This window comes from Lissotriton helveticus, chromosome 7 (assembly GCF_964261635.1).
Source record: "Lissotriton helveticus chromosome 7, aLisHel1.1, whole genome shotgun sequence".
Classification (NCBI taxonomy): Eukaryota; Metazoa; Chordata; class Amphibia; order Caudata; family Salamandridae; genus Lissotriton; species Lissotriton helveticus.
The window spans coordinates 225,196,797-225,485,154 of record NC_136068.1 but is presented as its reverse complement, the minus strand read 5'-3'; positions in this window follow the sequence as shown (position 1 = coordinate 225,485,154).

Below are 288,358 nucleotides of genomic sequence, written 5' to 3'. Positions count from 1 at the left end.
TACCAGAGGTGCAACTAAAGGTTGCGGAGGTGCTGTGGCATTTTGCGCATAGGGTGGTGGCGAACTTAGCAAATGCGCCATTAATGGATCTTTTTCGCGCTCCTTTACTGTCTCTTGCTGAAGAGATGGTAAAACAGGATAACATTTATCTATTGCCATTTTACGTTGCCTGTGCAACTGCTCACTCATTTGATCTTCTTCGTTGTCTTTAAATTTTATCGCGGCTTGCATTACCGAAATACCTCTTTCTCTCTTATTTTTCTTTTCTAATTTAATTTCCTTTTGTTTGGCCTCTTTACGCCATAAACGGAAAGAGTCAAACATCGCCGGCCGGGCTTTCTTCTTGAACAATTTGACCTCTAAATTATCTAAAATTTCTGAGTCAAAACTGCCATATTGGGGCCATTTTAAAACACCATCCTTGCGGGTGTATTTTATCCATACTTCATTATATGCGATAGGACCTACGCCATGATTTACATAGAGCTCATACGTTGGAGTTCCAATTGGAGGAACCGGACAAGAATCCTCTAATCGGAGTCCTTACTACAACCAAGACAAAACAAGTTTCCAAGTCTGCTAAAACCAGGCATCTTCGCTCACTAGTCTAGCTTCAAACTTAAAAGGATTATCGGTTACGATATTTTCTCGTGAAAACACGAGTCCTTCGGCTTTGGGGCTTGCAAGTACCAAATCAAAGCATATCTCAAGGATACCAAAAACTAAGGACAAACTAAGGACTGGGAGACGCTCCACTCATACTTAACTGAAGTATTTGAGGATCTGTGACGTCGCTAGAAGACTCGTCTATCGTTTCGCTCTACCAAGGATCACTGGGTCCAAAACAAGGCGATAGTCAGGGCAGCAGTCCTTCGTAGCCGTTGGGACGTGGGGAACCTCGCAGCAAAGACCTTCGGAACCACGTCGACATACAGGGGTCGCTGAAGTGGCTGGCCGTCCTCCGGAATTTTCACACGAAGCTCCTCACGAACATCTGGCTTGGACCGTTGCCGCTTGATACCGCTCCGAGTTGGGCGCCAACTGAGGTAACGGGTTTTTAGGAACCCGTTGGTGCCAGGGGATAACACCCGAAGACCTCTGAGTTCTCCCTTGTTCCGGACCACAGAAACACGGAGTCTTCTAGTCACAGTCAGAGATCAAGTTTTATTGGCAGCTACCAAGTAACACGTGTCCCAGAAGTACACCACACGGGGAGTATATTCTCGGGAGACTGTTCGTTTTTACAGAACCAGCCTTCTCCTTATATACAAAAATAATGGCTGCGAGCAAGAATTCTTGAGTTTATGATATGGCTATACACATATTTCTACAATAATACAAAGAGCGAAGTCATGTAAGCAAGCCCACATTTTAGATGTCCAGTTCGTGATAGATTACCCGGTTAGGCCCGGAACTCCCATCAGATATCGATGAAACACCAATAAAGAAAGGCACCTCCTAGTCATAAAACTGGTCATAAAACAGGGAACGTGGACAGGTGTATGTTTGTAGAAAGCATGGTCTGTATGTAGTGAATAGGTTGGGGAATGTTATGCATTGATGTTATCGTTTTGGGCCACTGGGCGAGGAGCTGCCCAAACAGGTTTGGCTAAAGGCAATGGAGTCAGTTGGGACAGGTCAGGGGGAAGTCAGGGAAGGTGGACGTGTCCTTTTAGATCAAGCTCAACCTTTAATTGACTTATCATGAGGGCAAGACGTAAAATGGATGTCGTTTACAAAATGGAGTCTAAAGGGTCGGGACGGAAACTATGATTTAGGGGTGTTAGCAACCTTCGATTATGATGCAAATGCATAGGAATGATGTCCTAATCATTATCGGTCTGTTGACACCAAATTCGTCATGGTACGTTGATATTTTGTGACACGGGTATTGGACCTCGATATCGGGATAACAACAGGGTCCAGATTTCCAGAACCACAATGCCCACGTATTTCTTGTGACACGGACATGTTATCAAATAAATAACATGATCGGAATTACAATTGGTGTGTTTATTAAGTACCCAAGGGATTAAGGTGCATATCTACCTCAGTCTGATGACTGGTCAGGGGACAGACAGAACAATTCCCACAAGGAAAATGTCCCTTTACCGGTGGGAGACCCCAGAGGTTCAGTTCAGTGATGGATTTCTTATCTCTGGGGCGAGTGTGCACCAACTGGTCCTTAAGGTTATTGCTGCGTTTGAAGGCAAAAAGTGGTGGTGGTAATGACTTGCCATCGATTATAAGTACTCTCCAGTTCTTCAAGATACTCTTCTTTAAGGCGTTAGAATAGCTACAGAAGGTGTTAACACAGGTGATTCTCTGGGTGGAGGAATCTACTGTAGGTTCAAGTAGGGCATCTCTATGATTGTTGAAGGCCCTCTTCATGAAGGCTTTCACTGACTTCCTCGGATACTGTCGATCTCGGAGTTGGGCTGACAAAAGATTGGCATGTTCCTTAAAGCCTGTGGTTTCGGAGCAATTACGGCGGATTCTTAAGAATTGCCCAAAGGGCAAATTCTCTCGTAGAGCTTGAAGATGGTAGCTTTGGAAATGCAGTAATGCATCTACATAGTGCATACAGTATGTACACTTACCCACTAATGTTGGGTGCAACCTTCACCTCTACCTAGTAACAACTCAGGGAAGGGGGCCCGCTCTATAATAAAAAATAATAAAGTCCATGATCCATTTGCTCATGGCATATTCTTCTATCGCATCATTCTCTATGATACCATAGGGCACCATCAATCAGCACTCTCAATTAAATACCGCCTGCTCCAAGGAATCGAATTGACTTAAGGAATTCAGTTGGGGATTCACAACATTGTTATTTACTCAAATAGTATTTATTTTTTTATTTATTTAATGTTTTCTATAGCGCGAACATGACCCAGTGTAGGGTATCAGAGCGCTTTACAGTAGCGTATCATCAAAAAGAGTACATTAGTGGAAAAACCAGAACAATAGAGGACAAAACCAGTCATTACAGAATCACACTTCAGTATAGCATATCAACATATATACAGTCAATATTTGAGTGACCAAGGCACATCTAACTAACAGGATCATCTTTGTACCAACATTGGATAGCGGAGCACTGAATGCAAGTGAGCAATTTATATATAAGTGATCAAATTATAGACAAGCTGTCGTCCAATCAGTCCTATGGGAGAAATTTGCTCATATAGAATGATTTTGCTTCCTTTTTGAAGGTTGCGATGGATGTGATTCTTCTAATGTTTGGTGGGAGTGCATTCCAAATTCTTGGTGCTGCTCCTGAGAATGCTCGGTCATAAGTCTTTTTCTTGCGGAAGCGAGCCGGTTTCAGAAGTAAGTCTGTTTTGCTCCTAGAGGGTCGGTTAACTCCGGAAAGAGTAAGTTTTTGAGCCAGGTAACCTGGATTATTGTGATGGATTGCATTATGGGTGATGCATGCCAACTTGAAATGAATTATTGCTTCGAAAGGCAACCAGTTTAGCATTTTCAAGTGAGGGGAGATATGGTCGAATTTTTTGGAACCCGCAATCAGCCTTGTGGCTGCATTAAGACAGGCTTTCAATGGGGCTGTTGTGATTTTGGGGAGCCCTGCCAGGGTAGTGCATCCATATTCAATCCTTGAAATGACCAGCGCTTGAACTGCAGTTTTAAGGTCTGTTTTGTTCAGGAAGGGTTTAAGTTTTCACAAGTAACTTAAATGGAATCTGGCGTTTTTTGCCATTGTATTGATATGTGTTGACATGTTCAGGTTTTTATCTAGAGTAATTCCCAGTGATTTGGTAGAGTCGACAATCTTTGGAGTACAATTTAGAGCAGTGATAAGGTTGATCCATTCTGTTGTTTTTAATTTGCTTTTCTGCTGTGAAATAAGTAGGAATTCAGTTTTCTGAGGGTTTAGTTTCAGATGATTCTTGGTTAACCATTGGAGGGTTCTTGATAGTGCATGGTTCATTGTCTTTATCTCTTCTGTTGATACAACCTTGATGTACAACTGAGTATCATCTGCATACATGTGGAAAGCAATATTTGCTTTTTGTAATATTTCCGTGAGTGGTTCAACGTATAGATTAAAGAGCTCTGGCGAAAGTGTTGATCCCTGTGGAACTCCGATTGTATTATTGGTCGGGCCAGAAAGGGTTTGGTTGACAATGAATTTTTGGGATCTGTTCTCAAGAAAGGAGCTGAACCAGTTGAGTACTGTACCCTCTAGGCCCATTCGGTTTTCCAATCTATCTAGGATTTTGGCATGGTTCACCGTGTCGAACGCCGACGACAGGTCCAGTAAGATTAAGAGGCAGGTTTCATTGTGGTCAAGAGCCAGCAATGCGTCATCTACTATGTGCAAAATTGCAGTTTCTGTGCTGTGGTTTGGACGGAAGCCCGATTGGCAAACATTTAGCAGTTTGAATTCGGAAATGTGTAGACTCAATTGTTGTTGGACACATTTTTCCAATACTTTGGCTAACATGGGAATGTTAGTTACAGGTCTGAAATTGTTTGGCACAGAGGGGTTCTCTGTTGGTTTTTTTAACTGAGGAGTGACTTGACCTGTTTTAAGGCAGGCCGGGATTTGTCCTTGTGATAGTGAGGCATTTATGATCTTCGTCCAAACTGGGATTAACAGGTGGTTAAAGGTGGACCAACATTTTGCAGGTAGGGGATTGTTATAATGGTTGTTAGGTTTAGTGGTCGACATGATCTTTGCAATGTCTAATTCACTGACCGCTTTAAAACCTGACCATCTTGCATTGTTTTTAGGTTTCGTTAATTCTTGTTGAACCAGTTCTTCGTCATCCATATCCTTCCTACTTTCCATGTCTTCGGCTGCTTTTTTTAGTTCCCTCTCCAAATCGTTAGCTTTATTTGTAAAGAAGACTGAGAAATCTTCACTATTTAGACTTTTTGTAGTAATAGATGGTGCTACTTTAGCTGATTTGTTAGATTGTTCTTTGAGTAGATCAAAAAGTTTCCTGGGTCTGTTTACAGCATTATCCAGTTCTTTCCTGAAAAATTCTTTTTTTGATTTAATAATGCTTTTATTGTAAGCTTTTCTTGATTGTCTCAGAAGGGATAAGTGGGGCGAGGACGGGTGCTGTCTCCATTTGCGTTCTGATAGTCTCATTGATCTTCTTTCTTCATTAAGGGCATCATTGAACCACGGGGTTTTTGACCTTGTCAGTGATCCTTTTCAGTTTTAATGGGGCTATGTCCTCAAGAATAGTTGACATAGATTTGTTATAGTGCAGAGTGAGATCATTGACATCAACCATGCATTTGGGAGCTTGCAAATCTAATGTACAGCGTGCGGTTATATTTTCCATATTAATTCCTCGAGTGTCCCTGATCCATTTTTTTGGTTTAACCATTTTGTGCAGATGATTTGATTTTTTTGAAGGGAATTTCGAAAGTGATTATATGGTGATCTGACCAATCACATGGTGTGATTACAATGTTCTCTATCGCTTTCTCTTTAGCTATAATCCAGTCTAAAATGGATACTTTAGAATGGGTGGGAAGAAGGCATCCTTGGACTAACGATTGCTCTACCAGGAAGGTTTTAAGGATTGAGATTTGACTATCTGTCTGATCTTCCCAATGCATATTAAAGTCTCCTAAGAAGATATCGTTAGACTGCAGATTAGAGTTGGTGGTCATGATTTCTATTAGCTGGTCTAAGAATTTGGTCTTTGTACCTGGAGGGTGGTAGAGTGCATGGAGTTTATAGTTTTGGTTATCAGCTGTTCTAAGGGACATGCCCATATATTCACAAGATTCTAATGGGTCAGCATGAATTTTTATGATGGAGATGTCTGATCTGTAAATACAAGCGATACCTCCACCCCTACCTTCCTTTCTGTCCTGTCTCATGATTTGGTAGTTCGGTGGGACTAACATGTCTAAACAGGGCGAAGATGTGTCTGATAACCAAGTTTCAGTCAAGATGGTAACGTCTGCTTCATGGCTAAGAATGATGTCGGCTATGTCAGCCCCATGTTTATTTGCTGAGCGACAATTTAGTAGTATACACCGCATGTGTTTCTGATCATTGGTTCTAGCCGAGACAGACACTTCCGGTACTAACGGCACATTTTTAAGGTTGTTGGCATTAAGCCCTCTTACTTTGGACTGATAGGTTCTGTCCCCATTCGTTGTGATTGTTTTGATTGATTGGATATGGTTTTCTCCTGTCCTATTATGAACAGTGGGAGAAGGTTCATAGGACGATAAAATGGATACAAGTTCACTATTTGACAAATAGTTGAGTTGAGATCGTGGACGGTGAATTCTGTTTGATACCGCCATGGGGGTGGATCTGTGTTTAACTTGTGTTTCCCTCGAGGTAACCTGAAGGACCTCCATTCTGGCAATCCATTTTTCTGATAGGCACAGCAGATTTCTCATATCTTTAATAGCAGATAGCATAGCTTTGTAAGTCTTGCAGGTTTGCGTGCTGAAATTTATAACATCCCCATTTATGAGATGTGGTCTTGTTATTCCGACGTCCGAACTGTGGGGTATACTAGAATAGTGGAGAAAACTCCCTCATTGTTATCGTTAGATACATAGAAGCAGTGGAGAGTTCCTCAAAGAAGGTGTCATCTGCTGTAATGATAACACACGTGAGAAAATCTCAAGCACTACAACTCTCACTTTCAGGTATTTGTGCAAATGGCGAAGCACGCCGACACAGTCAATTGTATGTATCTTATATAAAACGATCGTCAGCGGCAGTGAGACAATGCGGCCTTAGTCACAAAAATAGTGCTTCTTGTTATTACTATTAAGGGTAACAGACACCCAGTCAAACGTACGAGATGAACATCTTATTCAAAACGAACGCGAAACACATTCACACACCGTCACTACAATCGTAGCATGTAAATTAAAGTTAACGGGAGAGAGGCGTAGTGACCTTACCTATCCGTCGGTACCCCGAGGTGGTCAATGAGTAATGACCGGAGGTACCGGCGGCGGCCATCTTGCGCGTATTTGTCTCAGAGGAGGGGTCCTGCAAAGAAGGCATCTAACCTATTGCCTGTAAACCGGCTCCACCACTCAACGCAACTGCGCATTTCGGAATACCAAGCGTTCCGAGTTCGCGCATGGTGGAAATACGATGGCTGACATTGCGCAATATTGAAATGCTGTTCACGCAATGCCTTTCTTAAGTTCACGTGTGAATATTCTAAGACCAGTTTGCCTTTTTTAGATTTGAGGATATATCCAAACCAGTGATATCTCAGCACTGAACTCTACAAAAAACCTATGGCAAGAAATTCATTACTGCATTTCCAAAGCTACCATCCTCAAGCTCTACGAGAGAATTTGCCCTTTGGTCAATTCTTAAGAATCCGCCGTAATTGCTCCGAAACCACAGGCTTTAAGGAACATGCCAATGTTTTGTCAGCCCAACTCCGAGATCGACAGTATTTGAGGAAGTCAGTGAAAGCCTCCATGACGAGGGCCTTCAACAATCATAGAGATGCCCTACTTGAACCTACAGTTACGCCTACAGTATATTCCTCCACCCAGAGAATCACCTGTGTTAACACCTTCTGTAGCTATTCTAATGCCTTAAAGAAGAGTATCTTGAAGAACTGGAGAGATCTTAAAATCGATGGCAAGTCATTACCACCACCACTTCTTGCCTTCAAACGCAGCAATAACCTTAAGGACCAGTTGGTGCACACTCGCCCCAGAGATAAGAAATCCATCACTGAACTGAACCTCTGGGGTCTCCCACCGGTAAAGGGACATTTTCCTTGTGGGAATTGTTCTGTCTGTCCCCTGACCAGTCATCAGACTGAGGTAGATATAGGCACCTCAATCCCTTGGGTACTTAATAAACACACCAATTGTAATTCAGATCATGTTATTTATTTGATAACATGTCTGTGTCACAAGAAATCTTCGGGGTCCGGCATTGAGGCCACAATCAGGTTTGCGGCGGGTCGAGAGCACTGAGGGCGATATGCCAGGTTCGCTCCGATCCCCTCCCGAGACCCATGGTGCTAGTAGCGCCCCATTTTAAAGTGCTGTAACACTCCAAAATTTATGGAGTATTTTTGGAATGAGTAACTTACTCTTCCTTTTTTAAGCACTTTTTTCACTTTTTATAATTTTCACTTTCACGTCCCCAGGTTAGGGTGGGTGATTAGAGAGCCCATACCGCCGGGGTTTAGTCCTGACGAATGCCTTGGTAAATGCAAACCACCCATATGGCAGAAACATGTTGACTATGATTAATCTGAGTATATTCTGTATTTAACCAACCCTAAAACCTTGGCAAATAAATCCAGACACATATATACTCTTTGTTCTGTGCCTTACGGATCACTTATTAAAATTTATTTTTGATACCTTTTTAAGGCACTTTTATTAATTTCACTGTAATTTAGAGCACGCCCTTCCCACACAACCAGCTCCGCAGTCTTTCTGGCGTCGTAGCACACCAAAGAGGCACTCGGCCTCTTTGGTGGGGCCCGATGATGAAGCATGACACTGACTAGGTCGGTGTGTGAGGGCTTTCTTCACCACCCAAATCGGGTGTGCTGACCTTGTTTTGACTCCATTATTTGTGGTTATTAGAGATTTCTCAGTGATCAACCAGAGATTGATCTGACCTCTCTTTTCTTGTTTATGTGCAATTGTTTGGGGACTGAGAGAGCGTTTCCTTTCTCCCTATCTCTCCCTTTGTTGTCAAGAACAAGAAATACGTGGGCATGACTTCACGCCGAATTAAAGTCAGAATTTCCGAGCACAGGAGCACTACACGGTGCAAAAAGAGTGCCACGAAGCTCACTAATCACTTCATAGCAGCAGGACACTCTGACACTGATCTTCATTGGGTGGTTTTGGAGAAACCGTACATTCCAACTCATGTTACAGACATCCAACACTTTCTATTGCGTAGAGAACAAAGATGGGTGTACAGACTGAAGAGTGACTGCTTTGGACTGAATGATGAGATACCTTGGTTATCTCTGTAGGGTCTGTTCATCGAAACTGCTTAGCAGATCCTATTTAGAGATACTCTTGTTGCCTTCTGGCTAGATGCAATAAGTTTTGATGTCTCCAATGTCTCTGTGTCGTGCAGGGGACAATGCCTCTGCACATTTGATACTACGTCTGCCAAATGACACCCATCTAATAATGGTTGTATGGGTACACTGATCAACACTTAGAGCGCTGCGCAGCTTTGTACTATGAATGTGATTAGTCTATCTGACATGATAACTGCTCATTGGTGTGTTCACTGTATGCACACTAGTTGGATAGAAGTTTGAGAAATGTTTGGACAACAGATGTTGCCTTGTATCACCTTTTTAGGTCACACTCAGAGCGTCTAATATCTGTCTCTTGACTCAATTTGTCAGTGAAAACACGAGGTCCTTTTTTACTATATAAACACCTTGGTGCTTTGTTTCAAATGCAGTCGTGATCGTGAACAGCATTTCAATATTGCGCAATGTCAGCCATCGTATTTCCACCATGCGCAAACTCGGAACGCTTGGTTTTCCGACATGCGCAGTTGCGTTGAGTGGTGGAGCCGGTTTACAGGCAATAGGTTAGATGCCTTCTTTGCAGGACCCCTCCTCTGAGACAAATACGCGCAAGATGGCCACCGCCGGTACCTCCGGTCATTACTCATTGACCACCTCGGGGTACCGACGAATAGGTAAGGTCACTAAGCCTCTCTCCTGTTAACTTTAATTTAAATGCTACGATTGTAGTGACGGTGTGTGAATGTGTTTCGCGTTCGTTTTGAATAAGGTGTTTATCTCGTACGTTTGACTGGGCGTCTGTTACCCTTAATAGTAATAACAAGAAGCACTATTTTTGTGACTAAGGCCGCATTGTCTCACTGCCGCTGACGATCGTTTTATGTAAGATACATACATTTGACTGTGTCGGCGTGCTTTGCCATTTGCACAAATACCTGAAAGTGAGAGTTGTAGTGTTTGAGATTTTCTCACGTGTGTTATCATTACAGCAGATGACACCTTCTTTGATGAACTCTCCACTGCTTCTATGTATCTAACGATAACAATGAGGGAGTTTTCTGCACTATTTGAGTAAATAACAATGTTGTGAATCCCCAACTGTATTCCTTAAGTCAATTCGATTCCTGGGAGCAGGCGGTATTTAATTGAGAGTGCTGATTGATGGTGCCCTATGGTATCTTAGAGAATGATGTGATAGAAGAATATGCCATGAGCAAATGGATCATGGACTTTAATATTTTTATTACAGAGCGGGGCCCCCTTCCCTGAGTAGTTACCAGGTAGAGGTGAGGGTTACACCCAACATTAGTGGGTAAGTGTACATACTGTATGCACTATGTAGATGGTTTTGAAATCATTTAGGATTTCACCAGAGCTGTGCCTCTTCAAGAGAGGCGTTGTGTGTGGTGCATTATGAGTGTTATGTCCAGCATTGCTTTAATATATGCATATTGTTTTACAGGTAACCGATAATTTGCTCCACTGCTGTCCAGCTGGATATTATCAGTGGAGTATATGAATTGTTTATTTTGAAATGTATCACTTTTTTCGGTTTTTTCACTTTTAGAGCAGCAGCTATATATATTTCTAGCTCAATTGGTCCTGAGGAATGTCCCGATACTGTTAGATGCTTGTGAGGGCAGAAACATGTCGACCTATTTCATCGCTTAACTTTTGACCTTCAATTGTTAGCATTCTGCTATTTTAATCATGACAGGGGTACTCCGAGAATAATGGTTGTTATGAAGCTCCCTTAGTCATTTTTAACACACTTATTTCGTATTATTTAGCGCTGCACTTCCTTGTTTAGAAACCCTCTTCACATAGCAAGAATTTATGCCCATGGGTTTTTTGGTATACTCAACCATCCTCTGTTTTGCAAACAGCTGAGGGTATCTGAGTCAATTTCCTAGACTGAGTACCCGAATGAGAGGAGGCCAGACCCAAATGATGACAACTCACAATTTGTTAATGATGGGTTTTGGCAGTAAAGTTCTCTCCTCTTCTTGATGAGGTGGTTGTTATCCCAACCTGTTGACATATATTCATCCTAGCTGGTCCCCTTTCGCTCATTGTTCACCTGTGTTCCTAGACCCAAGGTGTTTTGTGGTATATGATTGTTAATTAGGGGAAACACACCTTGCAGGTCTTTAAACTGTCCCTGAGACCCTCCTTCATGTGTTGTGTTTCATACACAGCCCTTCCCCTACCCCCAGGCACATTTGCACCCAGACAGTGGGAAAATAAGGCATTCAGGAGGTGTACACCCCAAGAATGTACACCCCAGGTGGGCCACTCTAGAGTGGCCTACCTGGTCTGTACAGCTAAGGAGGACTTCTGCTTTTTTTTAAAGTGGTAGAATAGTAGGTTCTGGGCAGAAAAGGTGACCTACACTGGATGAGCAGCTGGGGCTAGAAGCCCATTGGCCACTTGCACCCACACACATAAAACTATGATTTAAGAGCTACACCTGACACCAGAACCTCAGTTCTGATCTGACTTGCAACAAGCACAAGAAGAGACCCAAGTCTTCGACAACAGGAGCTGTACAAACCAAAGGCGTGATAATCTGCATCTGTGGCAACCTTCCTGGAACTGCACAACTATAATTCATACTGGACCAAAGCTCTGTTCCTCCAGACAGAGGAACCCTCTTTGAGAGCCAAAGGCATCACCAGACTCCCCTGTACTAATGACACTAGTGTCTTGCAACTGTAGGTAAAAACAACATACCTGAACCAATGAATTGCTGGCCATGGGGCCCGTGGGATTTCCCAGAAGTAGATCATCCAGTGCACTGGTGAAAATGTAGTCTTTACCTCCACAAAGTATCAGATAGCCACTGTGTTCCCCCGGACATCTGGATGTCGAATTTACTTTTTGCTGTGTTAAAGCTGCCAAGGCTTGGTGGTCCTCAGTCCGTCAACCACCCCTTTACTTGATGCTGCACCATGAGGGAACTCCACAAAACCTTCATCCGGCATCAGCAGTGGCTTAGTTGTCGACTTTTTGCACCCTGTTCCCCACCAGCATGGTGTAATAGGTAAAGCCATTTTAGCTCCCGCTTCAGCACCAAGGACAGCCAGGACAACTCTGCACCCGGGCTTCTTGAGCGAGGTAAAATTTAACTGACTGCTGTGACTTGGTCCTGGGACCCGCATCACCATTACTCTTCTTGGTTCCATGCAACTCGATCTGCAAGAGACCGATTGTCACTAGTGCTTCTTCCCATTGACCGCAATGATAACGTTGTGCAGTACTGTTTTGCACTGATTTAATACTGCTTCTAAAATCCAGAACTCAGATACACTTATCTGATTTCCATCATTCCAGTTTCTAAATTTATATGAAAAGCTGCTTTATTCTTATACATTTCTTTTGAGTTGTGTCAATTACTTATTGTCCATGTTGGTACGCTGAAATGCTCAACACATGTTCCTCTAGTAAAGTCTGACTGCTCTTTGCCATTCTACCAGGACAGAGCGTAGGATTTATTATTGCAAATCTAAAGACCATCTTTGAGGTATTGTGAGAGAATTGCATGGCGAAGCGTAACCAGCATCACTGCATAATACTCCACCTTCCTACATTGGTGTTACAGCAATGGGATCCTGAACTTCTGTTTTGCAGTACCACTTGGTCATAAGTGATTTTTGCACCAGAAAACATTATTGACTATAGACTTAAAAATTATATTTTCAGAATTTTTTTACATTTTTGTTATTGGAATTTTAGGGCCATGTGTAGACACCCACTCCACTAGTACATTGAAAAGGCTAAGGAAAGTTAGGGACAGGTTTAAAGGTTTTTAAAGTTTAAAAAGGTCCCAACTTGCAAGTAAAACATTAAGCACAATGGAGACTGGTAAGGATATCAACCTGGCAGTCATCCCAGCACATGGGGATTAGTAATCTGAGGGTCTTGTTCAAAGGAAGGGGCATTAGTTATAGAGTTACAGCTTAAAAGGAGGAACTTGAAAAAACCCTCAGCTCCTATGAAAAAGAAAGTCTAGAGAGAGTGGGCAATTCCTCAGAAGAAGACCCTGAAGAGGGTGAGAATGATGCCCTAACCCAAATTGATGATGATGAGGAAGAAGGTGAAGATCCAAACTTCCCACCCTTTCCCAGACCCCTTTCACCAGTGTGACAGAAGTCAATAAATTAAGCCATCAATCAATCAGGACTTGCAGTGTGTGGATAATTACCCTTGAGGATATTCAGGCACTGGATGCTATCAGTCAAAGAGCCATGTCTTGATTCCCTTTCTAAATTCTGTAAGCGAGGATGAGATGCAGAGGTGGAGGGGAAGGTCGTTCTAAGACTTGGTGGCGTGTTAGGAGAAGAAGCGACCTCCGCTGTAGCCTCACAGGTGTCTGGAGGGTTGGTGGTAGATCAGGCAGTGGTTGATGTATGCTGGTCCTTGATCGTGGAGGGCCTTGTAGGCTTGTGTCAGCATCTTGAACTGACAATATTTTCTGGATGGGGAGCCAGTGGAAGTTCCTGAGGTGGGGTGATGTGGGTCGTTTTGGGTAAGTCCAGGATGAATCTTGCCGCTGAGTTCTGAATGGTCTGGAGTCTCTTCAGGAGTTGGGTGGCAATTTCTGCATAAAGTGCATTGCTATAGTCAAGTCGGTTGGTGACTAGGGTTTGGGCTGGTTCTTTTTCTGATGTGGACGGGGAGATATGTGAAGACCTTTTGGAGCCCGCGAATGGCATGGAAATATGCGGAGGCAAGTGCGTTGATTTTGCATTTCATGGTCAGTTTGCTGAATAGGATGATGCCAAGATTGCATGTGTGATCTGTCAGTGAGGGTTCGGAAGTTCAATCAGTGTCATTTCGGAAGATCAGCACTTCGGTCTTGTCTGTGTTGAGCTTCAGACAGTTGGTCTTCATCCAGTTGGTGATGCTCTTTTTATAGTTGTGGAAGTTGGTCCTGGTGATGGAAAGATCTTCTGAGAGTGAGTGGGTGAGTTGGGTGTCGTCTGCGTAGGAGATTATGTTGATGCCATAGGTTCTGACAATGTTGGCCAGGGGCGTCATGTAGGTGTTGAACAGGGTGAGGCTGAGGGGTGAACCTTGTAGGACACCTCAGATGATGCTCTTGGGTTATAATGTGAAGGGAAGTAAGCAGATACTCTGGGTCCATCCTGCGAGGAAGGATGTGATCCATCGGAGGGCGTTTCCTTGGATCATGATGTGGTGGAGCCTACTCATGAGGGCTTGGTGGGATACTGTGCCAAATGCTGCTGAGAAGTCAAGGTGGATTAAGGCTGCTGTGTCATACTCGTCGAGGAGGGTTCTATTGTCTGTGACTGTTTTTAGCATGGAATCCGGTCTAGGATGTGTCCAGCAGGTTGTTGTTCTCTAGGTGTTCAGTGAGTTGTTGGTTGATGGCCTTTTCAAGGAATCTGGTGGGTAAGGAGAGCAGGGAGATGGGGCGGTAGTTCTTAAGCTCGATGGGGTCGGCGGAGGGTTTCTTCAGGAGGGGTCTGACCTCTGCGTTTTTCCGTTGGGGAGTGTGGCATTGGTGATGGTTGTCTTGCGGATGGAGGCAAGTTTGATGCTGATTTCCTTGCTCCGGAGATTGAAGAAGTGGTGGGAACAGGGGTCCGCGAGTGCCCCTGAGTGGATGAAGCTCATGATGGACATGGTGTCATGTGTGGTAAACTGTTTCCATGTGTTGAGTGGAGGGTGGTCAGTGATGTCTATTGTCATGAGGAGGCTGTGGAGGTCAGTCGGTTGGGGTTCGAAATTGCTGTAGATGGTGGATATCTTGTTGTGGAAGTAGTCCGCCAGGGTTTTGCAGAGTTCCTGAGATGAGAGATTGCATTTCTGGTGGCTTATCAGCAGGAGAACTCTCTGGCAATGTTGAAGAGTTCCTTGTTGTGGTTGGAGCTAGCCTTGATGTGGTCTGCCATGGCGTGTTTTTTCATGTCTTTCAGGAGTCAATGGTATTTGTTGAGGACTACTTTGAAGGTGACTCAGTCCGTGGGATCTTTACTGCGCTGTGCCATCATCTCTCTAGATGTTTGCAGTTGTGTTTCATGGTCCTGAGTTCTGGTGTGTACCAGCTGGCTTGTTTGTTAGATCTGATGGTGTTGGGGGGCTTGATCAGGGTGACTCTGTCGACACATATGGTGATCCTCTCTGAGAGGTTTTTGATGGCCTGTTCGAGATTTGTTGCTGGGTCAGGATGAAAGGTGTTGAGGGTGTCCGTCCATTGGGGTTCTGTCACTTTGGTCCAGCTGCGGTGGGGGAAGCTTGGGGTCTTGGTGTTGGCGCATGGTGCCCCTGCAATGGTGAAGTGGACAATCGCATTGTCGGTCCAGGCGGGTTTTGTGATATGGCTGTACTTGACTCTGACACTGGCCCTGAAGATTGGGTCCAGCGTGTGGCCAGCATGGTGTGTGGGGTCAGTGACCAGTTGCGTGAGGCGGATGTTGCTCATGCTTTCCAGGAGGTTGGCGGTACTGGTGTCTTAGGGGTCTTCGAGCTGGAAGTTAAGGTTGCAGAGGAAGATGAAGTGTTTGAAGTGGATGGCAAGTGGGGTGAGGAATTTGGGGATGGCATTGCATAAGCCAGGGGCTTTTGCGTCTATATGCAAGAGTGCTTCTGATGGTTCTTTTGCTGTTGGTTGGAGTTGGATATTGAGGTGCTCCATGATTGGGGTGGTGTAGTCATTACTGGTGGTGCAGTTGATGGTGTCTTTGTGGATGATGGTGTTGCCACCTCTGTGTTTGTTGGTGCGGTCCTGTTGTATCATCTTGTATCCGTTGCGTGTTGCAGTAGCGAGGTCAGGGGCAGTGGAGGGGATGAGCCAGGTGTCTGTAATGAAGGTAATGTTAGGGGTGAGGGTGGGGATAGTGTTCCAGATCTCGGTGGCATGTTTGCAGAAGGGTTCTGGCGTTGAGCAAGAGACAGTAGAGTGGTTCTGTGGCGGTCGCAGTCACTGAAGTGGGTGTGGCTAGGGTTCCCGTGGAGGTGGGAGGTTCTGAGTTGCTTGCGAAGAGACATTGGTGGCAAGTGAAGGGTCCTGTGTTTGATCTAGGCAATGCGAGGCAGCAATTGTTGCAGCTGAGGTCCAGGGCTTGGAATCCTTCACTGGTGTTCTGTTCGTGGTTGGAGGGCCAGGAATCCTGGCACTGGGCACAGTCCAGACGGGCACCGATGGGCTTACATTTGGCTTGGCCACTGCGGGGTCATGCTGCATCCTCAATTAATATATATTAGAGTGGTCCCAGTCTACCCTGGGACCACTCTAATATATACTGTTTAGCACCCAGGTCCCAGTGACTCCGGGTTTACCCTTTTTCGTAACCGTATCCTCAATTAAGTCAGTCCTGGGAGGGGGATGCGGGAAGCAGGAGAATGAACGCATGGGAAGGAGCTGGTGGAAAGGAGCAAATGACTCCTAAAAATGGCACAGCAAAATGTAAAAGGTAAAACATGATAGGGCACAATCTAAAGAAAAAGTGGTGGGCAAATGGGTTTCAATGCACTTAACAGGAAAAGTATATAGGCAGCAGGCGAGCGGCTTCTACAAACAGCACAGTACCATGTCAAAACAAGCAGTGGTGAGCAAAAAGGTTTACAATGCATTTAACAGGAGCACACACCCTACCTGAATTTGGTCACTCTAGCAGACTCCTACTGGTAAGGTGGCCATAAGATTTGAGAAAGAGCTTGATCTCCTTTCAGGGGAGAAAAAGATTGAACTTGAGGAAAGACGACTAGCCCTTGAAGAAAGAAGGGCCAAGAAGTACTGGAAGCCCAAATATAATGGTGGCAGCAATTTTAATGGGGAGAACGAGGAATTATTTGACCCTAAAATCCTCAAAGGGATTTCCCCCATGTTTAGTGATGATGATGATGATCTTGACAAATGGTTTGCAGCCTTTGAGAGGGCCTAAAGAATAAGGAGGAAAGATCACTAGCACTGGGGCTCCCTACTGTGTGAGTTATTCAAAGTGGACGGGCAAAGATAGACTTCTGAGCCTTAATAAGGATGTGGCTGGGTCCTATCAGTATATGAAGGAGACCTTGATAGAAGTAGTTGTACTCACCAAAGAGGAGTATAGATTGAAGTTTAGGGAAACAGATAAAGGTCAAAACAGACATGGGTGGACTTTGTGGACTCCAGTCAAATCACTAGAAGGCTGGATAAAAGGCAATAGGGTAGACACATAAGATGGGCTGTATAATTTTATTAATGAAAGAGCATATTTAAACAAACTGTACCTCAGACAAGTTACAAAAGCATTTGGTAGATTCAGAGCTTTCTAGTCCTAGAGAGTTGGGGAAGAAGGCTGATGAGTGGGTTAGTACAAGAGTACCAAAGGAAACCCAAGGGGTGACCACAGGAAGGGGGGTTAGGCTACCAAAAGCAAAGGAGAGAGGTGGTAAGCCCACCAAAGAAGCTCCCTCAGGACCCCATAATCCTAAAAAGGAGGCGATTCAAACCAACCCCACCTCTGGCAAGCAGAATAAGGGAGCCCTACGGCTAAAACAAAACTCTTGGATAATAGGCTGTGTTTTGATTGCACCAGGCAGGGCACTACAGAGGGGATGTAGCCTGTTCCAAAAGGGATTTTAGTACTGTGCTGGCCAGTGTAGCCATGGAAGAGGACACCTCAGATGACGAGGACCTCTTAGCTTTTAACTGGGAGAAGAGTCCAGGTGGTGTGCAATAAAACAGGCCTTTTTGCAGATGCCCCCATGTAGACAAGACTACTTGATGCTGGTTTTCGACTTTAACAGTGCATTAAAGCCTGATAATTCGGCCCCAGTGCCAGTCCTCTCTCTCTGAAACTGATTTGTGTGAATTAGTGACCCCAATTGGCAAAGGACTTTAACCTTCTTATAAGTCTCTAGCATATGGTACCAGTGATACACAGGCATGGTTGTTAAAGGGGTACCTAGGGCCTGAAGCACTGTTTGTGCCATCCTGAGTGACCAAAGTAAACTACTGAAAGGAGGTCTGCCATTGTAGACGGCAAGCACAATGCAAACTGCTCAAACTTGACTTTGCCTTCACCATGTATGGCAAAGTCAATGCACTATTTTTATATGTGCCAGTCTCCCCTAAAGAGGGCCTCCTGAGCCCAGGAGACAGATTGCATTATAATAAAGGTTTAGACGTGTAAGTGCAAGCTTATATGTCCCTACAGTAGCCGTTACCATTAAAAGACACTATAAACGATAGACAATCCATAGGATAACATGGGCTGGCACTCGGGCAAACCTGAAGTTTGCAGCTCCATTATGGTATTGCCTAAATATATACATTTTGGTATCAAACAACGTGCCTCATCACCCCTGACATGAATCTTGTGTCAAGGATGATGTGGCATGCATCCAGGTGGCTACCGTAGAGGTTGCCCACCTGATTGCCCTAGCCTTTCCTGTGCTCTGGCTGCCAGCCCGCAGCTGCTGCCACTAAGGCAGGAACCAGACCCCCTCTCAGGAGGTGTGAACTCTCCCCAGAGTCAGAAACAAAGGCCTGAACAGGAAGGTCACACCTCCCTCACTGACAGGACGGCCAGGGAAGTGGCACGTCAAGGCAGTGAGCTTCAAAGGCTGCACTGCCTGCGATATGCAACTAGGCTGCCTCTTAAAGAAGAAAACAGCCCTGCCCCTGCCCCAGGCACATTTTGACCAGGGCTGGTGGGAAAATTAGGCATTCATGAGGTGTACATCCCCAGAAGGCTAGCCACACCTCTAGGGTGGGCTACCTGGCCTGTATAGCTAAGGAAGACTTCTGCAATTTGTAAAAGAGGTAGAATAGTGGGTGGGTTCTGGGTAGAAAAGGTGACCTACACCCCCGGATGTGGTCACCTCAGAGCCAGATTAGTTGCTGGGTCAAGTTGCCCATTGGCCGCTTCCATCCACACCCCTAACACCCCTATATCTAGGACTTAAGGGATAACACTGATATCACAGCCTCAGTTCTTATCTGACTTGCAAAAAGGACACAAGAGGAGACCCAAGTCTGCGACAACAGGAGCTACACAAACCAAAGGCGTGATAGTATCTACCTGTAGCAACCTTGCTGGAACTGCGTGACTGCGACTTGTCCGGGACCAAAGCTCTTCCCCCAGGCAGAGGGACCACTGTGAGAGCCAAAGGCTTCACCAGACTCCCTTTGGCTAGTGGCACTAGTGCCCCGCAACCGCAGGTAAAAACAAAATACAGGAACTGAAGAATCACTGGCCATTGGGCCCTCCGAGGGACCGCATAGAAGTAGATGTTCCAATGCATTGTGAGAAGTGTAGTCTTGGCCCACATGAAGTTTCAGACTGCTACTGTGTTCCTCCAGACCAACAAATGTCAAATTAACTTTCTGCTGTGCTTACCCCTGCCAAGGTTTGTTGGTCGCCACTCCGGCAACCACCCCATTTACTTGCCACTGCATCTTGAGGGAACTCCACCAAACCTTCATACAACATCAGCAGTGGCTTAGTTGTCTATGATTTGCACTGTTTTCCTGACCAGCACCTTGTAAGCTGTAAAACCGTCTCTTCTGCAGCTCCCGCTTCAGCACTAAGGACAGCCAGGATAACTCTGCACCGGAGACAGGTAAAATCAAACTTACTGTTGTGGTTTGTTTCGGGGACCCGCTACACTTTTACCCTCCTTGGGTTCCATGCAACTCAACTTGCAAGTGACCAGTTGTCACTAGTGTTTTTTTCCCATTGTGTGTAATGGTAACGTTTTGCAGTACTGTTTTGCACTGATTTAATATTGCTTCTAAAATCAATAACTCCGGTTATACTTATCTGATTTACGTCATTTTGGAGCCTAAAATTTTATAAAAATCTGCTTTATGTTTATGAATTGTGTTGGCTTTCTTTCGAGTCATGTCAATTACTTATCATGATAGTACTCTGAAGTGCTTAACACATTCCTCTAGTAAAGCCTGACTGCTCTTTGCCACTATACCAGGACTGAGCTACGGATTTATTATTGTGAATCCAAGTACTATCTTTTGGTAATTGTTAGAGTATTGCATGTTGAAGCCTAACCATCATCATCACATAATACTTTGCCTTTCAATCAACCACATTTTTGGTAGATCTCAAGTGTAGTTGAAACAAATATTTTAATGCTATCAAAACTAATCAATACACTAGATCAGTGGTTCTTAACCTTTTGACTTCTGTGGACCCCACTTTATCATTACTGGAACCCGGTGACCCCCACTGAATTATTATTGAAATCTGAGGACCCCCACTGAGTCAATACTGGAAGGTCTGGCCCCAGCCTAAGTATTTTTGTTGATTTGAACAATACTAAAAAAATACAGAAACAAGCATTTATCAATATCCATTTTTTTATAATTATTTTTATTGTTTTTTTGTTGCAGAGGTAAAAGCATGCAAGGACAAAACAAATCCCAAAAAATCCAACAAGAATCATTACAGAGAACAGCAGTTATACAATTAAATCCAGCTTTCAATAGGGGACCATAACTTCCGGCCAAGAGTCTTCTTTTTAAACCCCTTCAGCTTGTAGACCGCAATTTCCATTGTATAAACATTTAACAACTTTCCCAACCATAACTCGAAAGTTGGTGGATCTATATCTAACCATCTAGAAGTAATACAGAGTCGATAAATAGACATTCCAATAAACATAAAGTGTTCTTGGTCTATGGATAGATTTCGAGAGGGAAAGTAAACGCCGAAAATGATAACAGCAGGAAGGAGCGTTATTTGAGCATGCAGCACGTTAGTCAGAAACTTTTCAATCTTATCTATATATACCCCCAATTTGGGACAGCTATAAAACATATGTATTGAATCGGCTGAAAAAAACCCACAACGGCTACAGTTAATACCTCTTAAAGCTTTCCATTTTGCCAGCTTGGCAGGTGTATAGTAAAGATCTAAAATAGACATGTAGTGTTGGCTTTTAAGAGAGCTATTAATAAGTATTTTCTTATTCATCTCAAGAGGTTTTACCAAATCAATGTCTACAATAGAAAGCTTTCTCTGCCATTTCAAAGTTTGATGAGCGAGATCATTCTGCAGCCTGTTGGTCATTAATCGATAAATTGTACCAATACAATTATTCTTCCTGCAGCTCTCTAAAATGTCAATGGTCTCCATAGTGTCAGTAGATAATAGGTTTTTTTTTTCTAGGAAACTACGAATCTGTAGGTATTTAAAAAATTCGTTCCTAGATAGACCAAATGTGTTTTGAAGTTCAGAAAAGGACATGAGAATCCCACTTTGATACAGTTGGCCCAATACATAAATCTGTCTCAAGTGCCAACGGTAAATTGCAGTATCTTGGAAGATTTCAGATAAAGACTTATTATCAAACAAAGGTGTATAAAAGTTCAGTTTTGGCATTACCCGTAGAGTTTTATTCATTTGCCTCCAGACTAGAAAAGCAGCGTGAACCACCTTAAATTTTGTTTTTTTATAATAGCTGGGTTCTATAACTTTCAATAAGCACTGCCGCGCTTGAGCACCTAGAAGCATTTCAAAAATAGAGGGTGCCATAGCCGGTTGTGTTACGTGGTCATAAAATAGTAGAACCCGGATTGCCTTCAAAGTAATAGCCCAGTAATACATCCTAAAGTTCGGGAATCCCAGCCCAGCACAGTCTATTGGAAGAGTACACCACTTTAAAGATCTTCTAGAGCGGCGGTACCCCCACAAAAACCTGGACAGCATCCTATCTATTCTATTAAAAAGAGACATTGAGAAAAATAAAGGAATAGTGCGAAAAAAGTACAGAAATTTTGGAAAAATCATCATCTTGATGACATTAGTTCGTCCGTATAAAGACAAATGTAGATTATTAAATCTTTCTAACGTTCTGTTAGTGGCTGTAAGTAAAGGGTCCATATTTAAAGCGACAATATCATCAACATTGGGCGATAAAGTTACACCAAGATATGTACCAGTAGTATTTATTGGGATATCAGTAGGTTTGCCCGTTTCAGAATGTATGATCTGGGTTTTTGTGATATTGAGCTTATACCCAGACAGATTCCCAAATTCTCTAGCCAGATCAATAATTATTGGTAACGCAGAAGAAACATCAGAGGTTACGATAGCCACATCGTCTGCATATGCTAGAACTTTATGGTCAACTTCAAAAAGTCGGATTGATGGGATATTAGGTTCCGAAATAAGTCTGTTCAGGTAAGGTTCTAAGTATAGGGCAAATAGGAGCGGGGAACAAGGGCAACCTTGTCTAGTCCCCCTAGTAATTGAAAAAGGTCTCAAATTGTCAGTACCTAATCTAATTACACCTCTAGAATTGATGTAGAGTGAGCGTACAGCTTGGATAAATTGTGGTGGAAACCCTTTCCATGCTAGTACAGTCCAGAGGAATCCCCAGTCTACTCTATCAAACGCCTTTTCCGCGTCGAGTAAGATCACCCCGACTGGGGATTCCTTTGCTTGGGCCCAGTCTAATAGTGTAATGACGCGTTTAACATGGTCGGTGGTATCTCTATGTCTAATAAAGCCATGTTGGATATGCGAGACTAGACTGGACATTACATGATTTAGTCTATTTGCAAGAATTTTGGAGTAAATCTTACTGTCAGCGGTGATAAGAGAAATGGGTCGATATGAGCCTAATTCTTTTGAATCCTTATTCTTCTTTAAAAAAACAACAATGATAGCGGTAGACCAGGAGTCAGGTGGTTTCCCATGGAATGCCGCGTTAAAGATCTTTAACAATTCTGGTTTCAGCAAGTGTCTAAATGACCGATAAAATTCAAGGGGTATCTGATCAGCTCCCATGGCTTTACCTGCCGCAAGACTCAAAATGGCATTTTCGATCTCATCCCAACTTATTGGACAGGTAAATGAATCGGTCTCTTCAGACCCCAATGATGATTGATTTGTACTATGGAGATAATTTACAGGATCGAGAGTCTTGTCAACATCATTATTAAAATCATTATACAATGCCTTATAGAAATCAAGAAATGATGCTAAGATTCCTTCCTTACATTCATGGTAAACACCGTTCATATCTTTGACACCTTGAATTTCATTGATAGAGGATTTTTGACGGAGGCGTTGTGCAAGAATTTTACCGGTGCGCTCACTATATTCATAACGCTCAGTTTTATATAGCTTAAATTTTAATGCTACTTCGTCAGAAATATGAGTCCGTAGACCAGAGCGTTCAATTACTAGACGTAGTTGAACATCTTCTATACCTATATTATTTTTACATGCAGTTGATAAATCCATCTCAGTTAGCCTAATCTTATTTAGCCTTTCCCTAAGATCTGTTTGGATTTTTTTCCTCTTATAATTTGCGAAGCTAAATGTCTCTCCACGTACGATTGATTTGAACGCATCCCAAACCACTTGTGGGGAGGCTGAATCATTATTTGTTAGGAAATAGTCTTTAATGATGGTCGCCATAAATTGGAGATAATCTTCGTCTAAAAGCAAATTTCGCTGGAATGACCAGGTTCTGGTTGAGTTTAGGCGTTCTAAAGGGACCTGAATCTCAGCAATTATAGGGTTGTGGTCAGATAGAACTTGAGGTAGTAATTAGATACTAATTGTCTCCAAAAACAGAGAAGATACAAAAAAGTAGTCTAATCGGGCAAATTTCCGATGGGGAATAGAATAGAAGGTATATCCAGGATCCTTATAGTTCAATTTGTGCCATACGTCCGTCAACCCGTTATTCAAGACCAGCTCTCTGAGGGCACAATAGGTTCTAGACTTACGCCCCATGTATCTACTTCCCGATTTAATATTCCAATCAGCCGGCAGGTGAATATTTAGGTCTCCACATACTATAATTGGTTGTGTCCAGGTAGCTAATTCTGTATTTATAATATTAAAAACTTCCGCATCATCTAGATTTGGACCATACATACAGCATATAGTAAATCTACAACCCCCAATTATTAGTTCAGCAAGCCCCCATCTGCCCCATTTATCAGCTAAGGTTTTCGAACACTTCCCAACTCCTTTTCGCATACATATTGCAATACCTCTTTTTATACCCATTTGCTTAGATGTGAGCAAAACATCCAATCCCAACTTATCCAAAAGAAAGCGCTTATCCCATGCAATATGAGTTTCCTGGACGCATAATAGGTCAATAGATAGATTCTGAAGCATTAAACGGAACATCCCAATCTTTTTGAGATCATTAAGACCATTAATATTGATTGAACATATTTTCACTTTTTTAGCCATATTGAGTTAATAATTGAAGAAATAATTGAAGAAAAGAGAATATTAACAGATATCACATACTCATAGCAACTACAACTTAAATGCCTTATACACATCCTTGCATTAAATACCTCTGCATTACACCCCCACCACCGACCCTTGCCCCTACCCACCCCCACCCGGAGCCCCAGAACCCCTCCCCCCACCCTCCCCAATATAGGAGGCATAGGAACTACCAGTTCCTAAAACGTATGGGTGCCGCGTCCCTGGCCCGAAACGTCCTGATAAAGAAAAGGAGAAGAGAGAAAATAAAAGTAGAACGAAAAAGAAGGGGGTGGAGTAGAATAGGAGAAAAAATAAAACTTAGCAGACCTGCTTACGTAAAAGAAAGATACGTTAAAGTTTCAACAAAATTGCTAAGCAAATAGTACTTATAATCCTGCAGAAAAAGACTTATATTCTTACAGTCTTAACACCTTATTATATTATCAGATAGAATCAAATAGAATCCAGATATTCCTTCGCTTTAGATTCGGAAATGAAGTATTTTACTGCGCCCTTGAATACAGTCTTTAGCTTTGCTGGGCCCTGGAGAAAGACTGCCACCCCTTTTTTTTGAAAGTCAGGGATCAATTGTCTCAATCGCCACCGTTGGGCCACAGTGGCTTGACAATAGTCCGGTCGGACAAAAAACTGACAGCCCAGCCCATCTGCTTTCTTATCTGGTCTCGCAGTTACGTAGATAGCTTCACGGGCAAGAAAATTATTAAATGAGACCAGAATAGCCCTTGGATAGTTTTCTTGGCCTTGTCGTGGATTCCTCACGGTGAAGGGAAACCTGTGAGCGCGTTGTATTTCCCGTGCCCAATCCAAGTCAGTCATCTCAGGAAAGGCGTCCTTTAGTAAATTAATGATAAACCGCCGTGGATCGGACCCTTCTTTATTTTCGGGGATTCCCAAAAAGCGAAGGTTACTTCTGCGGGCCTGATTCTCCAAGTTGGCTATCTTGTCAGACAAATCCTCTTTCAGGGCTTTAAAGTCGCCAACCTCCTGTCTCTGTGTCATACTTTCTTCTTCTAATACAGAGATTCTAGCCTCCGCCTCAGCAACTCTGTCAGTAGTTTCAGAGCACATCTTAATTGCACGACGGACTGCGTTTTTAACTTTAGCACAGGTCATCTGTGTGCGTTGATTTTCGGCCTTGCTTTCAGCCCTGTGGCTCATCATTGTATCAAAGATCGTTTTCAAAGTGATCTCTTCGCTGTTTTCGTTATTCTCCTGAGGTAGAATCGGGTCTGATGTGGGATTATAATTAGATCCCACGGTGTCGGTGGTATCAGCAGTGACAACGGGTACTAATTTAGGAGATAGAGTGTTTTCTCCTCTAGATAAAATAGGAGCGTCCTCTTTACTCGGCACCCGTAATGACCTCTTTTTCAGTAACTTTTTTTTAATGATAGTCGACACATTAGTGTTATCAGGGCTCATGCTCACTTCACCGTCTGAAGATAGACTCTCACAGCTAAACTCTGCCCAGTCTTTATTCAGACCAGTTGCTTCATCGGATGAAAGTTCAGACAGAGAGAAAAAATTTTCAGAGGCCTCCAGATTGGTTTGCTGTAAAAAAGTTTCATTTTCGTTCTGTAGATCGATTTCAGAAGATACAGATGCAGATAGCGTGGGCATAGAACAAGCTCGACTAATAACAGCGTTGCCAGAGACTACATCTCCCATAATGCCCTTCTTTAAAGGTTTAGTCAGCAGAGATTTGAAGGATTAATATGGGTTTCAGCGGTGATAAAACATTGTTTAGGCGGTTGGGCTAAAGTCAGATCAACACTTTGTAAATTCCCATCAGTCATCATCTTTTTTTTAGCGACTTGTTTCTCGAACAGGTCGGGCAAAGTATGTGATACAGGGTTCTTGGTGCACGGGACTTCATTAGATTTCGCAACAGGTTTATTACTGTTCTTACCCTGTTTAGTAGCGATTTTCGCGGGGGTTAAGGGTGTAGCCTCTGCCATCACAGGATCCTCGCTGCCCGGTTCCTCTCTGCTCAGGTCTCGAGCTGCGCCGTCTCTCCTGTTGCTGCGGGTGCTAACAGACGACGGTAAAGGTGCCTTCTTTTTTCCCTTCCGTGAACCACCGCCGCCGCCTCCTCTGCCAGGATAAACGCTGCTCTGTGTCCAGCACAAACAGAGTGTAGCGCGCCACAGCGGGGACCGCCGACTGAACTCAAGAAAGTTCAGCAACATTCGTGAGGGATAAATTGTATCAGTATTCAGCACGGCGAGATGTCGTTTCACTGATATTGTTCCCTCGCTGAAGGTGCTTGACCTGCGCCGCGTGTACACTGGAGTCCGGGTCCGGAAACGGTCAACGCCTTAAGCGGCTCCGTCCAGCAGCACGGTAGACACAAACAGGTGAGCGTACGGCGTTATTCAGCCATAATAAGATGAAAGAAAATGTCCAAGCAGCGTGAATCACACACACGGCGAAGCTATCGTAGCAGCTTTCGAAAAGGAACGAGTTGCTTCTCTCCCTCTCTCCCGGATGCCTCGGACCAGGGAGCTAGCTGCTCACACAGCCTTCCTCGCGGCAGCCATCTTGCCTCGCATTTATCAATATCCAAATGATAAAATATTTTATTCACAAATATTAAAAACCTGATTTTAATATTAATGGGATGGTTTGACCTTTTCTAAATTCAATTGAGGCCACTCACTATATTCTGTTTGATACACCTGCACTGCTCCCACAAATCAATCTGAGTATACTAACTTAATTCGTAGCCTCCAATTTAAAATTCCTTCACATTTAGAGGATGTTTTTAAGTTTAATTTTACATTTTGGTTCCTATTTATATACACTTTATACATTTTTTAATGATAAATAATTTTCTAAGCAGTCACAGACCACCTGCCTAAGCTTCGCAGACCCCCAGGGGTCCCCAAACCACAGGTTAGGAACCACTTCACTAGGTGATGACGTTTCCACACATTATCGTTTGTGTGCTGTATACTGTCATCAGTAAAATTTTATGTCTATGCAGATATAATGGTCATTTCATATGAGAACATGTTGTCTATAATGGCAGTGCACTACCACACCATGCATACTCCAATTTACCCCACTCCACGCTACTCTGCACCAGACCACACTATACCACTCAACTCCAGGCCATTCCACATTGCGCCACTGCACTCTACTCCACACCACACCACTCTACGCCTCTCTACTCTACACCACTCTACTCCATGCCAATGCAATCTACCCCCACACTACTCTACTATAGACCTCTGCACTCTTAGCCACTGCACTCTACACCACTCTACTCTGCGCCACTCCATTCTATGCCACTCTACTCTGCAACACTGCACCCTTTGCCACTGACTTCTTTACTACCATGCACTCTGCTCTGAATCACTCCACTCTACGCCAATGCACTCTATGCCATTACACTCTGCATCACTCCACTGCACCACTCCGCTCTATGCCTCTACAACACTATGCCACTGCACTCTTCCCCAATGCACTCTACTCTGTACCACTCCACCCTACTCCAGTGCACCCTATTCCAATACACTCTACACCACTCCAATATACTCTGCACTCTATGCCACTCTAAACGACTGTACTCTACTGTTCACCACTTCACTCTGAAGCAATGCACTCTACACCACTCTACTACCCTCGCCACACACTCCACACTACTCTGCAGCACTGCAGTCCACTCTGCCTCACTACACACTTTGCAAATGCACTCTATGCTACTTTACTCAAAACCAATGCACTCTACGTCCCTGCGCTCTATGCCAACTACTCTGCACAACTACCCTCTGTGCCACTATACTCTGCAGCACTCTACACCACTGCACTTTATGCCACTATACTGTACTCTACAACATTTTATGCCACTGCATTCTACACCATTGTACTGTACGTCACTATACTCTATGCCGACTACTCTGCTCAACCGCACTCTGTGCCACTATACTCTGTGGCATTCTACTCCACTGCACTCTATGCCACTATACTTTACTCTGCAATATTTTATGCCACTGCACTCTACACCATGTACTCTATGCTATTACACTCTATGCCACTCTTCTCTACTCTGCACCACTGTAATCAATGCCACTGCTCTCTACGCCACTCTGCTGTGCACCACTCTATGTCACTGCAATCCATGACAATGCACTCTACGCCACTTTACTATACACCACTGCACTCTATGATAGCCTACCCTGCAACATTGCACTCTGCCACTGCACTCTACCTGCTGCACTCTATGCCACTGCACCACTCTACTCTAGACCACTGCACTCTATTCCACTCCACTCTATGCCACTACAAGCTAGGCCCCTCCACTCCACTTTGCTCCACTCCACTCTACGCCACTCTGCTCTGCAACACCTCACTCTCTGCCACTGTACTCTATGCTACTCTCATCTGCACCACTGCCCTCTATGGCACTGCACTCTACTTTTCACCAACTCTTCGCAACTTTACTGCAGTCTATGCCGATGTATTGTACGCCACTACACTCTACACCACTCTACTCTGCATCGCTCCACTCTACGCCACTGCACGCTATGACACTGCACTGTACTCTGAAACAATCTACTTTACATCACTGCAATCTGTGCCACTCTATTCCACTTTGCGCCATGCCACTTTATCTACCTTGCACCTCTCCTTGCCACTATATTCTAGGCATCTGCACTCTATGCCACTGTAATTAACACCACTGCACTCCCCACCAGTCTACTCTACACCATTGCACTCTATGTCACTTTAATCTGCCGACTCTACTCCACTGCACTCTACACCATTGTCCTCCATGACACTCTATTCTACATCACTGCATTCTACAACACTCTACTCTGCAACACTGCACTCTTTGCCACTGAACTCTACTCTACTCTGCATCACTGCACTCTACTCTGCACTGCTCTACTCTAAGCCACTTTGCGGCACTCTACTCCAGTGCACTCTGTGCCAAGGCACTCTATGCCAATGCACTCTACGCCATCACACTCCATGCCACTCTAATCTATGGTGTAACACGGCAATCTATGACACTGTACTCTATGCCACTTCACTCTACTCCTCTCTATCCTGCTCTGCACCACTCTGCTCTATGGGAGTGCACTCTACCCCACTCTACTATGCACTACTGAACTCTTCGCTACTGCACTCTACACCATTCCTCTCTAGGTCACTCCACTCTACTCAACACCACTCTACTCCACTCTATGCCACTCTACTCTGCAAAACTGCACTCTATACTACTGCGCATTATGCCAATGCACTCTACACTACTCCATGCCACTGCACTCTACCCAGCACCAAAGGACGGACCAACTATCGGATGGCGTCTAGCTGGTGAGACGCCAGGATCTTGGGGGTGCATTCATGGCAGATTATACGCATCGGACCGCATCAGTCGCATACAGAAGGCCCATTTACAGAATGCTGATCTTTGCAACTGATAATGGGTACCCGCTAATCGCATTACGTGAGACCGGCAATCCCTTCCCTATATACAGGGTTGTGGTCAATCACATTAAAACAGCTCATGCCATATACTGGATCTCTTTACAAGCTTTCCGCTCAGTGAGGCCCTGATTTTAAACATTCAGATTGAGGTTGCAGATAAAGGGTATAGACGTCACACAAGTCATCTATGCAAAGATATGATTGATCCATCACGTTCAGTATTGAGCCTACAGGATTTCCTTTAAGAATGTTATAACAGTTTCCTGTAGAAATATCATAGAAGTCAAATGATCCATTATGAGAAAACAAGGTTTCTAATTATAATGTACATGGCATCCTGATAAAGGCTCCAGCCGAAACACTTGTAGGAATTACTATATAGAAAAGCCATGCCCCTAATCATGTTGTTCTCAGTTTTAATAGCATTTGGCATTATGTATAGGATTTAGGAAATGTTAGATGAACTTTAGAAAAAGTAAACAAATCATTGTATCCTCTGGAACAAAACAATTAATGTAATGTAAACAATTTTCCATCATCTGACACAAAATGTATTGCTATTTTGTATGTATATATTTATTTCAAAATATCCCTTTTCTCCTTTATTTTTCAAATATGATTAATTTATAAAACAATATAAATAAAAAACATATATTTTTGGAATACTTGGTACATGTATGTCATTGTGTGTATGCTCTTTAGGTTCATTAAGAAATTATTACGTTCCTAAATTGCTTTTGATCACAAGTACTCTACGCAGCACCTCTCCATTCTCCTCTGCACCACTCCACTCTACACCACTTCACTCGACTCTGAAACAATCTACTCTATGCTTGTGCACTTTACTCAACTCTGCGCCACTGCACGCTACTCTGCACCACTCTACTCCACTGCACTTTATGCTACTACTCTATGCCACACTCCACTCTACCCTCACCACTTCACTCTACCCTGCACCACTCCACTCTACACTCTACTCTGAAACAATCTACTCTACACCACTGCACTCTATGCTACTGTACACCACTCTGCACCACTCCACTATACACAACTCTATTCTAAACCACTACACTCTATGCTAATGCAGTCAAGACCATCTTACTCAAAAACAAGACAGTTTACACCACTGCACTCTGTACTAACTACTCTCTACTTCTGCACTGTAATCCACTGTATTCTACAACACTCTAAGCCACTGAACTTAGCGCTCAAAACTACAGCCTTAAAAACCTCAGACTTCTCATATGTTATTAGGTCGGACTTGTCGAAAACAACTCTTGACCGACAATGGGAATTAGGTCAGAGAATGGAGAAGTTCAGGGCCTTGGGAGCTACAGTTCAGTTGAGGTTTCCTGCCTTCCTGAGGGTCATGTTTAACAATAAAATGCACATCATTCATTCCCCTCTGGAGGCAGATGAGCTCCTGGCCTCCATTAGTCACCATCAACAGGAAGCCGGCTAGATAGTGGAATAGTGGAACCCCACAGACAGAAGATAAGGAGATAACGAGATATAAAAATATAGAGATAGAGATAGATATTTCAGGTCCCTATAGTACCCTAACACCTTATATCTCCCTATATATCCTCCTCCTCTTGGGGACAACCACCTACATTGACTTTACCTGAAAGACCTGCATGGTAGGAACATATTAAAGATATGAAAAAAAAAAAAAACACTTTTAAAAAAGGAAAATAAAGGAAAAAATAATTATAAAAAAAAAAAAAATAATAATAAAAAAAAAAAAATAGGTGAAATGAGAATGTCCACGGAGGGTGTTTCAAAAAAGACAAAAAAAAAAAAAAAAAAAAAGGAGGGGACAGGGGAAAGGGGAATGGATAATAAAAAAATAAATTTTTTTTTAAAAAGGGTAACGTGTATCGGAATTGGGGAATGGGTAAGGGAATAAAAATACGGAAGAAGAAGGGAAAAAAAAAAAAAAAGAAAATGAAAAGGAAAAAGGGAAAAAAGAAAAAAGATTAAAAAAAAAAGAAAAAGGGGGTGAACTTCGAGAATACCTCTAAGGGGTTTATCTAACTATATAATTACATCTCTCTGAATCCTCTCACCCATGTTGTTTTCACCCTAACAGATATCATTCTTGATACTGCCGGAATACACCTTATACCAATGACACTTAACATGGCTGGGCGAGGGGGGGGCTCCTCAGAGAGACAAATCTGGCATCAATGGCCAGGTCAAGTAAGAGGGGGTTTTCCAGGGAGGGGAGAGGGGGGGGGAAGTGGCAAAATTGCAAAATATCCTCATTTGTCAGACACCGATTTATATTCACAAACCCTATTAATCACATTTCTGCTTTGTTTAATCTGCCTTGGGAGATGTTTTCACCACACTGACTTACTGAGCCGGCACAGAAGTAAGGATACTAGATATTAGATGGAGGGAATAAAATTTTTGTCCTGGAATGTCAATGGCTTGCGTGTCAGGAGCAGGAGGTATAAAATACTACAATACTTGAGGGACTCTCCAGCCCAGGTCATCGTCATTCAGGAAACGCATCTTCTACAACAAGAAGTGGAGGATATGCTGAGGAAAATTAGATGGGTAGATTGTTTCATATGTACTAACCATAATGCCAATATCCGGGGTATCCTCATCATTTTCAAAAGGCAAGTTAGAGCCCAGATTCTTGCTCAGGAGGAAGACTTTAGTGGTAGGTGGCTATATGTTAAAGTAAGTCTAGAGGGTAGACCGTACAATTTGGTAGGTTACTATGGACCTAATCAGGATGACCCTTCTTATTTGAATAAAATCCAGACTCACCTTTTAACAACTTATGACCCAATAATTTGGATGGGAGATTTTAATTTAGTACTTAATCCAAAATTGGACAAATCCCCTAATTCAAGGGCGTTAACTTATAAGAAATCTAGGCGGGAGCTGGGGGTCGTCATGTCAACGCTCGGATTGGCGGATCCATGGAGGGAGAGAGCAGGCGACGCACTCGGCGTATCATACTACAATCATAAATATAACCATAAGTCGAGAATCGACTACGCTCTTTTTAGTTATTCATTAAGAGAATCCCTGACAGACTTAGTGTATTTACCCTCGCACCTATCAGACCATTCTGTCATATCTTTTTCTTTACAACTAGTTCAGCAACCCTCTCACACTTCTTGGTCATTTGATCGTACTATTCTTCTAGAGGAAGAGGATCTGGATCTCCTAATTCAAGAAACAAATTTTTTTATGGACATCAACATAAACTCTACTCAGTTAGGTATAGTATGGGAGGCCTATAAGGCGAATCTGCGAGGCCATATAACTAACAGGGCCTCCTATCGAGGGAAATTATACAGGGCAAAGATCGCCGACATTGAAAAGGAAATCACCCTTTTCGACCAACGAATTGGCCCTGGAATCGGGACTAATGAAGAGAAGCAACAACGGAGGGAGCTAAAGGAAAAGCTAGATAACATTCTTCAAGAGAGGGTTGCACAGAGATGGGCAGTTAGTAAGCTTTCAAACTTTGAATATGGTGAATCCGCAGGTAAGGTTCTCGCATGGAAAATCAAATCTGATCAGGCCAAAAAACACATAAAGCAGATCAGCGTAGATGGGGAGACTCACGTAAGATCTTCTATCGGAGATATCGGAGAAGCATTCCTGAAATTTTTTCAGCTAATCTACAAGGAGGAGAACTTGAATGACTCGAGGTCTAAGCTTCGATGGTTAGAAAAGATTACTCTTTCAACTCTTACCTCGGAACAAAGAGATCGGCTTGACAGACCTATTTCAGAGGAAGAAGTGAGTGAAGCCATTAAAAAGGTGAAGCGGGGCAAGGCAGCGGGCCCTGATGGTCTTCCCGGCGAATTACTTCGCGTTCTGGCACCCGAAATCATCTCAGTGCTTACAAAGCTCTTCAATGACATCTTACTCAATGGTGCTACCCCACCTAAATCCTGGGGGAAGCAAATATTGTTTTGATCCCGAAACCCGGGAAAGATCCAGCCAAATGTGGCTCTTATAGACCAATTTCTCTTTTAAACAGCGATTATAAACTTTTTGCAGCAATATTGGCAAATCGACTGGGACGAGAGGTAGCCTCAATAATACACACTGATCAGAAGGGCTTCATACGGGGTAGACAGCTCTCAGACCTCACATATGATCTAATTGGGGCAGTGGATATCGCCTCAATGTTTTCCCTGCCTTTGGCTATTATGACTCTCGACGCTACCAAAGCGTTTGACCGAGTAAATTGGGTGTACTTAGCTGAGGTCATGAAGAAATTTGGAATTGGGCCAAATTTTCGGAGATCAATTGGTCTGCTATATACCAATCCTAGCGCAAGCATTTTGGTTAATGGTTCATGTACCCCGCCCTTTCAGATCAGCAGGGGTACAAGACAAGGGTGTCCACTGTCCCCTCTACTTTTTAACATATACATCGAACCACTTGCACAATCCTTTAGGGAAGATCCAAGAATACTGCCATTCAAATTCGGCGGTTGGAAAAGAAAGGTAGGGCTTTACGCCGATGATATAATAATTTACACCAGTGACCCAGCTAATGCCTTCCCCGTCGTGGTAGAAAGGGCCAAAGAATTTGGAAATATATCGGGCTACGACATCAACGCAGAGAAGACCGAGCTAATGACATGGAATATCGCCAATCCGGGCGTTGGGGTGGCACCTTCAATCCGCTACCTAGGAGTAAAAATCACACAAAATATCGACACACTAGCAAAAGTTAATTTAGATTTGGTCTTCCGGGAATGTAGGGCCCTTTTGAAATCCTGGGCGGGTCTTCGATTATCAATTTTTGGGAAAGTCAGCATAGTTAAAATGTCCATTCTGCCGAAATTGACTTTTATTTTTAATTCTATTCCCTTGGCCTTTGACTCCAAGCAACTTCTTAAATGCCAACAAGAAATTAACTCTTTCATATGGAGCAATAAAACCACTAGGCTGGCCTGGAAAAAATTAAGGAGGAGGAGCGAAAAGGGTGGCTTGGCCCTCCCAGACCTGCAATATTACTCTTGGGCATTCCTACTCTCCCATTCCAGAATGCTCCTGAAGACACCTGATCTCTCTTCAAATGGGAGACTGTTTAAGGCAATGCTGGTAGGGGCAAACCTTCCACTAGATGGGTTTTTATTTAAGTTTGGAGATCGAAAGTTCTTCAAAAAGGTGAGGCTCAAGATTCTGTTAACACTATTAAAGTCATGGATGCAAATTAAACGCAGAGTGGGGCTGGCATATTTTTCTAATTATGCTCAGATATGGAACTCTCCTGGGCTCCCTCTGTGCCTGCAAGACTCCCTGGCTACCCCTCTAATTATAGCTGGGTTCTCAAGATGGGGAGAATTGATATCTGGAGGCGTCTTGATAGAGTGGGAGGAACTTAGGGAGAAAGTAGGGCCGACTTTGTCAAAATTTAAATACATACAAATTAGTAGTTGGGCTAGAGAACTAACTAGGAAAAATCCTAATATTGGGAGACTGAGCCCCCTAGAACAACATCTAGTAGAAAAACAGGCAGGAGGTAAGGAGGTGGCTCTTTGGTATTGGTCTATATTGGAAGAGACAGACAGGGATTTCAAGCTCCCAATGGAACTGTGGGGAAGAGAAATTGGGTTATCAGACGAGGATTTGTGGACAAAATCTTTTTCACTTCTATACAAACTAGTTAAACCTACCTGGCTTAGACGAAATCATCTGTTTACATTACACCGGGCATATCTCTCCCCTCAACGTCTATCTAAATATCAGGTCGGGAAATGTTGTAACAAATGCCAACTACTAGCAGCCTCAGATATACATATGTTTTGGGAATGTCCTCACATATCTGTCTTTTGGAAGGAGGTCAAAATTACATTAGATGCAATTCTCAAATCCAATATCTCCTTAACCCTACCACTTGTCATCTTTGGGTTTTATCAAAACATCGCTGGGGCAGCACGGTCCTTCTTATTTTATGCCATTTTGCTGGCTAGACGTCAGATATGTATGCACTGGGCAGATACTGTTCCTCCAATTCATTCTGCTTGGCTAACTTCACTCTATGAAACATCTAAGGTAGACTTGAAAAGAACCTGTAACGCCCAGAGCCTCACTTTTTGGAAACCTTTGATGGAATGGAAGTAACGTTTTTTTTTTTGCTTTGTCTCTTCTCTGGGGTTTTTTTTTTTTTTTTCCCCAGAGATCCGATGATTATGCCTATCTACTCCATGGCTTAGTATTGTGGTCTGCTCCGACTTCGCTATTTATATACTGGCCCTAAAGGCATGAAGTTGCCTGGAGGAGCGTTAATAAGGTGCATTGAATCTCCTACCAACTCGTAATAATTCCTGCCTGGTGTGTGTAGCGGCTCAATTTCCAGGGCCTTGCTTCCAATGGCAGTGAGATGGTTGGGTTGCCTCTTTTGCATCTAAAGAACGTGTGTTGGGCAGATGAGGATCAAAAAAAAAAAAAACACTCTAAGCCACTGCACACTTTGCCACTGCACTCTTCGCTGCACCACTCGACTCTACTTTACTCTACTCTGCACCACACTACTCTACGCCATTGTGCTCTACCTCACTCTACTCTAACCCACTAAACGCTATGCCAATGCACTCAACACCACGTTATTCAAAACCAATGCACTCTACACCACTGCTCTCTATTCCAACTACTTTGCACCACTGCACTCTGTGCCACTATACTCTACAGCACTGTACACCACTGCACTGTACACCACACTACACCATGATGTTCTTTGAGACTGCACTATACGCCACTCTACTCTACTCTGCAAAACTGTACTCTATGCCACTGCTCTCTGCACCACTCTGCTCTATGCCACACACTCTACCCCACTGCACTCCATGCCACTGCACTCTACGACACTCTAATCTACAAGAGTGCACTCTCTGCTAGTGCACACTACGCCACTGTGCAGTACTCCGCATCTCTCAACTCTACGCCACTCTATTGCACTCTACGCCACTACACTTTGCATCACTGCACACGTCTTTAATCTATTCTGCATCATTGCACTCCACGCCACTGCACTCTACTCTATGCCAATGTACTCTACCCTCTACCACTGCACTTTACCCTACACCACTCCACTCTATGGCACTTCACTGTACTCTGAAACAATCTATTCTATGCCACTGCTCTCCATGCCACTTTACTCTACACCACTGCAATCTTCTCTGCACCACTCTTCCCAACACCACTTCACTCTGCCCCAATGCACTCTATACCACTTTACTCAAAACCAGTGCACTCTACGCCAACCCACTCTGCACCACTGTGCTTTATGCCACTTCACTCTAGGCCACTCTATGACACTGCATTATGGCACTTCACTCTATGATTCTATTTTCCATTAAACTCTACTCCACACTATGACACTCTACTCCACTCTATGCCACTCCACTCCACAACATTCTACTCCACTTTATGCCACTCTACAACACTACTCCACTCTATGACGCTCTATGCAACTTCCTCTATGCCACTCCCTGCCTCTTTACTCCACACTATTCTGCGACAATCTACTTCACTGTATTCCACTCCACTCTGCGCCACTTCACTCCACTCCATGCCACTTCACTCTATGACACTCTATGCCACTCCACTCTACTTCATGCCACTCCGCGTCTCTCCACTCTACAACACTTTACATCACTCTATGCCATTCCACTCTCCACTCTATGACAATCTATTTAGTCCTGTTCCACTCTACTTTACAGCACTCTACTCCACTCTACGCAACACCCGCTATGGCACTCCACTCCTCTCTACACCACTCCATGACACTCTATGCCACTCTACTCTATAACACTCTACTCCACTCTGACACTCTATTCCACTCAACTCTATTTATTCCACTCTATGCCCTTCCACTCTTCGACATTCTACTTCCTCCACAACACTCCACAACACTCTACACCACTCCATGCCACTCCACTCCACTCCATGCCACTCAACTCTACGCTACTCAACTCTATTCTACACCACTGTACGCCACTCCACACCACTCCATAACACTCCACTCGACTCCACTTTACGGCACTCCAGTCCACGCCACTCCCCTTTACCCCACTCACTTTTAGCCATGCTGAACAGCACCCACGCTGGTGTACAACATGACTAAAACATATTGGCAAAGCCAATACCTCTTGCATAGACAATACCTATTTGCTTAGTCAATGCTTGCTGTAAGTTTACTTTGGAAATACCCACTCCAGATTCTGACATCCACACCGTAACACTATATTTTTGATTGCCTTGACTCTTCAAACAAATAACTCCCACCAATAAAGCAGAGTACATGCTACCAAGCAGCCTATAGATTTGTTGATGAGCCAAGTGCACACATTTACATATCTTTGAGGTAACAGTCACCCTGGCGAGAAAGCTTGTTTCTTCTATGACTGATTGCCTCTCTCTTAGCTTCAAAGTACAGCAGACACCCTCCCTTACCTTTCAGTCAGAGGCAATAACAGTACAGGAAGGGTTGTTTTTTTTAATTAAAAAAGATTGGGGATGTCGTTCTCATTAGGTCCTGCTCATTCAACCTCTGGGTACACGTCCTGCACCATGGAGGGAACTTTTCGCTCCCAAAAATTATGAATGTGATAAAAATATGTAGGGGTGTTGTGTATTCGTACACCATCATGAATAGCTTTAGTGCCCAGGTGTGTTACCTTAATCACTCAATCAAAATGACCAATCCCATATTTACAGAACTGAATAGAAAAGGCCATTTACTATTGCAGGGAGTAAAAATGATTGCTTCTGATGCATTACTTTCTATGCTTGGACCAGTGAGTGTCCTTTCAAGGGTTTGAAAGGATGTGCACAATCAGTGAAAAAAGTGTAAATACCTTAACTGCACTCTCAGCACAAGAGTTGACAGACAAATATTGTAGGTTCATGTGAGAGGTCACTCATGCTACTAAACCCTATATTGTCATGTATATAAAGTCAGGGCCACTGAAATTGTGCAGCTAAGGAAGACAAAATTACGCTGCAGTGTTGATTAACTCATGAGCAAAAAGGGGTCAATTGTGTGGCATAATGTTCCACATTCTGTATCATTTAATTTTGCTCTTTTGTCATTTTAACAGACAATACTGTCTGGGCAAAATATTCCCCTTGTTAATACCAGTTAAACATAGGTAAACAGCAATCAACAACAGAAATGTGACCAATTAATCTTTTCAAAGGGGTTGCCAATGCGCGGCACCCACTCTGGCAATTGTTTAAGTAAATGTTGATTTGTTTGAGTTAGAAACAGTTGTCTGTTGGAATCTGCAAATTGTGTAGCAGGTGTGGAAGTGCAGTAAAACCACATAATTGAATATTTCCACTGGCCCTGACACTAGGAAGCCAGAGCCTAATGGCCTTTTCATACCTTCTAATTAAGTAATTGTGTCCAGAGTTCAACAAAGCTTTAAATGTGGAAATTAATTCAGTAGTGACTGTAAAGTTGGTTCATTATAAAATGTGCCCGGCTATTAACACTACAATGCAAAAAATAAAATCAACACTAACTCTCAACAAAACATACAATAAAACTCATACTTTAGATAAAACCTCTAAAAGTCAGTTTTTTATTTTGTTACATGTTTTAAGCAACAACCCTACTTATATGAACCAATCACAATGAATTATTTCTGTCTGTTTTGGCAATCCTTTCGTCTTTATCTGGCGCTTATTCACTAGTTTTTCCAACGCAGACTTTATTTTGCAAATGAATGCATTCTTGTGGTGAGCTAAGCTCTGCGTGTCCTCATCTTTCCACATCCCTTGCCTCTCAAACTATTGTCGTCCGAGGTCACTCTCCAGGTGTTCGAGATGTAATCATGCTGTGGATGTTTAAGGAAACGTTTCCAGCGAAAATGCGATTGTCTCGCTGAGAAAGAGCACGCGATCTGCGAGGGGTGGACCGACCTCGTGGAGTTTTCAAATACCTCTGCAGTGCCAAATTCTTCTCAGGAGTGGAATGGAATGACAGAGACAGGCCCCATGTGGAGGGTGACACTATGTAGTCTCGCAGGTATGAGCTTCTGCTGCTCACCCCCCTTAGGGTCATTAATAATACTAAACATTTAATTTTAGATCGCGCTTAAAACCATCTTTTTTTGCCATTTCTAAGCACTGTAAAAACAAAAAAGGTGGTACCTAATTTGGGACTTCTTTCAATGCTTCATTCCAAGGTGGTAGTTAAACACCCGGTAAATACCAATTGTACCGAGTGTAATATTTACCAGGTGCACAATAACCTTACCATTATGGGATTTAACCTTGGAATGGGGAATAACTCCCTAATTGTGCAGGTTTTCCCCCCAATCTGATGTGTGCAAACTCATTTCTTGTTTTTCTGCATGATTTGCGCCCAAGGCCGGTCTGGGAATCCAAAGCAGCCCTGGCAAATTTTGTCAGACCAGCCCCCATACGGTGCATAGTGAGCGAGCGAGCAAGAGCAGCGAGCAGCCAGACCACTGCAAGGAGGCTTGGGGTGTTCTCCCCCGAGAAAATTTGGGGAAAAATAGTGAATTAAACAACACACTTTTATTTTATATTCAATTGTATTCGTTTTTAAAGAGTAATAAATGATGACCTTTCAGTGTTCCATGAAATGGCTGTCTGTGGCTCTTTAATGAGTCCCTCGCTAGTATCCTAAAACAGTGCCTCTCATCTCTCCATAGCCCTTCTCTCACATGTATTTAATTTGTTTTATAGTGGCTCTCAAACTAGTGGAGGGATTCAGAGCATTTTAAACTACACACACATACAGAGACAATGAATCATACATGTGTAAATCATTGTATAGAAAATTTTACATGAGGCAGAGGGCACTATAGGGTGTAGGATTCACGTCATCCATACTAGTAGGCATTTTATAAGAGTGCTGGTCTCAGGAAGCACAAACTCAGGATTCAGAATGTAACACAGTGGTTAGCACTGACTTTACTAATAATAATTTAATTTCTACCCACCCAACCCCGTTTTAGCAGAATTAGGATAATGAAAGACTGGGGAAAAAAATTACTTTCTGACCCCAATTACAAGTGTAATTAATGAACTGCACAGTAACAAAGGGATCTCTGTAACAAAAGCGTATTGCCTACAAAATAAGGAAAGTCATTACATGTAGAAGTGTTTACTGTGTTTACGTTTTACAGTGCCCTTGTGACTCTCAATATGTGGGCGGCAGTAGCATCTTCCCTGTAAAGAAAAGGATCCTACAGCACCTACATGCAATAGAAAACTGAGACCAAAACTACCCCCAGCTCGACATTGGCAACAGGTACATAAACAGATTCATGATACTTTTCGTTTTTTTGGCATTGGCAGAGTTCCAGTGAGTGTGAGAGAAGGGAACAGAGAGGAGAGACTGAGGAAAATGGAGTCAGAGTATAATATTACTCTTAACAGAAAATTACCTGGAGGCCTTAACATAGATGAAGAGCTTTTTGTACATGTGTGTTAGGGCCTGCTGCACAGTAATTTATCATACTGTTGATAAACTTGATCTGCGAGGGATCGCATAGATTTACTTTCAGGAATTTTTATGGGTGTGCTTATTTATTTTTTTGTGCTTTATATTTGATCTTTCCATCTTCTGTAGGTCATTTTGTGATTTGTTGCATGCGATCTGAAACGATTAAAGTCAATTGATAGTGGGATAATTTTCTGCTAATGTATAGAGTGGTAAAACACAGTCACAATCTGGTTTCTTTCACTTTTAATCTGCATTTTAGTTTCTTGGTTTTCCTAGTATGTCATTTTGAGATAACTTCATGCACATAAAGGTATACGTTTGATACATATTATCTTAAAATTTTTCAATCATTTACCTTGACCATTGTTCGCCCCGTTGTAATATCATGCGAGGATTCAGATGTGATATTGGGCCACTTGGCCATAGACGATCACTTGAAAACTAATTTGAGAAATACATCACTTGGTGAACAAATAGTTTTTGTTTTACTCATTTTAAATTAATTTTGATGCGGCATTTGCTTCACGAATCTGAGGTGTTAGCAACCACTCAGCCTCAGGATAAATGTATTTTCCTGAAACGCATTTATTTACAATCAATGCTGCCTAAAATTATGAGTGATGAGAACTTTATTTCCTTGTAATTCTCACGTAATTTCCAATTTTATTTTCCTTTATGACATTTACTTTTCTGTCTAAGTTTGTAAAATGCTGTATCATGATGGGCAACAATGACAAGTATGCTTGCTATGTCTATGGCTTCTAAAAACTTTTAAAGGCGCTTGTGCTCTGCAAGGTTAAAACATGTTGCTGAATAGTTTCTTTTTTCACACGCATTCTGGAGTGTGAGTTTCTGTGCAGAAGCTATATATGGATTTTTCATCTAATATAGGAGTTTTCAGTTATGAATTAATTAACTGTGAAACTATAATGTTTTTGTTATTCATTACGATTTGAATATGCTATATGCACTTGCACTTTCATATTGTGTCTTTTTTCACTGTTTATGATCAGAATGGGAGTGACTAGAGCATGCCTCATGAGATTTAAGGGCGTGGTTTTTCCTGACATGTCATGTGATCAAGGCCGGGGTAACCCGGCCGAAACGCGTCATGTTGTGACCTAATGGAATAAATTTGCACTTTATAAAAATGTGCCTTTGCCGTGGTCCGTTTCCGACGGTGTAGCTGCGTAGAGTTTTCGTGTGCTCACAGAAGGATTTGGTTTCCATTAATTTAAACACGCTGTGGCTGTCGGCGTGTTCAACGGACCCTCTTCACGGTGGAGGCTGGATATTGGCGGCTGCTATCGCTTTGCGATAATCTTTTTGACCCGGAAGTGGTATAATCATCCAGCCCCCCCGCAAGGCGGAAAGCGAGGTAGCTCCGAGCGCAGAGAGAGCGAGCGGCAAGCCGGTACGAGAGAGCCGTAAGGATCGCGGTGTCTTTGACTCCATGAGCCGGGTCGGCTTTCTGAACAGGTGAGCCGAGTTGTACTCAGAGCGCTGAAGGAGCCCGTATTGCCTTTGAATCAGCGGGTGTGAAGATTGAAGGAGAGCGGGTGATTCCTATTGGTAAGAAGGTGTGCTTGGGCTCAAGCTTGCTCCACGAAGGGATCTCCTGTTTTTGAAAAACTGTGCATAACTGTAATTTTCCATCTTATACGCTATGGCGTCCACAACTGATGTGCTCAGGAACCGCGATAAACACGCGGATGCGATGTTTGCTAACATTCCGGTAAATGTTGGAACCGGCCAACAACAAAAGGCACAAATAGCTGATGAGAAGGATGTTAAAAGCCTGCTCAAAAAATTGGAGAAACTGCAGAGAAACGAACTTACTAAGTGGTGGGAGCGAAAATCTCTGGAAAAATATAAAGAGGCTGGAAGGGTGCCGAGGGGTTTACGTGTGTTAATAGCTCCATCATTCGAAAAGCCTAATCCCTTGATGCTTAAGGAGTGGGCGATAAATAATTTAGAATGCTCAATGAACATGGTAACAATGCTAGTAAAGTACGCCGAAATCGATAGAGTTGAGATTGCGGCGGAAATTGATTTATTAATTAAAGAATTGGATGCTCTTGACCAAAAGGATGTGGTAAAGAAGGGAAGAGATGAAATTCAAAAACGTCTCGATAAACATGAGAATATAATAATGAATAGAAAAATAACTACATTTGCACGTGATAAACGCGACTATGAGACTGGACGTATTTTTACTTTTGCAAAGCGATTTGACAATGTGAAAAAACTAGCGAGCAATAAAGTTCAGCCTCCTTTAATCTCAATTAATCAAAACACGGACGTTGGTGCCACATCTATTTCTCGTGAAAGTGTGCTATCTAGCAGCGTGGAATCAATTCCTATTGAAACTGACCATCATTTAAACATGCAAGAACCCCAAAGCTTCACTCCCTCGGAAGAATTGGGGTTCATGGTAGAGGATCGCCGTCAAACCCTGAGACCAAGAGTACCCCAATCACAGCCCCAAAATGCCGGAGGCGCAACCAACAGCACAAAGAGAGGAGGAAGGCGCGGAGGCTTCAACAAAAGGACTTAACAACTCAGAAAAGTCAGTCAGAAGCGGCGATTACATCAACTGCGAATACTGTTATTAATATGACTGAACTTGAATTAAATACTGCAGAACTTCAGCTTTTGTTTTTGGGACTCTCTTTCTGTCCAAAAAGTAATTTTAAGTATGTACAATCTCGTATTGACATTTTTAAATTTATCAGAAAGTTGAAATTAGTTAAGTTCCATAAATTAAAGAAAGCAAGTTCTAAAGCCACATCTATTACTGCAGTCAACCAGCCAAGTTCTTTGTTTCAGGTAGCTGATGTCAGCACGCTACGCACAGCAAATGTTCTAGCTGATTTGACTGAGGATGTTGTTCTTAATACACAGGATGATTTGTTGAGTATGGGTATTTCAACCTCTAGCGCTGCTCTTACTCTTTTTCGCCCACCATCCACATTTATGCCGATTATGGCAAGGGATGCCATAGATATTTTTGGGGATTGTGTTATCAGTGACCTCAAAACCCTCCACAGAAAATGTATTTCTACAAATAGGAGGGTCAATATAGAGAGCAACAATATTCCCGCCTGATTAACAAATTGGATAAAGAAAAAAATATTGTAATTAACAAGGCCGATAAAGGCGGGAACATTGTTCTTTGGCCCCGTGATGCATACCTTGAGGAAGCTAGAAAACAGCTTAATGATGTTATGTGCTACAAGCAAGTAGCTTTTCCAATCTTATTGAAGGTTAAAGATCAGATATTTAAAGAATTGTCACAGTGGAAACGAGAATGTCTAATAGACAGTGATGAGTATAATTTTTTAAGAACAGATTACCCCATTACTCCAACCTTATATTTACTCCCTAAGGTGCACAAGCAAGTTACCCCAGTACCAGGACTTCCAATTATCTCCGCCCAAGGTAGCCTGCTAGAGTCAATGTCTAAATACATTGATTTATTCCTCCATGATTATGTCTCTAACCTGCCTTCATTTATCAGAGACACAGGCCATTTTTTGGAGAAGCTTAAAGAAGTGGTATGGGAGGATGCCTATCATTTATTAGGGATGGACATCTGCTCCCTATATACCAGCATAAATCACAAGGATGGTCTGAATGCTATTAAGTACTTTTTGTCTGACAGAAACATTTGCTATAACGAACATAATAAAATGTTGCTCCGCATGACGGAGTTATGTCTAACTAATAATTTCTTTATTTTTAATAAGGAACTTTATCATCAACTCCGGGGTGTCGCAATGGGGGTGTGCTTCTCTCCAAGCTATGCGTGCTTGCACGTTGGCTGGTGGGAGAAGCACGTCCTCTTGCAGACACACGCGGATGACGTTTCTGAACATGTCATCAGATGGTGGAGATTCATCGATGACGTGTTCGTCATATGGAAGGGCTCAAAAGAGTCGGCATTTGAGTTTGTCAACAAACTTAACATCAACTCTCTTAATTTGGAGTTTACAGTGCAGGTTAGCGACAGTAGGGTGGAGTTTTTGGATGTTGAAATCTTTGTGGAGAATAAGATCATTTGTACTAAATTACATCGTAAATGTACAGTGGGGAATTCTATTCTCCATGCTAGCAGTGCTCACCCCAAACACCTTATTAGGAGCATCCCCTATGGGGAATTTCTACGTATTCAAAGGATTTGCAGCAGGAAAGAGGATCTAGACATTTGTCTAGAAGAATCTAAGGAGAGATTCATGGCCCGTGGGTACAATCAGAAGGATTTAGAAACAGCCCTTGATAAATTAAAGAAGGGTAATCTTTCAAATGATAGTGTCATGCCGGATGAGGCACTTGAACAGACAATTGTAAAGCCTACAGTGAGACTGATTACTACTTTTAGTAATCAGGATCTGGCAATTAGGAAAATTGTCAGTAGGCATTGGCCCATCCTACATACTGATATTACACTTTCCCCCTGATCCAGCGGGCTATAGAAAATATATCATAAACTACGCTACCCAACTTCATAACCTATAAACTAAATTCTATACTAAATTTGGACCCATTTATAAGCCTGATATATTTTGGGCCTACTGAATCAGGTGGTCAGAATAAATCTATATACACATTATCTACAAACTATATACATATTTATACATTTGCAGAAAGAATATTGTCATTAGAATAAAACTATACCATTTAAATGACCACCATTGGCGACGTGATCTAGCTAATAGTAACCTACACTTCTGAATGACCCAGACCAGCTTGTTTGTCAAAAGTAAGATTTTATTTACTAAATTATGGTATATAAGTTGAAAGTTTTATAAATGAATTTTATTAGCATTAAAGCAAGCATGATTGTAATGAAATATGAGAAAAATACAATTTGTGAATCAAATTTAAAGTAAATATATAAAGTTTAGCATTTCTAAAACCTAATTCCCTAACTGAACTAAATAGATAGAAATTAAAGTAAAGTTCTTTGAGGATTCTTACGTGCTCCACGCAAAGTCCAGTAGCACATCACCCTCATCGGAAAGTCAGAAAGCAGCAGCCAGCCCAACCCTAAGGGCATGACTTTTTATACCTTTCTACGCTAACTAAACTAGCAAAGGAAAGTTTTCAGAAATCCTCGACGTCCCATTGGTTGAGAGTGACAAGTGACATGTCACCCAATTCTCAAAAAGTTCCATTAAATCATGTCTCATAAAGACCATTGTCTCTTCCACGTGAAGCCAGAAGCTTCCTGAGATTGCAACAAATGTATTAAGTCATTCTCGCAGCGTCCATAGACTTTCAATACGACTTCCGCGGATGCCAAGTTAAGGACTGACAAAATGTTCACTTTCGACCTTGGCCATGTCCGACAGAATGATGTCAGCTCATCAGTTTTTTGCTTTGTGAATGCAGCTTCAATAAACGCTTTAATTCAGAATGGGCATCTCGTGACTTTCTGCAGAATTATATGTCAGCTCTTTTTCTGCGGTTCAAATGACTAGGCCCAAAAGCAGGCAACTTATGATTTCTAATATAAAACAAACACAAGAAAAGTATTAATGTAAGAAATAATGTAGATTCTGTATCCACCCCTTGGTTCACTAATTATTTAACCCACCCAATTAATCAAAATGTTACCTAGCCTTTGCAAACGAATAAAGCAGCGTTTATATCTACCAGTCTCCGTTATTCCATGAGACCCATATGCACCTAGAATAGTAGAAATGACAACACACAGACAAGGAAAAGCAAAATAAGCACATGCTTCTTTTAAGTTTGCAGCAGTTAGTAATGACAAAAACGAAAACAATAATTTATTTTATTATTTTGCACGAACAAAAAGATGCAACATTTATGCACGTTTATGAGCACACTTGTTAGTCCCCCCACGTGTAAAGTTTAATCTAAGTTGTATTAGCACGACATATCACAAATCATTAATATTTTTATTCATGTTATGGAAATGTGACTTTGCGAGTTTAAACAAAATTTTGTTTTCTATCTCGCTCCATCAACTCCCTCATCTGGTGATTAACAAATCACCACACCAGCACTCAAAATTTTGGTAAATTAAATTTTTAAGAAATCGATTCAAATTCATTTGTATTAGTAAACCTAAAAGTCTGTTTCTGCATAATCTTTGCAATTAACATGACGCTCTCTATGTAACTCCTGTAATTCAATCTCCCTTTCTTCTTCTTTTCTGAGTTTATAGATTCTTTTCTTTTCTTTCAACTGTTTCTTTCTTTTATGTAACAAACAACCTAATTTGGTCAAAATAAAAATGAATACTATTATAATCAAAGGTGCCAGAATCTTGCCAAGAATTGAACTTCCGATATTATGAAACCAGTTTTTAATTGCTTGAAACCTTTTTGAAAGTTTCCCTGTAAAATCATCTTCTTCTAAAGGAATTATCTCTGAATGCATTTGTGTAATATTCTTAATATACATTTCAATATTCTTACTTTCATCAGGTATATATGTACAGCAATGTTGAACATGTAAAATGCCACAGACTCCTCCCTCTTTTGCTAGGAGTATGTCTAGAGCAAGTCGGTCTTGAATTACCATAGATCTAATTGCAATAACTTCAACATTCACTAATTGAAACCCATCAGCTGTGTCAGTTGATAATCTATCAACTATAGTGGACAATTTTCTGATTCTCCCTGCATTTAAGGTTATACCAACAAAAGGTATTACAGCTTGAAAAATATCTCCCAGAATTTCAGTAAAAGTTTCTCTTTTAGCTCTATTTATATAATTATGAATTTTAAACAATCCTTCTGAATCTCTGTCAACATGAAACACTTTAGGAAAAACAATTCCCACATAACAAGTTCCATACCAGTGGTCTGGAAGGTTGTAGTAGGCTTTGTCACCACAAACAAAATAAATCCCAGGAAAGATAGGATCTTTTCCACCTTTAAATCCCCAACCTCCCATAATCTGATAAGTATCTTCACAGTTACTTGCACCTACAAAATAATTATCAAAAAGTGTATTATCTCTTCTAATGCAAAGCTTTCCACTAACTGGTTTGTCTATGTGAATTGCAATATTTTCAAGCATTTTACCATTTAACTTCTCATCTTCTTTCTGCCAGAAAGCAGTTTTAGTCTGCTTGACTAATTCATTCCTCTTATAAATTGCTCTTCTCTCCTCAACCATATTCAAAAATTTCTTTCCTTCAGCACTTAATTTACATGTTAGATTATTCTTGTAAGCATACTCATATGTGAGTTCGTTAGTAACAAGGAAATATTCTCTCATTTGTTTTGCTTTCTTATGCTTATTTAAAGCATTATCAATCTTAACATTAGCAAAAATCTCATCATAATTTGAATAGTAATATTCTAAACGTCCAGTTTGATAAAATAAACTAGTTAATACACTACATGTTACAGCATAAGTGAGAGGAAGCATATTATATGTTACTCCCTCAGAAACAGAAGCAGGTAATTTAACACAGACATAGCAGTCTTTTGCATCCATTACCTTAACATATTCACTCAATAGCTTTGTAAATGTATTACTTGAAAAATCACCTATTGATTTATCTTGATGAATGTTAGGCTGATGATCAATAACTTTTGCAGATGCACTATGTTTAGTTTGGCTAACCAGAGCTTTGCTTGTTATGTTAACTTTGTGTAATTCTCTATTCATTTCTAAAGGGATAATCACAGCTAGAACCAACCAGAGCAGAACTAAAATGAGCAGACATACCAGAGTCATCTTACAGCATCTTTTAAAAACAGAACACTTTGAAGTGCTCTCCTTAACATAAGGCATTTTTGGTTAATTTTAGCCTCAAATTAAAAATAAAAATAAATTTTAAAATTTATATACACCCCCCTTTTAAAATATATTTTTCTTTTATAACCCTAAACAAGATTTCTTCGACCTTATGTCATACATAAGTTTTCTTCAACTAAACAGTTTTTCTTCGACCTTGTGTCAACTAACAAATTTTCTTCAGCCTTTTGCCAATTTATTAATTCTGTACTTCAATCATTGTCACTAATTTCTTGGATTTCGTTTTCTTCTTCACTACTATCATATATGTCAATAACAGGTGGAATTACTAAGTAAGTCCACTCAGGAGACTTGTATTTTTGGTTTGGTCTTATTATTCTCTTCCCTTTTCTCGATATCACTTCAATTTTCCTTCCAATTCCAACTTCTTTTCCAGGACTCTTTTGACTACTGATTTCTTCAACTTGTTCTATTGGCTTTTTGATCAGTCTGACTCTCAATCTTCCACCTGGCCAGTAGTCTGCTTTTCTCACGTACTTCTTCTTTGGTTCAGAATTATTTGATTCTGACTTCCAAGTCCTTTTCTTTCCGTTTTCACTTCCACCTTCCACGTCACTTTCTTCAGTTTCGTAGTCTGAAATTTCAATTGACTCAGGAACCTCTCTATTCGGCAATTTCACTCCTTCAGGAACTTCACTTTGTCTTCCATCACTGGTACTTGGTAATTCGTTCTCCTCCTCTTCCTCAATTACCTCCAACTTCCCAGATTTCGGATTTTTGTTCCTTACTTCAGAGTTTGTTTTCTGCCTTTCGATACTCTCCTGGTCTGAAACTTCTTTTGGTTCAGCTTCTTTGTCTTCAATAGAGACAACCGAATCCTCAGTTATCTTTCCCTTTAACAGATTCTCTTCACCTTCAGAATCTATTTCAATTATTTCTAAGTCTTTTCTTGTCAGATTTCCATTCACTGGCGCAGTTTCCAGATGTCGACTTTCTTGTCGATCTTTAGAATCTGGAATTACTTCACCTTCTGTTTTGTCTTCTGCTTCAGAATCAGAATCATCTGTGGTATCACTTTCAATATCAGAACTCTCAGGAGTTGGTACTGGAATAGTATGACTAGGATGTATCCAACGTTTCAATCCTCTGCACTTTACAGCATTAGTAGTGATCAAAATTATCTGCCTAGGTTTCTGCCATCTAGGAGCTAGACAATTCCTTCTCCGATGTACTTTCGTTCTGACCCAATCGCCAGGTCTCAGATCATGAGTCAAAACTTTTTCATTTGATTGAGCTTCAGTTCCCACCTGATTAGACACAGAAGTTACCATATCAGATAACCTTTTACAGTAATCCAAAATTGCACTGTCATTTATGCTCAACAGTTTACCTACAGGTACAAAAGCTTGTCTCATAACTCTTCCCATTAAAATTTCATGAGGACTCAAACCTGTCTTTTTATCTGGTGTACTTCTTAATGACATCAAAACAAGTGGAAGAGCATCTGTCCACTTAATACCTGTTTCAAGACACATTTTTCCAATTCTGTTTTTAATTGTTCCATTTATTTGTTCAACTACACCTGATGCCTCTGGTCTGTATGCACAGTGTATTTTCTGCTCAATGCTCAAAGCTTCGCAAATTAATTTCATTAGTTTGTTATCAAAATGGCTTCCTCCATCACTCTCAATAGTGACTGGAAAACCGTACCTTGGGATGATTTCTCTGAGCAATAGTTTTGCTACTGTAATTGAATCACAATGTCGTGTAGGGAAAGCCTCTACCCATCTTGAGAATAAGCAAACAATTACAAGCACATATTTCAAACAATTGTGTAAGGGCATTTCAATGAAATCCATTTGTAATCTGGTAAAGGGACCACCTTCTCGACCAATTATTCCTGTCCCCACCACTGATTTTCTGTTTGGATTCATTTGTTGGCATGACAAACACCTTTGACAAAAAGATTCAGCAATAGTTCTAAACTTAGTATTGAACCATGTTTCTCTGAAAAGTCTGACCATAGAATCTCTTCCTAGATGTGCTGGACCATGATATAATCTGGCCATATCAGCAATCAAACAATTTGGTAAGACTACTCTGCCATCTTTGTAAACCCACACTCCATCTTCTTCACGTGGTCTACAATCTGATCTTAACCATAGGTCTTTTTCTTCATCTTCTGCTTCATTTTGTAAGTCTCTAATCTCATGCCATGTTTCTACAACAGTTGTTAGCATTAATGAATTTGAATCAGTTTCTTTACTCCTCTCCCGATTATATGAATAATTTTTCCTTGCGCAGTACTTTGCTGTTTCATCTGCGAAGGCATTTCCCTTGGAAATATAATCAGTTCCTCTAGTGTGCGCTGCACATTTGACAATGGCAATTTCTTTTGGTAATTGTATTGCTTCAATTAATCTCCTAATGAAAACTGCATTTTTAATTGGTGATCCTGTTGATGTCATGTATCCTCTCTGTGACCAGAGTTGTCCATAATCATGCACAACTCCGTACCCATACTGACTATCAGTAATGATGGTAACTCTTATATCCTTTGATATTTCACATGCACGAATTAAAGCAATCAATTCAGCCACTTGTGCTGAACGAATTCCTTCAAGACATGATGCTTCTTCAACATCTACGACTGTACAAACTGAATATGAAGCTTTCAAGACACCTCCTTCGGATCTTAAGCATGAGCCATCTACAAAGTAGACAAAATCCGATTCAGACAAAGGTCTGTCTTTGATGTCTTTTCTTGGTTTAGTGCAGAATTCCATGACATCTAAACATTCATGTTCTGTCTCAATGTCATCAACAATTTCAGAATCAGGCAGTAATGTAGAAGGATTCAGATTCAAACATCTTGAAATCGAAACATTATCTGCTCCCAGTATGATTTTCTCATACTTTGTCAATCTGCTACTTGTTAAATGTTGAGTCTTACCTCTTGTCAGTAATATTTCAACTGAATGAGGCACAAAAACTTTCACAGGAAATCCCATAATGATTCCTTCACTTTGTTCAAGGCTGATACTTGTAGCTGCAACTGCTTTCAAACAACCTGGTAATGCTTTTGCAATTGGATCAAGAACTGCAGAGAAGTATGCAATAGGTTTCTTTAAATTTCCATGTCTCTGAATTAACACAGATAATGCACATCCTTCTCTCTCACTGCAATACAGTTCAAAATCTTTCTCATAATTTGGCATACCTAAAGCAGGAGCTTGGCATAAGCTCTTTTTCAAGTTCTCAAAAGATTCCATCTCAGCATCATTGAGAATAATTGGATCTTTTACATCTGATTTGGTCAGTCTTTGTAGTGGTTTTGCAATTACTGAAAATCCACTTATCCATTGTCGACAGTAACCTACCATTCCCAAGAACATTCTGACTTGTCTTTGTGTTCTTGGTGGTAACATTGCCTGAATCATTTTTATTCTCTCTATTGTTACTTGTCTTTTTCCTTTTGCAATTCTGTGACCAAGATATTTTACTTCTTGTTTGCAAAACTGTAGTTTCGCTGGGGACACTTTATGTCCTTCTTCTGCAAGGCGATTTAACAGAATTATTGTGTCTGTTACACAATTTTCTCTTGACTTTGCAGCTATCAGTAAATCATCAATATACTGCACTAGCGTAGACCTACCTGGTAAATCTAGGTTTTCTAATGATCTTTTTAACAGTTCGTTAAAGATTGAAGGACTTTCTGTATAGCCCTGAGGGATTCTTGTCCATCCGAGGGTTTTACCTTGGAATCTGAAAGCAAATATTTCATAACTATCTGGATGTAAGGGAACAGTAAAGAATGCATTGCAAAGGTCGATGACTGTATACCATTCAGCATCATGTGGAATCTGAAATAGAATTACTGCTGGATTTGGAACTACAGGACAACATGGAACAACAATTTGATTAACCTTTCTCAAATCTTGTATGATTCTAAATGTTCCGTTAGACTTTTTAACTCCCATAATTGGTGAATTACAAAAGCTACTCTTCATTTCCTTTAATACACCTTGTTTGATTAATTTTTCAATTATAGGTGTAATACCTTCAATTGTTTCTGTTTTCATTTTATACTGTGGAGTGTTTGGAAATTCTATTCCCTGTTTCAATGTAATCTTTACTGGATCTACGTTTTTCATCAGACCCATCTCATTTCCACTAAAATCCCATATTTCGGATTTCACTGTTTCTTTGAGTTCTTCAGGTAGATCTTTTTCTTCAAATGCAGGAAACAATTTTGTTTCTTCTGCTTCCATCATCATCATTGTCATCCTGTATAAACCATCTTCCTCCATTGTTTGTAACTCAACTCCATCAGGAGAACAATATATTCTGCAATTCATTTTACATAGGATATCTCTGCCTAATAGATTTACTGGACTACTATTACAAACCACAAATCTGTGTTTATCTTTGTAGTTTCCAATTTCAACTGGTACTGGATCAGTTAAGTCAGTTTTAATTTGTTGATTACTTACTCCGACAACTTGGATGGTATCCCCTGAGAGAGGTAGGTTTTCAATTTCCACTGATCTAACAGTAGAACGGGTAGCACCAGTGTCCACTAGAAAAGTGATGTCTACATCATTAACTTTCCCGTTTACATAAGGACCAGACTGGTCAACCTCAAGAGTGGCTCCAACAACACACTCTTCCTCCTCTCTCGGGCACCGTCAGCAATAATCATCAGAATCGCTGTCTTGACTTTCTGTTAATAAGAATTGTTGTGAAGCATTTTGCATTTGAACCCTTTGCTGCTTTTGCTGTTTCTGTGGTTTTATTACCTGTTCACTTCCCTGAAATCCCACGTTTGGATTATATTTTTGAACTCCCCCACAATTCGGAAAAGGTGGTTGTGGCAATTGGTCTTGACGATTATTCACCTGTTGTTGTTGCTGTTGCTGTAACTGTCGCTGAATATTAAATTTGTTTAACCCCTGTTGCATCTGTAGCTGTCGCTGCAGGTCAACACCATTCTGCATCTGTGGATTCAATAAGGGATTCTTTAAGTTTTTAGGAGGATGAGGACACTCGTCCCTCCAATGTCCAATTTCGCCACAATTAAAACAAGGTAATCTTTGCTTCAGTTCCTCAATCTTTGGGCTAAATTTCTTTGGGAAATTATTACCTTTAAACTTTCCTTGTATCTGGTTTGTATTTCCAGTTTGAACAAAATTAGTGTTCTTATTTCCCATGCTGGCAATCTGTTGCTCAGCCACCTTTACCTGAGCCCACATGGCTTTCTCCTTTAGCTTCTTCTGTTTTACTTCTATTTCATCGCTACAATATTTTGCTTTTCTTAGAATATCATCTACAGATAGTGATTGCCATCCGACAATACTAGTTCTGATCATTTCTCCAATTTCAGGTTTTAGTCCATAAACAAATCTATAGACAAAATGACTCATGTCTTTTTCATCTAATTTTTCATAACCACTGTATTGTTTAAAGATTAACAGTAGTCTTTCATAAAAAGAATGAACTGATTCTTTTGTTTCCTGTTCTGTTCTTTCTATTTTAACCCAATCGACTCCTTTGGGTGGAATTTTGTTTTTCATCCAAACAATTACCTTTTCATAAAAATCCATTACAAGTGGATTAGGAGCACCTGTTTCTTTAATTCGCTCGGGTTCTGCTTTTGGCCAACTAATCGATATTTTGCATTCTGTCCAAAGATCAGATGGAACAACAATGTCAAAAAATCCATCTAAATCAATCCACAGAACTTTTGACACTTTGATAAACCTATCGACTTGCCTGTACCACTCAACTGGTTTTTCCCTCAATTTTGGAAAATCATTTGTAAATAACAGAATGTCCTGTCTCGACCACGGGATATGAACATATCCTCCACCTGCAACTTCTCTCATTGGAAATTGTTTTGACAATTTATCCAATCTTTCATCTTCCTTCTTTTTCGTCCATTTTACTCTCCATTTATTCAGTTCTCCTAGCTTTTTGATATATACAATCAAATCTTTAATATGAACTATTCTTCCCATTGAGTTCAAACTCTCAATGTCACTTTCTGAAAAATCTAATCTGTAATGTTTTGCAAAATTCTTTTGTTTACTTACATCGATTTCAAGTTCTGCTGCTAGATCCTCTAGTTGATCATATTTATTTTTCGTTTTCCACTGAATGCTTTTGCAAATGAACAGTAATTCATCATCCCGATAGTAATTTAAACTATCTGGACCAATTGTTCCAATTATTAATTCTTCGATATTCGCTTTTAATTTGGCCACATCTAGTTTTGGTGTGGTTACCCTGACTTCAGGACTCCCTATATCTGATACAGCACCCATAGGTGTTTTTGGAGATAAATCCTCATTAAAGGTTAAATCAGGCATTCTCGATTTAGAAGTGTTTATTTCAGATAAATCTGAATAAAATTTTTCAGCAGCCTTTTGAATTTCTGTATTTAAAGGAATAGTTAATCCAGTTTTGTTTGTTTCCCTTTGGTCGAATATAGGCTGAACAGGACCAATTGTTACTGGAACTGTCACAGCTTCCATGCCTTTTGTCATTCTTTTTATTAGTTCTTCTTTAGATCTTAAATATTCATTTAAATCAACATCTTCAACATTTCTTGTCTCTCTTGTATAATCTTTTGGAGGTTCCCTTACTCTTGGAGTCATTGAAAAATGTCTACCTTCATTTCGAACATTCTCGAATTCTGGTCTTTTAGGAGTTTCATTGATTTCACAATTATTTGGATAAAGTTTAGGAGCTTCATTAATTGGAGGTGCACTCGGTGAAGTTTCAGTAGAAACCACCGGAGTAGACCATGACCTAGGAGGTCTCAAAGGCTGATTAGGCTGATTCTTTCTAGCAGTTGTATATATTTCTTCCATAACTGCATCCTCAGATTCACTTTCCATAGATTTCCCTGTAGGAGTACCCATTACCATTTCATGAATTAAATACAATCCTTCACTCATGTTTCCCTGTCTCCACATTCTCAATCTATCTTCATGAGTTTCTCTTTTCCAAGATGGATTTTTAGAAGGTCTTTTAATTCCACTAGCTTCTCTTTGTAACTGATACATCTCGTCTTCCCACTCAACTAAAGCTTCAAATTGAGTTGGTCTCGGTTTTGGAACAAGAGCATTCATTTTCTCTCGTAAATTTCTTAAGACTCTTACATTAAATGAACCTTCATCAGGCCAAGTTAAAACACCGTCATTTTTAGTATAACGTTTCCAACTGTCGAACCATAGGACAGTATGATATCCATATTCACCTTCCATGTACGCTGCAGGTGTTTTATACTTATGAAGTAGTTTACCACCTCGCGTTTCGATTTTCTTGTCAGGTGAAAATAAATTCTTAAATTTCTGAAATAATGTTGTCTTTTTCTCAACATGTTTAAAATGATAACTCATTTTTAAGAGTTAAAACTAATTTATAAAATCGTTCGTAAAATTTTTCCGGGATGTTCCGTAAAACAACCAATCCGTGCGCGAAACACACCAACAAGCCAATGACAATTGAGTTACGTCACTTTTCTGCTCCACCAATAATTTTGGAGTTTTTCCGAACGACCAATCAGCTCACAGGCCGTCAGAGACTCAAGAGCCAATCAGAATATAGTTTGTGACGTAGGTCACCCAATCCCAGCGCGGCTCTGTGACGTACACAGCAGCTGCGGTTTCTCGTTTCTCACTCCTGGCGCTTACCCCTCCTTCACAAAATCTTTTCACAGCGCCATTTTAAGGACACTTTTCAGTGTAAATTAATTTTTAACGATGACTATAAGGACAACATCTGTTCGTTTCACTATTTAGGATAGTTTACATACATTCAAGTATCCACACTTCGGAATAGACGGCGCTATTCACACTAAGGATAATATTCAATTGTCAGTAGAGTAACCTTACCCCACCCTTCTAACACGTATAATTATGAACTCGCTTTGCTCTGAACCCACCGCGAAGTGAAAGTTCTAAGAGTTCCACTTGAACATAAAATACAATTCAAACTCGCACTTTCATACGGAAAATTCCCTGATTTCAAACACACATGAAATCCGTACAGGACTCTCACCTGTTTATAGAAATCATGCACCGTTAGCAAAATAACGACGTTATCCGTACAGGGCTCTCACCTGTTTATAGATATGAAACATGTACCCGTACAGGACTCTAACCTGTTTATAGATAATCATGCACCAACGCTAATTTACCCTTCACTCAAGCTCGGATATAACTAATACTTTTATCACAGTGAGTTTTATGGAAGGCGCTTTGTCCCTATTCTCATGCTGCTCTAATTTCTTAGAAAACCCTCACTATACAAGATTCAGACCTAGCCCTAAAACTGTGCTGCTCGGCGACAACACTATGGTACACGGCGATACCTCTTGTGATACTCGGCGATATCACTACAAACAGAACAGATGGCTTGCGTGACTAATTTCTCGCCACACAATCTATACCGGTATAGCTTACAGATAGGCACGAAAAACGAACTTAACATGTGTTAAAACATCGATCCTATTTCCATACCATAACGCAACCCTTAGCAACCAACATATTACCTTGGTTACCTCTTAGCAACCATCAATTTCTGCTACCAGAGAATTGATCCAGCGGGCTATAGAAAATATATCATAAACTACGCTACCCAACTTCATAACCTATAAACTAAATTCTATACTAAATTTGGACCCATTTATAAGCCTGATATATTTTGGGCCTACTGAATCAGGTGGTCAGAATAAATCTATATACACATTATCTACAAACTATATACATATTTATACATTTGCAGAAAGAATATTGTCATTAGAATAAAACTATACCATTTAAATGACCACCATTGGCGACGTGATCTAGCTAATAGTAACCTACACTTCTGAATGACCCAGACCAGCTTGTTTGTCAAAAGTAAGATTTTATTTACTAAATTATGGTATATAAGTTGAAAGTTTTATAAATGAATTTTATTAGCATTAAAGCAAGCATGATTGTAATGAAATATGAGAAAAATACAATATAAGCAAGTGAATCAAATTTAAAGTAAATATATAAAGTTTAGCATTTCTAAAACCTAATTCCCTAACTGAACTAAATAGATAGAAATTAAAGTAAAGTTCTTTGAGGATTCTTACGTGCTCCACGCAAAGTCCAGTAGCACATCACCCTCATCGGAAAGTCAGAAAGCAGCAGCCAGCCCAACCCTAAGGGCATGACTTTTTATACCTTTCTACGCTAACTAAACTAGCAAAGGAAAGTTTTCAGAAATCCTCGACGTCCCATTGGTTGAGAGTGACAAGTGACATGTCACCCAATTCTCAAAAAGTTCCATTAAATCATGTCTCATAAAGACCATTGTCTCTTCCACGTGAAGCCAGAAGCTTCCTGAGATTGCAACAAATGTATTAAGTCATTCTCGCAGCGTCCATAGACTTTCAATACGACTTCCGCGGATGCCAAGTTAAGGACTGACAAAATGTTCACTTTCGACCTTGGCCATGTCCGACAGAATGATGTCAGCTCATCAGTTTTTTGCTTTGTGAATGCAGCTTCAATAAACGCTTTAATTCAGAATGGGCGTCTCGTGACTTTCTGCAGAATTATATGTCAGCTCTTTTTCTGCGGTTCAAATGACTAGGCCCAAAAGCAGGCAACTTATGATTTCTAATATAAAACAAACACAAGAAAAGTATTAATGTAAGAAATAATGTAGATTCTGTATCCACCCCTTGGTTCACTAATTATTTAACCCACCCAATTAATCAAAATGTTACCTAGCCTTTGCAAACGAATAAAGCAGCGTTTATATCTACCAGTCTCCGTTATTCCATGAGACCCATATGCACCTAGAATAGTAGAAATGACAACACACAGACAAGGAAAAGCAAAATAAGCACATGCTTCTTTTAAGTTTGCAGCAGTTAGTAATGACAAAAACGAAAACAATAATTTATTTTATTATTTTGCACGAACAAAAAGATGCAACATTTATGCACGTTTATGAGCACACTTGTTAGTCCCCCCACGTGTAAAGTTTAATCTAAGTTGTATTAGCACGACATATCACAAATCATTAATATTTTTATTCATGTTATGGAAATGTGACTTTGCGAGTTTAAACAAAATTTTGTTTTCTATCTCGCTCCATCACCCCGAGCTTTTGAATCAACCCACTATCACATTCAGGAGAGCACCCTCAATGCGGGATGCTCTGGTAAAAACTAGCCCAGAAGTGACCAATCAGAAAAATTGGTTGACAGATAGGAAAGGTTTTGTAAAGTGTACTTCATGTAGGGCATGTAAGTTTGGGGTCCATAAACAATCTTTTGTGGACCCCTTTTCTAACATGCCCAACAAAATCAATGGTTATTACACATTCAAAACAGAATATGCGGTCTATATATTAGAGTGCACCTGTCAACTTGTCTATGTCGGTAGTACAAAACTCCCTGTTTTTAATAGGATCCTCCAGCACTTGCGGGCAATCGTTAACTCGGACTCAACTTACCCGGTTGCCCGCCATTTTAAATTAGTACATCAGAATAAACTGGAGGATCTTAAATACTATGTTATTGATTCTGTCACTCTGGACGCATTGCAGAACGGACGCTGCACTTGGGACTTTGCTGCTTTTACTCTTTCTCCTCTACTCCTCGCGGTACCCACTCCGCGGGTCCCGCATCGTGAGGGGAGTCTGACCATCGCCGGGGGCCACTGCTGAGGGACAAGCAGGAGAGGACTGTGCGAGGCGGGGCTGCGAGCGCGGGTGCCTGGACTCTGTTTCCCAGGAGCACCCGCCTGCCTGGATTGTGATCACCTGGGCCGCTCTCCCCGACCCCTCCCCCCCGCCCTCGAGCCTTTTTAAACTTGTGTGCCTGGACTGCCCAGTGGGACGCATTGCAGAACGGACGCTGCACTTGGGACTTTGCTGCTTTTACTCTTTCTCCTCTACTCCTCGCGGTACCCGCTCCGCGGGTCTCGCATCGTGAGGGGAGTCTGACCATAGCCGGGGGCCACTGCTGAGGGACAAGCAGGAGAGGACTGTGCGAGGCGGGGCTGCGAGCGCGGGTGCTGGGACTCTGTTTCCCAGGAGCACCCGCCTGCCTGGATTGTGATCACCTGGGCCGCTCTCCCCGACCCCTCCCCCCCGCCCTCGAGCCTTTTTAAACTTGTGTGCCTGGACTGCCCAGTGGGACGCATTGCAGAACGGACGCTGCACTTGGGACTTTGCTGCTTTTACTCTTTCTCCTCTACTCCTCGCGGTACCCGCTCCGCGGGTCCCGCATCGTGAGGGGAGTCTGACCATCGCCGGGGGCCACTGCTGAGGGACAAGCAGGAGAGGACTGTGCGAGGCGGGGCTGCGAGCGCGGGTGCTGGGACTCTGTTTCCCAGGAGCACCCGCCTGCCTGGATTGTGATCACCTGGGCCGCTCTCCCCGACCCCTCCCCCCCGCCCTCGAGCCTTTTTAAACTTGTGTGCCTGGACTGCCCAGTGGGACGCATTGCAGAACGGACGCTGCACTTGGGACTTTGCTGCTTTTACTCTTTCTCCTCTACTCCTCGCGGTACCCGCTCCGCGGGTCCCGCATCGTGAGGGGAGTCTGACCATCGCCGGGGGCCACTGCTGAGGGACAAGCAGGAGAGGACTGTGCGAGGCGGGGCTGCGAGCGCGGGTGCTGGGACTCTGTTTCCCAGGAGCACCCGCCTGCCTGGATTGTGATCACCTGGGCCGCTCTCCCCGACCCCTCCCCCCCGCCCTCGAGCCTTTTTAAACTTGTGTGCCTGGACTGCCCAGTGGGACGCATTGCAGAACGGACGCTGCACTTGGGACTTTGCTGCTTTTACTCTTTCTCCTCTACTCCTCGCGGTACCCGCTCCGCGGGTCCCGCATCGTGAGGGGAGTCTGACCATCGCCGGGGGCCACTGCTGAGGGACAAGCAGGAGAGGACTGTGCGAGGCGGGGCTGCGAGCGCGGGTGCTGGGACTCTGTTTCCCAGGAGCACCCGCCTGCCTGGATTGTGATCACCTGGGCCACTCTCCCCGACCCCTCCCCCTCCTAGTCAGTGATTATTATATTTTGAGGCCAGTTCTCCCGCGGCGCGGGAGCACGCGGGAGGGCGCCGGGAGAAGCCCGGGACAAGGGCGGGACCGTCTGTGGCCGTCCGGGGCCGCAGGAGGCCGGGCCGGGCCCACCCCCCTTGTTCGCGTATTTGATTCCTGGACGCACTTCTGGCCACAATCCCCGGCCAAATATAACTTTGTATTTGTATAATGCCGTCCCCTGCAAAGGAGAGTACTCCACTGAAGCCGGGAGGAGCTAAAAGCAGGACCTTAGAGAATTATTTCTCGCGGGCGGGGGGGGAGGGGGACAAAGAGTGTAACCTGTCTCGATTAAGGGCTGAAAGGAGACGCTCAATAGACAATTTGAAAAACACCCCCCTTGGAGATCAATCCACTATGCCCAGGGAGGAGCTGTCCTTAATTGACGATGTCCCACTCCTGTTGAGGGGTTGTATGAACACATCACCAGTTGAAGCTATGAGTATAGTTCCAGTTACCAGTCCCAGCCCCACTAGGGTGACTATTGATTTAGTCTCCCAACCACCCCTAGGTCCTAAGGCTAGTAAAGTTCAACCCATACCTGCCATTGCGCAAGGAGCACTTGGGCCTCCCCCTAATAAACGTAGAAGAAAGTCGAAGGGCGTGCAGGGAAGGAATAAACCAAAAATCTCGCGTTTGGACTTTGGGAAGTCTTCTACTAAACCCCCTGTACTAGTAACAAAGTTACCGGTTGATCCACATCCCAAATCTACTGCCCAGGATAACTTAGCGCCCGCCTCAACAACAATAAACGTGGGAACTAATATCGCTAACCTTCCCCTTTCTGTTGTGCCGCTTGGGAACCTGGAATTCTTGCTAAGGTCTCTATTATTACCGATTAGCGAGAGTATAAAAAAGATCGAGATCAGACTAACCATACTGGAGACCACATTAGGTAGTCTGAAAATCCCGGCTGATCACCAGAAAAGGAACTTAGAACACACTCCCATTACTTTAGCCCCCCAACAGCCTGTAAATAGGGCTGCAAATACAGTCCCCTCACAAGCCGCAAATAGGGCGGTTTCGCAACATCCTTTAAAAAATAACCCTGTATCAACTAGGCCCCCTAATTTTAACATCCCCATTCCCCCGTCAGGTCCGGTTAATTCGGCACAGCAGGTAGACAGTACCACACTGATCCCCCTAATGAAACTTCCCCCGAGATCACGTAGGCCCAACCTACCCCCCGAGTCTAATGATTTTACTGTAGTCTTGGCAGGTGTTCCCCCACTTGAAATAGGTGAAACTGAGGATTTTTGTGCCTTGAAAAGTAGGGTCATTAAGTGGCTAAACACAAATAGACCCCTCCCGTTACACCTTAATAATGAAATCATAATGGTAAGAAGGGTGCCATGGGTGGGGAGAACCCAAAAATCCATTATTGGGGACTGCATACTGGTGAGTTTTAGGGACACAGACACAGTGACCTATATATGTCAAGGGAAAAATAGATCTAGGGAATCCACTATTCAAACCCTTCGGGTGTCTTTCTTCTTTCCCATCACTCCAGTCCCATTGAAGCCGCCACAAATGCAATACAACTGGGAGAGGGTTGGCAGGAGGGGGAGACACCAGGATTCTAACCATAGATCTTCATTTGGCCGACCAGAACCACCCTTTCACACCTATAATCGGTTCAATTGTCTGAATGATTTAGAGGGGGTTGATTGACAGATGGATAATGCCCCCCAGGGTCATATGGAAAAGAGTGCCTTAGTAGAGGTGTTGGGAGTGCGGAGCTCTTATGTTCAGCAAACTGAAATGACTGGCGTTGGGAAACCAGGGTGCGTCGAACCCAAGGTTACAGCCACAGAATGTACAGGAGGGGGACATGGGCTGGCCATGCAGGGGCCAACACAGGAGATTTTATCAAACCTACAGGAGGGTTTAGAAGGGAGGGGGGAGGGAATGCGACTGATTTCCTGGAATGTAGCGGGGATAGCGGGTAAATTCACCAACAAGGAATGGGTTGATTTTATTAGGAAATTTCATGTCATATGTGTTCAGGAGACATGGGCCTTGGTGAGCAATTACCACCTACAGGGGTACAAGTGCTTTTTTGTTCCTGCCCGAAAATCCAGATCCGGGAGAGCAATGGGCGGGCTGTCCATTTACATAGATTTAGACCTCCCAGGCACCTGGTCTTCTCCAGATTGGAACTCATATGGGATCCAGGTAGCTCGGTTCCTTGGAAAGGGGCTAAGACTCTCTATCTTTAACATCTATAACACTGAGTCAGCAAACAACCATACCCCGCTACTAGCTGAATTAGACCAGAGGCTGGAACAAGAAATAATATCCCAAAATAAAGGGCAGTCTTTTGGGCTGCTATTAATGGGAGATTTTAACTGCCATCTCTGTCCGGCATTGGTCACGGCAAATTCAGATTGGTCACAATGCCCATTGGAAAAGGGGCCGCATTTCTCTCACACACCCACTGGGTCGGCTCTTGGTCTACTTCGGCTGAAGTATGACTTAGAACACACCATTACCATGATTGACCCACAGTTGGATGGTACACTTCCTCCAACTTTTAAGGGCAGGGGCTGCTCATCCATTATAGATTATATTTTGGCTTTGAGATCCCTGATAAACAAAATAGTTAGGGCAGGGATAGAATGGAGCAGCTTTAGCGACCACAACCCTCTCGTTTTGGTGCTCTCATATAGGGTGGGTGCTGGAACTAGACCCCGTGGTATAATTGAGGAGAGGGTCACAGACCAAGGTAGGCGACTGAAATGGTCCAAAATAGATGGGGCAAAGTTTTTCAAACCCCTGGGTGATAAGGGCCTACCGGCCATTAACGATTGCCTAGACTTAGAAGTTCAGGGATCAAGGTTACTGGAAGCATTTGAGCAGATTGCTAACCTGATCGATGGCCTACTTAAGTCCAGTGCACCCCCTCGTAACCTGGTCAATCCTCGGTGGTTTGACAAAGACTGCTCTAAGGCACTAAGGGAGTTGAAATGCTGCCTAAAGCTAAAACCGAGGGACCCCCAAAAAATTAGGGCGTGCAGAGAGAAATATAATAAAGAGACTAAAAGGAGGAAACTTGCCCTGCAGGCAGAAGCTTGGGCAGACTTAAGAGAGGCAGGGGAAAGAAAGGATCTTGCGGGCTTCTGGATAATTATTAATAGTCCGACTTTTCAAGAAAATGATTCCCCGGACATAGGGGCTAACATCCTACCGGAACAGTGGATCTCACATTTCAGAGGTTTATATAATTATGAGTCCGGTACCTCTGCAGAGCCACCGGGAACCCTAAGTCAGGTTTCTCCGGTGGTATTTACTCTTAAAGAGATCACTGTAGGGATGGAGGGTCTGACTAAAAATAAAGCTCCGGGCCCGGATGGGATCCCCCCTGACCTATTTCTCAGTAATATAGATTTATGGGCCCCTTTGATGACCAGGGTCATAAATACTGCCATCTCTTGTGACCTGCCACCATCCTGGTCAAAAGCAATTATTGTGCCAATTTTTAAGAAGGGCAACAGGGACGACCCTAAGTGCTATCGGCCGATTTCCCTGATTGACGTATCGGCCAAACTCTTGGGTAGGGCAATCCTTAACAGACTGTCCGAGTGGACCGATGAGAATAACATCTTCTCGGACACTCAATACGGGTTCAGGACAGGGGGGTCTACCAGCGACCAATGCCTGAACCTTTACATGCTGACTGCCAAATACACTTTGGCTAGTGATGAACCTATTTATATGGGTTTCATGGATTTGGCAGCAGCATTTGCTATGGGACATGATGTCAAGTATGGGGATTGAGAGTGGTTTAATCACCATACTAAGGGAATTACATAGCGACACTACGGCCAGGGTCCGATTTAACAGGGAGGGAGGTTTGTCTGACTCCTTTCCATGCAAGAGCGGAGTAAGACAAGGTTGCATCCTTGCCCCTTTTCTGTTTTCCCTTTACATTAACAACCTGGAGCAGTTTCTTTTGGGTTTAAAGGCAGATTCCCCCAGGGTCGGGCAGAGGCATATCCCTGTCTTGCTTTACGCGGATGACGCGGTTCTGCTCGCGCGTACCCCGCGTAGCCTACAAATCCTGATTGATGGGTTCGTTAACTTCATGAGCACCCTGGATCTATCTGTTAACCTGGGTAAATCTTATGTGCTCCTGGCCGGCAAAAAACCTTCCTCAAAATGTATTCATACAATAGGTACCCATATTTTAGAGGAGGTCAAAACGTTCACTTATCTCGGAGTGACTTTCGATGGCGCTTTACAGTTTAACTCCTTGGTGACGGAACGTTATAGCAAAATGATTGCCTCAAATGGGGCTATAGCAGGATACGGCAGGAGGCTAGGTAGATGGAGCCTGGAACAGGTGGTGAATTTGTATTGCTCCGTATCATGCTCCAAAGTAATCTACGGGGCAGAAGTATGGGGCTTTGTGAACACTACTAGAATCCAACAGGAAGAAAACAAATATTTGAAATCTATCCTGAGGGTACCAACTAGCACCGCTGGATTTATAGCTCACAGGGAGCTAGGGAGGCCATACCTGGATGACCTGTTAAAATTTAGGCCAATCGTGGCCTGGTTAAAAATATGGGCTAACCCAGAGGCGCATCTAAGCAGAGAAATTTTATTGGACTGCTTAGATAGGACCAACTGCATGCGTATCCCTTGGCTCAAATATGTGAAAAATACCCTCGAAGACTTAGGTTTTGGAAACCTCTTCACGAACCCCACAACAATTTTAGCCCAGCATAAGAAACAAGTAGGGGAAATTTTCCTAGAGCGGAAAATCCATTACAGAGCTGAGGCAGAAACACTCAAAAAGACTGTGAGGGCGCATGATTTGGTGAAGAGTGTGGAGGGTATGGAGCCTTATCTGTATCTCATGCACAATGCACAGGATAGATTTCTTATGTGCCGTTTTAGACTGAATTTACTTCCTTTTATGTTGGCTTCCCCAGCAGGTTTTTCCACATCAATTGAGCAGAAGGGACCCTGCGGCTGCGACAATAGGTCTCCGCAGGACTCCCTTCATTTTGTTTTGCTCTGTCCCTATTTTTCTATGCCCAGGCGCAGTTTTCTTGTAAATATTTTAAAAAATGCCCATCAGGAACATGCCAGGGATGCACTAGTCTTTTTGCAAAAAGCTTCCGATCCCCTTACCCTGTGTTGTATCATGAATTTTATTAAGGTTGCGGTCCGATTAAGGATGACCAGGGGTTAGGTATGAAAGACTTGGACTCTTTATTGTATGCTTATGGATTTGTATATTGATATCTTTTTATCCATGCTAGCTTTGTATAAGGATCTTGACTAATGTTTAATAACTTTTTATTATTGTATATATGTTTGTGCTTTTATGGTGTTTTTTAATCACCGAATAAAGATTCTTAAATGAAAAAAAATGATTCTGTCACTAAATCCATCCTTGGTGGCAATAGGGAGAAAAAAGTACGCCAATTGGAGAGTCAATACATAATTCGTCTTAACACCAAGATACCGAATGGACTTAACACAGGGGAAGATTTGGTTCACTTTTTATAAATAATTTTAAAAAAAAATTCTGGATTTGTTGCATATATTTAGATTAAATTAATTTTACTATTCTGTCTCTACTTTGCTCTCTTATGCTGCTATAAATATTTAATGTGATTGATTATAGGTGTAGGGTGTAAATATCAATTGTAACTACGTGTATATATATTGAATTAGATTTTAGGTGTTTTCTATTTATTTAATTTTAGGTAATGGATTTTAAAGAAACCTTTTATACTGTGGAATTTTTTACTGGTTTTACTAGTTTTCTTGTTTTACTACGGAATTTTCTGGCAGGAGGGGTAATCCGTTTTATTGACCTTATGAATTAATAGATACCTGGTATTAACTCAACTGTGATTATTCTATTTTTTTTTATATATATATATATTTATTTTGCAAATTTGATATACTTGATTCTTTAACCTGTATCTTTTTTACATGTAATATTTATAAGCAGGGGATAATATTTTTCTGTATTATCTGTTGTTCTAATTGCTATAACAAACTCGCCTCTGATTTTACATTGTTTTAATAGAAGTTAGGCTATTTATTTAGCAATGCTTCATTATCACTACACTGGGTGTACTCATTGTGAGGGCAGCTCTTTCCCATTATTTTTTTTACTATGAATTGCATATTCTCTTTTTCCAAATAGAATTTGGGCACTTGCCCTGGATTTTTCATCTAATATAGGAGTTTTCAGTTATGAATTAATTAACTGTGAAATTATAATGTTTTTGTTATTCATTACGATTTGAATATGCCTCTCTCCCATGCTTCTTCCTCCTCGAGAAATCTCAGCGCCAGGATGCCTGTAAGGTGATAGCTGCGCTATACAAATACTCTAAATAAATAAATAAATAAATATGCACTTGCACTTTCATATTGTGTCTTTTGTCACTGTTTATGATCAGAATGGGAGTGACTAGAGCATGCCTCATGAGATTTAAGGGCGTGGTTTTTCCTGACATGTCATGTGATCAAGGCCGGGGTAACCTGGCCGAAACGGGTCATGTTGTGACCTAATGGAATAAATTTGCACTTTATAAACATTTGCCTTTGCCGTGGTCCGTTCCTGATGGTGTAGCTGCGTGGAGTTTTCGTGTGCTCACAGAAGGCTTTGGTTTTCATATATATATATATATATATATATATATATATATATATATATATATATATATATATATATATATATATATTACCTACTGGCGATAGCCAGTAGGTATATATAGTTAGGATTGATTTCCATAGGGAAATCGCAACATTCTATTGGGAATAACTTTGGCGCCGGTTGAGGAATCTGCCTGAATTTTTCATCAACTTTGCCTCGCGGCGCTCCGGTCCTTCCCTGAAAGTTTGGGGGGGATCCGTCAAGCGGGGGCCGAGATAAAAGGGGGTCCCAAAACGTGTTTTCCCCATGTTAATTTCATAGGGCGGTCGGTCGCACTTTTAGCTCGAACGGCTGAATGGATTTTCACCAAACTTGGCAAAATTGTAGGGACTGGTAGCCCGATGTGCCTTTGCTATGTCTCAAGATATGTGCTCCAGTGGATTTTGAGTACTTTAGGTTGAAAAAAAATTATATATCTATAGCAGCTTACGTGTAAGCTTACTGTAAGCTTACTGTAAGCTTACCTTTTGAGCTTGAGATGCATTCTGATTGGCTGCCAATGTCTGACAACGCTCCAAAACAGAAACTGTGGCAGCCATCTTGTGCCTCGGTAGACTGAGGCACAGGAAAGCAGAAAAACAAACGTGTAGAACGTACCCCGACATTTACAAAAAAAAACAACCTTTGGGGTCTTTGTGGGACCCCCTGAGCAGGCCTAGGGGGTCGGGGTGATTCTACTCTTGCCCCTTTGCGAGTTTCACACCTTTGTTTCACTGCTTTCTTGTGCCTTGGTTCTAACAAGGCACAAGATGGCTGCCAACACTTCCTGGTTTTGAGTGCTGACAGACAGTGGCAGCCAATCAGCATGCCTTCCCGAGAAAGCTGCATGGTCATTGGCTGTCAACACTTCTAACCAGGAGGTGTTGGCATCTATCTTGTGCTAGTGTTGACAGACAGTGACAGCCAATCAGCATGCCTTCCCGAGAAAGCTGCATGCTCATTGGCTGTCAACACTTCTAACCAGGAAGTGTTGGCATCCATCTTGGGTCTTAATAGACTGAGGCACAAAAAAGCAGAAAAACAAACGTGTAGAACACAAAAAGGGGGCAGGGTAGAAACACCCTGACCCCTTAGGGTGCTCAGGTGGTCCCACTAGGATATTAATATATTTAAACGTTATCCGCTAATAGAATTAGCATTTAAAAAACCTTTGAAATTCACTGAAAAAAACATAGGTTTCAGGCCATATATAGTTAGGAATTCGCATTTAAAAAACCTTTGAAATTCACTGAAAAAACTATAGGTTTCAGGCCTTATATAGTTAGGAATTAGCATTTAAAAAACCTTGCAAATTCACTGAAAAAACCATAGGTTTCCGGCCTTATATAGTTAGGAATTAGCATTTAAAAAAACCGTTGAAATTCACTGAAAAAAACATAGGTTTCAGGCCTTATATAGTTAGGAATTAGCATTAAAAAAAGGTCTGAATATATAAAAACGTTATCCGCTAATATAATTAGCATTTAAAAAACCTTGCAAATTCACTGAAAAAACCATAGGTTTCAGCCCTTATATAGTTAGGAATTAGCATTTAAAAAACCTTGCAAATTCACTGAAAAAAACATAGCTTTCAGGCCATATATAGTTAGGAATTAGGCACAAGAAAGCAGAAAAACAAACGTGTAGAACACAAAAAGGGGGCAGGGTAGAAACACCCTGACCCCTTAGGGCTGCTCAGGTGGTCCCACTAGGATATTAATATATTTAAACGTTATCCGCTAATAGAATTAGCATTTTAAAAACCTTTGAAATTCACTGAAAAAACCATAGGTTTCAGGTCATATATAGTTAGGTATTAGCATTTAAAAAACCTTGGAAATTCACTGAAAAAACCATAGGTTTCAGGTCATATATAGTTAGGTATTAGCATTTAAAAAACCATTGAAATTCACTAAACAAACTATAAGTTTTAGTGGTGTTATAGTTAGCTGGACATTTTACTCATACAAAACCATTGAAATTGCTCCTATATAGTTAGTTGGACTAACTATATTTCGCGCACCCGCAATCCACTGCTAATGATGTCACATATTACATCATTCATGACATGGTCAGTGACATCACTGATGACATCTCAAATGACATCACTGATGACATCACTGATGACATCATCCAGTGACTGTGTGTTTCTGTAAAGTTTAAATATGTTTTACATATTGAAGAATGAGTAGATGTATAAGTGTCTGGATGAAGGATTTAGTAGGTGCATGACTGACTGTATGAGTGAGTGAGTGATTAAATGTGTCTTACTGAATGCATGGGTTAGTGACTAAACTGTCTGAATGTGTGCATCAGTATGTCTGCTGTTGTGTAAGATGCTGTATGTGTTGATCAGTAGCTATATGAGTGGCTATATGGGTCATTGATTGGTTGCCCAAGTATTTGTATATGAGACTGTGTCTGTGTGTGGGTGACTGGGAGGTGTGGAAACAGCTGTATGGGCGGTTTACTGTGTGCATTGGTGTGTTGGTGAGTGAATGTATATCTCAGTGCTACATGTCCAAGTAAGTACATATGTAAAACACAGTGCATGTGAGAGTTGGTATATATAAATGCCTATACATGAGAGCCAGTGATTATGCAAGTGGCTGTATGGATCAATGTGTACTTGTATCAGTGATTGTTTAAGAGAGTAAGTATGTGTTAGTATATGTTTGAATAAGTAAGGTGTTGTGTGTATAACTGTATAGATGAGGAAATGGGAGTGTGATTGATTCTTTGCATGACTGACTAGGTGTGTGAGGAACTCCATGGATGAGTGAAAGTGTGTGAGTGTCTCTATAGGTGTATACGTGCATATGATAGTATTGTATTGATGAGTGACTGTATGTATGAGTGATTGTATGGGTGAATGAGTAGATGTGTGTGTAGACCTAGGCAGGGCCGGACTGACTACCGGGCATTTTGGAATGCTGCCGAGCTGGGGGCTGATTTCACTGTGGTGGGGGCAGATTTTGTTGATGGAGACCTGCGTGTGCTTCAAAACAATTAAAGCAAAACGAATTTCGTTCAGTACACGTAGGTCCCCATCAACTAAATCAGCCCCCAGCTCAGCAGCATTTCAAAACGCCCGGTAGCCAGTCCGGTCCTGGACCTAGGTTATATTAAGGTTATATTAGAGTGTGAGGAGGTGCATCGTATTATCACATGAATGATATCATCAGTGATATGATCAGTGATGTCAAATGAGATGTCATCAGTGATGTCATCAGTGATGTCATTTGAGATGTCATCAGTGATGTCATCAGTGATGTCACTGACCATGTCATGAATGATGTAATATGTGACATCATCAGCAGTGGATTGCGGGTGCGTGAAATATAGTTAGTCCAACTAACTATATAGGAGCACTTTCAATGGTTTTGTATGAGTAAAATATCCAGCTAACTATAACACCACTAAAACTTATAGTTTTTTGAGTGAATTTCAATGGTTTTTTAAATGCTAATACCTAACTATATATGACCTGAAACCTATGGTTTTTTCAGTGAATTTCCAAGGTTTTTTAAATGCTAATACCTAACTATATATGACCTGAAACCTATGGTTTTTTCAGTGAATATATATATATATATATATATATATATATATATATATATATATATATATATATATATTACCTACTGGCGGTCGCCAGTAGGTATATATAGTTAGGATTTTTTCTCTATGGGTTTTTTGAAAATTCTATGTCTAATAACTTTGGCGTTTGTGGACGGAATTGGCTGAAATTTTCAGGAAAATGGCACATTTTGTTTCTGAGCAGCCCCTGAACATTTTGGGGGGGTTCAGGGCTAGATTTAGGCTTGACCTATTTTTCTATGTCTTTAGGGTGTGCCCTTTGGGGATCATAAGTTCCCGTGCCATGCTGCTAGATTATGTTGAATACATTGATTCGCGGCTTATGTATAGATGCATTTATGTATGTACATGTGGTTACCGGTTCTTGTATCTCGGAATGTATATTTACTAACACCCGTATTTATTGTACAATTCACCTGTTCATTTGATATGCCCATTCGGGGCGTTATCACGAAAGAAGGACTCACTATGCCCATTTTGGGCTTGATTAACTATGCACCCCTCTGACATGCATTAGAGGTGCAGTATTTCATGTATATATGTATATAGATTGTATATTTATCTCTCATTTGTACACAATTGGATCAATACGTACCTTTCAAATATGGCGGTTTCATTTGTAACCATGTACATAGTCCTTCTTTGCTTACCATTGTAATAGCGGAAGTAAGAGTTTTTTCTGATTTATAATGAGTTGCTACGCCTTGTCCCTTTGCATATCTTGACGAAGCCCTCTGGCGAAACGCGTCGTATGCTGTAGGTTCCCTTATTACATCTATACGGAACCACCCCCTGTGTGTGCTGCTTTCTTTACGAATTAAGGATTCGTGGATTGTTTGTAGCTGTTATAATACAACGGGTACACCCCCGTTCGGGCGTGCACCCGCTCACGAGTGCAACCGGCTGGTGTTTGGAGCATTTGATATATATATATATATATATATATATATATATATATATATATATATATATATATATATATATATATATATATATATATATATATATATATATTACCTACTGGCGGTCGCCAGTAGGTATATATAGTTAGGATTTTTTCTCTATGGGTTTTTTGAAAATTCTATGTCTAATAACTTTGGCGTTTGTGGACGGAATTGGCTGAAATTTTCAGGAAAATGGCACATTTTGTTTCTGAGCAGCCCCTGAACATTTTGGGGGGGTTCGTCAAGGGGGGGCCGAGAAAAAAGGGGGGTCCCAAAACGCGTTTTTCCCATGTTAATTTCCATAGGGCGGTTGGCCTCACTTTTAGCCCGAACGGCTGAATGGATTTGCACGAAACTTGGCAAAATTGTAGGGACTGGTAGCCCGATGTGCCTTTTGTAGGTCTCAATATATGTGCTTCAGTGGATTTTGAGAAATTAATGTTCAAAAAAAGATATATATCTGTAACAGCGGACTGGGCAGCGCTCCGCTACGCGTACTTTTCGCGCAACGGAGCTTTGTGAAGCGAAGCTGATTGGTTCTCCGGCATCTGTCAACATTCCAAACAGTCCGTAGCGGCCGCCATCTTGTCTCTCGGTAGGATCGAGAGACAAGAGGTGGCCAAAGCGAAGGGGCAAATGACCATAAGGGGGCATAGTACATTGTCGCTCACCCCCTAGGTTTGATGTGGAGGTTTTAAAAGGGCCCCGCGGGGCAAAAAAAAATAAAAATAATAATAATCGAACAGCTGAATGGATTTGCACGAAACTTGGCAAAATTGTAGGGACTGGTAGCCCGATGTGCCTTTGCTAGATCTCAATATATGTGCTCCAGTGGATTTTGAGAAATTAACGTTCAAAAAAAGGTATATATCTGTAACAGCGCACCGCTTCGCGTACTTTTCGCGTTACGGAGCTTTGCGAAGCGAAGCTGATTGGCTCTCCGGTGTCTGTAAACATTCCAAACAGTCCGTAGCGGCCGCCATCTTGTCTCTCGGTAGGATCGAACAGCTGAATGGATTTGCACGAAACTTGGCAAAATTGTAGGGACTGGTAGCCCGATGTGCCTTTGCTAGGTCTCAATATATGTGCTTCAGTGCATTTTGAGAAATTAACGTTCAGACACAAGATATATATCTGTAACAGCGCTCCGCTTCGCGGAGATAAAATTATATGTGTATTACCTAGCTGTTGCTAACACCAGTTAGCGACGGCTAGTAGAAGATAGCGACCATCTTGGGCCCCACTTTGCATGTGAGTGATATTTATCACTAATGACATGCAAAGTGGGCATGCCAAGATGTTAGCGACTGGAAACAGTCGCTAACATCGCTATCTCCTATTATCAACTTTTGGAAATATTCGAGATAAGCGCGAATATCTCCAAAAGCTACCACCTGCCCTGAGCAGTTCTTAGCCATGTTATCCAATGGGAGGAGGATAACATGGCTAAGAGCATTAGCTCGGTAATGCATGAATATCGCTGAGTTTTCAGCGATATTAATGCATTGCGGTCGTTTTTTATCGTATTTCCGATAAACCTTGATAATAGCAAGGTTTATCTGCGATAATTTCTGACGGTAAAAAAATCGTTGCTAAGCATCGTTAGGGATAAATATCGCTTAACTTTGGTAATATGCCCCAACGTCTGTTAACGTTCGATTCGAAGGAAATCAGGAAGTGTTGAAAAACATTGTCTGCGCCATCTTGTCTTTTTTCAAATGCCACACTTTTGTCGTGCACGGCAGCCATTTTAGATGCCTTGACCAGACCCACTCTGTGCACGCTGTCGATCCTTAGCATGGCTCCCCACCCTCGCAAGCATCTCCCCCAGGCAGTGGTCACCCCCGCTCTCTGTCTTATGCATGGGTAATAAACCTCCCCCCATCTGCGCTGCTCTTCCCTGAGAATCACACCCTGTGCCCGCCCGACACCTCCCTTTCGCCCTATTCACTACCGCACCCTCTGACACTCCTTTTCCTCTGTGTCCGATTGTCCAGGCTGGTCCTAGGGTATCAGCTAGCCCTGCAGATGTAGTTTATGGCCACAGCTGTAAAGAATCACCCCTCTTCAAAGGAGTTATAGTAGATCAAGGCCCACACTCGATGAGATCCGTCACAGCAGAAGCGTTGCTATTATCTGAAAACCATCCTGTATTGTGATTGGGGAGGGGACCGAGCCTGAAGCGGAAGATTCCAGGGATGACTCTTTGTACATCAAAGTTTTTACAATTATGTGTCACATTAAAAATATATAGCACTCCGACAAAGTAGTAAGATTATAAAACTTTAATAATTTATAAATATATACAAGAAAACAAAAATAGTAATAACATATAAACATTTTTAGGGAAAAACAACGAAGTAGCGGTCGGCTGTGCGAATAGTCCCAACGCAGCACAACGTCCAGATTTCCGGCGTGGGGCGTCGCGGGGGGTGGGTCATCAGTAGCAAACTGTTGTGCGAATAGTTCCAAGGCAGCAGAACGTGCTGAAATCTAGATGACACGAAAGTGATGTCTAGTAAGTTGCCACCCAGCAAATAACGGCATGGGGCGTCGCGGGGGGTGGGTCATCAGTAGCAAACTGTTGCGCGAATAGTTCCAAGGCAGCAGAATGATGGCACCAAGGTGATGTCCAGTAAGTTGCCGCACTGGTTTTGGTATCCTACAATGCTGCTCCGAATAACGGCGTGGGGCGCCCCGGGGGAGGCGGCGTGAACGGGCCTCTCCAGGTGGAGTGTCATCTGTTGTAGTGGGGCGCCCCTTTACCGTTTCAGTTGCCATTCCGTCCGTTTTTGGTCCACTGTGTCAAAAGCCGCAATTCAGCTGAGTTGCGCCCACTCTTGCGGTGCAGCGATAGGCGGCTGTCACAGGACTCTCAAAATGGCGGCAGGCTGTTTCCTTTTTGGGCCTGGTCCACTGAAATGGCCCTGGGACACCTTGGAAATCGGACGCTTGTCTGCTAGGTCTTGGACCCCATTCTCGAAAGCGTCCCCTCCGCCTTGAGAATTCATCAAAAGTTTTGGGGGCTCCGACTCCTGCAGGCTTCTGGTGGGGAGCGGCTGCCATGATTGCTCGCGGAATGACCACGACGGAGCTACGAGATGGTGGTGCTTTCATGCTGACGCCAGCTTCAGTCTGAAACATCCAGAAACAAGGTGGGGCTTTCATCGTTTGGGAAAAAAAAAAAGTTTTCATCCAATGAAAAGTGTTGTTTTTAGGTCACATGATCAAGCCTTCCATCATTAGGAAACCAAAAGTAAAATGAACCAATGAAAAGTTTTATAAACAAGTCACATGACCTGTTATGCGGCATAGGGTGTAAAATGCGGAGAAAATACGTTGGCACGTGAGGCGGCGTCAGTAGCGGACCGATGTGCGAATAGGCCGAAGGCACCACAACGCGCCAAGATCCGGATGGCACCGAGGTGGTGTCCAGCAAGTTGCAGCACTGGTGTGGCCATCCTACAATGCTGAAAGTCGGCGTGGGGCGCCCCGTTGGCCTGTGAGTTTGCGTCAGTAGCGGACTGATGTGCGAATAGGCCGAAGGCAGCACAACGCGCCAAGATCCGGATGGCACCGAGGTGGTGTCTAGTAAGTTGCCGCACTGGTGTGGCCATCCAACAATGCTGAAAGTCGGCGTGGGGCGCCCCGTTGGCCTGTGAGTTTGCGTCAGTAGCGGACCGATGTGCGAATAGGCCGAAGGCAGCACAACGCGCCAAGATCCGGATGGCACCGAGGTGGTGTCTAGTAAGTTGCCGCACTGGTGTGGCCATCCTACAATGCTGAAAGTCGGCGTGGGGCGCCCCGTTGGCCTGTGAGTTTGCGTCAGTAGCGGACCGATGTGCGAATAGGCCGAAGGCAGCACAACGCGCCAAGATCCGGATGGCACCGAGGTGGTGTCTAGTAAGTTGCCGCACTGGTGTGGCCATCCAACAATGCTGAAAGTCGGCGTGGGGCGCCCCGTTGGACTGTGAGATGGCGTCAGTAGCGGACCGATGTGTGAATGGGGCCGAAGGCAGCGCAACAATATTTTCGGAATAGAAGACACCACTAGGCGCTGAGATGCCAAGATCCGGATGGCACCGAGGTGGTGTGTAGCAAGTTGCCGCACTGGTGTGGCCATCCTACAATGCTGAAAGTCGGCGTGGGGCGCCCCGTTGGCCTGTGAGTTTGCGTCAGTAGCGGACCGATGTGCGAATAGGCCGAAGGCAGCACAACGCGCCAAGATCCGGATGGCACCGAGGTGGTGTCTAGTAAGTTGTCGCACTTCTGTGGCCATCCTACAATGTTGAAAGTCGGCGTGGGGCGCCCCGTTGGCCTGTGAGATGGCGTCAGTAGCGGACCGATGTGCGAATGGGGCCAAAGGCAGCGCAACAATATTTTCTGATTTGAAGACACCACAAGGCGCTGAGATGCCAAGATCCGGATGGCACCGAGGTGGTGTCTAGCAAGTTGTGGCACTGGTGTGGCCATCGTACAATGGTAAAAGTCGGCGTGGGGCGCCCTGTTGGCCTGTGAGATGGTGTCAGTAGCGGACTGATGTGTGAATGGGGCCAAAGGCAGCGCAACAATATTTTCTACTATATTTTCGGAGTAGAAGACACCACAAGGCGCTGAGATGCCAAGATCCGGATGGCACCGAGGTGATGTGTAAGTTGCGGACCGATGTGCGAATGGGGCCAAAGGCAGCTCAACAATATTTTCTGAAGAGAATACACCACAAGGCGCTGAGATGCCAAGATCCGGATGGCACCGAGGTGATGTCTAAGTTGCGGACCGATGTGCGAATGGGGCCAAAGGTAGCGTAACAAGATTTTCTGTATGGAAGATACCACTAGGCGTTGAGATGCCAAGATTCGGATGGCACCGAGGTGATGTCTAGCAAGTTGTGCCACTGGTGTGGCCATCGTACAATGGTAAAAGTCGGCGTGGGGCGCCCTATTGGCCTGTGAGATGGTGTCAGTAGCGGACTGATGTGCGAATGGGGCCAAAGGCAGCGCAACAATATTTTCTGACTGACACCACAAGGCGCTGAGATGCCAAGATCCGGATGGCACCGAGGTGATGTCTAAGTTGCGGACTGATGTGCGAATGGGGCCAAAGGCAGCGTAACAATATTTTCTGTATGGAAGATAGCACTAGGCGTTGAGATGCCAAGATTCGGATGGCACCGAGGTGATGTCTAGCAAGTTGGTGTGGTCATCCTACAATGCTGAAACTCGGCGTGGGTCACCCCATTAGCCTGTGAGATGGCGTCAGTAGCGGACCGATGTGCGAATAGGCCGAAGGCAGCACAACGCGCCAAGATCCGGATGTCACCGTGGTGGTTTCATAGTTGAGAGGCACTTCATCTGCAGTGGGGCGCCGAGATCCGGATGGCACCGAGGTGATGTCTAGCAAGTTGCTGTACTGGTGTGGTCATCCTACAATGCTGAAATGTAGTGGGGCGCCCATTTACCGTTTCAGTTGCCATTCAGCTGAGTTTCGGCTGCTCTTGATGCTACAGCGACAGGCGGCTGCAAGAGGACTCTCAAAATGGCGGCCTGTTCTTTGGATTTGGGCCTGGTCCACTAAAATGGCCCTGGGACACCTTAGAACTCGGACGCTCGATTTTTTTTTCCTTTCCTGTACATGCAAAAAAAGGTAAATGCCCGGTACGTTACACGCTTCATCTGCCACGATGAACTCTCCAGAGGAACCGAAAAAAAATATAGTTGTGGTAACTATACCATGCATCGTCATATGGAGAGGTGGCACCAATTAATTATAGTGCTGCATAAAAGAGAGATTTGGAGGAGAACCCCTGACCTGCTAGTACATTCATCAAAGAAGTGGCACTGAGAGCTTCAGAGCCAAGGGAAACGGTCCCAAATATTTAGAAGAACTTTGGAAAGATTAAAATGACATGTTTAGATTGTGGTAAATTAATTTCATGTGGGCAGATGAGTGTTACTCTAATAAATACAGCATATGAACATCATCATAGTCGATGGTTGGTAGAGACATTTTGACTATATCCTGGACCTGCCCGTCCTCGCCCAAAATGGCGCCGGAATAAATGGGACTCGTAACTCCTTGTTGTGTACTGGTTGCAGAACCTTGAAATCACGAGATACGTATGCAGTTTTGAAGCACATGGCGGGCGGGGACGAGAATTGATTGAATATTTCGACATCCCTATTGATATTAAGTTCTGATGTGTTATTGATTACTGTACTGTTGAAAATTCGAATTAACGTCACCCATGGTACTTGCCCGCAAATGTATATCTAGATAATTTTATTGTAACTGGCCCTGTCGTATTTTAATTATAAAATGTACGTCCACCGATTCCGTAACTGTTAGACACCTTAGTTCTTGCAACCTAATGGCCCGCCCGTTACGTTCCTCTACAGTGTAAATGTCTATTCATCATATACGATTACAGTTTGCTCCGTGGCAGGCCCACGTGGTTATAGGCTCGTATTTGTATAATGAAATTTTCACAATAAAGGTTTTTAAAAGAAAACATGGTAGTAGTATATACATTGGTAAAGTTTTTAATAATAGTCACTGTTTTAGAATCATTAAAAGGCAAGTGAAATAAAGCAGACCAATTACATGAAGGGTAAAAGGTATAATACGAAGGAACGCAGTAAAGATAAATGGTCAAGGGCTGTTGTGTTTTCTATTCCTGCAACATAAAGTGATCGATAAGAATCTCATATTCAGGCGTATCGGCGACTAAGACAGCAGGTCGACCCTCTTTTGCTCAACGGCTCCGTCATGGGACGAAGAAACGCTCTTTTTCTCGAAAAAAGAATATATTTTACTTGCAGGACAGTTGTAAAATTTCCGGGAAAGTACATTAGCCTGGAACATTATAACATATATTTAAGAAAAAATAATGTTCGGAAGTAATTAAAAGCGTAATTTTTAGGTGATATGACCAAGGCTTTCATCATTAGAATAAGAAAAGTAAAATGAACCAATGAAAAGTTTTATTAACAAGTCACATGACTTGTTATGCTTACGTTACGCGCTGCGCGCCCCGGATGACTTCCGGATGCGCTAACGCGGCGCGTCATATGACGCATTACGCGACAACGCAGGTCCAGAATATAGTCAAAATGTCTCCACCAACCAGCAGTCGAAACACAACCCCTTTCAGCAGGCTAAATAGTTCTGTTAAATGACAACAGAAGGGACAGGCAACAAGAACCATCAGTCAAAGAGGGGAGGGCTAGTTCTTCTCTACCGGGTTACATTGGGGCGCTACCGGAACTGATCGAATTGGTAGTCTACAGTGTTTCTGGATGTTTCAGACTGAAGCTGGGGTTAGCATGAGAGCACCACCATTTCGTAGCTCCGTTGTGGCCATTCCGCAACCAATCATGGCAGCCGCTCTTTATCGTTATTTTGGGCGGGGTGGGTGGCGGAGCCGAGCTGTTTTGCAGCCATCATTGTGTGGAGTTCAGTTCATCTCACTAGTTTTGTATTTGTCATGAGGGGTTGTTCCTAATGTTTCTATTTTAGCGAGGTCAAAAAGAGATCCCATTAGTGGCCTACTGATTTTGCTCGATTCCTTTTCTTTTTTTTTACACGATTTTTCGTTATCTGCAAAGACTAAACAGAGTATTGCGACTCTGTGTTTGTTTGTAAATAGAGAATGAACCAAAGAGAACTAATTCTAAAACAGTAAATACTTGGATAACAATCAATCAAATGGAGAGAGAAGCAGGCACGACGGATTACAACGGGGGCAAAGGCCTGCGTTAACTACCTTTCACTATCTGCAAAGAGAGAGTACTCCTAATAGAAATGAGGGGGGGGGGCACCATTCAAAGCAGATCAGTGTGCATAAACACGAAAATGTTTTCACTTACCACGTACTTGACATTCGACAGCTTATGATATTTGCTATTAAAAAACCATTGAAATTCACTGAAAAAACCATAGGTTATAGACCATATATAGTTAGGAATTAGCATTTACAAAACCTTGAAAATTCACTGAAAAAACCATAGGTTATAGACCATATATAGTTAGGAATTAGCATTTAAAAAACCTTATTTTACTCACACAAAACCATTGAAATTCCATATATAGTTAGTTGCACTAACTATATATCGCGCACCCGCAATCCACTGCTGATCATGTCACATATTACATCATTCATGACATGGTCAGTGACATCACTGATGACATCACTGATGACATCTCAAATGACATCACTGATGAGATCACTGATGACATCTCATTTGACATCATTCTTGTGCTAATACGATAAACCTCTTCAGACTCTAATATAACCTTAGATACACTCAGTGTATACAGACACTCACACACTGCCACTCATCCATGGAGTTACTCACACACCCAGTCAGTCATGCAAAGAAACAATCTCACCTCCATTTCTTCAACTATACAGTTAAACACACCTTACTTATTGAAACATATACTAACACATATTTACTCTCTTATACAATCCCTGATACAAGTTCACAAGGATCGATACAACCACTCACTCATTCAGTGGCTCTCATGCACAGTTATTTATATATGCCAACTCTCACATGTACTGTGTTTTACATATGTACTTACTATGACATGTAGCATTGAGATATCCATTCACTCATCAATACACTCATGCACACAGTCAACTGCCCATGTAGCTGTTTCCACATGCACTCTTGAACTCATACACCTAGTGAATAAACTGCTCACACATCTATGCATAGAGTCACACACCTTCCAGCCACCCCCACACAAACTCAATCTGCCATAGAAATACTTGGGCAACCAATTAATAACACATATAGCCTCTCGTATAGCTAATGATCAACACATGCAGCAGTTTACAGAACAACAGACATAATGATGCACAAATTAAGACAGTTTAGTCACTAACCCATGCACTCAGTGAGACACATTTAATCACTCACTCATACATTCAGTCATGCACCTACTAAATCCTTCGTCCAGACACTTATACATCTACTCATTCTTCAATATGTAAAACATATTTAAACTTTACAGAAACACACAGTCACTGGATGACGTCATCAGTGATCTCATCAGTGATGTCATTTGAGATGTCATCAGTGATGTCATCAGTGATGTCACTGACCATGTCATGAATGATGTAATATGTGACATGATCAGCAGTGGATTGCGGGTGCGCGATATATAGTTAGTGCAACTAACTATATATGGAATTTCAATGGTTTTGTGTGAGTAAAATAAGGTTTTTTAAATGCTAATTCCTAACTATATATGGTCTATAACCTATGTTTTTTTCAGTGAATATATATATATATATATATATATATATATATATATATATATATATATATATATCAAAACCAAACCTCTTCTTCTCTGACAGAAGCGGCCGACACCTGCTCAGTGCGGTAAGAGACCTTTAATTACCAGTATTATCATCAGCGCTCAACACAAGTATTTAACAGCGAAACGCTAGGCAGACGCGTTTCAGGCATTGGCCTTTCTTCAGTGCCCATTTCACTACTGTGTCCACATTGCACCTGGGGGCCCGTTTAAATGTCTGTTAGTCCACTCCCATCGGAGTCATTCGGAACGCCCCCTGCTCTTGGTTGCAGAAAGCGCAAATCCCTGCTCCTGTCCCCTCCGGGTTTTGTAAAAGCCGCTGCAGGAACCCAGATACAGTGATTAGGCTCCCGAACACCATGTGGTGCCCCACCTTACTGGCCACGGTAACAAAACTCGCAGGACAGCTTCACTGGGAGGCATCGTTGGAAAGTCTCTCAAACACGCACCTAATTCCCAAATCATTCGGGTTCCTCTCTCCCCAACAGTGATTACGATCACAGTGGATGTTCCTTGCTGCCAGGGGGGCGTCGCGCTGTATTTTAAGTACATCACCACAGTTTTGCAAGCTGTCACGAAGCTCCAGATCGAGATATATATATATTAGGGCCAGGGTGCTTTTAGTCCACCCAAATATCTTTGCATACCCTAAACCCTAAAAATACCTTTGCCACTCAAATACGACTACCCACCCTACACCCCAAAAATACCCTTGCCACCCAAATACACTTACTCACCCTAAACTCTAAAAATACCCTTGACACCCAAGTACCCTTACTCACCCAAACCATAAAAACATCCTTACCACTCAAATACCCTTACCCACTATAAACCCTAATAAACCCTGAAACCCCTATTGCCAACCAAAAACCCTCACCTACCATAAACCTTAAAAATACCATAGCCACCCAATACCCTCACCACCCCTAAACCCTAAAAACACCCTTGCCACCCAAATATCCTTACCCACCCTTAACCTAAAGACACCCTTGCCACCCAGATTCTCTTACACCCCCTAAATCCTAAACCCACCCTTGCCACCCAAATATCCTTACTCACCCTAAACCCTAAATATATGAGTGGTGGGTAAATAATTAAGATCTGCTGAAGATTGCAGAGTTTTGCCCACTCTGCGCATAGCGTAAAATTCCACAAAACTCTGCGGCCCCATTGAAATGAGAATAGAAGTCACCAACTGAATGGGAGGTAGTCCGTACTTGAGGTGGAAAAAGGCAGCCCTGCCATGCGGGACTTTACAACCAACCCACCTGGGTAATTTGATTAACTGTTACATGTTACATGCAAACAACAAAACACGCTCACTGCAGCAATACTTGCAAACTACGGGAACCAGAATGCCCGGTAGGCCACGCCCACTGGGGCGGGAATCGAGTACAAAGGTGGAAAAATAAGAGCCTCATTTTGATATTTATAGCCAATGAAGAAGGAAACAATTCCGAAAAGTGTCTGGCGTTAAATATGTGTGCGGTTTCCGATTTGACAGGCTTGCAACCAGGCCCGGACTGGCCGTTGCGGGCACCGGGCAATCCCCCGGTCGGCCGCAAGGGTGGGGGCCGGTTTTGGGCCCTGGGGGCCGTTTTTGTTACAGAGCCGGTTTTGCAGCATAGCTGCAAAATCGGCCCTGTAACAAAATCGGCCGAAAAGCGGCCCTGGCAAAGCGGCCGAGCACTTTGCCAGGGCCGGTTTTGGTTCCCAGTCCGGCCCTGCTTGCAACCTCAAGTAAATATATGGCAAAGTAATATATATATATTACACAGCCTTGATTGTTCAAAACGTTTTGGTTACAAATAATTTCAATGTTTCTATTTTATTTTCTTAAAGTTGGAACCCCATGATATGATTTTATCTTGTTTCTGTTACTTTTGGGTTTCTTGACTTGTGAAGTGTTGTAATACAATATCAATCTGCTCTTTGCATTTCGTTAATATCGTTTGTGCATCATGTGATTTATAAATTGCTCAGACTCGTCTAAAAGACATAAACAATTATGGCGCCATGTTTAGAAGTCACTGTTATCAAATCAGCATATTATTAGCATGAAATAGAACAGGTCACGTTGGGAACCACGTGCCACGGGAAAACCCCAATTCGACTCCACAGGAGTAAAGGAAACCTGCGTGCCCTCCAGTCACAACGTTGACTAACCATGCCAAGAAAAAAAGTGGACAAAATAAAATATGTTTTTCACTAACCCCTTACATACAAACGTATCAAACCATTTTGAGTCTGGCAAGGTGGAAGGCGGGAATATTTCCCGTAAGGCTCTGACGGGAACCACATCCGATGAACACATGTTGCACAAAGTGGTTTAACAGTGACATCAATAACATTTGAATTGAAAGTTATGTGTTATAAAGTTTAGGAATGTCAATATTTTGGAGAACTAAAAGAGAACAGATTGCATAGTGGGAGGTTGTGAATGGCTAAACGTACCCATCTGTTGGACTGCGCATTCCCGGTATAAACATGTTCGAATAATTTCATACCCCTTTTTAGGTCTGAAGTGTTATGTCATGTCAGCCATTCAAAGCAAACATGTCATTTTCTATGTTCTTTTAAGGTACTTTAGTTCAGCCTCCTCCAGCCATTGCTTCCTTGGCTCAGGAACTTTCAGCCATTGGCATGCGACATTGTCAATACAATGGCTGAAATTAATATTGCTTTAATTAGTCCTGCATGTGTGAAGTAGTATCCATGGAGCACGTTTAAAAATCTCGTACATTTTGGTCAATTTTTTTTATCAAGAGGCTCAGTAAGCATTGAACAAAATTATATTTATGTCATACACTAACATTTAGTTCAATTTCCGCCATATTTAGGTCTGAATTGGCAATCAAGTTATCTGTAACCTACTGCTACCAATTCTTTTAGTACACACTGTGGGCCTTGGCTCCTCCCAGGAGAGTATCGCTCTCTCACTTAATGTGATCATTTGTTTAGTTATTAGCTTGCATCCTATGGGGTGCTTGCATTGCAATGAATCAGAGACTAATACATTCATTTTCATTGACCCATTGTATGCAAAAGGTTTTGGTTTTTTTTTCTCACTGCAGCTGCTTCTTTAAATATTTTGCAACCTAGACCCATTTGCTTTGTCATTGCCTGTTGTTTTAGAAAAACAGTGTGAAATTCTCTGTGACTCTGCAACTTCTCCATCTACCATATATCCTTCTTTCTGACATATTTTCCTTTAGGTGCTGTTCACCACTACTACACAACTAACAGAAGGTAAAAGAATCTAAGAGGGAAGCTATGATTTAATTTCTTCTCATATCAACCATCTTCTCTCCCTTCTCACAAATACTGGCTTTCCAATCATCAATCACTGAACCAAGGCTGTCTGGTACAAATACAAATTTATCCAGCACAAGACCGCAGACAGAATATTCTCCGCTATGAAGCCAGTGGACTGTTGTTGTTCAGAAAGCCCAACCATTTTACCAAGCTTAACATCAAGTGAAATCACATAAGAGGCACTAGGATTTTAGTTCAACCTTTACCTATAATATATCTGATCGTAGATTAAAGCCTGAATTGCTGAATCAAAAGTACTGCCCATCAACTTAATCATCAACCTCGCTGAATACATTTCCAAAAAAGTACATGAACTTTTCTTACAACAATCCTCCCGAGATGGTAAAATCACTTCTACTGAATTCCTAAAAAGAGGCAGCTCGGTGAGACAGGTGAACAAGCTCATAATTTTGCAAAGGTTATTGGTTACTAGGTTCAGGTTTGCCAAAAGGCTCAACTTGTATAGTTGCCCCTGTGCTTTGTGTTATCTGGGCTCCTCAGCTCCAATAATGGTCAATTTAAACACACAGTTGAAAACCTCAAATGGGAGAAATTATGAGTGCCTCTTACCTGATAGTAGATTAAAAACCTACTAAGGCCTTAGTAGAGTTGGGCGTCAAGGACAAAATCTTAAGATATTTCAGCATCTCTTGTTTTACATATTTGCCTGCTGTGAACCTATAACAGTTACTTGACGTCTTGAACGTATGAAATTAAATCTCTATTGAGCCTTTTTTAGAAAGTAGCATTCTGAGGTTCTCAAAAAGGTTTTGGAATTTCTAATGTCTTAAATTGAATTTCGAAAAGATTATTTTGTAGTAACAGAGTAAAGGACTTATGTTTCTCCATGTTACTCAAAAGGAAATGTTTACTTACCTTGTGATTTTTGGAATTTGCAAAATGTAAAAATTATAAAAAAAATAATGATCAAATAAAAAAATAACACTATTGATGCAGTACCAGAATTCATAATTATTTTACTTTAATTCTAAATATACAAGTTGTTAGAAACTTTCAGGTTATTGAAAATGAGCTTTTTAACTCAAACCCACTAATACTTGAAAAATTCGTCAAACTCTAGAAAAGGGAGTAACTAAAAAGCAACAATTCTGAAAGTAACACTTTTGCTACTCACCTATTCCTTTTTCAATGTGTTGGACTTGGCCCTTTCTGCAGGGTCATCCCCAAACCTTTTGCATTCACCCTCCTGTTTTCTGAACCCATTTTTGTCTAATGTGCTTGTGCTTTCTTCTTTAAACATGGTTAAATTGACTTTCACTCAATTGCACATTTAATTTACTTGTAAGTCCCTAGTAAAATGGTACAACATGTACCCAGTGTCTATAAATAAAATGCTACTAGTGGGTCTGCTGCACTGATTGTGCCACCCACTCAAGTAGCCCTTTTAAGCTTTTCTCAGTACTGCCATTGCAACCTGTGTGTGCAGTTTTAAATTGTTATTTCGACTTGACGAAATAAACCTTATGCCAGGTCTAGACTTTTCATTTTTTAATACATATGTCACCCCAAGGATAGGGCGTAAACAGCCCTGAAACAGGGTGTAGTGTATTTAAAAATGTGAAATGTACCTTTAAGTTTTACATGCCATGGTAGTGAAAAGCTCTTAAGTTCATTTTTCACTACTGCAAGGCCTACCTTTCCCATATGATAAAATTGAGTCAACTTATTACATTTAATAAGTGATAACTTTCAACTGGGAGCAGGTGGGAACATCGGGTTTGGTGTCTAAAGAATTGTCATTTAAAACCCCACTTTAATGGTAAAGTCAGTTTTTAAGTTACTGTTTTGAAAAAGCCACTTTTAGAATGTTCTTTAGAAAAAAGGGTAATCCAATAAACCCTTACAAGTACGGGTATAAACTATATAGGAAAGTAACAAGCCAACAATTCTGATAATACAATATTATCTATGTATAGTCTTCAATTATCTGTCCCTATAGGTCACATAGAGAATCAAACCAAGATAAATGTAATTTATAAAAAATAAACATCTCAACAAAAGAAAAGAAAATCAATTAAAGGCAAGAAAACAAGCACATACTACAAGGGGGGTCATTGAAGTGATTAATCCTAATGCAAAGACTGCTAACACTGAAACTCTGTTAATGAGGCATGAGAACAGATGGATTTGGAGAACAAACAGAGTTAACTGTGGTTGGAATGCATCCGTAGGGTGGAAGGCCTTAGCCACTTTGTAAATTAGAATTTTTAAATATTCTTGTTACTCTGAAATACTTCAATTCACTGATATGAATATTAATGGTGCATACAAACCTGAGACGAACTGTACAACCATTTTTGCTATATGGTGATTAATTGAATCAATTTTTGATATCATAATTTTTTCGCTATTCTTTTTTGTTCTACAAATTTATGCATAAGCTGTATTTTCTTATATATGAAAAAATTATTCATTGAGTTACACAGACTTTTGAGAGCAATGCAACTATCAGTTCCTGATTATATTGCTTTTTGCAGTATTTTTCAGCCTGATTTACACACTGATTGGCTTAATTTGTAAACAACTTGCAAAGTGTAGGTGAGCTTCGTCTTTAGACTCTCAAGTTGGTTTGTGGTCATAGAATAACTCTGGGACACTTATTGAGTATTCTTTGGTTCACAGACTCGTTCTAATCCCCTATCTTTGCTGAATTTAAGTATAGCTTGTATTCTTAGAAGTAAGTTTGTTTGATGTTCTTGGATTATATTTACTTTCAATGGATTTACAACGGTGCACTTGAGCACTTATAATGTTTCTCTGTCACCCTTCTTACCCTTCTGCTTTTTCCCTTCTCCTCCCTCTCCCGCTCTGCCCTCCATTCCCCCATTTTTTCCCTCCTCCCTTCCCTCTTCCCTCTGAAGAACTGTAATCTTCATTCTCAGGGGTCTCACTAATGCAAAGAACTTGGCACAGAAGCTGAAATATGAAAAGACATCTTTATTAAACTTAAATAAGTGAGACTACGTCACACAGAAGCCTTTAGCAACTGAATGAGGCAGTCTAAAGAGTACAAAACACAGAGGCCTTTTATATGCTTAGGGTTACAAACTCAGCATAAAAGAAAGGGGCAGTCCTAGCTTCTGCAAGCATGCAAAATACCTAATATGGACATACAAGATCTGCAAAATATTAGCCAATAGGAGAACATTAAAAAAAAAGCATCATATAACCAGAACGTCCCTCTTACGTCGTGTTTCTGCCCAACCCACAAGTAAATTAGTTACAGCACCTATAGGTCAATCAGTAATGGCAGAACATGTCTGTATGCAGTTAGGCCAGCTGGTGTCTGAGATTGATTTCAAAGCAAGGACAGAGGGGGGGGGGTTTCAACACGTTGCAGTCAAAAGGGCAGAGACACTTCATGAATAGAGCAGCCTGTGTAAAGGCAACGCAAAGTGAGACAAATATAAGATGGAGTCAAAATTAAAGAACCTCACCTCCCCCTCTTTCCTTTTTCAAACCATCTTCTTCCCTCTCCTCTTTCTTTGCTTCTTTTAGTCCCTCTGCTTGCCCCTCTCCCGTCCCCGCCTTTTTTTGTGGCAGCACTTGTTGCTCTCGCACTATGACATCACAGGTGATGTAAAATTTTTATTCTGGGGCATTCCACTATTTTTAACTTCATGAATTTGTTTGAATACATTTTTGTTCTTATTGGGTCTTTGTTTCAATTCATTTAAATTGGTTGTCCTGAAGATGGTCTCGCAAACTCCGTACATTGAGACTGAAACGTCGATGCTAAGTCTCACTCTATCCAATGACAATTTCTGGATCCACATCAGCGCATTAAATCATTGTGTGTTAAGGACTGATAATTATTTGGGTGGACTTTGTGTAGACATGCATCTTTGATGTCTATAACCACTGGATTGTGTTTTTTAAGCTTAATGATGATAAGGACCCTTAAGATCTGTACCTGTATGAAATTCCATCTATTGAATACAATCATACTTTTTGCTAACCGCCTCTCTAGTATGCGCTTGTTTTCTTGACTTTAGTTGATTTTCATTTCTTTTGTTGAGATTTTTTTTAATTGAATGAATTTATGTTTGATTCTCTACTGTGACCTTTCGAGACAGACAATTGAGGAACATATATAGATAATATTGCATTTTCAGAATTCAATCCCTTGCTAGCTCTTAGCCTTTTAGAATGATGGCAACTTTTTTGGTCCCAACCATTTGGTGTCTGCTGCCTTTATCCTGGGTCACATCACTAGGTGTAGCTGGCAGTTGGTAATTTTGTATTGTTCTCAGGCAGTGAGACAAAGGGGAATAGTAGTTGGCAGGTTGGGCCATCTCTGCCCACCACACTCACAAAGGGTTTTGACACTAATCTTTTGTAACCCCAGATAAACTGAGGCCAGGGTGGGGAGGCAGGAAATTCCAAACACTTCTGGAGGGTAAAACCTAAAGAACCTTTACCTACTTTAAAGTGGGCACCAGGTATAAGTAATGGACGCTCAGACCCAACTCCTCAGTACACCTCTAGGCCTGTGGAAGACTCAAAAGGACTGCTGCTATGTGAGAAGGTCTGCTAATATGTTGACCTGCTGCCTGAATTAAAGAATTGGACCTGCATCTTGAACCCAGGACCGACCAAAAGAGTAACTCCAAGGGCTAGTAGGATCGCCACGTGATCAGAGCCTCAGGGACAGAAAAAACTCCTACCACTTTGAACCCAGTATATGGACTCTGTCTGCTGTGAGTCCTACCCCCCAAACGGTGTCACCCCAGTCTTGAACCCTCGGAAGTGGGATGAAGGTGCTCTGCTAGCCCGACTGTGGTCCTGTAGGTAGAACTGATGCAGAGTGATGCTTCTCCACGTAGGTCCACATTGGAACTGCTGCTGTGCGTCGCATCCCCATCACAAGACCTCACACCACAGCTGCAATCTCAACAGAACCACCGCTGCATGATGCATCCTTCACATTGCAAGCTCCTAAATGACAATGCAGGACTTCACATCGCTGCCCCAAAGCTACTTTGGAACCGTGGGGGCGTGACACATCTTCGACCAGGACATGGTATCTCAAGCCCTCATTGACTGCCTCCTCAATGACAATGTAGGACTTTAGCTCCTTAGAACAGTGCTGTGTGATGCCTCCTCGATGAGGGAGCTTGCAACGCCCCTCCACCAGAATTTAAGGTACTCTTGTTCAGCATGCCTAGGTTGGTCCCTGTATTCGGGCCATGCTCCATCGCTTTCAGCCAGAACTTGTGACTTGTCCCAATCTGGCGCGACCAGATAACCACAGTTGTCACTATTTTTACCTAAAGCTTTGAAGCTGCATATCTCCAGTTCTACTGATTGAATTTTTTGTCGTTTTGGTTGCAAATAATGTATTCACTTTTAATTTATTTTAATAAATTTTTTAAATAGGTGTGGGATTTTTCTTTTGTTGTGTTTACTCGTGATTACTGTTTGAAGTACTGCAAAAATAATTTACATATTGCCCGTAAGTTAAGCCTGACTGCTCTTGTGCCAAGCTATCAGAGGATTCATTTGGGGTTTTCTTGTGTTTCACCCTGACAGAGATGCTGGTTGCTGCTTGAGGAGGGTTTCAGCCGACAGAACTATTGACCCAATTACCGACACAATGTATATAATTATTATACATTAACCAATGACAGCCAGAAGCATAAATCTGCATTTTGTATTTTGTAGCTAATCCATAGGTTTGTACATCAAACCTTTTTAGTGATCCCCATTTCTCTGCCAACATTCATGTCCCTTGCCCTATTTCCCTGTTATTAGGTTTCGTTGAATTGTGATCTGATGTTCGTTCCTGCACCAAGTGATCCGAGATTGCTGTGATGTTTGGTATGACTAATGGCACATTTGTGGACATTAATTTTTTCTGACATATTTGCTTAGAAGAACAAATCAGGTTCTCCAATGGATGCCTGCCCTCCGCTGTTGCTACACCACATAATAGATATAGTCAGCCCGGTAATAAAAGAGATTGTGAACTCTTCTCTGGCCACAGGGTCAGTTCCGGACGATTGGAAATATGCCATAGTAAAACCTTTAAAAAAGAAACCAAATATTGACTCCTTAGACATTACCAACTACAGACCAATATCTTTGTTACCCATCTTGGGGAAAATTACAGAGAAAATTGTTCACAAGGAGCTTGCAGACAACCTAGAAACAACAAAGGCTCTCCATTCTCGCCAATATGGTTTCCGACCAAAATATTCTACGGAGTCGGCGTTACTTGAGATATCAGATACCATCAAATTTATCATGGACGAGAGAAAGAAGGCCGTACTGATACTGTTAGACCTATCAGCAGCGTTTGATTCAATCTCTCATAAAGTCCTGCTCATCAGATTAAGAGCATGTGGCATATCAGATCAAGCCTTGTCATGGATAACATCGTTCTTGACTAACAGGACACAATCAATCGCGCTGGGATCATTCAGGTCACCAGTACAAGTCATTTCTACAGGGGTGCCGCAGGGGGCTTCTTTGAGTCCTCTGTTGTTTAATGTATATATGGCCCCACTCGTCTCATTGATATCCAACTATGGGATCGAGATAACTTTGTACGCCGACGATACCCAATTGATCCTCTCATTGGATAAGACCAACACCAAGGCAGAGGAAAATTTTAAAAACTGTCTGACGGCTGTGTTGCAGTGGATGAGAGAAAATCACCTCTGCTGTAATACCAGCAAGACAGAAATCTTACCTTGGGAAAGACAATCCTTTCCATCCAAAGGATTGGTGGCCAGATGACACCACAGCACCGCCATCAACTGTGGAAGTGGCTAGAAACCTAGGTGTCTGGTTTGACTCTGGTCTTTCTTTTAAGCCCCATGTCCTGAAACTGACCGGGACTTGTTTTGGGTTTATAAAAACCCTGAGAAAGTTCTTCAACCTGATTCCCCTGGTGGCTAGAAAGACAGTGGCAGTGGCCCTGATATCATCAAGATTGGACTAATGTAATAGTCTCCTTGTGGGAATCAATAAAAACATCCTAAGCAGACTACAGGTAGTCCAGAACGCAGCAGCCAGATTGGTGTTGGGTCTGCCACGCAGAGCCTCGGCCACAGCTGCATTAAAGACTCTCCATTGGCTACCGGTTTGTAAGAGAATTCTGTTCAAACTGATCCTGATAACATTTAGAGCCTTCCACAAGCTAGGTCCGGGATATCTTTCAGTAAGATTTAAGCCATATATCACGATAAGAACACTAAGGTCAACTACGGCCAACCCGCATAGCGTCCCAGCGCTTAAGCTAGTCACCAGAGGCGGAAGGACAGCGACTGTTCTGGGAGCCAAAGCTTGGAACAGCATGCCCAATGAACTGAGGGCCATTAAACAAAAGGGGCAGTTCAGAAAACAGTTAAAAACATGGATTTATGGGCTATCCGTGGAATGCTGCCAAAAGCTTATTTAGGTTTAAGTCATCCATCTGACCGGTTGTAGTCAGCACCAGGAGACTCCGTTAGGAGTGACAGTTGCGCTTTATAAATTTTCGTTTCATTTCATTTCATTTCATTAGAATCTCTCACAAGCAGTAGCGGTCGGCAGTAGGAGTTACTGCAGGGCGGTGACGTGGGCAGGGGGAGGGGCAGGGTGGGGGGTAGTAATGTATGGATTACGGAGTTTTACAGGTAAGTAAGCATTGAAATAAATAAAATGAATTTCGTTGCGCGCACTGCATCACATTTGGTGATGCAGTGTGCGCAACGAAATTCATTTTATTTATTTCAATGCTTACTTACCTGTAAAACTCCGTAATCCATACATTACTACCCCCCACCCTGCCCCTCCCCCTGCCCACGTCACCGCCCTGCAGTAACTCCGACTGCCGACCGCTACTGCTCACAAGAAAAACTTTAATTTTTAGGCACTGCAAAACCATTCTTCAAATGAATTATTACATTTACGTCCATTGACAGTCTATGCGACTAGAATGTTGACCAAATTAGCAATCAAGAAAAAATCACTGTTACTTGGCACAAGATAATAAACAAACAATGTTTCTTTTTGTGCAGCAAATCAAAGTTTTAATTTCACTACAATGCAAACGTCAGGCCAAAAGGAAAAAATGAAATTAAAAAAATCCTAATTGAACAAAAACGGGTCTCAACAGTAACACTAAGAAAGAAAAAATAGGCCATACAATTAAAAGGCACAATTCACAAATTACACGATTTGGCAACATTAGTCTCAAATTTGGTTAATCAGCAGCTTTTCATTTTTTTGTATTTATTCAACCTGTTTCACATGACCCTGTTTCTCAACAGAGTCGTAATGCGCATGGTGGGGTGCGTTTGTCATCACCAATCAGCTGTTGGCTTACGCATTCGTATGAACCTGTGCGTTGGATATCTCAACTTTCTGCTAGTGATGCTGTTCAGCAGCATCACTCCCACATTCAGAAGGGCCTGATTAAAACAGGGGGAAAAACATTGCTTATGTATAACATGCTAGCGAGGGAGTCACATGAGGTCCATGCAATTGCTAGACCTTACACTCCTGATACTGGTACTGCTCCATGTCTATGCCATGACCAGTGCTGTTCCTCCCAGGCTCTGTAGGACTCTGCTCCCTCTTCCACCATATCTAGTGTAGAGTCTTCCTCTGTGGTGCAGTATCCATACTGGCATCAGATTCCTCCTACCATTTCTTGGCAATGATGCACAAACCTTCTTCTACCTGACAGATTCCGCTTGAACAGCAGGCTAACTTCCTTGCTTAAGCAACCACTCTGTAACCTTCCTTCTTTCATATCCAGGCGAGTACTCCTCCTCAAAATGAGATGGGCCACTTCTCCGAGCATCTTCAGCAATCATCTCAAGAAGAAAACCTGACCTATTGGAGGAAGCTTTGCATCCATTGCAGGTCTAAAGAACATTCATGACTACAACATCTGCAGCCAAATTAAACATTTTTAACCATGATTATGTGAGAAAATCATATTGTTTGATTTAACACTTCTTTTTTTCTCATTGTGTGATGTAAGTGTAATGGCATCACATTTCGCACATGACATGGGATCCCCAATCAGTACACCCCAGAAATTTAGAATGAAAAAATATATATTTATGTGTTGTCCATTTTAGGATCAGGGTAGGTTTTTTAACAAAAATATATGAGAAAAATGGTTTTTGCAGTCATCTTGCGCTGAAACTTTTTGGGGAGAGAGAGTAACTGGCTTACAGAATTGCATCGAATATTGCAGCTCTCTTCTGATTTTTGCGATAACTTTCACCCACAGGGCCATTTTAGTGTGAAGAATAAGCTCTTCCTCCTCATTCCAGCATTAAGGGAAGGTATCTGAGGATATTTTGAATAAGTTAGCCAAGCTGTGCCACACCTTCTCAGTACTACGAGTGTTTAATCAACCCAAAAAATAATGTGCAAAAGCATTTACAAAAAAAGATAATACCACTTACCACTTGTTCTATTTAAGTTTCCCACTTCGTCTGTCGACTCCCCCACCCTACATTTGTGTTCACTGGTCAGTACCTGGATGAGCAGCGACTGGTCCCTGAACACAAACATCCCCGGACCTCTCCAGCTCCCTAAATCACTGGTAGCTTATCTACCTCACTTAGATGTTCGTTTTGCTGATGTGTGCCAGCAGGGGTCAGAGGGTGAAGGGGAGGCAAGGAAGAGTGCTTAAGATGTGTTAAAAACTTTATGATAATAAAGGACTAAAACCGCTTTAAACCGGCAAATCAGACAGAAGCAAACAGGCAGGGGCAAGACTGGAGCAAGATGAGATGGGAGCTGCTGCTGCCATAACCCTACTGCACACAGCTCCGTACGCCCCCCAGACAATTGGCGCCCTGGGCATGGGTCCAGTTCGCCCATGCTGGAGGCCGGCCCTGCCTACGACCCTTTCGTGCTGGCCCAAAACCAGAAAAACATAACTCGTCGTTCTTACGCACAGTGTATTGTTTCTTAATGAGCACGCAACCCGTGGAAAATTGCCACAAAAATGTGTTCTTTATACTTTTGAAACCTCAGTTCTTTTAATTTGTATGACGTTCCGGCGTGCAAGCATTCTGGCCATCTGGAAGGACTTGAAAGAAGCCTTTTTTGAGGCATGTGACTCATTTAGCTCCTTGTCCTTCCGCTGGTGAAGAAAACTCCTTTTCAGATCCGGAAATATCAGCATTACTGCGAAGCTGGTAAACAATCAGGGTGATAGCTCAGTGGGTTAAAGCACCTGTAAAGAGCTTCAGCGCGCACCTCTGACATCACCGGTTTGAATTTCTGCGGGGAAACTCTGCCTTTCAGTGTTCCGAGATTCTGGACAAAAGTATTAATATACCCCCTTCAAGCGTGACGTGTTCTCTATAAAAAGTTAAGCACTTCTCTGTGCCATGATAGCATTTGACACAGAGTGCATTTGGCGTTATTTAATCCTATAATTGACAAGCAAATGTTGCAAAAAAACACTCTCACGGACATATTAAAATGCAAATGAGCGTCCTGCCAGCGCGGGGCTCGTCCTTGCTGGCGTGAGACGCTGCATGGGAACGGCGCAGCCTGTCTCCGGTAGACGCGTCCCTGGGACGCCAGCGTGAGGTTCCCATTCCCGGATCAGCTGATGCTGTCCCACGGAGGCCAGCAGATGTCCGCGGCCGCTCCAGCCTCAGTGAAAATCTAATCTTTACTACTCTTTCCTGTCAGAACTGGACGCAAAGGACCTCGGGCAAACTCTGCCGCCCCCTACCTTAGGCAAGCCGAACGTTCGGTTCATTCTGAGGCGAGATTTTGGGGTAAATCTTTGCAAGCAATTGAAGAAAGACTCGCTACAAGCAGAATTAGTTTGTGCGGACTATTGCGGCTACGTGCGGCGTGCACGGACTTTGGGAAAATCTGGCACATTCTGAGCAAGGAATTCCGAAAATGTTGTCGTCTCTGAATACATTTGTATGGGAAATATATTGCATTGTTTGAGTGGGCAACGACGATCTCCTCCAAGCAGCTAGTCTGAGAATACTCTGCTAAAACTCGAAAAAACACTTAGCCTGTGATGGGTCCAAGCTGGAAACGCAACTGAAATGTCAGCAGCAGGCGCGTTATCCCGTCGAACCAACTAACCAGGCGGGGATAAAGCCTGTATAAATTAAAGGCTTAACAAAAAACAGCATATTTTTGGAGTCGTTATACATAACCTAAAAGTATATAAAAATGGCAAATAATTTAATTTGTGCATAGTGTGGGCCCTCAGGGGAAGTCCTGCTAGTGTTGAAACAATGGTGGTAGTGGGCATCTGGTTAATTGTTCTCTATTTTTGCAATTTTGTGTGGCGCGAGCTCGGCCCAAGGACATTGGACTGCTTTACATAGGCACCGGTTACACCACACAATTCAGATTCATTTTATTTTAGGCACGTCCTCTCTCCTTTACTTACTGAGGCTCTGCGTCCCGCCTGGATCGTGGGTGTTGTCTGATCCCATGTGCATTCGTCATTGAGGGGGGGGGGCTCTGTGGGCCGCGCTCCCAGGCCACCTCTGCGCTAAGGTGTCACAGAGGTGACAGTGGCGAGCATTTTAACAACATTTTGTGGTCACCGTGTTAGAGAACCATTGGGGCCTTTCTCGATTGGGCCACCGTACTTCAAAGGCATTGCGTTGAGGCTCAGCCAGCAACAGGAAGTGATTCACACTGACAGAGGTGAGGCATGCGGGCCGGGGACCGCAGCCTGATTACATCACAAGAGCATTATCATGGAAAAGCATCTCGTTCTAGGATTGTCCATTCTTTTTCAGTTCAAAATCAAGTTTATTAAAGAAAAGCATGGTGATAATACAAATCAGGGACAGTACTAATAAGGGAGCAATGGTGGAGAAATAATAAGAAGGGAGTGAGGGGGAGAGAAATAAAAACTTACAATGATGGAGTGATAAAAAGGAGAGCAATGCAATGCAACAAAATCAATACAACATACAAAATATAAAAGTGAATTATTGTGGAGAAAGTACGAAAAATAAAAGGCATAATAAATAGGTAATGTAAAAGAATGCAAAGATGGCTATGCAGTCCATTCTCACTAGCCTTTGTAGATTGAACCCATATGCAGTGTCGGCTGCTGTAACATAAAGGTGGTGGGGCAATGCAGCGGGGAAGGAGGGGCAGCGTAGGGTGGGGATAAACAATGAAAAAATAAAAAGGCACTTACCTGCCGGCCTCCGCGCTCTGCACCTCTCCTCTCGACTCCTGGCAGTCCATGCAAGCGTCCTAGTTCCCTATGCCAATCACGGTGCTGCTCTCATGCTGGTACTACCAGGGCTTTAGGTGGGCCGGGTCTCAAGGGGTCTGAGCACCGGCAGTTTTTTTATGGGGGGCTCGAAACGGGTCTCTATCGGGCTCTGTTTTGAGCCCTGGCACAGACGGTCTGTGTTTTTTTCCGGACTGCAGTGACAGCGGTTTGCTGTCACTGCAGTCTGGAAAAAAAGTGCCAGGGCGCAAAACAGCCCGATAGAGACCCATTTCGAGACAGCAGGCTCGTCGATGTGTGCTGCCCACACTGCTCACTTCTCACTAGTGGAGAAGTTACGGCATGACGTCATGCCAGGTGAGCGTTGTGGGGGAAGGGAAATCCTTCAAAGAGTAATTTTCTCTCTGGATTTCCCTTCTCTTTTTGAAACTCAGGAGCAGCAACATTGTGGTAGGGTCACCAGGGCTTTAATTTGAAGCTTTTTCAATATTATATACAAGCCATAGTTGCAGCTTATTTATCTTATGCAACTAACAATCATTGACAAAGCCAATAGTCCTTACTTGTTGTAGGTATGATGTTACTTTTTGTATCATATATCTGGATGAAATGACAAACAGAAAAAGTCGGGCGGCACACTATGCTAAACACAGATTTTTAGCGTAAGTGTTTTAAAGCCACGCCCCTAATTACACTGGCTACGCCCCTTTGAGAGACCCCCAGTTTTTTCATCCCACTTAAAGCCCTGGGTACTACATGAGAGCAATGCCTTGATTGGCCTAAGAGGGCTGGTTTAATGTCAGTTAGGGCCTTGGAGGGCCTCTTTTTGGTCTCCACTCGGCTGTGCAGCACAGCTTGGGTGCCCAGTCTGTTGTGCACAAGGCTGATAAAACATTTTTTTGGGGTTGGTGGACCAATAAACTACCTCCACAATGCTGTAGGGAGAGGCTATGCGAGGCTGAACTCAAACCAGGCGCCATGGGGCTAGCAAAGGAAGTGCAGAGGTGCGTAAGTGACACATGGGGCCTAGTGTATAGCCCGTGGGAGTAGGGCATTGAGGGATCCTCTTCACCCTACTGCTTAACCCCAGGAGTCTGACTTATATGCCTCTGTTATAGCCATGAACCATAAGGTAATAGTCAGTGGTACAGGAAGAGGAGGGCAGTGAGTCGTTTAAGGGACCTTCCAGAAGTGCTCAGACTCATCCCAGTTTTAGTCCACCCCTTTTCTCGTGTTTTTCTTTGTAAGTGTACTATGTAAACACATACATTGGTCCCTTGCTCTCTAGGCCACTGGAACCAAGCTGCACCCACCGTAGAGGCTCAAATAGGCCTAAACCTGTTTTAGGCTGCTTGTGTTCTGGTTCAGAGTGGACCTGGCTTGGCTCGTTGTGCTGTTCCTATTGGAGCATAACAAAAAACACAGTTGATGGACAGAATGTAGAACAAAGTCATACATTCACCCCAGTACAAAGATCTGGGCCTAAATCCATCGTTTTTTTCACTCCACACCACCCTGGGTTAGACACTGGCTATATTCAAATCAGCTCTGACCCTTTGCCTCATGGGAAAAGTCCAGTCCGAACTGCCAAGCCCTGTCTTTCCCAGACCGGAATCAAGCATCCAAGGACCGGTTTCTGGCTATCAGCCTTCATTCAGCCTGGATAGCTTGACTCCAGTGGTGTGGAGAGCCTGGGACTCACGTCTGAGCATACCCAGCCCACTCGGGGTGAAAATTACAAAAAACACAGTTGATGGACAGAATGTAGAACAATGTCATACATTCACCCCAGTACAAAGATCTGGGCCTAAATCCATCGTTTTTTTCACTCCACACCACCCTGGGTTAGACACTGGCTATATGCAAATCAGCTCTGACCCTTTGCCTCATGGGAAAAGTCCAGTCCGAACTGCCAAGCCCTGTCTTTCCCAGACCGGAATCAAGCATCCAAGGACCGGTTTCTGGCTATCAGCCTTCATTCAGCCTGGATAGCTTGACTCCAGTGGTGTGGAGAGCCTGGGACTCACGTCTGAGCATACCCAGCCCACTCGGGGTGAAAATTACAAAAAACACAGTTGATGGACAGAATGTAGAACAATGCCATACATTCACCCCAGTACAAAGATCTGGGCCTAAATCCATCGTTTTTTTCACTCCACACCACCCTCGGTTAGACACTGGCTATATGCAAATCAGCTCTGACCCTTTGCCTCATGGGAAAAGTCCAGTCCGAACTGCCAAGCCCTGTCTTTCCCAGACCGGAATCAAGCATCCAAGGACCGGTTTCTGGCTATCAGCCTTCATTCAGCCTGGATAGCTTGACTCCAGTGGTGTGGAGAGCCTGGGACTCACGTCTGAGCATACCCAGCCCACTCGGGGTGAAAATTACAAAAAACACAGTTGATGGACAGAATGTAGAACAATGTCATACATTCACCCCAGTACAAAGATCTGGGCCTAAATCCATCGTTTTTTTCACTCCACACCACCCTGGGTTAGACACTGGCTATATGCAAATCAGCTCTGACCCTTTGCCTCATGGGAAAAGTCCAGTCCGAACTGCCAAGCCCTGTCTTTCCCAGACCGGAATCAAGCATCCAAGGACCGGTTTCTGGCTATCAGCCTTCATTCAGCCTGGATAGCTTGACTCCAGTGGTGTGGAGAGCCTGGGACTCACGTCTGAGCATACCCAGCCCACTCGGGGTGAAAATTACAAAAAACACAGTTGATGGACAGAATGTAGAACAATGTCATACATTCACCCCAGTACAAAGATCTGGGCCTAAATCCATTGTTTTTTTCACTCCACACCACCCTGGGTTAGACACTGGCTATATGCAAATCAGCTCTGACCCTTTGCCTCATGGGAAAAGTCCAGTCCGAACTGCCAAGCCCTGTCTTTCCCAGACCGGAATCAAGCATCCGCATACCCAGCCCACTCGGGTGAAAATTACAAAAAACACAGTTGATGGACAGAATGTAGAACAATGTCATACATTCACCCCAGTACAAAGATCTGGGCCTAAATCCATCTTTTTTTCACTCCACACCACCCTGGGTTAGACACTGGCTATATGCAAATCAGCTCTGACCCTTTGCCTCATGGGACAAGTCCAGTCCGAACTGCCAAGCCCTGTCTTTCCCAGACCGGAATCAAGCATCCAAGGACCAGTTTCTGGCTATCAGCCTTCATTCAGCCTGGATAGCTTGACTCCAGTGGTGAGGAGAGCCTGGGACTCACGTCTGAGCATACCCAGCCCACTCGGGGTGAAAATTACAAAAAACACAGTTGATGGACAGAATGTAGAACAATGTCATACATTCACCCCAGTACAAAGATCTGGGCCTAAATCCATCGTTTTTTTCACTCCACACCACCCTGGGTTAGACACTGGCTATATGCAAATCAGCTCTGACCCTTTGCCTCATGGGAAAAGTCCAGTCCAAACTGCCAAGCCCTGTCTTTCCCAGACCGGAATCAAGCATCCAAGGACCGGTTTTCCTATTGGAGCAGCACTGAGGCTGATTTGCATATGGTTGAGTCCAATCTGAGGAGGCATGGTGGGCAAACAAACAATGCCCTGAGGGTGCATCCCTGAGTAATTACCAGTGGCTGAGAATAATTCAAACATTCCGTTCATGGCTTTTTTGTATTTTACTTTTGACACCACGAGTGTGATGAGTATTCTCAGATGTGGGTCCCATGGTCATTGTGCCACAGGAACAAAGTTGAACCTGACAAAAAGGCCCTAATAGGCCAAAGCTGGTTATGGTTTCCTTGTATTCCAGTCCACAGAGGACCTGGCTTAAAATTTCAGGCTGGACTTTTCCAATTAGAGCAAGATCAATGCATATGGCTGGATATAATCGGAAGTAGCATGGCAGGAAAACATGTGGCTGAGTAGTTACCAGTGAATTAGATGAATTCAACTATTTCATCTTTGTTCCATCTCAGAATATTACAAGATGCTGATCCATGGAAGGCAACAAGTAGAATTGCAGGCAAAAGGCTGATTAGGTTGATTTTAATAGGGGGCAAACAATAGAAGATTGCAGTGAAAAGCAGGGTCTTCTGCTTTCACTGTTGCATCAAGTGCTGAGAGAAAATCACTGTGGTTTTGCCCATGAAGCCACCAAGGGTCCATGGACTAGCCCACTGAAGGTCATCACACACACAACATCTGAGGTCAAAGCATACCATTCTTTCATGGGCCTCTCTTTAAACGTGCTGACCTTCACCTTGTCAGGCTCAGCAGGTCATATTGTCCCACCATGGCTTCTCAAAGGATAATACATCACAAATAAGAGAGAAGATGTTCTTCCTGTGGATAGAGAGGGGGGGGGGATTTCTGGTAATTCGCATTTCTCCAACATTTACACCTGCAAACTATTCCCCCTGATAGAAAATCTGCATACATAAATGTTCGGTATTGGGGTAATCCAGAAGATATATGACTGTCATAGATTTCCTGTGGTACTGATGGAATTCTCTGTGAATCCCCAGAATATGATACATCACTCAAGGTAGGATTAGTTCTACAGGGGTAGATACCTGACTTTGTACCTGACTTTATACCGTAGTCCTTTCTGAATTGGGCTCCCAAAGCATTTATATATAGTCAACTGTACAATTTCACCTGAACACATTACTTGGGGTGTGCAAAGTTGCAAAGTCAGCTTTGTTATGTCTTCACATCATTATTTAAAAAAGTTTGTGTGAGGATATACCCTGCAGCAGGAAAACTGTCATCACTGTTTGGCCTGGTGAGTTAAACTTCAGATTGGGCGCAGTTGGGGGATTTGACCTGCCTTTCCAAGGGCTAAAGTTTCATGAATTCTTCCCACTTCATGGGCAGTCATTAAACTTTTCCTTTTCCATTCCTTGGTGGCTCATTTAAGGGGGAAATAATAATAGCAGGATCTCAAATATGATAGACCTGGGATATAAAGTGTGGTAATGACCATGATAATAAATTGGTGCAATATTGCATGTCATCACAAATTTCATTCTCTGTAGAGTCAATTAACCTTCAGCCGTCAAAGGACTATTCCTATTAGAGCAGGCCCAAGACTGATTTGCATATGGCGGGTCATTCTTTAACGTTGAGTATTTGAACAAAAAATGAAGGACTGAAATGTGCCCCCAGTGGGTAAAAATAATTCAACCATGCCTCCCATCACTTTGTTTCTTGCAGTAGACACCATAGGCTGTATCAGGTAAGCGCCTCGGGGGAGCAACGGGATGGTATGCCCTCTTTGAGCACCCACTTTTTTTGCTCCTGGGGCACTTTGGTATTACAGAAGAGGCTGCAGACGCTTATGCGGCTCCTTCTGTAATGCTGATAGTGCTGACACACATGTAGTGCCAGCGCTATCGTAATAGGGCATTTGCTCATTTGCATGAGGCTTTTCCCTATGCAAATGAGGAAGTCACTTTGCCTCTGCGTCCGCACCATATCACAGATGCGGCCCGGGCACTGAAGCAAACATTCCCTTAGGAGGCGCACTGAAAGTGCGCTACAAAAAGAGGGCACACTGTCAGTGCACCTCTAAAGGCAGCCCTTTTGCGGGGAAAAAAGGAACCCCCAAGGACTCCCTAGATAACCCCCTACACCTGTCTGGGGGGGCTCTTTCATCCCTCTGCAAAGTGAGGGCGGCAACCCGCCTGCACAGAGAAACACGGAGCACATTTGAAGCAGCTGCTTCTTATTTCACTTGAGTGCGCTGCGACCAGACCTGCACGAGGGCAGCACGTTCATCATAAAAGGGCACACTTTCCCTGTTTAAAGGTGCATCATGGCACAAACAAAGAAAATGTGCCATATTTATTATAATACGGGCCCATTAGTGCAAGAGGTAAACCGAAAGGTGGGAGTGGTGTTCACTGTACCACAGGCACAAAGCATTGTGCCTGACTCATGATGCCTACTATGGTTCAGGCCCAGAGGGGATTAAGGCTATTTTCCATCGTTATGTTCCTAGCAGGCTACTCCGGTCCTCAGATGAGAATCTGTTAACAGTACCGTGGTCTAAGAAAGCAAAATGGGGAGGTAGAGCTCTTTCCTCTGTTACCACTAGACTGTGGAACGCCCTCCCGGAAGAGCTATCTAGTCAGGTTTCCCATTATCTCTTCTGCAAAGCCTTAAAGACTTGGGGGCAGATTTACAAGCCCCTTTCGCCACTTTTGCCTCACTTTTCCCATGTTAAAAGGGACGCAAAAGTGGCGCAAGGGGCTTGTAAATCTGCCACTTGGCTTTTCTCACAGACCTCAGTATGAGCACGTCTTTCTGTCTGCCCTTGCAGGTCCGCTAATATCGCTTTGACGCCCTTGGGCTAAGTTCGCGCTCTACAAGTTCAATACTTACTTACTTACTTATAGGACTTAAACTATATCTCACTGACGAGGCATACTAGACCAAAATCTGTTTACTTACAGGCCAGACTGGAGGGGATCTAGCTAGGTTGTCTGGGCTCGACTATTTCTCTTTGGGCAGTACATGGCTGATTTACATATGGCAGGTCATTGTCTAGAGTGGCCTGGAATGTGGATGGACTGGAATGTGGTTCAAGCGATACCATCAACTTACTTAACAACAGAGACACTTTTTTAAAATAAACTATTTCATACCACACTTCTGCAGGTACTAAGCGCTGCAATGAACCAGCGCCCTACTATTGTATTCAATTAACCATCCCACTAAAGTGGAAAGCTTTTTCTCAAATGTAAACTCCAAAACACCACATTTGTCAACTCGCTGAACCATCTTACCAATTTTGACAGAAACACAAGTGAGCAACCATGTTGCATCATTATTATGCTTACACAACATGTTTGGTGGGCTCCATGGTTGACCACTGTTTTACACTCATTTTATTTTTCAGTAAATACGCTGACTTCGGCAAATGAGGTCTGCGCACTAGTTAATCCTTGAATAAGTCAGTAAAGCTGCAACTATTTATAAAGTGACGAAATGTAACCAAAAGGCGAAAAAAACAAATTAATCAGTTTGAAATTAGTGGAAAGTTATAAATGAGCGAGTTTGGGGTCTGAAGGAAATGCATGTTCATGTGAGGTTTGCCGTTTGCTACAACAGCTTTCAATACTTTATGGTCGATAGACCAGTAAAATGTTGAGTTATTATACCTGCCAATTCAAACCCGAAAAAACAGTTCCGTTCGTTGCCTGAGGACTATTACAAGACAAAGTAATTTTCTATTACCTATGCATTACGTTCATTCCCCTGGTGGCTGTTAATTTGATACATTTTGCTAGTTGTCAAGATGTTTGTATAATATTTAAAAATTAAGTGGACTGTCTATGAGCATCATGCTCCTGAATTATTTCGAACTCGTGCAAATGCAGAGAAAAAGACACTAAAACGGTTCCAAGTGGTTGGCAGGGCTTTGGTTGGTCGTGGCGCGCTCTGTCACAACAGATGTCACTGCTGCCACCGCGGTGGGGGAGGGGGGCACCGCGGCCAGCGCGAGGCCGCTCCTGTAGACTGGCACTGGGGACATCTGTTGGGGCCGCGCGCGGTGCGGGCTGAGCCAGCGAGGTCCGAGGCGCGCGCACGCCCGGCATTCCGGGGGCACAATGGCCAATTAGAATGGATTATAGTTTGTGAATGCCTCAGAGCGGAGACGCGCATCCCTGAATCTAACCCCAAACCAATGGAATACAACGATGACGACGGTTCACTAACGCCATCTGAATGCTCTACATGCACTTCATGCTCGCAGTTCATTCTGGATAAGACATCTCGACCTGCACTTTGTACTCACACATCTCATTCCGGATAAGACAAGTATCTGCGTATGGCAACCAGTGAGATGTTGTCGTGCTGTTACGCTATATTCTTCCTCCGACTGAGCTGCTAAAATCTGATTTATTTCACTCATGGTCATCACACCAGTATAATATATTCTGCTGTCAAACAAAGTATACACTAAATAAACAAACAGTGGCAATGTCAATAGGTCTGGCTTATATCTGAAAGTGTACCTTCGGGGCTCAAGCTTAAAACGATCAGTGGAGACCAGTTGGCCTGCTGCCAATTACAGTGAATGCATACATTTAAAATCCACACCACTCACACTGGAGAAGATTCTCTTACTTTTGGTAAGGCGAAGATGTTGCGAAGAGACGAGACTGTCACAGGCCCAGAATGCATTGTAGTCACTGGTGACCAGGTGACACTACAAAAAGTGTAACCCTAGGAGGGATGTTTGGTAGGAACACATGCATGTGTATCACAGATAGTACCTGGGAAAACAGTAGTAAGGGGTGGTCTGATCGTGCAGTTTCCGTGTTCATTATCCATCCACAACCCTGCACTCAACATTCACAGAGAAAGATGTTTGTTAATTGTAACAACAGGTTCTGCTACTTGAGGTCAGGGGATTTAATATACATTGGTGTGACAGGAAGCACCACCCCCTGAAGGCAGATGATGCTAACTAAAGATAAAAAAGATGCTGCTACCAATCGTCAAGGGGAGTAACCAGGAAAGGAACTGGGGCCATATGTACAGATCATTATTTTTGTGGTCAGAAACACCTGATTCACAGAATCAGGCTGTTTTCTGACTGCAAACATGATTTTACATATGTAAAAATCACAAATTGTGATTTGGTAACATGTTACTGAACCTCAATCTGTGTTTGCAATTCTGTATTTGGAAGGGGCGTGTTAAGGGCGTCCCTTTCAAATACAGAATCTTAGTGGTATGTATGAATGTTTTGCGACCGAATTACAGTTGCAAAGCTTTTATTTTTTACCAGCATCTCAAATGAGGTGGTAACTATTCACAAATGGGAAAGGGCCCTCAAGGGACCCCTTCCCTTTTGTTAAGGTTTTAACAATATTTTTAAGAGCAGGCAGTGGTCTGTAGGACTACCCCTGCGTTAAAAAAATTAATCTTAATTGTTTAATTTTCTTTTTTTTAAATGCATCCCGCTTTCCTTTAGAGAAAAAGGACTGCATTTAAAAATAAAAAAGAGAGCTTTTTTTAAAAAGCAATCACAGACATGGTGGTCTTGCGACCTACCTCATTAACATTCATGAGGTGGGTCTATTTGTGAACCTATGAGGAATCGCTATTTTTTAAATCATAATTTTGTATAATCAGGAATTCCGATTTCCTAATTGTGATTCAGTGAGAATCTCACTTAGGAAATCGCAATTTCTATTTTCTGTACATAGAATACCAGTTTAGTGCCTCCCGTCCTCAGAGATTACCAAGACATCCCTTACGAATACTGGATTTTTCATTTGTGGAAGAGGGATCCATTAGATCAGAGGCATCTCAAACCTATCCAGAAAGTGAAAATACAGGGAATGCTCAGGTGATTACATTTGGAAACGGTCAGATGGGAGAAGCTATAGTAGAAGCTCGGGTAGCTATATGGTTGTAACATTCATGCATTTTGTATTATGCAAAACTGTTACCAATGAAAACTTTGTTGTATAGAACAGCATTTAACCAACTGAACTGGTTATACCTCTAGCTCCACACTATCATTTATGCTCTACAGCTCTCTGAAACATACATTGGTAAATGCTGTGCTTTGTATATATAATTAAGCAAATAAACAAACAAACATTCAGCTCACACCCCATCATTGTACAATAGAGAAGCTGGCCTTTTTTAGTCTCCTGAGTTGGGCATGTGCTTGTTGTTACTTGTTTTATTTTGGAGGAAGGGTGGTCCGCTCTCACCCTGAGACTATGTTTGGTGGTGGCCAGCATAAGTGAAATTAAGGGGCATATTAGCAAGAAGCTCGTTAAAATTATCGCTGTTTTAGAGACTGGAAACGGCCGCTAAAACTGCAATAATGGGCTTGCTAATGTGCGTTATAGAATTCCAATAGAAGCCCAGGTTAGATGTGCAGGTCATCTAACCTGGGCTTCTATTGGAATTCTATGACGCATATTAGCAAGCCCATTATCGCCGATTTAGCGTCAGTTTCCTGCTGCTAAAACGGCAATAATTTAACAAGCTTCTTGCTAATATGCCCCTTGGTTCTGCTCACCAAATCTTGGAGGAGTGGACTCAAAAAGCATGGCTCAGTGAGCTCTCCTGCCACTGATATGTAAGGTGTTTTTCAAGTGAAGAGTTTGGATACGCCATGGCATATTCCTCTGTCTTGCCTTCTGAGGTCAGTAAATTAAGTACAGGTAAATGTGCAATAATAACACCTGTTAAATAAAGGGCTTCAAAAAGCAGAAGTGCAGTATGAAGGGTAAAGTCAAAAGTATAATATAGGATTACTCCACTTGCTTCCTCTTCTATTTCCGAGGAGCACCTTGCAATCACATTTCTTTTTTTTCAATTCTCTCTTTATTGTATTCCTACCCATTCTCAACACAAGTCCACTCATGGTGAAAACAGCTTACGTCAATTTTTCTACCATTATCGCGGACCTAGGAAACCTGACACTTCTTGTTTTTGTTTTCTTGGCAATTACATTTCTATCCAAATTTCAATCTATTTCTCATAATGAGTCTTCACAGACCACTGATGTGTCTCAATAATACTTGTGAGACATCCCTTCATTCTTTAACTTTCCCATCCAGCCTGGGTGTTCATTTAGCTCTCTTCCCCAAAGAACATAACTACTTCATTTTTGAAGTAGTTTGCAGTAATACCTTTTGAAGGGTCAACCATTTCCAAAAGCCATTTGAATGCCACCTATTGATACAGGTTCTAAAAGGCTCGCCTCATTTTGAGTGATATCCTTCAGCGTAGAGCTAGGAAACGAATCTGTGACACAGGAACAGACACACACCTGGAAGCTTCTCGAGGCTACTGACACAGAACACTGCACTATTTGGCTAGCACCCTACATATGACCTGATCTTTACTTCCCCTTCGTAATAATGCCTGTCAGGGCACAAGTCATAAAAAAAGAGGCGGGGGGACGCTGTCACCGGAAGTGACGTCACGACAGGGAGTGACATCACGAAAGATGCTGAGCTTCTTGTCCCAGAGAGGCCAAAGAGTGAAGTCCAGCTGTTTGGCAGGGGGGACGGCGTCCCCCCGATAAAATAAGTGGGGGGGCGCCGTCCACCCGCGTGGTACCCCGACTCGAGCCCTGATGCCTGTAGTGCGCAAATTTACCTAAAAATGGAATCGATAACAGAATGTTTAATTTGTGCCTTACACACTAACGTTGACGCAAATGCAGTAGTTACTTCCTTCTTTGTTTTTCTTGAATTAAAACCACCCGAAGCCATGTGACCATGTGCCTATTGGGCTGGTGCAAGGAATGCTCAGCTCATTACAGTTCTAGTTTGAGTCATTACAGATCATCCTTTGTCACCTCACAGAGGATACTAATATATCCTGTACAGGACAACCCTTCTTCAAAAAGCTGCGAATACAAAACGTCTTGCAAGTAAAATCCCTCAAAATCTTGGCATAGTACTCTGCTATCCTTAAAAAATGAAGGAAGTAACTGCTGTCTGGTTTACAGTCAGAATCTGAACTGTGATCTGAACTATGATCCTCATCAGATTTTCCTTGGGCTTTACTTCCTCACTGCTATATCAAGTACCTCACTGCTCTGCACCAATACTCAGCTTCTTCTTCAGTGAGGGTAAAACAATTCTTCTCCTACATACCAAGCAATTTTCAAGCTCCACAGTGTCCCTTACAAGCTCCAGGATGTCACCCTGGATGAATCGCATCTTTTTTCGACAGTCTTGTCAGTTCTTAAGACATTGGCTCCCTAATTGAGATCAGTACTAAACAAAGCTTTATTCTCATTTTTTACATTTATCTTTTCAAGTACCACAAATTGTTCTTGTAAACCTTTTGGGAATCTGTCATTCTCGAGTGTCAGTCCTCACGCTTCACAGGACAATAACTCTGGAACACTGCTGTTGTCTAACTTAGTGCGTAAGATCATCTAGTCCATTGTCCATCTAACTAGGAACATCTCCACCATTCATAAATAGACAAAACTTTCCTGAAGCGTACATTATTTTGAAGTCATCAATGTGTCAAGATACATCCTCAGGCCAATGCGCATTCTTTCCTATCCTGCTAGGTTCCTGTCTGGTTTTATTTGTTCTGATTGACCTTCACAATACTTACAATAAATAGTTTAGGCTGGAAATAAGAATTAGATGGTGGGTCTACCAGCGTCCAAATGTGTATGTGTACTTAACATGTGACCCAGTACAACTTAGTGCACCAATTCGCCCCATCCACTCCAGTCTGCACTGCCACAAGCTTTTTTCTCCACTTCCCAGCCCACTTCTGAGGTACCCCGCTATTGTACCTCCTGCAGAGCTTTACTGTGCACCCCTTGGTATCACAATCTGCGAACCAAGTAAGAGGAAGTCCCACTTATGTGGTATGAGCTCACTCAAACTTTTCTTTTTTTCCCCATTTCCTTTGTCACTCCCACTTGCTGCCTTATTTTTAATGCCAACGATTTATACAATGCCCAGGGCATCTGAAATTATGTGATTCTGCGGCTGTGGCGATTTTTGCAGAAGTATGGGTTCACCACATTTGCCACATAATCCATCATATGCTGAATAATCTGCTGATACTACCAAAAACAAACATATTTTCACCTCAAACGGATCAAAAGTTACAAAATGTATGGCGACTTGGGTTCCTGTGCATCAGAAGTCTTTCATACAGGTTGACAAGTCAAATTTTAATTGCTTATTGCATTATTTATGTGTTAAATTGGTCCTAATTAAGGTGAACTCTTTTCTCGGATACTGTTAACAGGTGTGAAAGTGACAAAATAATGAAGTAAAGCTATCACAAAATGTGCCACATTATTCCGCATAATTTGTCTTTTCTTGCCATGTAATGTAATCAACCCTGCTGCATGATTTGGTCCTCCTCTGCCGCATAATTCCAGTGGCCCTGACCATGCCATGCTTCGTTTTCCAGGCCCAATTTAGAATTATAAACCCTGTCCATTTCGAGGCAAAGCATTTATCAACTCATCCGTCAGGTCCCTTCTCATCAAGCTGCAACAAAATAGATTTCCTTTTGTTATTATATTTGGCCATAAAAGATTCTCCCATTCCGACCCTCTGTTGCTGATTTTTACCCGGGGCATTATTAGAAATGTATGATTCTGCATTTTGAAAAATTGTCATATTAAGGACGTACTGAAATACTTCGTCCCGCTACCTTAGAGTCCCTTTAGAATAAAGAACAACACGCCACGCCCAGTAAATAAAGGAGTGGGAAATGTCGAGTCTAGTGAAATCTGCAGCAGTAGAGTTGCAAAATGAAATATTGACTTATCCTTTTCTTTCCACAAACAAGAAAATGTGACATTTGATATGGCACATTCGATCCTGTCCCGAATCTACACACTGTACCTCCCATCCTGTTTTTAAGTCACTTTTTATACAGTTGATAGATTAAAACAGCAATTCAATGGCAAATCAAGCAGAAGTGAATACAAGCCGTAAGGACCAACAAGTAATCCATTTCCCCTAAAGCCGTTCTTGACATCTACCTCCCAGTGAGGTACTATATATGTTGGCAATTTGGGCATAGCTACAAAGAAATAGACAGGTGTAGGAAGGTGGATACCTGACTATGGTTACCCCAGATTTTTTGCCTTGTGTTTAGCTGGTTTTCGACTTAGTTGGCCTGGGATCCTGCTAATCAGGGCCCCAGGCTATCTGCTGTCTCTATAAAATGAACTCCATGTACCTTAGGTACATACCTAATTGGATATTGGGTCACCTTATGAGCCCCTGTATAGTGTACTAAAGGTACCCAGGGCATAGGTGCATCCAAGGCCTAACAGGGGCTGCAGCATACATTTTGCCACCCCTAGCTGGCCATCCAAAATGACACAACTGGCTGATCACTCAGCTGGGGCAAGATCGTGTAATCACCCCTTGCTTAGATATAGTATTCCTATGTCTAACCTTATATCTAGCTAAATACGAGCCCGGAAGAAACCGGAGCTACTAGAGGCACAGCGTGTGGGCCTTAAGCCTGTATAATGTTCTCAAAAAGATTTCTCAGTATCATGCGTTAAAGTATGACAAGATTTTTATTATCTTGTTTTTAAACATCTTCCCTCGATTTTTATCACACACACTAATAGTGGGTTGTTGCCACGATCGAGTCGTAAGTGTGTTTTTTCCCGAGGTGGCTTCCCATTCATGCGTAGTCCGTTTTTTAGTTTTGTCACTCTTTCCCTTTATGCATCCCGCGAGTTCCGCACCACGTGACCTGCAGGGCGGACTCGCGTTTGTTTGGCAGCAACGAAGAGTGAGGTAAACTTGGAGGCTTTGTCCCATTGCTTTATGTTAGTTTAACTTCATTTCTGAGAATTTGTAGTAAGGACACGTTACTCTTTTTTGCAGACACCAGGGACCCGGTTACTAAAGATTTGTATACCGTTCAGTTCCATGGGTAAGTCTCCCGGCTGGTGAGCTAGGTTTGTTATTTACTCACGCTTTGAATTCAGGGGTCCTTATGTTTCGTTTCTTTATTCAGGTCACTGCATTTGAGGCAACCTAGCCATTATATGGCAGCTTAAAATCTCACAGACATATACTCTTTGTGGATGACCGTCTGGTAAGATAATCTTTAGGACCAGATATTGTGTTCTGTTTCTTCATGAAGGTTTTCTTTTCGGGTTTTGCACTCTTTTTATGCATGCAGATTACACTTTTTGATCTTTTGTCATGATCACTTTCTTGGTTGCCATGTGTTACGCTTTGTTACATTAGCATCTAGGTATTTTTTGTATTAAGTACTTGTCACATTGGTTCCGGCACTGGTTTCGGAGTCTTTTCTCATACACAGGTTTCTTCTCAGCGGCACTCCCTAGTCACTTTTTGACGTGGTCAGAAATCATGTAATCATGGATCGTGTACTATACAGATATGTTTTTTGTTGCTGTTTTGTAGATCCTGTAAAGACATCATCACAAGACGCCATTTATACAAGATTCAACTGTTAACTTAGTTCATCCCTTGACGAAGGGTTCCAGGAGAACCCGAAATGCATTGGGTTTTTGGAATATTGTTGATGCTCTTAAGAGTTATGTAATTAGATTACTCAACAGAATTATTTGATTTGTTGAATTATTTTTTGCTCATGTTCTTTAATGACATAGAAAACATTGTGTGACAATTCACAGCGTACAGAATGTATATTGTTTCATTTCACAAATGTTTAAAAACAAGATAATAAAAATCTTGTCATACTTTAACACATGATACTGAGAAATCTTTTTGAGAACATTATACAGGCTTAAGGCCCACACGCTGTGCCTCTAGTAGCTCCGGTTTCTTTCGGGCTCGTATTTAGCTAGTTTCCATATTCGAGGAGCTGGGCACGCTCCTTCATAACTAGAGAACACACTACATATCTTCAAATTTGTAGTATTAATTGACTCTTGATAGTTAAACATTGGAGTGCGAATCCACCTACCATTTTAACCATATATCTAGACACATATACACCTATAAGTCACTCCTATGGCAGGCCTTAACAATCCTGAAGGCAGAATGCTTGGTTTCATGTGAGATGGTGCTCTAGCATGAGCTGAGCCTGTCTGCAGCTTTCGGAACCATGTCCTTAGAGCTGTTCTAGGATATTGCCATACCATATACTCTTAAGTGCATTATGTACCTCGCGGTCAGATGCTAACTTTGGTTTGGCTTTATCAAAACATGTCGTGTAAGGTGTAATACGCTTTGGAATACTACCCCCTCGCCAGTCCTGGCGACGGGGGTAGCATTCCACCCTTCTAGAGGGAGAAGACATGTTACTTCCATTAATCCCGGTTAAAGTTAACCAGAGCCTCAGCATCACAAAATGGATGCTGCTGCCACAGACACAAGTCTGACCTCCTGCTGCTGGGAGTCCTTCCAGCGAGGGAGGCTTGGACAATAGTTTTCCTGTCACAGGGAGGTGCTAGCACCACCCCAGACAGGCTATAGTGTATTGGGTCAGGGAGGGCTGAATGAAATGAGACACTGCCTGGGGCACACAAAGTGTCCCATGCATAGTCCAGTTCAAACCGGTGCTGGGGCACTCCAGCCCCAGCTCTGGCGCGAAACTGGACAAAGGGAAAGGGGTGTAACCACCCCCTTCCTGGTTCTCACCTGTAGTGTAGTTCCTATAGTCCCAATAGGTTCTGCGCATTGGAATGATATCTTCAGTAGTGTAGACGTAGGACTGAGGTTAACTAGGTCTCTACTGACTATATTAGACTTAAGTTTTTTGCCAGCTAGCTCAGAGTTCACTAGAAACTTTCTCGAATAAGCGAGGAGGAGTTTAACCTCTCTGGATAGACAAGAAGGGATTTAGTTTCTGACAACCATAAAACATGACAACTTTTCTCTCCCTGAATAAGAGTATATCTCTAGAGTCGTGTGAAAACAAAAGACAGCTATTTCACTCAGTCAATAAGTGCGTACTTAGTTTTACCAGATTGCAGAGGAAAAGAGAGACGGGCGTTTTCAATAAAAGGTGTTATTTATTGAGCAGTCTCTTTCCTCATACAAGAGAAATGAATTGCTACAATTGCAATACTTATAGTTAAGTAAAGTGCATACAGTAAAAGCAGGATTATGAAATAATACCGTAAAAGCATTGATATAGTTTCTTAGCCATATGATACTTTAAAATGGATAAAATAGATACATACATATATACATTGACTAATCGTACTCAACTGGTGCTTCTAACTACGCCTACCCCGGTGTACCTGACCTAAGCCTAATACGTGGGAGGGAGTAAGTAAGTAGCAGTTTAAGTTAAGTTTGTTTTGCAAAGAATCTGACTCAAGAATTCTCTGTAAGGGTTTAGTCAGTTCAGTACCTGGGTATTAGAAGGCAGGAGGTCTGGTATCTCTCTCTCAGGACTCGGTATCCCAGTCACCCGCAAGGGTAAGCTGGAAACGCCGGAGGCTGGATTTCTCGGCAAGAGAAAAGACAGCGTCTTTCTCAGCGCGTCAAAAGGGAGGGGCAGCGTCCGTGGGCTCTCGCATCAGCTGGGCTCTTCGGAAGTAGATAGCTACTCTGCTCCAGGATTACCACCGTGTGTTTGCTTAAGGCAACATTGGTATATTTATACCTGAAAGGTGCCGGGTTTGACGTAAGGCTGGACATAAGACGTCAATAAAGATGTCACTAAGAACTGGTCGTTCTTACAGTGCTTTACAGGAGTTCTCGGACGAAATCAAAACAAAGCAGCGGGGATTTCCCAGGTTGCTGGAGGCTTGGATTTGTTTAAGAACTCGGTGTGCTTTCTAGGGGGCTGGAGGAGTAGGCTTGCTTAATGTGACAGCATGCGCTATGACTGAATTATGAAAGGGTTTCTATGCCGTTTTAGGGATTTTATTGATTTATAACCGGACAAGGGCAAAGAATAGGAATATCGATTCAGGTACCTAGATAAACACACTACACCCACTCCACGAATTCATGTCCATAATTACTAACCTAAGCAATAGTAAACATATCTAATGGTGCATGTGTATACCGATCCACCCCAAAATACATTCTTTGCATCTGGAATGGCGTATGCGAAATACACGAAAAATGAGTATAGGTACCGTATTTCAAGCAGTGTAATCATTCATTAAAAAGGATGCCTATATATCAGCGGAATGATTTTGCGAAAATTACACATGAAATGGCTCTTAATACAGAAAAGAAGAGTGCGAGACCATTTCATCACATATAAATACAGTTATTTGTAAATATGCTAGAGGCTGAGGTAATATATTGTCTCTAGAGTTCCTAAAAATAGAAGCTCTGTTCTCTAAGAATAGTTCTACTTTAAGCAGAGGATGAGTGCCAAAAAAGGTAAATATTTTGGAATCGGGGAAAAAAATAATTTTGTTTTTCAAGGGAAGAAGTCAAAACAGTTCCAAATATTTTCAGAAGCTTTTGTTTTTCAAAGCTGAAGGCCAAATTCAGAGTTCAGGGAACGCTGAGAGCTCGTTTGCTTAAAAGTTATTCTTTTTGTTCAGGGGAGAACATCATTTCAGACAGACTTTCAAAAAAGCAGTTTACCGCTTCAGTGAAAGTTCGACCAAGTTGGAAAATGCCGCAACTGTGCAGTCGTGAGAGTGATTGCTATCATCGATGTATTGATCAGCATTGCTCACAGAAGGTCGTACCTGGTTGATGCTGCTCTCATCTTGCACTTCACTACCCTTTAATCGCAGTGGTGAAGTTTCAACGAATGCCGTCATCAGGATGGGTAACCGCTGGGGACAACACGATGCATGAGCCGTTACAGGACTTAGCAAAGTATCTGTATCCAATGGTACTTCTGATTGTAGTGTGAGACAGACGTCTAACACGCATTCTTCTCCGCACAGCATACATCTTAACACAGGTAAGATACAATTCTGCCAGATGGGTCTGAATGAAAGAAACCAGGTCATATTTAGATCTCTTAGCCGGGCTAATCCAAGGACTTTAGTTATGCGGTCCCGATAGCGTATAGCTAGGATCGTTTCTTCCATTGTTGCTGGAGTCTTGTCTGTGACATGGCTTGCCATAATGAAGCAAGAGTATCAAAAATAAAATGCCTGCTACGAGTCCCAACAGGAGTGGAAGGCCGCCAAAGATCGAATGGACAAAATTAGGAAAGATGCCCAGGACTGCTTTGAAAGGTGTCAACAGTCCCGAAAAAATTGTCTTAAATACACTCGCGATACCATTCGTATCTGAAATGTTTAAGATTTGGTGTAGCATTTCTGCGAAATGTAAGGGGCAATTTGTTGATAATAGTGCATGTATCTCTGTTGTCGTCCTTGCAACCTGGAGATCATACGTTTCTTTTGATGACGTCAAGGGCACAGGCGTCTGTAGAAGAACAGACTTCATTCTGCTTAAAGTATCAATTCGAATAGAAGAGATTTTCAAACTGGGCCAAATTTTTCCCTCCCTGTCTGGAGTGTCGTTCGGATACAATACTTGCATACAGCAAGTGACCATGGAAGAAACGCTTACTAGATAAGCTTTTCCTGGCACCAAGCCACAACATCTGTGGTCCACTATTAGAATGTAGCTCCCGTTCGAAAGCCGTCTAAAGAATGGCTCTATTCGAGTTGCAGGTGTGCCAAGCTGGTGACATGAAAAGGTTATTTGAAGTCCCCTCACTGGCCCCATGTAGATTTATACCCTGACACAGAAGTATACCACTTAGTGATTTTTCACAATTATCACCACTAAGAAATACATTCTGTCCTTTTTCACTATAACATGTGTGTGTGTAAGGTAATTTCCATGATGACTTAATGTATCCTTTACCCAACCCTTCATACTGGCCTGCCTGTATATACTTTTGGCAGTATCGAAATTGGAATGTTGTTATCGGAATAGTTATTATTCCGTGTATTATCCATTCAATGACAGGTCGTTCTGACATTGTCAATGGTAATCTCTCAAGTTTTTCAATGCTCAGAATTGTATATTCTGCTCGTTTTTGTGCCAAGCTGATTTGTATATCAGTAAGGTTAAAGATAGAGAACAGTGACGTTGTGTTGATTAAACGCCAAGGCACGTAGCCTGAACGCAGATTTTGTAACGTCCAGCCAAGCTGTACAATAGAACACAATTGGGACTGACCATGTTGTAACATTAGTAAGTCCTGCTCCATTATATCGATTGCAGATGATACAATACTGTCCAGTGAATATATTCTGGAAGACAGAGTCATTAACCCATTGTCCACAACAGAAAGTGATTTTTCTAAATTAATACGGTCAATTTCCCGTATTTTCTCTGCTGTTTCAATTTGAGTTTCTTTCCAAGCTGCGTTATAAGCTGCATATATAGAGGCCGCTATGAAACGTTTTTGACGCTGTTTGCGTGGTCCCATAATGAAATCACGCAAGTCAGCACCTTCTTTAAGTAAAGTTAAGTGTTGCTTAATTTCTGCCAGTGTGGATGTCTGTAGCCATTCGAGGCAGAGTTTTCCTACACTGTATGTTGTTACTATCCCTGGATGTTGTCTCTGGGAGTATCTAGGGTCTGGCATGGTCAATTTGAACCCCTGTATTTTGTTCAGGAATCTATCTTGACAGTTATTTGTGTCTGTGGGCCAGATCAACCATTTTTTCCAATCAGGATGTGTTCTGTTTTGGTTTAAAATATGGGATACGTCTATCTCAACATCTGTAGTGCTATTACTGTCAGGTGTTGGCTTTGGAATAGACGGTTTGTTTAAGTCTTTAATTTTGGCTAGGCCAAGACAGGTTGTTTGTTGAATTGTGTCATTCAAAAATATAATTTGTTCTGGCATCATGCAGGCTCTGAATAATGAATCTATACCTTGCACTTGCCAATCTTTAGTACCCCAGATGGTTTTTGTTTCAATGTTATTTTTCCAAAAATCAAAACCAAATGTATTCATTTTTTAAAACAATGTTTCTGAATAGATTAATTTTGTATTTGTCAGCATGGTTTTCATTCCTGTCTTATTTAACAGTTTGAAATAAAATGTTTCTGCTTCACTTGTGTTAAACCCTGAGAAGTATGGGAATTTCTCGTAAAATGTTTTTGAACTACCTTTTGGTGGAGTTGCACAATGTTCCCATTGATTATAATTTAAAACATTTCTAGGTTGAGCAGATTTATGCAAATAATGGTTAGCATAGTGGTTGTAGCAGTACATCTGATCATAATTCGATGAACCTTGTAAATAATCATGTTCTGTAAATTTTGCTGACATAACTAAGTCTGACATCATATCATTAATACTTTCAAAGTCCCAATCATCAGAGAATGTACTCTGTTTTACAAAGTCACTTAATGAAACCTTAAATTGATGAGGATACTTCAAGAGCTCGACCGGGCCATATATATCGTAATCTGTTTTGTCCCATGCTACCCCACCGGGTATCGGATTGGCTGTGAAGTTTACTGAAGAAAGTTCTCTTTTCTCGATGTGTGAAGACTTGTGTGGCTTTAGGACCAGGTTGATATTCTGGCTTGCTGTCTCCATTGTAACATATTTTTCCTCAATGAATTGTCCCAAGCATAGCACCATGATGAGCCAAAGCAGGAGGAAAAGTACACCTAGCACCACCCAAAATTCAATCCATGGGGAAATCAGATAGGTTTCTTGTAGTTGATGCAAGAGTTCTTTAGTTTTGTCTTTAAAAGTTTTTGTTGATGTTGGCTGTTCCTCGGGTTCGCTCGGATCCTCAGAAAAGTCATCGAAATTGATGAAGTAGCCTGATGCAGTTCTGTCAATTATTGGAATTGCTTCTGGATTTTTCTTTGTTTCATTAGCATAGTCTGTGGCTACATCGTTGTAGACAGGTGTTTCTTGACGAATTTTTGCAATTTGGGTTTCAAGAGGCATAAGTTCCATGGCTTTGTTGCATAGCCCTTGTTTATTCACTGTAGGTTTATCAAATGTGATTAGTCTCTCAGTTTGAACCTCTTGATTTGTAGCAAACTTTGGTGTTCTGCTATTTCTTGGGAATCCACTTGGCCTACTACTTATTATTGGCCACATGATTGTGGTTTAACCAGGTCGATGGATACAACTCGGTTCTCCTTTTTACCAGCAAGTGGCGGTAGTACAACTGATCTTAATCCGTTGACAGCTAAGACAGGTACTGCTTTTCTGTAAGAAGGCCCAAATTCCTTCTTCACCGCGATTTTCTCTCTGACCAGATCCCCAATCTTTGGAATCCAGACAGGCCTTGCTGGGACAGGTGGTTTCTCTTCAGTGGCTGTTGGCTGTTGTTTCAACTTTATGTTGCTCAGGTGCTTTCTTGTTTCATTTAAGTCCTGTAAAATAGCCAAACGATCTTTGATATATCTCAAAGCATTTTCTTTCTACCACTGAAGTCTGACTATCGAGATCCTGGATATGCATTCTAGTCCCGAACAATAGTTCGTACGGACTGAAACTTTTTAGAGAATTTCTTCGCAGATTGTTAAGACTACGTTGGACACTTATTAAATGTTTGACCCACCCAACCCCCGAACCTAATACCTTTGCCGTTTTAGATTGCTTTACGTCTCGGTTTTTTCTTTCCACAATCCCGTTTCCCTCAGGAAGGAAGTGATAAGATTACCGCAATGCAATGCCCATGCTGGTCATGGCCTCCTTATAAGCTCGAGAGCTAAAAGCAGGACCCTGGTCAGAGTGTAGCATGCCAATTGCGTTTATGCCGCTATAGAATCGCAAATCTTTTATAACAGTTCAGACGTCAGACGTCAGCCGAGAGCTGGGGTCTGCATTTTAAGTGAAACTAGTCTTAAATAATTATTAAAGGGACGCATTTTTTCTGGGTATTTCGTATTGATATTCTTGTGATATCTAAAAGAAGGGCAATTGCAATACTCCGGGCAGTTCGCCACTGCGATCTCTGTTGCAGTTTTGACAGTAAAATGCAAATTCGTAGTTTTGCAGGCTCATTCCCGGCCACCAGTATATTGATTGTAATTCTTTCAGAGATTCCTTAAGGTGTCTTAGACCCTCACCCATATGTGCGTCTGCTATTAATAAGTTTCTCCTGTTCGTGTTTGGAATTACCCTATCCCCCACTCCAGGGATTTGAGCAAAAGGAACGGAGTTTGCATCGATTATATATGTATAATTGAGTGGATAGTTGACGGGTAGCACTGCAAAGTCGCCTTTTGATGACGTTTTTACCGCCAGCATCGTTTCCCCGTCTACGTATTTTCCTGAACGCTTTTTTGTAGCTACGGAAGCCTGCTTAGTTGCTTCCGCTGTGGCTGTCTCAGCCAATGAATTCCCTAAAACGTGAACGCCATCACGTTCATGACTCAGTGTATGTATCTTTGGTAGTTCTTTCTGTAAAAGAACTACTTGTTCCCAAAGCGATTTTTGCTTTATTGTGGCACCTGTGTCATCTTTGTAACCGTTTTGAACCCATTTCTGCAAGTCGTTATTGTATGATTTGACGCAGTAATATGAATCGCACACTATTAGTGTCGGGAATTCGCGATCGGCATTATCTAGCGCCATTTTTAACGCTATTACTTCAGTTTGTTGTTCTGAATTATTTTCTACAGAGTGTGATTTTGTTACCAGAGGTCTCAATTTACCTCCGCGCCACACGTATTTAACAATCTCGCATGTGGCGTTATAGGTTTGTTTTCCCCAAACAGAGGGTTGTGCATATCCGTCTGTATATATTACACAGGCGTACTGTTGTATGGGCAGAATGTCGATTGGCAGAATATATTCTCTTTCATATTCTAGATTTTCTAATCTTTTCATGTTTGGGCCAAAATAGTATTTCACTTTGTCTGTAGCAAGAGAATTTTCCCATTGTATCCATTTTGGATTTAATGCCACGGTAGTTAAATTACATGGGCTTGTTAATGCCTCAAAGGCTGATTCTGCTGTTATAACAGTAATCCGTCTGCCTTTGGCTTGGTCTCTTTCTTTTGCTACAGCTGTTGGAACCGCATGTACAATGTTTTCCTTAATACTGAATGTTTTTTCAGCTTCTGTGTACAAATGTGATTTGTATGCTATTGGTACCGTTTCCCCCTCATTAGAGGTTAGGTATGTGAATCCGCATCTTCCTGGGATGACCTGGATTACAAGGTTGCGTGTGTTATCACGTGTTTGCAATTTTGTTTTAGCTAACATGTCTGTTTGCAATGATCTCAAAATTTCTGTGTGTTTTTGAGTCCAATTGATTGTTTTAAAATCTGGTTTTATTAGTTCATAGAGATGTTTAATCCTCTCTGCATAATTTAGAATGTAAGTGCTTCCGAAATTCAGGAAACCTAGAATTGATTGTAAGTTTTTCAGCGTTCTTGGTGCTTGGATTACAGCACATTTCTTTAAGGAATTGTCTGCCAGGCTTTTGCCTTCACTTGATAATTCATATCCTAAAAACAGGACAGTTAGATGGGCAATTCGTGACTTTTTAAAGTTGAATTTGTAACCCTCTGCTGCGAACCCAAGTATTATGGTGTTCACTCTTTTCAAGTGAGTATCCAAGTCATCATATGTTAGATAGATGTCATCGACATAAGATAATGCCTCATCATCGTACATTTGTAGTAACTCTGTTACTCTTGCTGAGAATAATCCTGGGATGTTCTTGAACCCCTGTGGGAGTCGACAGAATTTTTTTTGTGAGCCCATTATTGAGAAAGCGGTCAAATACCTGCTTTCAGGTGCTATGTTTTGACAAAAGAATCCATTAGAGATGTCTAATGTTGTTTTGTATTTTTTGCGCACAATGTTATTCATTAGTGCTGCACTGTGTGAGTTTTGTACTGCAAATGTCTTGCAACATGAGTTAACGTGTCTGTAGTCTAAAACTAGACGATATGAATCGTCTGGCTTGGAGACAGGAAACAAAGGATTGTTCATTTGTGAGGTGCAAGTTTCAATCACCCCCTGGTATTCAAGTTGATCTAAGATCTCCCTAACCTGTTTTTTAGCTTCTTGCTTAATTGGGTACTGCCTCTGTGCAGTTGGTTGACATTTTAACTGGATTTTGTGAGGAGGAGAGTCCTCATCCCATCCAACATGGTTTTTATATAATGCAGGAGCTTGGGCTACTGCCCACTTTCTTGCAAGTGTATATTTTTTATGAATTGGAATGTGATTTGAGAAGTCAGGCATAATCATTTCTTCGCCATGAGGGCACTCCCTGACAAACTCCGGTGGCCAGTCTTTTTCAGCTAAAAGGATGTCATAGCCTTTTGAGAGGTTATCCCAAAATAGACCCCTTATTTTCCTAGTCTTATCTCCCTCTATACGTAATGTTATTTTGTATATTTTATGAGGTTTGCTAACTCTGGTATCTGCAGTTTCCACCTGAATTTTATCATTCGTGTCCACTGTCTCCAGATGATTCATCAGGATCTTGCGAGCTATGCTCACTTCTGCTGCGCTGTCTAGCATTGTCTGAGCCCACTCTCCGTTTTTCAGTTGTGTCCTCAGGATCCTCGGCATGTTTGACTATTTTAATGCTGGCTACCTTCTTTTTTGGAAATTGTAATTTTTTTACTTTTATGAGCAGGTTCCTTGTCTTTGGACTTGACGTGTTCTTCCCTGTGTTCTGACCGTCCTCTTCTTTCCGATTTCTGCGAGGAAGTCTGTAAAGATCGAGAGGGACGTGTATCAATATCTTGATATCTATCAGGTTTCTTCCAATTATCCCTATTTCTAAGGTTGTATCTTTTCTCAGAGGGCTCCCTCTGGGGAGACTTGTGTCCTTGGTCCGGAGATCTTTCTCTCCGCCGAGGAGACTTTCCTCTGGACTGGAATCTTTTTTCTTTGGGAGTGGATTGTTTATTTCCATCCCAGCTCTTTTTTGGAGTGTTTAGATTATTTTTAATAAATATTTTTCAGGATTTTCAGTTAGTTGGGGTTTTACTGGTTTCCCACCCAAACTATCTCTTCCTAGCTCTTCATAGGATTTTTCTATGATTCTGGCAAGTTCAAATGGTTGTTCTGCTATATCTGTTTCTTTCAATTTCTGACGGATCGCCACAGATGCTGCTTCTCCTTTTATGTTAGATAATAATAAAGCTGAGACCTGCTTGAAGTCTTTCAGTAATTTCATACCCAGAGTTAAAGCAGGTTCATTCGTTTTGAATCTGTCTTAGCACATCTGGTATTACCGCCATTGATGGAACACCATGTGTTTTTGTGTAAATGGAAGCAAAAACTGTGCCCCAAGTGTCACAGTCCTCTACATGTGGTGCGATCCCCATTGGAAGACAGATAGTCAGAATTCTGTGTTTCTCAGTAGGGGTATTATCCGGAAATACTGCCTCTATTTGAGTGATTTTTTGTGCTAACCAGAATGGAATTTGTTCCCGTTTTGCGGTTACTTTACCCAGACACGATTGTATGTTCTGTGGTGTAATTTTGTTTGTGTTCCCCTGATGAGGGGTCAGCTGTGGAATGTTAATAGCTGGTTGGACTGTTAAAGTCCGCATTACATATTGGACTAATTGTCTATGTATTTTAATCAGTTGTTTTAGCTGTGCTAAAAGTTCTGGTACTGACATTTTTTCAATGTCGGGATGTGGTGTGTAGCTGGCTAGAACCGGCCACGTTGCTCCTGGTCTACCTAGTGGACCGAGCCTGGTGATGTGATTATTATGTTTTAGGGCGCCTTTAAACCAGAGCAGGTGCTCTTGGTATTTTAATGGGATTTCCACCTCCTCGAAAGGAGTGTAATCATCCGGTGGTTCCTCTATTTTGTAATAGTGGAATTCATGTGTGACAGCGTTTGCTGCTGGAAAGTTTATCCATGAATAGAATACCTCTGTCTGCCGATATTCATGTGCCTCAATTACGAATATGACTGTACCACCTCTCGGTGTTAGTCCATTTTCTATAAGTTTAATAGTTATAGTTTTTCTTATGTTGACTGGGATGAGTATTGCATCCGGGTCAGTCTGCAGGAGACTATTGTCATCCTCTAGGAGACGAGCTGCTATTCTAGCTGCCTCCCTTTCTTCTTCAGTTTCTGACATTTTTACTGACAGAAAGGTTTTTGTTGCAGATCAGGTTTTCAAGGAAACAAAGATTAGGTGCACAATATTTTGGAACACTGTATCCTTCAACGTTGAATAAACCAAAAACTATACATAGAAATCTCTTCCTACTAAGTTCCGGCGGATTTTAACCTTTTACCCACTCCAGACGTCTTTGGAGTACTTACGGGAGAAAGGGTCTGTTTGAAAAAGCACGACTGAGTTACTCTAACGTCTTGCGTTAGATTTATCGCCTTACCAAACGTTGGGCGCCATGTAGTGTAGTTCCTATAGTCCCAATAGGCTCTGCGCATTGGAATAATATCTTCAGTAGTGTAGACGTAGGACTGAGGTTAACTAGGTCTCTACTGATTATATTAGACTTAAGTTTTTTGCCAGCTAGCTCAGAGTTCACTAGAAACTTTCTCGAATAAGCGAGGAGGAGTTTAACCTCCCTGGATAGACAAGAAGGGATTTAGTTTCTGACAACCATAAAACATGACAACTTTGCTCTCCCTGAATAAGAGTATATCTCTAGAGTCGTGTGAAAACAAAAGACAGCTATTTCACTCAGTCAATAAGTGCGTACTTAGTTTCACCAGATTGCAGAGGAAAAGAGAGACGGGCGTTTTCAATAAAAGGTGTTATTTATTGAGCAGTCTCTTTCCTCATACAAGAGAAATGAATTGCTACAATTGCAATACTTATAGTTAAGTAAAGTGCATACAGTAAAAGCAGGATTATGAAATAATACTGTAAAAGCATTGATATGGTTTCTTAGCCATATGATACTTTAAAATGGATAAAATAGATACATACATATATACATTGACTAATCATACTCAACTGGTGCTTCTAACTACGCCTACCCCGGTGTACCTGACCTAAGCCTAATACGTGGGAGGGAGTAAGTAAGTAGCAGTTTAAGTTAAGTTTGTTTTGCCAAGAATCTGACTCAAGAATTCTCTGTAACGGTTTAGTCAGTTCAGTACCTGGGTATTAGAAGGCAGGAGGTCTGGTATCTCTCTCTCATGACTCGGTATCCCAGTCACCCGCAAGGGTAAGCTGGAAAAGCCGGAGGCTGGATTTCTCGGCAAGAGAAAAGACAGCGTCTTTCTCAGCGCGCCAAAAGGGAGGGGCAGCGTCCGTGGGCTCTCGCATCAGCTGGGCTCTTCGGAAGTAGATAGCTGCTCTGCTCCAGGATTACCACCGTGTGTTTGCTTAAGGCAACGTTGGTATATTTATACCTGAAAGGTGCCGGGTTTGACGTAAGGCTGGACATAAGACGTCAATAAAGATGTCACTAAGAACTGGTCGTTCTTACAGTGCTTTACAGGAGTTCTTGGACGAAATCAAAACAAAGCAGCAGGGATTTCCCAGGTTGCTGGAGGCTTGGATTTGTTTAAGAACTCGGTGTGCTTTCTAGGGGGCTGGAGGAGTAGGCTTGCTTAATGTGACAGCATGCGCTATGACTGAATTATGAAAAGGGTTTCTATGCCATTGTAGGGATATTATTGATTTATAACCGGACAAGGGCAAAGAATAGGAATATCGATTCAGGTACCTAGATAAACACACTACACACCCATAGGAGGGACCTAGCAGGTAATCCAGCCCCTAGATTTGGTATATAGGTAGGAGCTGTGTCCTTAAACTTTAGATATATCCTGACTGAAACTCTGATACGAAACTGTGGACCTTCGACATCCTACTCGACGTAGAAGACTGAAGATCTCCCTTGTGGTCATGGAGTGACCACCCTGTGCAAGCAGGCACCATCAAGCGCTCAATGGTTTGCTTTGTTGTTGCTCCCGCCGGAGCTCGAACACAGAGCCTGACAAGACCTGGACTTCCAAACATCCAACAGCCTGATCCAGAGCCACAGCAAAGCTGAGACCCGTGGAGGCAACGAGAGATGTGGGACCGGCCATCTTGGAAAGCCAGCAAATTGCTTTCCGTGCAACTTCTGAGGCACCCTCGAAGTTGTGCATTGGGGATTGAGAAGCCCCAGCCCCGAGCACCAACTGCACCGAAGATCCCCTCTCCATACACTCACCGAGTGCTGCGTGGGGCCCTTTTGCATTTTCCTGCTCGACGCGTCTGTCCGGTCACTTGCCCGTTGGCTAGTGGCCGCTGTGACGGCGAAACCTTGAATTTCCAATGCTGGTCTGGTTGCTCCAGACTGGCCCGTGCACCCCTGAAAAGGAGCAGCCCATCAGACCTTGCTGGTCTGATCCAGAAGCCATCTTCGATTCCTGCGTGGGTTGCATTTTCCAAGGGCTGTTGACTCTGAATCGAGCACCGACACCGCCGACAGCGAGAGCCTTCGTGGAACAGTCCGTATCCAGCTCCTGGTTGTCGTCGACACCTCCTGGTCCACGTGGCTGAAGAGACAAGCTTCACAACATCACCTGATTGCTTCCCGACATCGCCTGGTTCCTTCCTGGTTCCTTCCTGGTCACTGGCTAGTGACCCAGACTCTGTCCCCTCTGCTTTCAGGTACTCTTCATCCTCGATCCACCCTTGGATCCAACTGGACTCTTCTCTCCTGGTCGCCTGCAGCATCTTTTCTCCAAGGCTCCATAGAACTCCACGACGAAACCCGAAAAACTTTGACACCTATGCACCCGCTTCCTGTGGGTGAGGGAACGCGAGTACTGCGGTGTTCCTGTAAAGATTAACTCTCCTAGTGTCCTAGTTTCAAGTGGTTAGCTTCTAGTCCAGTCGGAAGACTCCTAAACCTTTAACTTTCTAACTTTACGCACCCATTGACTTCTATGTGTGCACGCGTGTGCATTTAGACACTGCACCCGCATCCCTGCTTCCTAACTACTGTTAGTCCAGTGTAGCCCCAGTGATTCCCAAGGCCCTAGGCCTTACCATTGTTCGTGACGTGGTTCTTATACCACTATTTTCGTATATGGTTTACCGGGCCACCAGGGCCTATCCATATTTGTGCAACTTTTGTATGTTATATTAAGTTACTTGTTATGCACTTGTGCTTCTGTGCTCATAAAGAGTTCAGAGGGTTGTTTAGAAATAAATACATATATATTTTGAATATATAACCTGTGTGGTGTCCTTTCATTTGATATTAAAAGGTTTGCATATGGTAAAAAAGCTGGCTTCACATGCCCTCTTGAGTTTAGCCTAAGACTGCTTTTGTCCATGCTACCACTAGGATAGCTGGTCTATAAGGTTGACTTTACAACCATCACCATAAGGGTTGTTTGGACTGGTGCAAGGTGCTCACTAGAATAGTGAACATCATATACCAGGCCAACTTCTCACAACAGGTATTTTAAATATGTGGGTATTCCAAGCTTGAATCTATTCCATTGTACAGCTTGCATACAATAGCCCTTCATTGGTCCAGGAACCCTGAATTTCTTACAGCGGGCTCACACCACTAGCTGGGTGCCTTGCTTACATCTCTTATTAATGATAACTTCCATGCACATGGGCTTACGGGAGTCATCCTACAGAGCGCAGGTCTCAGGGAATGACATCACGACCAACCAGATAGTCGTTCGCACAGATGGATGCAAAGTATACAGGGTAACATCAGTTCTCAAGAGTACACACCACACTATTACCTGTCAGTTACCCAAGACTGAGGTACTCCGCTGTCCTGATGTCTTATCACCGCACTTGGGACTGAGGAATCTTCATCTTTCCTAACAGATCTTCAAGGGGTCTTACTGTACTTCACCTAATGGTGAAGACACAAAGGGCCTGATTTACAAAGGTAAACGTACACTTTTGTGTAAGTTTACTACTTTTTGGTATTCACAAAGATACATTTATAACAAAAGTCTGACTTTCCTATTTTTCAGTATTCACAAAGGTAAACTTAGACCAAAAGTTTAACTTTACTACTTTTTGGTATTTACAAAGGTAAACTTAGACCACAAATCAAACTTTACTAGTTGGACCATACCTTTGTGAATACTGAAAAGTAGTAAAGTTAGACTTTTGGTTTAAGTTTACCTTTGTGAATACCGAAAAGTAGTAAACTTACACAAACGTGTACTTTTACCTTTGTGAATCGGGCCCAAAAGTAGGGAGACTTGTCCTGGTTGGTGCAAGTTGACATGAGAGTACAACCATATTTTGGCACCTAAATGAGAAACCAAATAACTTGGCAAGACTAGGCCTATGGTTGGCAAGCAATGGCATGAATCGGACTAATCAGATGGTCTCAGCCAGGAATCACCCCAGAGGAAATTGCCTCATATTCACTTTGTCTCATTGGTTGGTGTTGAAAGCCCTAGCAGAAGTGATACTTCATGCACCAGCCTCTCTTTGCAATGCAGGTTCATGCTGAATCCTCGATCGTTCTTTCTACCAACCTGCAGTCAATTGCAGAGTGCAGACATGGAGCAAGATGTAAATAAATGGCACATAATCTGAATTTTGAACTCTTAAAAAGGCACAATTCAGTACAACGAATGGCAACCTTATTCAGCATGAACATATTTCATATAGTGGACACACAACACTCAGAAATATTACCATGATTTTAATAACAGGTATATTGCCAATGTAGAGGTCTTGATTGCTGCGTTTAGTACGTCTGGATATGAAACTGGGATCTACAAGTGAGATACACATCTGTGCAGTTGTTGAAATACCCAATGACCTATCTTACTTTTGTAGATCATGTTTTAAGTCCTATTACAACTAGAGATTGAGTATCAAGTTTCCATTCTATACTTTTGCATGTAAATAGCTTTGCGAGTGCATTTCTTACCTGCTTGTAAGGTTTTACATCTTTTTACTTAAAATGCCTATAAGGGTTTTGGAAGCCGTTCATAATGCAATAACAAAGGCCTTGGTGTACATATAGAGAAAAACCAAAGGGGATGATGGACAGAGTGTTGAACATAGCAAGCACTCACCCCTATACAACTGATATGGGTTTAATCCATCAGCATTCTATAGCTCACTCCACCACCCCAGTTCAGACATGGCCATATGCAAATCAGTCTGACCCTGTGCCTCATGGGAACAGTCCAGCCCGAACTGCCAAGCCATATCTTCCCTGGACCGGAAACAAGCATCCTGGGACCGGTTTCTGGCTAATCAGCCGTCATCAGCCAGGCTAGCTTAAATCCAGTGGCATGTGACCATGCTCTCCATGCCACTGGAAGCAATGGTGAGCAAAAAAAACGAAGGATGTAGGCCCAGATCTCTGTACTGGGGTGAATGTATGACATTGTTCTGCATTCTGTCCATCAACTGTTGCTTTTGAATTTGTCACCCCGAGTGGGAAGGGTATGCCCAGACGTGGGTCCCGTGCTCTCCATGTCACCGGAATCAAGCTATCCTGGCTGAAGAGGGGTGAAACCCTGAAACCGGTCCTAGGATGCTTGTTCCCAGTCGGGCTGGACTGTTCCCATGAGGCACAGGGTCAAGACTGATTTGCATATGGCGGGGTTTAAACTGGAATGGCATGGTGAGCAAAAAAAAAAAACGATGGATTTAGGTTCAGATCTCTGAACTGGGGTGAATGTATGACATTGTTCTGCATTCTGTCCATCAACTTTTGCTTTTGCATTTGATGTATATATAGGACATCAAAAACAAGGTAAAGGAGGGAATGCTTCAATTAATCCTAGCCACTGGCAATCACTCAGGGTCACATCCCAGTCCATTGTTTTTCGCCCACCTTGCCACCCCAGTGTGGGCTCAGCCTGCTCCAATGGGGAGCTCCCTGAACCAGAACACATGCAACCCAGGACTGGTTTCATCCTTATTAGGGCTCATCAACTATGTATTGCTTGATTCAGTGGTACAGTGAGCCAGGGACGTCACATAGGCTGCTGCAGCCCGTGTGGTGCAGATGGGGCCGTAATTCTTCAGGGTCCTCTGAATATTTCATGGGGGCCCTTTCAGCAAAAACAATGAATATCTATGAGATATCGGAGACTGGGGAACTCCTCTTCACATTCTTCAGGCTGACCTCATCATTTTATGTTACCCCACTGCAATGAGCACAGGACTCACTTCTGGGCATACCGGTCATGATCAGGACATCAAAAACATGATGAGACCTGGCTTGGGGATAACTCACTGCCAAATATTATAGCCGCTCTTCCGAATGATTATGACATTATATGGCACAATCGTGCACTCGACGCTAGAGGGGGGGGAGTAGCAATCCTGTATAAAAAATCTTTTACAGTAGTTAAGATACTAGCAGAAACAGTAGATTTGGCTGACGTCCTTGGAGTAAAAATCATGTTCTATGATTTGTGTCTTGTGATCCTCACTGTCTATCGTCCACCAAATTCTACCCCAGCTTTCAATGAACTATTTATGCCTATTATATCTGATATTTGTTCAAGATATAAAAAGGTAGTAGTAACTGGAGACTTCAATTTACACTGGGATAAAGCCCATAAGGAACCGGGAGCCCGATGCTTAGACACAACTATGTCTTCTTTAGGCTTTAAGCAGCTGGTAAAGGTCCCCACCCACACAAAAGGACACATCCTTGACCTTATCTGGACTTTAGATCCTAAGGTGACCCTTTTGGATATCTTACCCTGCATTTGGTCTGATCATTATTTGATCTATTGTAACATCCCCATAGATACAAAGCCGACACAACTTCCCCCTAAAATGAAGAAAGTCCGTCAATGGAGGAAAGTTGATTTACAAACTTTAACGGACAATCTTTCGGAACTTGTTAAATCAAAGATTTCGAAGAGCAATCTAGACCAAGACTATAGAGATATAGTGTGTAATCCGAGGAAAGCGATTGATCAGATCGCACCAGAGAAGCTACAACTAGCTAAAGGAGTAGGAAAGGGGGCACCATGGTTTACACCGTCTTTAAGAGAGTATAAAAAGAAACTCCGTCAAGCTGAAAGAAGCTGGAGGAAAACTAAAGATGAAGGGGACCGAATTCAATATAAAAACCTGCTCAACGCATATAAAAAACTAATTCTGGCTACGAAGGCTAATTATTACGAAACTCAGATAAATCAAGCTGAAAATATCCAGAAAGAAACATTCAAAATTTTAACTGAGTTGAGCAAAAAACCTGAAAATACTGAAACAATAATTAGCTGCAACATGTATCAAGATTACTTTCTGGAGAAGGTAGACATTATCCTCTCTGATATTAGGCAGAACACAGTACCTGCGACTAATATACCCCAGGTTGTTCAGACCCCCTCTGAAGCTACTATTTCACAATTTCCATCAATAGACTCGATGAGTCTGGAACAACTTATGAGCAAAACTAAATCTGGCTCCCCGGCAGACCCATGCCCCCGAGTATCTTCCGTCTGGCATTGCCCATTCTAGAAGACCGGATTATCTTCCTCCTGAATAATTCACTGGAAACAGGGATGGTACCAGCTAGTTTCAAGGAAGCCCGAGTGAAGCCTTTGATAAAAAAGCCAGGAGCAGATCTTACCATTCTGAAAAACTACAGGCCGATTTCCCAACTACCGTTCTTGTCCAAAGTCCTAGAACAACATGTGCTGAAGTCCTTGGCCTCGTTCCTGGAGTCCCACCATCTCTTCCAGGAGTGTCAGGCGGGATTTCGTGCACACCATAGCACTGAGTTGGTGATGCTCTCGGTGCTAGATGAGCTTAGGGGGATGGCTGACAGTAAAAAACCGAACGCCCTGATACTTTTAGATCTCTCAGCGGCGTTCGATGCTGTCAGCCATATCCTCAGTATTATTCAATGTTTACACACAACCACTGATCAACTCCCTGGTAAACATGGGCTGTCGCGTATTTAATTATGCTGACGACACCCAGTTACTACTTAGCATAGACAATACAGTCTCTGCACAGAAGTACGCTCAGGATATTCTCACATTTGTAGTCAGCTGGATGACGGCAAATCTGCTGAAAATTAATCCTGAAAAAACTGAGGTGTTAGTGGTTTCATCCATAAGCTCGCCATGGAGTGACCTATATTGGTCTCAAGAATTAGGTCCTACCCCAACACCCTGTGACAAGGTGAAAAGCCTTGGAATTAAGATTGACAGCGAATTGTCAATGGCTAACCAGATCTCGTCGGTTGTGGGGATCTGTAACGGTCTAATTAGACAACTGCGCAAACTAGCTCCCCTTCTTTCCACATCCATGCTTCGTACTGTAGTTTCTGCTACAATTATCTCGATGCTGGACTACGGGAATGCTCTTTATTTAGGTCTACCGAAAAATCTGACAAATAGACTGCAGGTTGTTCTGAATGATGCTGCACGACTCATCTTCAGACTTCCAAGAAGGTCCCACGCCTCCCCCTTGCTGCAGAGCATCCATTGGCTTCCTATTAGGCAAAGGGCAGAGTTTAAAAGCCTCTGTACAGCGATAAGGCGATTTATGGCCAAGCACCTGCCTATATTAAGGAACGATTGGAGATTCATAAACCTGAACGAAGGTTGAGGTCATCTGACGCTCAGCTGCTAGTTTGCCCATGGTTTAAACTGGCAACGAAGGGTGGAAGATATTTCTCAGTTTTAGTTCCCCAAATCTGGAACAAATTACCTGAGTCCCTTCGCAAAGAAGGTAACCTCCTACGTTTCAGGAAATTATTAAAAACACTGTTATTTAGAGAGGCTTTGGTTTTACACTAGTCTGTGCACGCTACTGATCCATCGATCTGTTAAAGAGCTGTGTTGTCCTTCGGTCGTGAGCGCCCTGAGACCTCTCGGTGAGTTGGCGCTATAGAAATCAAAGTTAACAATAACAATAACAATAACAATGGAAGAAATTCTTGAAATAATCTCAGCCACTGGTAATCGCTCAGCCCACATCTCAATCCTTTGTTTTTTTGCCCACTATGCCATCTCTGTTTGGACCCAGCCGTATGCAAATCAGTCTTGACCCTGCTCCAACGGGAACAATCCAGCCCTAACTGCCAGGCCAGGTCCTCCCTGAAACAGAACACAAGCAACCCACACCTGATTTTGCATTAGTTAAGAATCATCAGCCAGGTACAGCTTGGTTCCAGTAACAGGGAGTGAATGGGACCCAGGTCTGGGCTTCTACTCATGTTACAAAGTTCTTACACATTTGGAGAACAGCCATGGCCCACTATATTAGAAACTTGGGCCTCAGAAAACAGTAGTGAGAAAATCACTAAAAGCTTTACCAATTTCTTTAATGAAATAGTTCCCCATGAACTGTGTCATTTTCCACCAAAGAACCTAGGGGGTCGATTTGGATGGCGGACAGATCGCCATGCAGGCGGTGGTGATCCGTCCGCCATCCGTCATCGTCCACCAGCAATTTACCCCCTGCCATATTACAATGGCGGGGGGGACCGCAGCGGACGGAAAGACCATCCGCCGCAAGGCGACCGCGGCGAAAAGGTCTAATATGGTGGCGGTGTCTATCAGACACCACCAGCCATATTAGGATGGGCTTCGGGGTATGCCTTTCCGTGGCGGCATTAAAGGCATAAGGTCTTTGCTTTGGCGGCCAGTTGCGGGCCACCAGGGTGAAGGGGGGTGGGGGGTGCACATGGGGGGTACCTATGGTACCCCCCAGCATTTCAATGTACAACATGACAGGCACAGCGCGGTGCCTGTCATGTTGTGCATTGAAATGTACAACGTGCATTTTTAGCATTGCGGCGGGCGGTGCTGAGAGCACCGCTCGCCACAATGTTAAAAATGCTGGATGCGCCCACCACTGTGGCGGGCGCATCATAATTGCTATGGCGGGACCGCCACACACGTAGCGGACGGTCCCGTTTCCACCGGGATGGCGGATGGACAAAGTCCGTCCGCCATCCTAATGGACCCCTAGGTTTCCTGAACTTTCAACAAAATATCACTGAAATATTAATTTTGAATATACTTGTTACTTGTTTTGCCCCAAACATAACTTCTGAAAATATACAAATTCTGCTATAAAATGCAAAGAATTAAATGTTTTAAATAATATATTTCACCCTAAAAAATGTTATTCTATTACATACGTGCATTTCCTTATTAGTCGATAAGCATGTTTCTAAACATAACCTTACAGTTTTTGTTAAGTACAGACATGCACTACTGCAGCACATGCATCGACTCTGCATTGTATGCCCATGTATCATCATGACATTCCAAGATGTCCTTCATATCCTATGAATTCTGACAGCATGCCCGGAATGGCAACTATTTTGTCAAGAAGACCTACAATAGGTCTTGGATGAGAAAATTACATTGATCTGTTTAGTGAATGAGAGCTGTAGCATAATCTCATTGTATAGCTACTCTTAGACATAAACCCACCTCCATTGTTCCCAGGCACTCGAACATTATACTGGTACCTTCAATTTGAAGTCCCTTAGATGCTGCAGATTAGCTGATGTTGTAAAATACTACAGGAGCATGACCCATAAACTACGATGGATTCAGGGTAGGTAATCAGAATAGACAGGCAATATCCCAACTGGTATTACTGTGGAGATAATTAGACATGTATTCGAAAAGCATTACGTGGACAGAAACAAGGAGAGTCGATACGTTTTGGAACGTGCTCATGGCATCGCATAATTAGAGAAAAGTAAGAAACACAGTTGTAGCAGCACTGTACATAAATAAATAACAAAACAACCCGAATTGGACTTGGTGCTTGGTATGTTCAAGTGGCACAAGGGTGGCGACTCAAGTGACAATTGTGATCAGCATGAACGGCTCATGGTGATGTTTGTGAGGTGAACAAAACCTTAAAACCAGGACATACAAACTGTGCCTGAATGGAGATGCAAATGAATTGGACAGATACATTACAATTTCAATTAAATTGCTTCTGATGGATACCACTAACTGCACATTCCTAACCTATTGTGGGCCTGGAAGTTTTCATTGCAGTGCTCTCGCATGCCACTTGGTGGCATCGTGTGGTCTGCATTGGACTTGTTCTACCCCTGGAGGTAATGGAGCAGAGCAGCCTATAAGCCCCACCCCTGCACGCCGACGTGTGTTCCTTTCTTTCTGAGCTTTAGTATGTGGATCCTGAGCTCCACTCCCTTTCGTCAGTTAGCAAATTCTTTTAAAATTCTGTTCCTAAAGACTGCAGGGTTAAAGCTGTCTTGTGACTGTTGGAAACAGATGTCGGTGAAGGACAAGCAAGAGGTCTGCCTATGATATTAGGTCTCAGGGCAAGACTCCATATTCTCTTTGTTTGACTATTATGAACAGTGAATTTGAAAATCTGATATGTCCACATACCCTTTGTAAAAGCTGTGAAATTCTCTTGGATAATATCTCTTCTATATAGATCTAAATAAATACCTTCAACATAGCAAATGTATGTCAGAAAGCACTCTGGTTACATCCTTCTAATATTGGTAAAGAGTAAGAAGTCTCCATAGGTTGGCTAGTCTCTCTGCACATGGATCCGCTATGTATTGATCTATGTGTTACTTGAATAGTATGACTCTAGCCAAAAGGTAGTGAAGCAATGGAAAGGGTCCAGGGCTGAGATAAAGTTAATCAGTGATTGGAACAGAAGCAGAGCTCTGAGAGTAGAGGTGGATTCTTACTTCATTTTGATGCAATGTTCTTTAAAAAAGAGTTAGGGGCACCACTGCTATATACAGAGGTGTTGTCATAGCTCATTCTAGGTCACCATGGTTCTCATATGTGTTCAGCGTCCATGGAAAATACCAGGGATTTGCAATTGGGTCAAAGTTGGGGTTCAAACAGGAGCGGCACGTGCAGGTAAGAGCAGTGGGACGGGGTAGGGGGATTCGAAAGACAACGATATGTCGCTGGGCTAGGTGTTAACTAGTTTTGCTTATCGTTCTTAGTGGGTAGTTGGAATTCTGTCTTGGAGAGGTTGCGTTTCAGTTAGATATTTGAGGCATTAGATGTTTGGATTGCCAGAGACTTTCAAGTGGGGATGTGTGTAGTCAGTATATTGTTGAATGTTGTTGCTGTTATCAATGAGTAAAATCCTAAGAGGCCTCTCGTTGAACCTCTTGTTGTTCATCCAAGAAGATAAGTTGTAAAGATAGTTAGTAGATCTTGATAGTTCTTAACAAGTTTTGTGGTGCACAAACTGTTGTACAGCTTAGTGGCATCTATGTACACTTGGAACAAGTCCTTGTTTTTCTGGAAGGTGTTCACAAACCGTACCATGTACTTCATGGAAAAACCAGAAAGTGACCATATCCATAACTATCCCCCCATGATTAAAGTAAAAGGTAAGCAGACATCTTCTGTTGCTATAATTTCTCTTGTTCTCAAAGGAAACTTTGAAAACACCTATCTACTGTCCAATTTAGTTATGAAACCGTAACTAGTATTTATGTCAAGTGGGCACTGTTTAAATAGTGTTTCTGCTTTCAGGTGGTGTAGTGTACAACCAGCCATCATTTTTGAAGCTCATGACTTTTTCATAAACTTGACTCTAAGCAAGATAGAGAAGGACAGAAAAGGGAAAACAGGTGAAAAAGAGAATTATAGGTAACAATGACAAATGGAATTCATGAAAAAAAACGAATCTAGATTTAGAAACCGGGACAGGAAGTCTAGTGGATTGGAATAAGGACGCATGAGGGATAATACAGACTGAACAGCCTTGGTATATGTTAAATCCAGCTTTCAGCAGCCACCGCAGCGAGCTACCAAAAAAAACTTTTGCCATCTGAAGCTATATGGCAAATTAAGCACTGTTTGTATATATGTGAATGATTTCTTGATAATCAAAAGTTAAGAGTGGCAGCGTAAAACACACCCACAGTCTTCATACATTGAATAGTGTCTCCAAAACGGTAAGACATTTTGAGTAGAGTAAATTCCACTTCCTTACAGGCTTACAAGAAGAGATGAAAGCAATGGTTCAGAGAACTGACAATTGACTCAAGGCTCACTTGATAAGCAATTAAGCATGCCATGCTTAAAGACATAAGAAGGGCAAGAGGGTAAAACGGTGGAGGCCCAAAAAGGAACAAAAGAGAATATTTTATTAAAGATCAGGAAGATTACTAAAAAAAATATGACTTAAATACTACCCAAACTAAATACACTTCCTGTCCCTTCAGCACAATGGATGTCACTGTTATGAATACTGTTAATGCAGAGGAATGCATCATGTAGAGGGATTTGCCTCTCCTACAGAAAGTCAACTAAAGCTCTTACACAAATAGTGTGTGACCAGTGCAAGTCAGTGGTTGCGGGTGTGGAGGGGCCTGGTGTGATGGGGGAAGAACGACTCAGCCTCTTAAACAAGCTTCCCTGCAGGACAGGTACATCAAATTATAATGTTTTCCTGACTAAATACCACCACCTCACTCTAGTATATAAATATTAAATAATTTAGTCACATATATTTTCAAATAATGAATTATATTTTTGTTGCTTCTTGCGAATTGTGAGCAAAGCGGGTGGTTACTATATTTCTGGTACCTTGCAGTGACTGGAGTCATCAAAAGCCATCCTCTGTCATTACAAGCCCAGGTAGAGTGGACCCATTGATTTTTTTATATGTAGGCAAAATCTTGCGAAATTCCTAAATTTCACAACATTTCTTGAGATTAAATGTGATACATTTTTTGTGACCATTCCTTGGGGGAAACTGGGTTGAGCAGAAAATGTCTTATAAGAACATGAAAACTTCAACTGATAGATATTTTCTCTTCAAATTATCTAGGAAGACCTTTGAATGTGCCCTGGCATTTAATTTTCAAACAAGATGTCAGCGTGTACATTTTTGCAATTTAACATAATTTGCACATAATTTCCTGATATTTTCCAAAAATTTAGATCCCCCCACTCTGTATGCCCTCAGGTGCTGTGAAAGATGCAATTTAAATAAGAATGCTAAAAATGGAAGTTTTTACTGGTTTCAATTAAAGGGTCCTACTTGCCTTCGGTAATCATGAAATGAATATGCTTTACAACAATCGTTTATGTTTTTAATTTAAGTTAGAGCAATTTGTCTTTTGTCGAGGTCTTTACTTGAATAAACTATTGCAGTTGGACTTGATAATTCTGGAAGATAATTGCCCGTTGGACCAAGGGCCACTAATAGGCTCCCATTTGCAATGCCAATGAGATGTCCTTGCTTGATCCCTTTTCCACAATGTATGCTTCAGAGGCTCACAAGCCCAATGGCTCTCATTCTCTGGGGTTAGCTCCCCTTCTGGGGGGATGTGGAGCAGGGTGAGGGGAGGTGTGAGGCAGTTGCATCATTTGGGATCCCTGACAACGTGCTTTGTACTCAGGGAGTAACTGTGCATAAAAGGTTTAAAGCTCACTGACCTTTCAGTTCTTGACATGTGCACCAGAATGTTATCGTGCTTGATACTATATGTCTGCTGTTTTCAGGTGAGGTAAATAACAGATGTTACTTTAACCCAATGTATGGTACTCAATTTTCAGATTTTCAGTAGGATTGTAAACAGAGTCAGCCATTGGTGTCATCCCTCCCACTAAAAACCTAGGGCCTCATTTATGAAAAGTGACGCATCGCTGCGTGAAAACTGCGATGCATCACTTTTCACTGCGCCCTCCTTGCAACACCAATGATGCGTCATATTTACAATATGACGCATCATTGCGCCAGGAGTTACAGATACGTCAGTATTTCTGACGTATCTGTATGGCGCAAAAGTGCCGCATTGCTGGAGTGTGTCACAAAAGTGACGCAACTCCAGCAATGTATCCTTTCACATGGGGCAAGCCCCATGTGAAAGGGCCTGCGTCAGTCTTATGCCTGCTGTGAGGCAGGCGTAATAAATTGACGCATTTGTGTCCTAGAAGTGGCGCAGTGAAATCCCATAGATTTCACTGCGTCACTTCTACGACCCTTTTTTGCGTCAATACGCCCCCCTTGCATACATTATACCTGGCGCAGGTATAATGTGGCGCAGGGGTTTACAAAGTGACGCATCTACCTAGATGCGTCACTTTGTAAATATGGCGCAACAAGGCGCATTTTTTACGCCACTGGTGCGTCACAAAAAAGTGACGCACCAGCGGCATAAAAGTGACGCAAAGCCTCATAAATGAGACCCCTACCTTCTATTGTTTCTAATCATAATATATGGTAAGTAAGGGTTGGATAGAGTCTAGTGGCGGCTCAATGACAAAGCAGTCATTTCACCAGTTTAAGATTACTTTTGTCGGGATATGCTCACTCATCAGCAGAGATTAAGAGTAAATACCATTAGACTCAGATGCGCTTTCTTAAAAAAGATTAATGCTTCATAGAATGTTCGTTGACGTCAGAGCTGCAGAGAACATTTTTGGCTTTGTAAAGAAACCACAAGGTATTTCCTGGTATTAAGGAGAGCCTGTCAAGGGCGTTTACTTTCACCTTCTTTATTCAGTATGTAGATAAACAACTTGTACCGCTTTCTTAAAAATATCCATGCATGGCATGGCAGTTGTTGCAGATGCATCCACCCTCTTGGCACGAATACCAGTAATATTTAGTGGACTTTGGGGACCATCATAACAAAGAAGCACACGGTTCGTAAATTCCTGTATAATAACAGTGATATCAATCACCGTAGCTCATTCTATTATTTTGGCATCATTCTTGCTTGTTGTTGTACATGGAACCATCATGTCAACAACATGACTAGGAAAACAGGCTTGTTGCAGCAACTCAGTAATTTAATCTGATGTCCAAATTTACAGTCTTTAATTGTTCAGAATTGTAGGGATTTACTAATGTTGATACTTCAATTCCAGAAGAAAGTTGGTGTTTTCACCCAGATGACCCTAATGCAATGATCAGGAGGAGTCAACGGAGCTTGAAGATAAGGTCCATCACACAGACGCACTCACTTGTTTCGATATATGCGGTGCCAATAGAATTATGCGGCTAGGAAGGACAAAATTAGGATGCAGGGTTGACTAAATTATGCAACAAGAAAAGGCAAATCTGCGGCATAATGTCACACAGTTCGCGATAGTATTGCTTCATTATTTTGTGAATTTTTTGCACATGGTAACACTGTATTGGCAAATATTTGACCTCATTAGTACCAGTTTAACAGATAAATATAGTAGTAAATAACAGAAAGATGACCCATCAACCTTTCTGAAGGGCCTTCCACTGCACATGAACACGTCATCATGGATTTAGTAATGTTTGATCCAACTGAGATAGAAACAAAGTGGTTTTTTTTGTTAACATCTCCAGATTATACAAAAGATAATGGATTGACTGGCAGGTGCGGCAAATTCATAGTTTTGCCAAAAACGCTACACCTGCCGAATTTCATAATTCTAGTGGCAATGCATAATGAGCATACCAGGCGACAATCAAACCTGAGAAGCTAAATGATGGGTGTTAAGTGACTTGGAAATAAAGGCCTTATGTCACTAGTGCAACTTTAAGACCACTATATTGCTGGTGACAAAGTGGGCGAAGATCAAAATAATAGACCTATTTCCTGAATAAACTCAGAATAAAAAAAATACAGGGATGAGTGCTCTCAATTCCTGCACTGCCAACATAGTTAATTTGTTATATTGAAATTGGTAAATTAGTGTTCTCCGTTAATCAGCATACTCTAGTATTTAAGCAGTCATCTCAAACAACACAGTGGCAGGCTTTAAACTGTTAGACATTTGCTGCACCAAGTTCAGAACCTGGTATGATCCCAGATTCACCACAAAAATTGCTAAATTGGATCAATAGATGTCAATAAGATTTCATGTTCAACTAATTGTATCTCAGACTGTAGGATTAGAACCAAAGTAGGATCCTCAGTCCAATTCTCAAAAACAAATACAAGCATATATTTCTGTGAGTTTGTAGTGAAGATGGATATTATTGGCCCATGGCGCCAATGTGGTATTATTTATTATTATTCTGTCATAAGCAATAAGGATTGCATTATCATCATTTTGTTTGTATTTAGGAGCCCTGAAGAAGCGGCTTGAACCCCTGAAACACGTGTCAGCATGATATAAAAATGGCTCTTAGCTGTATTAGGAGCAAAATATTTAAATGAAGACCTTGGATCTGTGCTCACTAGAAGAAATAACAAACCAAGAAACAATTTTGACTAATTATGTCAATTCTAAGGAATTTTGGGTACAATGTACCTTTAGTATATATACATTTATTACACATTAAGGATGCCAAAGACTGTTGAATTGACTTGTTTTGTAGAAGGAGATCCTCAAAGTTAATTAGGAATGTGATTTACTTTTTAAACAATTGGAACATTTTACTCATATTGTTTGCTAATAAAAGAGCATGGATAAAAAAAGTGTTCCTATTTTGTATTATAGTTGCCGTCATTGATTTCGCCTCTTCTCATTCTATTTAATTAGATGATTATTTGATGAATGAAGCTCTTGTTTTATGAGTGATTTCTAAACGTGAATGTATGTATGCATGTATACATGTATTTTTATATGTATGTATGGGGTATTTGTATTGTGCTAACTTAGTCAAAAGGCAGTAGTGTGCAGAATATGGTCAAAGGCAAAGATACATTACTCAAGTGATTGGAGGGGTAGCTGATTTGTGAACTGTACTAAATTGTGATTCAACATTCCTTAAAGAGGTGTGTCTTTGACTCATTCCTGAATTGGAGCAGAGTTGTGGCAGTCCTGATGGATAAACTGATGTTTTTCAGGCCTTGGGTACAAAGACATACGTGAGCAACTCACGTATGAACTCCCTGCTGAGTTAGTCTCACCTCAACCGCGCCTACTAGCTTACGTTGACCGGATGCCAGCACTTCATGACGCCGGCTGCAGTTGCCAGCTTGTCTGTTGCTCGTGCATGCGGTTTTCACATTGTTTTGATCGCATTAGGTTCTCACCCTCATGCACATTGTTTGACCGCATTAGGCTTTCACCTGCCAACACTGACCTCCAGTAAGTGCTCTAGTCACCTTGTTCACGCATTAATTGTGGTTCTAGCAAAATGTGCCCATTGTAATTGTTACAGTTTTATCCCCCCTTTTTTTCCCCATGTTTCTCCCTCAATCTGTTATGTTGTGGCAAATGTTGTACTCCCACAGCTGTGGGCCTCATTATTTTGATTTTAACTTAAAGGCATGTATCAATTGTCCTGAAGATGAACTCTGTATTTTGTATAGGGTTCGAAACGTCGTCGACCTTATTACACTATATACCCATAATTGTGTTGTATAATTTGAAGCAACTGTGTATCCTGCAATTTTGTCTGTATAACACGTATGAAAAACAGACTGCCTTAACTTTCCTCCACCCCTACCCCCTTGTTCGTTCGTCCATAGTGTGTTAGTCGGGCATCGGATGGTGTCCCGCGTGTATTCACACTGCAAATTTCTATGTATTCTGGCATATACAATATTCAATACTGTCCGGCTGGACAGAGAATATAGCAACTATCTAGTCTATATTTATTACCTCCTTTCCAATCTACAGTGGTTAGGGACCGTTGCCCTCGATAAATACGTAACTACCCAAGGTCCCTGACCTATTGCTTCCTTGGGTTTCCCTTGTTTTGTATAAAGAGACCATCATAACCTAACACATCAACGCCACGGCAAAGAACAACTACTGATACTCCTGGTCAATGTTATGCCTCTGTATGTCATTATTTTGTCTATTTCAGTCTTCATTTCATATCACAAACACCCAGAGAATTTCCCAGCCCAGTGGAACTTTCCTTTATGGACCTCTCAATCTCAATGGCATTCTGTACTGCATGCTACAATAAGGCTTCCTTGTAATCCATCAAGGTTGCCTCCAAAATTGTCATAAAGGTGATGTGAAACTTTTCTTGCTACAGTAATAAATATAAGGCCTGCATGTGCCTTTGGGTGGCTTCCAAATCAACATGGATGTATGCCACTAAATATTCAGCAAGAGTAGCAGTGTGAAACTGACATTTTATTGTCCTACTGACAATGTCAATGAGATGTTCTTGTGTTTGCTTTGACATCAGTCAATCAATCAATCAATCAATCATTCAGGGATTTGTGAAGTGCACTACTCACCCGTGAGTATCTCAAGGCGCTGGGGGATGAAGGGTTATCAGGCTGCTTAGAGTCATCGGAAGAGCCAGGTCTTGAGGCTCTTCCTGAATGCTTGCAGTGTGGGGTTTCATCTGATGTGAGGGCTATGGCATTCCAGGTCTTAGCTGCTTTGTATGAGCAGGCTCTTCCTCCTGTTCTGGCTCTCTAGAAGTGAGGGATTTTGGCCAGGGCGAGGTCGGCAGAGCTGAGGTTTCTTTTGGGGGCATGGAAGGAGATTATTTCATTAGAGGTATTGGTGTCCAGTGTTGTGGAGGGATTTATAGGCATTAGTGAGCAGCTTGAAGGTCACTCTCTTTTCATCGGGGAGCCAGAGGAGGTCTCAAAGGTGCTGGGTGATGTGGTCTTGTCGTGGAATCTTGAGGACGAGTCTGCCTGCGGTGTTCTGGATGGTCTGAAGTTTGTGTAGTAAAGATTTGTTGACTCAGGCACAGAGGGCATTCCCATAGTCCAGTCTGCTTGTTATGAGAGTGTGGGTGATAGTCTTTCTGGCTTCAGGGGGATCCACTTGAAGGTCTTGTGGAGTATGCAGAGGGAGTTGAAGCACATGGAAGACCTTGTCGCGTTGATCTGTCGATTCATGGTTCATGGTGAGGGAGGAGTTGAGTATGATGACGAGGTTGTGGGCATGGCTTTGGGTGTTGGAGGGTTGCTGGGGGCATGTGGCCACCAGGTGTTCTCTCATGCGGGGGGGTCCTGAGGATGAGGACATCTGTCTTCTCTGAGTTGAGCTTCAGACAGCTGCTGCTCATCCAGGATGGGACATCCTTCATTCCTTTCTGGAAGCTGTGTCTGGTGATGTTGGGTTCCTTGGTGAGGGAGAGGATGACCTGCATTTCGTCGGCGTAAGATAGAATGCTGAGTCTGTGTTTCCTGATGATGGCTGCGTGAGGCGTCATGTAGATGTCGAAGAGCGTGGGGTTGAATGAGGAACCCTGGGATACTCTGCATCTGATCTCTGTGGGTTCGGAGCGGAAAGGTGGGATTCTTGTTCTTTGGGTTCTGTCGGAAAAGAAGGAGTGGATCCAGTCTTGGGCAGATCCCTGTATGCCCACATCGTGGAGTCTGGCGGATAGTGTGGGGTGGAACATGGTGTCGAAGGCTGCTGAGAGGTCCACTAGGAAGAGTGCTTCTGTGGGGTCTTGGTCAAGGAGAGTGCAGATGTTGTCTGTGGCGGCTAGGAGGGCGGTCTTGGTGCTGTGGCTGCTGTGGAATCCAGATTGAGAAGTGTTGAGGATAAAGTTGGATTCTTTGACGTTCGTGAGCTGGATGTTGACAATCTTCTTTGTGATTTTGGGGGCAAAGGGGAGGAGGAAGATGGGTCTGTAGTTCTTGAGGTCTGTCGGGTCTGCGTAGGGCTTCTTAAGGAGGGGTTTTACTTCTGCACATTTCCAGTCATTGGGGAAAGTGCCTGTTTCAAGGGAGCAGTTGATTGTACATCGTAGTTCAGGTGCTATGGCGGAGGCGGCTCAGTAGAGGATGTAGGGGGGTAGGGGTCGGTGGGGGCTCCTGAGAGAATGCTCCTTATGGTCTTTGTGGTGTCTTCTGTGGTGACCGGGGTCCAGGCGTTAATGGTAGGCTGGATGGTGTTGCTAGGGGCTGGTGTTGTGACTGTCCCCTGGGTCTGTTAATCGAAGTTGTCATAAAGGGTCTTGATCTTGTGGTGGAAAAAGGAGCTGATTTTGTTGTGGAGATCCTGGGAGAGAGGGACATCCGAGATTTTGCTGGGGGGTTTGGCGAATTCTTGTATGATCCTGAAGAGTTCTTTAGAGTTGCAGGAGTTGGAGAGGATTCTGTCCTGAATGAAACTCCTCTTTGTGGACCTGATGAGTTGGTGGTGTTCTATCATGGTGGTTTTGTAGTCGGTGTGTGCTTCAGAGGTTTTGTTGTTACTCCATGCTTTCTCGAGTTGTCGGCACATGCGCTTGGATTCTCGGAGGTCAGTGGTGAACCAGGAGGCTTTCGAAGTGCGTTGTCTGCCGGAGTTCTGGAGAGGGGAGCGTATTTGGGCAGTCTGCGAGTCATCTGTGGAGTATGTTGGCTGCAGAGTTGGCGTCGGTAGTGGTGGCAGGAGAAGTGCGGCTGAGGGCAGAGTTGAGGTGCTCTCCGGTGGTCTTGCTCCATTTTCTGCATTGGGGGCATGGTGTAGGCTTGTGTGTGGTGGGCTTTGAGAAGGAGAAGTGGACGCAATGATGGTCCGTTCAGAGGGATTGGGTGGTGTGGCTGAAGCGGATGTTGTTTCCTCCTGCGAAGATGGGGTCGAGGGTATGTCCTGCCTTGTGGGTGGGGGCAGTGATGAGCTGCTGCTGTGGCGAGGTTGTCTAGGAAGGTGGTGGAGTTGGGGTCCCTGAGGTGGAAATTCAGGTTTCCGAGAAGTGCGCAGTCTGTGGAGGTGAGGGCATGTGGTGCAATGAGGTCTGCGATGGTGATGTCGAATGGTGCGCGATGTCCGGGAGGTCTGTAGGTGAGAGTTCTGTGCAGAGTTATTCTGGGGTTGGTCTAGAAGTGGAGGTTTTCCATGAGGTGAGGCTTCATTTAAGCTTGTTGGGAGAGGGTGTTGAGGAGGTCCCAGATTTCTAGAAGCGTGTCTGTGTAGGGAGCGAATGTTGAGGAGGATGCAGCTCAGGGGTTTGGGCTCGCTGGCGTCCGTGGGCTGGCGGTAGCAGTAGGGGTCCGGAGCTTGGTGAAATAGTGGCAGCAGTGTAGGCAGGAGAACTGGCCTTGGGTGGTGTTTCTGCGTCGACAGCTGGCAGTTGTTGTTTCTTCCGAGGTTGAGTGTGTGGATGGTTGCTGAGACGTAGTGGCGGGGGGGGGGGGGTCGGAGGACTAGGGTGCCTGGCGCTGGTCGTGGGCCGGTCACTGTTGGGCGCAGACGGGCTTGACTTTGGCGTGCCAGCGGTGTGCCCACTGCGCGCAGACGTGCTGCTCCTACATTAAGTAGGGGTTGGGTTGAGGGATGGCTGCAGGAAGAGAAAGCGAAGCAGCAGCAGTGCAAATAAGGCACAAAAACCGTGACAAATAGGGAAAAAGGCTCAAAAGGCAACAAGGCAACAGCAGACAGCGGTACTGGAATAACGAGGCAACAGAGGCACAAAAAACACCAAGGAGCAAGAGACAAAAGGCACAAAACGGTCAACATAGTCACATTAAAAACAGAAAGACAAACAGAGAGACATAAACAGGGCACAACAAAGTTAATTTAAAAACAGAAAGACAAAACAGGGCACAGACAGAAAAAGCAGGGCAGCAGACAGGAGGCTGGCCGGGCGGACCAGCAGAAGAGCAAGGCTCTCCCACTGGACCACCATGGATGAGGCACAGGCAGGACCCTGTGGGTGAATGAGGGCCTCGAACACCTTACCTGAAGGCAGGGAGGTGCAGGGGGCAGCAGCGCAACAACGGAGCTGCACGAGGGGGGAGCAATTTCCCTGACCAGGAGGTCAGAAGTCTTGCTCCTGCTTCCTATTCATGTTGAATCCACATCTTTCACAGAAACTAATGTAATCAGCACTTTGAAGTGGATCTTGCAATTTTAGTTCTGGTTGACTATTCTTGGGGTGGTTTAGTGATACTGTCTTGTTCTAATATTAAAGTGCCATCTTCGGTGCATAGACCAATCACTAGCACAGACACAACAATGACTTAGGTAGGTTGTGTTCTATTGCCTGCTATACTGGTTCCACCTACACTGGAAAGGAACATTTGAGACTGCAAATGGTTGGCTGGTCCTGAATGGCACAAGTAAAAACATGATACACTAACACTTGTGCAAATGTTTATGAAGATCAGTGTAGAAGGTTTAGTTAAACATGAATACTATGAGTTAATATTGTAATGTTTGGCTTGTTGCACTAAATGCATTGCATGAGGTATATCTGAATTGGAGCAAGTCATGGATAATGCCCTTCAAAGACAATGGACTTCCAGATGCAATGTCATTATACATGATACGGTGCAATGCCTGACCCAGGACATGCATCATTGTTTATGAAGATGTGCTAATGCTTCATGTCATCTCAGTACTTAGCACCAATGTGCAAGACAAAATGTAATACCCTTGCTGATGTGTGCCTAACAGTTATAATATATACCTTTAGAAGGTGAGCCATATAACTTCCACAATACAGAGTTAAACTTTGACTGGAGAAGCCTATGTATAGAACCATAATGTGCTTAAAATCTACATGTGCATATATAGACAGTCCTGCCTGGTGTGGTTTTCTGTTCAATTCAGCCGTGCTTCCCCATTCAATTTCTGTCACCATTTTAGGTTAATTTGTAGCTTACACCGGTTTCTCATTTCCACTGAGTCCTTCCTGCATTTCTTTTTATCATCAATTTCTCTTTTGTTCAGTGGTTCATGCCATACCATCTTTAAAAAAATATCTTCAACAGTCTTTTTGGTAGGTGCCACTGCATTACTTTTTGAAAGAATGGCATTCCACAAAGCAGCATTTTCGTACTATGTGGAATTTTTAGGTCTCGCCTACCCAGCGCGCATGTGCTATTTGGAGTGACCTCTTGGAATCACTCCGGGCTCTTGTTGAAACTCGTCCATGTTTTGCACTGTTTCCTATTAGTCTAGTGCATGTATGCCGTTTACCTTGCGGGAGCGAACAGCGGCGCCATCTGTTTGTAATTATCAAGCTCGCTCCCGCAAAGTAAACGCCATACATTGACTGAGCCTCGAAGCCGCGTCCATGTTCATCACCGTGAGCTTCAAAACCTAACAACACGTCTTTCCGCTCGGCAGATTTTTCCCCTTCACTTCTCTCTCCCATTGTCATGACCTGCCCTCTGTGTACAAATATTAAGCTTCTTTGAACAAAATGCGCTGATTCAACCCTGCTACTTAACCTTTTCACAATACCCTGACAGATCTGTGCCGCCGCCCACCTTCCTCAATCTGCTTGTACACCTCGACCCTTCCCCTCTATGAAGGCTACGCTCTCTTTTCTTCCCGGTCGCTCGGGGCTCTTCTCCCCCCCACCTTCCCACTGACCCCTCTCCTCACTGCGGCAGCGAGGATGTTCATCAGATCACCGTGCGTTGATGTCTCCTGACAGCTCTGCTCTGTCTATCCGCGACCCACAGGTTTGTCTGGGAGCAAAAGATCGAGCCCATAACAACAGAATTATCAGCTGAATGGCTCACACACTTCTCCCCGCTCCCTCAGCACGCCTGTCATGCACCCTCCTCACCCGCAGGATTTTGCTTCCCACCAGCAGATGTTCACTGTCATTCCGAGAAACGTCCATGAGCCTCAAACAGGCAACAGGACAGGCAGCACCTGAGCCAGCTTCGCTGCACTTAGGACTTACCGCTCCACGGTAAGTCCATATCCTTTCAGAACTGAAAAACGTGCCCTGTGATCTGCTGTGTCACACAAGCATAGCACTGACCACTTCAGTCATGGAAAAGGCTTAGGATGGCTTATTTACCATTGTTTAGCTTTTGATGCATGTTCTAACTAAAAGTGGTTGGAGCACCCATGAGACTCACACCGACGGATATGTTAGCCTGGCGCCTTCGTCAATTTATTGTGTTCTGCCCTTCATGCAAGCAATATACCTTGTATGGTCAGTACATAGACTGAAAGTCACAGATCCAGATCCTGCGAAAAAGTGATCAACTAAGCCCACAGTGATGAATGAGAATGAATGAATTTAAATGTAGCCTGGTGGAGGTGGAAATGAAGACGATGCAACAATATCCATGAACCAAAGATATCAGAGCGTGACATCTGTATAGTCCTTGCAGTTCTAGCCCCTTCTAAAGCTCTCCATCCCACACAAAGTGCTCCGAGACAGCCTCTACTATTTAAAGCACCTTGCAACAAAAAAATAATATTACTCTATTGAAGTCTAGTGACTTGAACACAGAATAGACTACAACGCATTCTCAAAGAATACTGAAATGTGACCCGCACAAATCGTAGTGAAAAAAAGCCAGTACAAAATGAGAAGATGGCGCATATTGCACTTCCCATGATAATTATTATATTTTACATATAACAATTATTCTTAAAGTTCAGCATGTTTCGAACAGCCTCCTCATTTTCACGCGTAATAGAACCAGTGAGGACTTCTAAGTTTAATGTGTTTGTCTTTCGAGATTGTATTATGAGCTCTTTTTAGGTCTCCCCCGAAGCAGCGCATGTGCTGCATTCAATCTTGCTTGCAAGAGATACTGTATATTTACAAGGGGTGTGTGGCCCACCCAATGCTTTACATTTGTTGCCTTCATTGTCACTCTTATTTCTGCCTTCTAATTGACCAGCGCGCGCTGGCTTCACTTTCTCTTCTTTTGACTGGAGGATGGACCTAGTACTGATTGCTTCAGCTTTATTGCTGTCCTTCCGCTGATTGCGCAGTGAATCATGAACTTCTTTCATTTTTTCTTCATCACTGTCGTCCTTGTTGAGTCTCTTGCCATTTGTAGCTATATTTTACTATGGCACATGCAAGGGCGCAATTGCTTTCTTTATATGATAAGATTTTTTCACAGATCTCATATTATTTTCTCTTTTTTGCGCATGGGAAGATTGACTGATCTGCTCCGAATCATAGGGGTGTTGTGCCAAGACTTCACATGCATTAGCAAAGCCAACAGGTCTCGCCTTTGAAAACTATTAGCTCGACCATTGCCTTTTGTTCATGCTGCACAGCATGGACATTGTCGACTTGGGCAATGATTTGTAGTCATGGTATATAGCAGCATGGCTACATATAATAATAAACAAGCATTGACATCGCCAATAGGTCTCGCTTTTGGGACCTTATAAGTATGGTGCAACAACATCAACTGTTGCATGGCTAAACACTTATAAGGTCCGAAAGGCAAGACCTATTGGCTATGCCAATGCTTCTTAAAGTTACTAAGGGCCTAATTACGATGTCGGGCGCACTTAAGTCCGCCCGACACTCACTAGGTCCTGGGACCGACCGACCGACCTTCGTTTGGCTATCCCAAAAGCCTACTTAGGATGCGACCAAACACTGTTCGTCGCATTCCTACATTTCCCTATGGGAGCATGTATTACTTCGATAAACCGGCCGTAAGACATGCTCCTATAGGGAAATGGGAGGCTTGTTCATCCCCGCACCTCGTGGTAGGCACCATAGGTGCCCCCTCAGCCCCCAACCGGAGGCCGCACACACAAGGGGGCCCTGCCTGGGTGCTGGGAGGCCCCACACACGCTTTCCGACGTTGTTTCCATTTCGTATAGGCTGGCATGGAAACCATGCCTGAAACCGTGCATCTAATCCCAAGAACAGAAATGGCAGCCCTTTGGGATTACAAGCCAGTTCCGACTGCCCGAGTCTGTTGGAATCCAGCCAGAATGACCTGCTGGTTTAAACTCCGACCGGCTGATACATAATTAGCCTGGTGAAATTGAAACCGACGATGGAGGTCGAAAGGCCTCCGACCGAAGGTCGCAGGCTTTCCGACCTCCATTGTAATTGCCCCTAAAGTGTTCATTTTTGTTGCGCTCAACAATGAATATTTCCACTTCCTTCAATATGTAGCACAATATCCTTTTGCTGTACCATTCCCTTCTGGTTCATGGCTCACAAATTGCTCCTGGCTCACAGGCTGTTCCTCTTGCAATGCCACCCCATGTTTGGTTCTTAATCACTTCCATGTGTTCTTCCTTCTATGTAGGCACTCTTTGGCAAATTGTGTGGGTTTCTGGGTACGTTTTTACTTTGTGTTGTATTGCAATGTAATTTTGCATATGCATCACAATTTTAAGATGGCGTGAGAGCTCTGTTACCATATGTGTGTACATGGGCATTTTCAGCTTGTAACACTCTGGCACAATGCAACGTTATTGCTTTGGTGCAGTCCAACATAGGCATATTTAGCGATGCGTGACGTGCACTAATATTAGTAAATCTAGCTGACAAAGTTAAGAAGCCTTGTTGAATATTGGGATGTTTTGTGGGGCCAAATTAATAATGATTTTACAGTGGTGGATGGGAAAAGGTACATTTGATAGTCTTTGCATTGGGGTTCCACTATCCCCCTCGCTTGGCTCTTGGAGAGTAACTTTGTACAGTTTATTTCTTCTCTACAAGGGAAAGCACACATACTTCGCACTCACTAACAACGGAATTTAGGTTGGCTTTTCCAGCTGTGAGTAGGGCTCTTGTGCTATATCTGGTCAACAGTTTTGTTTCAATACAGCCTTAGAGCCCACCATAGCGGGCTCTATTGGCCATTAAAGGCCCGCTCCAGTGTTAAAGGCCCAAGCCGAAGGCGAGAGCCTTTAACAAGGGAGCAGGCCTTTAATGGCCTATAGAACCCGCTGGGGAGGCTATTAGAATATTCTTCCCCTAGAGGGCAGAATGTTCTAATTTGTAAAACAACAGCCTCACGGAGCCTAAGGGGATTGAGACTTTTGTTTACAGCAACAGCTGTCAACAAACATTGGAATGATGGAGCTCTGGACATCTACCGGCCATTAGAAGCCCGGAGCACTCCATTGCCTACAATAGAGCTCCCAACATTCCAATCTTCTATTATAATTTAAAATTACCATTCCGTAGCCTTATGAAGTTAGTTAGTGTTGGTCAGATGTTCCCTGGTACCAGCCGCGGTCCGTGCAGGTAACAGAGGTGGGGCCGCGTAAGGGGTGATTCCGAGGGATGATGCTGGGGAAAATTAAATAAATATTTTCTTTTCCCTCTTCATCGTCTCTTGGAATCCCCCTTACACGGCTCCACCACCCCACCGCTGTTACCTGCACGGACGGCAGCTGCCTGGTACTACCAATGCTACTCCTGGCTCAGAAGGTCATAAAGGCAATGGCAAGAACCCTTAGCAGCAACCTGGAGCCTATAAGTGGCTTCATGCTCAGAAGATGGCCACTCCTGTAATGTAATTTGGTGTGCAAGGATGCTAGCACTGGCCTTTTAATGAGCTGGAATGTATTTCTAAACTTTAGAGCCCAAGATTATAAAGGCGCCTAGTAACGCAAGGGACTACACTCATCTCAACCTATGAGCTGAGCTCTTGAGAAGCGTGGAGGTCCGGGGGGAAAATTAGAAGCTGTTGCCGGAATCCAGCCCTGCCCTGCCCTGACATACGGAGACCAGCGGACTTGGGAGGATTGCTTGGGGCATTACTTCGTGATCCTGGGCTTGTTGCAGTCATGCCGGAACACCAAGGCGGACTCCAAGTCCCAGGATCCTCTCTGCTCACACCTGGACTGGGAGTAAGCCGCGCCCCCGCCCTCAGCCAACACAAATTGACCTCGCCGCACCCGCTCCGCGGGTGCCGCAGCGTGGAGGTCCGGGGGGAAAATTAGAAGCTGTTGCCGGAATCCAGCCCTGCCCTGCCCTGACATACGGAGACCAGCGGACTTGGGAGGATTGCTTGGGGCATTACTTCGTGATCCTGGGCTTGTTGCAGTCACGCCGGAACACCAAGGCGGACTCCAATTCCCAGGATCCTCTCTGCTCACACCTGGACTGGGAGTAAGCCGCGCCCCCGCCCTCAGCCAACACAAATTAACCTCGCCGCACCCGCTCCGCGGGTGCCGCAGCGTGGAGGTCCGGGGGGAAAATTAGAAGCTGTTGCCGGAATCCAGCCCTGCCCTGCCCTGACATACGGAGACCAGCGGACTTGGGAGGATTGCTTGGGGCATTACTTCGTGATCCTGGGCTTGTTGCAGTCACGCCGGAACACCAAGGCGGACTCCAAGTCCCAGGATCCTCTCTGCTCACACCTGGACTGGGAGTAAGCCGCGCCCCCGCCCTCAGCCAACACAAATTGACCTCGCCGCACCCGCTCCGCGGGTGCCGCAGCGTGGAGGTCCAGGGGGAAAATTAGAAGCTGTTGCCGGAATCCAGCCCTGCCCTGCCCTGACATACGGAGACCAGCGGACTTGGGAGGATTGCTTGGGGCATTACTTCGTGATCTTGGGCTTGTTGCAGTCACGCCGGAACACCAAGGCGGACTCCAAGTCCCAGGATCCTCTCTGCTCACACCTGGACTGGGAGTAAGCCGCGCCCCCACCCTCAGCCTATTTCACTCTTCCACCCATCCCGCGTCGCGGGACGCGCGCGGGTCGGCGCCCAGGCTAAGCCCGGGCAAAGGGCGGGCCCTCTGTGGCCCTCAGAGGCAGGAGGTGGACGGGACGGGCCACCTCCCTTGGCTCCCCAGCAAAAGAAGGTATAGTTTTGTATACCATTTACTGTTTACCCATGGACCTTTTGGCTTCACCATCACAAACACCATTTTTGAACATACCTTACTATTCGTGACGCATAAGGGGGCCTATTAAATTCCCACATTACAGCTAGACAATGGAAAAGCTTATCCAGAGCTATGCATCACCTACCACCATCTGCGACACAGATAATGATGACCGCCGCCAACCCCTCGATACAATGCAATCCCCGTCATTTACCCCTAAAAGTTCGCAAATTGTGTCCTACTGGGAGGAATTAAACGCTTTGTGCGGGACCAACTTTATCCCAGTAAAATCCTCTTCCCCCGAAAAAGGCCTTAGTATTAATACTCCCGCTGACAGATCTCATGAACCTTCCATACCACCCCATGAGGTCAACATTCAGGCAATTGCACTGTCGCTGGGACAAAGTGCAAAAAGGAAACATGACGGGGTAAATGATTATGAAATCCAACCCAAAACACAAAAACTTTGTATTGATCCCCCATCGCCTGCCACAATCTCCATCACACCCAGGGGGGTCGCTGAAAGTTTGGAGGACAAAGTACCATCGCCTCAATTGCAATTACTACCTCAGCTTGAACTAATGTTAAGATCTGTAATAGCACCCTTGTTAGATCTAATTACTGTTTTAGGGGATAGGCTGACAAGCATAGAGACAGCTATTAAAGCCAACTCTTCATCCATTATAAAGATGGCGATACCTAATTGTTCTATCCCACAAACTGTACCGGAAGTGCCTATGGTAATTGACACCACAAAAACTGTTCCAATTGTAAGACAATTTCCCAGCATGCTACCTCAAACTGCTACCAAAATCGCTTGCAAATCTTTGTCCAATACGAGAAAAAATGTCCCGATTGACAGACAGCCTCCCAAGAGTCAACCCCCACTGGTCACTAAAAATGCCCCAAATCCTGTGCTAACTAATTACTCTGCTGTTAGAGCAGAGCCAAATAGAGCTGCATGTATAGACTTACCTCCGGCAGCCGCACCCTTTGTGCTTGTTCTTTCAGGTGTACCGACTCTCGCCCACAGGAAACCTGAGAGTTATCAGGACCTATTACACAAGGTCATCTATTGGTTAGCTAAAAATAGACCCCTACCACCCAATAAAGACGGTGGTATCCTGCGTGTTAGAAGGGTGGGTTGGCTAGGGTCATTACCTAAGGACATTCCCGGGGACTTAATTCTTGTTAAATTTAGGAATAGGAACATCGTCCCCTATTTAAGATCCTCCCAGCCTCACGAAGGTGACGGTCCCATTACGATTTGGGATTTGTATGATTTCTATCCGTGTACCCCTCATATCCCCCTACCAAGACCCACAGCAGTATATAATCATTTGCTAGAAAGGGGTGGTATTAGCTCACCTGCCCCCCATAGTTTTGATTTATTCTACAAATACAGCAATGTTTGAGAAGTTTTTACAAAGGGTCAAGCTTACATTTTAACCCAGCCAGTCATCTGAATGGCTATCCATAGGGCTGGCAAAATTCCTCGGGCGGGCCTGGCTAATTAGAACTAGGGACGCTCGTAGCACTTTAAACTGAAAAATTAAAATTAAAATAGCTTGCCATAGTCTATCTATCTTACATGGGCATTACAAATGTAATGGTTGTTTTTTATATACTTGTTTTAATCTTTTTATGGACGTCTTCTTATGTACATTTAATCGAGATTTTTAAACAAATTCTTTGTCTGTTTAAAATTTGTATATGTATATTCTTGCTGTATGTCTTGTATTAATATGCATGTCTTTTATGAAGAAAATTCGAATTAAAGACGTTAAAAAACTGAAAAAAAACTGAACTGCAATTAAACCCATCATAGGCGCTTACTGTTCCATAGAGAAGCGGAAATAAAGTCTTGTCAACATTCAGACTCTGTCTTTCATCACCTTCTTTTATGGTAATTTATCAAAGATGTCAATGAGAGCTGAGATCTTTAATTATTCACACATGTCCAGCAACAGAGATCTTTGTAAAGGTTTGGCTGCCACAATGCCTGATTCTAAATTTAGGGGTCGCGTTTAATTTTGTGGTGTGTGGATGATGTAAAATGCTGATGGACTAACTTTACTTGGGGTTCACCCATCTCTTTTGACAAAATAATAAAAATTAAAAAGCGAATGAGGATCATTGGTTCCTCAAATAAATGAGACAACTTATGGAATGGGAAATTGCAAAAGCAAAAAGGGTATCAAAGGAGCAGAGCTGCCAGGGGTCTTCCCCAGGTGGGTTGTAATCTGTTTTTATTTAAATAAAGCAGGCTACAGACAAACATTCTCTCTGGGTGAAAGTAACCTAATGCAAACATAGAAGCAGCGTTGTACCCCTTTATAAATCGGGGTTGGGGGGCAGTGTGGGGGGGTGGGGATAAATGGCAGAAGTACCAAAGGCAACATTAGAAATGTGAGCCATCAATAATTATATTGCTCAACATTATTGTGTAGTCTGGAGGAATAATTTGTAGTATGTACACAAAATGACTTGCAAGTCCTCCCCTGCAGGTAAGAAAAGAACAGACATGCAGTGCTTTATTTGAGCCTGTGGTTGCTGGTGGGGCTTACCTACATTCATTTTAGGGACCACCACATATTTTTCCTCCACAGACTTTGGTCAAGACCAAGAGGGAGAGAAACACAAAAGGGGGAAAGAAGCAGGAAGTGAATGGAAACAATAACAAAGGGAGAAAGCAGGAATGAAAGGATCCTGTGACGGAGACAAAAAGAGGCAAGAAGTGTCTGGTGGTAGATAAAGGAGGCATGGGGGGGTCATCAGCTAAGGCAGAGGAGTGTCGCCCCACTATTCAGCACGACAAAAAAGGGAAAAAATAAACTGGTAATAACGAGATATTATTATCATTTTATTTTTCCACGCTAGGGCAGTTTTGTGCGGCTTTGCAGTGGGGAGCAGTGGTTGCATCCTCCTAATTGTGCATGAATGTTAGGCCAACCCTCTGGGGCCGGTAAACATTTATGTGCACTTTGCATGTTCTCCACCCAGGCTGCTTTCCAGCCTGGGTGGATAACATACCCTGGCTTCCATTCCCCATCTGTGCGCTGAACCATGGCGTTCAGCCCAATCACAATGCTGCATTGCAGTGTTGTGATTGGCTTAAGGGAGCCTATTCTGCTCCAACAGAAGCCAGGAAGAGGACGGAAGAGAGGCGGAGTCCGGCTAGCTGGCAGGTAAGTGAATTTTTTTTCTCCCCCCTCGTCTGCCTTTTCCCCCACCCTTCCCTGTACCACTGATGAATCGTAGGAGCAGCCGCATCTGGGAGGCTTGAGGAAAAACTAAGCCTATGCAGCCTTGGCACCTCAATCTTTGACAGCACCGGCTACTGACTTCTCAGCAAAACGTTGTGCTCCAGCACTTATTATTTTACAAAAGAAGTACTTCAGGCATGGGTAAAGACTGAAGATTTCCTGGCAGTATTAGTTAGGAGTTAAGAGATAGAAGATGTTGCAAAAATGTAACAGCTGACATACCAATGCCTTGAAATAAAACAATGAATGTATTATTTTTACTGAGGGTTCCATTATTGTAATGTAATTTGATTTTAAATTTCATCCAGTAATATACATTGAAAAAAAATATTTAAAGTGTTTAGTTATGCAATTTGGTGTGTATAAAGACTGGCCCTCCCAGAGGTGAAATTTATTAAGTAGCCCCCAGGACCCTACCCAAGTATGGGTTCCCCTCCTAGTAGAACAACTGGAGATCCTAAAAACTCTTCCTCATTATCCTGAGAGTGAATGGTGCTGGAGAGGTGACTTAGAAAGTCATGGGTCCTAATATAAAACTATGACCAAGATATTGTTAACAATTCCAATATACTGTAACATGTTGTAACTAAACACTAATCCAAAATTATTTAAACAAACAAATAAAAACAATTTCAATACCCTAATCTAACTAAAATCCCACCGAAATTGGGAACATTGCTTACATTGCTAAGACTAAGAAATATTGGAGAAAGTCATTACATTGGAAGAGAGTGAGATCATATTTAATACTCTAACTGTAGTATAACAAACACTGGGGAAAGTGCATACATTTGGGGTGTCAGAATTTATATTCAACTCAGTTCTAACAAACATTGTGGAAAGCACATGCACTGGGAAGGTGGGGTGAGATTTAATATCATAACTTTATTGTACCATACATTAGGGAAATGCATACATTGGGAAGGGATATCAGAGTTAGTATTCTAACACTAGTCTTACAAACATTGTGGAAAGGGCACACATAGGGGAAGGGATCAGATTTACTATTCTAAATCCAATCTAGGAAACAATAGAGAAAATCCATACATTAAGGAGGGTCAGTTTTACTATGCTATGCAGGGTGCCCATCCCCCTTGGGCCTCTGCCATGAGGCCCGGGGGCACCAGCGATGCCCCCCAAACATCCATGCCTGCGTGCCAGGCACCATACGGTGCCTGGCACACTGGACATGGATGTTTCACAACATCCCCTTTTCCACTGCGGCTTGTGCTGCGGCCCTCTTCGGGGTCCAGCACAAGCTGCAATGCCAAAGGGGATGTTTCCGACCGCCTACACGACGGTTGTATCTTAATTTGGCGGGTGGAACCACTGACTATATGTCGGTCGGTTTTATAACCCACTGCGATGGTGGTTGGATGCTTGTCTGACCGCCAAACTAATCAAGCCCTAAGAGTTTAAAATATTAAACACATAAAATGAATTAATACTTTACTTTAGAAATGCTAATGCTCACCCAAACCCGAATACAAAACTCTACCCATAAAATGACCTAAATAATAGTTTATAAAACGTAGGAACAAATATTTTTGTACATTAAAAATATGTTGATATTTAAGACAAAAGTAGAATAATTCAAACATGAATCATCCCCCAATAAACCCCACATGAGAAAAATAAAAATGCAATAAAATACATTTTAAAAATGCATTAAACATTTAAACAAATAAATAGCAAATAAAACACTACCAAAGAAATCAATTTAATTTGAGTAAAATAAAATATCAAATACAATCCACATAAAAACCCAACAACCCCCCAAAAATGATATATCACTTTCATAATTTTTGAACATTATTTTCACAATAACTTACATACTGATATTAAATATAACAGAGTATAATAATGCTACAGTAAAAATAAGAGTAAACAAGACGATATGCTTACGTTTGACATTTTGTCCATGATATTTTGGTAGTTGCAGTATTTTGATTACAATGTTATAGTGAAATGATATTTCGAGTCTTTATTTAGGGGAACATACAAAACGACTCCCGAAGGGAGAAGAAAGGGTCCAAGGGAGTCTGTGGATCCTGTGCTATTTGCCCACAAACTAGGCAATCCAAAACTATTGATATTGGGACCATGAGACCTTGGATTCAGAAGACTTTTTCCAACTGCAACAGCGACAATCTGATCTATTTGATACAGTGCCCTGCAAATATCAATATGTGGGGATGACGACACAAAAGTTAAATTAAGGATGCTTGAGCACAAAAGCACATTCAGATGCAGGAAGCCAACACCAAATTGACAAGGCATTTTGTTGAAAGCAATCTCAAAGCAGAAGAATTCACATGGACTGTCCTGGAAAAGCCGTATATACCACCTCATGTGAGTGATAAGGCCAGGTTTCTTTTTATCAAAGAACAAAAATGGGTGTTCAAACTTCACAGTGATATCAAGAGTCTGAACGATGATATACCGTGGACAGCCCTATAAAGATATATAAAATTAGAGTAAGAAGTTCTACCCCCCTCTTTACCCCAGGTGACGTTGAACATCAGTATTACTAAATAAGCTCTGAATCAAGCTTTGTCACTGGGTCATAAATGGACACACTATAAACTTTTTGACAAATTGCGAAACATTGCTATCAAAAGTTGATATAATATGACCGTCGAACGAGCAGCACTAACACTGGCTTTGAGGTGCCAAACTCTGTTTTGCCTTTCCGTGACTAATGTCGCATAGAACACATTACAGTCTGATTCACATTTGTAATAAGACAGTGCGACCCTACATTTGTCATATATGTATATGAATAGAGGTAATAATCCGTCCAAGGCTGGACAATGTCAATATATGGATTTAAGTATGGGATTCATCCATCAGAATCTTTTAAGAAACATCTGCAGTAGAGGTCCCCTTTCTTCATAACTGGAGACAGAGAACCAAGCGGCACAGCAATGGTCCAATAATATAATATAACAACGGAATACTGTTTCCAGGGCTACTATAATAAACAATACTGAAGTCCTATGAATATCGCATGTTCTAAATATACTTGCAACTGGTTAATTAGAACTACAGTTCCAAAAGTAGGATAGTATAACAACGAAATGCCTCTGCCAGGGTTTTTATAATAAACTATACTGTAGTTCTAGTAGTATCGTGTCTGTAAATAATGCGCGATCTGACAATGAGAACTACAGCTTCCTGGCAAGCTGATGTCATTGTGTAGTCTGAGCTGTATTAACTAGGTGGAGCCAGAATACGTCACTATCGACACAGAAGCCCATAAAGACAGTGTTTCTAAGTAACGATTCTGTTTTCATTCCTTGACTATATATCGCAAGCTGATTATTTCCCAGGAATTGAACAGGTGACAAACTCTAAATATAAATATAAGTGACAAACACCTAATGAATAAGTCAACCATGTCTTTCCTGGGTGGTTTCTCAGGTGTCTTCCTACTTGTAAGCAAAGTAGCTCACTGTCGAGTATAGCATCAGAGTATATGGCACACCATGAAGGTGCAGACGGTGATTTGAACTAATTCACATGCTCCTCTGAATAGCTTATTTTATTTACTTCTCTACAGGGAGGGATCTCCCATACCTGAGTTGTTACCGGGTGAGGTGAGATTTTCATCTCATACAAAACAGGTGAGTGCACCAGTTTTTTCAACGGTGGTGCAAGGAATCAAATCAGATATGCTTTACGTAGCTATTGAATGATATTTAGCTATGAGATACCAGTTTTGGAGAGTATATATAAGTTGGTTCATAGTTAACAATGACGATGTATGTGCTTATCTTTTACAGGTGTGATGATCACTCCGCTTGTATTGAGGTATTTTTATAAAGGTTGTATTCTGACGACTATTGTCAGCACATTTCACTTTTCTCAAGAATGCAGTAGCAATCTTATCTAGGTCCTGAAGAAAGCCTGGGCTAGGGGCCCGTTAGGCTGAAACTAGTCGACCATATTGTAAAGCAGTCTATTTGTTAAAAATGCTTTTGCACTATTTTAAACAGACTGGCAGAGATATCTCTATTAAAGTAATTTTCTCTCTCCAATATCCATTTTTAATCTCACTCACTAGCACTGCACTGACTATTCCATCACTCAAGCTATTGACATCCACTATCAAAAGGAGATAATAGTTAATCAAGTAATCTTCTTTCTTGCTTGCACTTCCTTCTGCTGTTGTTTGATGTTGCCTTATCGCAATCTGATCCACAGTATCTCTCTCAGGGATCTGGAAGAGCTGTAGTTGGAAGGAAGGATATCCAAGTAATGACACTGACCTCTCTTGGTAGTTGATGGACATCCTCTCATCTGGCGAAGGCTGCCTCTCTTCATACACTCTTACTGGGTTCATTTAATTTTTGGATATACGCTGGGTGTTTTTAATCTTAGTTGTTGCGATAACCTGTTTTTTGCTCCTCTCTCTGAGACCACCAGATTCTATTGTAGTTGTGATTTATTTAGGGGAACCCATTTTTGTTTGTCATCAAGTGTCAATTATTGTAAAACAAACACTGAAACAGCAGTACATAACCAAGTAAGGCACTGCTAGAGACAACTAAAGTATTGTCTGCGAACAACAATGTTGTCACACGATCACCAGTGATTTTTAGGGTATCGAATTAGTTAGAATCGAGGGCCTAAGTCAAGTTGATGATATAACAACTAAACAAGGCAAATGACAGCACAAAGACTGCCTAACAGCACTAAGGACTGAACAGTACCTTTTTGTTTAACCATTGGGTTCATATTAGGTCCTGGCAAAGTTATTGATGTGAAGGGATTTAATTGCCCCTAAAAGTTGGATAGGAACTCATTTACCCTTCCATAAAAAAACGTAATTGTGATATTGTAACACTGACAAATACACATATTAGATCTACAGATGCAAAATAGAGCGAATTTTTACTCAGGGAAACATATTTTTTGATGAAGAGGTTTAACCACAACACATGATCTGATTGGAATCCAACCTGGAAAAGAGAGATTTTGCTATTTGAGCTCATTCGGTCCTCTAATTAGCATTACCAAAACAGTTTGATATATCCTTTTGATAGATTCAATACAATCTAATTGGGTAATAATTTTCTGAATTATGTCAATGGCCCTCTTTATAAATCAGAATGATATGTGCTCCACATGTAAGTTGAGATGAATTAGGGAGTTCTAGAGAATTAACCAACTTTAGTATGTGAAGTCCCCACACCTCAATATTATTATTTCTAGAGGTCAATGGGTACATCGTCAGGGCTGGGAGCCTTCCCATAATATCACAACTATGCTTTCTTCACATGCTATCATTGCGTGCTCATCTTTTCCTTCAGTCTACATATGAATGATCAATATATGAATTATGAATATCATGGCGCTCACATGTGACTGAAATTTGTTATGCATTGGCACAATTTAGAAGTCCTGAATAATGCAGCACTGTTATTTAACGATGAATATTATTATTACGTTTACTACAATTATCACTACTACTAGCTATAGCTATTTTTTTTATTATTCCTATTATTATTTATTCTTATTTTCATTATTGTAGTTATTGTTATTGACATTATAATGCTAATTATAGTTATTGTTGTTATTATTGTTGTTAGCATCAGCGTTATTATTATTTTTGTTAAAAATAATAAATATAATAATATAGTCCAAATACTACCACTAATAATATTTTTAATAATAATCATTATCATTAGCAGCAGCAGTATTAACAGTCAGTCAGTCAATTTACTTTATTCGATGCTTTCAATATAAGATCATAAAAGTACAGTAAAAACATCTGTACATGATACTCCTATGCATAAAAAGATTTAAAAAAAGATAAAAACATCATAACAAACACCATTAGGGAACAGTTAGTAAAAGCCAGCTGATGCGAGCAGTTACAATTTATTCTTGGGTATGGTGCAATTTCCTAATTCTTCGTGATTGGATTAAAAAGGACGCCACAGAAAAACAGACAATAGGATTAGGCAACGATTGTAGAAAATACATTGCGACACGACATTGTTTAAAATCATATTTACGCATCAGGGGTCAAATAAATCTTTTACGTGGTTCTGCATAAAATTTGCAAAAAAAGAAGACATGTAGATTAACACAGTCATAATAATAAGCATAAGAATAACAAACACAATCACAATCCTAGTAATAATGATGATAATGATCATAAAATGTTAATAGAGAAAAGTGTTGCAATGTCCCTACGTTAGAGAATAATCAAAAGGTGGGGTACCTGCTACGTAGGCCACCCACTAGGCAAATTCCTTTACTGGACACAACCACTAGAGTTCAGTTATCAATGGGTAAGTTCTCATAACACCAGGTTTTTGTTTCAGTCATGGACATGGACATATTAGCATATCACTGTGTAAGGCATTTCATGTGACAAGAAGCAATCTAAATCAAAAGTTTGGTATGTATAAAATAGACATAAGTTTATTACACATTTATCTTGAATTTTTTAAAAAGCAGATATATTGTACACAACGAATACAACAAATACATAAAAATATACACAAAAAATTGTTAAAAATGTTCAAAGGAACACAGGTCGACGCGGCGTTTCGGTTTAAAAAACCTTCATCAGGACAGTTTCTTCAGATTTTGTGACTGAATTCACAATTTGTTCAGTCACCAGCTTTTGTGATGACAAAGCCTAGATGTGTCCTGGTTTGGGTCCACATATGAAGATAGTAACGTCCCATATATTCGGGATAGGATAAAACGTTTCGCTCAATTGTGAGTGTTGATTACTTATCGCTGTATCGGAGGGGCCACCAGAGGATTCGTACACTATTACATCTGTATACACGATAGCAATTCTTGCGTAATCGCTATAGCCGTTTAGTACATGTGCTTCATGGGCTGTTTTTATATTGCTTGCGATATCAGTTCCATCTGCATAAATAGAGCTGGCCTCCCTGCACCTCCGTCTACAGCGTTCTGGATTCTGATGATGGTTTCCTACTGGGATCATCAGAATCCAGAACGCTGTAGACGGAGGTGCAGGGAGGCCAGCTCTATTTATGCAGATGGAACTGATATCGCAAGCAATATAAAAACAGCCCATGAAGCACATGTACTAAACGGCTATAGCGATTACGCAAGAATTGCTATCGTGTATACAGATGTAATAGTGTACGAATCCTCTGGTGGCCCCTCCGATACAGCGATAAGTAATCAACACTCACAATTGAGCGAAACGTTTTATCCTATCCCGAATATATGGGACGTTACTATCTTCATATGTGGACCCAAACCAGGACACATCTAGGCTTTGTCATCACAAAAGCTGGTGACTGAACAAATTGTGAATTCAGTCACAAAATCTGAAGAAACTGTCCTGATGAAGGTTTTTTAAACCGAAACGCCGCGTCGACCTGTGTTCCTTTGAACATTTTTAACAATTTTTTGTGTATATTTTTATGTATTTGTTGTATTCGTTGTGTACAATATATCTGCTTTTTAAAAAATTCAAGATAAATGTGTAATAAACTTATGTCTATTTTATACATACCAAACTTTTGATTTAGATTGCTTCTTGTCACATGAAATGCCTTACACAGTGATATGCTAATATGTCCATGTCCATGACTGAAACAAAAACCTGGTGTTATGAGAACTTACCCATTGATAACTGAACTCTAGTGGTTGTGTCCAGTAAAGGAATTTGCCTAGTGGGTGGCCTACGTAGCAGGTACCCCACCTTTTGATTATTCTCTAACGTAGGGACATTGCAACACTTTTCTCTGTCATTTCCCCTGGTCCCAATTTGTTCCTAAGGGGTCCCCCTATACTTTCTTTACATAAAATGTTAATAGTCATCACATTGATGAAGCCTTCACAGGTACATGCTACAAGGAGCGGGCAGCTGACCTGCACATTCTACATTATACAATTAGTGTGATTCCCAACATAGGGCCTTATTACGATGTCTAGCAGACACATTTGCGGAAAGAAACCACCCGACCTTAGGCTGGCAGTTCCTACCGCTCTATTAAGGTTTCTATTTCCCAATGGAAACTTGTGCAGTGGGAGGAAAAGACCCTCAACATAAGCTTCCATTGAGAAATAGAGGGTTAAAAACATCCATGCACCGTGTGGCAGGCACAATGTGGTGCCTGACACACGGTGCATGGATGTTAAGGGGGCACCATAGGTGCCCCCAGGCCCTATTGCTGAAGGCTAGAGAGGAAGGGTGCCCTGATAGGGGCACCCAAAGTCAGTTTCCGACAGCCAATCCATGTCTGAAATGTGGACATGGATTGGCTGTCGTACACCGACATCGTAATCCCGCCGGCGGAGCGGAGCCTGGCTCCGCTGTCAATGAAGGGATTACTATTCTATGTCAGGACAGGAGGCTCTGATTATGCTTTCTCATTTCTTTAATGAAATGCCCAGCAGCCAATAAAAACAAAACTACAAATCCCATGAACACTTGGGAATGACCATAGAGGTTACACTATATAAGGTCCCAACACTAGTCCTTCTTCCTCTTTCTTTGCTGCTCCGCAGCCAGTTAAGTCTCTTTACCTTTATTTACTGATATTGCTATTGTGCGTTTTGTTGTGTACACTTGCCTGGTATTCCGCTGCTTGTGTTTCTTGTGCGCGGTGCTTGTGTACTTTCTCTCGGCTTCGGTGCCGGTATTTTGCGCGTCCGTTTGCGGCGTGTCTTCTTGGGAGCGTGTGTTCGCCTCCCTGCGCCTGGCCGCTTTGGTGCCCGGTTGCGTTGGTGGAGTGGGAGCAGGGGTCGCCGGCTTCTTGGGAGAGCGCGAGCGCTCTCGAGCCGGTGTTTCAGCGGCAGCAGCGTCGCGCATGCGCGCTGCTTTGTTTCCGGCTTGTGGCTGTTTTCTCCTCACGCCGGTCGAGTGAAGGAACGCTTCTCACCAGCGCTCACGCCCACAGCCCTGAACTGTCGACCCCGTCTACGCCGGAGCGCAGGAAAGTGCTTCGGTTGATATTTTCTGTGCATAGGCTCTGCCTAGAGTGAATATTTGTGGGCAGGCTTATCTCCCTCCACGTTTGAATTGTTTACCTGGAGTTTGGTCCTTCCAGCCTCCTTTTAGCCTGCTTTGGGGTTGTCACTCCCCCATTACTTGTATCCTTGATACTCCATTACTGTTCCAGTCATCTTGTGGGCATTGAATTTCTGCACTCTGGTGCAATGGCTGATTTCTATGAAGCTGATGATGACTATTATTACAATGAGGAAGAGGATGACCCTCTTGAGTACAACCTGGTGGAGGAATTAGATAAAGGTGTACAGCTTTCAGTGAATAAAGCGCTAGTTAGAGCTATTAATCCCCTGAAACGTCATTTGAATGAATATGCTGTTCAGCAGGGTTGGTTGCCACCCTCCCAGAAGTCCGCCAAGTCGCCTCATAACCCACATGCGTCGGACTTTCAGAAACTTGCGAAGGTTTTGTCTTCTGATAAGCCCAAATCTTCTGGGTCACATTACATGGAGGAGTCTGACCATGCTCAGGCTTCTTCGGGTCAGGATTCTCCCCCTCCTAAGAAGCGTCTCCGCAAGGAGCGTTTTGTTGACGCCTCTGAGCGTCCCCCCCTTTTGAATTTCGAACCGGAGGACATTGTCCATCCTCATTCAACTTCGTGGTTGCCCGCTCCGGCAGTGGCCGCTTATCTTGAGGCGCATGTTCGCCAACCCTTTGAGGCGCCTGTCCGGGCTAGACTTCGCTCCGAATGCCCGAGACCGGACCTTGCGGACCACATAGCAGAGACTCCGGAGGTGGACCCGATGATGGTTACCTACCTTAAGAAGTACTCAAAAGATCCTAAAAAGGGCCTGGATCGTTCCTGGAGGTCTTGCCAGGAAAAATTGATGGACATGCTGGGCCCCCTATCCAAGATCCTGGATCTCGGCTTCAAGGCGAAGGAAGCTTCGGCTACTGTCAATCCTGATGAGCTCATTGAGTGGGCTCAAAGGGCTGTCTGCATGTTCGGAAATGTTAATTGTGCAATTTCTGCAGAACGGCGTAGGTCCATTCTCCTTAAATTGGATCCCAAATTGGCAGAATTGGCAACTTCAGAGGCCGGTCCGGAGGCGCAGGGCCTGCTATTTGGCCAACCCTTCTTGAAGGAACTGACTAAATTTGTGTCCGCCTTCAGCGGCATTGATAGGGCACAGGCGTCCTTGCGCCGGGCCATGCGTCCGGTTTTTGCCAAGGCCGGACGACAACGGGGACGATCGTTCGTCCGTGGGTCGCAGCAACAGTCCCAGAGAGGAGCCTCGCAGCAGCGTGGTGGGCAGTATGACTCTGGTTACTCCACCGGCGCCAATTTCTACCCTTCCCGTAAAGGAAAAGGTCAATACGGCAAAGGTCGATCTGGTGGACAACAAGGCCACTATCAAGATTCCGGAACTACAGGTGAGCCTACTTCAAGCATGCGATGTGATGTTGGGGGGCAGAGTGCGATTTTTCCTGCACAATTGGCGCATGATCTCCAACGATGCTTGGGTGCTAGAAACTGTTCAGGGTTTCAAGATAGAGTTCTATCACCCAATACATCAGACCCGTCTTCCACCTCCTATGCTTTTTTCCCGTCACTCTCAGGCTTGTCTTTCAGACGAAATCGAGGTTCTCCTCAAGAAAGGAGCGGTTGTTCCTACCGAACGCCATCCGAAGGGCTTTGTCAGCTCAGTCTTTCTGGTCGAGAAAAAAGGAGGCGGGTCTCGCCTGGTTCTCAACCTGAAAGACTTCAACAGCGGGGTGGTCTACAGGCACTTCAAGATGGAGGGCATCCATCTGTTGCGGGATCTCCTTCGGGAGGGAGATTGGATGGTCCGTCTGGACCTGAAGGACGCATATCTGTCAATCCCGATTTACAGGCCCCATCGTCGTTTTCTCCAGTTCCAATGGCTGGGTCGCTGGTACGAGTATCAGGTTCTCCCGTTCGGCCTTTCGTCGGCACCATGGTGCTTCACGAAATTACTGAGACCAGTTGTAGAACATCTTCGTTCCAGGGGGGTCAGACTGATCATATATCTGGACGACATTCTTTTCATGGCGGATTGCCCTCTCCGACTTCTGCAGCACCTGGAGTGGTCCATCACACTCTTGCAGTCTCTCGGTTTTCTGGTCAATGTTCCGAAATCGGTTTTGGTTCCCACTCAATCTATCGATTTTCTGGGTTTTCAGATAGACTCAGTGACTTGCCAACTTCTTTTGCCCAATCAGAAGCTCCGCTACATCAGGAGGGAGTTGACGTCTGTTATTTCCAAACAGACTGTGTCATTGAGGTTGTTGGCTCGTGTGGTAGGTCTTCTAGCTTCCTCCATTCAGGCGATCTTTCCAGGTCCTCTTCATTACAGGGCGATGCAACGCCTGAAGATTCAGCATCTCCGGAAAGGCCTCCGCTATTCGGATCAAGTTCCTCTTTCGGAGGAAGCGCGGGGGGAGATGCAATGGTGGTTGGACCACATGGAAGCCTGGAACGGTCGAGCACTGTTCGGTTCATCTCCGGAACTGGTGATCGAATCGGATGCCAGTCAGTGGGGTTGGGGAGCCCGTTGCGGGTCTGTTTCGACAGGGGGTCGTTGGTCGCCCCAGGAGTTGTCTCTCCACATAAATTGTCTGGAACTCCTGGCGGGTTCCTTTGCGACACGGTGTTTTTCCCCCCTACAAACGAGTTGTTGCATTCTTCTCCGAATGGACAACGTGTCCGCGGTCCGCTATGTCAACAAGCTGGGCGGGACTCGGTCCAAGATCTTGGCGGAGATCGCCAAAGATTTTTGGCATTTTTGCCTCCACCGGAAGATCACGGTTATTGCAGAGTATCTTCCGGGCCGCAACAATCAGGTTGCGGATTGGCACTCCCGCCATCTTCGGGATTTCAGCGACTGGAGACTTCATCCTCGAGTCTTCCGTGCCATTCTTCGGCAGTGGGGCCAGTGTCACCTGGATCTGTTTGCCTCTCGCCTCAACGCGCAGCTTCCCCAGTTCTACAGCTGGAGACCGGATCCCTTGGCTCTGGCCACGGACGCTTTTCTCCAACAGTGGCCGTCGACTCTTTGTTACGCGTTTCCCCCGTTCATGATGATTCCCAGAGTGCTTGCTTACACCAAGCGGTTTCGAGCGGAGCTGATTCTGATTGCTCCCTTATGGAAGGCTCAAGCCTGGTTCCCGGTACTCCTGGAGATGTGTTGCGAGCCTCCCCTCCTTCTTCCCCTGAGGTGGAATCTGTTGCAGGATCCTCTCGGAGATCCTCATCCCCTCATTCTTTCCGGCACTCTCCGGTTACTGGCATGGCGAATCTCGGGGATCGTTGGTCGATCCCAGGCATTTCTAGCGACGCTGCCACATTCATTAGTAACGCCTGGTCTCCCAATACACACAAACGGTATCGAGGAGCTTGGAAACGCTGGTGTGATTGGTGTGTTCAACGGGAAGTTGATCCCGTTTCTGCGGATGTCAGTCTGATCATTAATTTTTTTACTTCCTTGGCCACTTCCGGTCTGGCTTACCGGACCGTTAATAGTTTTCGTTCTGCTATTTCTGCGGGCCATGTCCACATTGATGGTAAGCCTGTTGGTGAACATCATTTGCTTTCCAAACTGCTTAAGGGGATTCGTCTTGCGAAACCCCCCACTCCGAAATATGTGTCTTTGTGGGATGTTTCGGTTGTCCTGCGGTTTTTGGAGGCTTGGCCTTCTAATCTTTTGTTGTCCCGTAAACAGTTGTCTGCCAAACTGACCATGTTACTGTGTCTGGTGTCTTGCAAGCGAATTTCAGATGTTCGCGCCTTGGACCTTGCGGGTCGCAGTTTCACCCCTGAGGGTGTTACTTTCACTCTCTCTAGGAGAACTAAATCCAACACTTCCTCCATAACATATCCTTCTTTTCCTGATCATCCCAATCTCTGTGTTGTCCAGTGTTTGAAGGATTATGAGGTGAGTACCGCTTCTTTGCGTACGGACATGCAAGGTCAGTTGTTGATTGCCTTGCAGAAGCCTTTCCGTCCTGTTGCACCGGCTACTCTGGCTCGCTGGGTACGCTGGCTCATGTCTGAGGCAGGCATTGATGTTTCTGTGTTTGGGGCACATTCTGCTAGAGGGGCAATGGCCTCAAAAGCTTATTCCATGGGTGTTACTCTGTTTGACATTATGAAGGCTGCAGACTGGTCTTCAGACTCTGTCTTCAAACAATTTTATTATAAACCAATTGTTAGTGTTGCCTCTGTTGTGCTGGATGAGCTTTGAACAAGCATAATCAGAGCCTCCTGTCCTGACATAGAATTCAAAATTTGCAAACATTCGTGACAAGAATTTTCAATTCTATTAAGGACTAGGAGGCGAGGATTATCCCACCCTTGTTCAGACTATATATTGCATTGTTATGTACTGTATAATATTTGCATATTGTTGCAGTTTATCTTTCCTTGTTCTTTTCCCCCCCTGACTTGCTTGACCTTTTCTCCATTATTTGGATATTACGGCTCTGTATTTTTTCAGGTTCGGACCAGAAATGATGTGGTTGATCTTCCTCGAGAGTCTCCTATGTCTCCTTGTTCTCGGACCCAGGATTCCTCCATCCTCTGCTACAGGATCCTTTGGATTTCGGCAGCGTGCTTGGAACTTTTATTGTTACTCTACCTGGGATTGTTTTTCGATGTTGAACTGTTTTCCCAAAGAAAGAGGAAGAAGGACTAGTGTTGGGACCTTATATAGTGTAACCTCTATGGTCATTCCCAAGTGTTCATGGGATTTGTAGTTTTGTTTTTATTGGCTGCTGGGCATTTCATTAAAGAAATGAGAAAGCATAATCCTCGCCTCCTAGTCCTTAATAGAATTGAAAATTCTTGTCACGAATGTTTGCAAATTTTGAATTCTGCTCCTGTACCGACAGGCTCACAGAGCCCATCGGAAGTGGAGGAATCCCCCCATGGGTTTCCCTTTGACCGCCGTAATCAAAATACGGTAGTCAGAGGGAAACCTCGGGATGTATGGCGGGGAGCCTTCGACCGCTGGTCAGAAACTCTCCACCCGACATCAAAATCTGTCCCTTTATAACACTTTACCAGCACATTAACTATACCCTGCGCCGCTGGAATTATGCGATTTTTCAGCTGCGGTGTTCTCCACATAATTAAAGATTTGTCGCTTTTGCTACATAATCCATTATCTGCTGCATAATCGGCAGATATTGCCGAAAAATGTTTTTAGCTCATACAGAACAAACTTTACTTAAAATGGTGTTGCTGCACTGTGGAAAGTAGTGTTAACTTGTCATCTTTCTTTTATTTATTGCTGTATTTGGGTGTTAAATTGGTATTTAGGAGATTAAACCAGTGCTCAGATAGTGTTGGCATGTTTTTAAATTACAAAATAATGAAGTAAGACTTTTATAAAGTATGCTGCATAATTTGCCTTTTCATGCTGCTTAATCTAGTCAACATTAATGCTCAATTTGGCCCTCCCTTGCCGCATAATTCTAGTGGCCCTGACCATACCTTAGCTGGTGATAGTTTATTTTCATATTCATAAGGCACATTGCATATAGCATAAAACCGCGCACTTTGCCTACATCCTGCCAGAGATCTGTGGCACACTACAAAATTAGAGCTGTGGAAGAATGCACATTGCCAGTATTAAAATCATGGTTCAGGTGCGCACGCGCACCGGGTGTGGTCTCGGCTCCAACCCCCAAGCTGTGTTTGATTGTGCAGTCTTAATTCCACCGCCATGTGGAACGTCTAAAAGGGTATCCCCCAGCAGACGAGTGTAATGAGCTGACTGCAGGGCACACCACCTCGTGGTTCGGCCAAATAGGAGTCACTCCTAATATGAGGTTAAACATGACCCTTGGCCATGCGGGGTGTGCGTCACACCTTTGTGTTGCAAGTAGAGGACTTTAAGTTGTAAAATAGCCCTCAGCTCTGCACTCTTCTTTAATTAACGTGTTTAACTTCGGCTCATATTGCTTTAATGGCTATGTCAAGAGAAACCAAACCATGCATATTAAACATCACCACCACTTACATCATGCATTCCAAGCCGGTGATAATACATTTCGTTATAACTCTATCGTGTCGTGCACTGAATATGTAAAGAGTCTCCCACTCTGGTACCACTCTAAGGTCATCATATGACTGCAGGTGTACAAATGAAGAACTTGTTGAAACTGAACAACAATAAAAATGTTTATGGAAAAACTCCAGCTGTGGGTGTCCCTCCAACTGCGTGACCACAGCCAGAAAAAAAGAAGAAAAGAATGAAAAAGTGCTGCTTACACGTTCTGGCCACACGCTTGCAAAAAAATGTACATAAAAAATATATTTACTATTGCTTATAATTTTAATAGAACAGTACGAGTGCTTCAGACACATCAGATGTACTAAGAACAAGTATCAAGGCCTTTTTTCAATTTTAATTCACATAAATTGAAAACAGGACTCTTATTCGTTCACCGGAAATATATTATTACTTTTAAATTACTGTGATCAGCAGATATAGTTTAAACGCATATGTATGACTGAAACAAATAGAAAAGGGTAAAGAATGGAAAGAAAAAAAGCATTGTCATTGTAAAGTTATATCCCATTAGCAATGCCCCTGAACTGCACTCCTTTTGTACACATGTGATTGGGCAAAGTGCCAACACTCACAGTGCCAGAGACCCAATGGCTGCAATGGGATGACATATTGCCTCAAATCTCTATAGGGGGAGGTAGAAAATTTTGACAGACAGCTGAACGGACACATTTATGAAGGGGGATGACCCCATGTCTCCCTATGCATAACTTACATTTTTTATACCTGAATATTTTTATGATCCAGGTTGGACATAATGTTCAAGTGGTTTCTAGGACAGACCTAAAAAGATGCTGTTATATATACACAGGTAACACACAACATAGGATCACAGAAGAGTGGTTAACTCTCCTTGCCAATGATTTACAAGTGACTTCTGGCCCAGTGGGAGTCAGTGCAGTCAAATAGAGCAACCAGTGCTCAATTTGACCTGGTGGTTTCCGGTGCTCCGCACCGGCACTTAATTGTCAACAAAGGTGCTTGTGACAGTCTGCCACAAGGTGACGCTGTCTTGATAATTTAGAGATGACCACAACAACAGAAAATTAGTAATTTAATATAAATTAAAAAATATTATTACCTGCTGCTCAAGCCGTTCTTATAGCTTTGGGGGCCTGAAATAGTCTGAATTGTCACACTTGTATCAGAGTGATGGTTAATAGTTGTGCTGGTACTGTCATTGGCATCGCTGTTAGGGACAATGGATGGTGCAAGCTGCAGTGACCTCTTGATGAGAGCCCTGACACTTATTTATTTACAAATTAAGCAATGACAGCACATACCCTCCTAAGGATTTTAGGGCCACTTTAAGAACCAGAAGGGAGAAAGAGTGCCTTGCCATACAGTCAGTGACTCTGCAAGAGTAACTCAGTTCTGGGTTTAGATAGGGGCCATTTACTCAGCCATGGAGGACAGGAGGGTGTTCAGTGCAGTCATGGTAGTCTTTCATAAGTAGGCCTGAGAAAAAGTATAATTATGCCACAAAAATCTGCAAAGTACTCAAATTTCACACCATGCAAAATTCACAAAATGTCTTGAAATTTCTCATTACACACTATCATGTAACTTTTTTACCTGAGCGTGCTCCTCACATTAAAAAAGCTCTTGCAAGATACGAGTGGGAAACTGGTTTGCACACAGAATGTCTCACCAAGAGACATTTTCTGCTAGCACCAGTCTCCTGTCAGCATCTCACAAGACTGTTTTGACTTATGAGAGTGGGTAAAACAGTGACGCAAGATACAGGTAAACAACATTTCACTACAAAAGCATAATTTTGAGAAATGTTCATGGAATTCCTTGAAATTTTGTAAGAAAAAAATTACTTAATTTTGCCTACTCCTAAACAGAAATAAGAATATGATTCTGTCAAGTACAGAAAAGAATACAGACTCTGGAAGAAAGCTAAGAGAGGCTCTGTTATATGTCTGGAAAGCAGATATGTTGTAGCTTAACAAAAATGGCTGACTAGTGGTTAAGTGCTTAATGGCTACAGAAGGTGGCCAAGACAGCCCCATTGGTTTCCAGGTAGCCTAACTAATTGTCTATCACAGCTCATTAGGGGATCCATACATAATGGGCTTATGGGATGGGGCCAGGGCTTAATTGCAGATATAAGACTATGAAGAACCAGAGCGAGCAAGAAATGGAGCAAGATGATTCTGTGTAGCAAGTGAATACTCAAGTATTGAAAAAAGTGATGGATGAATGCTTGAATTAATCTCAGCCACTGGTAATTACTTGGGCCACATCCCAATGCATCGTTATTTTGCACACCATATCACCTCAGTTAGGACCCAGCTATATGCAAATCAGTTTTGACCCTGCTACAAACAAAACAGGCCAGCCCGAACTGCCAGATCAGGTCCTCCCTGAACAGGAATACAAGCAGGTCAGTACCGGGTTGGCCCTAGTTATGGACTCATCAGCCATGTACAACTTGGTTCCAGGAACACAGTGTGCACAGGACCCACGTCTGGGGCATTCCCGTCCCACTCAAAGTGACACTTAAGTACAAGTGAGGATGGTGCAATGGACATCACTGCAGCCTTATGTGTCCGAAGCAGAGCCCATTGCATGAGTGACAGTGCCTACAGGTGACCGGTTGTGTGTTTTAGGGCTGTCTCACATTTTGCTTAAAAGGACAACATTCAATCACGAACCAAAGTTTTAGTCATCTGCCAAACATGGAAGACTTGTGTTGCAGACTTAGGCACTGTTTGCACCCTTGAGGGAGTGGGTTCCCCAAGGGATACCTCAACCTGACAGCACACACTCACGGGAGGGCATATCTGTGCACTAAGATGGGCTGGAAATGAATAGTACTTCCTGAAAAGTCAGAGCCACCCGACTCCTGCAAGACAGTGAGTGGCAACACAGTGTGGGAAACCAATGCAGGGCTATGAACCTTGGAAGGTGAGAATGTGCCAGGTCCGACTCCACTTACAAGCTCAGGGAGGTGACTAGCAGTGGGTCGGGACACAGGCAGCTCCCAAGTCGCTTCGCACAAAGGGAGCGCAAGCATGACCGTCCATCTTAGTGGACCCTTGTATGATGCAGGAAGATTAGCTCATCACAGGAGCTCTCAAAGCCTCATCCTTTCCTCATTGAGTTATTATCCACACCCTTGGGCGAATAAATTATCATCCTAGGCACTTTCAGTGGGTAAAGAATCCCACTAGGATCTGCTTGGGAGGGTAGAAAGGCCCACGTCCCAAAGAGATGAGAGGGTGAACTAAGAAACCTCACCCACCGGATTGAGCAGTCAGATGAATGTCTGATTGCCTGCATAAGTAGTGACTATTTTCATTGACCCAACTATACAGATAGTACATTGATTTATGTAATTTTCTTCATGTATTGTAATTCCATTTATATAGCGCTTACTACCCCTGGTGAGGCGTTGAGGCCCTTTTTCGGCGAGTAGCACACTACTCCGCAACCCAAAAGGATTAGTAGTGAATTGGTATAGTGAAATATTAAATTAATGTGAGCGGTGGATATGGTAGTCTGTTATTTGGATTGAGAAGGATAGTAGAGGCAAAGAAGAGGGAATGGTTTGCATTTATATAGCGCGGTTGTATGATGTTACAACGAATTCCGTTGCAACGCATGCCTTTACCACGCATGCGTTACAACGGAATTCCTTTCCCACGCATCTCCTTTACCACGAAAATGCCTTTAACACGCATATTTTTACAACGTTTTTTATTGTGGAACTATGCATGTTATTGACATTTTTATGTTAAAGGATATCTCCTATCACTGTAAATTAACCCTTATATTTTTCCCCTTTGAAACCACCCCCTCATTCCTCCTTACCTCTCCACGTCCTCTCCACTCCAAGCCCTTCCGAGGTGACGTTTCACGTCATTTAGAGGAAACGGAAATGTCTTTCCTTTTCCTCTAACGACGCCGATTGCCTCCACAATTGTTCATCTTGCTGAATCAGGTGAGTTTCTTTTTTTGGGGGGGAGACCCCCAACCCCCCTTTATTTAACCTACGTTTTTTTTTTTTGTGGTGGGGGGAGGCACCCCCCCCCCCGTTTTTTGGTTTCCTTTTGCACACATGCCTTTACTACGTATCTCGTAGTAAAGGTATGCGTGGTAAAGGCTTTCCGTGGAACCACGCATGCGTTGTAATGCATGCGTGGTTATGGTTACTCGTGGAAACGGCCGCGTTGTACTGCCCGTTTCCCACATAGCACTTTCTACCCCTGATGAAGTCGAGTAGCACGCTACTTTAGAACCAAAAAAGGATTAGTGGTGAATTTGTTTAGGAAAATATGAAATTAATTTAAGCTATGGACATGTTAGTATTTTATTTGGATTGCAAGGGATAGTGGAGGGATGGAAGAGAGAAGGGTTTGCAATGGTTTCAGATAGGATGGCCTACCCTGGCCCCCGCTCTTTCAAGGCCATCATGCATTGTGACCACTAAAGTCTCGAGTTTATATTGCCCCAGCCAGCATCTTTATTCCGAATGCATTCAAAGCCCCCTGTTCTTGGAGAAGCACGTGGAGGGAGGTACCTCTATCTGAAATTTCTAGAAATGCCTCCAGACTTCTGCAGCAGTTTCCTCTCCCTAGTGTCTTCACCGGGGTATTTTTATTGTTCTGACTGGACTTGCATTTCATGTCTGACTTCGGCAACCTAACCCCTTTTCTATTTTCTTTAGTTGCGCCACAGAGGCCAGGCTCGCGCCAGCAAGGGCACGCGGGGTGATTGCGCAATACTCCTCAGCGGGGATGAAAACAGCAGCAATCTCCACGAAGGACGGAAGGTTCAGCGCTCGTGAAAGCTGGAACAGACGGCAGACAATAAACCGGCTCCGCAGCCTCAAACACCTGATTCACGGTCTCCGCGAAGGTGATTCATGGCGTGTTGGAAACAGTCAAACAGGTTACGGGTTTTCCACCTTCCTTCAGCCGGAGCCGCGCAGCACCTTATTTCCTCATGACCCTTAATCACCTTTTCCCCTCAGGTTTCGAGTGACTTTGACTGTCTGATGCGGGACACGCTTCCAAGATGGGGGCGGCTCTCAGGGTGGTGATGCGCCTGAATTTTTTTATTGTTGTCTGTACTGAGCTAGACAGGCGGCACCTCTCTGTTGGGAGTCGGGCAGCCCTCCCTGGCTCCACACCAGAGAGAGACAGTGGCAAGGCGCTGACTGTTCACAAAATTTAGTCACGTGACGAAGACGAGTGCCAAAGCTGCTCGAAAGGCATAGAGTTTACCTAGCCCTAAATTCTCACAGAGGGGGTGACTGTAAACTCGATGACTCGCTGGCAGTTCCCAACAGCAGGGAAATGAAGGTAAACACTGACAGGAAAAACAGTGTTTGTAGTATTTCGCTCTTGCATGTTTTCATAACCGTGGGAAATTATGCACTTTCATAATGCTGTGGTGCAATTCAGAAAGAAGGTTATTCACAGAGGTAAACTTACACATGCGTAAATCTACACTTGTAAGCTTACTCTTACACTTTTGAGTAATTTTACTGCTTTTGGCATTTCACCATCTAAAGTAAAGTAAAGTAAAGTCCACATTTGTAAAGCGCACAATCACCCGTAAGGGTCTCTAGGCGCTGGGGGGCCGTCGGGAAGATTAAGCGAGCTATTGCCCAGAGTCACATGGTGCTGGGCTGACCTGCCGCCGGAGCCGGGGATCGAACCGTGGTCCCCAGATTCCAGCGTCAGTCGCCCTGGCCGCGGCGCCACACCTCTTCCACGGTATCTACAAGCGTAAAGTTAGTCAAAAGTGTAGACCGAGGGGCAGATTTACAAGAAACTGACGCATTTGTACAGATGCTTCAGTTTCCTTGCACCTCCATGCAAAAACCTTGCACCACAATGGATGCGCTGTATTTCCAATGCGCGCACCATGGCGCAAAGATTGACAGATGTGTCCGAAATGTTAACGCATTAGTTGGCGCAAAAGTAATGCATTGCTGGAGTTGTGTTGCAAGTACGACGCAACTCCAGCAATGCACAGGGAGGCCTATTCTCAATACACTTTCACTTCTTACGCCTGCTCCAAGCGCCCTAGAAGTAGCTCAGTGAAATGTAGATTTCACTGCATCACATCTATAAGGCTTTCCTGCTTGGGAACACCCACCCTGCATACATTATATAATTGTACCCAGAGGCATCCGAAGGACAGAGAACTTTCCGTGATACCTAATTTGAATATTGGTGCATTATGGGTAATGTGGTCTTTATGCCGGGCCACTGACCACTTGGACTTAATGAACTCACCTGTGAACAAGGCGCATGCGCGCCGAAACGCGTAAGGTAAAGAGTTTTTAACTGCCACGCACAGACCAAATAAAGTGTCAGTTTGTGAGGACATCGCGGCTGTGGGCTCTTCATTTTTGGAGCTGTTGTACCTGCAGGATTCTCCGTTCCTGCTTTTCAGAGCCTGCCCTGCAGAGTTGGGGGCCTCGGAAAAATGGAGCAATTTGGAACTTTTGTTTAAGAGAGGCATGACTCGCTCGTTAACCACACCAACGCAAATGGACTTCCGCGGCGATTAGGTGTTGGTCATGAGAAAGGGAGACGAAGGGGGTGCTTCTTCCTTCTGGCAGACCACGACGCTCCATCCCAAACATACTATCGAGTGGGTGGCAGCAAATAGCATTACGCTTGTATAATTGTACCCAGAGGCATCCGAAGGACAGAGAACTTTCCGTGATACCTAATTTGAATATTGGTGCATTATGGGTAATGTGGTCTTTATGCCGGGCCACTGACCACTTGGACTTAATGAACTCACCTGTGAACAAGGCGCATGCGCGCCGAAACGCGTAAGGTAAAGAGTTTTTAACTGCCACGCACAGACCAAATAAAGTGTCAGTTTGTGAGGACATCGCGGCTGTGGGCTCTTCATTTTTGGATACATTATACCTGATGCAGGTATAATGTGATGCAGGGCTTTACAAGGTGACACATCTCCCTAGATGCGTCATGTAAATGGGGTGCAACGTGGCGCATTGTTTGCGCTTCCGCTGCGTCATAAAAAGTGATGCAACGGCGGCACAATAGTGTTGCAAGGGGCTTGTAAATTTGCCCCTGAATTCTGGAGGTGGAGGCAAATTTATGATTGTAAAGTTGCTACTTGTAACTTTTCACAGGTAGGTGGAGGTCCTCATCACCAGGGAAGTAGTCTCGCTATGGAAAAGCATTTATTAAACTTACAAAATACAGAAATAAAAATCTGTTAATGTTAAATATTAATTTAACTTAATTAAACTTTTTTAATGCACAATACATTTTTAAAAAACTGCTACCACATTATTACATTCATTTTTAATTATTAGGGAGTTGGATATTTTGTGGTCAATTCATAAAGGAATTTAAGAGTAAGTAAAAGTATTCCTGTATTACTACTTCCTGTGTTCCTGTCTGTGTTTCTGAATTGGTTAAATATGAGCTCGGGGAAAACCCGATCTACTAGAGGCACAACGTGTTTCTGAATTAGCACCTGTGTGCAGGGGCATAACTATCATTAGTGCAGCAGGTGCAGTAGTGCAGGGATCCAGAAGTGTGAGGTGCCCATTGCTCCCAAATTATGGTCACGCTTTTACTGCCAAACCAGGGGAGTGTGCCCACTTTCCTTTCTTGCATTGAGGCCCATGTCTCCCCTTCTTAACCCACTGTCTGTGTGGAGTGACTATTGCAGAGGTGCTGTGACTGACAGGTGAGTTGACAGGAGGGAGCGACAAAAAATGTTAATGTTCTCAGAATTTAGAGCTTGCAGTTATGGATTGCAATTCCCAATCATTGTTTTTTCAGTATGGTAAACCTTTTAGATTTCTCTCCATTTTTATTCATCTGTACTGCTACTGCTGCTGACCTATGGTTATTAGCAAATACACGTTGATTGGCCACTGCCAGATTAGGGGGATTTATGTGAATGGAGACCTGCTTCGCTTCTATTTCCACCACTACAGACATCAGGCTCTACGAAGCTATGCAGAAGACCGTGCCTTTTTTCTACCCAGTGCTAGATTTGTGCTGCTGTTATACTCACTGAAAGAGACAGTAGATCTCTGATTCCCAGATACAACTTCCTCACGATGGAAGACAATAAACAAACTTACACTGCAGAACAAATGCTACACATCTGATCTACTTGGCACACTAAAAGATGGTGAAAATCCCTTTTCTGAAATGTGCAAAATTTACTTGATTGCACTTTGAGACACCCGAACACGATTTGGTTCTTTCTTTCAAGGCCTCTCACGGGCTTTCGAGAAAATAGCAAAACTAGGAATTTTAAAATATAGTGCCCATAATCCAAAATATTGACCACTTGTAACTCGTTAGTTACCGCGACAAGCAAACTAGATGTTCTTTAAAAATTAGCACTTGAGTCTGACCTGGGTTGATGTGATGGTGTAACCTATTCTGTTTCAGATGCTCAGTGAATCAACTCGGTTTATAAAAAGGAGTAGTGGGAAAGGCTGATAAAAAAGGCACTGTTCAGAACAATGTCGGAGAGCAGTTTGGTAAGATGCTCAGCCATGCAGTCACGACAAACTCACTCTTTAAACCTACATCTCAAATGGGCTCTCAATACACATTTAGCTTGAAATAGGAGTTTGTGACTAAAATGGTATTATGAGGCATGCAGTAATTTTGCATAAGGTATTCCCTCCTGTGAAACTATCATGGTAATGTTGAGTATATACTCTACAGGTGAAACCGGGTGCAGTTTGTCAGAGCAAAAAGGAATTTGTGAAGAACATGTGGAAAATGGTGTGTTCACACAGTTTTCAGCATGTTATTTTCTATTCTATAAGCAATTTTATATGGGATTACTTGTAATCCCGCATCCTAAAATTATTGGTGCTGTGATATCATTATTTTTGGTTGTCAGATTTTCACAGCATCATACCCCTGCTTTGATGTGAGATATCTGGGCTCACAAAAACTGTGTAACTTGATTATCACTTTTCAGCCCAAAATTATTATTGCCTGCTGCATACAGCGCACTGTCTCCATGGCCCTAATTGACCTGACATCCTTGGTGTGGTTTTCTCCCAACTTTTTCCTTCCATCCTCCTGTTTTTGCTGACTTCGTTTTTGCTGTCTTTACGACTATGTGCACTACTTTTACCACTAACCGTTGCTAGGGTGATTGTGCTCTCTCCTTTAAACATGGGAAGATCGGCTTACACCCAATTGCAACTTTTAATGCACTAGCAAGTCTCTAGTAAAACATGTCTCAGGCCTGCCCTTGCAGCCTATGTGTAGAGTTTTAAAGCGCCATTTCGACCTGGCAAGATAAACCTCGCCAGAATCAAACCTCCCTTTTTAATACTTATAAAACACCCCTAGGGCAGGCCCTATACAGCCCATAGTGCAGTATATTTGAAAAGATAGACATATACATTTTCAAGTTTTGCGTGTGCTGGTAGTGTGTAGTGTAGTTCCTATCTTCCCAATAGGCTCTGCGCATTGGAATAATACCTACAGCAGTAAAGGCCTAGGCCAGACGTTAACTAGGTCTACTATTGTCGATACTAGACTTAAGTTTTGGGTTTGCCAGCGTAGCTCAGAGTTCGCTAGAAACTTTCTCGAATGTTCAAGGAGGAATTAACTTCCCTGATTAGACAAGAAGGGATTTAGTTTCTGACAACCATAGAACATGACAACTTTGCTCTCCCCTAATCAAGAGTCAATCTCGAGAGTCGTGTGAACAAAAGGCAAATTATTTTACTCAGTCAGTACGTGCATTCTTAGTCTCATCAGAATGTAGAGAAAAGGAAGAGACGGGCGTGTTCAATAAAAGATGTTATTTATTGATCAGTCTCTTTTCTCATACAAGAGAAATGGATCGATATTATTGCAATACTTATAGTTAAGTAAAGTGCATACATTAAAAGCAATAGTATAAAGTAATACTGTAAAAACATTGATATGGTTTCTAAGCCATATGATGTTTTTAAAATGAATAAAATATATGACATACACATATACATTTGACTAAACGTACTCAACTGGTGTTTCTAGATACGCCTACCCCGTGTACCTGACCTAAGCCTAATACGTGGGCGGGAATAGAAAGTTACAGTTTAAGTTAAGTTTGTTTTTGCCAAGTGAATAACTAAAGAATTCTCTGTGAGGGGTTATTCAGTTCTGTACCTGGAAGTTAGGATGAATGAGGAATGGTATCTCTTTCTCTGGTCTCGATATTCCAGGCGGCCTGCGAGGGCTGCCCAGAAACGCCGGTGCTGGATTCTCGGCAGGAGAAAGCAGCGCGTCTCTCAGCGCGTCAGGAAGGCGGGGCTGCTGCCAGCGGGGTCTGCTCTGCTCTCGGCTTCGGCAAGTATGGCTGCTCCGTCTCGTCACCACGCGTGTGTTTGCATATGGCAAGATCGGTAATATTTATACCTTTAAGGTGCCGAGATTGACGTAAGGATGGACATAGATACGTCAATAAAGATGTCATACGATTTGCTCGTTAGCACATTCTTTTACTAAAGTTCTCGGTGAAATCAAAACAATGGCCGCAGGGTTTTGCCCAGGTTGTCATAGGTTTGATTTGTTATGAGAACTCCGTATGCCTTATCAGGGGCTGGAGGAATATCGCTTGTCTAATTAGATCGCAAGCGTTATGACCTAATCAGATAACACGTTCCTGTGCCGTAGTGTGACTGCGTCAGATAACGGTATCTGCATCATGGGGGGTTTTTGCCTCATGGGCTGACTGCTAGTTAACTTGTTGATTTGTTTAACTAGAATAGGGTCAGGAATAGGGGGATCAATTCAGAACCTATAGGAATACATGACACCCACTCCACGCTAACTATGGACATATTTACTAATCTAGGCATAGTATAACATAGTACAACATACTATAGAGTAGTGTGTATACCTTACCACCCCAAAATACATAAATGCATTTTGAAATTTTCAAATATACTGAAAAATTGCAGACATATATATATAGTATGCACTCAAGCTGTAGAAAAATGCCAAAGTAATTGCATTTGTATACATTATTGCTTATTTGGTATATGAGAATTACACATGAAATGATGTCTTACAGAAAAAAGTTTTGAGACCATTCCATCACAGAATAAAATATCTTTATGAACATGCCAGCGGGCAGCTAATGTCTATAAGCTATCTAAAATTTAGAAACCTTAGTTCTCTAAGAATAGTTCTTACTTTAAGCAGAAGATAGTGTCCCGAAAAATATGCAAAAATATTTGGGGCTGCTGAAAAAACTGCTGTCCGTGAACTGGAGCGAAAATGTTCATGTGACTTTATTTTTAAAGTTGAAGGCCGAATTCAGGGAACGCCGTGTGCGAGCTTGCTCAAAAGTCTCTATTTCTGTTCGGGTGAGAACATCATATCATTTAGGCTTTCGAAAAAACTGTCAACAGCTTCCTGGGAAAGTTCCACTAACTCGGAAATAGGTGTAATCATGCATTCTTGCGCATGATTGTCTCCATTGACATTCTGATTTACATTACTGACAGAAGGTCGTACCTGTTCGATGCTGCTTTCATCTTGAACTTCACTACCCATCAATCGTAGTGGTGAAGCTTCCACGAATGCCGTCATCAGGGTTGGTAGCCTTTGAGGGCAGCACAAAGCATGAACCTTGATCGGGCTCAACAATGTTTCTGCATCCATTGGCGCATCCGATTGTAGCGTCAGACAGGTGTCTAACACGCATTCTTCTCTGCATAGCAGACACCTCAATACAGGTAAAACACATCTTTGCCACATTGGTCGAAATGATAGAAACCAAGTCATGTTCAGGTCTCTAAGCCGGGAGAGTCCCAGGATTTTTGATATCCGGTCCCGGTATCCAATGGCTAGGATTGTTTCTTCCCTTGTCGCAAGAGTTTTGTCTGTGACATGGGTTGCCATAACGAAAAATAAGGACTAAGAATAGGATTCCTGCAATTAGTCCCAGGATCAGGGGAAGTCCGCCAAAAATCGAATGGACGAAATCTGGAAAAATACCCAGTATGGCTTTGAATGGTGTTAATGCCATCGAAAATACTTTCTTAAATACATTTGAGACCCCATTGGTATCAGAAATATTTAAGATTTCATTCAGGATTTCCGCGAAATGTACGGGGGAATTAGTTGATAATAATGTATGTATCTCTGCAGTCGTCCTTGCGACTTGTAGATCATAAGTTTCTTTTGATGACGAGAGCCTGGTAGGCGTCTGAAGAAGCACTGTTTTCATTCTGCTTAAAGTATCTATTCGAATAGAAGTAATTTTCAAATCGGGCCATGCCCTTGCCTCCCTGTCTGGGAAGGAGCTGGGGAACAATGAGCGTCCACAGCACTTGACCTTCGCAGTCGTAGTGACTAGATAAGGAGTCCCGGGCATAAGACTACAACATCTGCGGTCTACAATAAGAATGTAACTCCCATTATAGAGTCTTTGAAAGAATGGTTCTATTTCTGTTGCAGGTGCGCCTTGCTGGTGACATGAAAGGTTGTATGAATTCCCTTCACAGGCTCCATGCAAACGAATTCCGTTACACAGAAGTGTGCCACTTAGTGACATCGCACAATTGTTGCCACTAAGAAACACTTTCTGTCCTTTATTACTGACACATGCATGTGAATAGGGCAGGTTCCATGTTGTTTTAAGGTACCCCTTTCCCAATTTCTCGTACATGCCAGCCTGTATATATTTTTGGCAGTATTGAAACCTGAAGGTTGAGATTGGAATATTTATGATTCCGTGTATTATCCATTCACTGACAGGTCGTTCTGACATTGTCACTGGTAATCTTTCTAGTTTTTCAATGCTCAAGATTGTATAATCAGCACCCTTTTGCGCCATACCGATTTGTCTATCAGTAAGGTTAAAGATTTGGAATAGTGACGTTGTGTTGATTAAACGCCAAGGCACATAGCCTGAACGCAGATTTTGTAACGTCCAGCCAAGCTGTACAATAGAACGCAATTGTGACTGACCATGTTGTAATAACAGTAAGTCTTGCGATAATATGTCGATTGCTGAAGACACAATGCTGTCCAATGAAAAAATTCTGGAGGACAGAGTCATTAACCCATTGTCCACTACAGAAAGTGATTTTTCCAAATTAATACGGTCAATTTCCCGTATTCTCTCTGCTGTTTCAATTTGATTAACCTTCCAGGCCTCATTGTATGCTGCATATACAGAGGCTGCTATGAAACGCTTTTGACGCTGTTTGCGTGGTCCCAAAGTGAAATCACGCAAGTCAGCACCATCAGTAAGTAAAGTTAGGTGTTGCTTAATTTCTGTCAGTGTGGAAGTTTGTAGCCATTGAAGGCATAATTTGCCCACACTGTAGGTGGTTATTATCCCTGGGTGATGTCTTTGAGGATATCTAGGGTCTGGCCTGGTCATTTTGAAACCCTGTGTTTTGTTCAGGAATCTGTCTTGACAGTTATTAGTATCTGTGGGCCAGATCAACCACTGTTTCCAATCAGGATGTGTTCTGTTTTGGTTTAATATATGGTTTACGTCTATCTCTTCATCTGTATCAGAGTTATTGCTAAACATTATTGGCTTTGGAATAGACGGTTTATTTAAATCTTTGATTTTTGCTAAGCCAAGACAGGTGGTCTGTTGAACAGTGTCATTTAAAAATATCATTTGTTCTGGGATCATGCAGGCTCTAAACAAAGCTTCTATACCCTGTACTTGCCATTCTTTTGTACCCCAAACACTTTTCAATTCAACATTTTTGTCCCAATAATCAAATCCAAAAGTATTCATTTGTTCAAAAAATGAGTCTGAATATAACAATTTTGTGTTGGTTATCATGGTTTTGGTTCCTGTCTTGTTCGACAATTTAAAATAAAATGTTTCAGCATTACTTGTGTTAAAACCTGAAAAATATGAATATTTGTCGTATACGGTTCTTGAGCTCCCTTTTGGAGGTGTTGCACAATGTTCCCATTGATTATAATTTAAAACATTTCTAGGTTGTGCAGATCTATGTAAAAAGTGATTACCATAGTGGTTATAGCAATACATACTGTCATAATTTGTAGAACCCTGCAAATAATCATGTTTGGTAAATTTAGCAGACATTACTAAGTCAGACATCATATTATTAATATTTTCGAAGTCCCAATCATCAGCAAATGAGTTTGGTTTTGCAAAGTCACTCAATGAGATCTTAATTTGGTGTGGATATTTCAGGATCTCGACCGGACCATAAATTTCATAGTCAGTGTTGTCCCAGGCTACCCCACCAGGTATCGGATTGGCTGTGAAGTTGGCTGAAGAAAGTTCTCTTTTCTCGACGTGTGAATATGTGTGTGGTTTGAGGATCAAGTTGATGTTCTGACTTGCTGTGTCCATTTTAGCATAATTTCCCTCAATGAAGCGTCCCAAAGTAAGTACCATGATGAGCCAAAGTATGAGGATAAATGCACCAAAACCCACCCAAAATTCAATCCATGGAGAAATCAGATATGTTTCTTTCAGTTGATTCAAAAGTTCCTTAGCTTTGTCTTTAAAGGATTTTGATGATGGCTGTGTCTTTGATTCACTGAAGCCTTCAGAGGAATCATCGAAGTTTATGAAGTAGCCGGATGCAGTTCTGTCAATTGTTCCAATTGGTTCAGGATTTTTGTTTCTTGCATTGTCACTTGGTACTTCATTATAGAGTGGTGTGTCTCTGCTAAATGTTTTTATTTGGGTTTTCAGAGGTCTGAGTTCTATTGCATTGTTGCATAGTGCTTGTTGTTCTTCTGTAGGCGTTTCGAATGTGATGAGCCTCTTCGTTAGGAGCTCTGTACTGGTAGCAAACCTTGGTGTTCTGCTACTTATTGGGAGTCCACTTGGCCTACTGTTTGTTATCGGCCACATGTTGTGGTTTTACCAGGTCGATGGATACAACTCGGTTCTCCTTTTTACCAGCAAGTGGCGGTAGTACAACTGATCTTGTCCCGTTGACAGACAAGACAGGAACTGCTTTTCTGTAAGAAGGCCCAAATTCCTTCTTTACCGCGATCTTTTCCCTGACTAGATCCCCGACTTTTGGAATCCAGACAGGTCTTGCTGGGACAGGTGGTGGTTCTTCAGTGGTTGTTGGCTGTTGTTTCAACTTTATGTTGCTCAGGTCTTTTCTTGTTTTGTTTAAGTCCTGCAAAATAGCCAAACGGTCTTTGATATCAAAGCTTTTTTCTTTCACCACTGAAGTCTGACTATCAAGGTCAGAGATCAACATCCTAGTTCCAAATAATAATTCGTACGGACTGAATCCCTTCAGAGAATTTCTTGGCAAGTTATTGAGACTACGTTGGACACTTATTAGATGTTTGACCCACCCAGCTCCCGAACCTAATACCTTTGCCGTTATAGATTGCTTTATGTCACGGTTTTTTCTTTCAACAATTCCGTTCCCTCAGGGTGAAATGGACAAGAGTACCGCAATTGCACGCCCATGCTGACCATGGCCTCCTTATAAGCCCGAGAGCTAAAAGCAGGACCATTGTCCGAATGCAGCATGCCAATTGCGTATGTGCCGATAAAGACTCGCAAATCTTTTATAACAGTTCTGGCGTCAGCCGTTCGCTGGGGCCACATCCATATGAATCTCGTGCATGAATCCACTGCGACCAAGATATATTTATAGTTACCATCCCTTTGCAAGGGACCGCAGTGGTCTAGATAAACACAGGCTAATGGTTTATCCGAGATTAGAAGGGGCGTCTGCGCTGGACGTCTCACCGTTGATACTTTCATTTTTTGACATATTTCACATTCTAGAACATAGTTCCTTGTTTGTCTTCTCATTTGTGGCCACCAGTATCTCTGCTTTAATAATGATACTGTGGCTGAGACGCCAGCATGAATAGAAGCAAGCCCTTCATGTGCCGCTATTATTAGTCCTAACCTATGTTCCATGTTTGGAATTGCCCTATCCCCCACTCCAGGGATTCGAGCAAAAGGAACATTGTTTGCATCAGTTATGTATGAGTATTTTACTGGAAAGCCTTTAGGGAGTGGTTCTATCGAATCCTTTTCTGAAGCGCTGACAGCTTGTAATATTTCGCTGTCTATTTTTGTTTTTGACCGGGTGACGGCAGCTACGGAAGCCGTTTGCACAGCTGCCTTCGCGGCCTCATCAGCCAATGAATTCCCTGCAACGTGAACGCCATCACGCTGATGACTCAGTGTATGTATCACGTGAGTCTTTGGTAGTTCTTTTTGTAAAAGAACTACTTGTTCCCAGAGCATTTTATGCTTGATTGTGCCACCTTTCGCATCCTTGAAACCATTCTGAAGCCAGATCTGCAAGTATTCATTGTAAGATTGAACGCAATAATACGAATCGCACACTATGAGTGTGGGGAATTCTCGATCGGTATTTTCAAGCGCCATCTTGAACGCCAGTAGTTCAGCTCGCTGAGCTGTACAATCTCCTAAAGATTGTGTTTTAGTGATTGCTGGTTTAAATTTTCCTTCGTGCCAGCGACCTTTAACGATCGCGCACGCAGCACTGTAAGCTTGCTTACCCCCCACTGCGGGTTGTGCTGATCCGTCTGTATATATTATACAGCCGTAGTGGTCTAGAGGCAGAATTTCGGTTGGCGGAGGACATTCAAATTCATATTGGAGAAATTCTTGTGTTTTTAAGTAAGGATCAAATTCGTACACCACGTCTGTTGCAGCAAGAGAATTAGCCCATTGTATCCATCTCGGATGGAGTGCTTTAGCATTTGGAATGCTTGCCTTTGTTACCGCCTCTAGGGCTGGTATTGGTGTCATGATTATTATTCGTTTACCTTGTGCCAGGGCTCGTTCTTTTGCTATAGCTGTCTGTGTTGCTGTAAGAATTTTTTTCCGTTGGGCTAAATTTCATTTCAGCCTTAGTGTACAAGTGTGATTTGAATGCAATTGGTACCTTTTCTCCCTCATTAGAGGTCAGGTATGTGAATCCGCATCTCCCTGGGATGACTCGAATCACAAGATTGCGTGTGTTATCACGTGTTTCTAATTTTGTTTTAATTAGCATGTCTGTTTGTAAGGATCTCAAAACTTCTGTGTGTATTTGAGTCCAACTGGATCTTTTAAAGTCTGGTTTAATTAGATCATAAAGGGGTTTGACCCTTTCTGCGTAATTTGCAATGTATGTTCTTCCGAAATTTAGGAATCCTAGAATCGACTGTAAGTTTTTTAGTGTTCTAGGTGCTTGGAGTACGGCACATTTCTCTAGGAAATTGTCAGCCAGGCTTTTGCCTTCACTTGATAATTCATATCCTAAGAACAGGACTGTCAGATGGGCAATTCTGGATTTTTTAAAGTTGAATTTGTAACCCTCTGCTGCGAACCCAAGTATTATGGTGTTCACTCTCTTCAAGTGAGTCTCCAAGTCATCATCTGTTAAGTAAATGTCATCGACATAAGATAATGCTTCATCATCATATAGATGAAGTAATTCTGTTACTCTCGCTGAGAATACCCCTGGGCTGTTCTTGTACCCCTGGGCTAACCGACAGAATTGTTTTTGAGTGCCATTTACTGAGAATGCAGTTAAATATCTGCTCTCTGGTGCTATGTTTTGACAAAAGAATCCATTGGAGATGTCCAAGGTTGTTTTGTATTTTTTGCGCACTATGTTATTCATTAGTGCAGCACTGTGTGAGTTTTGCACTGCAAAAGTTTTGCAACATGTGTTAAGGTGTCGGTAATCCAAAACTAGACGATATGAATTGTCTGGTTTGGAGACCGGAAACAAAGGGTTGTTCATTTGTGAGGTGCAAGTTTCAATCACCCCCTGGTATTCTAGCTGATCTAGTATTTCATTTACCTGTTTTTTAGCTTCTTGCTTAATTGGGTACTGCCTTTGTGCAGTAGGTTGTGATTTTAACTGGATTTTGTGAGGAGGAGAATCCTCATCCCATCCTACATGATTTTTATATAAAGCAGGTGCTAAAGCCACTGCCCACTTTCTAGCAAGTGTGTATTTTTTATGAATTGGAATTTGATTTGAGAAGGCAGGCATAATTACTTCTTCGCCATGAGGGCACTCCCTGACAAACTCTGGTGGCCAGTCTTTTTCAGCTAGAAGGATATCATAGCCCTTGGAGAGATTATCCCAAAATAGTCCCCTTATTTTCCTAGTCTTATCACCCTCTATACGCAATGTTATCTCGTATATCTTGTGGGGTTTGCTAACCCTGGTGTCTGCAGTTTCCACTTGAAGATATTCATTCGTGTCCACTGTCTCCAGATGATTCATAAGGACTTTGCGAGCTATGCTCACTTCTGCTGCACTGTCTAGCATTGTCTGAGCCCACTCTCCGTTTTTCAGTTGTGTCCTCAGTATTCTCGGCATTGTTCACTACCTTGATACTGGCTACCTTCTTTTTTGGAAATTGTAATTTCTTTTTTAGCTGAGCAGGTTCCTTGTCTTTGGACTTGGCGTGCTCTTCTCTTTGTTCTGATCATCCTCTTCTTTCCGATTTCTGCGAGGAATTCTGAAAAGATTGAGAGGGACGTATATCAATGTCTTGATATCTATCAGGTTTTTTAATATTATCCCTATTTCTAAGGTTATATCTATTCCCAGAGGGGTCACTCTGCGGTGACCTCTGTCTTCGGTTTGGAGATTTTTCTCTTCGCCTAGGAGACCTTCCTCTGGACTGGAATTTCTTTTCTTTAGGATTGGATTGTTTGTTTCCATCCCAGTTCTTTTTTGGTGAATTATTATTAAAAAATATTTTTTCTGGACTTTCAGTCAGTTGCGGTTTTACTGGTATTCCACCTAAACTATCTCTACCTAGTTCCTCATAGGATTTTTCTATGATTCTGGCAATTTCAGCTGGTTGGTCTGCTATATCTGTCTCTTTTAACCTCTGGCGGATCGCCACGTTTGCTGCTTCACCTTTTATATTGGCTAATAATATAGCCGAGACCTGCTTGAAGTCTTTCAGTAATTTCATACCAAGAGTTAAAGCAGGTTCTGGACCGTATTCGTCTTGAATTTGTTTTAGCACATCAGGTATTACCGAAATGGATGGAACACCGTGCGTTTTTGTGTAGATGGAAGCAAAGACTGTACCCCAAGTGTCACAGTCCTCTATGTGTGGTGCGATTCCTATAGGAAGACAGATAGTCAGAATCCTGTGTTTTTCTAGCGGGGTGGTGTCAGGAAACACCGCCTCTATTTGGGTAATTTTCTGTGCCAACCAGAATGGTATTTGTTCCCGTTTAGCCGGTACTTTACCTAGGCAGGATTGGATGTTCTGTGGTGTAATTTTATTTGTGTTCCCCTGGTGAGGGGTCAGCTGTGGAAGTTTAATCGCTGGCTGAATTGTTGAAGTCCGCATTACATACTGGACTAATTGTCTGTGAATTTTTAGTAATTGTTTTAGCTGTATTAACAGCTCTCCTGTAGACATCCCTTCGATGTCTGGGTGTGGTGTGTATCCGGCTAAGACCGGCCACGTTGCTCCTGGTCTTCCTAAAGGACCGAGCCTGGTGATGTGATTATTATGTATTAGGGCGCCATCAAATAAGAGCAAATGCTCTTGGAATTTGAGTGGTACTTCCACCTCCTCGAAAGGAGTGTAAATGTCGGGTGGTAATTCTATTTTGTAATAGTGGAAGTACTTTGTTACAGCATTTGCTGCTGGAAAATGTATCCATGTATAGTATACCTCTGTCTGCCGATATTCGTGTGCCTCAATTACGAATATGACTGTGCCACCTCTAGGTGTCAGTCCATTTTCTATAAGTTTTAAGGTTATAGATTTCCTTTTGGTGACCGGGATGAGTATTATATCCCCGTCCGCATCTAGTGCTGCAGTATCAGCTGCTGCTATTCCAGCTGCTAATCTAACTGCCTCTCTTTCTTCATCACTGTCAGACATTTTACTGTCAATAAGGTTTTTTTGTTTGTTTGCAGATCAGGTTTCTTATGGAACCAAAGATTAGATACACAATATTTTGGAACTGTTTATCCTTCAACGTTGACTATACCAAGAACCATACATAGGAGTTCCCTCCTGCGCGGTCTTGGAGGATATTACCTTTCACCCACTCCAGACGTCTTTGGAGTATTTGGGAAAAGGGGTCTGAGTGAGAAAGCACGACTGAGTTACTCTAAATGTCTTACGTTAGTTTTATCGCCCTTTCCAAACGCGTTGGGCACCATGTAGTGTAGTTCCTATCTTCCCAATAGGCTCTGCGCATTGGAATAATACCTACAGCAGTAAAGGCCTAGGCCAGACGTTAACTAGGTCTACTATTGTCGATACTAGACTTAAGTTTTGGGTTTGCCAGCGTAGCTCAGAGTTCGCTAGAAACTTTCTCGAATGTTCAAGGAGGAATTAACTTCCCTGATTAGACAAGAAGGGATTTCGTTTCTGACAACCATAGAACATGACAACTTTGCTCTCCCCTAATCAAGAGTCAATCTCGAGAGTCGTGTGACCAAAAGGCAAATTATTTTACTCAGTCAGTACGTGCATTCTTAGTCTCATCAGAATGTAGAGAAAAGGAAGAGACGGGCGTGTTCAATAAAAGATGTTATTTATTGATCAGTCTCTTTTCTCATACAAGAGAAATGGATCGATATTATTGCAATACTTATAGTTAAGTAAAGTGCATACATTAAAAGCAATAGTATAAAGTAATACTGTAAAAACATTGATATGGTTTCTAAGCCATATGATGTTTTTAAAATGAATAAAATATATTACATACACATATACATTTGACTAAACGTACTCAACTGGTGTTTCTAGATACGCCTACCCCGTGTACCTGACCTAAGCCTAATACGTGGGCGGGAATAGAAAGTTACAGTTTAAGTTAAGTTTGTTTTTGCCAAGTGAATAACTAAAGAATTCTCTGTGAGGGGTTATTCAGTTCTGTACCTGGAAGTTAGGATGAATGAGGAATGGTATCTCTTTCTCTGGTCTCGATATTCCAGGCGGCCTGCGAGGGCTGCCCAGAAACGCCGGTTCTGGATTCTCGGCAGGAGAAAGCAGCGCGTCTCTCAGCGCGTCAGGAAGGCGGGGCTGCTGCCAGCGGGGTCTGCTCTGCTCTCGGCTTCGGCAAGTATGGCTGCTCCGTCTCGTCACCACGCGTGTGTTTGTATATGGCAAGATCGGTAATATTTATACCTTTAAGGTGCCGAGATTGACGTAAGGATGGACATAGATACGTCAATAAAGATGTCATACGATTTGCTCGTTAGCACATTCTTTTACTAAAGTTCTCGGTGAAATCAAAACAATGGCCGCAGGGTTTTGCCCAGGTTGTCATAGGTTTGATTTGTTATGAGAACTCCGTATGCCTTATCAGGGGCTGGAGGAATATCGCTTGTCTAATTAGATCGCAAGCGTTATGACCTAATCAGATAACACGTTCCTGTGCCGTAGTGTGACTGCGTCAGATAACGGTATCTGCATCATGGGGGTTTTTTGCCTCATGGGCTGACTGCTAGTTAACTTGTTGATTTGTTTAACTAGAATAGGGTCAGGAATAGGGGGATCGATTCAGAACCTATAGGAATACATGACAAGTGTAAAATTCCTAAATTCGTATTTCACTACTGTGAGGTCTACCTATCTCATAATTCTGAAAATTCTACTTTTAGGAAGTTGGCATTTTTTTGTCCTAATCATTTGGTGTCTGCGGCCTACATCCTGAGTCACATGACTAGGTGTCGCTGGCAGTTGGTCTTTGTGTATTACTTTCAGACATTGAGATAAAGAGGGGATAGGTGTTGACAGGATGGGCCATCTCTGACTTGATGAGGGGGAGAAGCTGTCACCTACCATACTTGCACACCTCAAAGGCTGTGCCTGAGCACACTCACAAAGGGTTTGCCACTAATCTTTTGTGACCCCAGACAAGCTGGGGCCGGGGCAGGAAGGGAGGAAATTCCAGACACCTCTGGGAGTGGAAACCTCCAGAACCATCTCCTACTTCAAAGTGGGCAACTTGTATAAATATTAAAACTTCAGACACAGCTGTTTAGTGCACCTCTGGACCTCAGAAAGACTGCTACGCTGCTCTACAAGTGGGACTGCGACTCTGCTGTCCTAGTACCCTGCTGCCTGAGTAAAAAGGACTGTCCGTGCATCTTGAAACCAGGACCACTAGGATGACTCTAAGGGCTACTTGGCTGGCCTCCTAATCAGAGCCTTAGGGACAGAAAAGGCTACAACCACCTTGAACCCAGCACCTGGACTATATCTACTGTGAGTACTACCCTCTAAGTGGTACCACCCCAGTCCTGGACCCTTGGATGTGGGCCTGAATGTGCTCGTCCGGCCCAGCTGTGGTCCTGGGAGTTGAACTTCGCATCGCAGCCTGCAGTCTCCAGTCTCCACGGAACTGCCACTGTGCAATGCATCCTGAATGCAGGCCTTCATATCGCAAGAACCTCGTCAACTGCATCCTCGATGACAAGGCAGGTCTCCTCATCACAGGCTGGCAGTATCGTCGGAACCACGGGTGCGCAACACATCTTCAATGCAGGACTTTGCATCCCAAGCTCATCATCGATGGCCTCCTCAACCATGACACAGGACTCCTCATTGCAGCCCCATAGCATCCTTGAAGCTACTGGCTGCATGACGCATCCGCAACACGGCATCTTGCAAAGTTCTGCAAGCCAGGATCCAAGGTTCTTTGTTCAGTGAACCTAACTCGTTCCCTTTATCTGGATCATGATCCATCGTGGTGAGCCTGAACTTGTGACTTTGTACTGGTCCAGCGCGATCCGATAACCACAGTTGGCACTTTGTGCTTTTTAGCACTATTTTCCCTAAAAACTTTAAAATTGCATATTTCTGGTTCTACTGATGGCAGTTTTGTCATTTGCTGCCAAATAGTTTATTTACATTTTACTCTATTTTTCTAAGTTGGTGTGGGATTTTTCCTGTGTTGTGTTTTCACTTTATTTCTGTTTCACCTGCTGCATCAATACATTACACCTTGACTCTAACTTAAGCTTGACAGCATAAGCCAAGTCACCAAAGAGTTAAGCAGAAGTTAATTTGGGGTCTGTTTGTGTCTCCACCCTGACAGGAATTGTGGCTTCTGCTTGAGCAGGGTTTTACCCCCCTCAACCAGTGACCCAATTTCCAACAACGATAATGTGGGCAGAATTGTCTTCCTAAACCCCTTTTAAGCCTATATCCATCTACAAAAAATGGTATATTCACATAATACTCATTAATCCTCAGTAAACCACACAGTACATAACTGACTTCCCATTTGCCACCAATCTCCAGTGTCAGTCAAGGTGCGAACCTTTTGCATTAAATCTCCCAATTGCATGCAGGTGTCAGAGCCGGGGAAATACAAGGAGATGATGGTCGGAGCGCTGAAACTTTCCAGTCACAGATATGGGTTGAATCCATCATCGTTCTTTAGCTCACTTCACCACCTCAGTTCAGACCCAGCCATATGCAAATCAGTCTTGACCCTGTTCCTCACGGGAACAGTACAGCCCGAACTGCCAAGTCAGGGTTTAACCTGATATCATGAATCGGCCGCGAGTGCCAATCAAAGGTGCTTTTCCCTGGCCTCTTGTGGACTCAAGCTTCCAGGGACCGGTTTCAGGGTAACTCCCCTCATCAGCCAGACTAGCTTGAATCCAGTAGCAAAGTGAGCAAGAGACCCATGTCTCTAGATACCCAGCCGACTTAGGGCGAACAAAGCAAACACAAGGAGAAATTTTCAGACACTCATCTCAGTCACAGATCTGGGTTGAATCCATCAATGAGATCTATGAGTATTATGACACAGAATAAAGAGTAGCTCAAGTCACATGTTAAACAGCAACGTCATGAATGATGGACATTGAGACTTAAGTTGTCCTAAGTTAGTAAAAAATGTGAGGAATACGGCCATGATGTGTATTCGGCTGATGAAAGTAACAAGCCAGCGTCAGTAGTGACACAAACGAGAGGAAGAGGGAGAAAGCGTTACGCAGAAGGGTTCGAGTGCAGTTATTTCTTCACTGCTCAATTCACCCCTTGAGGTGATTAAACTATCTAGTGCTTTGGCTACTTCTAAGAAGGCCAACAGCGGCAGTAATATTGTACCTATACAATAGGCACCCACATGAACGATATCGAAGGTTTTGTTTTAAGAAGGGTTACTCTGGAGCCCTAGTCCTGATGAGGCCCGCACATTGATGGGCTGAAACACGTCGACAACACAATGGAAGACACCCAATAAACTTAAAAACATAAGAAACAATTACAAGAACAGTTGTATAAATATAAGGACAACATTGATTACCTTGAATGCTTCTTGTGAAGGGTGATCTTATGTTTAAGGAATACTCATTTTAAATTCGTGGTAGAGCATCCGATTCGATTGATATGGGCTACGAGAAACAACAAGTGTAGTGGACAACTTTGTGTTTCTATTATTAGTTACGGTGCAAATAAGTTTTATACCCGCACTCTGAACTACTGAGTGGTGCAGCTTGTCACTGACAAGGAGACGGGGTCACTGTATTGCTGTCTCGTGGTTCAGCAGGTGCACACACACCCGAGGTTGTAACGTAAAAGGGGACCGGAGGAAGATGAACTTCCATTTGGTGCAAAAACTCCTAATTTGACACTTCGCACCTTTCCAGAACTCAAAGCCTTTAACTATGAGGATTGATTTATTCAGCAACTGCCTACTAACACTTACCCAGTTGAACAGCACTCTGGGAGCTGTAGTTGTGAGAGAGCTGCAGTCGAGTTACACCATGTGACCTGTGGTCAGCGGACTTCCGCCAATGGCAGTGCTTCTGGACATTCAAAGGTGAGGGTGGAGTCATTCTTTGCTCAGGCAGCAGCATCTGAAGAAGGCCAATGAGCTGAAATGCATTATGCATAAGCTGCAATTGAATAAAGATCTTCCAAAGCTACCCCCTGTGTGGCCTCTCCCTGTTCTTCACGGAGCGGGATTCCTTTGGAGATATATATATATATATATATATATATATATCCAACCAATAGCAGATCCCATTATAAGAGCTGGCGCTTGGAAGTTAGTAAATACGCTGTCTGTTGGCAGTCTGCTGACAGCGTTCTGGGTACTTGCAAGCTTCAGAGTTCTTGCCAAACGCGTTTCGAGAGCGGACTGCTCTCTTCTTCAGTGGCATCAGATTTCTGCACTGAGGCGCTAATCAATATCACCTGCTTGTAGGGCGTGGCCTGACAGCTTGGCCTTATGGTATTTGAAGTCCCAAGTGGGAGCGCTTACTGTGCCGTCTCTTAAAAAAGTAAAATCCCAAGTGGGTCGAAGTTTTCAAGACCCCGTAGTGCTGCCCTGCTTTCTGACTGTCAACGTGTGCAGAGAAGGCGCCAATCTGCTTCAGCACCTGCTCGCCTTCCATTCCTGGTGTTCAGCGCACAGTGGAGTCTGACAGGACCCGCAAAGAAGCGGTGGGCAGCTCTAATGCGACCGGGACAGCCGCTTAACATCCAACCAATAGCAGATCCCATTATAAGAGCTGGCGCTTGGAAGTTAGTAAATACGCTGTCTGTTGGCAGTCTGCTGACAGCGTTCTGGGTACTTGCAAGCTTCAGAGTTCTTGCCAAACGCGTTTCGAGAGCGGACTGCTCTCTTCTTCAGTGGCATCAGATTTCTGCACTGAGGCGCTAATCAATATCACCTGCTTGTAGGGCGTGGCCTGACAGCTTGGCCTTATGGTATTTGAAGTCCCAAGTGGGAGCGCTTACTGTGCAGTCTCTTAAAAAAGTAAACTGAAAACTTCGACCCACTTGGGATTTTACTTTTTTAAGAGACTGCACAGTAAGCGCTCCCACTTGGGACTTCAAATACCATAAGGCCAAGCTGTCAGGCCACGCCCAACAAGCAGGTGATATTGATTAGCGCCTCAGTGCAGAAATCTGATGCCACTGAAGAAGAGAGCAGTCCGCTCTCGAAACGCGTTTGGCAAGAACTCTGAAGCTTGCAAGTACACAGAACGCTGTCAGCAGACTGCCAACAGACAGCGTATTTACTAACTTCCAAGCGCCAGCTCTTATAATGGGATCTGCTATTGGTTGGATATATATATATATATGGCTATTGTGATAAATGTTTGTATATGTATGTAAATGTTATACTTTTATGTGTTTAGATTTGAAAAAAACAGATATAATAAGAAAAAGCAAAGTGATAATAAAACATACACTTTCTAATCATAAGCATTGGATATTTGTTTTGAGGCAATATTTGGAGAGTGAGTTTAGTTAAACCATTAGATTAGATCTAAAAAATTAACTAGCTGGGAGAGGTAATTTAAATATCTGTCCGACCTATTTTTGTTTGATTTTTTCCAAGGCATTGTCTTGTCTTTGTATATTCAATAGTGAACTAAGAGGCATTTCAGTTGTTATGTGAACTCTTTTGGTGGCCCTGTTTCTATTATAAATGAGCAACATTATAGTTTATTAAATCAAACACAGAAGGTTTTGTACAGCGCGCATTCTAAAGTAATGTATTTTGAGGTCCTCAAATGAGATAATGGAGAAAAAGGAGGAAAAGTGAAATAAAACAACTGCATAAGATCACACAATTTGGTTAAATGGAGAAGGCGAGATTAATCCCAAGTTTTTTAGTTTCACATTGTGCATTTCAGACACTAGATATATAAATACTTTACATTTCCTACATCTATCTACCTTACCACCACCCCCTCACAGCTACCCCCCCGACCGCCACCCTGCTGGCACCCATGTGGCCCTTGGTCACATCACAGACCAGACTTAACGGCCTCTGGGAAATTGTTTTCAAGTACCCATGCACACTTCAACAAGCATTTTGGAGGAGAAGCTTGGCTCAATGGTTAGAGCGGCAGACCCTGATGCAGAGGTCTGGCCCATGACCAGGGTTCAATTCCTTCCCCGGACCTGATAATTCTCTCCTAAGTGCCTAGTCTAATCATGGGTCCCACTCTGTGACTCTGGGCAATAGCTTGCTAAATCTCCACAACAGCCCCAGCAGCGCTTGGATGCCTGGCTTCACCTTGGGGGTGCCCAGGAGTGGACATTTCACACATTTACATTTTACATTTTCAATGCAATAATTCTCGCATTTACGCGAGACCTATTGCATTGCAAATAGTAGTCATCACATACAACGGGAAGGAGGGCGGGGGTGGTGGGGAGAAGGCACGGACAACGGGCAGGTGCGGGGGTGAGAAGGCCCGGACAACGTGAGGAAGGGGGGTTGTTAAGAAAGCAGTAGGAGAATCTCATTAAAGAAAATAGTGCTTACAGCCTAAATAACACGTACCGTGTAACACTTGAAGTAAAGGGACCAGTCGCCATGGGAGGTGACAAATGAAGAGGAGGCGGTACTAAGGAGGGACTAACAAGCCTGTTGATGAATTAAAAGCCAGTATTTAGGACAGACAATGACACAAGCCAATGGCAAACTTAGGCGGAGAGTGGGTGGGGCTTCTATTTGCTACTCGTCTACAATAAGTCACGCAGAGACCTAAAAAGCAATAGCTTGGTTCTTGGCAACCAGGTGCAATGAAAATGTTTAGAAAAATAATGGAAGCATGTGCGACAAAAGGAAGAAGACATTTTATAGTAATAAGGGTGACCAACATGAAGAACAATAAAGGATGGAAACAGACAAACAAAATAAACACTGGTTAAAGTAATGAACTGACCCACCAACCCTGGCACTTATCCCTCTTAGACAGATGTACACATGTGATCAGGCAATATGGCGTCACTCACAGTGCCAATGGCTCGTCAAGTGGGCCAGCTCCTTAACTCAAGCTCGATGCTTTAGTCGGCGTAAGCAAAATGTGAATGACAGTTTTTAGCTTGACCAGAACTCTTTTAGGTGTGAATGTATTTATGTATGCATTTTTTTTTACCATTCATTTATTTGACTTCATGGCTATTGTTGAGATCCTAAAATGGCAAAGAATGACAATAACAAAATGCATCAGGATTTCATAATATCAAGAAAGCACTGGGAGTGACTTAGGCTGAACTTGGGGACTGTTGACTGACGCCTTCATTGGTTGAATTATTTTGCATTGATGACAGCAGTGCATAATTCCAAGAGCACTTAACATGAACAATGGGCCTTGGCCGGGTGAAGAGGCTGCGCCAGAGAGCGGATTGTGTTTGGACTCTGCTTAGCCAAAGATAGGCAGTACGAATTAACCTGATATCATGAATCGGCCGCGAGTGCCAATCAAAGGTGCTTTTTTCCCTGGCCTCTTGTCGACTCGGAAAGGAGAGAGGCGCGTGCTGTTGATAGATGGAGGACTGGAAGCGCGCGCTGATGAGGGACTTGGATATCTGCCTATGTTTGGTCTGTGTATTTATTATTCCACTTCTCGCTGCTGCGTAAGTTATTCATAGCTGGGTTTGGACAAGAATTGGCTGCGCAGCTGCAGCTACATGCCTGCGCGCGATTAATCATCAGCGCGGTGTTTAGGAATGCTGAGGTAAGAGCGGCGCAGTATGAACAAAAAAAAATCACGAGCGAAGGACAGCAATATTGGAATAGGATTTTCCAATGGTGTTGTGTCTGTGATGTTTTTATCCACTGGCCCTGACAGAGGCACCCCCTGTTCTCTGATGTATTTCCTGAGGACTCGACAGTGTAGATCTTCTGTGATTTGTCATTCTATGCAATTAAGACTTGCGTTCAGGCAACACACAGACCCGCCAAGTTTCCAGGCCCATGCGTTATGCACACTGAACTACAAGTCTCAGAATTCAAAGGAAAAACCTGGACTGGAGTAGCACTGAACTGGAGTAGCACATCATGCATGAACCTGGAAAACTTGGCAGCTCCGGGGCAGATTGTCGAAACAGCATTCCCTGTGTACATTATAAGGTTATCACAATGATATTGCCAGCCTGGGGATGCAGGTTGGTAAAAGTGGGCAGACGCAAATATGGCATTGCCTTTGCCAGTGTGTCGGCTTCTGTTACTTAGGGCTGGATGCACAGTGACGAGAGGCTTCAGGGAGTGCAACCCTGTGGGCAGGGCTTTAAGTGGGCTGGGTCTCATCAGTGCTGAGCACCAGTAGTTTTTTAAAGGGTCTGTATCGGGCTCTGTTTGTGCCCTGGCACAGGCAGTCCATTTTTTCCGGACTGCACTAACAGTAGGCACATCCATGTACGCGTGCTCACACTGCTCACTTCTCACTAGTGGAGAAGTTACGGCATGACGTCATGCCGGGTGAGCGTTGTAGTGGAAGGGAAATCCTTTAAAGAGAGTCATTTTCTCTCTGGATTTCCCTTCTCTTTTTGAAACTCAGGAGCAGCAACATTGTCGCTGTGTCACCAGGGCTTTAAGTGGAAGCTTTTTTCAATATTATATACAAGCCATAGTTGCTGCTTATTTATCTTATGCAACTAACAACCATTGGCAAAGCCAATAGTTCTGCCTTGTTGCAGGTATAATGTTACTTGTTGTATCATGTATCCGGGGACAATGACACAAACAGCAAGATACAAGTCGGGTGGCACACTATGTTAAGCAAAGATTTTGAGCTTGTGTGTTTTTATGCCACGCCCTACATGGTATTGGCCATGGCCCTTTGAGAGACCCCCCCAGTTTTTCATCCCACTTAAAGCCCTGCCTGTGGGACCCTGGAGGCGGTGCATATCCAGCAAATCTTCTCCGCGCCTTTAGGCTGCCATCAAAGAGGGTTACAGGGACTCTTTCTAAACACTCCATGAAGGGGTAACTGCCTTCCTTCTAAATGGATGCCAGTATGTGCACGCACAGATATGGTTAGTATGGGCTCTGCCGCAATGTTGGTATGTGCACAACTGAACCTGTATCTAACAATGTGAGGGTCAAGGATTGAACTTGCAGGGAAGTATGACCACCCTCACTTTGGGAGAGCTGTTACAGCCCCTGGAGGGCTTGTGGAGGCCAAATGCACACACACACACTGCCACATGGTCCTATGGAATGGGATGTATGACGTTACAACGCATACTTTTACAACGCATACCGTTACAACGAATTTTTTACAACGCAAAAACTTTTACAACGCATACCATTACAACGCATGTTTTTACAACGCAAGTACTTTTACAACGCATGCCATTACAACGTAAGTATTGGTAAGTATATAATATTTTTTTTTAAATTAATTGTAATTAATATAATTTAATTTAATTTAATTTAATTAATTTAATTTTTTTTACCCTGTACCCCTGTACCTCAAAAACCCAAATTAACCCAGAAACCTAAAAATACCCCTGTACCCCAAAAACCCCAAACTGTCCCTGAACCCTAAAAATACCCCTGTACCCAAAAACTGAAAACTGACCCTGAACCCTAAAAATACCCCTTTACCCAAAAACTGAAAACTGACCCTGAACCCTAAAAATACCCCTTTACCCAAAAACTGAAAACTGACCCTGAACCCTAAAAATACCCCTTTACCCAAAAACTGAAAACTGACCCTAAACCCTAAAAATACCCCTTTACCCAAAAACTGAAAACTGACCCTGAACCCTAAAAATACCCCTTTACCCAAAAACTGAAAACTGACCCTAAACCCTAAAAATACCCCTTTACCCAAAAACTGAAAACTGACCCTGAACCCTAAAAATACCCCTTTACCCAAAAACTGAAAACTGACCCCGAACCCTAAAAATACCCCTTTACCCAAAAACTGAAAACTGACCCTGAACCCTAAAAATACCCCTTTACCCAAAAACTGAAAACTGACCCTAAACCCTAAAAATACCCCTTTACCCAAAAACTGAAAACTGACCCTGAACCCTAAAAATACCCCTTTACCCATAAACTTAAAACTGACCCTAAACCCTAAAAATACCCCTTTACCCAAAAACTGAAAACGTAAAAAAAAAACAAACATATAAAATATTAAATATAATTATATACTTACCAATACTTACGTTGTAATGGCATGCGTTGTAAAAGTACTTGCGTTGTAAAAACATGCGTTGTAATGGTATGCGTTGTAAAAGTTTTTGCGTTGTAAAAGTTTCGTTGTAATGGTAGTGCGTTGTAAAAGTTGCGTTGTAAAGGTTGTTTACCTATGGAATGTGCACACACACACTACCCTATGAAATGTGCCTGGGAGACCACACATTTATAGTTCTACCGTTACCCAAGAACTTTTGATTTTACTAAAATGATATACATAATATGCTTATAAGGGCTTTCAACCAATCTTTTTTATCCAGTGGTCTGTTATGTGTCATTCACATTTTTCTTTCCTCGCTGCAGAATACAGCGTGGGGCAGTGGGTTAGCCCACATCAGACATTAGGAAAATTCACTGTGACTGATGGCTTTCTGCTCTTTCACAAGCCACACAAGCACACAAAGTAGTTCCCTTCAGTACTAGAGGCTATAAGTGTGGTTTGTAACGCTTGAAAAATATTTTTTGCTTTTAGCCAATATGCAGTGCTTGATTTGAGCCAGTGGTTTCCAGTGCTCAGCACCAGCACTTAATCTTCAACACCGGAGCTTTTCATGAGCACCAGTTAAGGACACGTTCATTTATGCCTGGCACCGGGAGATTAAGTGATTTGCCCAGAATCAAGGGACGTTGAGCCGACATCGAGACTCGAATTTGGTTCCCCAGCTCCAAAGTTGGCAGCTCTGGCCATTAATACACATCCTCTCCCTACTTTCATGGTTAGTAGCTGGTTCTGTTTAAGGCGGAGCTAACATGAGAAATGGGCTGGTGCAAGCTGCCTCCTAACGGGAGCCCCAGTACTTATTTTTTTTACAAATTAACCACTGCCAATATATATTTTTTATATTGGGAAGGGCCCTGCAGTTCTTCAAAAAAGAGTTTTACAAAACCCATTACAAAGGATTGACAAAGCCAAGGACAGGCCTTTTGGCTTTGTCAATGCTTGTTATGATTTGGAACAAAACTGACACATCCACTTTAAGGGTGAGCATGTACAAACATGGCCATACACCTCTTTTTGGTAAAACCTTGGAGTCGGCCCCCGCTCGGATATTGTTGAGCGCTGTAAGTACCAGAACATCAGTTCGTTTTCAACCCTCCATTGTCCTAAGCACAGCTTCCAATCCTACAGAGGATGTGAATTTGGACTTTTTCTCTGTTTTCTGTTCCAAGACTATCAAAAGGGCACATGACCCACATCACAGGGGAGTTGCCTTCGATTACCAGAGGTCAAGCACTGTACATCCATTTGTGGTAACTTAGCGTGACAGAAGGTTTATACAGGACGTGGCCTAATGTTGTCTCCCTCTTGCTGTAATTTCATAATACCAACTAAGAGTTACTTTATCATCTCCCTCCCAATAAGCTTCATGGTACAGAAAGCTCTCTTAAGTGGTGATTTGAAAAATGCATCATATTTTGTCACAAACATTAAACAAGTATTGGCAAAACCAGTAGGTCTGGCGTTGGCTGCCGGTCTTTTGGTTTTGGCAACTATTGTATTGTTCTGTCATGGTTTTTGAATATTGACTTTTTACAGAAACTGCCAAGTTCTCATCAATACAATCACTGGATAACGGCAAACATATATTTTGCTCTCATAAAAGCACCCTTTACCATAGTACTTCTTGGCCCTGAAGGGAACTACTTTGTGTGTGGATGTGCTATTTGTGAAAGGGCAGAATGCTGTAACTCATTCTGAAGTAAACCAATGACTGAGGCCAAGTATGCCAACCCATCACCCATGATGTGTGCGGGAGTGGGCAGAAGAAAAATATGAATGACACAACAACAGACAAATGGATGAAGTTTGGCTGAAAAGGATACATAACTGTGTTATACCCACATAAGTGTGTAATATCAAAAGGTCCTGCTAACTACAGACCTGAAAAGACAATGGCCTGGCATTGATAAACAGCCTCTAGCCTTTGCTAATGTTCTTTTTGTAATGTTTTTGTAAGCCTTTATTTCAAACAGATATAGTTGAAAAGATAGAAAGAGAGGCATGCAAAGACAGATATAGAGTATTGAATAGATAGATATAAAGAGATGGTTGCATAGACAGAGATGGTTGCCTACATAGATAGATAAATAGATAGAGTTGCAACTATAACTAGATATGGTTGCATAGATTGATAGGCAGATAGAGTTGCAAAGATAGACAGATAGCTAGAGTTACAAAGATAGATAGATAGATAGACAGACAGACAGACAGACAGACAGACAGACAGACAGACAGACAGACAGACAGATAGATAGATAGATAGATAGATAGATAGATAGATAGATAGATAGATAGATAGATAGATAGATAGATAGATAGATAGATAGATAGATAGATAGATAGATAGATAGACAGACAGACAGACAGACAGACAGACAGGTAGGCAGACAGACAGGTAGATAGGCAGGAAACCATATAGGTAGGCAGGCAGGTAGATAGATAGACAGACAGCTACACAGAAGGGCAGCCAGGTAGAATCAAAGACAGAGAGACAGACAGGTAGTGTTACAAAGACTGATAGACCAACAGATAGGGTTTCAAAAATAGATAGACAGACTGGACTGAAAATTGGAATACATGGCACAACTTCAATTAGTAATGTGATAGATAAATGTCTAAATAAGCATGACATACAAGAGCACTGAAATCAAACTAAAAAGCCATACAAGCAGAACATACAAACTAAATTGGTTTACACATGTAACTGTACTCCCCAATTAAAATACAAACCTGCATGACATATAGGAGTGCAGTATAAATACATACCTGCATGACATATAGGAGTGCAGTATAAATGCACTTTACTGTGTGCATACCAAAAAGAGGATAACTTTTTAATGAACTGTTTCAAATGAACAAAATCCAGTGTGCTCTCAAATAGCAGCAGTCACATAAACAGAGGCCCCTCCAAAAGGAATTTGCAACTGCAGCAGGCAAGGGGGGAAAGCATATTGCGATCACATTAGGCTCAAAACACATAGGCAGCATCGCAAAATAAAATGATGGACAGAGTATTGAAACTTTTTAATGCTTGTTTGCAGTCTAGGGAGGATCTGGACTGGCAGTGTGGGCTGGACTGTTCCCACTGGTAGCAGCGTCAAGAGTGATTTGCATATGGATGGATCTAAACTGTGGTGGCATGGTGAGCAAAAGAACTATTTAACCCAGATCTCGTGACTGGGGTGAGTGTTTGAAAAGTTTCAGCCATCTGTCCTTCATCTTGTTGTGTTTCTATGTTTGCCATAAGTGTCCAAGGGTATGCCCAGACGTGGGTCCCTTGCTTGCTATGCCACTGGATTCAAGCTACCTTTGCTGAGGAGAGGTGATACCCTGAAACCTGTCCCAGGATGCTTTCTTCCAGTCCAGGGAGGACCTGGCCTGGCAGTTTGGGCTGGACTGTTCCCATGGGGAGCATTTTTAAGACTGATTTGCCTATGGCTGGGTCCGAACTAGGGTGGCATGGTGAGAAAAACTATGGATTTACCCATATCTTTTGACTGGGGGTGAGTGGAAAGTTTCAGCACTCTGTCCATCATCTTGTTGTGTTTGCCCAAAACACATAGGCAACACTAAAGTTTTAAAAAGTAAAATATAAAACCATTGGCACAGAAGGATACTCACAGGTGTGTTGATGTGCTTTTTGTGAAAGAGCAAAATGTAAACACTCAAAGTGAAGTTAGCCAGTGGCTGATGTAGGCTGACCTACTGTCCTACTGTGTAAGCTGTGGTGTGTGGAACCAAATGTGTACGACACAATGAGAGACCAATGGATGAGGAAAGCTTGCTGAAATGCTGAAAGCCTGTTGAGGTAAGTATATTATGCATATATGTTTAGAAAAATCAAAAGGTCTTTTGCAACACGTTATAAAAATGTTTTGGGCATCTTCCCTGTTTTCACCATGGTAAGAACTGTAACATTGGTAAAAGTATCTAATAAATACAACTCTGCATTGCAACCTCTCTTTCAGTTGTCACGCCCAGTCACAGAACTTAGGCACTTCACAAAAATAGGTCCCAAAAAATAATAATATGCAACATGGATAAAGTCCATTTTGAAACAATTAATTTGAGAAAAAAAGTGGCAGTATTATTGGTCGAGCCTGGTCTTTTATTAGTGTCCTGAGAAAAAACAATAACCGCTTAAATAATAGATAACATATGTATTTGTTGTTCTGAAATTCGATAAAATCTAATTTCTTCTACCAGCTTCCATCTTAAATTCATTTGTGGTTCAAGTGTACCTTTAGGTAATCAATTATAAAGTTTTGGGGGAGCACATCACGACCATATCAGCAAAAGTCCTCTGAGTGTATTGTGGTTATTAAAGTTCATTGTAATTATGTGTACCCACAAGTAATCGTTTTTTCCCATGGGGTACGGCCTAAATCATAAATATCCAGGTCTTAAGATGTTTCTTAAAAATAATCAGATTGGTTTGCCTTCTCAATTCAAGTGGTAGAAAATTCCAGGCTTTGGTGACCTGGTAGGTGAGTGATCTGCCACCTTGAGAAGATCTCTTTTTCTTTGGATCTGTAAGAAGGCACTAAAGGTAGACTGCAATCTTCTGGCGGGAGCGCAGCAGAAGAAAAGCTGTTTGATGAATACCGGTCCAGGGTTAAGCAAAACCTTGAAACTAATATGCAGAGGTTTGAACAGATTTTGTTTCTGGATCAGAAGCCCATGCAAGGTCAAGGAAGACCTTAAATAACTTGGTATCGAGGCATGATGCAGCTGGCGGTACTGTTTTGAACTCAGCTGAAGTTATTCGATTGAATCAGCAGGTAGATCGAGATAGTTAGCTTTACAGTAGTCCAGATGAGCTCCTACCATGGCTTATATTGTGGGCTAGTGAGCCGATATGGGAAAGAAGGACAGGATTTTCCTTAATATCTTCAAGTGTAAAATACAAGAAGATATAACTTTCTCAATCTGAGTTCAGAGACTAAATTAGATTTGGGGGTAACCAAGGTCATCAGGCCATCAACCAAGGGACCAGAGGGAGTGGAACATCCCCAATGCTAGCACCTCTTTGTTCCCCAAAATGTAGTTTTAAAGAGTTGGTCAATATCCAATCTGATACCCTTTTGAGCTCAAGGTTAAAAGTATTACAGACAGGTTCACCTTTTCTGTCAAGTCTATGAATGGGTATACAGCCTTTACAATGAAACTTTTACAACGAACTACCATTACAACGCAACTTTTACAACGCAAACTATTACAACGCATAGCGCTGGGGGGCGCTCTAGGATAGGGAATAGGTTTAATGTACTATCCAACACCTTCCCTACTATCCACGGGGACTGGAGTTGGAATAGTAAATTAAACTATTCTCTATCCAGCGCCCAAAAGCATTATGCGTTGTGATGGTATGCGTTGTAAAACTTGCGATGTAAAGGTAGGTGTTGTAAAAGTATGCGTTGTAACGTCATACATCCCTATGAATGGTCTGGATGTCATCAGAATAGCACTTACAAGTCATTTGAAGTTCTTTAATTACAAATGCATGGGCAAAGCTGCATAGATTAAATTAGGTGGGACTCTCAGAAGACCTCTGCACTGATTAGGGGTACCTGCAGATTTGAAAAGAGGTGGTAGAGGGTCTGACTGCAGCCAGTTAACAAAGACTGAAACCAGTTCAAAGTCTGCATTCACTCGCCTACCTTCTCAAGTCTATCCTCCAGCGAGGCATGGCATGCAGTGCCACGGGCTGTGGAGAGACCAAGGAGGACGAAACAAGTACTTCCACCATAACTTTTCGAATCTGTGCTTTGATTGCATTAATGTTCCTAAATGCCCCCAAGATTAAAAAATAAGAAGGTCATCCCACACAACGAAAGGGAAAGGTGCCTTGTGTCATCACGTGATCTATGCTCCATTACTGTTTTTAAATTATACTCTGTATTTAATGAGAAACAACTCATGAGTTCTGCATTGATAAACATCAACAGGATGGTGGAATATCTATTGTTTTTAGGAACAAAGTCATTACTGGTTTGTATATTTTTATAATGAAAGGTTGAAGAAGTTTGTGTATTTGTAATGCACAGTTCTGTACAATAATGGGGAGACTTTTGAGGTTTTTAAAATGAGATTTTTAAAAATGTGAGTGAAATATTACACTTGAGGTTTAAATTAGGACGAGTGGGGGTTTGCTTGTTGATCATTTCTGAATATTTTATATCTCCTTTTCACATTTTGATTTTATAGGGGTCGACCCCAATGTACTGAATACATGTTAAGAAGAATGGGTCTAAGGCAAGGAGGTGAGACAACGTCTCCCAGTCACATACCCTTCCTTGCTGCGTCTCTCTCTCTCTCTCTCTCTCTCTCTCTCTCTCTCTCTCTCTCTCTCTCTCGCTCTCTCTCTCTCTCTCTCTCTCTCTCTCTCTCTCTCTCCAGTTGATGTGCACACTCAATCTAACACCCAATTAACTGATAAGGACTTTTCCATACTCTGGGACAGAAAGTTTTGATTGGTACATAAATTTCTTAGATAAATGTGCAACGCGCTCCACCCCCTCCCAACAAAAACAAATGTATATATATATATAGATTATATAAATATATATATACCTCGTAGTTACTCCTCGGTAGATGACTATATATTTTGCATTGCATGCTCCAGGCTTTACCGCTTATGCCCAACACCTCTGGGAGACTCACTTTTGCACACGCTCTGGATAACAGACACACATATAATAAAATTGTGCATGTGTACCGCACCTCTGTACATCATGCATACGTTGACCTTTTCCACACATGAATCAGACATGAGCCTCGAAAAAACGCGAATCTTCGCAAAAAGCAGAGGCTGCCTGGGGCCGCTTTTCTCTATACAGGTGCTTTACTCCTACGCACCAGTCTACCTTTTGGCTAAACAGTTTTATAATGTTGCTCCACGCGAGAGCTTCCATTTAATTTCTGAAACAATAGGCCGCATAACACATTTTTACTAGGTTTTTCAGAAACGTATGACTTTGCAAAAACCTTTGCTATTTTAGGTCGATTTTTGATAAGTTAATTGCCAAAGAAACCAAGGGGTTATCAGGGAACTATCAATCACCATCCTCATACGGTGCTGATACACCCTCTCCTTCCAAAATGGCTGCTACGTGATATACTTAGTTAAATTATATGGGTCTGAATATTTAACTTTTGGATGTTTTCACATTTTCACAACTGGCAAAGGAAGGTGATTACCCTCACTCTCAAGAGAAATCATCACCACAACTATCTTTAAAACAAAACAAAAATAAGCAAATCGTGTTTTTCTTCTTTTCTGGGGCGCAGCCTACTCCGAGGCCAAGTCAATTAGTTCGGGCTTCCACTGGCCGCCAATAGACTAAACAAAGTCCGACAAGAACCCAACAAGCAATTGCGCGACTTTTAAATCCTAAATCAAATACACCTTGAATTATCTGAGCTCAGTACTTGTTGACATTAGCTAACTGCGATCTTACGTTAAAAGCTTTGGGACACAGTGATAATCTACTGTCATAATGTAGGCGGGGAGGGTGTGGGAGGGGGGTGTACAAATCCTGTGTTGTCCCAAAGATGAAACTAAGTATTCGGCACTCATACAAATGGCTTGGCAAACAAACCAGGTCATTGTTTAACTATGTATACATACATATAGATATTACATGTACCACACAGGATAATGTACTCTCTAAAGAACAGTGTAGGGTTACCCTGCCAAGGATGCTCTCCGGTGACTGACTGGCTTATGTTTGTCTCCAGGAGTCCAAAGCTACACAGTAAACTGCAGAAGTTAAAATAATTTGGGGTCAGATGTATAGACATCCATTTGCAAACCAGGACATGCAATTTGCTCATCAACTGATTTGCGAATGAATGTGCAATTTGTGAGGCAACCTATGTACTAACAGGTCGCAACGCAAATTATGCATTTGCAAGGGATTGCAAAAAAAACAAAAAAACAGCCTTATGAATAATAATCAGGCAGGTTTCAATTTATGCCCCCACATCCCCCAGAGACTGGCTGCGAGTGCAGGGATGGAGGCATGTAAGATCTACATCGCCGACATTTGAGAATATATTGGGAGGAAAAGTCAAAGTTGCCCCCGGACCACTTCCTGCTCCACCAAGTCTATCGAGAATGATTCTGTTACAATCAAGGATATAGTCTTGTAGGTTATAAATGGTGTAGGTTTATTGGCTTAGTTGTAGGTTACAGATAAATCAGGTAAAGCCCCACCGGCGCAGCATCCTGCTGCTCAGCCCTTCTCAATCTAACTGTCCACTCATCGAAGCACAAACACTCTCAACATTCAAACCATCCAATGACCTCACTCATTGGCTGAGCAGCAGAGACTTGGAACTCTGGGGAGGATCCATAGTACCCAAGACAAATCATAACAGATTCCGAAAGGGAAAGCTGTCCATGTGTGCACAAAGGGGCAGTTTCCCTTTTTTTGAAGCAGTTACCACCCCAACACGAATGTCGGCAACTGATTATTGGTTAGCTACCACAATTGCAGTCACAAACCATTTCTAAATACCTTTAAAGGTAAGAGTGGGAAGTCACACACACACCACCTCTATTTGCAATTAGGAAAAGGTCACAAAAATCTATTTATTAGTCAGAAAGGCTTTTCTGCCTCATTGACTGATAAAAGGGCTTTGTTTATATTGCTGAAAGTACTTTTGTGGGCACACATGCCGCAGTTTCGTGAATCACAGGTTAGCGACCGCAACAGGACTTTGGATATCGGTCCCTAACCCCACATTCCAAGTGCCTCATGGTCAGTATAAGCTTCTGGAGGAAGTCCTGCAGGGCGGTGGGGTGGGGTGGGGGTGGGGCAGGGTGGGGGGTAGTAAACTATGGCATGCAGCCAAACGGAGGTAAGTACATAAATAAATAAATAAAATGAATTACATTGCACACGCTGCATCGCCCTTTGGTGTTGCAACTGTTGTACAGTTAGTGTTCATTTTTTTTTTAAACGTAGTTTATTGATTTTTCGTACAAAACAGACATAAACACAGGTGACTCAATGACCTCAATATTACCTTCCCTGTGGTAGGATAACCCCGTCTAAATCTCGTTGAGTGTCATATCTATGGGTCAACTGTGAGCAATCAGTGCCCCTAATATAGCCCAATAAACCCCGTTGTTTATACCCTCAACTCCCCTTTTCTAACAATATTTGCTCCCTCCCTCCTCCCAGTTCTCGTCACTGATGCATAGAGCTGTAATAATCCCTTATATCATTCGTGTTCAGGAAAAACCCTATATCCTAATCCTATCGATGTTCCTGTCATGCTACAGGGCTTCCCCTGTATGGTGTAACACTCCAGCTAGTCCTCTTGAGTCTCATAGTTCCATAATGCCTGTACCAGTGTTTCCCACGCTGTCGCTGCTTCCAGTTCTCTATCATTACCTCGCCTTCGCGCTTGTTGAAATCGCAGTGCGCTCTCACTATTCGCCCACTTTACAAACTCATTTCTCCACCTCTTGCTGTTATGCCCTACTGTCGCTTTCCAATGTCTTGTGATTTCCTGTTTTGCTAATATGAGCCCCATGTCAATGAATTTACTCGTTATCTTGTTTTTGGATGTGTGGGGGAAGCAGTGTAGGACGCTAGTGGCCATATCAAATGTCAATTGTCTCTCTGTTATCTCATTTAGGGTGTCTCCCACTTCCACCAAGTAGGACCCCATCATTGGGCAAGACCATAGCATATGTTCTAATTCCACTCCAGCTCGTGTACACCTGGGACATGCCGCTTCTGCAACTTCAAAATATTTACAGATCCTTCCAGGCGTCAAGTACGCTCTGTGGAGGATGTAGAAGTGTACTAACTGGAATCTCGCATTTCTTGAGCTCTTCCACGCTCTCCGCATTATTTGCGTCCTGGCGGTTTCAGGGATTTCTTTCCCTATATCTACCTCCCACTTCCCTTTCAGCGTTTCCTGAGGAGTTAACCCCTCATTAAGCATTCTAGAGTAGAGACACTTGACCGCCTTAAAGGTCCCAGCCGCCAACATGGTATATTGGCAGGCCATCGTCGTCTTAGGTTCTGTAAGCCCTTCCGCCAGTGTGCCAGTATTGCCCTCGTCAAGGCTGCATGCAACAAAAATCCTCCTCTCGGAAGATCAAATCTATCCTGTAGTGCCTGGTAGGGTAACATGACCCCATCTTCGTACAGATCTCCCAAAACTTGGAGACCTGCTTCCTCCCAGGCCTGCAATTGTGATTAGTCCCCGCCATGCGGCAACGCCGTTATCATTCCCAGCGGGATTTCGCGCGCATACGGGTGTAGGACTCCCACTCTACGTTGGGAGCGGTTCCAACAGAGTCTAAGCATTCTCTCTTCCAGTAAAAGATCTTTAAGGTTCAGCCTCTGTTGCAACGCTATAAACGATAGGATATGGCGCGGTATTCCCCTACCTCTTTGTTGTTCCGGTCCTCTGAATTCCCTCGCTATTGCTTGAGATAAAAACTGCAGTTGGGCTGCCAGATAGTACAGTTCGAAGTCTGGGACCGCCAATCCTCCTTCAGCTTTAGGCCGGGCGAGCGTTGCCTGCACAACTCTGCGCCTACCCGTACCCCAGAGGAAGGCCACCACGAGCGATTTCAGCAACTTAAAAGTTGAACCCGGTATCCATATCGGCAGTGTTCTAAAATAATACAAGAAGCGCGGGAGCGCTATCATTTTCAATAGGGCTATCCGGCCTGTCACCAACAACGGAAGGGTGGCCCAAAAAGCCATGCTGCCCTTTAGAGCTCATATTCCATGCCCCACATTCCCTTCCAACATATCCGCCGTCGTGTGGTAAATATGTACACCCAGGTATTTCAAACAGTTGGGTTCCCATCTCACCTGCCTATCTGTTATAGGCCGTGTCTCCCCCTGCTGCACCGGGAACAGGCATGTTTTCGGCCAATTTACTTTCAGGCCTGATATGGTGCCAAATTCCGAAAGCAGGGAGCCAGCGCCCACCAACGCTCTGCCAGCATCTTCAAGGAAGAGCAGCAGATCGTCCGCATATAGCGATATGTATTGTTGATCTTCTCTGCTTCTCAAGCCCCCATAGTAGTCTCCCGTCCGGGTCTTCGCCGCAAGAGGTTCTACCGCCATGGCGAACAGTAGGGGGGACAGCGAGCATTCCTGCCTTGTTCCCCGACTGACCGGGTATTGCGTTGATATCAGCGTTCCCACTCTTACTCTGGCTACAGCCGACGTATACAACACCTTTGTCCATTGTAGGAAGTCTGTTCCTAGGCCAAAGCGCTCCATCGCTTTGTACAAGTACCCCCATTCCAAGCTATCGAATGCTTTTTCGATGTCCACTGATAATATCATGGGTTGTTGTGCCTCAGGGTGGTCCTCTTCCAGTAGGCGCACCAACCGCCTTACATTTATGGTTGTGGTTCTTGTCGGTATAAAGCCAGCTTGATCTACATGGATCAATGTGGTCATGTGTTTTAAAAGCCGGGTTGCCAATATACTGCTAAGTATTTTGTAGTCGATGGTTAACATTGACAACGGGTAATATGAGGCCGTCTCCCCCCCGTCCCGACCCGGTTTCAGCAGTGGGATCACTAGCGCCTCCCGCATAGACTGGGGAAACTATCCGAGTTCTTTTGCCTCTTTGTAGACCTCATGGAGTTTTGGCGCTAGTACATCTATATATTTTGCGTAGAATTCAATAGGTAAGCCATCTATACCTGGGATTTTGTTGTGAGCCATGTGCTTAATAGCACCTCTGATTTCCCCCAGTTCTATGTCTTTACCCAAGCTTTCTGCCTGTTCCCGTTCTAGCTCTGGCAGTTGTAGTACCTCAAGGAAGGCATCAACAGCAGGGTCCCCGGCTACTACTGTGCTTTGATACAGTTTCTCATAGTAACGCAAGAAGCATTGCAGGATCTCGTTCTGAGTGTTGACTACATTCCCATCTTCTGCCTCTAGCGCCAGTATAGATGAAACTCGTTTAGTGGGGTTTTGCCAACCAGGCCAGCAATGTCCCTGCTTTGTCACCCTCCGCATGTGCCCTCATCTCGTAAGCTTTGTGGTCGTAGCTACGCAATCGTTCCATTTCTGCCGCTACTGCTTCCTTCGCTGTGCTAACCTCTTCCTGCAATTCGGGGTGGCCGGGCCTCGCTAATTCTAACTCGCGTAACTTGGTTTCAGCCGTGGCCAGATCTGTTAGTTGTACCTTTCGCACCCCTATGCAAATTCCCCTGATAACCACCTTGAAAGCATCCCATTCCGTTGCTCTCATGGCCGTTGATCGTGCATTCTCTGCAAAATAGTGGGTAATCCCCTCTCCCAGCGCCTCCTGAAAAAGTGGGTCGTCCATCGGCTCGGGCGCAATCTCCAAGTGGGGATGCAAGATACTCCAGTCCTCCAGTGCATCGTGATGAGCAGAGGATTATGATCTGATATCGTCCTAGCTAGATACTCAGATTGTATTACGGTGTGGAGCATAGTACCGCGTCTAGCCTGACGTGTAATTCATGCATCCCGGAGAAGTAGGAGGAGTCCCGTTCCAGCAGGTGTTGTGCACGCCAGATGTCCACTAAGCCCCCTCTTGTTTGCCAGTCTAGCCTACCCTTAGTCAACCTACGGACTGGAGACTCGGCAAGTGGGGGATGCGATCTATCAAGAGAAACATCCGCAACGGAGTTGAAGTCTCCACCCATTATTAACGGGCTAGCAAGATAGTGTGCCAGAGATCCAGATAGCTTCGCCAGGAATTCCAGTTGATCAACATTAGGTGCATATATACTACAGAATGCTATGTCCTTATCTCTAAGTTTCCCTTGTATTGCTACAAACCTGCCGTCAGGATCTATCATCTGGCTAGTAACCTGAAAAGGGACTCCCGCTCTAACCCAGATCAGTGCACCCCTAGCGAGTATGTGGTGTTATGTACTTGGCCCCTCCACCTAGGCTGCAGCGCTATACCCTCGGCTTTAGTCAAATGCGTTTCCTGGAGCAGTGCTATGTGTACCCCCCTGGGAACCAAATATGCATGGATTTTATGCCGTCTTGTCATGGTATAAAGCCCCCTCACATTCCATGTTATACATCTTAAATTCGCTGTATCACCCATTTTCCATTAGTGTCCTGTACATCATAGATCTCGATTCTGCATCTGCATCAGTGACTATCCCTCCTAAACTCCCCTCCGAACATCCCCTGTCATCCCTCTCCCCAGAACAGGACCTAGCAACAACCACCTAGTTCCCATCCAAACTAATACAACTTCTAACACATTTCGAAGCCCGCCAGCAGACATTGTGGGCATGCCTTAAGGGCAATGAGGGGGGACCGTGTGCCAACCGGTGGCCACCTACTCCGATAGTCCTCCTTGTCCCATTAAGCCCAGATAACTAGTGCCCTCCGAAACTCCCCCCCGCCCCACTGCATCACTCATTCGACCAACCTCCCTTGTTAGGTCACATTAGGAAGTCCATTGCCTTCGGTAAGCGTACGCTGTCCGTTTCAGAGTGTTCAGTGTCAGATCAGGTGTTATCTTTCTCCGAGTCCGTGCCATCCACCAATGTAGGTTGTTGTGTAGTCGATAACGTGGACACCGCTGCCAACACATCCTGCCATTCTGCTTCCGTCTGGGACACGGAGGGCCTCCTTAGTCCCCGCTGCCTATTTCGGATCCGTCGCGATTTCCGCGGAGGCAAGCTCCCTGTGGCGGTCCGCATTCTTTGTTCGCAGTTATCCTTTCCAGCTTTGTAGCGTTCCAGCCAAGCACAGGCGTCGTCCGGGGTTTCAAAAAAACATGTTTTGCCATCCACAATGACCCTAAGTCTGGCCGGAAATAGGAGAGATTATTGGAGTCCTTTGGTGCGCAACTCCCTCTTGATCGCCAAGAATGAGGTTCGACGGCGTTGGGTTTCGTATGTGTAGTCAGGGAAGATATTGACCCTACTATTCTCCACCTGGAAGGGGCCATCCACCCGCACCTTCTGGAGGATCAAGTCCCGGTCCCGAAAGTGCAGCAGTCGGGCCACTACTGGTCATAGAGGTCGGCCCTGTTGAGGTGGTTTAGCAGGCACCCGGTGCGCTCGCTCCAATGTGTAGAAGGTAGATAAACCCTCTGGTGCCACCACTGTTTTGAGCCAGGTTTCCAAATATTGTACCATGTTCGATCCTTCAATTTTCTCTGGCAATCCTACTACGCGGATGTTGTTCCGGCGATTGCGACCCTCGGCATCTTCGACTCTTCTTTCCAAGGCATCCACTCGTTCCAACACATTGGTCAGAGTAGCTTTGAGGTCCTTTTGTAGTGGTTCAATGCTTTGGAGCGCGTCCTCCACTGCTGTGACGGCTAACTTCCCATGATCGGCTCATAACAAGCCCAGTCCCGTGGCTACCTGTGCTATGTCCTGCTGGAGCGCCGTACGGGTGTCCATTATTGCCAACAGGATTCTATCAAGCTGTTGCTGTAGGTGAGGGTCCCGCACTTGTGAGGTTCTGTGAATTCTGAACCCGTGGGTTCCTATTTGTGTATGGCAGCCATTTTGTGGTTGCCCTCACATAGGCCATGATTGTGGCTGAACTAGTCTTTTAACCTCTTCGCTGCGGCGGCTATTCCGCCGCAGTGCTAAGGGGGCGGGGGCCGCGCGGCACGCCCATGCTGGTGACGGAACCGCTCCGTCACCAGCCTCGGTTGAGCTGTGCTGATGACGGAGCAGTTCCGTCATGGCCCCGCCCGCTCACTAGAACACGCCGTGCACGCGCGAAATCAGCGCCGCGCAGGCACATCGGGCGGGCCATGACGGAACCGCTCCGTCATCAGCACAGCACCACCGCGGCTGATGACGGAGCAGTTCCGTCATCAGCATGGAAAGAGTTAAGGACATGTACACCTTAGCTCGAGTTCATGCTGACTCCTGTTTGACCTGAGTGAACTGACCCTGTTGCCTGAAGCTGACCTTGTTAAACCAGTTCCTGCCCTTTAGCTGATCAAGATTAAGGATCAGAGCACAGGACATCATAAAGTTTTACAGCACACAAACATGCCTTATCCTACTTCTATCTGTTTCTGCTTCTTCTTTTATGGTCTATTTACGATATGGGTTGTGGTCCTTTTTATTATGGGTTTGTCCGGCTCGTCTAAAGAAGAATGTTGGGTTTGTTCAATTTGCATGTCCATGTTAGGCATTTTTGCATGCTTGCAAAAGCAAGGACCGCCCCTTACTTTTATGCTGAGTTTTGTATCCCTGAGCATATATAAGGCCTCTGTCCTCTGTACTCCTCAGACTACCTCATTCAGTTGCTACAGCTTCTGTGTGACGTGGCCTCACTTATTAAATTTAATAAAGATGTCTTTTCATATTTTAAGCTTCTGTGCCAAGTTCTTTTTTCTATTAGTAAGTATTCCCTGAGATTGAAGACGGCATTTCTTCAAATGGCGCGGCCAACGTGGGCTTCATCAGAGAAGTGACTATCTGTGGGAGTGATCTTGTCAGAGGACTGAAATCTACTGAGGAGGACAGAACAGGATTCTACTAAGGAGGTACTCTGTGCACAGGGATTCTGGAGATTCTTTGTTTCTGCAGCCCAGTATATTTCTGATCTTCCTGATTTTGATCCTCCACATGATGTCACTCCTGACTGAGAACCTTTTTGGTGTGAGTATTCTAAAAAAGACCGTTAGGTCATGTAGAACTTGACAGTTAGAATTTCGATAACCTTTTGATTAATAAGAATAAGAAGTACAAGTGGGTCGCTCCCACGACTTTGTTTGGTTTCTTGGTTTTGATTTGGTTATTGCAATTACCAAAGCCGAGGGGTTGGTTTCTTGGTTTTGATTTGGTTATTGCAATTACCAAAGCCGAGGGGCTCGTATATTTTCGAGTATATCGTTTTTGATAACCCCTTGAAGTTTGAAGCTAGATTAGTGAGCTATAAGATGCCTGGTCTTAGCAAAGTTAGGACTGTAACTTTGGAACTTTGGAATTTGAGTTGGGCAACTTTGGATTTGTATAGGTTTGTATATGCGAATTGCAATTTGTGTAGAACAGGTAATGAGGAGAATTTTCTCTAGTTGGTTTAGTTGAACGGTGCACGTACGAAAAGTACATTAAGCACTACATTGATTATAATATTGTATATTTTGCAATATTTTTGGCATGCTTGTTTAAAAGCTCACATAGAATAATGTGTGGCTTTATTTGAAAGGTACCATAGTGTGATGTGAAATTAATTAGCCGGCTCTCCTAGAAGGAATACTTAAATAGGTTTAAGTATACAAACATATTTCTTCCTTGGTGATTTTGTATCCCCAGGGAATTAAAATATGACATAATACAAAACAAGGATCCTTTGTTCTGCGCAATTTTATAAATCAAGATATGCAGAGCGATTCTTTGGTGTTCTGCCAGCCAAAGCTAGTGAATTAAGTGTGTTTTGGCTTCTTGAATATGCAGCAGTCTGTTTTTGCAGTCTTTTGGAACACTATTGAGAAGCGTTTCTTGTAAATATTACTTACAACTAGTATTTGCAAATAGTTTGGTTTAAGTACAGTCTGTGGGCTGTCCTTTATTTTTGTTCTGAGTATTGATTTGTGGGTTAAATGTGTGTTTAAATGTCTATGTGGTTTTCTCATTAGTGCAACTTCGGTAAGTACATAGCGATGGCGCTATTTAAGGAAATGCATGGCTAAAGCGCGCCGTATTGTGTGTCCTGAGTGTTTCACCCCTTTCTGTTAATGTCTGAAATGAGCTCAAATGTGTGTTTGTGGTTTTGTATGTTTTCAGTCTATTAAGCAAAATGTCTAAATGCTTAAAAAAAGAAAATTAAAATTCACATTCACTAGGAATAAAAAGGCCCCCAAAAACGAATGGTGTGTTTTTGTAGAAAAACCAACTTATAGCATTTCTTCATTATTTTGTATTACAGGAAGACATTTCAATTTAGGGTTTCCTCTCTTTAAGCATTTTTGTAGGCATATTCTGGGCTCTGTTGCTAAATAAAAATTGTCCTTTTTAGAAAGAAAAATGTGGCGCCAAATTTTGTTCTGTTTTAAGTTAGGCTTCTGTGCTTAGGCTTATAAATGAATGCGTCTAAAAATGATAGGCAAGGGAAGCAGCTTGCTTTTATATGTGGTATTATCAAAAATGATTGGGTTTATTAAAAATAATTATTAAATTATGAAAAATAATTATTAAAAATAAGTGCTACAAAATTCGTTTTTTACTATTCATAAAGCTTAATGCTCATACTGTGACCTCCTAGCATTATAATTTAATTTGAGTTGTGTTGCTCTGCATAATGAGGACATTAGCATATGACATCTCACTTAGCGCAGGCGTAAAAAACTAATTTTTCTAAGAATTTGCATGAGATATGTCTAATGTCTAATATCTGTAATGTGTAAAGAACATTCTGAGGATGATTAATATGTAACATACTTATAAGATATTTATTTTTAAGTGCCCCAAATATCAAAGTCGAATTTGGGTATTTTTGCCATTTATGATAGCTTTAAAGTGCTTTTAGGCTTCAGGGAATGCATACATTTAGGTATAATACAAATTTGCTGGCTGTCCTCATTTGGGGTTTGCTTTTAAATGGCCCAGTGAGATTCATTTAAGGTTGATGAAATAAGTACCATTGCAACAAGCACTTGTTCTAAAACTGGTATGTGTGTTATTAGGTTCTGTGAATTATTCACAGTAAATGTTGTTTAATAATCTGGAAACAGAGATAATTTTTTAGCGCCTAAAAAGGAGACAATATTTTTCAAAATAGAGTGAATTATTGCAGGTTAGGAGGAATTAGGAAGGCCTTTTGCCTTTGTCAGTCTCAAAATGAGCAGAGGGTGGGGGCTAGTAGAGCTGTAGAGGCTCGCTCAAGTCGCGCTGAGGTGTTATCTTTAGTTTCCCTGTAAACAATGGAAGGAGGCTGTCATGTTGACATTTGTGACCTTTTAAATTAGGGCCTTGTCTCTGTGAAATGCAGAATGACCTTGCTAAACAGGCCTCTAAAAAGGGAGGGTTTTCTAGTTTCTCCATAAGAACAGTTGCTTTTATTTGACAGAAAATGAGGTATTGCATTAAGTTTTACACAGAAAATAAGAGAAAGCTCTTTATTCAAATTTTGAAGGCTACATGCCTAAGTGAGAACGATTTGCCAATTAAGAATTATTTTTCAAAGTGGAAATTGTGGCACAAAGCTAACATGGAGTGTCAGCGAAAGAATTTTAGTTTTAGTTTAATGTTGCAAGCTGACTGACAAGATGCTAACAGTTAAGTAATGGAAATTTATTTTTGTGTCTGTTCATTTGTATCATGTTTGGTCTTCTGATTACAAGTTATACAGAATATTTGTTTGTTATGAGAAATGTTTTCTCTTTTGTGTGTTGTGTATTTTTTATTTTTTTTTGCTTCTGCTCACAGATCATCCATGGATTGCTCTGGGTGATTTTAAGGCTGACAAGACACGTGAGTTTGATTGATTGAAATGAGATGTGTTTTTGCGTAACTCCTTTGGAAAGAAATGTCCATGCGTTTTTCATGTTTGTGTATTTGGTTCTGTCATGAATTGTTCTTGCTGGTTCTGTGTGTCTGAAAGTTGTATTTGACAGCAGATATCCACTATTTGGGGATCTACTGTCAAAAAGGAGGGTAAGGATTTTAACCCTGACATGGTGTTATGCGTCACCGCTCATTTATATATGCTATTGTTTTGTCAATGCTTTTTTGTGCTTGATATACAGCAAGTATGTCTGATGGCTTGACATGTCCATTTTGTGCGTTTTTTTGCATGTTTTTTGTTTTATGTTGCTGCTTATGATACTATTACAAGTTTACCTGTGTTGTGAAGGGATGTACATGACGATGTGTATCCTGTACAACAGCTGGGTGAATTTGCGCTAAATTTCACAGATATGATATTTTTTCATCCTGTGAGCAAGACAGACAACACTTCACCAGTGCATGTCTATATTGGCTATATAGTATTGAAGTAAAATAAAAGAAATATACAGGAAACAAGGTTTCACCTACAGTCACGTTACTGCCCCCATTCCTGTAAGGAACAGGCAGCCCTAAATTTATGTATCCTGAATTGGACGTAAGGATAAATTATAGATCTGTGACTTTTGTGCATGGTGACCTAATTTTTATATTACATTAGTCAGTTTTGTTCTGCTTCCTGAATAGTGTATGGCCTTGTACCATAAAGGAAACAAGGTCTAATTTTTTTTCCCCTGAAAAAGGAACTGGAACATTAGCTGAGATTACCGTATATGGTGTAGAGGCCAGCGGTAGAGTTAAATTCGTGAACTATTTTGATTTTTGTGTATCACCCCCCCACTTTGGTGTTGTGTTACATGCTTGACTATCACCCAAGAAATTTCTTGTTCTTCCTATTGATTTTTCTTTCGTCACTTCTCCCCTGATTGATGTTGCGTCGTGCCTAGTAATTGGGGATTTTAGCTGTGTCCTAGTCCCATTTTCCCTTTTCCATAATCCTTTCACTAGTTAGCCTTCTTTTATTATTATTATTGTATTAGGTTCACACTTCCAGATTGCAGTAATGTACCAGAAACCCCTATATTATGTATAATTCCCTTTTGTATGACCAGACTGGTTTTTAAGAATTTTCTTTAGGCCTACTTCACGCCCCTGATAATCTGTATTATGCGATTTCTCCTTTGAGATGTTCTAGATAAGGAATTTAGGAACACCTAGACTTAATCATTGAGAGAAAAAATGTGTTTACCCCATTAGACGATGTCACTATGTGTGAGGACATCCATTAAGATAACATTCTCATATAGTTATCTACCCTTAGATGGTAGAGGATATGCTCTCACATGGAAACGCAATTGAAGAAATTAGAGGCACTGTTTTGCTTATTGCCTTTGTTTTTGTATTCTATGAGAATGACAGTGTGTTCTAGACCAGAATTGTCTCATGGCGTATGGCCACTCCCTCGCAGATTGCAGGCCACCTGCTTGCAATCCTCTTGTTAAAAACAAACTGTTTTTGTACTAAATTGAAGGAAAATAACAATTGTGTCCCATTTCCTACGTCACTAGGTTCTGCGAGATTAAGTCATAATAACCTGCCGACCTTTGATGAAAAGCTAATTCCCATCAGTGACAGTCTCAGCACCCAGAAAAGCAGCAAGGCTGGACAGTGATCGCCAGAGCACCATCCATGGTATCTCCAAAGAATCGTACTTGCTCCATCAGACGGCATTGGACATCACAGAACAAGTTTCAGTGCAAAAGAGCAAAAGAGAAGGATTTCTGTTGTTTCAGTTTTCTCACCTGTCATGTGCTGGTAACCTCTGACAGTAGGCAGTCCATTGAGCCCCTTGGCCTGAGTTTTGGCCACACACCCCTTTTCCTTTGCTCCAACGGAAGTGCAGTGCACCGGAGGATCCAAGAGTGGCAAAAGGCACTACATTGTGGTGCCCATGAAAGAGCAGCCTGAGCGTTCTCTGACACTGAGTAATGAGTGTTGGAGCCTGAGAATGTGGACCCGGATCTGCATAAGATGATCTGTGCCCTTGATCAATGAAGAGCACACTATCTGTAGTGCCTGCCGCAGAGGAGAGATATTGGTGCACTGCCTTGAGACATTGAGACTTTCAAATAAGCTGCGAGTGTTTGCCAGGAGGGCACTCCAACGGATACTGAGAAGGACCATTTTCATGAAAGGCCTGAATGAAGAGGCCCATGCGAAGAAAACAACAGAAGAGGATTTGATGAACAATAGAAGCCTGCCGGAGAGGCTTGGACGGACTCTGGGTATTTCACGTGCGATTGCATAAAATGGGTGTTAGGAGACTAATTTTTGCTGTTTTGCTGGTATTGTTTTAAAGTAGTATTCTGTTTAGTAAAAGCAGAATAAAATCCATTCTCTGTGGAAGAGTACCCCCTTTTTCACCTCAGAGCATTGATGAGGATCACCACTGTTTCACCTGAACATATAATAAGTTACTGAAATGCATAGGAGCCATAAAAAATGTTACTAGATAATTTTAGGATTTGCTTTCTGGTTAGAGTTGTGAAAAATGGTAATTTTGTTTGTAATAGTGGTCATTACTTTCTCCTGTTGTCCATATTTTCTCAATAACATGTTTTCTAGTATTTTTAAGCATGATGTTGTCTTTTGTGGGTTGGATTGTTTTTGCTACCCAATTGATATCTGTACCCACCTCCCAACCTATGTCTCTTCCTACTACTACTTCTTCGCATTCTTTCCATACTTTACCTGAACATGAATTGGTTAGGAGGTCATAGTTTACTAATAATTACTAATAATTCCTTTGTACAGCTTCTGCATCAACACCATTTAGTAATGAACACCACTAATTGTTGGGTGTGTGGTCTTATGCCACATACTACAGATAGAGGTATTCCCTATTTGGTTCTGTCATTTAGTTACAATGGGTCTGTATGGGCATATCAGACTATGTTTATTTATGCCAACGAAGTCTATCCCTTGCGTTCCATGAAAGATAACTCGAGTAATAATGCCTTAGTGAAGGGAATAATGGATAATATTGATATCGATTCAGATACAGACTGAGTGATTGCCTATGTAAGGGCAAAAGGAGAATCTGAGGTTCTGTGAATTCTGAACCTGTGGGTTCCATTTTGTGTATGGCAGCCATTTTGTGGTTGCCCTCACATAGGCCATGATTGTGGCTGAACTAGTCTTTTAAGGACATGTACACCTTAGCTCGAGTTCATGCTGACTCCTATTTGACCTGAGTGAACTGACCCTGTTGCCTGAAGCTGACCTTGTTAAACCAGTTCCTGCCCTTTAGCTGATCAAGATTAAGGATCAGTGCATAGGACATCATAAAGTTTTACTGCACACAAACATGCCTTATCCTACTTCTATCTGTTTCTGCTTCTTCTTTTATGGTCTATTTACGATATGGGTTGTGGTCCTTTTTATTATGGGTTTGTCCGGCTTGTCTAAAGAAGAATGTTGGGTTTGTTCAACTTGCATGTCCATGTTAGGCATTTTTGCATGCTTGCAAAAGCAAGGACTGCCCCTTACTTTTATGCTGAGTTTTGTATCCCTGAGCATATATAAGGTCTCTGTCCTCTGTACTCCCCAGACTACCTCATTCAGTTGCTACGGCTTCTGTGTGACGTGGCCTCACTTATAAAATTTAATAAAGATGTCTTTTCATATTTTCAGCTTCTGTGCCAAGTTCTTTTTTCTATTAGTAAGTATTCCCTGAGATTGAAGACGGCATTTTTTCACTTGCTCAGGTTCCTCTTGCTCTTCCCGTATAGGTGTTTCTTCTCCCACGGGTGGTTGGGTACCGCTCTTACTCCCCTTCAGTTTCCCCATCATCAGGTATTGCCGAAGCGGACTGGACTGGTCCGTCCTTTGCAGTTAGTTCTTTGTAAGTGGGCCCCGGGGATTGATACCCGTGATCGCTCCCACAGAGCGCTGGTCTCCTCCCCGCTTCACCAGCGAGCCAGTAGTGCCCAGATCCAGTCACCCGATGTTATGCGGAGGTGGTGCCTCGCCACTAGCAGTGTCCACCTTTAGTACTAGCAATGGGCCCCCAATTCTATCACCCACTAGGGAGTCCGTTACTTGCCGCTTTTTATGCTCAGTTCGAGTTCTCAGGGGCCTACCGGGCGTAGATCACAGCGTTCACCACCTCGTGGCGCAGTGCATGCTGAGGGGTCTGTTCCAGGCCTAGGGAGTCGTTTCCACCGCCGGTTACAGTTGGCAGCGCTTGCCTGTTACGCAGTCGCCTTTTCACCCCGCTCTGCTCTTCAGCGCAGTTCGCAGCTCCGCTAGAGAGTGGCTCCGTCTAAGCGCTTCAGCGGTCATACCCTGCTTCAGCTACTGCACCCTCTTGCTCTCTGCAGGCTGGGCGGTGCTTGCGGTCCGGCTCCTCCGCCTCCCCTTCAACTGTCCTGGTCACCTGTCTTCCTGGGTCCGATTGCAGTACCAGTTTGGGGCAGCGCTACTCTGTAATATCTTCCACCATCCGTGGTGCATTGCAAAGCCAGGGCAGACCTCGCCACATTTGTTCTCGCCCTGCGGATCCGCAGCAGAGATCCCGGCTAGGTCCCCCTCGGGCTCCAATTGCCTCGCTGCTCACTAAAGGCTCAGCTTCGCCTCAGTCCCCCAGTAATAGTCTGGTGCAAAGGCCCCCCGGGTGTGACTGCCAGACGCTGCTCCTAAGGCGGAGGGCCTGCACCTTTATAACCGCTTTTTCCGCAGCGGTCTTCAGGGTCCCGAAGGAGCCGCTGCAGGCGCCATGTTAGCTCCCGTCTCGCCGCCGATCAGCCAGCCCGGGCGCGAGCCTCGGCAGGATCTCGGGTCTTTTCTTCTGCTGTTCTGCGCCGTCTCGCCTCACTCCCGCTGCCACTTCTGAAGTTATGGACCTCCCCAGGCTCGTCCTCCGGTCGCAGCCTCACCAGTCGGAGTCCTGCCTTTCAGCGGTTATTCTCTCCGCCGCAGTGTCAGAAAGGTCCGATTCTCCGCCGCAGCCGCCATTTTAGTTCATCCTCCGCGGCTCGCCGGCCAGTCGGCAATCGAGCCCCAGCAGGTTTTCTTGTCCGCTGCCACTCCCGGTTTGTAGGTACAAAGGGGGGGCACTCGCTCCCCTATCGCCGTGCGGGAGGTGGGGGCCTCGGGCGGCGTTTGGTCAGGATTAATAGGGCTCAAGTGCGGAGCTCCTCGTTCAAGCAGCCACCATCGTCGGCTGCAAGCCACGCCCCCTACAGTTAGTGTTCATAATGGATTTCAGGCAAATTGCATTTAGTTCTACTGTTTTTGAATTCGTAACTTCTCTCAGATTATACCCGAAGGAAACGGAGCACACAATGGAGTGTAGATGAATATGGGATGCAGGGGATCAATTCACAGAAAAATGATCATAAAGACCATTTTTGCACATCATTCTCCATTGTACTGACTAAATACTGATATTGCATGCAAAAATAAACCATATATATGTGTAAACAAGACTTCCCTTGTTCTTTTTTGTATGTGATTCTGATAAAACTCCACTATACGTTACTATTAGTCAGTGTGAAATTTGCAAACCTGACTTTCGCCAATCTTGCTAAGGTTCTTTAATTCATTAACTTTGCTAAAGGTTTTAGTGTTTTAATCAAGAAGCTGGTTTGGGGACACTATAAGGCAATTGATGGCAGTTGCATTAGAGTGCCACCACAATGTGGCACAGGAATTCAGCCAACACATAAATGCACTACTAGCGAGGGAGGTGTGAAAAATGGTAACATTACATTTTGTTTGGAACTCTCAAAACCCATGCACTAGAATTTTCAAAAAGTGCATTACCATCAGGTGCAATATATTTACAGTCCTTCTTACTGAATGGTTTTCCTGCTCAGTTTCGAAATTAAGCAGATAAGACTTGGCATTACAATCAAAGACCAAGAAATTATAACTTGCAGATACCATCCAGATGTCAAATCCTATCAAGAGAGAGTGCCAAATCCTATCCACTAGACTACCAGGGTGCATGGTGTCAAACCCTATCAAACCACTGTCAACACCTTTTAAAGAATCTCTGGTTCGACCATCCTCATTTATGGGGAGGTATGTGCCTATTTTGCACCCAATTCAAATGACAATATATTTTCCGACTACCACACCGAGCTCTGGGTTTTTTACTTCATTCATTAATTTAAACAGAAGGCAATGTTCAGACCACTCAGCTAATGGTCACAGTACCATTTCCCCAACACAATGCATTAAAAACAATGCCACATTCTGCATACTACATAATATCCCGGAATGCACCATGTTGTATTCATTTATACCAAATAATACATTTAAAAAAAGTACAGGTCCCCAACATTTGTGGTGGGAGGAGTAGTTCTGTGCTAGGGAGGCAGGCCTTACCTTCCTCTCTTTTTGTTCATGCCTCGGCAGCAGCTATAACGCCACTACCTGTGGAGTCCCTGACCACCTCTGATAGGACTCACCTATTGGCTTTCCAATCAGCCAGGCTGAGGAGCAGCATTTATATCTTCCAAGAATGTGAGCAACAGGCTTTCTTTTATTTCCATAGTGGTTTGCGAAAGAAGGGCTGACAATAAATTAATTGGTTAAGGATCTCTGTTTTGGGTGTTTTTCTGTTGTTTCTATGACCTTAGTGGAAATAAAATTGGGACTGGTTTGCAGTCTCTTACTTTTGTAAATTAAGGTTGCTGCACACCTGGACAGTGGGAGAAGTGGCATAGAGTCCCAGTCTTTTGAAATAGGTTCCAGTGGTGTTCATCATTAACCACTGCCCCACATTTCAAATCTCGCCATAATCAGCCTGCCTTCCGACTTTTTTTGTCACCGATAGCTTGGGGATGCCTAAGGGTGGCCAGGCGCTCTATAAATACTTAATAATCATTAAGTAATGACTATGCCCACGCAAATAAGGTGGCAGCTAACGCCCATTTTAAGCTTAAAATGATAAGAAAAATCACACCGTTTCTACCAGATTCAGCAGCCAAGACGCTAGTCACCTCCCTGGTCCTAACATCGTTAGATTACTGTAATGGTCTTCTGCTTAATGCACAAAACAGAGTTACCAAAAAATTACAGACCGTGCAGAACGCAGCGGCAGGCGTGCTGTCCAAAAAACCTAAATTCGCACCCATCTCGGACACTCTGAAAAGTTACCACTGGTTAACTATCCAAAATAGGGCAAAATTCAAATCATTGTGCATAGTCTACAAAACACTGCAGGACCAAGGACCGCGTTTTCTCAAAGAGCAACTAATTCCCTACAATCCGTCCAGAACACTTCGATCTACCTCACTTAACCAACTAGTGGTCCAACGCAGCAGAACAGTTTCTTGGGGCGACCGCCGCTTCTCAATTGCGGCCCCTAAAATCTGGAACACCCTACCAAACCACATAAAAACAAGTTCCTCACTGCTTCAGTTTAGAAAAAAACTGAAAACATGGTTATTTAATCAGTAAATCAAGCTTCTGAACATACTGATCAGGGAGAGACATCATTGCATATTAGCGCCGAGACGCCCACGGGTAATTGTACGCGCTCTATAAGTGTCATTAATAAATAAATAAATAAATATGCCACTATATCCATACACTGCTTAATCTGACTAACTGACACTAGGCAACAACCAACCTTAAAACACAAGAAGCCTAAACATTAAAGTAGCAGTCTATTTTCTCTAAATGGATATTCAGACAAACAAAACGTTTTTACTGGAAGAAGAACTTTGAATCTCGTCAATACAGATCTTGGATATCCATAGGTTCTGCACTCAAACAAGTGAATTTTGTAATTAAATGTCAACCACATCCAAAGAGCATAATACGTATGCTTGGGATTTAATATCTATTGAAATCCAGGATGGGGGAGGTAGAAGGAACTATGGTCCATTCAGCTTCCTAATAGTCAGTCAATATTAATGAGGAATGGATCACTAGTACCTGCAACCAGGGTTCAGGAGTACTAACCGTCATCAATTAAAAAACCCTCATTCACGTAGACAGGTCGTTAGGCGGTATATCTTGGTTCTCCGCTTTAATAAGATACGTGACAGCATTATCATTGGGTTTCTTTTATGCTTCCTCCACCTGGAGAGAACCACTGGTTATTTCAGTAGTGATCAGTAATAGGAAAAAAGTGCGGGTGCTCGAGTGGAGTGAATTCTAAAAAGAGCCACATGCTGCCTAAACTTCAACTTTATTCAGTTTAGAGCAAGGGGAGAGTTAAAAACAGTGTTCCCTCCAGGTGGAGGAAGCATAAAAGAAACCCAATGATTATGCTGTCACGCATCTGATTAAGGAGGAGAACCAAGATATACCGCCTAACGACCTATCTACGTGAATGAGGGTTTTTTAACTAATGACGGTTAGTACTCGCGAACCCTGGTTGCAGGTAAAAGTGATCCATACCCCATTGATATTAACTGGGATTTAATATCAACATGACATACTATACTGAAACTCTCACAACTAACTGGACACAATATGCTGCTATTGAGACTCGTGTCTGCAAAAAGGCCAGAACTATTTGGAAATATATACGCTTTACAGCCTGCAGTTCTCCAAGGCCACACTAATGGCATATGTCTGCTATTCATATGTATCAAAAGGTCAGGATGTAAGCATAGTCATGGCGACTCAATGTCATTGTTAGTGCCATGTATAAATGCCCTGTATAAGTGTCCCTTAGAGTGCAAGGGATATCAAAGTCCAAAGAATGCTGAGTGCTTTTGGTTGCAGGTGCAGTTTCTGTTGAATGATCAAGCTTGAATATTATATTTTATAATGTTGGTGAGACAAGATACATGCAGGATCACCAGAATCTCAACAAGCTTGCCAATACCAGGAGTAGAACTTCATAAGTTGCGAGATGCATTCCCATTACTTTGACTAACCATTCCTGTGACTGACCATTGCTTCAGCCGTGCAATTACACTTGACTTGATATGGTTCCAGCAATCACATTGCAAGGACTGGTGTTAGCGTAGTAATATGGAAAGTGGAGTAGAGTGTATACCCTCTGTAATGACCATGGTTGAAGTAACCATCAGCCTCAATAAAGATCAACTAAGTTAATGGTGGCAGCATCTGCACCAGGCCCTAGCACCCCGCGTTGAAACGCCTTGCTGGGCTGACATCGCTGTATATATATTAGTTGTGTCCACGCATCATTCTCTTAGTTGTAAATTTGTAAGTATTGAATAGCCTTACACAGCCAGCATAGACCATTCACTGGGATTCCCTGGGTACTCATTGATCTACTATGGCAAGGATGTATGACAATGGAGATTTTAAGATTGTCAGTGGTTGAGTATTTTTACTGCATTTACTATTGGTAATTGTTTGGGGGAGTTTCTCTTGTTATTCTCCTAATTTCCCTGGCTGATCGAGAACTCCTAGCAATGCTGTACTTATGTCATGGTCAACATTTATGATTAATGTGTTATAACTGCCTAACTAAGTTAACGGTGGCCGCAGTGATGACACACAACCATTGTTATTGAAGGTAGAAGAGAACATCCAAGTCTTCAAAGTTTACTTGTATAATCTCATGGATTAGGGTCTGGAAGAAGCGAACAGTAACAACTGAGTGAACCATCAGAGCAGCAACAACTAAACATGAAGGCTCTCGACAGAGCTCAGGCAGCAAAGAGTAGCGATGACTAATGCCATTTGTAAAGACCTGCTTATTGAATTATTCTATGTTCCCTAAGTTCTTAACAAGTCTAACTTAAATAGCAAGTAGACCATGAAGATATTTACAATCCTCTTTACAATTTGTGCATGAAAATATTTCCAATGTATGCAAGTCAATTGCTGTTTTTGGCAGAGTACACCAGCTGCTGCAACAACCTTTTGGAGCCCTCTTTAAAAAAATAGTCTATATGTGGCTGATTTAAACAATCCTGCTCTTTGAGTTCATACACAAACACATACATGTATATAATATATTGGTGACTGGGCACTGTGGTTGCTGATGCATAAACGGTGAGGTGTGTGGGGCACACTGAATTTATGTACTTCGGTCTCCTACTACCCTGTTTGTGTGCCTATGATTAATTGATCTTGTGCTGCCTGGCAACTCAGACATTTGCGAGACTCCCCTGCATTTATGCCCTTTATCTTTGATCTTAAGCCCTCCGTGGGACAATGTTCCGGTATTGACTGCATTGGTTTATGAAGCTGTGGCATTTTTAACCTTCGCAAAGGTTTCTGATGAAACTCTGACTTGTATAGCCGCCTGAGGGGATTATGGGAGATGTAGTCCCACTCGGAGTACCGCCGTTGGAAATATGCACAACCTATGCAACTCGGAGCCCTGTGGCAACGCTATAAGTTCTTTGTGCCTTCATCAAGAGTGCGTATTTTCGCGCACATTTGTAAAACATTGCTTTGCAGAAACAGTCATTCAGCATGTCTTCGTCTTTTTGTACCGGACAGACAAGGAAGTGGGAGCGAGTAAACATTTTCAATACAGGCAGCACAACCTGCATTCACGCAGTTTCTAAATCTTTCTGTACACAGTAGATTTTTTATCAGGAAGGCAACGCATGTTGAGAGCATTTGGCGCCAGTATGGTGTTTCACTTTGACAACTCCTCGCCATGCCCTCATGACTTTCAGGCTAACCAGACTCTTGTATATAATTGTTTTTTGACTCATATGTTATGAATTCGTTCATGTTTTATTGTGGACATTATTTGCCTGTAGTGCAATATGCAGTAATTTATTACTTTGAATGTCTTGCACTTTGCAAGGTATGCATATGTTGAAGGCCAGTATGTCTTCTGTTTATAATGGCAACCATGCAGTCTATCTTTTATGTCTATGTATGCCTGAAGGAGGGAGGAGGGCTCTATCTCTATATATACCAATAATGTTATGGCGCCAATTAGATTGACAAAGCCTGCTGTGCAGGCGAAACGCGTCTCTCTTTTACTGCAGGGTCGTGGGAGAGCCAAACATCAATAAAGAAGCCTGATCCATGCATGCCTCGTGTACGTGCCTCTTCTTCATTGAAGTAGGATTGTTTTCTCTCATATATATATATATATATATATTTAGTAACTTAAAAAAACAAAGGTTACAGGGACGTTAGAGTTAGGTTCCAAGTTCACACACACAAAACCAGAGAAATTCAGCAGTTATTGTTAAAGTTATGACAAGACACTATAACTCATGCCCTAAGGTAACTCGCACCCCCACCATGCACAGCTTTCTCATCAATAATTTTACCTCAAATGTTGTATTGATATTATTAATGATGTCACAGAAGATGTCATGAGTGATGTAATATGTGGGTTAATTAGCAGTGCATGGCAAGGGCGCGAGTTATAGTTATCCTAGGGCACGAGTTATAGTTTCTTGAAAGAACTCCAACTATAACTGCTAAATTTCCATGGTTTTGTGTATGTAAATTCTGAGCTTAACTATACCATCTTTGTTTGTTTTTATTTCTACAGTTTTTAAAATTCTATTTGCTAACTATAACGTCCCTGTAACCGTTGAGTTTTTTCAGTGAATTCCTATGTTTTATTTCATGCAAAGTAATATTTAATTACCATTTGTCAATCCAACCTCTGCGGCTCAAGGCCAAAGGCACCACTCATCAGCCTTTCTTGGGCCCCATCCACTGTGGCCAGAGGTGGGTGCTCTGGTGCTCAATAGGTGCAGCCACATACCTATGTTGGGGCCACGGAGGGAGCCCCAGGGCCACAATGGCCCCAGCTGTCTACCCCCATGGTGTGTGTGCCAGTAATGCTTCCGTTCAGCAGGAGCAGCGATTTATGCTCGTTCCCTCTGGGCGGAAGCAATGTGTGTTCTGTTTCCCTGCCCGCATCAGTGCGTGTAGGGTAACAGACTACAAACACACTCCAAGCCTTTGGGACCATCTTTAAATATCTCGCAGGCTGGGAGCAGGCTTTAGGCCTAATTTATAAGTTAGCGATACAGGGTAGCACAGTAAGTCACTTTGCTATGCTGCCCTGCGTCAAAAGGAAAGGGCAGGAATGCATTGTATTTATGATATATGCTGCATTCCTGTCCTTTCCCACTGCATTGGTGTCGCTTTGGCTACCTTGCACCAATGCAGGCACACTTGCACCATGGTGCAAGGGTGTCTGCGTTGTTGGCAGGATTGGTTTTGTGCAGGAAGTGGCACCTTCCTGCACAAAAACAATCCTAAGAGCCATTTTCCTCTTTATATGTGTGCTGTAGGATGCAGCACACATAGAAAAAGGAACAGATGAGGACTAATAAACATATGTCTCCTCATTACGACCGGCCCTAGGGAGGCATACAATTTTGACACATTCCCAGGTTAACAGATCCTTGTAAATCTGGGAATGCTGTAAAGGTGAGCTGCTTCCCTGAAATAAGACAGACTCCTATGAAGCAGTGATAAATGCCAGTTTATTAGGTACAGCAGTTACAGAGACTTCATCCACCAGTAAGCCGCGTCCAACTTACACTCCCTCAGAAATCCACATTCCAACCTAGGAACCACCCACATTCTGATCCCATATACCATCACTTGGGTACCAACAGTACTACATCAAAGATACGTACAGAATACCTCCCTCCTAATAACCCAAAAATTTGGATAAAAACAAAACGAATAAAAATACTGCAAATGAAACAGAAAATGCTGACAATCTTTAAGCAGATGCAGTCTTGTAATCAGAGTGGAATCTTTCTTGCACTATGAGGCCTACTGCCCGCCTCTTGCACAAACCCCGTTTGATTGACACTTGGCAACTCTATTAAGATTAAAAAATGTTATGATCATGTGTTTTTACAGCATTCATAAACACCTCAAGAATCTTAACTCTTTGACTGAACTTGGACTTCCTCCCATCTATCCTTGGTGACTTGATCCTGACCCAATCACCCATGCTCACTGTGGTCCTATTCACCGCCTTTCTTTCATCATACCGCACTTTCCTTTTTCCTAGCTTCGCCCTCTCTCTCTCTCTCCACCCCTCTGTACTACACACGCCATCATTCACAACCCTTCTTTTTGCAGTGACCCACAAGGGAGTCACTTCAGCATTTACAACTCTCTGGCTTTGAACAAACGAAAAGCAGCCACACCAGTTCAGAAATGCAGCGTAAATCTGTATTGTCATACTTTTTTCCTCATAGCAACTTCCCAATCTTCTTCAGATACAACGCCTTGTTGTAATTAACCCTGGGCGTAATGGGCGTAGTGGGGGGGAAACAACCATTACATCGCAACTTTTACAACGCACTACCATTACAACGAAACTTTTACAACGCAAAAACCATTACAACGCAGGTATTTACAACGCAGGTATTTACAACGCAGGTGCTATTACAACGCATACCATTACAACGTAAGTACTGGTAAGTATATAATTATATTTAAAATGTTATATGTTTGTTTTTTAAATGGGGTATTTTTTGGGTTAAGGGTCAGTTTTGGGTTTTAGGGTAAAGGGGCATTTTTAGGGTTCAGGGTGAGATTTGGGTTTTTGGGCAAAGGGGTATTTTTAGGGTTCAGGGTCTGTTTTTAGTTATTGGGTAAAGGGGTATTTTTAGGGTTCAGGGTCAGTTTTCAGTTTTTGGGTAAAGGGGTATTTTTAGGGTTCAGGGTCAGTTTTCAGTTTTTGGGTAAAGGGGTATTTTTAGGGTTCAGGGTCAGTTTTCAGTTTTTGGGTAAAGGGGTATTTTTAGGGTTCAGGGTCAGTTTTCAGTTTTTGGGTAAAGGGGTATTTTTAGGGTTCAGGGTCAGTTTTCAGTTTTTGGGTAAAGGGTATTTTTAGGGTTCAGGGTCAGTTTTCAGTTTTTGGGTAAAGGGGTATTTTTGGGGTTCAGGGTCAGTTTTCAGTTTTTGGGTAAAGGGGTATTTTTAGGGTTCAGGGTCAGTTTTCAGTTTTTGGATAAAGGGGTATTTTTAGGGTTCAGGGTCAGTTTTCAGTTTTTGGGTAAAGGGGTATTTTTAGGGTTCAGGGTCAGTTTTCAGTTTTTGGGTAAAGGGGTATTTTTAGGGTTCAGGGTCAGTTTTCAGTTTTTGGGTAAAGGGGCATTTTTAGGGTTCAGGGTCAGTTTTGGGTTTTTGGGTAAAGGGGTATTTTTAGGGTTCAGGGTCAGTTTTCAGTTTTTGGGTAAAGGGGCATTTTTAGGGTTCAGGGTCAGTTTTGGGTTTTTGGGTAAAGGGGCATTTTTAGGGTTCAGGGTCAGTTTTGGGTTTTTGGGTAAAGGGGTATTTTTAGGGTTCAGGGTCAGTTTTGGGTTTTGGGTAAAGGGGTATTTTAAGGGTTTAGGGTCAGTTATGGGTTTTTGGGTAAAGGGGTATTTTTAGGGTTCAGGGTCAGTTTTGGGTTTTTGGGTAAAGGGGTATTTTTAGGGTTCAGAGTCAGTTTTGGGTTTTTGAGTAAAAGGGTACAGGGTAAAAATAAAGTAAAATTAAATTTAAATTAAATTAATAAAATTAAATTAAATTAAATGACATTAAATTAAATTAAATTAAATTAAATTAAATTAAATTAATTAAATTAGAATTATTTACATTTGTAATTTAAATTATATACTTACCTATACTTACGTTGTAATGGCATGCGTTGTAATAGCCCCTGCGTTGTAAATACCTGCGTTGTAATGCCATGCGTTGTAATGGCACCTGCGATGTAAAAATTGCGTTGTGATGGCATGCGTTGTAAATGCATGCGTTATAACGTCATACATCCGTAGTGGGGCTACGCGAAGCATCATGAAGTGGGGGGGATCTACACACACCCACTCACTTCACGTAGCCCCACTACGCGCCGCCCGCCTCCGTCCCGCCCTCTTCTAAATGCCCTTAAAATCATGTAAACATTCTAAAACTAATGAAAACGACTTACCTGAGATGCGGCGTCCCGGGGCACCCTCTTCCTGGTTTCTCTCAGACGTCTTCCTCACAAATGCGCATGCGCGGGCTCCCGCACACGCGCATTTCTCGCAAGAAATGCGCATGCGCGGGCGCTTGCGCATTTGTGAGAAAGAAGTCGGCGAGAAACCAGGAAGAGGGAACCCCGGGACGCCCCATCTCAGGTAAGTCGTTCTCATTAGTTTTAGATTTTTTTAAATGATTTTAGGGGCATTTAGAAGAGGTTTGGAGGGAGGCGGGTGGCAGGCAACTTCGCTCCTCCATGGCTTGTGCGTAGTGTTGCCTACTACGCCTACTTTGCGAATCTCATAGAAGGCAACACTACGCACACTCCGTGGACGGAGTGGAGCACTTCACCCACCCCTAGTTGTAATGTCTCTTTGAATACCTTCATAAATATTTCCACTACACCATTACTCTTTGGGTGGTATAATGGCACTTTCTTATGCTTAAAACGTCTCTCCCTTAGAAGCTCTTCTACTGCATTAGAGGTAAACTGAACCCCATTATCTGGCAAAATGGATACCGGAAAACGCTCCCATTCCAAAAGTTCCTCCAAGAATTCAGTAACCACCACTGACTCAACAGAATTAACAACCTTTGTCTCATGCCTTCTGGAAAACATATCCAGACACACCAATACATACCAAACCTAAGTTCTTAACCTGACCGGGCCTAAAATGTCAACCGCAATGTCCAACCCCGGACCACTGGCTTGCTCTCTTATTGCCATAGGTTGCATCCTGTACTACAAAATCCTATCACTGCACAAACATTGTGCACAATCTCGAACCACTCTCTCATTATGTATATCCATGGCCTGCCACCTATAGGCTTCTCTTATTCTTAATTTTGTTTTGGCTATACCCATGTGATTAGCATGAGCATTACTCACCAATTTGTCCCTCAGACTACAATGGGAAACCAATTTGTTGCCCCGCATAATTAGACCGTCAACAACGGCTAACTCCTCCCTGACCTGCCAATATCCTTTAAGTCCACCCCAGCTACCTAGAAGTCTCACCATCACCTGTTGGAATTCCTGATCATAAAACAAACACTCTCTCCATTCTCTCTCAGAAATAAACCACTAGCTGATCAAGCAGATATTGACCTCCTCCTCAAATTCATCACCACCAAACCAGCTACCTTTCTCAGACACATCAGTTTCACTACCACTAAGTCTGGAAAGACAATCAGCCACAACACTATTAGAGCTGGGTAAATAAGAAAATTTAAAATCAAACTCCTGCAATGCCACCACCCACTCTCTTATCCGATGTGACACAAAATCAATGCCTTTCATGGTAAAAACGCCTTTTACCGGCTTATGATCAGTGAACATCTCTTACTCCACAGAAATGTCCTCAACTTGCGCACTGCCCAAAAAACACCTAAAGCTTCCTTCTCCACAACCGAATAATTACACTCAGTGCCTCTCAACGGTCTAGGGAAAATAAAATGGTCTTCCCCTTACCATCTACTCTTTGCAATAAAACAGCTCCTAACCCTTTCGAGCTGGTGGCTGTCATCACATAAGAATATTTCGTAAGATCAAAGCTTCCCAGATTTGAAGCTTCACACAAGTATTTCTCAATACCTACAAACTCTCTGTCACAATCTTGGCACCATAAAAATGCACTCCTTTCTTGAGTAGCGCTCTTATAAAGCAGGTTTCTCTCTGCCACATTGGAGACCTGATGGTAGTCCAAAGACAAATCTAACACTTCGCACCCACAAGAGAGCACAACATTTCACTTATGTTAGGAAGCAGATAGTGGTCAAACACCACCGCTTTGTTGAGCTCTCTTAAGTCAATGTAGAGTTTGGCCTCTCCATTGGCCTTTCAAGCCTTGACAACCAGAGAAACCCACTCCATGGCTTCCACTTCCTGAATAATCCTATTTGCCAAAAGTTTATCCAGCTCCACCCTCATGCTTTCCCTTAACCACAGAGGCACATTTCTACCTTTTGCTACCTTGGGAGTGATACACGTTTTGAGCTTTATCTGGTGCATATAGTTTCGGAGACAGCCCAAATTCTTATCAAACACTTCAGGAAACTCTGTGATCCAAGCTTCATTGCCTCCTACTACCAACCTGACAGATGGCATCTCTTTCGTACACACAAAAGGATTTACATTGTGATTCAAATATGCATGTAAATCGCATTGGTGAAACCAGCTAATCAGAGAGTTTCCGTTCACTGATCAGTGGTCTCACCCCATACCCTTTTGGCTTTATGCCAGGTTTCAACAACACAACCTTACCCAACAGGTGCTGCTTGTAAAATTTTTTAGGGATGAGAGTAATCTTAGCCCCAGAATCAAAAAGCATGTCCACGGGCGTATCAATGATCATTACAGTTTCAAAAGGCCCTTCATAAGCATGTTCTTTGATCTGGAGAATGTTAACTTCCTCATCCACCTCTCTGACTTTCTTCAGTTATTTTCCTGATTTACAGCATCTGGAAAAATGACCTTTTTTCCACAGACACTGCAAGTGGCTTTCCACCCTTTCCACTCTTAAAATTCACCATATGCTCTGAGTTGCCACACCTAAAACATTTACCCTGAAAACCTCTGATATTGGAGGACTTAGGCATCGTGGTGGTATTAGACTTACACTTAGTAGATTTGTCGCTCACTTCTTTGACAACATCCCCATCATTTTTTCCCAAAGACCCATCTATGCTTATTGTATCAACACAAGCTTTCAAGTGCTCTTGCATTTTAAGTAGTGTGAGAACCTCTTGTAATGAAGGATTATCCTTTTGCCATAAACTATCTTTAGCTTTGTCAAGAATGTAACCCAACATCAGCTGATCTCTCAAATGTTCCTCTAAAGACACCTCAAAATTGCATGTGGAATCCAACTTAAGTAATACAATGATACATTGCTCTACTGTTGTTCATATTTATTGATTATGTGGTAAAAATTACTAGAAGTGATGTGTGGAATGAATTTAAATTCATTTAGTTTCCTAATGAGTTATATTTATTTTATATTAAAAAAAAGTTAAAATATTGTAAAATGAAAAAATATTGATTGATATTTCTATATTAAATTACATCTCTATATATTGTTAAAAAGTCTAAAAAAAGTAATTAATTTTAATATTATTTCCTTTGGGGTTTCATTTTAAGCTCCTGTCTCCATTACTTTCTATTGGAGTGTTTTGCAGTACCAATGGTTGACCGTCTGTGGTGTTGGACTCACTTCAAATCTGAGGTGGGAGTACATTTATGAATGTTTTGGCTCCTTTTTTTGGCTTTTTCGGCTTCAGCAACTCTTGAAGTGCAATAAGTAAATAGCTATGGGCTTACTATTTTGTGGCTGGAAGCATGTACCTCCCTAAACCTCTCCTTAGCCCTCCTTTATCCCCTCCTTATCACTCCCTAAGCCCCTCCCATTTAGTAGTACTTATTTACCATTTTCCAGTCATTCCTCCTGCAACGCAATTTGTACTAAAAAGTAGGTGTGTATGTGTGGAGATCTTCACAATCCAGGTGGAGGTTGCTGCACATTAAACGATTGAAGTAGTGAAGGCAGATACCTCTGCACATAAATTTGTGAAAAGTATTTTTTAGTACACAATTAGTACTATTGTTGTACGACTGGAGCAGCGTAACTTCGGCTCCGCCATCACAAGTCACAGAAGCACAACATAAACGTGTATTTGACACCATATAATCTGTGATCTAACTACATTAATGTAATAGTGAAGCACTGACTATTATTGAAAATGTTTTCACTGTAGAAACTAAAGATTAAAAAATGTGTGTAGGTTAACTTTCTTTAGGTTAACTTAAAGACTTGTAGTACGTATTCATATTTACCCTTGAGTTTCAAGTGATGTTGCATTTATTGAAAGCACATTGCATATGTAATCATGAAATTCATTTATTAATGCTTTGCAGTTGTTTTGCCATGATGTGTGCACATTTAATCATATATTTGAAGTGTGCATTGAATTGCTTGCCTAAAGTAAGCCTCACTAGGCCTTTATTTTTCTTAACATGAAATGCATTTTTAGGTTTCGCCCTGGTGTTGCAACTGCGTAGCAGTTGCTCCGCCCAAGGCGAAATCTAATGTAATCTCAATAGTGGGGACTTGAAACCGCCCCTTCTTCCATTGGCTAGCTCCATAAATGGAGGCTAGCCATTGGAAGACACGGTTGTCCATCGCTCTTTCCCGGTCAGAACGCGAATCGTGGGCGTTTCTGACTCTTTTTTTAGGTCCCGCCCCTTGTTGCCGTGTGTCCCGGGCCACGCTGTGATTGGCTGCCGGCCCAGGACACCCCCGTGACGTCATTCCCCGGGCCGCGCTGTGATTGGCTGCCGGCCCGGGACACCCCCGTGACGTCATACCCCGGCCGCGCCGTGATTGGCTGCCGGCCCGGGACCTGACTTGTTTTATTTACTTTTGATTTTTTAGTAAAGAATCTAAAAATCCAAGATTCAGACAAAACCCAGATGTGAGCTTTAGAGTCAAGACTATAACCAAAACACATATATGGATTTAAATGAGGACATTACAGTAGGAGAGATATCTAAAGTGAATATATATGATATCATTGTATTTTGTCTTGCATACGTACATGGGATCTGTTTGTGGCTCCCAGTTGGATAATGATTAAGAACCCTGTATGTATGTGCTGCCGTTTCCCCCCAACAGCCCCGACTGGTCATTCTGTGCTTTCACATGTATGTGAGGGTTTATGAGGGTTCGACATTGATTTCTCCTAAATGACCCAGAGCTGGCTTTCAGAGATCTAATATGCAAGGGCGGCCGTGTAAGAAGACCACCAGGAGTCAGCACAATAGCGGCCAACTTGATTACTTTACAGCCTGCTGCTCGATATTCATGTACCTCCGCGGGGGCGCCATTGTTATGAGTCCTGTTTTGGTCACGTGACCTGTCAGCACAAAAGCAGCTGGCCAGTGCGAAACAATTGGAGGGTCGTTCTCCCTGCACAGAGGGGGTGCGGTAAGGACAAGGAGGGGCGCATCTGGCCTTTATGCCCCGCTGTAAGTGTTAGGCTTCTCTGATGAGGTTTTGACATGAAACCATGTTCGTCCTCGTGTATTTCTGTTGGGAGCTGGTTTTCAGAGCACCCCAGGCTGGCATCTGAGTGCCCAGTGCGTGTAAACCATCACTCAAGTCAAAGTCTTCCACCGTGCTGTGCATCCCTGCTAATGATGTTCCGGATTCATTCTCCCAGAATGTTTGGAATGTTCAGTTGTAAGGCAACCTAATACCTCAATGGCCACGAGGCAGCATATATAAACGCTCCAAATAACTAAATTCAGGAGGGACAGGAAAGAAACACAGAATCTGCCTCATGCAGAAGGTGTAGCCACGTGGGCAAACGAAGAATCCTGCGACGTTATTACGGACATACAAAAACCGTGAATTTTCTGTAGAAAATGTGTTTCCTGCAGGAGGGAATTTCAGCAATCCCGTCGAAATGCTCTAAAATGTTGCATTCTAACTCAGTGGTATTTTTCAAAACACGAGGGCAGTGTACGTCATAATCCTCGCTCCGTCGCCGCAGGAGTCGTTCCCCCATTAATGATACAAAAGGTTGTCCCGGAAAGCTAGAAGCACGTACCATTAACTAAAGCCTCAAGTGCACTTGTTTCGAATGTAACCAGGTGACTGGGCCTTTTGTCTGCCCAAGGTGCATAAAATGAGCACTGATTGCAACCTGGGTGTCGGTAATTACACTGCAAATATGGCCTGTATTAGTCGGCATTTGGGTTCGCTCTAGGTGTGCTGTCCCCCACTGTGCAAACACGGAGTCTTGTGATTAGCATAGTAGGCGGTTTCCTGCAAGGTCCCGGTAGGAACACTGCTTTGCATAAGTGAAAAGCTGCACCGCTGTGTGGTGGTGTATCCTGCAGTTTATTCAGACTATTTTACAGCCGCACAGTGAACGCTGTATTCCTACTTAATTCGGATACATTTTAAGCAATATTGTTCCTAACTATTCCCACCTGTCTAACCTAGGAGCGTTTGTTGCAAATTATTTTTACAGCGTCATTATTGTCTTTGTATTGCTATAGGCGATCTAGGGTCCGTAGTCTGGATTTGGGCGTGCAGAACAGTCATTTAAGACAGTAAAATCCAGAGGCATTTTCCTAAATTTACTGTGATGTTTGGTCATAAAATATTGCACTTCCAGATATATATTTATAATTGATAATCGCTACTTGCTGTTTGGGGTAGTACCCTGTAAGAGTGGTGTGGTGTATGTAACTCCTCTTCTGTCTGAATCTATAAGGTCTCCTTAGCATGAAAGATAGCAGTGCTGTACCAGCCCGTAAAATCTGCCTGTGTCCTGTCTTCTGCTTGACAATGTAAGAACCAAGGAATGTACTAGGCAAGGAAAATATGGTAAATGAAAGAACATGAAGTGTAGAAGTGCCCTCACCGCCCCCTCGCTGTGCTTGCTTCCCCGCCCCCTCGCTGTGCTTCCCTGCCCCCTCGCTGTGCTTCCTCTCCTGAGTGTGTGTGTGGCTCTGGGTGGGGGTGTGTGCGTGTGGCTCTGGGTGGGGGTATGTGTGTGTGGCTCTGGGTGTGTGTGTGTGTGTGTGAGGCTCTGGGTGGGTGTGTGTGTGGGGCTCTGGGTGGGTGTGTGTGTGTGTGTGTGGGGCTCTGGGTGGGTGTGTGTGCTCATGGCAATGTAAATGACAAAACCAACACATAAATACAAATTGAGTCATTTACAATGCCAATAGCTCTAACTTTTCCAAAGGCGAAACCATTGCATTGTAAATGCTTGTTTTCTCCTTGCTCTGCATTTTGTTCTTTTCCTTTGCAGGGGCGTTTTTGTGATTTCATAACTAGTGAAAGGAGTGTAGTGTTAACTAGAGACTGTAAAGTCTGAGAATAGAAATCTGGGCATAAATATGGAGAGATAACGAGATGAAGAAGACTCCTAGACTCCTATTCTTTTTGTATCAGGAAAAGCGACGTATCCGATATCGAATCAATTGTTCATGTTCGTGGGATGGGAATACCAACTGGTGTCGCAGGTGTACAGTGAGAAAGAGAATGAATGGAGGTCTTTGGTCACGTGTTAAGGGATATGGATACTCCTAGAACCTTCTGTTTTAATTAATGTTCACACGATTAGACGATAGGCAGATCCCCCTTGACTTTGAGAGGTACAGATCTCTCTGGTTCCTTTTTCATTCACAAGTGTGTAGCATCAGGCTAAACACTACTGGAGTCTTCTCTTTGCTGAAACCTTCCTGCATTGCCGAATCTCTGTCAATCTTCTATTTCCAAACCATCGTCATTCTAGCTTGAATTAGATGGCCCTTTACCTTGTTCATGTTAGAAAGGATGATTGGAGTTTCTTAAAGGAGTGCCGGTTCTTGCTTCCTAGTATATGTATTGTTGTGACTGTTGTGTTTCTTGTATGCCTATGCTATTGAAACTGAATCCATTTTGGTGCTTCAGCTTGCTGACCGAATGTTGGGAGTATATCAAGGATAATATCCGTTTATTTCATGCTTTAGTACAGAGCTAAACGCGAGAAACATACATTTTTCTATGTAATTCTCTTCTTTGGTACTGCAGGCTAAGGGTGGGCGGCCAGCTACGCTCCGTGCATGGAGTGCGCGTAGTGCCGTCTCCTACGCATTTTGCGTAGCGGGCGTAGCCAGGTGGCACTACGCGCACTCCGCAGACGGTGCGTAGCCGGCCGCCACCCGCCTCCCTCCCGCCCTCCCTAAATATTTAAATAAAAGGATTGAAAGGTTTTAAAAACACTTACCTGTCCGCCGCGTCCCCGGGGCTCCCTCTCCCGTACCTGGATTCGCGCCGCCGCCATTTCGGATACTAATGCGCATGCGCGGGCGGCCGCGCATGCGCATTTCTCATGAGAAATGCGCCTGCGCGGGCACCCGCGCATGCGCATTAGTATCCAAAATGGCGGCGGCGCGAATCCAGGGACGGGAGAGGGAGCCCCGGGGACGCGGCGGACAGGTAAGTGTTTTTAAAACCTTTCAATCCTTTTATTTAAATATTTAGGGAGGGCGGAAGGGAGGCGGGCGGCGCGTAGTGGGGCTACGCGGAGTGCGCGGGTGGGCGTAGTTTTGCACCCACTTCGCGTAGCTCCGCGGAGCCCCACTCCGCACACTACGCCCAGGGTTACAAATTGTTGAATATTCGAGGATGATCAGGCAAAGTAATCTTAGTGTATCATAAGCAAACTCGTTCTCCATTCATCTGTTCAACACAATTATAATCTGTATTCCCAACAGGCTTTCCCATCGCCCAAGCTTTCCACACTAGCACACCACCCAAATATTTTAATGTTCTTTTCTAACGTCCCTAGTGAACGCCTGCTCTCACTGCTCATTTCCTTCAAGAAGAGCCTAACAAACCTTCCTTCACTCCTACTAGGATACCAATACACACAACTCAGAGGTCAGCTATGACCTCCATACAGCTGGCAGCAATGTGTTTGTGATGATTATCAGGTTGTTTGGCAGATGCATGGCTCTAAAATACTTCCTTGTCCTCTTTCTTCAGGCTGCCCAAAAATCACTGGCTATAAGGTAAGGCAACAAGGTGTTCCAGACCCTACTTTGGTTATCTGTCCTGTCATGCCCACATATTTCTGTCAATTAAACTAATGTCCCAGTTTTAAGAAGTTGGTGAGAGCATTAGTTTAACAAATACTTTTCTGGGTCCCTTTGTCTCTCAAGGCTAGTTCAGAGTCAGAAGGTATGGATCTTTTCACACACCTTCTACGAGCATCATCTTTCCTCGGCTAGTCCCTACGTTAGCACATGGTCTGTTCTATTCAGGACAGGTTCGGTGAGGAACATCAATCTCCCTTCTGTACCCATGTTGGAATGCTTAGTAGCTCCCATTTGTAAGCATTTAGGGCCTCATTTACAATGAGACTGCGCCACCAGAACGTCACTTTCTGCGACACTCTGGTGGCGCAGGGGCCTGCTCCATATTTATCAGGCAGCACAAAGCCACTTTGTGCGGTTTATTGCGGTCTTGCAAATATTGTTCCCTTTAACACAGTTTCTACTTTAAAGGGGCATGATGTGGTGTTTCTGGGGCATTCCCAGCAACACCCATTGTTGTTTGGCACCGCCCCAGATTTACAAGTAATCATAACTCTGAGGCAGCACCTATAACATATGCAAAGGAGGCGCAACAAGGATAAATACCTTTATTTCTCATTGTTTTTCCTTTTTCTATATGTACTGCATTCCACAGCACACAAACAATAAAAAGCCTCTTGTGGTGGTGTTATGCAGAAAGGTTTGCCTTCCTGCACAAAAACAATCATCCCTGCAACGCAGCCACTCTTGCACTTTGGCACAAAGGTGCCTGCTTTGGAACATGGCAGCCCATTGGGCACCAACGCAGGGGAAAAGGACAGGAATGTGCAGTATCTGAGAGATACAGCACATTCCTGCCCTTTTCCTTTGCCGCAGGGCAGTGCAGCAAAAAGGCCAGTGGCACTGTCCTACGGTAACCTTGCAAATAAGGCCCTTCATTTGCACATATAAAAACGTATCTATTAATAAAATATGAATGACATTTTCTAGCAGTTGGTGTCATTACCAATATTGTGCCCTCTTGTAAACCCTTTTTCTATGTTGGTTGATGATGTTATTCAAGTCGTTCTGTGCCACATGGTCGTAACCAAATTCTCGTCCTACATCTATATGTGTGCTATATTCTGATTTTTGTTTCGCCAAATCTGAGCACAATATTTTAAAGATATGTGAGTTTGTGAATTTCCATGCTTTAAACTTTTCTGTTAGGAATCAGGTTCTTTCCTGACCGCAACTGGAAAATATGTTTGGATATGTATTTCTTGATAGAAACTCGATGCTGTTCTGAAGCAGTTAAAACATTTCTAGTTAGGTTAGAAATATCCCTTTTAAGCTGAAGGTTGTTTTGATGCATTGCTAAATACGGTTTTCTTCACTAATCTAATGGAAGGCACAAATTTCAGCTCCACGTCAGATATTTTTACCGTGTTGCAAATGTAGTTGACAAGAAACCTTATTTGGGAATAACTCGAAGGCAGGGTACGTTTGGGCTTGACAAGTAATACCATGACAAAGGTTTGCAGTGCCGCCATTTGGTATGATGTCAGTCATTCACTATATGCCACTTCACATTAGACTCTGAGACAGGGCTCCTGTCCCCACTCACATCAATCATGTAGCTATCAAGGCCTCTCAAGACAGGCCATGACATTGAAAGCAGCAGGAGGCTGGATCCTGGAAGGTAGATGTGTGCCACTGAGAAAGAATGAGAGAGGAAGGGAAATAGAGAAAAGAGAAGCATACATTATTTAGTTAGATGGGTGAATGTCAATCAAAGAGCGGTACATCTACCAAATGTATGTAGTCACTTGAAAAATATGCTATGTGTCCAGCATTTTGTGAAACGTTATGTTCACTATCAGGTGTTTGGTGTAGAAAATGTTCACAGTAGTGGAGTGTTGATTTAATTCCCGTTCACAAAAGCCCAAAATGCGTCATCACTGATGCCATTTGAGACGTCATCACTGATGTCCTCACTGCTGTCATTGAACATGTCATGAATGATGTAATATGTGAGGTCATAAGCAATGCATGTTATAGTGAGCTCAGTAAATGATAACTGGCACATTTTAGTGTTTTTTTGAGCTTTTAAATATTAGTTATTTAAGTTACTATGATAACTAACTATAACATCACTTTGAAGTAGGGTGATTAGATTCTGAGAAGCAAAATGTGGGATGCGCCAGACATAAAAGTAGGACATATATATATGTAGCTCCGTGGGGAGGTGTCCAAGAATTGAGCCACACTCGATTGCAGGTAGCGTTTCCCCAAAGCTTTATTTGGTATGGGCTAAACATGCTTTCTGTGATTAAAGGCACCTGACAATGCCTGACGCGTTTCGATAATCCATCTTCCTCATAGGCTGTAAGTCAGAAGGCAGCATAACAGTCCTCCAATCACCATCATTCCGCCATATCGCGTGCTCCAATGAGCGTCAGTTTATTATCGCGTTGCTTTATGGGAATTGGAGTCCTCATTTCGCCCTGTATGGATGCTGCCTCAATTCGTGCACAAAAAAGGCTCTCAGATGAGCCCTAGAAACCAAGGTTACCCTATATCCATCCTTGCAACCCACTTCAGGAACTTGCTACACACGCGCTCCGTGGCCCCCTGGGTTCGGGGTGGTGCGACTCAGCGACAGGACGGCCGCTCAAATATGTAGCTCCGTGGGGAGGTGTTCAAGAATTGATAATTCATCTTCCTCATAGGCTGTAAGTCAGAAGGCAGCATAACAGTCCTCCAATCACCATCATTCGCCATATCGCGTGCTCCAATGAGCGTCAGTTTATTATCTCGTTGCTTTATGGGAATTGGAGTCCTCATTTCGCCCTGTATGGATGCTTACAGCCTATGAGGAAGATGGATTATCGAAACGCGTCAGGCATTGTCAGGTGCCTTTAATCACAGAAAGCATGTTTAGCCCATATCAAATAAAGCTTTGGGGAAACGCTACCTGCAATCGAGTGTGGCTCAATTGTTGGACACCTCCCCACGGCACGTTGGTCGCTGAAGAAGGCTATCCATGCCGAAATGCATCTGCCGCCGCTGGGACTTATGAAATAAACCTGTGTCCTGCTCTGAACTCCCCGTGTGGCCTCTGATCTTTTCTTGGAGAGATTTACCGTTGTATATACTGTGCTTGCCTGCAGCACAGCACAGAAGGCCCTGCAGCACGAAGAGACTCGGGATATCCAAAGGCACCCTGCTGCTCGCAGCATTTACAAGACTGAGGAATCAGTATTCCCGAAGACCACCGGTAGTTATGGGATGGATGGTGAGCGGACAGAGATATTTTAGCTCTAATGGGCGCCCAGTCTCGCATTTGACTACCCCCACTCCCTATCTACACCATAGCGAATGGTAGCTGCAGCACACATGGGGACCAAGGCGGACGCTGTTGTTTCATCGGATCCTTGAGTTGCCCAACTCACCTGGAGCCTGCACCGATCCGACGATCCTTCTAACTCCCCCATGACACCGACCCTAGCAACGCCGATACAGTGCCTGCTGGGATTTGAAGTCCGACTTACCTTTCACGAACTTCCATTGGTAAGCCGACAGCTGCAAGGGGAGGAGACTGTGGTGCGGGCGGGTATTTGACACAGGTGGAGTGCAACAGGGAGGTACTCTTTACAGCGTTGGGCGCTGAAGAAGGCTATCCATGCCGAAATGCATCCGCCGCCGCTGGGACTTATGAAATAAACCTGTGTCCTGCTCTGAACCCCCGTTTGGCCTCTGATCTTTTCTTGGAGAGATTTACCTTTGTATATACTGTGCTTGCCTGCAGCACAGCACAGAACGCCCTGCAGCACGAAGAGACTCGGGATATCCAAAGGCACCCTGCTGCTCGAAGCATTTACAAGACTGAGGAATCAGTATTCCTGAAGACCACCGGTAGTTATGGGATGGATGGTGGGCAGACAGAGATATTTTAGCTCTAATGGGCGCCCAGTCTCGCATTTGACTGCCCCCACTCCCTATCTACATCATAGCGAATGATAGCTGCAGTACACATGGGGACCAAGGCGGACGCTGTTGTTTCATCGGATCCTTGAGTTGCCCAACTCACCTAGAGCCTGCACCGATCCGACGATCCTTCTAACTCCCCCATGACACCGACCCTAGCAACGCCGATACAGTCCCTGCTGGGATTTGAAGTCCGACTTACCTTTCACAAACTTCCATTGGTAAGCCGACAGCTGCAGGGGGAGGAGACTGTGGTGCGGGTGGGTATTTGACACAGGTGGAGTGCAACAGGGAGGTACTCTTTACAGCGTTGGGTGCTGAAGAAGGCTTTCCATGCTGAAATGCATCCGCCGCCGCTGGGACTTATGAAATAAACCTGTGTCCAGCTCTGAACCCACCGTGTGGCCTCTGATCTTTTCTTGGAGAGATTTACCGTTATATATATATATGTATATATATTTCCTTCCAACTGCCTGCAAAACAGCTGGCCCTCTCCAAACCAGCGGGCGCGTCATCGAGTCAGACCTCGCAAGCCCGGTCCGTCACATAAACAGCACACTCCTTATAAAATAAGGCAATGACAACGCCACGTTTCGATAATTCTTTACAGATTTTTAATTGCCAATGTCGGACGTGTTTCGCCTGAACCTGCGGGCTTGTTCACCAACAACGTTCTGCCAGAAATCCCCCATTTTAAACTGTGCATGTGGTGAATTACGTGTGAAAACTACATATTCAGTGCATTAGAAAACAGACTCATAGTTTTTAGTTATACTTTGCAGAGGCAATCGAAGTTGACACTAATTTAAGCATAAAACATACAGAGAAAATTATATACAACCTTATAAAATCATGTCAATGTAAAACTTATAGTCATCTCTAATTCTAATGACATTACAAAGTTCATCCGACACGCAGCTTAACACATTATAGGTACAAGTAGTCATTCACTTTTTTAGAGTGTATGGGTGTGTTAGTAAGTGAATGTATATCTCAGTGGTACATTTGTGAGTAAGTACACATGTGAAAGGCAGTATATATGTGTGTTGGAGTATATAAATGCTATGAGTGAGAGTGTGTGATTGTGAGAGTGGCTGTATGGATAAGTGTGTGCTTGTATCAGTTGAGCTGGTGTATGTATAACTGTGAAGGTGAGTAAATGGCAGTGTGATTAATTATTTGCATGACTGACTAGGTGTGTGAGTACCTCTATGGAGTAGTGGAGGTGTGTGAGTGTCTATATAGGTGTATGAGTGCAAATGACAGTCCTGTACTGAGTGGCCTTTAGTATGAGTGACTGTACGGGTGAGTGAGTGGATGTGTGTGTAAACCTAAGAATCAGTGAGTAGGTATGTAGTTATTGGTGTTGGAGTGTCTATGGTTTTGAGAATGGCAGTCTGTAATTTAGAGTGGGTGTATCAAAGGTTATATTAAGGTGTGAAAAGATGCATCAAATTATCACATGGATGATGTCATCAGTGATGTCAGTTGAGATGTCATCAGTGATGCACTGACCATGTCATGAGTGATGTAATATGTGATGTCATCAGCAGTGCATTGCGGGGGCGGGAGTTATAGTTAGCTGAACTAACTATAACGGGGGAATTTCTATGGTTTTGTACGAGTGAAATGTCCAGCGAACTATAAGACGTCCCTGACACCTATGGTTTTTTCAGTGAATTTCTACGGTTCTTTAAATGCTAATTTCTAACTATAACATGCCTGCAACCTATTGTTTTTTCAGTGAATATCAAAAGTTGTTTAAATGCAAATTTCTAACTATAACGTGCCTGAAACCTATGGTTTTTTAAGTGATTTTCAAAGGTGTTTTAACTGCTAGTTTCTAACTATGCCTACAGAGGTAGGACATGCAAAGAAAGAAGAAAAAACACACAGAAAGAAGCAAAAGAAATGCAGAAAGAAGCAACAGAAGTCCACAACAATGAAGAAAAGTGCAGGAAGAAGCAAGACATGTGCAGAAAGAACCAACAGAGGAGCAGAAAGAGGTCTTGTTGCAAAATCATCCTGTGCCCACAACTTTTTCAGACGGGTACTGTTGGAAACTGACTCTGACTAACCAGGCCTAGAGCCAGTGCTATGCTAAAAGACACTAAGAATACAGTGAAAACACCTACATACATTAGGGAACACTGTGCGTTGGGTACCCCTGTGATTAGCATGACCTCCTCTGTAAGGCCCTAGTACATAATAGGGCAGGGGGATTAAAACCATCTCTAAGTCAGAGGTGCACAAATATGCTACTTTAACTAGTAGTCGCGTTTGCAGAGTGGTAGAGAAAGGACGCCGGGCGTCCAACCAACGCTCAGGAATTCCGCTGCCTAGGATTTATGAGAGGTACCAGGAGGGATTCTTGGCCCCCAAACTCCCTCAGGATTAAATTGGACTTCATCCTCAATCCCGTAGTCTGCCACAAGGCACGTTTGCAGAGTGGTAGAGAAAGGGGGGCCTGGCCTTCGAAGACTTCTTAACAATCCCACTGTGAGGGACTTACTGGAGGTAACAAGAAGGGTAGTTGGCCCCCAAGGTCATCCTTGGGGGCCAACTTCCCAAACTATTACCTCCAGTCAGTCCCACACAGCAGCACTGGGAATTACTCGTACGAGGCCACGCCCACTTTGACCACCACTCTACAAACGCGCTCCCTGGCACGCTCTTGGATGGGGATTGAAGTCACCTTCACTACTGGGGGTCCTTTACGGGCCAACTAGCATACCTTTTACCTCCAGTAAGCCCCGCGCAGCGGGATTTGTGGGAGGTAGACAAAAGCCATGCCCCCTTTCTCCACCACTCTGCAAACGCATCCCCTGGTGCGTTGTAAGTTGGAGGATTAAGTCCCCTTGAATCCTGCGAGCCCCTGGGGCCCAACTAGCCCACCAGGTACCTCCAGTAAGCGCCACAGAGCTGCGTTGCAAAGAGATGCAAAAAGGGGCAGTGCTTGGACCACCTCTCTGCAACGCAGGACTGTGGAGCTTACTGGAGGTACCTGGTGGACTAGTTTGCCCCCAAGGGCCCTCAGGATTGAAGGGGAATTAATTCCCCAACTTAAAATGCACCACAGGGCGTGTTTGCACACATGTCACCTCAGGCCCCCCCCTCCCTTCCGCACTGTGCCAATTCGCCCGTGGCGCATTTTAAGTTGGGGGATAAAGTCCCCTTGAATCTTGAGGGTCACTATTGTTGTCCGACTACCCCACCAGGTACCTCCAGTAAGCGCCACAGAGATGGGTTGCAGAGAGGTGTAAAAAGGGGCATGGCCTGGACCACCTCTCTGCAACACAGCCCTGTGGCACTTATTGGAGGTACCTGGAGGGCTAGGAGGCCCCGAGGGACCCACAGTATTGAAGGGGAATTAATTCCCCAACTTAAAACGCGCCACAGGGCGTGCTTGCACAAATATCACCTCAGGCCCCGCCCCCTCCCTTCACCACTGTGCAAACGCACCCCATGGCACGTTTCAAGTTGGGGGATAAAGTCCCCTTGAATCCTGAGGGTCCCTGGGGTCCAACTAGCCCACCAGGTATCTCCTGTAAGCGCCTCAGTGCAGCGTTGCAGAGAGGTGTAAAAAGGGGCATGTCCTGGACCACCTCTCTGTAACGCAGCCCTGTGGCGCTTACTGGAGGTACCTGGTGGGCTAGTTGATCCCCAGAAACCCCCAGTATTGAAGTGGAATTAATTCCCCAACTTAAAACGCACCACAGTGCACGTTTGCAGAGTGTTGCTGGGAGGGGGGTGGCCTCCGGCACAATAGCATCTTTTTTTTTAAGAAAGGGGTCTGTGTGGCCCCCCTTCCTTACCTATTTTATGGACCCTGACCCCTATTTATTTATTTTAATGGAAGGGGGCCAAGTGGTCCCCCTTCTGAGGCCATATTTGGCCCCGGGACCCCATCCCCTGTTGCATGGGCAGTTTATTTTTATTAATGCTTTGGAGGAGGGCTGCGTGGTCTCCCTCCTCAGGTCTTGGGACCCCATCCTGCCTTTGATTTAAAATAAAATATTTTTATTATGGGGAGGGGGGTCGCGTGGCCCTCACTTTGCCACTTCTGGCCCCGGGATCCCATGCCCCAGGGCCTGGCCACTTCGTTGGGGACTGTTGGGGGAGCCCCAATGCCCCCACGGTCCCTGCCGGCTCCCAGCCTCCAGCGGGAGCCGGCATTGCTTTTCCACATGGGGAGCTGCTAACAGGCAGTGCCCCGTGTGGAAAAGCAATCTGGTTTGAATTTTGGAAGGGAGAGCAGGTTTCCAAAATCCTCCTGACCTGCCATAGCAAACTGCAGTGTCCCAGGGGTGGGCACCCCAGGACACTGCAGAAGCCGGTCCTGGGGGGTGGCAGTCGCCAGGGCCATGAAGGGATTCCAACCAATGCACAGCCCCAGGAGCCGGCATTGCTTTTCCACATGGGGAGCTGCTAACCTGCAGTTCCCCGTGTGGAAAAGCAATCTGGTTTGAATTTTGGAAGGGAGAGCAGGTTTCCTGCTCTCTCTTCCAAAATCCTAACCACAGTTTGCTTCGGCTGGGCAGGAGCTGCGAGGCTCCTGACCTGCCATAGCAAACTGCAGTGTCCCGGGGGTGGGCACCCCAGGACACTGCAGAAGCCGGCCCTGGGGGGTGGCAGTCCCCAGGGCCATGAAGGGCTTCCAACCAATGCACAGCCCCAGGTGGTGGTCCCCAGGGCTCCGAAATGGACCCCCATGTCTGCATTATAGTGCCACCCGGGGGTGGCGGTCCCCAGGGCTGTGGGAGGCAAATAAGTGGAGAAGTGTGGCTCACCGATTAGAGCGGCAGACCCTGAGGCAGAGGTCTGGCCCGGGACCAGGGTTCAATTCCCAACGCGGCTGGGGCTTAGTGTCCACGGACTCAATAATTCTCGCCTAGGTGCCTAATCTAATCATGGGTCCCACTCTGCAACTCTGGGCAATAGCTTGCTTAATCTCCACAACGGCCCTGAAAGCGCTAGGATGCCTGGCCTCACCTTGGAGGTGCCCAGTAAGGGGCATCCCACAGGGAAAGCCAGGAAGGGTTCCACCACGGGTGTACAGCGCCAAGATACCTTCTAGGTGATAGTGCGCTTTACAGGTATACACACACACAATAATTAATGAAAGCGGTGGTCCCCGGAGCTTGGGGGCCTTGGAGGGCCCCAAACCTTTAAAACACAAGCCCCGGGGGGTGTCGGTCCCTGGGGATGCGGGGGGCCGTGTGCCCGTGCAAATATTTTATCAAAGCCCCAGGTGGTGGCGGTCCCCAGGGCTGTGGGGGTCCCCCTGGGCCCGCGCAATTGTATTTCTTCATGCCTCCGGGACCTGGCCCACCCGGGGGCTTAACTAAACAAAGCACGGGAGGCCGCGCTTAGTTTTATTTATTTTCGGCCGGATTCACGCACCCAGCTTGAATTCGGCTGATTCTTTTTACAAAAAATACTTTTTTGGACTCTGGGGCTCCTTGTGGGACACCCTGAGCAGGCCTAGGGGGTCAGGGTGTTTCTACCCTGCCCCCTTTTCTTTTTTTTGCATTTCTTTTTCTGTTTTATTGTGCCTTTGTTACCGAGGCACAAGATGGCTGCCAACACTTCCTGGTTTGGAGTGTTGACAGCCAATTAGAATCAAGCTGTGATCGGGCAGGTGAGCTGATCATCCGTGCCTCTAAATATCAACATTTTTATTTTCTGATTTTCTCAGCAACTACTGAACGGATTTACACCATTTTAAAAAAAATGATGCTTTCTGAAGCAACTATTACCTTTTAGCCAAATTTGGTGTAATTCCGTTCAGCAGTTCCAGCTGTAGCTGTGTCTAAAGTTTCCTATGGGAAATGCATTTTTTTACCTCTATTTTTTGATTTTCTCAGTAACCACTGAATAGATTTACACCATTTTAAAGAACGGCGCTTTCTGAACCAAGCTCTACCTTTTTGCCAAATTTGGTGTAATTCCGTTCAGCAGTTCGGGCTTTAGTCCTGTCTAAAGTTTCCTATGGAGAAAACATGTCTTGGGACCCCCTTTTTCCTCGGCCCCCGCTTGGTGAATCACTCTGAAACTTTCAAGATAAGAGCTGATTGGAGCAGGCCATATGTTTTGAAAATTTCGCAAAGATTCGTCAAACGGCACCAAAGTTATTGGGAAAACAAAAAATGCTTTTTGAGTAGAAACAAGGTCCTAACTATATATATATCCACGCGGGTCGACAATGGGTAATTATAGTCAGGACTTAGTTTCCATAGGAAAAGCTATTCTTGGCTTGCCTATAACTTTGGGTAGTTTGACCAACCTGCTTGAAATTTCCCCAAAAAAGTGTCAAAGTAGGCTCTGTGTTCATGGAAAGGTGGGTGTGGGTGTGGGGCCCGAAAAATTGGAACTCAAAATAAGGGTGCGTTTGTAAAGTTAATTCCCATAGGAATGTGTTGTCGACCTATTGTCCGAACCGCTGGACCAAATTACACAAAATTTGGAAGAAATGTAGCTGTTGTTACTCAGATTGCGTTGTTTGTTATTTGCTGCAATTCATTTAGTAGTTTTTTGTCGAATTAAAACCAAACAATTTAGTGATATCTCTGGTTGTTAATGTTTCACAGCGGTTTCGCTGTGATCATGTTGAAATTGCGTCACGTTCAAGGTAAATCGAGGAAATGCATGCCAGCGGGGGTACTCTGATTGGCTGAACGCAAAGTTAACAGAAAGTTGCAGCGGTTTCGTGGTGACATTCCGGTGTGTTTGAGGAAAACCGCAAAAGCGTGCCAGTGGGAATGCTTTGATTGGCTGGATGCAACCTGAAAAGTAAGTTGCCTCCACCATGTTATTGATTGGGAACAGTTCCCAGGGCAGAACATGTCTGTGAAAGTTAAAATAAGGGGTCAGGGTAGAGATACTCTGACCCCATGTCTGAGAAATAGTGGTATGAGGTGACATAAATTATGTGTCGAAAATAGATTTTCAACACTGCAAATATTGGTGAAAATATAAAAAGAAAAAATAGTTGTACACACTCACCGGTTACTGTCACAGACACATGTACCCACTCACAAACTCACTCAGACACTTATACACCCATTCACATACCTACTCACACACTAATGTATCCAGTGAGTTGGTGTATGAGTGGCTGTATGGGTGACTGAGCGGATGTGTGTGTAGTCCTATTAATCAGTGAGTGGGTGTGTAAGTACTGATATGGGTGTGTCAATGGTTTTGAGAATGGTAGTGTGGGAGTTGGAGTATAAAAGGTTATGTTGGGGTGTGATTGGATGCATCAGAGATTCTGTGGATGATGTCATCAGTGATGTCATTTGAGATGTCATTAGTGATGTCACTGACCATGTCATGAGTGATGTAATATGTGAGGTCATAAGCAGTGCATTGCGGGGGCACGAGTTATAGTTAGCTCACCTTATTATAACTGCTGAATTTCTCTGGTTTTGTGAAATGTCAGCCTAACTATAAGGTCCCTGCAACCATTTTTTTTCAGTGAATTTCTAAGGCCTTTCTCAATTCTATCTCCTAACTAACCTTTGGTTCTTTCAGTAGATATATATATATATATATATATATATATATATATATATATTACCTACTGGCAGTCGCCAGTAGGTAGTTATAGTTAGGACCTAGCTACCATAGGAAATCCGCAACATTCTATTGGGAATAACTTTGGCACCGGTTGAGGAATTTGCGTGTAATTTTCCAAAATTGTGGCCAGCTTCGCTCCGCTCCTTCCCTGAAAGGTTCGGGGGGATTCGAGAAGTGGGGGCTGAGAAAAAAGGGGGGGGTCCCAAAACGTGTTTTCCCCACGTTAATTTCCATAGGACGTTCTGACAAGGCTACAGCCCGAACCGCTGAACGGAATTACGCCAAACTTTACAAAATTGTAGGGACTGGTACGCAGATGTGCCTTTGCTATATTTGGTGAAAATTGCTCCAGTGGTTTTTTTTAAAAATTAACTTCAAAAACACATATATATCTATAGGCGCGCTCCGAGCACTCACCGGTATGCGTACCGGGGAGCGCACCTGGAGCGCTACGGGAGTGCGCGAGCGGAAAGCTGATTGGCTGTCGACATTCTAAACAGTCCGGAGAGTCCGCCATCTTGTGTCTCGGTAGAATCGAGACACAAGAGGTGAAAATAAAAAGGGGATAATGATTAAAAGGGGGCAGTGTACACACCCCCTGACCCCCTAGGTTTTCTGAGGGGGGCCTAGAAGGGCCCTGAAGGGCAAAAAAACTTTTTTTTTTCTTTTGCAATTTTCGTGGGGTAAGCGCTGTGTGCGTTCCCATGTACGCTCACCGGTACGCGCACCCAGAGCGTACCACAGGGAAAAACATTGAAAGAAAATAGTGTAAAATAAGAATTTGGATTGCTTAGAGGTAGGGTAGCTCTAAAAAGAGCTGTTGTGTTATGTGGGTGATTTAAGTACCTACAAGTAGGTACCGATGCAGCGTCTAAAATTCATCTCAATACAATCACTTCGCTACTACCTCATAAATTGGAAATAAAAATGAATAATATGTGAACTAATTTTTAATTTGTAAATATTAATTTATTGTTCAGAATTTTCATAATTTAATAGAACTTGTAGCATGTCCTCATCTGAAATTTCCTCTTCAATCATATGATCAGGAATCTCCTCATTATAAGTGTGCCATGATGATTGTTGGAATTCTATTGTATCCAAACATTCGATAAATTCTTCGTCAAGCGATTCATCAAAAAATTTATTAATGTCATCTCCTCCTTGTGATAAAATGGTGCTGTTGATATCCGTGACATTTTGAATTTCAATAAATGTAGTTGAAATTTCAAAAGAAATTTCCTTGGTCTCCTCATTCTGATCCATTTTAATTTCAAATTTCTTGCTGTAAATTGCAGAAAAAAGTAATCACTTTTATTAATCGTTTTTAGTAATACATAATATAAAAGTAACTTAATCAAGTATTTAGTTCTTTAAAATTAATTGGTAGTGTATAGTATCAGGCAGGAACTAGAAATATAAAGCACTGCATGTGATGAAGCCTATCTTAATTCATAATTATAACAGAATGACTGTAAATAGCTAACAGAAAACATTTTCCAAATTATCCTAAAGTGTACAACATAGTTCCCCTTACAAATTAACAACTTACCTTTTTGAAAGGAGGAGAAGAGTTAGTACTGTGTAATTCAAACTCCAGAAATTGAGCAGCCAAAATTCCTCTCAAAAGTACCTCAGACAGGAGTATCACAAAATGGCCGTATTTTCCTCTCATTTAAGATATATACATAACCAATCATACTTTATCACACACAAATTCAAAACAAAAGCAACATTTTGATTGGTTCTAAATTTCAATACTTTCAAATGTGTTTTCCCTATGTAATTTTCCATAGGACATTTAGACACGGCTACAGCCCGAACGGCTGAATGGAATTAAACCAAACTTGGCAAAATGATAGGGCCTTTTCCATATTTGTTTTAAATTGTTCCAGTGGTTTTTATGAAAAGCAACTTCAAAAACGCATATATATCTATAGGTAGGGTAGACACCCCCTGACCCCCTAAGTTTTTTGAGGGGGGCCTAGAAGGACCCTGAAGGGCAAAAAAACTTTTTATTTTTTTTATTTTCACGGGGTAAGCGCTGGGTGTGTTCCCATGTACGCTCACCGGTACGCGCACCCTGAGCGCACCACGGGGAAAAACAGTGTAACAAAATAGAGTAAAAAATTATTTAGAGTGCTTAGAGGTAAGGTAGCTCTGAAAAGAGCTGGTGTGTTATGTGGGTGTTTTTGTACCTACAAGTAGGTACCAATGCAGAGTCTCAAATTCAAGAGGAAGACTCTATTCCCCTCATCTGTAAAATGTACACCATCTCTCCTATAGATGCCTTGCATGTTGTAACGCAAGTTGTTGTGGTAAATGGAATCCATACCATAGTCTCTGAGGAAAGCAGAAACAGTTTTATTTACATGTTTCCTAGCTTTCTCAATCTGTGGACAAAATTGGTTGGACCAGTTCCATTTTTGCCTTTGGTATATATTAGAAAATACCAAGGCAGTTTTTGGAAAAAGTGACATCAATTGCCCAAAGATGTCCTTTAAAAGCATTTCCAGACCTACCCCAGTCAAAGTGCCCGGGTCATTGCCACCACAGTGCACAATTATGAGGTCCGGGTGTGGTAGATGCATAAAGGATTTTATCAATGGTATCAATTGGTGACTTCTTAATCCTCTGTCCAATCCACACAATGTCCACATTTGGTAAATCAAGGTTGTAAATACCTCTGTTACTCGCAAATTTTTCACTCCAGAAGACATAGCTATGACCCACAAACCAGACTTTTGGCATCTTGAAGGTAGGTGTGCTTGTATTCAGATGAGTTGTGTAAATCAAATGGCAGTTTCAAAGTAGGAATTATGAAAAAAAAGTGGTTGAGATTCAGTGCACTTGAAAAACAAGAAATGATTGGTGCTTTCTTAAAATTCACCACTGAAAATTAGGGTGCATGCTTTTTTTTTTTTTAAAGAAGTCATTTTAATGGGTGAGAAAAAGTCATTTAAAGAAACATTGCACATGATTAGCTAGTACATTGAGAGGTCAAACACCCTTGCTGGATTCTTTTGCAACATAGTATGATGAACTTTTCAACTGTGTGCTGGGTTAGGAGGGAGTTATCATGGTAACAGGGTGAATGAGCACTGGGGGGATTGGTGAATTTTATGTGAGTTTCAAAGTGTTGAAATGTACAATCAATTAAAATGTGCAGTTTGGTATTGAATTTGTGTGGGAAGAATTTTGATTGGTTATGTACAAGAATATGGGTCTGAAATGAGAAAGAATCTGTGCCATTATTCTGAGGCTCCAGTGACAGAAGCATTATTCAGAGATTCTGCTTAAGAAAATCTGGTGTGTGTGACTGACACTGTTCTACATCTTTCAAAGCATTTTTAAAGGTGAGTAATGATTCTTTTAATAAAGATAGACTGCTGTATGCACTATGGGGAAGATTAAGAAGCATATTGTGCTTCTTTATTCTTGCATTTTGCGTCAAGTTTTTTTGTAATGCTGTTTAAAAATAGAATGGTGCATATTGGAAATGTATTTTGAAAATGAGTTAGGTTTCTGCTTTTTTTTGTAGTGGTCATTTAAATGAGCTGTGCTTTGTGTCAAAAACGATTTACTATGGAAAATGTTTTCTGGTAAAAAGTCTGGCTTTTAAATTTTGGTCAAGGATCACACTGAGTGTATGTTTGAAATAAGAGATTACATTTTCACATTTGTTAATAATGTCACCTGTGCCTTCTAACAGTTTGCCTCTCTTAGCTTAAAGGGTATTCTTTGCTTGTGTCTCACCTTACTCTGTGCCTGTGTGTTATCTGATATATGATTCATTTAATGAAGATATGCTGCTGTATGCAGTATGGGGAAGATTAAGAAGCATATTGTGCTTCTTTATTCTTGCATTGTGTGTCATGTTTTTTTGTAATGATGTTTAAAAATTGTATGGTGCATATTGGAAATGTATTTTGGAAATTTGGAAATGAGTTAGGTTTCTGCTTTGTTTTGTAGTAGTCATTGAAATGGGCTGTGCTTTCTGTCAAAAATAATTTACTATGGAAAATGTTTTCTGGTAAAAAGGCTGGCTTTTAAATTTGGGTCAAGGATCACATTGAGTGTCTGTGTGAAATAAGGAATTATATTTTCACATTTTTCAATAATGTCACCTGTGCCTTCTAACAGTTTGCCTCTCTTAGCTTAAAAGGTACTCTGTGCCTGTGTCTTATGTCACTTTGCACGTGCATAATCTCTCTTTTTCTGTGTGTCATTTCTCTCCTTGTGTGTGTGTCATGACGTGTCTCATGTGCCTAAGATCACACTGTGAGTCAAGCTCAATTTTAAATGGATCTGGGTGAATAATTTGCTTAGTCGATGAGTTTAAAAATATGGAAATACATGTATTCTTAAAGTCAGTTAGGCTTTAGACATAACATTCATTTTTCATTTCAACGGCACACCCTGGATCTTCATTGCACAGCTTAGAGGCTACTTGTAAAGTAAGAGGCCTAACAGACATGCTGCCTAAGATTTCCTAGTAGTACAAATGCTAAAGTCTAACTGACTTTAAGAAAATATGTATTTCCATATTTTTAAACACATCAACTAAGGAAATTATTCACCCAGATCCATTTAAAATCGAGCCTGACTCACAGTGTGATCTTAGGCACATGACCAAGATGTTACATGTAATGAGAAATGAATGTTATGTCTTGCTTATATATAGGTGGCCTGTTTTTTGCCAGTAGAGACAGTGAAATAATATAAGCAGAGACACACATACTGCTTGCAGAGACAGACATGGTAGATTATATGTGCCTAAGATCACACTGTGAGGGAAGCTTGATTTTAAATGGATCTGGGTGAATAATTTGCTCAGTTGATGTGTTTAAAAATACATAAATTCCTGTACATTTACATTTCTAAGTCCTTCATTCCTACTCTATCTCTTACCACCCATTTATGACTTTTAATCTCCTGCCTTGTCTCGTGTATTGTGAAATCTATATTGTAAATATTATAACTTACTTTTTTTTCTCTTTCACAGATAATAAATTTACTGAAAATATGTAATTAAGTTTACATTACTTATAAGGTAAGTTTGACATACAAAATTTACTTTCCCAAAACTCTTTTCCTTAACCTCACTACTCTTCTCTCAGACACTCACCCCCCGTTCCCTTTCTGCGCTTCCCTCACTTATTCTCAATCCCCACGTTTACTCCCCTTTTCCTCACTCCCCTCCCACAGTCACCTTCTTTCAGACCTTCTCCTGTACTTTCCTTCCTCTCTCTTCCCTTCCTTCGCTCCTTCACTCTTTCCCCTTCCCTTACTCTCCTTACTCCACTTCACTAACTCCTTCTTTTACTCTCTCTGTCAGTACATATGCTAAAGTCTTTCTGACTGCCCTTTCCCTCTCTCCCATCCACCACTTTCCAGCTGTCAGTCACTCTACTTCACTCCCCTTCCCCTTCTTTCCTTTCTTTGTTCCCTCAATAATTTCCCTTCTCTCACTCACCTTAGTCCACTTCACTCACTCCTTCACTCACTTCCTCTGTCCAGTCATATCCTCACTCCCCTTCCCTCACTCCCTCTCTCTTAGCCTCACTCTCTCGGTCCTTTCACTCTCTCACTCCTCTTCCATCACGCTCACTCCCTATAACTCACCCACACTGCCTTACTTACCTTTCTTTGCTCTTTCACTCAGTCCCTTTCTGTCACTCTTTCCTTCATTACCTCTATGTCCTCACTCCTTCACTTCTCTTGTCTCATGCTCACTTGCTTTTATCCTCCCTCTATCTTCTCTCTTTCCTCAAGCTCACTGTCCTTCACTCACCCTCCCTCACCCTTGTTCCCTTAGTCCGGTTCCCTCAGTTATCCTCATTTATCATCCTTAACTCCCCTTCCTCTTTCTCTCCTCACGCACTCACCTTTTCCAAGCCCCTTTGCTTCACTTCTCTTCCCCTTCTTTCCTTCCTTTGGTCCCTCAGTCATTCTCCTTCCCTTACTCACCTTATTCCCCTTTACTCACTTTTTCTCTCACTCTCTCTGTTCTCTCATATTATCACTTGTCTTCCTTCACTCCCTCTCTGTTACCCTCACTCCCATTGTCCCCTCACTGTCTTACGACCCTACATTCACCCTCACTCACCTTCCATCCCTCATTGTCATGAATCCACCGTCACTCACTCCTGCTTCCCTGTCACTCACTCCCCTTTCTTTACTCCCCTTTCTTCCTTTAGTTTTCCTAATGCACATTCCTTTAGTATCTTACTCACTTTCACTTCATTTCTCTCTCCTGCTCTTCTTCTCTGTCACTGAATGTATCCATGTCATTATCCTTTTAGTAATTTGCTCTCCCTCTAATTCTTTTTCACTCTCTCTGACCTTCACCATTCCTTTCTTTCCCTTCCTCTCTCTTCCCTTCCTTCACTCCTTCACTCTTTTCCCTTCCCTTACTCTCCTTACTCCGCTTCACTAACTCCTTCTCTCACTCCCTCTGTCCTCTTACTTCTACACTCCCCTTCCCTCATTCTCTCTCTGTTAGCCTCATTCTTTCCATCCTCTTAGTCTCTCACTCCTCTTCTGTCACGCTCACTCCCTATAACTCAGCCACACTCCCACACTCACTTTCTTTCAGATCTCCTGTTTTACTTCCCTTCCTCTCTCTTCCCTTCCTTCGCTCCTTCACTCTTTTCCCTTCCCTTACTCTCCTTACTCCACTTCACTAACTCCTTCTCTTACTCCCTCTGTCCTCTTACTTCTACACTCCCCTTCCCTCATTCTCTCTCAGTTAGCCTCATTCTCTCCATCCTCTTAGTCTCTCACTCCTCGTCTCTTACGCTCATTCCCCATAACTCAGCCACACTCCCTCACTTATCTTTCTTTGCTCCATCACTCAGTCCCTTTCTGTCACTCTTTCCTTCAGTACCTCTATCCCCTCACTTTCTCACTCTCCTTGTCTCACGCTCAGTTGTCTTTATCCACTGTCTATCACCACTCTTTCCTCAACCTCCCTGCTCTTCTCTTACCCTTCCTCACCCCCGTTCCCTTACTCCATTTTCTTCACTTATCCTCCTTCCCCTTGTTCACTCTCCTTCCCCTCACTCACCTCCCACACTCACCTTCTTTCAATCCCCCTACTTCACTTCCCTTCCCCTCTCTTCCCTTTCTTTGCTCCCTCACTCACTTTCCTTTCCTCTCACACTGCACTCCACTTCAATCACTCCTTTTGAATTTGTAAAGAATACAGCTCTTTTTGGAGAATTGAAGGTAGTTCTAAAAAGAACTGGGTTTTTTCTTCTTTTGTAGTTTTTTTTTTTTTTTACTTTTTCCAAACGTTTTCAATTATTATTTTTTTTTTTCAGAACAAAAACAATAAAAGGGAATGCCAAATTGCTCAACAGGAGCAAAAAAAAGGGGGAAAATTAGGGCTGGGGAGGACAGACGTGTTCTTCCCTTTTACGTACAATTAGCAGAATACTCTGCTCTCCGTAACAAAGCAGTTCGTCACACTGCTTACACTTAATTGTAATGTCCGTAAAAACAGGTTAAATATTTGAAATTAACTCAACTGGTCTTCCTCTCACGGATCTGGTTGGTCCTCAGGTGGAAGTTGAGGCGCCATCTCTTGGGGGATTACGTGCCAGGTCCCTGACACTCTCCCGGGCATAGTTCTGGGGGTGCCTCCTTTGAACATGCCGAATCATCGTGGAGTTTCCGAAACTATATTTTCTTGTGTGGTCATCCCGGGAAAGAACAGTATTGCAAATTTTGCACTCCACCTTTGGAGCATTTACCTTTTTATGTCCTTGTGGAATGGTAAAAAATTTCCAAATAAAGTGCTCCTTCACCTTAGGCTGAGGAGGGTCCTCTTGAAGAAACTCATCAGAGTCCTCACTGCTGCTTGGTGGTCTTGCAGCCATTCTTTCTGAAGAATTGAAGAGCAGAAGGGAATAGGTCTTGCTCTCTCCAAAGTGAAAGAGGAAGTGAAGGAAATGGATTAGGTTTTCATTAGTTGTAAAAAAAAACTGTTAACAACCAATGAAAAGTGTTATTTTAAGGTCACATGACTTGACGCGCTTACGCTACGCGCACCGGAGCGCTTCCGGGGGAGCTTACGCGGCACGTATGTAGGCGCTTACGGGGGCGCTTACGCGGCGTGCCTGAATGACGTTTTGTAAGATTTTACAAAATGCGTTTAAAGTTAAAATATGGTTATTTAAAATCAAAAATACTACTTTTATAAGTATGCCACTGAATGTCTTGCATTATTATTTACTTTAAATACATTTTTGTTTTTTCCGCACGCGGGAATAGCGCTCTCGCTACGCTAATAGTTATAAAAAAACAACTAAAAAAACTTAATAATTCATTTTAAAAATCGTAGGTTACAAATTCGAAATAGCAAGGAATTAGCTTTTAAAAAACCTTTGAAATTAATTGAAAAAACCATAGGTTTCACAAACGTTATAGTTAGGAATTAGCATTTAAAAAACCTTTGGTAGTTTGTATTTGTCACTTGGTGTATCAAAGGTTAGATTAGAGTGTGAGCAGGTGCATCGTATTATCACATGGATGATGTCATCTGTGATGTCATTTGAGATGTCATCAGTGATGTCATCAGTGATGTCCTTTGAGATGTCATCAGTGATGTCACTGACCATGTCATGAATGATGTAATATGTGACATCATCAGCAGTGGATTGCGGAAGCGCGAGTTATAGTGAGTCCAACTAACTATAACGTGGGAATTTCAATGGTTTTGTATGAGTAAAATGTTCAGCTAGCTATAACTGGTGTGAAACCTATGGTTTTGCAGTGAATTTCAAAGGTTTTTTAAATGCTAATTCCTAACTATAACGAGTGTGAAACCTATGTTTTTTTTAGTAAATATATATATATATATAGATATATATATATATATTCACTGAAAAAACCATAGGTTATAGACCATATATAGTTAGGAATTAGCATTTAAAAAACCTTATTTTACTCACACAAAACCATTGAAATTCCATATATAGTTAGTTGCACTAACTATATATCGCGCACCCGCAATCCACTGCTGATGATGTCACATATTACATCATTCATGACATGGTCAGTGACATCACTGATGACATCACTGATGACATCTCAAATGACATCACTGATGACAACATCCAGTGACTGTATGTTTCTGTAAAGTTAAAATGTGTCTTACATATTGAAGAATGAGTGGAAGTATAAGTGTCTGGACAAAGGATTTAGTAGGTGCATGACTGAATGTATGAGTGAGTGATTAAATGTGTCTCACTGAGTGCATGGGTTAGTGACTAAAGTGTCTTAATTTGTGCATCATTATGTCTGTTGTTCTGTAAACTGCTGCATGTGTTGATCAGTAGCTATATGATTAACTATATGGGTTACTGATTGATTGTCCAAGTATTTGTATGGGAGACTGAGTGTGTGTGTGGCTGGCTGGGAGGTGTGTGACTCTGTGCAGATCAATGTGTACTTATATCAATGATTGTATAACAAGGTAAGTATGTGTTAGTATATGTTTGAAAATGTAAGGTGCTCTATGTTTAACTGTATAGACAAGAAAATGGAAGTGTGATTGATTCTTTACAGGACTGACTAGGTGTGTGAGTAACTCCATGGATGAGTGGCAGAGTCTGAGTGTCTGTATAGGTGTATGAGTGCATATGATAGTGTTGTAAAGATGAGTGATTCTATGTATGAATGATTGTATGGGTGAATGAGTGAATGTGTGTGTAGACGTAGGAATCAGTGAGTACATATGTAGTAACTAGTATTGGTGTGTCAATGGTTTCAAAAATTATACTCTGTATTTAACACTGGGTGAAACAGAGGTTATATTAAAATGTGAGGAGATGCATTGTATTGTCACATGAATGATATCATCAGTGATGTGGTCATTGATGTCAAATGAGATGTCATCAGTGATGTCATCAGTGATGTCATTTGAGATGTCATCAGTGATGTCATCAGTGATGTCACTGACCATGTCATGAATGATGTAATATGTGACATCATCAGCAGTGGATTGCGGGTGCGCGATATATAGTTAGTGCAACTAACTATATATGGAATTTCAATGGTTTTGTGTGAGTAAAATAAGGTTTTTTAAATGCTAATTCCTAACTATATATGGTCTATAACCTATGGTTTTTTCAGTGAATTTTCAAGGTTTTGTAAATGCTAATTCCTAACTATATATGGTCTATAACCTATGGTTTTTTCAGTGAATTTCAATGGTTTTTTAATAGCAAATATCATAAGCTGTCGAATGTCAAGTACGTGGTAAGTGAAAACATTTTCGTGTTTATGCACACTGATCTGCTTTGAATGGTGCCCCCCCCCTCATTTCTATTAGGAGTACTCTCTCTTTGCACATAGTGAAGGGTAGTTAACGCAGGCCTTTGCCCCCGTTGTAATACGTCGTGCCTGCTTCTCTCTCCATTTGATTGATTGTTATCCAAGTATTTACTGTTTTAGAATTGGTTCTCTTTGGTTCATTCTCTATTTACAAACAAACACAGAGTCGCAATACTCTGTTTAGTCTTTGCAGATAACGAAAAATCGTGTAAAAAAAAAAGAAAAGGAATCGAGCAAAATCAGTAGGCCACTAATGGGATCTCTTTTTGACCTCGCTAAAATAGAAACATTAGGAACAACCCCTCATGACAAATACAAAACTAGTGAAATGAACTGAACTCCACACAATGATGGCTGCAAAACAGCTCGGCTCCGCCACCCACCCCGCCCAAAATAACGATAAAGAGCGGCTGCCATGATTGGTTGCGGAATGGCCACGACGGAGCTACGAAATGGTGCTGCTCTCATGCTAACCCCAGCTTCAGTCTGAAACATCCAGAAACACTGTAGACTACCAATTCGATCAGTTCCGGTAGCGCCCCAATGTAACCCGGTAGAGAAGAACTAGCCCTCCCCTCTTTGACTAATGGTTCTTGTTGCCTGTCCCTTCTGTTGTCATTTAACAGAACTATTTAGCCTGCTGAAAGGGGTTGTGTTCCGACCGCTGGTTGGTGGAGACATTTTGACTATATTCTGGACCTGCGTTGTCGCGTAATGCGTCATATGACGCGCCGCGTTAGCGCATCCGGAAGTCATCCGGGGCGCGCAGCGCGTAACGTAAGCATAACAAGTCATGTGACTTGTTAATAAAACTTTTCATTGGTTCATTTTACTTTTCTTATTCTAATGATGAAAGGCTTGGTCATATGACCTAAAAATTACGCTTTTTATTACTTCCGAACATTATTTTTTCTTAAATATATGTAATAATGTTCCAGGCTAATGTACTTTCCCGGAAAATTTACAACTGTCCTGCAAGTAAAATATATTCTTTTTTCGAGAAAAAGAGCGTTTCTTCGTCCCATGACGGAGCCGTTGAGCAAAAGAGGGTCGACCTGCTGTCTTAGTCGCCGATACGCCTGAATATGAGATTCTTATCGATCACTTTATGTTGCAGGAATAGAAAACACAACAGCCCTTGACCATTTATCTTTACTGCGTTCCTTCGTATTATACCTTTTACCCTTCATGTAATTGGTCTGCTTTATTTCACTTGCCTTTTAATGATTCTAAAACAGTGACTATTATTAAAAACTTTACCAATGTATATACTACTACCATGTTTTCTTTTAAAAACCTTTATTGTGAAAATTTCATTATACAAATACGAGCCTATAACCACGTGGGCCGGCCACGGAGCAAACTGTAATCGTATATGATGAGTAGACATTTACACTGTAGAGGAACGTAACGGGCGGGCCATTAGGTTGCAAGAACTAAGGTGTCTAACAGTTACGGAATCGGTGGACGTACATTTTATAATTAAAATACGACAGGGCCAGTTACAATAAAATTATCTAGATATACATTTGCGGGCAAGTACCATGGGTGACGTTAATTCGAACTTTCAATAGTACAGTAATCAATAACACATCAGAACTTAATATCAATAGGGATGTCGAAATATTCAATCAATTCTCGTCCCCGCCCGCCATGTGCTTCAAAACTGCATACGTATCTCGTGATTTCAAGGTTCTGCAACCAGTACACAACAAGGAGTTACGAGTCCCATTTATTCCGGCGCCATTTTGGGCGAGGACGGGCAGGTCCAGGATATAGTCAAAATGTCTCTACCAACCATCGACTATGATGATGTTCATATGCTGTATTTATTAGAGTAACACTCATCTGTCCACATGAAATTAATTTGCCACAATCTAAACATGTCATTTTAATCTTTCCAAAGTTCTTCTAAATATTTGGGACCGTTTCCCTTGCCTCTGATGCTGTCAGTGCCACTTCTTTGATGAATGTACTAGCAGGTCAGGGGTTCTCCTCCAAATCTCTCTTTTATGCAGCACTATAATTAATTGGTGCCACCTCTCCATGTGACGATGCATGGTATAGTTACCATAACTATATTTTTTTTCGGTTCCTCTGGAGAGTTCATCGTGGCAGATGAAGCGTGTAACGTACCGGGCATTTACCTTTTTTTGCATGTACAGGAAAGGAAAAAAAAATCAAGCGTCCGAGTTCTAAGGTGTCCCAGGGCCATTTTAGTGGACCAGGCCCAAATCCAAAGAACAGGCCGCCATTTTGAGAGTCCTGTTGCAGCCGCCTGTCGCTGTAGCATCAAGAGCAGCCGAAACTCAGCTGAATGGCAACTGAAACGGTAAAGGGGCGCCCCACTACAGCAGACGAGCCTCCACCTAGGAAGGCCCGTTCACGCCGCCCCCCCCCCCCTTCGGGCACCCCACGCCGTTATTCGGAGCAGTATTGTAGGATGGCCACACCAGTGCGGCAACTTGCTACACATCACCTCGGTGGTAACCGAATCTCAGCGCCTTGTGGTGTCTTCTATTCAGAAAACATTGTTGCGCTGCCTTTGGCCCCATTCGCACATCGGTCCGCTACTGACGCCATCTCACAGGCTAATGGGGCGCCCCACGCCGAGTTTCAGCATTGTAGGATGACCACACCAGTACAGCAACTTGCTAGACATCACCTCGGTGCCATCCGGATCTCGGCGCCCCACTGCAGATGAAGTCCCTCTCAACTATGAAACCACCACGGTGACATCCGGATCTTGGCGCGTTGTGCTGCCTTCGGCCTATTCGCACATCGGTCCGCCAATGACGCCATCTCACAGGCTAATGGGGCGCCCCACGCCGAGTTTCAGCATTGTAGGATGACCACACCAGTACAGCAACTTGCTAGACATCACCTCGGTGCCATCCGGATCTCGGCGCCCCACTGCAGATGAAGTGCCTCTCAACTATGAAACCACCACGGTGACATCCGGATCTTGGCGCGTTGTGCTGCCTTCGGCCTATTCACACATCGGTCCGCTACTGACGCCATCTCACAGACTAATGGGGCGCCCCACGCCGAGTTTCAGCATTGTAGGATGACCACACCAGTACAGCAACTTGCTAGACATCACCTCGGTGCCATCCGGATCTCGGCGCCCCACTGCAGATGAAGTGCCTCTCAACTATGAAACCACCACGGTGACATCCGGATCTTGGCGCCTTGTGCTGGTTCCGGCCTATTCACACATCGGTCCGCTACTGACGCCATCTCACAGGCTAATGGGGCGCCCCACGCCGAGTTTCAGCATTGTGGGATGACCACACCAGTACAGCAACTTGCTAGACATCACCTCGGTGCCACCCGGATCTTGGCATCTCAACGCCTAGTGGTATCTTCCATACAGAAAATATTGTTGCGCTGCCTTTGGCCCCATTCGCACATCGGTCCGCAACTGACACCATCTCACAGGCCAACAGGGCGCCCCACGCCGACTTTTACCATTGTAGGATGGCCACACCAGTACAGCAACTTCCTAGACATCACCTCGGTGCCATCCGGATCTTGGCATCTCAGCGCCTTGTGGTGTCAGTCAGAAAATATTGTTGCGCTGCCTTTGGCCCCATTCGCACATCAGTCCGCTACTGATACCATCTCACAGGCCAACAGGGCGCCCCACGCCGACTTTTACCATTGTAGGATGGCCACACCAGTGCCACAACTTGCTAGACACCACCTCGGTGCCATCCGGATCTTGGCATCTCAGCGCCTTGTGGTGTCTTCTAGTCCGAAAATATTGTTGCGCTGCCTTTGGCCCCATTCGCACATCGGTCCGCTACTGACGCCATCTCACAGGCCAACGGGGCGCCCCACGCCGACTTTCAACATTGTAGGATGGCCACACCAGTGCGGCAACTTACTAGACACCACCTCGGTGCCATCCGGATCTTGGCGCGTTGTGCTGCCTTCGGCCTATTCGCACATCGGTCCGCTACTGACGCAAACTCACAGGCCAACGGGGCGCCCCACGCTGACTTTCAGCATTGTAGGATGGCCACACCAGTGCTGCAACTTGCTGGACACCACCTCGGTGCCATCCGGATCTTGGCGCGTTGTGTTGCCTTCGGCTTATTCGCACATCGGTCCGCTACTGACGCCGCCTCACGTGCCAACGTATTTTCTCCGCATTTTATACCCTATGCCGCATAACAGGTCATGTGACTTGTTTATAAAACTTTTTATTGGTTCATTTTACTTTTGGTTTCCTAATGATGGAAGGCTTGATCATATGACCTAAAAACAACACTTTTCATTGGATGAAAACTTTTTTTTCCCCCAAACGATGAAAGCCCCACCTTGTTTCTGGATGTTTCAGACTGAAGCTGGCGTCAGCATGAGAGCACCACCATCTCGTAGCTCCGTCGTGGTCATTCCGCGAGCAATCATGGCAGCCGCTCCCCACCAGAAGCCTACAGGAGTCGGGGGCCCCCAAAACTTTTGATGAATCCTCAAGGCGGAGGGGACGCTTTCGAGAATGGGGTCCAAGACCTAGCAGACAAGCGTCCGATTTCCAAGGTGTCCCAGGGCCAAATTAAATTAAATTTCAGTGGACCAGGCCCAAAAAGGAAACAGCCTGCCGCCATTTTGAGAGTCCTGTGACAGCCACCTATCGCTGCACCGCAAGAGTGGGCGCAACTCAGCTGAATTGCGGCTTTTGACACAGTGGACCAAAAACGGACGGAATGGCAACTGAAACGGTAAAGGGGCACCCCACTACAACAGATGAGACTCCACCTGGAGAGGCCCGTTCATGCCGCCTGCCCCGGGGCGCCCCACGCCGTTATTCGGAGCAGCATTGTAGGATACCAAAACCAGTGCGGCAACTTACTGGACATCACCTTGGTGCCATCGTTCTGCTGCCTTGGAACTATTCGCACAACAGTTTGCTACTGATGACCCCCCCCCGCGACGCCCCACGCCAGAAATCTGGACGTTGTGCTGCGTTGGGACTATTCGCACAGCCGACCGCTACTTCGTTGTTTTTCCCTAAAAATGTTTATATGTTATTACTGTTTTTGTTTTCTTGTATATATTTATAAGTTATTAAAGTTTTATAATCTTACTACTTTGTCGGAGTGCTATATATTTTTAATGTGACACATAATTGTAAAAACTTTGATGTACAAAGAGTCATCCCTGGAATCTTCCGCTTCAGGCTCGGTCCCCTCCCCAATCACAATACAGGATGGTTTTCAGATAATAGGAACGCGTCTGCTGTGACGGATCTCATCGAGTGTGGGCCTTGATCTACTATAACTCCTTTGAAGAGGGGTGATTCTTTACAGCTGGGGCCATAAACTACATCTGCAGGGCTAGCTGATACCCTAGGACCGGCCTGGACAATCGGACACAGAGGAAAAGGAGTGTCAGAGGGTGCGGTAGTGAATAGGGCGAAAGGGAGGTGTCGGGCGGGCACAGGGTGTGATTCTCAGGGAAGAGCAGCGCAGATGGGGGGAGGTTTATTACCCATGCATAAGACAGAGAGCGGGGGTGACCACTGCCTGGGGGAGATGCTTGCAAGGGTGGGGAGCCATGCTAAGGATCGACAGCGTGCACAGAGTGGGTCTGGTCAAGGCATCTAAAATGACTGCCGTGCACGACAAAAGTGTGGCATTTGAAAAAAGACAAGATGGCGCAGACAATGTTTTTCAACACTTCCTGATTTCCTTCGAATCGAACGTTAACAGACGTTGGGGCATATTACCAAAGTTAAGCGATATTTATCCCTAACGATGCTTAGCAACGATTTTTTTACCGCTAAGCATCGTCAGAAATTATCGCAGATAAACCTTGCTATTATCAAGGTTTATCGCAAATACGATAAAAAACGACCGCAATGCATTAATATCGCTGAAAACTCAGCGATATTCATGCATTACCGAGCTAATGCTCTTAGCCATGTTATCCACCTCCCATTGGATAACATGGCTAAGAACTGCTCAGGGCAGGTGCTAGCTTTTGGAGATATTCGCGCTTATCGCGAATATTTCCAAAAGTTGATAATAGGAGATAGCGATGTTAGCGACTGTTTCCAGTCGCTAACATCTTGGCATGCCCACTTTGCATGTCATTAGTGATAAATATCACTCACATGCAAAGTGGGGCCCAAGATGGTCGCTATCTCCTACTAGCCGTCGCTAACTGGTGTTAGCAACAGCTAGGTAATACAGATATAATGTTATCTCCGCGAAGCGGAGCGCTGTTACAGATATATATCTTGTTTTTGAACGTTAATTTCTCAAAATCCACTGAAGCACATATATTGAGACCTAGCAAAGGCACATCGAGCTACCAGTCCCTACAATTTTGCCAAGTTTCGTGCAAATCCATTCAGCCGTTCGATTATTATTATTATTTTTTTTTTGCCCCGCGGGGCCCTTTTAAAACCTCCACATCAAACCTAAGAGGTCAAGGAGGATCTACTATGCCCCCTTATGGTCATTTGCCCCTTCGCTTTGGCCTCCTCTTGTCTCTCGATCCTACCGAGAGACAAGATGGCGGCCGCTACGGACTGTTTGCAATGTTTACAGACGCCGGAGAACCAATCAGCTTCGCAAACCTCCGTTACGCGAAGCGGAGCGCTGTTACAGATATATATCTTTTTTTTTTTTTTACAACCAAACAGATATATATCTTTTTTTTGAACGTTAATTTCTCAAAATCCACTGGAGCACATATATTGAGACCTAGCAAAGGCACATCGGGCTACCAGTCCCTAATATTTTACCAAGTTTCGTGCAAATCCATTCAGCCGTTCGATTATTATTATTATTATTTTTTTTTGCCCCGCGGGACCCTTTTAAAACCTCCACATCAAACCTAGGGGGTCAGCGAGGATCTACTATGCCCCCTTATGGTCATTTGCACCTTCGCTTTGGCCTCCTCTTGTCTCTCGATCCTACCGAGAGACAAGATGGCGGCCGCTACGGACTGTTTGGAATGTTCACAGACGCCGGAGAACCAATCAGCTTCGCTTCACAAAGCTCCGTACCGCGAAAAGTCCGCGAACCGGAGCGCTGCCCGGTCCGCTGTTACAGATATATATCTTTTTTTGAACGTTAATTTCTCAAAATCCACTGGAGCACATATATTGAGACCTAGCAAAGGCACATCGGGCTACCAGTCCCTACAATTTTGCCAAGTTTCGTGCAAATCCATTCAGCCGTTCGGGCTAAAAGTGAGGCCAACCGCCCTATGGAAAACTCAATGTTAAAAACACGTTTTGGGACCCCCCTTTTTTCTCGCCCCCCCCCTTGACGAACCCCCTCAAATTTTCAAGGGCTGCTCAGAAACAAAATGTGCCATTTTCCTGAAAATTTCAGCCAATTCCGTCCACAAACGCCAAAGTTATTAGACATAGAATTTTCAAAAATCCCATAGAGAAAAAATCCTAACTATATATACCTACTGGCGACCGCCAGTAGGTAATATATGTATATATATATATATTTGTTGTTTTTTTACTGAAAAACCTAAGGTTACAGGGACGCTATATTAAGGCTCAGATTTCACTCATACAAAACTAGTGAAATTCTGCAATTATAGTTGCCTGAGCTAACTATAACTTACACCCTCGTGATTCAATGCTTATGACTTCACATTTTATAGTACTCATTACATGGTCAGTGATATAACTATAACGTCCCTGTAACTTTTGGTTAATTCAGCCCAATGCAATAACACAAAATGAACAATCTGTATATAGCATTTTAAGTACTATATTAAAGACATAATGTTGTTTACATAGTGAATTAGGTGTATCTCGTACCTGGTGATACCAACAAATACATATCACTAGTGCAAATGTTTTTAAGTGCTGTTGTTATATATCATTATGGGGTCATTGTAAATCTCATTTTGGGCCTGTTCCTGAAATTTTTCATTGTTGGGTTATATCTATGTGTATATTTATATTTACAACATAAGTGATCCTTAATATTTGTCTCTACCCGTACTAGCTGAGTTAAGATGTCCTGTGGGTTTGGATAGCGTCTGCAATCTGGTACTTCACCATAATTGTAACAGTGTACTGTGTTATTTCAGCTCCATTGTGATTGGAACAGTATCATGCACATTGCATACCTATCGTGTATAACAGTTTGTAAGCTATGGACCTGTTACTTTAAATTGTTTTTAAAAAAATGGGTAGCGGGAGGACTGTAATAGTCCTTTAAATGTGACACTCTGCACATAGATTTCTATGACCAAGTCGAGGGCTTGTTGCCAGAATTCGTAGGTCTGTTCCTGTCTCAATACATGTGCACTTTGCTGGTTATAACAGAAAAAGAAAAGAAAATGCCTGAAGTAATCCGATTGCCTTCAATTGTGCCGTCTTCCTGTGTTTGTCCTTTTCTACTTTGGGGGAGACGAGGTTGTCGGACAGTGATTGGGAAATGTGTATTATATATATATATATGCAGTCTATGTCTTGCAATGTAGTTGCAAAAAACAATACGTGGGCAGCACTATCCATCCTGCCCATGTGCGGGTGTTACAACACCTCAGAGCAATCACTAACGATGACCCCACGTATCCAGTGGCCAGGCACATAAATAAGGTTCATGGAGGAGATGCCGACAATATAAGATACTTTGTCGTGGATCATGTAAAGAAGAGCGTAAGAGGAGGGAATAGGTTGCTTGCCCTACGGAGACTTGAATCCCGTTACATTATCCTCTTAAATACAAAGGCCCCCTATGGCCTTAACGCGGATGAAGCACTTAGTGTACATTTATAATGAGTAAAGTAGAACTACTTTGTCACTTAGTTGCCCTTACGGACCCGAACCCCCATCCTTCGTAACAGTTGGATATATTAGCCTAAATACTGAGCTACAAACATAGGCTTTGAAATTTATGTTATAAACACAACACACACATGATTTATTAGGTGGTTGTTGCACTTTAATTTAGATTATGAACTATATATGGTGGACCTTGAAATGTTGATAATGACTATGATGTATGACAATACTAAAACAATTGTGTAGTGTTGGGAGGTTATAAATTGTGACACAATGGTATGCAAGGTTAATTAATTTGCCCACTTGGGCTGTATGTCCACCTGTGTATGAACTGTTATAAGCAAGGCATTAGGCCAACATAGTAAATATCGAAGCCCTACAATCGTTTATATAAAAACATACATCTACAAAGGTACTAACCTATGAAGGATTTTTATATATATATAGAGCATAGGTCCCATAAAGTATGAGCATGAACATCACTAAACAGCAGAGAAATGGGAATTGTGACAATAACAATATGATTTAATTGTTATTCATGCCACGCTTTAGTTATAATTTTTTCTGTTTTAATTTTAAGTTATTTACACATTGGTGGTACAAAAATAACGTTGTGCAGAAACGATATAACATCTTAAATGGCCACGAAACTTAGTGTTGCCATGGTTTCTGAGATGCGAACCGCCCTGACCAATCAGCAGCATGTTTGTACATAAGGCTCTACCTTACTAGCATTCACTGTTGTGAGCAAGGCGGTACAGCCGTCGAAACGCGTCTACCTTTTCTTTTGTAATTAATAAAAACTTTTTCCTGAAGTAAGATCCCACGGAGTCAGCGGCTGTTTTGTACCAGCAAAACCTCAGGTTTGGACTGTATATATATATATATATATATATTACCTACTGGCGGTCGCCAGTAGGTATATATAGTTAGGATTTTTTCTCTATGGGTTTTTTGAAAATTCTATGTCTAATAACTTTGGCGTTTGTGGACGGAATTGGCTGAAATTTTCAGGAAAATGGCACATTTTGTTTCTGAGCAGCCCTTGAAAATTTGGGGGGGGTTCGTCAAGGGGGGGCCGAGAAAAAAGGGGGGTCCCAAAACGCGTTTTTCCCATGTTAATTTCCATAGGGCGGTTGGCCTCACTTTTAGCCCGAACGGCTGAATGGATTTGCACGAAACTTGGCAAAATTGTAGGGACTGGTAGCCCGATGTGCCTTTTGTAGGTCTCAATATATGTGCTCCAGTGGATTTTGAGAAATTAACGTTTAAAAAAAGATATATATCTGTAACAGCGGACCGGGCAGCGGCCCAGGACGCGTACTTTTCGCGCAACGGAGCTTTGTGAAGCGAAGCTGATTGGTTCTCTGGCGTCTGTCAACATTCCAAACAGTCCGTAGCGGCCGCCATCTTGTCTCTCGGTAGGATCGAGAGACAAGAGGAGGCCAAAGCGAAGGGGCAAATGACCATAAGGGGGAATAGTAGATCCTCGCTGACCCCCTAGGTTTGATGTGGAGGTCTTAAAAGGGCCCCGCGGGGCAAAAAAAAAAAATAATAATAATAATCGAACGGCTGAATGGATTTGCACGAAACTTGGCAAAATTGTAGGGACTGGTAGCCCAATGTGCCTTTGCTAGGTCTCAATATATGTGCTCCAGTGGATTTTGAGAAATTAACGTTCAAAAAAAGATATATATCTGTAACAGCGCTCCGCTTCGCGTAACGGAGGTTTGCGAAGCTGATTGGTCATTCTGTCACTGGGCTATAGTTGGGCTACATCTGGCTGATATTTGGGCTACATTTGTTTTTTTGTGTGTCTGGCGGCCATCTTTGGGCTTCATTGGGCTACATTCGGCTAATTAGCAAATAGCTCATCGCAAACTAGGAATGGTAAAGAATCGCTATTTATTCCTTAAAGTTCGCTATTTAGGAAATGCAAAAAACTTTGATGATATATATGGCGGTTCATCTCTAACAAGATAAGAAGCATAGGGATACATTTATGATGACTGGCGCATCACCAGGGATGTGTTAGTCATTCTGTGCCGCTGTTCCGTCACCTATGGTGTGCTGCATTTACAATGCGGCGCATCATGGGGCAAAAACAGCACAGATGCGTGATGTATCTGTGCCGTAAAGGTGGCGCATTGCTGGAGTTGTATCGCAAGTGTGATGAAGCTCCAGCAAGGGTCGGGGGTGCCCCTGTCGCAGGGTTTCTGTTCTCACACAGAACTGTGGACAGAGGATTGGAACCTCGGCGAATGCATTGCTGGAGTTGTATCGCAAGTGTGATGAAGCTCCAGCAAGGGTCGGGGGTGCCCCTGTCGCAGGGTTTCTGTTCTCACACAGAACTGTGGACAGAGGATTGGAACCTCGGCGAATTAGGGTGTCCCAAAACTCACGTTAGTAATCAAAAACTCCTTAGCAAGCTAGGTACAGTGTCACATTGGATATAACAAACTCTCAATGTTTAGACAATCCAGAATATGAACTTATAGTACCTCAGGATACGTGGAACTCATGAACAGTCGGTCGTTATAGATTTCTTAGAAACCAGAAAATGGAGTTAAGAAGAACAGATGTGTATTTGAAATGTTTATTTACTAATGCCGTCTTCTCAGGCGTAGTACCTTAGATAATAAAAGTACACATATTATCAGTAGCAAAATTACCAGCATAGTTACTAGTACATAAAAAGTGAATGGTGATAGTATGTTAACATGCTGTAAATGAATAAGAGTTAGCAACACTTATAAGCAGCCGCGGGCCGTGGAGGGAGTTACGGTGAGGCAGGGAGGCGGGGAGGGGGAGAAGCAGGGTGGAGAATACAAGTACACATATTATCAGTAGCAAAATTACCAGCATAGTTACTAGTACATAAAAAGCGAATGGTGACAGTATGTTAACATGCTGTAAATGAATAAGAGTTAGCAACACTTATAAGCAGCCGCGGGCCGTGGAGGGAGTTACGGTGGGGCAGGGAGGCGGGGAGGGGGAGGGGCAAGGTAGAGAGGGCTCCACCCTGCTTCTCCCCCTCCCCGCCTCCCTGCCTCACCGTAACTCCCTCCACGGCCCGCGGCTGCTTATATCTCACCCTCCCTAATACACATATTATATTATTTGCTAAGAAGGTCTCTTTGTGTTGGTTTAGGGCGTGCCCATACTTTAGTGTCTTAGATTTGAAGGAATCACATCAGCATACACCAGCTCTCTCTTCATGTGAACCGCATCAACTGTTGTGTATGTGTGTTCGGCAAAGCAATATAAAACCCGCCTCATGCCCAGAATTGGCAGAAGTTGCACTTATGTTATGAGTATGAAGTCGTGGAGATCAGACCTCATAACAATTCTGTATCGTGTTGTTCTTGAAACTTTAGCACTCGCTGTACAGATATAGTTTAACAAGTAAAGCAGATAGTAGACCAATAACATATTATTCTCATGTAAACCACGATGAACTACTAGGTGGAAAGCTAAAGCAACAACTAAGTGTCGTGTGCAGAAGTTGCAAAAAAGGAAAAATGGCGTTTAAACCGGTAATGAGCCCATGCTAACTTAACACGGTGTAAAGATATCCAGGACCTAGATGACACCTCCTCATGATCCGGAAACGAACTGAATAAGATAATAGAAGTGCCATCTCATGAGAGCAGATTGCAAGTTTATATGTGGACGGTCCGCAAGGTAAAGCATTAAAAACTAGGAAAATTTAATGCTAAAGAAAAATAAAACAGCCAAGTACTTTATCGAGTCTTAAGCCAATAGGCAAGGTAAATAATAAAAACTTGACAAATAAGTTAATGAATTGTCAATGAAATGCTAGTACTCAGCATATCAAACATGAAAAAGGTCTATGACATAACTGTGTATGCAAAATAAGCTGCAACAGCCTCCAATAGGAAGTCACCGTCTTCATCCGAAAACAGTTCAGCCATCCAATTTAAAAGCGGAAAAGAACATACGTGCTCTCCCAGCACCGGATCCTCTATCACCATCAGAGGACAGCTCGGTGGGTTTTCAAGAAAGCTCTGTTCCAAGAAAGACTGTGCTGCCGCCAGTAAATTCCAGGGACCAAGTAGTCCATGCATCAATGCCACAGCCATAATCCTTTCGCCAGGACAAACCAACTCGTGAGTAATGATAGGAGTCATCAGCTGATTAAAGTCGACGTCAGGAGAAACCGGTCCGCAGAGACACAAATCAATGGCCCAATCGAAATCACAGGTCAGGCAGTGAAATACAGGCTGGATACAGGTGAAGTAGGAGAACCGAAAAGATAATCCATATGCCGTGCTTAATATCGCCAACGGCATTGTGCCATAATATTCTAGCATGCGATTGCGGAACAGTGTCAGCAGCTGCAGGGTTGGAGGTTGCATAGGAGGGACATCCATATTTAAAAATGTAAAAAAGCACAAGAGCGTCCGCTGGTAATGCAAGTAAAAATGCCAATCCACGAACCAGAGTGCAGAAAATACAATGAAAGGAAGCAGGGATGACTCCAAAGATTTTCTCAAATGAAGTCACGAGGCCACTGGTAACAACTTTAAAAAAGTGTGTCAGGGACTTTGTGGAGGATGCGTTAAAGATAGTCGGAAACATGTTGCTGAAATTGAAAGGCAAATCTTAATTGAAAAGGGTGTGCACCTCTGTACGGGTGTTCGCTATGTGAAGTACGAAAGTTTCACGGGCCGAACTCAAGGCCACCTCTCTCTGAGACAAAAGAGCTCTTATTCTTGCCATGCCGTTGAAACGTGTCCCAAGGTTGGTATTTGTGGCCAGATTGAAAACTCCCTATGTTCATGTGTGGGAGGAAATAGAACATTTCTGCAGCAAATAACCCGTTCACTTACTGTTACGATAAAAGGAATACTTTTAATTAACTCAGAACAATCTTCATTATTGAGCATCAAATAACTACCATTTTCCAACAACTTGAACGTGGGGATGATAGCAGGAACTGGCGTGCCTTGCAACACGCAAGCCATATTTGGTCGGTGTTTGTTGCATGAACCGTGTAACTGTATGTGCCTACACATTAGTGAATGATCTGGCGTCTCAGTGCATTCCTCTCCATTCAGATAAACTTCTTGATCATCTTTGAAACATCTGTATGTGTATGGAAGCGACCAGACCTCATGAAGAAAAGCACTACCTAAAGGTTCATAACGACCTATTGGTATATATTTCATACAATTTGAAAACTTATATAAAGCAAAAGGCAGCGTTATTAAACCGTGGATAAGGCATGTTGTCAAAAAACCCGCAATCCTCTGCTGATGATGTCACTGAGCATGTCATGAATGATGTAATATGTGACATCATCAGCAGTGGATTACGGGTAATAGTATCTCTAGTTTACTCCCCTATAGCTGTCTTTATTTTAACATAAGTGTGTGTTTCCCTCCCTTATACTTACTGTTTTTGGTTCGCTTCCAGTTCGCGTACCGGCGAGCGAACTAGGAAGCGAACTAAGAGAAATAGAGGTTGGCACAGTTCCAAATATTGTACCAATTTTTTAATAACGGGGAGGTAGTTCTGAAAAGAACTTTTTTTTTTATTTTTCTGAACATTTTTTTACTGTTTTTGAATTTTTCGGAACAGTTTTATATTTTTTTGGGTTTTTCTTGGAGGGGGCAATGAAAACGATTCATTGTAAAGGGCTCAACAGGAGCAACAAAACAAAAAAAAGAAGTATTTATTATTTTGGGCGTTTCGGACAAACTTGCATATGATAGTCAATAGCTCTGTTGATCAGAGTGATGCTTCTTTCTCCGTAGGAAATGAATCCATCGCAAAATACGCAGGTGTGTTTTACTTCACCAAATCTCATTTGTATATTTGGCACCATCTCCCTGCCCTCTGGTCCCGTTACTTCCGGTACAACAGATCTTCTGGCCATAATAGGGAGATTATCTAGGTCGTTCCGAAACTGTGCAGCACTGTAGTTGTTAGGATGCCACCTAGTCATATGGCGATGCATTGTGTAGTTTCCGAAACTGTATTTTTTGTCGGTCCCTCTGGACAGTCTATCTTGACATATAAGGCAAGTTACGTATCTTGCATTTACTTTTTTCTGACCTTTGGGAATTTTAAAAAATTGCCAAATGAAGTTTTCTTTCCGGTGAGACGTCCTGGGCTGCTCAGGCAAAAACTGCCTCTCTTCGTGCTCGTCCTCCTGTTCCTCTTCTTCTTCTTCTTGTTGAATTATAACTTGAGCAGGTGGTCCACTCTTCCTTGGATGTGGTGGAGGTGGTGGGGAAGCACCAGCTGAAGCTACTAAAGAAGCCATTGCTCAGTGATCACAAAGGGTCTTTCTCTCACAATGATGAAAGTCAGAGTGAGGAAAGAAGGAGGGATTTTCATCATTTGGGAAAAACAAGAGTTCTCAACCAATCAAAAGTGTTCATTTTAGATTATATGACCTAGTCTTACATCATTAGGAAACCAAAAGTGAAATGAACCAATGAAAAGTGTTATTACCAAGTCACATGACTTGCTGTGTTTACGTTAAGCGCTTTGCAGGGCCTCCCGGTTTGCTTCCAGAAACCTGCGCTTTGCGACTCGCTTCGCGTACCAGTTCGCTAACGTAGTACGTCATATGACGTATCACGCGACAACGTGAAACGTCATGCGGACGGGAGGCGTCACGATGTTGTTTTGTAACGCGGCACTTGCGGTAAAGAAACGTTTACCAGCTCGCGGTCTATTTCGCGGCATCAAGGTCAGCTAACGGGAAGCTTCCCGATTTGCGAAGCGGGAACGAAGAAAAAAAAATATTTAAAAAAAAAATTATTCATAAACATATAAAATATATTTTTGGATTTAAAGAAGAATACATTTTACAGCTACAGATATTAGCTGTTAAAAAACCAATGAAATTCACAGAAAAAACCATAGGTTATGGACCATATATAGTTAGGAATTAGCATTTACAAAACCTTGAAAATTCACTGAAAAAACCATAGGTTATAGACCATATATAGTTAGGAATTAGCATTTACAAAACCTTGAAAATTCACTGAAAAAACCATAGGTTATAGACCATATATAGTTAGGAATTAGCATTTAAAAAACCTTATTTTACTCACACAAAACCATTGAAATTCCATATATAGTTAGTTGCACTAACTATATATCGTGCACCCGCAATCCACTGCTGATCATGTCACATATTACATCATTCATGACATGGTCAGTGACATCACTGATGACATCACTGATGACATCTCAAATGACATCACTGATGACATCACTGATGACATCTCATTTGACATCATTCTTGTGCTAATACGATAAACCTCTTCAGACTCTAATATAACCTTAGATACACTCAGTGTATACAGACACTCACACACTGCCACTCATCCATGGAGTTACTCACACACCCAGTCAGTCATGCAAAGAAACAATCTCACCTCCATTTCTTCAACTATACAGTTAAACACACCTTACTTATTGAAACATATACTAACACATATTTACTCTCTTATACAATCCCTGATACAAGTTCACAATGATCGATACAACCACTCACTCATTCAGTGGCTCTCATGCACAGTTATTTATATATGCCAACTCTCACATGTACTGTGTTTTACATATGTACTTACTATGACATGTAGCATTGAGATATCCATTCACTCATCAATACACTCATGCACACAGTCAACTGCCCATGTAGCTGTTTCCACATGCACTCTTGAACTCATACACCTAGTGAATAAACTGCTCACACATCTATGCATAGAGTCTCACACCTTCCAGCCACCCCCACACAAACTCAATCTCCCATAGAAATACTTGGGCAACCAATTAATAACACATATAGCCTCTCGTATAGCTAATGATCAACACATGCAGCAGTTTACAGAACAACAGACATAATGATGCACAAATTAAGACAGTTTAGTCACTAACCCATGCATTCAGTGAGACACATTTAATCACTCACTCATACAGTCAGTCATGCACCTACTAAATCCTTCATCCAGACACTTATACATCCACTCAAGACATATTTTAACTTTACAGAAAAATACAGTCACTGGATGTTGTCATCAGTGATGTCATTTGAGATGTCATCAGTGATGTCATCAGTGATGTCACTGACCATGTCATGAATGATGTAATATGTGACATGATCAGCAGTGGATTGCGGGTGCACGATATATAGTTAGTGCAACTAACTATATATGGAATTTCAATGGTTTTGTGTGAGTAAAATAAGGTTTTTTAAATGCTAATTCCTAACTATATATGGTCTATAACCTATGGTTTTTTCAGTGAATATGTTCCCATACCAAGAGCATTTTTTAATTTGCCTATAACTTTAGTGCGGTTTGCCGAATCTTCACAAAAACGTCTCAAAAAATGTTGTTAGGTCTTGCTGCACATGGAAAGATTCTGGGTGGTCTGTCAAGCGGGCAATGAGATAAAGGGGGCGTCAAAAAGTTTGCATTTCCACTGTTAATTCTCATAGGAGTTTGAACACGACTACAGCCTGAACCTCTGGACGGAATTACAACAAATTTGCCAGAAAGGTAGTTTTTGGTTACACAGATCACACTTTCAGTTATTTGGTGTAAATCCATTCAGCAATTGATGAGAAATTAAAGGAAATCTAAATGTTGATATCTGTGTCCGCGACTTCACGAATAATAATGAGCTCATGCATAGATGTGCAGAGCTCTGATTGGCCGCCAGCACTTCAACCAGGAAGTGCTGACTTCCAACTTGGGACTAGACTTCAGCTGAGTCCCCAAACAAAAGTGGAAAAAAAAGAAAAGGGGGAAGGATAGGAATACCCTGATCCCCAATCCTTGGTCTTGGGGACCCTGGCACGGCAAAAAACCATTAAAAAAATAAACAGCAATTTTCACGAATATCGCTATGAATTTAAAAACATAAACCAAGCGCGGTCTCCCACGCTTGCTTTTGATGAGGCCCCAGGTGGGCCAGGTACCAGGGGCATGCTGAGTTTTTATAAATATTTGAGGGGGCGCACAGTTCCCTTCTGCAAGAGCATCTTCATGCCCCAAAGACCACCACCTCTGGGGCTTATACACCTATGTACATTATATCTGTGGGGCCTCACAGACCCCTCTGGGCCTGGGGACCATCACTTCTCTGGGGCTATAGTAAAAAAAATTTGATGGGGGCCACATGGACCCCATGGTCCCCAGGGACCACCACCTCCCTGGGTCTTTTTTAAGTGAATTTCTAAGGTTTGTCAAATTCTATTTCCTAACTATAACGTCGCTGTAACCTTTGTTTTTTTATGTGAATTCTATGTTTTTTTTAACTAGTAGTCAGGTTTTCAGAGTGGTGAAGAAAAGGCTACAAATTTTGACAACAGTTTCTCGGAGCGCACAGCAAGTTCAGGAAAGTTATTCACAATAGTAGGTAGGTGCTCCAGGTAGACTTAGATTGCAGAATTACGGATCAAGACTACTACTGCTAATAATTACATGAATGGTGGCAAGACTAAGATTGCAGAATAACGAATACAGGAAAAGGGATACTTAAATACAACAAATAAAAAACGATCCGTGCTACAAGAATCACCTATTGCAAAATTCGAGTTATAATGCTGAACTGGAACCAGTGGATTAAACCTATTATTTGTGATACAAACTGGATTTTGAGTTGCCCTGAAGAAGTCTTAATGTCTAAGACTGACTAAGACGAAACACGTGTTGGCTGTTTGTTGAACTTTACTTTGGATGAAGAAGAATTACGGAATAAAGAAGCAAGAATAATTGAAGAAAGACAATCATTTGTGGACTAATTATTTGTTTGGGTGCTCGGTGGATCTTTTTGTATTTGGTGGAGAAAAGGGGTAGGCCTCTGACCAGCTCTCAGTAATCCGCTGTATCAGGCTTACTGCAGTTAATAGGAGGACTCCTGGGTCTCCAAGAACCTTAAGCGTTCAAGAGGACTTCATATCCGCACTAGCAGTGCACCGAGAGGGGTGTTTGCAGCGTGGTGGAAAAAGGACCGTGGCCTCCGACCACCTCTCAGCAATCCCATTGCGTGGGGCTTACTGGAGGGAACAGGTGGGCTAGTGGCCAGGCTAGTGGAGAAAGGAGGTGGGGTTTCGGCGAGTTGCTGGCTTTTATTTATTTATTTTAATTTTAGGAAGGGGGGCTGTGTGGCCTCCCTTTTCTTTACCCTTTTGGACCCCAGGTACCCCAACTGTCCCATTTTTTATTCTTTAACAATTACAAAATGGGAGGGGGCCTTGCTGCACCCTCCCAAGGCCGATTTCGGCCCAGGACCCCAACCCCTGTTGCCAACCCATTTTCTTTCTTTTTATTTATTTTTTAAGAAAGGGGTGCCGCATGGGCCCCTTCCATGAGCCAGTTTTGGCCCCATGGTCCCCATCCCCAGGCCCTTCCCTCTCTTTTATTGTTTAATTTTTGGAGGGTGACCGCACGGCACCCCTTCTGAGCCCATTTTTAGCCCTGGGGACCCTATCCCCCAGGTCATGGCCACGTCCTTGGGGACCACGGGGGAAGCTTCAAGGCCCTGTGGTCCCTGCTGGTTCCCCGCCTCCTGCAGGAGCCAGCATTGCTTTTGGGCAGAGGGAGCTGCAAACATGCAGCTCCCACTGACCTAAAGCAATTCTACCCTGCTTCATGGAAGCAAGAGCATTTTTCCTGCTCTCGCTTTCGTGAACCTGACCAGAGTTTGCTATGGCATGGCAGGAGCACAAGACAATCTTCACCTTCAAATCAAATGTATCTCTTCCCTTTTGAAATTTAGGAAAGCCTTAAAAACTCACCTCTTCTGCTAGCAGTATTCACCCTAGCTTATCTCATTCCTAGTGCCAAGATGCCTTAGATGGTGGTCATGTATTTAACAAGTAAATAAATAGCTTCAATAATATATGACATCACAGGGGTCCCTCTTGTCACAGCCTCACCTTTCAACAGCTTCGTACTTGCTGCGAGGGGCTGGGTCTGTGGAAGGGCCAGTAACTACAGGAAGAAAATTTGGCTCTCAGAGCCTCTTCCTTCTGTCCCTGACATTGGGGCTTATTTATGAGCCCCTTGCGCCACCGGTGCATCACTTTTTGTGATGAGCCGCCGGCATAAAATCTACACCACACTGCAACATATTTACAAAGTTATGCATCTAAGCAGGTGCGTCACTTTGTAAACCCCTGTGCTGCATTATACTTGCAAAAAAGGGGCGAAGAAGAGGTGCAGTGAAATCCATCAGATTTCGTTGCTGGAGTTGTGTCTGTTTTGCGACACACTCCAGGAATACATCATTACTGCACCAACAGACACTTCAGAAATACTTAAATTTCTGCTGACTCCTTGCGACTTGGAACGCTGTAAGTTAATATGATGAATCCAAAGTGTTGCAGGTAGGGAGCACTGAAAGGTGTTGCATCACTATTTTCACGCAGTGATGAAACTCTTTTCATAAATGAGGCCCATTGTCTTTATGACCACCGAAACCAGAGGTAGAAAGGCAGGGCTTTAAGTGGGCCGGGTCTCAAGGGGTCTGAGCACCGGCAGTTTTTTTCAGGGGGCCTCGAAACGGGTCTCTATCGGGCTCTGTTTTGAGCCCTGGCGCAGACGGTCCGTTTTTTTCCACAGATTGCAGTAACAGCAGTTTGCTGTCACTGTAGTCCGGGAGAAAGTGTCAGGATGAAAAACAAAGCCCGATAGAGACCCGTTTCGAGACAGCCTGCACATCGATGTGCGTGCTCACACTGCTCACTTCTCACTAGTGGAGAAGTTATGGCATGACGTCATGCCAGGTGAGCGTTGTAAGGGAAGGGAATTAAAGAGTCATTTCTTTTCTGGATTTCCCTTCTCTTTCTGAAACGTAAGAGCAGCAACATTGTGCTAGGATCACCAGGACTTTAATTGGAAGCTTTGTCAATATTATATACAAGCCATGGTTGCAGCTTATTTATCTTCTGCAACTAATAACCATTGACAAAGCCAATAGTTCTTACTTGTTGTAGGTATGATGTTACTTGTTGTATCACATATCTGGGTGCCATGACTTAAACAGCAAAAAACAAGTCGGCATCACACTATGCTAAGCACAGATTTTTAGTGTGAGTGTTTTAAAGCCACGCCCCTAATTACGCTGGCCACTCCCCTTTGAGAGACCCCAAAGTTTTTTCATCCCACTTAAAGCCCTGTAGAAAAGATAGTGTAAGGGCTATTAAAGTGCAAGCCATGGGTGCCAATGGCTACCCCTAGCTATCGCCATTTGATTCATGTGCAGTACTTTTGAGTGAACAAGAGCACTGGCAAACATTTGAACATGTTTGTATAAATTGCTTGTTCCACTGGTGATTGCTGAGACAGAAGTGGATAAATGTCATCTTCTCCTTTCAAAAAATCCTAAAAGAAGAGCGACTGTGCCCTAGAGTCAGCCAGCTCAGTATTTGAGGGTTAGGTTGCACCAGAGAAGACTCGTCAGCGATTTAACCATTGGAAAAAGGGGAATTTGTGTTACCAGACTGCCATTATTTCTTTCTCTGAAATGCAAGTTTTGTATAATTTACCCATGTCATTTCTCAAGGAATATAGGATTATTACTGCTGCTATCTCTTCGTATTTATCAACCTTTCCTTCCTCTGATGCTCTTCCTTCATTCTCTCCTTCCTCTCCCCTTTATCCTTTATTTTCCCTACGGCAGCCCAAAGCTGCTCTTGTCTATAAATTGTTATCTTCAAAGGTTTTGGAACGGTCTAAATCTGCAACTGAGCTCGCTTGGGAATCTGACTTGTCAATATCTCTATCTGTTAATGATTGGAATTGTGTTTGGAACAAGTTGTTTAAGACGTCTATTGCAGCCCGCATTACTCAATCATTATACTTTATTTATCATAGATCCATTCTCACCCCTCTTAGTATTGCCAAGTTTTCTCCTTCTTCTAATACTCTATGTTGGTCATGTTCTTCACTCCCTGGTACACTTAAACATTTATTATATGAATGTCCCTCTGTTTTAGCTTTTTGGAACTCTGTTTGGGTCATTTGCATGCGTATATTTCATTGCTCTATTCCCTTATCGTTCTTGAATGTTTTTTTAGGATCTGCTTTGGCAGATATTGATATTGCTCCTTCGAATGTTAGATTGCTGGATCTTTTTATTGCTCTTGCGTTTAAGGTAATTCTATCTTGTTGGAAGGATAATTCCAAATTATCTGTTCATACTTGGTGGAACTTTGTTTGTGATGAACATAGGATCTCTATTGCTTCCTCCACTTCTGTCTTCTCTAAAATTAAATCTTATCTTCTTTGGCTCCCCTTCTCCAACTATCTTGCATCACCCCCTCCTCTCTGATCTCTGGACATCTATCTCTTCTATTTTTATTTTTAATTTTTTTTCTTCCTTTCTTTTTCTCTCTTTCCCTTTCTTCTTTCCTCTTCTCTCTTTCTCCCTTCTTCTCTTCTTCTCTCTCTATCTCTCCTATCTCTTTATCTTCTCATTTCTTTTTCTATCAATGAACTGTTATTTTATTGTATTTTACATGCATCACATGTATATCTCTTGGTTCTATTATACTATTATATTATCTTTGTATTGTACTTTCTTTAAACAAATAAAAAACTCTTAAACTGAAAAAATAAAAAAATAAAAAAGAGCTTCTGGCGCCCTGGGCTATCCCCCAGATTGCCGCCCATGGCAGGTAGCGGGAGGGAGTGGGGGAAAAGGGCGGCGAGCAGCAGGGTGTATTGTCAGTGTTTAAGTTATGAAGCCACTCTCTACTCCACTGCAGGTGAAAGCAAAGGTCGAAGCGGAGGTGCAGCGTGCCCAACACTAACCTTGCATCTCAATGC